Below are 258,863 nucleotides of genomic sequence, written 5' to 3'. Positions count from 1 at the left end.
GCTTTTTTTTGTTGGTTCCTCATGAGCTAATAGAAGGGCCCGTATATACGCTGTACCAGATATCTTTACTCTGAATAAACTGTCGCTTGTCATACAATCTACCACCTTGTCTGCATCGATCCTTGACCGGCTCACCCTTCATCATATCCCATTATTAACACGCCGAATACAACTGGTGCAGAGTTTGCGGTGAAATGCTTGCTCACGAGCACTTCCCAACGATGCAGGGTTAAAAATAAAAACATTTTTTTTAAAGTAATAACTCAAATAAAATAGGCTACACATGAATGGAGCTATATTCAGGGAGTACCAAATCACTGTGAGGGGTACGGGGTATTTGAGGTAGATATGTACACGAAGGCAGGGTAAAGGGACTATAGAAGGCATCAGGATTGATAATAATAATAAGAGTAAAATAAATTAACCGATTAGCAGCCGCAAATGTTGACTGTAAACGTGTGTTTGTGTTGTGTGGATATGCGTGTCTATCAAATCAAATGTATTCAAACTTTATCCATCACATAAACATATTTAGCAGACGTTATTGCAGGTGTAGCAAAATGCTTGTGAATGTGTGGGATTTTTGTGTGAGTTTCAGTGTAGTGTGTGAGTGAGTGTGTACAGTATATGGTGTGTCTATTCCAGTGAGTATGTGTAGGGTCAGTGCAAGATAGAGTCAGTACCGCTAGTTTGGGTACCATTAATTGACTATTTAGCAGTCTGGCTATTTAGCAGTCTTATGCCTTGGGGGTAGAAGCTGTTTCGGGCCCTGTTGGTCCGAGAGCTAACGCTCTGGACCGTTTGCCAGATGATACCAGGGTGAACAGGCTATAGCTTGGTTGCTGGAGTCTTTGGCCATTTTTCGGGCCTTCCTCTGACTCCGCCAGATAAAGAGGTCCTAGATGACATGGAGCATTTGCTATAGCAAGCGTTGATGCAGCCAGTCAAGATGCTCTTGTCTCGATGTTGCAGCTGTTCAACTTTTTGAGGATCTGAGGGCCAATGCCAAATCTTTTCAGCGCCCTGAGGGGGAAGAGGCGCTGCCGTGCCCTCTTCACGACTGTGTGGGTGTGTGTGGACCATGTTAAGTACTTAGTGATGTGGACGCCAAGGAACTTGAAGCTCTCGACCACTCCACAACAGCCCAGTCGATGTGGATGGGCATGTGCTCTCCCCTCTTTTTTCCTGTAGTCCACGATCAGCTGTTGATGGAGAGGTTGTGGTCCTGGCACCACACTGCTAAGTGTCAAACCTCCTCCCTGTAGGCCACATGTCAAAGTCATTCTACAGGGGCCAAGTATCTGCAGGTTTTCTCTCCTCCCTTGTACTTGTTTGATGAATTAAGGTCACTAGTTAGTAACTAACTCCCCTCACCTGGTTGTCTAGGTCTTTATTAAAAGGAAAAAGCAAAAACTCGCAAACACTAGGCCTTCCATGGAATGAGTTTGACACTGCTGCTGTAGGCTGACTCATCACCGTCTGCTATCTATATATGATGGTGTTTAAGAGATGCGATTCGCCACCTGGTCATCAGAAGGGGGAAAAGGAGAAGATTAATTGTGTGTCGTCTGCATAGCAATGATAGGAGAGACCATGTGAGGTTATGACAGAGCCAAGTGACTTGGTGTATAGCGAGAATAAGAGAGGGCCTAGAACAGAGCCCTGGGGGACACCAGTGGTGAGAGCGCGTGGTGAGGAGACAGATTCTCGCCACGCCACCTGGTAGGAGCGACCTGTCAGGTAGGACGCAATCCAAGCGTGGGCCGCGCCGGAGATGCCCAACTCGGAGAGGGTGGAGAGGAGGATCTGATGGTTCACAGTATCGAAGGCAGCTGATAGATCTAGAAGGATGAGAGCAGAGGAGAGAGAGTTAGCTTTAGCAGTGCGGAGTGCCTCCGTGATACAGAGGAGAGCAGTCTCAGTTGAATGACTAGTCTTGAAACCTGACTGATTTGGATCAAGAAGGTCATTCAGAGAGAGATAGCGGGAGAGCTGGCCAAGGACGGCACGTTCAAGAGTTTTGGAGAGAAAAGAAAGAAGGGATACTGGTCTGTAATTGTTGACATCGGAGGGATCGAGTGTAGGTTTTTTCAGAAGGGGTGCAACTCTCGCTCTCTTGAAGACGGAAGGGAAGTAGCCAGCGGTCAGGGATGAGTTGATGAGCGAGGTGAGGTAAGGGAGAAGGTCTCCGGAAATGGTCTGGAGAAGAGAGGAGGGGATAGGGTCAAGCGGGCAGGTTGTTGGGCGGCCGGCCGTCACAAGACGCGAGATTTCATCTGGAGAGAGAGGGGAGAAAGAGGTCAGAGCACAGGGTAGGGCAGTGTGAGCAGAACCAGCGGTGTCGTTTGACTTAGCAAACGAGGATCGGATGTCGTCGACCTTCTTTTCAAAATGGTTGACGAAGTCATCTGCAGAGAGGGAGGAGGGGGGGAGGGGGATTCAGGAGGGAGGAGAAGGTGGCAAAGAGCTTCCTAGGGTTAGAGGCAGATGCTTGGAATTTAGAGTGGTAGAAAGTGGCTTTAGCAGCAGAGACAGAGGAGGAAAATGTAGAGAGGAGGGAGTGAAAAGATGCCAGGTCCGAGTTTTCCTCCATTTCCGCTCGGCTGCCCGGAGCCCTGTTCTGTGAGCTCGCAATGAGTCATCGAGCCACGGAGCGGGAGGGGAGGACCGAGCCGGCCTGGAGGATAGGGGACATAGAGAGTCAAAGGATGCAGAGAGGGAGGAGAGGAGGGTTGAGGAGGCAGAATCAGGAGATAGGTTGGAGAAGGTTTGAGCAGAGGGAAGAGATGATAGGATGGAAGAGGAGAGAGTAGCGGGGGAGAGAGAGCGAAGGTTGGGACGGCACGATACCATCCGAGTAGGGGCAGTGTGGGAGGTGTTGGATGAGAGCGAGAGGGAAAAGGATACAAGGTAGTGGTCGGAGACTTGGAGGGGAGTTGCAATGAGGTTAGTGGAAGAACAGCATCTAGTAAAGATGAGGTCGAGCGTATTGCCTGCCTTGTGAGTAGGGGGAAGGTGAGAGGGTGAGGTCAAAAGAGGAGAGGAGTGGAAAGAAGGAGGCAGAGAGGAATGAGTCAAAGGTAGACGTGGGGAGGTTAAAGTCGCCCAGAACTGTGAGAGGTGAGCCGTCCTCAGGAAAGGAGCTTATCAAGGCATCAAGCTCATTGATGAACTCTCCGAGGGAACCTGGAGGGCGATAAATGATAAGGATGTTAAGCTTGAAAGGGCTGGTAACTGTGACAGCATGGAATTCAAAGGAGGCGATAGACAGATGGGTAAGGGGAGAAAGAGAGAATGACCACTTGGGAGAGATGAGGATCCCGGTGCCACCACCCCGCTGACCAGAAGCTCTCGGGGTGTGCGAGAACACGTGGGCGGACGAAGAGAGAGCAGTAGGAGTAGCAGTGTTGTCTGTGGTGATCCATGTTTCCGTCAGTGCCAAGAAGTCGAGGGACTGGAGGGAGGCATAGGCTGAGATGAACTCTGCCTTGTTGACCGCAGATCGGCAGTTCCAGAGGCTACCGGAGACCTGGAACTCCACGTGGGTCGTGCGCGCTGGGACCACCAGATTAGGGTGGCCGCGGCCACGCGGTGTGGAGTGTTTGTATGGTCTGTGCAGAGAGGAGAGAACAGAGATAGACAGACACATAGTTGACAGGCTACAGAAGAGGCTACGCTAATGCAAAGGAGATTGGAATGACAAGTGGACTACACGTCTCGAAAGTTCAGAAGGTTAAGCTTACGTAGCAAGAATCTTATTGACTAAAATGATTAAAATGATACAGTACTGCTGAAGTAGGCTAGCTGGCAGTGGGTGCGTTGTTGACACTACACTAATCAAGTCGTTCCGTTGAGTGTAATAGTTTCTGCAGTGCTGCTATTCGGGGGCTAGCTGGCTAGCTAGTAGTGTTGTTTACGTTACGTTGCGTTAAAAGAACGACAATAGCTGGCTAGCTAACCTAGAAAATCGCTCTAGACTACACAATTATCATTTATACAAAGACGGCTATGTAGCTAGCTATGTAGCTAGCTACGATCAAACAAATCAAACCGTTGTACTGTAATGAAATGAAATGAAAATGTGATACTACCTGTGAATGCGGCCGGGTTGTGAGTCTATTCGGGAGACGTTGGCTAGCTGTCGGCTAGCTGTTGGCTAGCTAGCAGAGTCTCCTACGTTAAGGACGACAAATAGCTGGCTAGCTAACCTCAGTAAATTAAGATAATCACTCTAAGACTACACACTCTAAACCCAAACTACACAATTATCTTGGATACGAAGACAGCAAAGACAGCTATGTAGCTAGCTAACACTACACTAATCAAGTCGTTCAGTTGAGTGTAATAGTTTCTCCAGTGCAGCTAATCAGTGGATGTTAGCTAGCTGGCTAGTGAAGACTACGTTAGGACGGCGAAATACGATAATTACGCAATTATCTTTGATACAAAGACGGCTATGTAGCTAGCTGAGAAGAAATTGCTAAGATTAAACAAATCAAACCGTTGTGCTATAATGAAATATAATGAAATGTAATGAAAAAGTTATACTACCTGCGGGAGCGAAATGCCGATGCGACCACTCGCTCCAACATTACTGTTCTGGTTAGTGATTACAGTCTTAATTCACTGTAGAGCCTCTAGCCCTGCTCAATATGCCTTAACCGACCATGTTGTTCCACCTCCTACATATGCGATGACATCACCTGGTTTAAACGTCTCTAGAGACTATACTGTATCTCTCTCATCATTACTCAATACCTAGGTTGACCTCCAATGTACTCGAATTCTACCATACCTTTGTCTGTACACCATGTCTTGAATCTATGCTATATTGCCCAGAAACCTGCTCCTTTTACTCTCTGTTCCGAACGTGCTAGACGGCCAGTTCGTATAGCATTTAGCCGTACCCTTATCCTACTTCTCCTCTGTTCCTCTGGTGATGTAGAGGTTAATCCAGGCCCTGCAGTGCCTAGCTCCACTCCCCAGGTGCTCTCATTTGTTGACTTCTGTAACCGTAAAAGCCTTGGTTTCATGCATGTTAACATTAGAAGCCTACTCCCTAAGTTTGTTTTACTCACTGTTTTAGCACACTCTGCCAACCCGGATGTCTTAGTCGTGTCTAAAAACCTTGAAATCTCCATCGCTAACTATAAAATTTTCCGCCAAGATAGAACTGCCAAAGGGGGAAGTGTTTCAATCTACTGCAAAGATAGCCTGCAGAGTTCTGTATTACTCTCCAAGTCTGTACCCAAACAATTCGAGCTTATACTTCTAAAAATGCACCTTTCCAGAAACAAGTCTCTCACTATTGCCGCTTGCTATAGACCTCCCTCTGCCCCCAGCTGTGCCCTCGATACCATATGTGAATTGATTGCCCCCCATCTATCTTCTGAGCTCGTGCTACTAGGTGACCTAAACTGGGACATGCTTAACACCCCGGCCATCCATCAATCCAAGCTTGATGCCCTCAATCTCACACAAATTATCAATGAACCTACCAGGTACAACTCCAAATCCGTAAACACAGGCACCCTCATAGATGTTACCCTAACTAACTCGCCCTCCAAATTACACCTCTCCTGTTTTCATTCAAGATCTCAGTGATCACTGCCTCATTGCCTGCATCCGTAATGGGTCTGCGACCAAACGACTACCCCTCATCACTGTCAATCGCTCCCTAAAACATTTCTGCGAGCAGGCCTTTCTATTTGACCTGGCCGGGGTATCCTGGAATGACATTGACCTCATCCATCAGTAGATGGATGATGCCTGGCTATTCTTTAAAAGTACCTTCCTCACCATCTTAAATAAGCATGCCCCATTCACCTAAAAAAAACTAGAAATAGATTTAGTCCTTGGTTCACTCCAGACCTGTCTGCCCTTGACCAGCACAAAAACATCCTGTGGCATTCTGCATTAGCATCGAATAGCCCAGATATGCAACTTTTCAGGGAAGTTAGGAACAAATATACACAGGCAGTTAGGAAAGCTAAGGCAAGCTTTTTCAAACAGAAATTTGCATCCTGTAGTACTAACTCAAAAATGTTCTGGGCCACGGTAAAGTCTATGGAGAATAAGAGCACCACCTCCCAGCTGCCCACTGCTCTGAGGCTAGGAAACAATAAGCATTTCTCTACGGCTGGCCATGCTTTCCACCTGGCTGCCCCTACCACGGTCAACTGCCCGGCACCCTCCACAGCAACCCGCCAAAGCCCCCACCATTTTTCCTTTATCCAAATCCAGATAGCTGATGTTCTGAAAGAGCTGCAAAATCTGGACCCTTACAAATCAGCCGCGCTAGACAATCTGGACCCTCTATTTCTAAAATTATCTGCCGAAATTGTTTCAACGCCTATTACTAGCCTGTTCAACCTCTCTTTCGTATCGTCTGAGATTCCCAAAGATTGGAAAGCTGCTGCGGTCATCCCCCTCTTCAAAGGGGGTGACACTCTAGACCTGAACTGCTACAGACCTATATCTATCCTACCCTGTCTTTCTAAGGTCTTCGAAAGCCAAGTTAACAAACATATTACCGACCATTTCGAATCACACCGTACCTTCTCCACTATGCAATCTGGTTTCAGGGCTGGTCATGGGTACACCTCAGCCAAGCTCAAGGTCCTTAACAACATCATAACCGCCATTGATAAAAGACATTACTGTGCAGCCGTATTCATCGACTTGGCCAAGGCTTTCCACTCTGTCAATCAACACATTCTTATTGGCATACTCGACAGCCTTGGTTTCTCATATGATTGCCTCGCAGGTTTACCAACTACTTCTCTGATAGAGTTCTGTGTGTCAAATCGGAGGGCCTGTTGTCCCGACCTCTGGCAGTCTTTATGGGGGTGCCACAGGGTTCAATCCTCGGGCCGACTCTCCTCTCTGTATACATCAATGATGTTGCTCTTGCTGCTGGTGATTCTCTGGTACACCTCTACACAGACGACACCATTCTGTATACTTCTCGCCCCTCTTGGACCCTGTGTTAGTTAACCTCCAGACGAGCTTCAATGCCACACAACTCTCCTTCCGTGGCCTCCAATTGCTCGTAAACGCAACTAAAACTAAATGCATGCTATTCAACCGATCACTGTCCGCACCTGCTCGCCCGTCCAGCATCACTACTTTGGACAGCTCTGACTTAGAAGACGTGGACAACTACAAATACCTAGGTGTCTGGTTAGACTGTAAACTTGCCTTCCAGAATCACATTCAATCCAAAATTAAATCTAGAATTGGCTTCCTATGTCGCAACAAAGCATCCTCCACTCATGCTGCCAAACATACCCTCGTAAAACTGACCATCCTACCGATCCTCGACTTCGGTGATGTTATCTATAAAATAGCCTCCAACACTCTACTCAACAAACTGGATGCAATCTATCACAGTGCCGTTTTGTCACCAAAGCCCCATACACTACCCACCATTGCGACCTGTACACTCTCGTTGATTGGCCCTCGCTTCATACTTGTCACCAAACCCACTGGCTACAGGTTATCTACAAGTCTCTGCTAGGTAAAGCCCCGCCTTATCTCAGGTCACTGGTCACCATAGAAGCACCCACTCGTAGCATGCGCTCCAGCAGGTATATCTCACTGTTCACCCCCAAAGCCAATTCCTCCTTTGGTCATCTTTCCTTCCAGTTCTCTGCTGCCAATGACTGGAATGAACTTCAAAAATCTCTGAAGCTGGAGACTCATATCTCCTTCACTAGCTTTAAGCACCAGCTGTCAGAGCAGCTCACAGATCACTGCACCTGTACATAGCCCATCTGTAAACAGTCCATCTATCTACCTACCTCATCCCCGTACAGTATTTATTTATTTATCTTGCTCCTTTGCACCCCAGTATCTCTACTTGCACATTCATCTTCTGCACATCTACCATTCCAGTGCTTAATTGCTATATTGTAATTACTTCGCCACCATGGCCTATTTATTGCCTTAACTCCCTTATCTGACCTCACTTGCACTCACTGTATATATACTTTTTGTTTTCTTTTGTTCTACTGTATTATTGACTATGTTTTGTTTATTCCATGTCTAACTCTGTGTTGTTGTATGTGTCAAATTACTATGCTTTATCTTGGCCATGTCACAGTTGCAAATGAGAACTTGTTCTCAACTAGCCTACCTGGTTAAATAAAGGTGAAATAAAAAATAAATAAAAAACAGAAGTGTAGGTTTTTTTACAGAGTAATGACTATGTATGAACACCAGAGGGCGAACTTAGCAAGCAAATATCTTGGATGATTATTCTTTAACTTAACTTTTTTTCCTCTTTCAATTTCCATTAATTATGGTTCGTAACAGTTTGAGATAACTTACACAGCAGGTTAGGATAATTAACGTAACAGGTTAGGAGACTGAGTTTAAGGTTAGGAAAAGGGTTAGGCTTGGCTAAACTGCTCTCATAACCTGCTACGAAAAGTTGTAGCTGTATGTTATGAGACAATAGATTTGAAGTGTTTTGCTGCTACTTTTAGTTAACAAACTGCCATATTTGAAACAGAAACACATTTCTTAGAAATTAAACTGAAGCATTGAACCCTAAAATCATTTAAAAAACAGCAAGGGCTAAGATGCTCATAATCAGAGGCCGGAAATCTGAGCCCGCCCCCCCCCCTCTCTCTCTCTCTCTCTCTCTCTCTCTCTCTCTCTCTCTCTCTCTCTCTCTCTCTCTCTCTCTCTGAAACACACACACCTGAGACTCGCTGGACAGCTGAGCCTATGGCAATGGGGGGTCTCTAGAGAGATTTTCCCACCAACCATCATAACCTGTTTAAGGGAGTGTGCAGTACTGTGAGTGGTACTTCATGTCTCTGTGTGTTTTGTGTGTGTGTGTGTTGGTGTGAGGAGGGATGAAGTGTTGTGATATTGCAATTTATGGTTAGACACTGATCAGCAACAGCAAAAGACAACTGACAATAGACTCTAAGCAAATGGAGACAAAGAAAAGGAAAGACGAGACAGAGAGAGAGCGAGAAAGAGAGAGAGAGAGAAAGAGATGCACACAGAGAGAGGATAACAGAGAAGAGAACAGATTGGCATAGTCCGAGACAGTAGACAGAAGACAGACAGACTGAGGAGGAGGGGATGTGCAGTGCTTGTAATTGATGTGCCCACCAGGAGCTAGCTGGCTGGCAGGGGGATGGGGGGAGGAAAGAGGGAGGGGAGAGATGGGCACCCGGTGCCAAGACAGCAGCGGGATAAAGGGAGGCCTGGGCCTTGGGGAGCGGGCCGCTGCACCACTCGGGCAGACTGGTCTGAAACCGTGCCATCAATCAGGGGGTAGTTCACCCTGCCATGCCAGCGGGGACCCCCTCTGAGCTGATGGGTAGAGGGGGTAAGCCTGGCACAGTTGGTAAGCCCTCCCTAAACCTCCTAGTCAATGTATCACTGCCACCGAGTAGCGTGGCAAGTGGGCATGCAGGCACAGAGTGGGTACAGTACGGCAGTCGGCGATCCACCGCCATTTTGAGACAATGTCCTGTTTGTTGTCGTCCTTGCCATTTGTTTTTGATACTGTAGAGGAGCAAAGACAAGAGGATAAAATTGAGACGTTTTATTGTTAGTACTCCAGCTGTAGAAATGCCCTTTTCACGGCTTTGCAGTAACATCAGCAATTTAAGAAATCTCCATTCTAACTTATTGTCTTTGTTTTGTGGTAGGCCTATCATTTTTCTAGCCCCAGGTATTTACAACGTGGTGTACTGTTCTCCGTTTTCTTTTATTTATTTTGTACATAATAGTATGTATTGCAATGTACTCATATATATACCTGTGTGAGCTGAGCAGCCGGTCAGCAATCTTTCAATGAGCCAAATTCAAACCTTTTTGCATACATTTCTGAAAATAAGAATATGAATCATCTGGATAAATAAAGGTCAAACAATGATTGATGGATAAATTAATTGTGAAAAGTGAAGATGTAGTGTTTTCTTTGGATGGTAAGGCACAGCACTCTCAATTGAGTAGTGGTTCCCAACTGGCGTGCCTTGAGGAACTCTCAGGTGTGCCTTGAAACTTTTCCTAATATATTTTTTTAACACTCACCTATGAACGTGATCTCTGTAATGCACCTGGAATTTTGACTTGAGAGCACAAGTGCTGGTCAGATATTACATTAAATGGCACACGGTTACAATTGTAGGCCTGTCGCTGTTTAATGTCCAGTGTGCTCAGGCTGTTACATTTGCATCATTTGAGGGGCGCGCAATCACGAGCAAAGTCATTTGTATAATTTCATTTCAGTCTGTGTAAACCATTAGCACAGGCAAGTCTTATTAGGCTTCGACCAGAGTCATTTAAATGGGATTGGTTTACCTTATACTGAACAAAAATATAAATGCAACATCTAAAGTGTTGGTCCCATGTTTCATTGGCTAAAATAAAGGATCCCAGAAATTTTCCATACGCACAAAGCTTATTTCTCTCAAATTTTGTGCTCAAAATTGGTTTGCATCCCTGCGAGTGAGCATTTGTCCTTTGCCAGGATATTCCATCCCCTTGACAGTTATGGCATACCAAGAAGCTGATTAAACAGCATGATCATTACACAGGTGCACATTGTGCTGGGGACAATAAAAGGCCACTGTAAAATATGCAGTTTTGTCACAGAACACAAGGCCACAGATGTCTCAAGTTTTGAAGGAGTGTGCAATTGGCATGCTGACATCAGGAATGTCCACCAGAGCTTTTGCCAGAGAATTGAATGTTCATTTCTCTACCATAAACCGTCTCCCATGTCGCTTTAGAGAATTTGGCAGTACGTCTAACTGGCCTAACAATCGCAGACCACGTGTAACCACTCCAGCCCAGGCCTCCATGTCCGGCTTTTTCACCTGAGGAATCGTCTGAGACCAGCCAATCGGACAGCTGATGAAACTGAGGAGTATTTCTGTATAAAATAAAGCCCCTTTGTGGGGGAAAACTAATTCTGATTTGCTGGGCCTGACTCGCCAGTGGGTGGGTCTGGCTTCCAAGTGGGTGGGCCTATGCCCTCCCAGGCTCACCCAAGGCTGCGCCCCTGACCAGCCATGTGAAGTCCATAGAATAGGACCTAATGAATTGATATAAATTCATTGATTTCCTTCAATTAACTGTATCTCAGTCAAATTGATGCATGTTGCATTTATATTTTGGATCTGGCTTAGCTATACCACAGCCTCTGTCATAAAAACAAACGGAGCATGGCTTTGTGTCTGTAGTTGTAACTTTACAATGCAGAAAACCACTCGTCTATAGCCCAAACTGTAAAAACAAAATACCTATTTTACTAGTTACATTTTCTTATTTCTGGTGCAGATTTGTGGGACGTTCTTCAAGGGGTAAACACAAATGAACCATCGTGAGTAGGGAACTATGAAAATATTTTAAATAAACCCAATTTAATCTATTAAAAAAAGTTTGTCACAGAAAATAGATGGTTTGTAGTATGGATCCGATTTCCCTATTAAATAAATTAATAGGGAAATCTTAGGTGTGCCGCTTCATTTTTATATCCCATGAAGGTGTGCCACGGTTGAACAAAATGTTGGGAACCACTGCAAAGAGGGCTAGTTGGACATTTTTCTGCTAGGTCGGCCTCTGTCTGTGTGAAAATATTTATAAAAATTTATCTGTTTTGTGTTTTTCAAAGAAAACAATTTATAAACTGAAAAAAAGTGGAAGTGGAAGCTAGTTATCCGATTCTTGCTAGTTTCAAGGATGGTGACACTCGAGCAGTGGTTCTCAACTGTTTTTTTCCTTCGGGACCCAAATTGAACCAGGTTGTCTCACTTCATATTTGCAACGCGAAAAACAAATCTGCAAAACTATTCTTAATCCTAAATTGATAGTAAATGTATCAATTATATGATAGGGGAACAGCATTCCCACCTATTTCATTGTAAATAATGACATTTTCCTATATTCTTGATGAAGAATGTGAATAAATTCACTGGCTTGAGACCACAAAATCAACCAAAATAGTGCTGCTAATAGCTCTATATTGAAAATACTGTGATTGAAGAAAAACATTTCAGAGATTATTTAAAAATTATTATAAAATGTAAGTTCATTATCACTTATACACACTTTCTATCTTTTTTGTTTTTTAGTCAGACACCCATGACCCACTCAACCTCGAGTGGCGCAGCGGTCTAAGGCACTGCATCTCAGTGCTAGAGGCATCACTACAGACCCTGGTTCGATTCCGGGGTGTTTCACAACCGGCAGTAATAGGGAGTCCCGTAGGGCGGCGCACAATTGGCCCAGTGTTGTTAGGGTTTGGCCGGGGTAGGTCGTCATTGTAAGTAAGAAATCGCTCTTAACTGACTTACCTAGTTAAATAAAGGTTCAATTTATGAAATAAAAACCTCCCGCTATCCTAGAGCACATTTTTATACCAGGGACTGGCAAGTTATTTTGGGGCGACCACTTACATTATAACTAGTCAAACTGACGTCCGTGTGCTGCCAACACTATAGCTTCCTCCACTGTACCTGTCCTCTTACTGGGCTCAAACTAGTGGTCCTCTGCCTGCAAACACAAGTGACCGTCGTCCTTGACAACGTACCGACCAGTTGAGCTGTGGAAAAGGATTCAATTTGATAGCTCCATTTCAAGCTAGCTGTGGAGTGAGTTTACAGCACTTTCTTATCTCTGTTACAACTTCACCGTAAAGCAGACTCAATTAGTGTCCGTTTGTGTCTCACGGACAGACACCAGTCCACGGACCATATGTTGAGAAACATTGCCCTAGAGTGTGATGTTAACCATTTCTAAATAAAATGTTATTTTTTGTTGGAAAAAGCAAGAGAGCGAATGCAAAATGCAATAAGAGAGAGAGACAGCGAGTGAACGAGAGAGAGGGGAACAGGGGAAAGTGTGAAATAAAGGGGGATGATAGATAGATGGAGAAAGAGCTACTGCTGTTTCTCCATTCATCTCTGGTTGATGTTGAGGTCTAACCACTGACAGCTCATCCATTAGCCATGGGTGGCACTGCACACTTGGAGCCAGACCAAAACCTCACATTCACCATTCACCCCTCCATCTTTCCTCTTCCCTCCTTTCCAGTTATTGCCACATCACCCGCTCTTTCTTAGCCTCCCTCTGTCTTTTTCTGTGTTGAAAAAATCTGTCGGTCCGGGTTGTTCAATGCGATCCCTCTATTAACATAGGATAAGATAGGACTTAGACACAGCAGTGTGTGTGTGTGTGTGTGTGTGTGTGTGTGTGTGTGTGTGTGTGTGTGTGTGTGTGTGTGTGTGTGTGTGTGTGTGTGTGTGTGTGTGTGTGTGTGTGTGTGTGTGTGTGTGTGTGTGTGTGTGTGTGTGTGTGTGTGTGTGTGTGTGTGTGTGCGTGCGTGCGTGTGTGTGTGCAGGTGCAGCCTGGTATCATAAATGAAGTCTCTCCATTTTGACAGTTAGCAATGTCACATTTGCATCAATAAGGAGACAAATACCTGATCAATTTCATCCCCCAAAGCATGAGTCACTGTAAGCGCTGTGTTCATAGACGGGCTGCGTCAAGCCACTTGATCGCGTTACAGCCCACTAAGGAAACAGCAAACTACAGCAATCTTTTGACCCACAGTCATGAAATTGAATGAACATCACGTTGGGAGAGGCGTGTTACGAAACTGACTAGCTAGCCCTACTGATTTAACCACACTCAGTTATGTACAGGGTACCAAGGCCTAGCTAAATGGTCTGTAACCTGATTTAGCCACACTCGGGTTATGTACAGGGTACCAAGGCCTAGCTAAATGGTCTGTAACCTGATTTAGCCACACCCAGTTATGTACAGGGTACCAAGGCCTAGCTAAATGGTCTGTAACCTGATTTAGCCACACTCGGTTATGTGCAGGGTACCAAGGCCTAGCTAAATGGTCTGTAACCTGATTTAGCCACACTCGGTTATGTGCAGGGTACCAAGGCCTAGCTAAATGGTCTGTAACCTGATTTAGCCACACTCAGTTATGTGCAGGGTACCAAGGCCTAGCTAAATGGTCTGTAACCTGATTTAGCCACACTCTGTTATGTGCAGGGTACCAAGGCCTAGCTAAATGGTCTGTAACCTGATTTAGCCACACTCGGTTATGTGCAGGGTACCAAGGCCTAGCTAAATGGTCTGTAACCTGATTTAGCCACACTCTGTTATGTGCAGGGTACCAAGGCCTAGCTAAATGGTCTGTAACCTGATTTAGCCACACTCGGTTATGTACAGGGTACCAAGGCCTAGCTAAATGGTCTGTAACCTGATTTAGCCACACTCTGTTATGTGCAGGGTACCAAGGCCTAGCTAAATGGTCTGTAACCTGATTTAGCCACACTCGGTTATGTACAGGGTACCAAGGCCTAGCTAAATGGTCTGTAACCTGATTTAGCCACACTCTGTTATGTGCAGGGTACCAAGGCCTAGCTAAATGGTCTGTAACCTGATTTAGCCACACTCTGTTATGTGCAGGGTACCAAGGCCTAGCTAAATGGTCTGTAACCTGATTTAGCCACACTCGGTTATGTACAGGGTACGAAGGCCTAGCTAAATGGTCTGTAACCTGATTTAGCCACACTCGGTTATGTACAGGGTACCAAGGCCTAGCTAAATGGTCTGTAACCTGATTTAGCCACACTCGGTTATGTGCAGGGTACCAAGGCCTAGCTAAACGGTCTGTAACCTGATTTCATGTGCGTGTTTACATGAGAAGTCAAATTGTGTGCGGACCGTATTCTGTGCATGTTTCCAGGAGACAGCAACCGTACCTAGGTCAACAGGCCAGCTGAGGCAGGACTCCTTATGGTCGGCCAGCCCAAGCGGATTATTATTTGTTTGGGTTTAGTGTAACGAACCCAAATACGTGTATATTATATTGAAAATGGGAATTACAAAAAGGCATGGCAAAACTAAAGAGGTTAACTAACACAAAACAAACACTGTCCGTGCGAGAGGCTCCTAGCCTCCTCTCCCTCACTGAATGTCGATCGTCCCGATTATCCTATCAAGGCACTGGCACAGCACCTGGACCCGGTGTCTGCTGCAGTCTGCGGGTGGGATGTGGTAGTGAAAGTGTGCTGTCCATCTATGTGCTAACACTAAACTAACCCCCCTACCATAACACCCCCCCCCACTATAAAAGAAAAGACAAAAACATCACATTGTCACCCACCAGCATCGATTTTCCTAAATGTTCAAAAATGATATAATTCTTTTCCCCTTTTCCATAAATCTTCCTTAGCTGAAGAGGCAAATATGTATACTATAAACACTATAGCTGTAGCTATGAGACTTGGCTACAGAAACCCTCAACTCTGAGATAAAACCGTTCTCAAAAACAAGAAGCCTGGCAAAAAAAAAAGTATCAATTTGAATGACCTGTAAAGTACATAATATGAGAGAGGGGGATCCTCAAATCGTCTTGTGGGGGGAAGAGGATGGCAGACAAAGAGGGAGAGAAATACAGAGGGGGTTGGGGGAATGAGAGGAAGAGAGGGTTGAAAGAGGGAGGACAGCAATGAGGGAGAAAGAAAGAAAGAAAGGGGATGACACAGGAGGGCGAGAGCGAAATAGAGAGTAAGGGATGATGATTGAGAGAAACGGATGTTGTTGACCGAACATAAAAGAGAGTAACGGAAACAGTGGGACACAGAGAGTGTCATTCCCTCATTAGAGAAAAGTGGGAGGGGGTGAGAGAGGATGAGTGAGTGAGGTGATGGTGTAGTGGTGAGAGTCAAGAGAGGTAGAGAGAGAATGAGAGAGAGTGAAACTCAGCAGCTGTCAACCTAATTCCTCTAACACAGTGCTTGTGCTCTGATTAAGAAAGCGATCTGGCCTTTAATTTCCTCCTGACACCGGCTAATGCTCTATATCTCAATCGCTGCGTCCCCGCATCCCTGATCGCCAACACTACTCTACGCCGCCAGACTGCACAGCTCCGATGGTCCCCACTTGCCCAGGTGCTAAGTCACTACCAATGACAACACTACCAGGTAGCAGCCTATACAATCCACAGCCAGAACTCCATGTGTGTGTGTGTGTGTGTGTGTGTGTGAGGATGTGTTTCTGTGTGAGATAGGATTTCTCATTTCTCAGCCCATGTGCGTGTCTGTGCGTGTGTGTTAGTGTTCAGGAGGGGAGTGTGAAGGAGAGGTGGCGTTGCTAGCAGAGCCAGTTTGCCAACAGAGTCCCCGGAGAGAGATGGAAGGATGGAGAGCAGAAGAGAGAAAGGAGAGAGAGAGAGAGAGAGAGAGAGAGAGAGAGAGAGAGAGAGAGAGAGAGAGAGAGAGAGAGAGAATAATGAAACGACTCCTACACCCTCACGTGATTACATGTTTTTCATCCGATACGCATATCCGGAACAGTGGAAGGGGTAGAGAAACATACAGAGAAAAGAGAGAAAAAATTAAATATGACATGCAGAGAGAGAGAGAGAGAGAGAGGGAGACAAAGTGGGTGTGCCAATGTGACAGAGACAAGACAGCGAGTGGGTGGGAGGTGTAGGAGGGGAAAGAAGGAAAGAGAGGAGAGAGAGAGAGACAGAAGCACTGAGGGAGAGAGAAGACGACAGCAGAGATGTCTCAGAAAGTCAATCTGTCGGGGGGGGGGCTCATGTGGACCGTCCCTCCTAATGTCACCCATCCGTCATTGCCGTCGCGCCTTATACCGGTCCGTGTCACACGGTGTCACGGGCATCACCCCCTCACCTTAGCGTCATTTTCCCGCTGCGTTCCTCTCACGTCTCCTCGTGTTTTGTTTTTGTTTGGGTTTTTTTTCTCTCCCTTGCATTTTCCTCTCTCCCCACTCTTTTTAACGGAGAGTTGTGTGAATGCCGTATGCAAATGAGATGGTTATTACCCCACTGCTCATCAAGCCGCGCGGAGGAGACATTAATAGGCTGATGAATATGCATGAGAATTTGTTAATTAACTTAATTATTCTGCTGAAAATGCATTCGTCTTCCAAGGACATCTTCCCCAGGATTCCAACCTGCTCCGCTCATTAGTCATGCGATATTTCATACGCAGGGAAAGAGGGATGGAAAGAGAGAGAAAGGGAGGCAGAGAGAGAGAGAGAGAGAGAGGAGAGAGAGAGAGAGAGAGAGAGAGAGAGAGAGAGAGAGAGAGAGAGAGAGAGAGAGAGAGAGAGAGAGAGAGAGAGAGAGATTTTTTGGTGGGGGGGTCTGGGAAAGGGGAGATTGGAAAAGTAGGGGATAGATAGTATGGTATATAGTAATACTAATCAACGGCAAAGTAACTTGATATTTACAATATCAACCAAGTAAAATATTCCCTAAAAATACAAAAAATACTCAAATACTAAACCTTCAAACATTCATTCAGTGAGCTCTTTTTGGTTATTGTCTCTAGTCTCTTGCTGGCTATATCCCCCTAATTGCTTATTAAAACCCTCTTAAATGAACTTTTTCTGCCAACTTTCCAACACATTAATTAATTGTTGTAGCCAATTAAGTGCTGTTGTGCAAATGAGCTTCATCACAAATGGTCCTGTAGGGTTGCCCCCTCTCTCTCTCTCTCTCTCTCTCTCTCTCTCTCTCTCTCTCTCTCTCTCTCTCTCTCTCTCTCTCTCTCTCTCTCTCTCTCTCTCTCTCTCTCTCTCGATCTCGTTCTGTCTCTCTTTCTCTGTCTCTCTTTCTCTGTCTCTCTTTCTCTCGCTAACCCCCCCCCCTCTTCCGACACAGCCAGCCAGTCTTCCCAGGAGCCTTTGCGCCCCGACAACGTGCTGGTTGCCACGGAAATCGAGGCTCCATCCCAATAGTCTTGCTTCGCTTCCTTTCCTCATTGCCTTCTGTCATGACCATCTGAACACAGCTGGATAGGCCGCACAGCACAAGGACGCAGCGAGATGAGTCCATCCACATGCTGTATGCATTGAGGATTAGTGCAGGAAAATAAATATGACCTTTCCAACCTTGTCAGACATCCACACGCGCACAAAGCGAGCTACAGTATGTACCCAGTGGTCTGGCCAAGCAATTGGTGCTTACTCTCATTGAAACATACGGGGAGATATTCCGATTATTTGGTCAGATGTCGAGCTTGCGCCCTGATTGGTTTTCACATTATTTCTGAATTTCAGTTCACCTTAATTGACTGATTTGAAGGCTACATTTGAGGCCCAACCCTCACACGTAACACATCCCTCACACTTACATTAGCTGTATTTCTCATGCATTTCTCCGGCACAATTCTGTGGGTCCTCCAAGGGGACAGGTTTAAAAACATTTAATTACCCTTTTGGCACGGCTTCACTTTTACCCCCAAGGTGTTGGGGGGGGGTGGTTTGAAAGACCGCACCCTTATTAGAGCAGAGCTTAGCAGATTAAACATTCATGAGACTGATCAACACCTAACACCACATGCATGTTCTACTCTGGGTTTGTAATACATTACATATGTGGGTTTTAAAAGACAATAGGATGGTGTGCAAAGTCAGAGGGGTAGACGGTCAAAATGCACGGTTTACATTTTGGCTGTAATGTACACAGTGTTGTCTGTTGTGCGTGTGCGTGTGCGTGTGTGTGTACTACATACATTGTGTATGAAGGCATACATGTTCTTGTATTAAGTCTTAGTTTTGTGTCATGCAGTGTTTGTGTGTGTGTGCACAACTTTGTGTATTATATTGTATGTGCATGTGTGTTCATGTAGACGTGTGTGTGTGTGTGTGTGTGTGTGTGTGTGTGTGTGTGTGTGTGTGTGTGTGTGTGTGTGTGTGTGTGTGTGTGTGTGTGTGTGTGTGTGTGTGTGTGTGTGTGTGTGTGTGTGTGTGTGTGCGTGTGTGCGTGCGTGCGTGCGTGCGTGCGTGCGTGCGTGTGTGTGTGCGTCTGTGTCTATGTGTGTATTTGGTCCTCTCTCTCCCTGCTCGTGTGTGCTGGCTGGCGGGAGTATTGAGGATGAAGTGATCCGCACTAAAGCCTCCTGTTTGGTGCCGCCCAGAGCCGGGGCTAGAGAGGTGGCTTATGGGTAGGATGCTGAGGAGTTTAGGGAGAGGAGGGGGTGCAGCAGATGGCACACCACGCTGCGAGGGCCATCGGCTGGCATCGAAGGGGGGTAGGGGGGCACACAGATAAATGGGGGGGGGTACTTTTCCCCATAGTGCCAGCAGGCATGAGAAGGGTGGGAGGGGGGTGAGAGGGTCGAAGCTTCATTGCCCCTATGCCCTGCCCTCCCCTCCATCCAAAAATTCAAGTCAAGAAGAGTGGTTGGGCCTTTGACGGTATCCGAACAAGTGGACAAGAGATGAAAACCATGACCCCTTAAACAACAATGCAAGAATTTTGACACTTTCTATGGGAAATGAACCACACTCAGCTTTTATTGAAATCACTCTCACCCCAGTAGTTATATTACATTAACAATTGCGATGTTGATGTCAGATTTCATTGGTAGGCTTATTCCTGTAGAAATGGCCACGCCTTCCATGCAAAAAGTATAATGCAGAGGTTTTCTTCCACTTGTTCAAGACCATTTTTAACACGGTAAAGATTTCAGGGCCAAAAAATGTAAAAAATTTGCCTTACATCCTCAAACCAACCCTCCTCACACACGCGGCCATCACTCAATGCACACACCAACAAACACACTCACTCACACACACACACACATAAACCAACCCCCAATGAAAGTGCTCGCCTGCAAACCCACCAGCATCCTCACTATACTATGGTGCCAGTGCCGAACAGATGTTGTGGAATTTAAGATGCACAAGTCCCCTCCCTCCTCCCCTCAGTCCCCCCTTCTACCTCTCCCCCCGAGCTGGCCCTGCACGGGTGTGCCATGTGGCACTCCATTCCCCCTGGCACTGCCGCTCCGACTGTGCCAACTCTGGCGCGTCTGCCAGCTGCCGAGTGGAAAGCCATACAGGAATCGGGAAAACTAGGAAAACCCAGACCTCTGTATTGTATAGTGTGCTGTAGGTCTACGTATTAATGTGTGTGTGTGTGTGTGTGTGTGTGTGTGTGTGTGTGTGTGTGTGTGTGTGTGTGTGTGTGTGTGTGTGTGTGTGTGTGTGTGTGTGTGTGTGTGTGTGTGTGTGTGTACAGTGTGTGTACAGTGTGTGTACAGTGTGTGTACAGTGTGTGTACTGTACATCACACTTTGGTTCCCTCTTTGAGGGGTACAGGGAATGCTGTCATACTGTGAAACTGCTGTTGAACAGTTAACAAAATAATTTGCATATTATATTGTCTGTATGAATGACACAAGGTTAGTATGACCTAGATGGTTTGTGTGTCATAAAATTACAATCTGGTGAAGTATTTGGTGGATGGTGGGGCTGTGGCTGTGTAGATTTGATTCCAACACTATGTATACTAAAATCATGTGTATGTGTGTGTGTGTGTGTGTGCGTGTGTGTGCGTGTGTGTGTGTGTGTGTCCGAACACATCTTTGCAAAGTGTGTGTGTGTGTGGGTGTATATTCGCAGTGCATGTCACACCGACCGTCTGTAGTGAGTTGCCAATGCACTTGGGAATGCTCATGGAATTCCTGTTACCATGGAGATGTCTGAGCACATTTGCAATGAAATACAAACTTAAGAGAGATTAATTCACAGGAATCTGGTGATTTATTCATTGTTGTGGATGTTGATTCACTCTCCCATTCACTGTGATGTGGGTTTGGAAATGCAATGATGTGCCTGATCAATTCTGACTGTTATGAGTTGTGATTTTTCATGTTTGTCCTTCCAATATTTTGGGGGGTGATCCTCCTTTAAATGAAAGTGATAGTTCACTCAAAAACAATATTTTATTACTTTGTTTATTAGTCCCCCCCCAAAAATGGTGATTGTCAGCAGTCAAGTTTTCAAGATAGAGCCCAGAGCAAAAACTGGGATGATGATGACATTTGCACCCAAATTTGTTTCAAGTAAAGTGATCCTTATAAGGGGCAATCTGCCTTTTGAACAATAACAAAGCGGACACCACACCACTGATTTGGTCTACAGCTGAGGGATGGGGGTGTAGAAATGTAACCACTGAAAGTCATGGGCAGAGCTATTGGATACAAGGACTGACCATCCATGATATCAAAAGTATAGTTTGAAACATGTTTTGAGGCTATACCGTGTTTGTTTACAATTACATTGTTTATAAACAGAGGGGTAAAACAGTTTATCATTTGAGTTCTGATGGGACAGATGAACTTAGCTCACCGACCCACTGAGCACACGTCTAGTTTTGATTTACATTTGGTTGAGTTGCCAACTAACGTGAGTTCAACGTGAAATCAACCAACCATTTCACAATGTCATTGGATTTAGGTTAAAAGCTGTGTGAAACTAAATTCCCGTTGATGCCTTTTTTAGGTTGAAATGACGTCGAAACGGCATTGATGCAACCAGCTTTCGCCTGGTGGAGAGTCATCTGTAAGTTATATTCTTCAAAAATCACATCACTAATTTGAAAGTTTAAAAAAAAAATTATCTAGCAACTGCATATTGCAGAAGTGCTGCAGTGTAACTAATATGACTAAAGTGTAACCCACAAGGTTCCATGATTGGAAGATTTTAGAAAATGCTTTCGAGTTAATTAATTAATAGCAATGACTGTATCATAGAGCAAGGCAGGAGGAGAAGCCCAGGGAGAGGGAATCATGGAACGAGAACAGGAATATTGGGACAGGGTCACAGAAACGTGGATTTCTGAGGGGCAATGGGGGCCGAAAAAGAGGCCGAGGAGGTTCGAAGAGAATGAGGAAAGCAGAGGTCGGTTTTGAATCGGGGGAAGATGGCGTTAAAAATGGAGATGGGATGTCGAAGAAGATTGGTGTTGAGTGCAAACGGAATGAGAAGACGGTGAATGAGGGCGAGTTAAATGAGGTGGACGGTGTGGTGAAGAGCTCGGAACCCGAGCTTGGCATCGTTGAACATGATAAAGACATCTCTACCCGACAACGTCGTGTTAAGATATAAAAGCTCTATTCCGTTAGAGCTTTTCTGTTGCTGACTTTAATGGTCATGTCGCAGAAGTGTGTAGCAGGGGTGGTCGGAAGTGTGCAGGAGGGCATGGGACAGAGGATTGTGTAGTTTCAGTGGATAAAGTTGTGTGTGTGTCCATGTTGCTGGGGATCGGAAGTGTCCGGTGCGAGAGAGGCAGGTTGAAGTGGCCAGACTCAGAGTAGTGCTGAAGGTTTCATCTATACAGAATATAGATGTTGTGGTGGCAGCTGTAAAGAAAAACTTGGGTATATCAGATTTGACTTCAGAAGAGTTACAGGGTGTCTTGAAGGATGGTGTCCCGTCCTCTCAGGCCGTTGCCATGGTGCAGGAGCAGATAGTGTCAAAGTAGTGGAATGGGGTAGTGGGTTTTTAATGAGTGTACGTGGCAGCTGCAGAGAACTACATGGGGGTATGAGATTTTACTACAGAAGAGTTATAAGATATTTTGAGATTTGTATTTCTGGGAAATAGTGGTATATACTGTAGGTATCACAAATATAATGTGATTGAACACACTACCTCACAGAAGGTGGCGACATGCACAAATAAAATGTGCTAATTCCATGATACCAAAGAAGAAGAAGGTTTCATGATTCCTTGAGTGTGTATAGGCTGTGGGCTATACACACTCACTTCCTGGTTTGAGTCACTTCCTGGTTTGAGTTGATATAGGATGTGGGTGTGTCAGGTAAGGGGGAGCCATTTTCGACTGCATGCGGTAGAGAGAATAATTGTGAGAAGAAAACAGTTATTAGTTTAAAGGTTAAAGGCCTAGTTTTCTAACGCCATACATGTGGGACTTTTCTAAAAGACTTATAAGAGTCTAGCTGACTTCTAAGGATTGAAGTTTGGAAGGCGATTTCTAAGACTAGCCCAGTGTCTCGATTGGATCTCCTTCTAGCAGTATAAAACTAGCCCACAGTGCAACTTATTTACCAACTTGTGTCTTTGCCTGTTTGGTGAAGCTTTTCCCACTTCAGAGGTTATATTCAGACAGCTCTGATAAAGAATGCGTTGTTTGCATCGCTGAGTGGCGCTTCCTTGTCTACGAGGCTGATTAGCTAGGACAAACAGGTGTGAAACACAGACAGGTGTGCGAACAAAGTGGGAACACAACATGGAATCCATGTTTGGTTTTGATTTGGAGGGAGGATAGTAGCAATTAACAATTTGATTGAATTATTTCTTGGGCACTGCTCAGTGATGTAAACATACATCTTCCTGATCTTTTACTTCCTTTTTAGACTGAGTACCTGCCCCACAAAATGTTACTGCAGAGGCCCCGTGTAGCCTACATGCTAGCGTGAATTTGTTTCCTTTATCTTCGCTCTTTGTCTGCATTACTTAGAAGAAGAGGAAATCAAATACAGAGGTTCAAATCTGGGCCGTAAATTAATTGGGGCACAATGTCGCAAAACGTTTAAAAAAATGTTGTGATAGGAAAGCGTAAATGAGTGTTTCTTATTGGACAAGTTCAGATAATGCCTCCTCAGTTTCGGCCCATTTTCTTCCGTTTCGTGTTGAGCACGACCCATGTTTCTCTCCTGATGTGAGACTTCTAGCTCGTTCCCGTCCTAATCTCTTTTAATCTGGGGGGCAATGGAGAAAGGCAACAGAGCCTGCTGTGTCAACACTCCATCTCGAGCATCTCAAGCCTCGCATCAGGACACACACGTTGATGTGTTTACTCCTCTTTATGCAGGCGAGAAAAACCGAGATGAGAGAGGGGAAGACCAGGAGGGAGAGAGACATGGGGTGGTGAGTAAAGACAGGCGGAGAGAGAATGGAAGGCAGGGACACACACATGGGTGTGTTTGCGCCTCTCGTGGTGTCACGAGAGAAATGAAGAGAGAGATGACAACAGGCAGGTAAGGGGAAAGATAGAGAAGGAGAGCACTGAAAGAGAGGTGAGGGTCCAAGAGAGATGGAGGGTGAGGGATAGGGAATGCACTGTATGCGCCAGTTTGACGTCCCAGGGCAAACCCGGGACGCGAACCCTTGCCAACAACGGCTCGGTACTGCAGGAACTAGCGTGCTAACTGTTACCCTACCGAAGACACACTGCAGGGAAGTGCTAGTGAAACTGCAGGTACAGCCAGGTGTTTAAGTCTAATTTACAGCTCATAGAAAATGAAGCATCCACCGGGGGCCATATGTGCTCAACACCCTGTGTGCACATTCAAAACGTAAAGCTATGCCAAATACACCGTGTGGACGTTCCCATTCTGCTCTTCTGTGGTCTTTTATTTGTTGTTTCCGCATTTAAAAAATCAATAAAAATAAAAATAATAATCTCAACTATGCCATTGTATGATGATAAAATAGACTAGCAGCCTTGCGATAGATTTACGTCCTCTCCAGGGGGTGGACATGTACATCAAGCTGCCTGCCTTGTGGGTCATTCTGGCTCGGGCCAAGGACTTGATAATGATAATAAAATGGCAATTTCAATTAATTAGACCTAATCCCTCTGTTGTTCTAGCCCAGAACTACTAGCACACCTGATTCAACCAATCAACATATCATTAAAGCAGTTTAGTAGTTGAATTGAGTGTGGTACTTCTGGGCTGGGGGGTACTTGAGGTGACTTTGTCACAGGAGTAAAAGTTCCCAATGCTAAAGTAAACAAAGCATTGGGGACATTCAGAATCAGAGGATAGTGGACAGCGTCAGTCTTCCTCTTTTTGCGTCCATTGTTTCCTTGTTTCATTCATTGAAGAAACAGGCCATTCCATTATACCCAGTGGTGATGCCAGTAGGCCAGTCTGGCGATCTGGTTGTTTGTCTGCCTGTTTCGGAAATAACCAGAGTGTGGTTGTAATGTACTAATGAACAGCTGCCACTGAATTTCAACACATACACACTTACTCTGCCCCAACCCTGTCACACACACACACACACACACACATGCACATGCATGCACACACATGCGCACCCACGAACACACATACACGCACGCACACATACACACATGTACACAAACGCACATTCATTCATTCCTGAGACTGTTTGGCTGAACCCTGACTTGGCAACCACCTGCTCTTACAGAGAACAAAAACAATGCATTAGATCCTTTTTTGACACATTCTATCTAACCCGTCTCATTTCACTTCAGCAATGTTCCTCTGATGTTGTCTCACAATGTTCCTCCTAGGAGCCACACGTTGCCAGGTTGGAATGTTTCCTGGCTGACATTCGGGAAGTCTTCTTAACAATTCAAACGAAGGATAATGCTCATCTGGACATACTACTCCGACAGTTCATCGTCGCAAATGTAAAATCTACTCTTAATTGCTTTGCCATTTGAATTAAAGTTTAAATCAACAAAAGAGTTCAAACGGCCTCAGTCGGAGGCGATGTTGTGATGTTTATTGATATACCTTGCATAATTACAGGCTGAAACCTTGGCATAGATAATACATGAAAACTCATGAACATAGATTTATAGTAGATTGAAAAAATAACAAATCAGAGGATGTAAGAATAGCGTTGAAACATATTATTCATGTCATAGGCTAATGTTCCAGTTAAGAGCCAGCGAGAGGGAAAGTGTGTGGGAGTGTGTGCGTGCATACGATGTGCATATCTGCATACGTGCACGTGTGAGCGAGGCCGACCGAGAAAGAAAGACAGAAAGAGAGAGAAAGAGACGGAAGAGACGGAAGAGGGGGAGAGTAAGAGAGGATAGGAGAGGGCAATGAGCTGGATGCGATGCCATCTGACAGGTCCAGCTGGGAGGCTGCCCGCCCCACAGCACCGCAAACTGGTCAATATGGGGGCCAATTACTGGCTGCCTGCGTGACCACCGTGGCATGGCTTCGTCAGAGCTGCCCACCCCTCTCCTCTTCCCCCCCCCCCCGAAAAATCACTCCCACCATCTGTGCAGACCAGCAACAACCTCTATTCTATACCCTCCCATGCACATAATACACTGTATACACACACTCCTGATGTATAAACACACACAAATATCGCAGGCACACGCAGCAACGTACCTGCGATATGGTCCACACGTGTCCACCTCATCAATGCGAAGACACTTGACAGAATGAACTTACATGGGTCTACGATTATCGACAGCTTAATCGGACTGAATTGGGAATCTGAGATATGCAGACTGAGGTGAAGTGGCACAATAATGTTGAAGCACACATGGTATGGGTATACTGTGGCATACAGGACCACACACATGAGAGAACTCCCCGCGTTGTCTCCTGTGAGCGTTTGAGCATTTGAGAGTCACACACCTCCATTGTGCACTGATGCAGTGGAATTCTGTTCCTCACTGGGCACTGGGCACTGGGCGTGGCGTACAGTCTGGCAGAGTGAGATGGCCGGGCAGGCGGATGGGCAGAGCTGAGGTGGCAGCCAGTACCCACTGCGGAGGAAACTGACCTCTGTGGGTGTAGTCAGTCTCAATGCAGTGCCCATGTCGTTTATATTGGTTTAATACTTCGTACTAACTTTATACAGTGTGTGTGTGTGTGTGTGTGTGTGTGTGTGTGTGTGTGTGTGTGTGTGTGTGTGTGTGTGTGTGTGTGTGTGTGTGTGTGTGTGTGTGTGTGTGTGTGTGTGTGTGTGTGTGTGTGTGTGTGTGTGTGTGTGTGTGTGTGTGTGTGTGTGTGTGTGTGTGTGTGTGTGTGTGTGTCAGTCTCACACAGGAGGGGCATATGGGCCGGGGTATCCACAGGAGGCATTGCTTGAGTGATGATGGTCTCATGACAAGATATTGTCACTCACCTTTTACTATTGAAATTGTGATTTCGACTACTTATCCCGTTTTAGAAACCAGAGGCATGTGCTGCATATGTAACCTAGCATATGCCTCTTCATTATGACGACTGCTCTTTTACATAGCAAGCTAAATGTGGGATAGATGTTTTGTGCTTCGAAGGTATTATGAAAATGATTAACCATAGTGATCATTTAGCGCCGAGATTATTTAATCCCAAAATAATTAAGACATTAATCCGACAAATGTTTAATCTGATAAATTGAAATAAAACTACACAGATGGGGAGTGTGCATTTTAAATCCAATTTGGAACGCAGTGTCCCAATCCTCACGTGGCGTAATTTCAGTGGATCACGGATAGAGTGACCGATTAGTGAAAATTGGCAGCAGTTGCAAAATAGTTAGTTAGGCCAGATTAAAACAGGTCTATTCGCTGAAATGAATACGTTTTGTTTCTGGATAATGACAATTTTAACGAAATGATACAAGCACACAGTTACTTATGCCTGTACATGTATAGGCATTTTCGTTTGGGTTATTTTGCTGTCATCTGGCTTCAGGTGTAAAACTAAAAACACGTTTATTTAGTATAAGGATTAGGCTACTAGAGATTTGTCATTCCATTAATCAATATTCTCTGGAACTAGAATAAAGTAAGCCCACTTAGTTACCTTATAGTCTGTCCACTCACATTTTCTTAGTTATCTCCTCTCAAAAGTGTATCGCACCCTGCTTATAACTATATATATATATTACTGGTTTGGTATTATATTTCATACCTTTAGTTATAAGCAGGATGCGATACACTTTTGCTTAAAGTAATTATAACATCTAATTTGGTGCCCACAAGGGCTGGTTAAAAACAAATGAATGGTTTTATAATGACCATATACGTTTTATTGGTAGGCCTAGATCTACACCAACATCAATATAGTTGATAATTAATAGCAAAGATAATAATCATATTACATATTGGATGTCAGCAATAATGTATTATTATTTTAATCATTATGAGTATCCTATTCGTATTTGATCTGTTTCTCTGCAAATCTTCCGGCTTCCTTGTTTATATCACTTTAACATTAATATCAGTTAATGTAGGTCTAATTTATGTATTTTAAAAAATTAACTTGATATTTTGGTTATGTTAACCTGTCATGAAGGCTATGCACAGCAAAATGGGGTTGGTTGTATTTTATCAGGCCCCATAGGCCTACTGAGAGAACCCCATATGGCTACGGAACACATCTCTTTCTCCCTTTCAGAAATTCCCAGACAACTATTCTGCTGTTTACAGTGAAAGGTGCAAGGACGTCATTTTTTTTAAAAAAAATATAATTAAAAATTAAAATTAAGGTCACTTTTGTTCGGGAACGCGCACATGAACCATTCTTAAAGCCTATAACGTTTGAGAATAATGAACAGATGCCGCTGAATTAGGAAAGAAATACTCGCCCCTCCCAGAAGTACCACTTTGGCCGGGCGCGCTGGCTGGCACGTGGCACAGCTGGCAGAGCGAGGGCGGGCTCCTCTTCCCGTGCTTAGCCTACTGGTGCTGAGACATTTAGCGTTTTGGCAGCGGTCGCCACCACCCAATGCCAACCACCCGCCCCCAAAACTGTATCCTACCATTACAGTTAAAGTGAAGGGATAGCACAAAAAGGGGTGCACGCCCCGCTCCTTCCTTATGTGTCCTATATGGCCCGACCTTCACCCTCGACCGTGGAATGAAACTTCACTTCACTGAATTCCAAATGACGAGACCGTTATAGAGTATTTGTTAGAAGCTAGCCCCAGGCATAGGCCTATAGGTTGCGGTGGCTATCGAAATGATAGTTGAGTTCAGCATTTAGCCCATAGGATAGGCCTCAAGTTTAGATTCAAATTGGTCGGGGCCTCTTTTCCCAGAGCCATATCATATCATTAAGATCGTTAGAACCGCCTTGTGGTGTATCATTAGTGGCCTGGCGGATCTGTTTCCCAGACCTTCCGTCATTAACGTTGCTCTTAAAAACCTTAGCACATCTACGAGTGATCCAGACCAGTCCTAGACCAGCCAAAGTGCATCGGTTTTTTTGTTGTTACCATTCTGCTTCGTTTTATTCAAAGAAGATCTCTGCTAAACATAGACGATATGTTTAGTCTGTTATTCATGTGACTGACCGCCGATAACTTCACAAGGAAGTTGACAACAAATAAAAAGTGGCCAGAGTGTTTGCCAATCTTACAAACAAGTGAAAGATACAACGAAGCTTCAAATGAAAACCGATATGACTGTTTTCAAAGAGAAATAGGCAACATGGGAATGTGTATTTCAATCATATTGTTCGATTTTGCCAGTAGGCTACTCTCTGTCATTTTTTAAATCAATATGATGTGTGACAATATCTGCGTAATAATATGACAAATATGTGATTTAGTGCCCTAATATTAGGTAAACATAATAAGACGCCTCAATATTTGCAGCCATAGGTGGTTATGTCTCTCTAGGAGCTGATCCGTCGTCAGTATCCTGGAATCAATAGTGTTCTGGTAAGATTTCCTTTTCTTTCGATCCTATCAGAATCGACACATGGTGTAAAGACGCACTTAAGAGAACGTTCTCTCTCTCTCTCTCTCTCTCTCTCTCTCTCTCTCTCTCTCTCTCTCTCTCTCTCTCTCTCTCTCTCTCTCTCTCTCTCTCTCTCTCGACGTGCTTGTTTGAGAAACACTTCGACGTTTAACACTTCGTAATTAACGAAGCAACTGGTACGATCATCATAATGCTCGCATCGCAACTGGGAAAGGAGGCCCAGGTCATTGGGCTGCAATATTGTTGTAATTCATCGCAGTTTGATATATTTTTTTCACTTCATACGACTGTAAGTTGGGGAATGTATAAAGATAACAACATACTTTAGATAGGCCTATTGAAATCACACCCTTTCATTCGCGACCTAATCAGCGTGCAACCTGTGGCCCGCCGCGCGCCCTTCTCATTGTTGAGGACGTTCAGTGAATTCTTCTCAATAGTAAAAGGTGAAAGGCACATCGACGACAAGTATGTCTGTAAATATGGTTATTCTATAAAGTCATTGTAAATGAATAGAATTAAATTACTATTCATATCTGTTGGTGGGAGTGCGATATTTTTGTTTGGTCCAGACACTTACATTTGAGGACCTGCCAATTTGTAGCATTGCAAGCTGTTTTCTCGAATGTGGTGGGCCTTTGCCTCGCCAAAGTGCCTTTGACCCCTCTGATGTTAAAACGCTAAAATATTAGGCACGAAAAAATATATGTTTTGTTTCAGGCAAATATAATTTTTCAGAGGTAGACCGAGGCGAGCTCTCACACATAGACTACAAAAGGCTATTGAACTTCTTATTTGATCGTTTTAATGCCTGAACAGGCCCACATTTGCCTGTTATTTCAGGCCATTATTTTAGCATGTATCACCTCTATTTATCTGCATATTCTGAGCAATCGGACTATTGTATTTGATATAAACAAATACAATAAAAACTTTAGGTGCTAGATTTTGAACAGAAAATAAGTTACAACGAAATATATCTGTGCAACACAGTCTATTAGGCTAATTATTCCCTTTTTGTTTAAGGGGCAGTCCTTGATGGGCCAGACCCCTCTTCGTGCTCCCCAGTGCCCGCTGCTTATCATACGGACGGACGGTGGAACATATGGGTCCCGGGGCAGCGGTCCAAAGTGACGGGTCCTTTCAGTAAGTCAGATAATATGAAATCCAACATGCTTATAAAGGACTAACCATCTACAAACACACATGGTTCTATGCTGTAAAATGGGAATATTGTAAGCAATATTATATCATTCGCATTGGCCACCACATTTCTAAAGAAAAATATAGCCTACATGTTGTCATAAATGTGTCTTGCATTTGTTATCTCGGCGAGAATGCTACGAAGCTGAGCATGGTGTTTAATTTTGTTCAAATAAAATTATTCGTTACAACTGGTGTTTAAATACATATAATCCATAAAATACAAGCATTTCGCGGCACCTGCTTTAACATCTACTGATCTGTGTACGCGACAAATAAACGTTGATTAGATTTGACTCATCTTATTTTCAAATATGCAAATAAACGTAGGTCTGCAATGAATTGCATATATTAAATTAACTGGGGAAATATGTTTTTTGAAATATATTAAACATGTGTTTTTAAAAGTTTTTTTTGTTATCCCTAAACCAAAAATAGTAGAGGAAAGGCGTAACATTTCTCCACATCTATATGCTGAGAGCAATTTGCGACATGTTTTTATGTCCCATAAAGAAAGGATAAACATGAAAAAGGCGAAGGGGGGCATTAGGCAGCTGACCAAGTATTGTAATGTGATAACGTTTAGAAATAAATATTGGGTTGAGTTTGTTTTGCAGTAGGTCTAATAGTGTAGCAATTTCTCGTCTCCAAGTATATATCATAGGCCTATCAGCCATTTTTCTTCCTCGACTCAATCAGTTTCCTATTTAATTTCCTCTCCTTAAATGATCCCAAAATGGTACTTGTTCTATTTGGTTCCCAACATAAATATGTGTTATATGATTAATAGGCTACTATCATTTATATCCCATGTCGTATCATTGTGTAGCCAGACCACATTGATTCTAAAATAATCATCATATTGGAACTCAAAGCCTAAATTAAGCATTAGTCAAATTTCCATCAGTCAACTTATAAGTCGCTCTGGATAAGAGCGTCTGCTAAATGACTTAAATGTAAATGTAATGTAAATGTATAAGTAACTTAGTATGGCTTCTCTAGTTTAGAGGGATAGCCATATACAATTTGGCGATTAACCGTATTTAGAATGCAGCGAGTGGCTCAAAATTGGTACCAAAATTAGGTCAAAGAAAATTGAAAGTTACACGGACAGTCTCCATAGCTATAGGTTCAGGCGTGAATCGGGATGTTTGTGAATGCTTATTTGCCTGAGAGCAATTTACTTGTAAGTGGTCAAATTAAAAGATTAAGCCACAGACAGTATACAAAAATGTGTCTAACTGAATAACGTTTACATGAAGGGTTGGTCGAATCTCTCGTTCATTAAACTTGAGGGGGAAAACACAGATGGAAAAAAAAAACTCGATGAAAACGAGGTTAGACTCTAGGCCTATACCTTAAACAGGGATTTCAAGTTTGGTCAGTTGAATGATACATTGTTATTCGTTTCAATAATGGATTTGGAAACGAATCTGCTGCAGAAAGTGGTTGTTGTCACTGAAATAATGTTTTGATTAACTCAGTTCTTATGAATTAGTCTACTCACGTGGAATACCCTGTGTACCCCAAATAATTTATTTGGGACGATACCATTATGGAGCCCTTGCCCTTCAGTTTACCCCACCCCGCAATGTATCAAGTCAGAAATAACTTCTTTGGTCAATCACCGCATGTCAGACAGTTATAAAATATCGTTTTATTTTTTTTTCATCATAGCATGTTTCGTTCATGTAGGCCTATACATCATTTGTTTTGATTGCACTCATATTCTGCATACAGGTCGACATTTGATTGGAGATATTGATTTCTGACACACCTTAAAATGTACATGATGATAGTTCAGGAATGACATCAATCAAAAACAGAGGACCAACATTGACAATATAGGGCTTTTTCTCTCAATTCCTGCCACCTCATCTCCCATCCTTTAAAAACCTCGTCCAGTGTCAAAATGGGTAGACTATTATACCAGTAGGATTGTCATTTGGGTATTTAGGGGTCCGCTAGGTTTGTTCGGGTTTTGGAGGATTCAGTTGTGAAAGAAGGCGTTCAGTTCCTCGTACACGGGCGCCCTGTCATGGTGTAAGTGAACGTCATGAAACGGCGGCGGCACGTTTTCAGAGTGCGCGGAACCACTGCGCGCTCCTGAGGGGCCGAACGCTAGGCCGTGGGCAGCAGGTGCCCGAGATGCAGACAGTCCAGAATAGTGCATAGCATAGTGATAGTTCCTGTCTGCATCCGGTGACACAGACTCCTGTTGCCTCACGGAAAAGTTGCCGTTGACGCACACAGGCGGACTGTGATGGCCCTCGTAGTCAGGGCTGTTGTACTCCGGGGAGACGGCCCCTGGGTAGACCGCGTCGCCATAGCCGTAGTTATGGGTCCTCATATGCCCACTGGAGCCGGGTTGGCACTGAGGGCTGGACAGACGGGGACACGGGTAGGAGTAAGGGTGCACGGAGAAAGAGGAGTTGGGGACATGGAACCGGGCCCCGTCAGGACACTGCTCTGTCAAGAAGTTCCGAGAGTTGAGCTGCAGACAACCAGCAACTAGATTCGTGGTGGGCTGGGATAGGCCCTTGCACAGTGTCTGCACGTAGGATACCACATCTGGCCTTTTACCATTGCGCAATATCTCTCCGAGCGCCCAAATGTAATTCTTAGCCAGTCTCAGCGTCTCTATCTTGGAGAGTTTTTGCGTTTTGGAATAACATGGGACTACTTTACGCAAATTGTCCAGTGCCGAGTTCAAATCGTGCATGCGCGTTCTCTCTCGTGCATTGGCTTTTTGACGCCGCACTTTGGAGCGCTCAATCCTTGCTGGCGTCATCTTGCGTTTCTTTGGGCCGCGCTTTTTGGGTTTGTCTCCCCCCTCGTTCTCATCCCCGCAGTCCTCATCGTCGACGTCATCGTCGTCGTCGTCGTCATCCCCAGCCATCTCGGACTGATCCCGACTGCTTCCCTCTCTGGCGTCGCCGTCATCCAAGTCGTCGTCTTCCAGGTGACCCAGGTCGTCCTCCTTGGTTTTGGAGTCCTCGCCCTCGCTGTCGTCCACCCAACCCGAGAGCTTCTGGACATCCGGCAGAACCTCGCTGAATAGCCTTGTCAACATGGTGGCACTGGAAAACATCGCAAGACAGATGAGAACTAAAGGCCTAGAGAAGCAGTTAAAGACAGTGCATAGGTGTATAGGCTATGTATTATCCGAATATAGATTTTTGTTTATACAAATGTTGATTTTGATTGACAGACGAGATGCAACAAAAAAAGTAAATGGATTGAATACAATACTGTGAGAGAATAAGGATTATAGGCATATAAGCTATAATAGTTGAATGCAAAGTTCTAAATTCCTTTAGACCTAAGTGTGCACTTGAGCCAACTTCTATAGGCCTGTAATATAATATGCCAATGTAATAATAAGAATACAATGTATTTGCATAAAAACAATACTTTTAGACATCTTGTTCATTCATAAGTGTAAAATTACTTTGATTACTCGTCAAAAATAACATATTATTAAATATTTCAATCTTAGTTGCCTAATTAATTTTGTTCGTCCTGTAGGCTAATTAAAGTTGTAGGCTAACAGCTGTAGCCTACATTCACACATTTGGGGGGTTTCTGTTGCTATAGAGGGGCGACAGACGCGACCCAACGAAAGCTCTTCCCCAATTCCCCGTGCACGTGCCTTGGCGTGCCCTCTCACAGCATGTTTCTGCGGTGCTGGTCCTATTATAAGGTCCCATGGGGCACATTGGGCGTCGGGTAGACCCATTCACCCCATTCCGCATCCCCCCACTATTTCTGGCCACATTCCAACACAGGCAGAATAAATTGTGGAATTTTCAAATATACTCATATATGAACGCTAATTTCTGATAATAGTCACGCTTTACTTAATTTTTATTTGCATTTAGTTAGAACCATTTCCACGCATATGTGACTATCAAGCAGATTCAATTTTCAAAAAGATTTGTGGAGGAGGGTATCAGGATTGGGAAAAATAGGATAAAATCAGCTGGGTAAAACTACGCTAAGAGTTAGTCCTAATTACAATGAACATGCTAATTATGTGTAAGAATACAGATTTTCTACTGATCGAAATAAATAGAAAATCACGATGCTCCTCAATGAATTGATAGACTGAAAAGTATTCTACTTCGAAACAAGAAGCTTCCATTTCAACTGATTGATTCTATTGGTCTTGGCACAACAGGCTCCAAGTCCACAATACATCATGCCAAATAAATTCATTAATCTATCAATCTATTTTAGATAAATCATTCAACCTTGATATTAGAAAATAGTTCTTAAATCACTTTTAGAGTTCCAAATATTGTGATCATGTTAAGAAAAACGTAATGCCTCTTGTAGATTAATGAGCCCAGCTGTGCATGTTTAGTGCGTGGATTTATTTTTCTAATCATATAAGTACAATGTAATTAACGCAAACCAATACCTGTCAATTAACCTACATGTAACTCTATAGAGAATCACTCCCATAGTGCTCTGCATGGACACACACACGCACGCACGCACGCACGCACGCACGCACGCACGCACGCACACACACACACACACACACACACACACACACACACACACACACACACACACACACACACACACACACACACACACACACACACACACACACACACACACACACACACACACCATGGTTTCCTTTTATTTCGATTTTAGGTTCTGTCCCGAAATGTCTCCATTTCAAACGGAGATAAGATTTGAGGGTCTTTAAAGTGTCCCAACCCCCTCTCAAAGCAAATGACACTGCTCCATCGATACGCCTGCGATATGTGTAGAATAATGCGTGTAGATCTTTAGGAGAATGTATGTCGAATTGATAGTTTATTAAATGCTTAGCTAGGTTATTAAATACAGTCTTCCGCGCTGTGGGATCAATCCCCTCCCGTGTTCGCATTAAATGATTGCTCCAATAAAGAGCTGGGAGCAGGATTAAATTGTATCTTTGATTAGATCTGCCACACTAGATAGGAGATAAAACAACGAGGAGAGCAGCCTTATATCGCTGAGCAATATAATTCGATTAATGCCCAAGATAATCAGTTGTTTCTCTAACGATAAATTATATGAAATAACAAATGTTCCATTCGACATTTGTGTAAATTCTCTCGTTGGTGTTAATTCCATAATTCGTTTCGGACCATCCCAAAATATGCAACCTACCGCCGTCTTGGAGCTCGGTGAGGGGCGAAAGCGCGTTTGTTTACACCATCTCCGGGTGGCCAGTCCAAGTCCACACCCCTCCTGCACGGACACTCCAATAGGTGCGGCTGTAGCCTAGCTTGATGCTTCTTCGCTGTGCTATCCCTACCCCAAACGCACAGAGACAGTAGTGTGGCATCCTCTACCAGGGCTGGGTGGGTTACATACCAGTTATGATGCCAGGCCATATGGCTGGCACGTCATTGGCAAGAGCCATCACATGAGCGCGGGTGATTGACATGCGCCCGCATTCACAGAGATTGCATTCCCGAGGGAAGAGGGATTCGCCATCTGTCACTGCGCTCGCGCTCACACAGCCAGAAAGAGAAGGAGAGGCAATGAAAATGGAAGGAGAAAGAGAGTAACAAAAACGGAGAGAGAGAAGGAAGGAAATGTTCTCGTTTGATGTCGTTTTGAAGACCGATTTCACTTATATCACAGCATAACAATGGACACCCATTTATGAATCTATTTAGGCCTAGCTATGCATTTAGGCTAAATAACAGGGATGTTATATATCACTGCTTCTTAAAGTCAGATAAAATATAGAATCAATGTGAATTGAACACCAAACCAAAGAGTAAACCATATTGACCACCAAGGTACAATTACTTAATTGAACTCAATTGAACCAAGATAATCAGGGCTGTGCTCTGAGAGAGCCCCCTAGCTTAGAGATACCCACACGCCTGGCAGGGCTAGTGGGCATGGATACTGATGGGTGGTGCCCAAGGTGACACGGACAGACTCACCAGAGTGCAGATGGAGGACAAGGTGGAATGAAAGAGGGGCAAAAAGAAGACTGAGCCAAGATAGAGCGAGAAGTCGACCATTCTGTCAGCGTTGTCACTCAATGACAGGGCACTTAGAGACTGATGTGTGGCTTTAATTTCTCATCGCCAATGCAGTTCATTTGAAGAATATATATTGAGAAAAGATTAAGATCTTCAATAGCCACGCATTCTTTGTGATCGTTCAAACTCTGAACCGGGCAGGGCATCCATCTTGAATTGGGGAGGGAGACATGCGGACCCAGGTGTCCAATATGTGGCAGCATGCATGGCGTAGTGAGTGAAAAAACAATGCAACAATAGCTCTATTCATTTCAATGTGATAATACTGTATATGCTGTGTTGTATTAGCCATGGCCTATATACTTTTCATGATAGCATGTCACAGAGCATAATACATAAGAAGCATCAATGCAGGACACTCAGGAAGTGCTACGCTAATGTTGACATGAAATATTTTCAAAGGAAATCATATGAATGCCAAAATGATCTGGTTTATAGCTATTGTCAAACATTTTCAGATACAGGCTTTGAGGACCACAGCACTGCTGGTTTTAAATCTTCCCCTCTATTGTGGGACTGATACAGGCCTGTATGGGAAACCAGGTGAGTGGACCCTGGACAATCAAAGACATTCGATCAATCAATTAACGACCAGACAATAAGGACATAGAGCAGTACTGCAGACCACAAGGCTGGGAGTTCCAGAGCAAAAAAGAAAAGAAAATGAGAAACCTGTCCACAGCAGTGTGTCTAGGTCCAGATGCTGGTTTTGGCAGGAATCACTAAGTATGGAAAACAAGTGACATGTTGTTAATCTATCTATACTCTTCAATGGGGAAAGAACCAAATAAAGCGAAATCAAGCTTGATCGTCTTTTATGACTAGTGAGCATTTCTTATGCTCCAGGACTCCCTGGGAAACAGTGGCAATTGTTACTGAGTGGACCATCCTGGCTAAATAACTCAAATCAAATGAAACGATGAATGCTTGTTTTAGGTACTTGGGGTAGGCCTATATCTGTCCTGGTAGAGATTCATGTCCTGCAGGAAATGACTCCGGCTCTTGATGACCATGGATGTCTAAGGGTCTACAATACTTGCGTTTTTATTGGGTTATCTCTTTGTAGGTCCTCCAGACCTGTCTGCCTGTAAGTTCCAAACACCTTCCTTTTTTGCTTTATTACATTACCATTACAACAGATGACGCTGAATATTGAAATACCTCATGAAGAATTTGTCACTATTCTGAACTAAGTTTAGTTATAGCCTATGTTTTGGGCAAGATGGGAGCAAAGTTAAATAGATGGCAAAGATGCTGGTATGACCAAGGTGCAATTCACCTCTAGGCAATTTCTGCTGGTTGTTATTGTGTGTGTGTGTGTGGGGGGGGGGGGGTGTCTGCCCAAAAGTGGATTACTCTGCGTCTGCCAGCTTTAGTATACTTTTTCTTAGAATAAAATAGAAAAGAATAGAATATATACTTCCTTGTCCATTTGAGAAACAGAAATGTGTCTTCTGCATAACCAAACCTCCTCAAATATTCACGCATGGGGTGGCACAGGGTCAGCTACAGAGCAGCACTCAAGGATGTAGAGCAGTTTCAGTGCTTAAGTGCCTTGCTCAAGTCCACCACGGCAGGAGATGGTACATGGTATCTGAGACCAGCAGCCCTCAGGTTCCCAGAGTTCAGCTTTTAAGCTCGGTCCTTTAATTTATAAAAATGTTTTATTTTACATTTATTTAACTAGGCAAGTCAGTAAGAACAAATTCTTATTTTCAATGACGGCCTAGGAACAGTGGGTTAGCTGCCTGTTCAGGGGCAGAACGACAGATTTGTACCTTCTCAGCTCGGGGGATTGAACATGCAACCTTCCGGTTACTAGTCCAACGGTTAACCTCTTGGCAGGTGGTTCTCAACCTTTTCTGTTCCGAGGCCCTCATAAAATGCTTTCAGAAAATCTGGGGAACCCCTACTTCAGAGATGACATTTTTATGTAAGAGTAAATTGTGATCGGTATTCGTTGTCAATCCTCAAAATATCAAAATGAACATTGCTTTTAATTTGGTTATACCTGTTAAACAATATAAATAAATATAATAATATAATAATATATGCCATTTAGCAGACGCTTTTATCCAAAGCAACTTACAGTCATGTGTGCATACATTCTACGTATGGGTGGTCCCGGGGATCGAACCCACTACCCTGGCGTTACAAGCGCCATGCTCTACCAACTGAGCTACAGAAGGACCACAGTAAACAGTAAACAGTAAACAGTACTCTCCTATCAAATGTGAGATATTTCAGGCTTACTTGCTGTTATTTTCTGCTTGTTAGTTTTCTACCTGGCTTTTCAGAGACCACCTGAAAGCTCCCTTAGGACTTCTTGTGATCCTAGGCCCCCTAGTTGAGAACCTATCCTGCAAACCCATTATCACCAACGCTAAAATAAGATACAGTTGATGTCGGAAGTTTACGTACACCCTAGCCAAATACATTTAAACTCCGTTTTTCACAATTCCTGACATTACATCCTAGTAAAAATTCCCTGTTTAAGATCAGTTACGACCACCACTTTATTTTAAGAATGTGAAATGTCAGAATAATAATAGAGAGAATGATTTATTTCAGATTTGATTTCTTTCATCACATTCCCAGTAGTTCAAGAAGTATACATACACTCAATTAGTATTTAGTAGCATTGCCTTTAAATGGTTTAACTTGGGTCAAATGTTTTGGGTAGCCTTCCACAAGCTTCCCACAATATGTTGGGTGAATTGTGGCCCATTCCTCCTGACAGAGCTGGTGTAACTGAGTCAGGTTTGTAGGCCTCCTTTCTTTCACACGCTTTTTCAGTTCTGCCCTCAAATTTTCTATAGGATGAGGTCGGGGCTTTGTGAAGGCCACTCTAATACCTTGACTTTGTTGCCCTTAAGCCATTTTCCACAACTTTGGAAGTATGCTTGGAGTCATTGTCCATTTTGTATGAACCATTTGCAACCAAGCTTTAACTGATGTCTTGAGATGTTGCTTCAAAATATCCACATAATTTTCCTACCTCATGATGCCATCTATTTTGTGAAGTGCACCAGTCCCTCCTGCAGCAAAGAACCACCAAAACAGGATGCTCCCATCCCTGTGTTTCACGGTTGGGATGGTGTTCTTCGGCTTGCAAGCCTCCCCCATTTTCCCTCCAAATGTAACAATGGTCATTATGGCCAAATAGTTATGTTTTTGTTTCATCAGACCAGAGGACATTTTCCAAAAAGTACAATCTTTGTCCCCATGTGCAGTTGCAAACCGTAGTCTGGCTTTTTTATGGCGGTTTTGGAGCAGTGGCTTCTTCTTTGCTGAGCGGCCTTTCAGGTTATGTCGATATAGGACTCGTTTTCTTGTGGATATAGATACTTTTGAACCTGTTTCCTCCAGCATCTTCACAAGGTCCTTTGCTGTTGTTCTGGGATTGATTTGCACTTTTCGCACCAAAGTGTGTTCATCTCTAGGAGACAGAACACGTCTTCTTCCTGAGTGGTATGACGGCTGCATGGTCCCATGGTGTTTATACTTGCGTACTATTGTTTGTACAGATGAACGTGGTACCTTCAGGCATTTGGAAATTGCTCCCGAAGATGAACCAGACTTGTGGATGTCTCCAATTTTTTTTCTGAGGTCTTGGCTGATTTCTTTTGATTTTTCCATGATGTTAAGCAGAGGCACTGAGTTTGAAGGTAGGCCTGGAAATACATCCACAGGTACACCTCCAATTGAAGCTTCTAAAGCCATGACATAATTTTCTGGAATTTTCAGAGCTGTTTAAAGGCACAGTCAACTTAGTGTATGCAAACTTCTGACCCACTGGAATTGTGATACAGTGAATTGTAAGTGAAATAATCTGTCTGTAAACAATTGTTGGAAAAATGACTTGTGTCATGCACAAAGTGGATGTCTTAAATGACTTGCCAAAACGATATATTGTTAACAAGAAATGTGTAGACTTTTAATGAATGCAATCTAAGTGTATGTACACTTCTGACTTCAACTGTATGTGGTGCTAATAGCCTATCACTCTAATAGCCTATGAATGCATTAAAGTGTAATATGCCAGTTGGTGTTCACTGAGTGAACACCAAACATTAAGAACACCTTCCTAATATTGAGTTGCAGAGCCCCTCCCCTTTAGCCCTCAAAACAGTCACAATTCGTCAGAGCATGGGGTCTACAAGGTGTCAAAACCGTTCCACAGGGATGCTGGCCCATGTTGACTCCAATGCTATCCCACAGTTATATAAAGTTGGCTGGATGTCCTTTGGGTGGTGGACCATTCTTGATACACACCTGGAAACTGTAGAGTGTGAAAAACCCAGCAGCGTTGCAGTTCTTGACACAAACCGGTGCGCCTGGCACCTACGACCATACCCCGTTCAAAGGCACTTAAATGTTTTGCCTTGCCCATTCACCCTCTGAATGGCACAGGTACACAATCCACGTCTCAATTGTCTCAAGGCTTAAAAATACTTATTTAACCTGTCTCCCCTTCATTTACACTGATTGAAGTGGATTTAACAAGTGACATCAATAAGGGATAATAGCTTTCACCCGGATTCACCAGTTCGTTCTATGTCGTGGAAAGAGCAGGTGTTCTTAATGTTTTGTACACTCAGTGTTTAAATCAGCACATTTGAGCACTGACTCTGTATATGATGCATGGGTGACATCTAGTGGTCGTATACAGGTACTTTAGTAGTATACCAACACACCCATCACTGCAAGGCCCTTTTTACATTGGCAACAAGACTGGTTGATACCACCACCACCAGGTTTGGGGTTAACTGAAATTGCAATTCCACATTTTTCTCATACAGAAGCATTGAGGATAATTGGAATTGGAATTTCGGTTTATTTCATGAATTGACTGAATTGAAATAAAATTGAACCCAACCATGACCATGACTAACAGCGGTTCAATTTTTCTGCATGGTGAATTGTATAGGCCTAAATGTTCATAAACACAAACCGAACACATGATTTTTAAACATTGTTCTCTCTCTCTCTCTCCTCTCTCTCTCTCTCTCTCTCTCTCTCTCTCTCTCTCTCTCTCTCTCTCTCTCTCTCTCTCTCTCTCTCTCTCTCTCTCTCTCTGCTCTCTCTCTCTCTCTCTCTCTCTCTCTCTCTCTCTCTCTCTCTCTCTCTCTCTCTCTCTCTCTCTCTCTCTCTCTCTCTCTCCCTCTCTCTTTCCCAACCCTTATCTTTCACCCCCTTTCCATCTCTCGCCATCTCTCCCTATCCCCCCCTTCTCTCTGTGGATTAATCCCATCAATTTGTGGCCTCTCTCCTCTCCTGTCCTCATTCAGCAGAGTCTGTGAATCTGTGAAGATCACCATGGTCGCATCCCAAATGGCACCCCATTCCCTATGTAGTGCACTGAATTTGACTTGAGCCCTATGGGACCTGGTCAGAAGTAGAACACTTCATGGGGAATAGGGTGCCATTTGGGACGCAACCTATTCATAATCACAGGACTGACAGAGGAGGAGGAGCAGTGGCAGCAGTGGGGTAATCTCTGTATTTGGCCATTAGTTTAGAGTGATGAGAGAGACCTGCTCATCGTGCCCCCACGTTAACCTCGGTGCCTGCTCTTATCAGCTTATGTCATATCCTGGGTGTGGGTTAAGGGAGGAGGGTGGGGGGAGGGGCTATTTGGAGGGAGGGGGGGAGGGGGTTGTGTGTGTGTGTGTGTGTGTGTGCATGCTTATTACATATTGTTTGGGTGTACACCCCCCCCCCCCCCTGGCCCTGGCATGTGTGTTGTGCCAATCTTAGTTATGCAAATGGAAAACCTCTACTCTTGAAAGGTAGAGGGCGCCATCTATATTACAGTAGCATAGCTTCACGATCCTCTCAAATCCTTCAGTTTTTCCCATGGCAGTCCGTTCGGTGCATCTCAATCCCATGGGAGTAGTTTGAATCCCGGGCCTGTGGGTTCGATCCCCGGGACCACCCATACGTAGAATGTATGCACACATGACTGTAAGTCGCTTTGGATAAAAGCGTCTGCTAAATGGCATATATTATTTATTATTATTATATTATAGTACTGTTAGGTGAACTGGCAACCAGAAGGCTGCTCCCAGCTACCATCACCTGCCGTTGGTAGAGATGCAGAAGATGGCTATGTCCCAAATGGAGCCCTATCCCCTACATAGTGCATTACTTTTGATCAGAGCCTATAGCGAATGAAGCCGAAAACTGCAGATAGAATAATACAGTATTGTGCATTCTTGGAGTCTCTGGTGCCCCAGTTAAGTCCAATGGCTGTGTTCACACCCTTTTTCCCAGGTGGAGCCTCCACCAGCAAAGAACTGTTCACATCTGCATCTTTACCCGTGTGATTTATCTGCATGTAGTGCAGGTCAAAACACTAGATTCTGCTTTAATTTGCATTAAATTACAAGTGTATTAACAATGTATCACTCCTCCCCCATATAATTACTATTTCTCTCTCACCCACTCACCCTCTCACTCTCCCCCTCATTTATTTTTTCACCTCTTTCCCTTTTTGCATCCATCCCTCCCTCTCTTCACCCCTCTCTTTCCTCCCTCCTTCCTGCTTCTCTCTTCTACTCTCAACCTCCCTCCCTCCATTTACCTCTCTGTCCCTCCCTCCCACTCCCTCCCTCACTCACTTTATGTGTAGCTAGTGCTGCTCGTCAGTAAGCAGCCCAGTGCCCTGCTGACCCCCTGCCCTGTCCAGCTCCGGCTGGCACTAGGCTCAGACAGACAGACACAGACAGACAGACAGACAAACAGACAGACAGACAGACAGACAGGGCGAGGCCACTCCAACTGCACACAGCTGTTTGTGTTTACATGTGAGCTGTGATTCCTCTCCTCCTCCTTCCGTTCTCCCTCTCACAACCTGCCCTCCAATCCTTTCGCCCTGTGTCCTATACATCCCTCCCTGTTTTCCCCATTCCCTCCCTCTCTCCTTTCCACCCCCGCCCTCTCTCCCTTCCTCCCTCCCTCCATCTCTCCCTCTGGGCACTAGGACTGGCCGCTGTAACACTAATACACAACACAGTGTGTACAGTAATAGTTGCCATGGCAATAGGTTTTTCCTTTGCAATTCCATGTTTTTTATTACTACGCTGTGTGTATAAGGGATTTTGTCCAAGCTTTTCTTGAAATGCAATGATGAAGGTTGAAAAAAGACAATGAAGATTTAAAACTGAATAAAATGATTGGTTTATGTATTGACTAGGGTTTGTTTGAGGTGCCCTGCTCACATTTTCATGATCACAACATGCATGCAATGTGAACATTTCAAACCTTTAGACTAAATCTAATTCCATCAATGTTGTATCAGCCAGTGGCAACATTCTGTTATTCTGTAGCATGTTGAACAGTATCAGGATTTTAACTTAGTCATTCAGTGACAGGCTCAATGTACGTTTAGTTTCCTGAAGAGTTTTTAAGTTGGACTTTTGATACATTACTGAGGTGGTGTTTTGACTTTAGTATTTCATTAACGGTCCTCATCAGATATGCCGTGTAAGCTTGTTTTTTCCCTACGTCACTACAGTACATGCATCTTTTCCAGCACACACACGCACACACACGCACACACGCACATACACGCAGAGCAACGCACATGCTCACACGCACACACACACACACAGACACAGACTGAATAGCAAGGGTCAAGGACACAAAACACTACAGCAGCACATGGCGAGATTATGTTTTATACTGAGCTCCAATCATCTTCAGTTCAACATCGCGCACTCACACACTCAATTCCCCCCCACCTCTCTCTCTCCAACCACTCACAGAGAGGCAGACCTAGTTGACAGCCTCAACACAGGCAGACAAATAGAGAGAGCGTGTGAGCACGAGTCAGGAAGGAGCGCGAAAGAAGGAGCACCAAAGACCACACGCCCAAATAAAAGAGAAAAACGGTTGCAGAGGAGAGAGGAGGGAAAATTCAAAGTCAAAGCCCAGTGCATGGTCAATGAGATCAATTTAACTTGCAGTCCTGCGTTTGTTTTCTCAAGGGATACCATCAGGCTTCAGTGAATTGCCAGTGGAGTGAACAAGCGAGCAGCCATCCAAGTTGTTCTACCTTTGCCATCTGTGGCTTGGCTCCTTGTCGAAACGGTCAGACTGTCAGAGCTGCAAAAGACCCGGTGCTGCCTGCAGAGATGGACGCAGATGCCAAGGACAAGGAGAGGAAAACCAAGATCCAGTTCTCAGTCCCGTCCGCTGTGCCCCTTCAGCTGGACCCGCGACAGGTGGAGATGGTGAGTGTGTGTGTGTGTGTGTGTGTGTGTGTGTGTGTGTGTGTGTGTGTGTGTGTGTGTGTGTGTGTGTGTGTGTGTGTGTGTGTGTGTGTGTGTGTGTGTGTGTGTGTGTGTGTGTGTGTGTGTGTGTGTGTGTGTGTGTGTGAGGGGAAAAAGTACCCAATTGTCATACTTAATTCAATTAAAGATACCGTAATAGAAGTAAAAGTGAAAGTCACCCAGTGAAATGCAACTTGAGGAAAAGTCTAAAAGTATTTGGTTTTTAACATAGCCTACTTGAGCATCAAAAGTAAATGTAATTACTCAGTTATACTTAAGTATCAGAAGTAAAAGAAATTTCACATTCCTTAGATTAAGCAAACCAGATGGTACAATTGTCATGTTTAAAAACAAAAAACGGATACCCAGGGGCACACTCCAACACTCAGCATAATTTAAAAATGAATCATTTGTGTTTAGAGTCCGTAAGATCAGAGGCGGTAGGAATAACAAGGGATGTCCTCTTGATAAGTGTGTGAATTGGACCATTTTCCTGTAACGAGTACTTTTGGATGTCTGTGAAAATGTATGCAGTAAAAAGTACATTATTTTCTTTAGGACTGTAGTGAAGTATAAGTAAACATTTTCTAAAATAAAAATAGTAAAGTTAAGATATAGTGCCTTGAGTAGGAATTCCTACTCCTTGACCCCTTGATTTTGTTGTGTTACAGCCTGAATTGAACATTTATTAAATATATTTTATTCTCACCCATCTACACACAATTCCCCATAATGGCAAAGTGAAAACATGTTTTAGAAATTTTGCAAATTTATTAAAAATGAAATAGAGGAATATGTAATTTATGTAAGTATTCACACAATACATGTTAGGATCTAAGCCACTCAGGAAGATTCAATGTCGTCTTTTTATGAAACTCCAGTGTATATCTGGCCTTGTGTTTAAGGTTATTGTCCTGCTGAAAGGTGAATTCATCTCCCAGTGTCTGGTGGAAAGCAGACTGAACCAGATTTTCCTCTAGGATTTTGCCTATGCTCAGCTCCATTCCGTTACTTTTTTTATTCTGAAAAAAATCAACAATTCTTCACGATTACAAGCATACTTATACCATGATGCAGCCAACACTATGCTTGAAAATATGGAGAGTGGTACTCAGTAATGTGTTGTATTGGATTTGCTCCAAACATAATACTTTGTATTCAGGACCAAAAGTGAATTGCTTTGCTACATTATGCGCGGTATTACTTAAGTGACTTGTTGCAAACAGGATGCATGTTTTGGAATATTTTTATTCTGTACAAGCTTCCTTCTTTTCACTGTCAATTAGGTTAGTATTGTGGAGTAACTGCAATATTGTTAATCGATCCTCAGTTTTCTGCTGTCGCAGCCATTAAACTCTGTAACTGTTTTTTAAAGTCACCATTGGCCTCATGGTTAAATCCCTGAGTGGTTTCCTTCCTCTCCGGCAACTGAGTTAGGAAGGACACCCATATATTTGTAGTGACTGGTTGTATTGAACAATATTAATTAATAGCTTCACCATGATTAAAAGTATATTCAAATGTTTGCAAATGTATTAAAACAATAAATAGCTTCTTTACATAAGTATTCAGACCCTTTGCTATGAGACTCAAAATTGAGCTCAGGTGCATCCTGTTTCCATTGATCATCCTTGAGATGTTTCTACAATTTGATTGGAGTCTAGCTGCGGGAAATTCAATGAATTGGACATTTGTATTTGTATTTATTACAGATGACAATTTACAATCCAGGGTTACTCCAAGCAGTTTAGTCACCTCAACGTGCTCACTTTCCACATGATTTATTACAAGATTTAGTTGAGGTTTAGGGTTTAGGGTTTAGTGAATGATTTGTCTTAAATACAATGCTATTAGTTGAAGAAATATTTAGGATTAACTTATTCCTTGTCACCCACTCTGAAACTATCTGCAGCTCTTTGTTAAGTGTTGCAGCTATTTCAGTCACTGTAGTAGCTGATGTGTATAGGGTTGAGTTATCCGCATACATAGACACACTGGCTTTAATCAAAACAAGTGGCATGTCATTAGTAAAGATTGAAAAAATCAAAGGGCCCTAGACAGCTGCCCTGGGGAATTCCTGATTCTACCTGGATTATGTTGGAGAGGCTTCCATTAAAGAACATCCTCTGTGTTCTGTTAGACAGGCAACTCTTTATCCACAATATAGCAGGGGGAGTAAAGCCATAACACATACATTTTGGAAAGGTACACACCTGTCTATATAAGGTCCCACAGTTGACAGTGCATGTCAGAGAAAAAACCAGGGCATTAGGTTTAAGGAATTGTCCGTAGAGCTCCGAGACAGGATTGTGTCGAGGCGCAGATCTGGGGAAGGGTACCAAAAAATGTCTGCAGTATTGAAGGTCCCCAAGAACACAGTGGCCTCCATCATACTTAAATGGGAGAAGTTTGGAACCACCAAGACTCTTCCTAGGGCTGTCCGCCTGGCCAAACTGAGCAATTGGAGGAGAAGGGCCTTGGTCAGGGAGGTTATCAAGAACCCGATGGTCACTCTGACAGAGCTCCAGCTTCTTCTGTGGAGATCCTTCCAGAAGGACAACCATCTCTGCAGCACTCCATCAATCAGGCCTTTATGGTAGAGTGGCCAGATGGAAGCCACTCCTCAGTAAAAGGCCGAAGACAGCCCATTTAGAGTTTGCCAAAAGGCACCTAAAGGACTCTCAGACCATGAAAAACAAGATACTCTGGTCTAATGAAACCAAGAGTGAACTCTTTGGCTTGAATGCCAATTATCACATCTGGAGGAAATCTGGCACCATCCCTACTGTGATCATGATGGTGGCAGCATCATGCTGTGGAGATTTTTGAGCGGCAGGGACTGGAAGTCTCGTCAGGATTGAAGGAAAGATGAACAGAGCAAAGTACAGAGAGATGCTTGATGAAAACCTGCTCCAGAGCGCTTGGGGAGAAGGTTCACCTTCCAACAGGACAAATCAAATCAAATTTATTTATATAGTCCTTCGTACATCAAATGATATCTCAAAGTGCTGTACAGAAACCCAGCCTAAAACCCCAAACAGCAAGCAATGCAGGTGTTGAAGCACGTTGGCAATGAAAAACTCCCTAGAAAGGCCAAAACCTAGGAAGAAACCTAGAGAGGAACCAGGCTATGAGGGGTGACCAGTCCTCTTCTGGCTGTGCCGGGTGGAGATGATAACAGAACATGGCCAAGATGTTCAAATGTTTATAAATGACCAGCATGGTCAAATAATAGGTCTGGGACAGGTAGCACGTCCGGTGAACAGGTCAGGATTCTATAGCCGCAGGCAGAACAGTTGAAACTGGAGCAGCAGCACGGCCAGGTGGACTGGGTACAGCAAGGAGTCATCATGCCAGGAAGTCCTGAGGCATGGTCCTAGGGCTCAGGTCCTCCAAGAGAGAGAAAGAAAGAGAGAAAGATAGAATTAGAGAGAGCATACATAAATTCACACAGGACACTGGATAAGACAGGAGAAGTACTCCAGATATAACAAACTGACCCTAGCCCCCCGACACATAAACTACTGCAACATAAATACTGGAAGCTGAGACAGGAAGGGTCAGGAGACACTATGGCCCCATCCGATGATACACCCGGACAGGGCCAAACAGGAAGGATATAACCCCACTCACTTTGCCAAAGCACAGCCCCCACACCACTAGAGAGATATCTTCAACCACCAACTTACCATCCTGAGACAAGGCCTAGTATAGCCCACAAAGATCTCCACCACGGCACAACCCAAGGGGGGGCGCCAACCCAGACAGGAAGATCACATCAGTGACTCAACCCACTCAAGTGACGCACCCCTCCTAGGGACGGCATGAAAGAGCACCAGTAAGCCAGTGACTCAGCCCCTGTAATAGGGTTAGAGGCAGAGAATCCCAGTGGAAAGAGGGGAACCGGCGGCGGTTCGTTGCTTCAGAGCCTTTCCGTTCACCTTCACACTCCTGGGCCAGACTACACTCAATCATATGACCCACTGAAGAGATGAGTCTTCAGGAAAGACTTAAAGGTTGAGACCGAGTTTGCGTCTCTCACAAAGGTATGCAGACCATTAAATAAAAATGGAGCTCTATAGGAGAAAGCCCTGCCTCCAGCTGTTTGCTTAGAAATTCTAGACAATTCTAGACAATTAGGAGGCCTGCGTCTTGTGACCGTAGCTTGTGTGTAGGTATGTACTGCAGGACCAAATCAGAGAGATAGGTAGGAGCAAGCCCATGTAATGCTTTGTAGGTTAGCAGTAAAACTTTGAAATCAGCCCTTGCCTTGACAGGAAGCCAGTGTAGGGAGGCTAGCACTGGAGTAATATGATAAAAAATGTTGGTTCTAGTCAGGATTCCAGCAGCCGTATTTAGCACTAACTGAAGTTTATTTAGTGCTTTATCCGGGTAGCCGGAAAGTAGAGCATTGCAGTAGTCTAACCTAGAAGTAACAAAAGCATGGATACATTTTTCTGCATCATTTTTGGACAGAAAGTTTCTGATTTTTGCAATGTTACGTAGATGGAAAAAGCTGTCCTTGAAACAGTCTTCATATGTTCGTCAAAAGTCAATTGTCAGATTCAACAGAAGATCTCTTTGTTTCTTGGGACCTAAAACAAGCATCTCTGTTTTGTCCGAGTTTAAAAGTAGAAAGTTTGCAGCCATCAACTTCATTATGTCTGAAACACATGCTTCTAGCGAGGGCAATTTTGGGGTTTCACCATGTTTCATTGAAATGTGTGTCATCCGCATAGCAGTGAAAGTTAACATTATGTTTTCGAATGACAACCCCAAGAGGATAAATATATAGTGAAAACAATAGTGGTCCTAAAACGGAACCTTGAGGAACACCGAAATTTACAGTTGATTTCTCAGAGGACAAGCCATTCACAGAGACAAACTGATATCTTTCCGACAGATAAGATCTAACCAGGCCAGAATTTGTCCGTGTAGACCAATTTGTGTTTCCAATCTCTCCAAAAGAATGTGGTGATCGATGGTATCAAAAGCAGCACTAAGGTCTAGGAGCACGAGGACAGATGCAGAGCCTCGGTCTGATGCCATTAAAAGGTCATTTACCACCTTCACAATTGCAGTCTCAGTGCTATGATGGGGTCTAAAACCAGACTGAAGCATTTCGTATACATTGTTTGTCTTCAGGAAGGCAGTGAGTTGCTGCGCAACAGCCTTTTCTAAAAATGTTGAGAGGAATGGAAGATTTCATATAGGCCGATAGTTTTTTATATTTTCTGGGTCAAGGTTTGGCTTTTTCAAGAGAGGCTTTATTACTGCCACTTTTAATGAGTTTGGTACACATCTAGTGGATAGAGAGCCGTTTATTATGTTCAACATAGGAGGGCCAAGCACAGGAAGCAGCTCTTTCAGTAGTTTAGTTGGAATAGGGTCCAGTATGCAGCTTGAAGGTTTAGAGACCATGATTATGCGGTGGCCCGTTCCTGTAGGTTCATGCTCTACAACATCCGCAGAGTACGACCCTGCCTCACACAGGAAGCGGCGCAGGTCCTAATCCAGGCACTTGTCATCTCCCGTCTGGATTACTGCAACTCGCTGTTGGCTGGGCTCCCTGCCTGTGCCATTAAACCCCTACAACTCATCCAGAACGCCGCAGCCCGTCTAGTGTTCAACCTTCCCAAGTTCTCTCACGTCACCCCGCTCCTCCGCTCTCTCCACTGGCTTCCAGTTGAAGCTCGCATCCGCTACAAGACCATGGTGCTTGCCTACGGAGCTGTGAGGGGAACGGCACCTCAGTACCTCCAGGCTCTGATCAGGCCCTACACCCAAATAAGGGCACTGCGTTCATCCACCTCTGGCCTGCTCGCCTCCCTACCACTGAGGAAGTACAGTTCCCGCTCAGCCCAGTCAAAACTGTTCGCTGCTCTGGCTCCCCAATGGTGGAACAAACTCCCTCACGACGCCAGGACAGCGGAGTCAATCACCACCTTCCGGAGACATCTGAAACCCCACCTCTTTAAGGAATACCTAGGATAGGATAAAGTAATCCTTCTCACCCCCCTTAAAATATTTAGATGCACTATTGTAAAGTGGCTGTTCCACTGGATGTCATAAGGTGAATGCACCAATTTGTAAGTCGCTCTGGATAAGAGCGTCTGCTAAATGACTTAAATGTAAATGTAATTATGGGACAACTCCCGTAGGCACACAGCCAAGACAATGCAGGAAGAGCCCAGACTTGAACCCGATCATACATCTCTGGAGAAACCTGAAGATATCTGTGCAGCAACGCTCCCCATCCAACCTAACAGAGCTTGAGAGGATCTGCAGAGAAGAATGGGAGAAACTCCTCAAATACAGGTGTGCCAAGTTTGTAGCGTCATACCCAAGAAGAGTTGAGGCTGTAATTGCTGCCAAAGGTGCTTCAACAACGTACCGAGTAAAAGGGTCTGAATACTTATGTAAATGTAATATTTCCATTTTTTATTTTGAATAAATGTGCAAAATTGTCTAAAAAACTGTTTTTTCTTTGCCATTATGTAGTATTGCATGTAGATTGATGCTGGGGGGAAAAAACGACAATTTAATCCATTTCAAAAGTAATCCATTTTAGAATAAGGCTGTAACTTAACAAAATGTGGGAAAAGTTAAGGGGTCTGAGTACTTTCCGAATGCACTGTATGTGTGGGGCATAGAGAGGAGGTAGTCAATCAAAAATCATGTTAAAAACTATTATTGCACGCAGAGTGAGTCCATGCAACTTATTATACAATCACATTTTTACTCCTGAACTTATTTCAGCTTGCCGTAACAATGGGTTGAATACTTATTGACTCAAGACATTTTTTATTCATGTGTAAACATTTAGAAAAACATAATTCCACTTTGACTAGATGGGGTATTGTGTGGAGGCCAGTAACCAAACATCTCAATTTAATACACTTTCTATTCAGGCTGTAACACAACAAAATGTGAAAAAAGTCAAGGGGTGTGAATAATTTCTGAAGGCACTGTACCCCCCAAAAACGACTTAATTAGTATTTAAAGTATTTTACTTCAGTACTTTACAATACTGTGTGTGTGTGCATGTGCAAACAAGTATGCACAAGTGTCTTTCACTAGAGTGGGATTTTACACTTTATGAAATGTGCTAGACTAGTGAGAGGGAGAGAGAGCTGTTCAAGTTAAAAAGAGTTAATCAAAGCAAGTCATATTTGTCTTAGTTTGTTTACCCACAACAGGGTACCTTACACCAAGAGCACAATACTCACTCAATGCCTTCCTCAATACACACATTTCACCACCCCTCTTCCCATGGTATCTGCAGTCTAGCTACTAGATACCCCATCATAATATCAGTGTGTTGACAGACAGTTATATAACTGAGCGAGCATGACTTTTTGTTTCCATTGTGTGCATATTTTTCAGCTGGGCAGAGGGGTACTGAGGTGCTGCTGCTACTTTAGCTGACAGCTGCAGGTTCAGTGCCCAGAAACTGACGAGGCAACTATGTCCCCGAAAAATGTTGAAGAGACAAAAGAGAAAGAGAGGGAGGGAGAGAAAGAGAAAGGGAAAAGGTCAAAGATGACACCATCGAAATGTAGGATAACTTGTGACGTTAGGAGTAAATGGTTGGAGAAGAGAGAGAGTTAAGAGAGCGTTCAGAATCCAGTTCTCACCATCAGCTAGGAGTATTACGGGAATAAATAAATCCTGTTCTACCTTTGACATACGGGAGTCAAGGGAGAAGACGTATTCCTCCAATCTTCTCCTCCTCTCCTTGGATGCCCTCTCGCTCTGAGCGAAGGGTCATCTTCGGAACAAATTTACACCCAGATGTTCAGTGAGAGATTTCCATTTGGTCTATGCTGTGTGGGGAATCCATTGGGTAGACATGCATGACTAACTAGGTATGATGTCAGGAACAGAAATTCCCCCTTCTCAAATGCTAAGCTAACACCCGGAACATAAAAATTTGTACACATCTGCTGTTTACGGTTCAGATTGCCCGAGGCTTTACAAAACAACTAGCTGCCTGTTGGCATCTCTGCCCCCCCCCCCCCCCATCAGAAATGCTTGAGAGCTGTTTATCTGGAGTCTAGCACATAGTTTGTTTTCGAGGCAATGTCCAGTGTGGAGAATAACAATTAGCATATGAATGGGGTGTTCTGTGTAACTCCGCAAAGGATGTCAAAAGGCAGTGGTCACCTCTTTTAGGATGAGGTACGATGGTTAAACCCTGATGTATAGTGGCACTGTAATGGACCATAACGTTTGGGAAGAGTCCCTTCATGAATTTCAATGGGAACACTCCAAACCACAGAACACCCATCTGAAAGCTACATGTATTAAATATGCACATGAGGAGCATCCAAGGCCTGTGTACAACTATACGAAAAAACACGGCCACACCTCATTAGCATAGAGATGTGGTCTGCTATTTTGGAGTGAGGTGAGGGAGAGAGGGGAAGGAGAGAGGGATTGAGGTAGACAGAGAAGCATGACCTTTATAGTGTGGCGGTGGGAAATTATAAAAGAGAGAAGAGAGGTTATTGGGGACTGACAAACAAATAAGGAGAAAACAAATGAGGAAAAGGACAGATTAAATCAAAAGTAGATTTGTTTTGAGTGTATGAAATTATGATAGAATAGTGAGGTCTGTGCCAGTCCTCTGAGCTAAAGCCTAGGCATCACCCTAGGGAGCTAATGCAAGTCTTCTGGTCTGCAGGCAAGGATATTCATCACTCAAGTGTGGATACAACGCAGTCTACAATTGACACAAAATAACATTTAAAAACACCTTGCAAATTTCTCATTCATGAATTGGATTGATATTAATCTTCTAGATTGACATGGAATTGACCCCGACCCTAAACTACAGACAATAGATTTAGCTTCAGACCTATAGATTTTTTATGTTGGGATTGTATGTACCGTATAAGGGGATTATGAGGGAAAAAGCCGCTGTCAAGGGTTATGTCATGCTCACGTTAGTATTATATGCGCTATACAATATATGGACCCTTAAATGAATGAAATGAACACACATATTTAACACGTGAAGGGGTCATCGTGTGGTCATTGAGACGATTACCACAGTCTGTTTGTCGATAAACATTCTGATTTTATGATCATTTAGTCATGCTGACTACAACAATTCCATTGTTGAGATACTCCATTAATTGCAGCCAGAGAATACCGAATTCATCCTCAATTTGCGCGACTCGCTCATTACACATTCAGATAGGCACTGTATGAACGACTGTCATTTGAATGTATGTGTTAAGATGCCATCCACAGTGTGTTCCTGAACAGATAAGAGCTCCTCTAGCGTAAACGCCACCCACATCGCACGCCTACAGTTCTGTGCGTGATTGGATTGGCAAGCACTTCTCTCTCTCACACAGGCCTCGCAAGCATACGATAGAAACACGGGGTAAAGGAAACAGACCGGTGTAATTATCATGTATACATTCAACATGTTGCTCGCCAACCTGTTGTTACTAGTGAACAAGTGGGTGGAGACATTATTGGGGCGGCAGGTAGCCTAGGGGTTAGAGCGTTGGGCCTGTAACCGAAAGGTTGCTGGATTGAATCCCAGAGCTGACAAGGTAAAAATATGTTATTCTGCCCCTGAACAAGGCAGTTAAACCACTGATCCCCGGTAGGCCGACATTGCAAATAAGTGTGTAGTGTATGAGAGAGTGTGCGGGTCCTTCTCAACACTGTGAGGGGCAGAAGTTATGATATAAATATATCTAAATGGAGTAAACATGTACACACAACAGTATACTGTGTTTCAACAAAAGCCACCCTGTTTAATTTGCTACTGCACACCTTCATGTTCTGACATCTATATTCACATCTTGATTGAATCAGTTCATCCGATGTGAGGTATGATAACTGTAAATGGCAGTCCAAAGAATTCCATTTTAGTACAGGGTTGAGTCTATACTTTACCCTTTTGGGAAAATGTCACCAGCAAAAGCGAAACAAATAGCATCTTGTCCTAATTAAATTATCTTTGGCATTTTAAGAAATGCCACCTATTGTACTACTTATGATCAAAGCCAGAAGATTACTTTGAAGTTCTATATTTCTGGAGTTCAATAGTATGATAAGTACAAGTTATTATAAGACTTTTATGCAAACAAATGAACGCCACAGCAACCCAAACAGATCCCAAAAGTCAGGGCACCGAGGAAAAAAGTGTTAATTTGCTTGCTATTTCCTCTTTTTTTTAACACATTATTTGTAGTTTTCTTAGTTATTTCCTGGCAGGTTGTCCATCCCCTTTTAATCCAAATCAATCCCCTGCCAGATATATTTTTGCAGTCTTGGCAACAACCATAGGAGTTAATTATAGAGCACAAACAGATCTGTCACCAGGCTACAGATGTTCACTGTTTGTTTTGGACTATGGACTCAGTCGGTGGTCTCCGACCTGGCATGACCTCTCATGACAATCTTGGTCGCTTGAATAAAAGTTTAATCTGTTCTTACATCTCTTATACACCGTCTCCGATCCTCTCCATCGTGACGCATGGGTTACCTAATCTGGCCCTCCAGATTCCATCTACCCAATCAATCATCCTCATGTAATGGCTCCCTGGCCACTCTGGCTGATTGGTGACTACAGCAAGCCACCGCCGCCTCAAGAAAAGGAGGGCTACACAACATCGATGTCGTACCCGTTTTTCATCACTTACACATGTATATTGTCCTCTGTATGATGTACAAGTAATCCATAAAAAATCTTTCAAAAAGGTTGTTAAAATGCAGGCCCGTGTTCATTGGGCACCAAACGAACCGTGTTCAAATGTGCTGAAACAGGGAGGGACTACCTTGGACTTTGTTCAACTAGAAACACTCATTTCCATTTTCTGTTGCAGAATGTTTGAAAAGGTTTTCCGTTGTGTGCCCTAATGAACACAACCCTTGTTTTATAGGGTAATTCTGTATATGGGTCATTAAGATCAATGATCAGAGGATGCATGTCTTGTCTCCATCACATTTTGGGGAGTGGCTCAGGCATATCCATAGACATACACTATATATACAAAAGTATGTGGACACACCTTCAAATTAGTAGATTTTGATATTTCATCCACACCTATTGCAGATAGGTGTATAAAATTGAGCACACAGCCATGCAATCTCCATAGACAAACACTGGCAATACATTGGCCTTACTGAAGAGCTCAGTGATATTCAGTGTGGCACTGTCATAGGATGCCACCTTCCCAACAATTAATTTTGTAAGCTTTCTGCCCTGCTTGAGCTGCCCTTCTCAACTGTAAGTGCTGTTATTGTGAAGTGGAAACATCTAGGATCATCAACGGCTAAGCTGCAAAGTGGTAGGCAACACAAGCTCACAGAATGTGACAGCGATTGCTGAAGCATGTAAAAATGGCCTATCCTTGGTTGCATCACTCACTACAGAGTTCCAAGCTGCCTCTCGAAGCAACGTCGACACAAGAACTGGTCATCGGGGACTTCATGAATGGGTTTTCATAGCCAACGTCGACACAAGAACTGGTCATCGGGGACTTCATGAATGGAACAACCACTTTACAATTGCATCTAAATATTTTAGCCGAGCAGATTCTTTATCCTATCCTAGGTACTTAAAAGGTGGGGCCTAAGATCACCATGAGCAATGCCAAGCATCTGCTGGAGTGATGCTGAGCGGGAACTGTACTTCCTCAGTGGTAGGGAGGCGAGCAGGCTCCATTGAACTCTGGAGCAATGGAAACATTTTCTGGAGTGATGAATCACACTTCACCGTCGGGCAGTACGACGGACCAATATGGGTTTGGTGGATGCCAGGAGAAGAATCTGCTCGAATGCATATTGCTAACTGTAAAGTTTGGTAGAGGATGAATAATGGTCTGGGCTGTTTTTCATGGTTCGGGCTAGGCCCCTTAGTTCATGTGAAGTGAAATCTTAACGCTACAGCATACAATGACCTTCTAGATGATTCCGTGCATTCAACTTTGTGGCAAAAGTTTGGGGAAGGCCCTTTCCTGTTTCAGCATGACAATACCCCCGTGCACAAAGCGAGGTCCATACAGAAATTATTTGCTGAGATCGGTGTGGAAGAACTTGACTGGCCTTCACAGAGCCCTGACCTCAACTCCATCAAACACCTTTGGGATGAATTGGAATGCCGACTGCGAGCCAGGCCTAATCACCCAACATTCATGCCCGACCTCACTAATGCTTTTATCGCTGAATGGAAGCAAGTCCCCGCAGCAATGTTCCAAGATCTAGTGGAAAGCCTTCCCAGAAGAGTGGAGGCTGTTATAGCAGCAAAGGGGGGACCAACTTCATATTAATGCCCATGATTTTGGAATGAGGTGTTTGACGTTTTGAGTTGGGGGGGGGGTCCCTTTATTATTAAGAATTGCATGCATCTATAATCGCATTTGTGAAGTGGCATACAGTTGAGCAGACACGTTTTTAGGATTTCCACACATGGGTATATTTGTTTAGCAGGGTCATGAGGGAAAATGGGCCTTTTATAAACAGATTTCATGCAATGCTACGTAATTTACATGATAGAAGACATTAGCAGAATATGTTTAATACCACACAAGTTGCAACTGCTATTCAGGTAGAAATATTATTTAAAGAAAAATATTTGGCCAAATTAAATTCCAACTATAATGTTGTGTTTGCTGCGACTTAATATCTTGCTTGTATTTTCCTTATCAACAATGGCTTGATACTTTTGATATTATCCTAATAAAGTTTTGAAACTTTTGTGAAGGCTTGGTGTGGTGTGGCTGTTAGCCTTTTATACTGCAGGCCTATGTTATGAAGGCAGTGCGCACCAGTGCTCCAGCTGACTCTTGCAGTTGAACTTGAGGTGAGGAAGAATGTTTTAGGCCTTCCGGAGTTACTCTTATAATCTAACATTATAATACTTATGTTTATTTAAAAAGACTCTTTTAGAACAATACACTGTTTTGCAATGAAGATCTACAGTAGCCTCCACAGTACTCTATAGGGTAGCACCATGGTGTAGCCAGAGGACAGCTAGTTTCTGTCCTCCTCTGGGTACTTTGACTTCAATACAAACCCAGGAGGCTCAAGGTTCTCACCCCCTTCCATAGACTTCCGGAGGACCACCTCCAACCTATCAGAGCTATTGCAGCATGAACTGACATGTGTTCCACCCAATCAATGGATCAGAAAATGAATCTAGCACTGAAGCATAAGCTACAGCTAGCGCTGCAGTGCATAAAATGTGGTAAGTAGTTGACTCAAAGAGAGAGAAAGACAATAGTTGAACAGTTTTGAACAAATTCATTTCTTCAAAAATGAAGGCGAAGAAAGAGAGAAAGCTATATTTTGTATTGTTTTCACTTCCACTTACTCAGCTAGCCAACGCAGATAGGCAATTTAGCCTACTCAAGCACACACGTTAAACAGAGAGGGATGCTGTGCTACCAAGCAGGCTATTGCTACCCAACACTGGAACTCCCAAGTCAAGGTGTGCTTTTGGTTTTATGAGATTATTGCCACCTGACCTGGGCCCGCCGATGTAACTGAAAAATTGATTGCTAACCGTACACTGTACTACATGACTGTAGCGGGTTTACTGACGCGTTAGTTCTAGTAGCTATGTTGACTTGATGTTAGCTAATATGGTGCCAATGATGATGGCTGTATGTAGACGTTAGCAGTTATAATATGAAGGTTTGGCTTGGAAAGCTTTTTTTGGTAGGTCACAGACAGCTGATGTGTTGTGCAATAAAGTCCACAAGCAAAGGGAAAAGGTGAGAGGAGGAATTATCCAACGGTCATAGGGATCGTGCTGTTTCTATGTGACTGCTATGAAAGTGAACTGTGTTGCCTGTGAGCAGAGGTGTACTCATTCCGCCGATTCTGTTGAAAAACATTTCTTAAACGGAAGCAAATGGAACGAAACGGGGATAAACATACCTAGATTTGTCCAATAGAAACTCTTGTTTGCAACTGTTGGACTAATGATTACACTCTAGAACAGCTAGATGTAGGTAAGATTGTGCAAGGTGGTATTGAATGTGTCAATGTCTGTCAGGTTGATCACTCAAATTTCTCTTGACCTGTGCACCTATGTGGTAAACTTTCATTCGAAGGCCAGGTTGTAGCAACCTCATGATGGGTGTAGGGAAGATTTGAGTATCATGTAGTAGCCTAAACTTATCAACGTTACATTGAGCTGGGAGAATGGAATATGAATGACCGCCATCCAATAATGCTGTAATAGAAATAAGGCAATAAAAATAAATTATCGTCCTCCCTCATCTTAAATGGCACCGACTGCCACTGCTGTATACCAGACTCAGTAGCCTATCTGATAGGAATAAAGAAATGCATGTTGGTGTAATTGCATGCCACCGACATATCTCTCTCTCTCTCTTTCTCTCTCACTCTCTCTGGGGTTAGGCCTAAGCTTCTTGTTGTGGCTCATTTGACCAATATCCCTCGTTTATTGATGGTGCTGGCTGCATGGGTGCTGCAAGGTGCTGGCCGCATGGCTGCCCCTATGGGTTACGCACCCAATACATATGGATGACTGGTGCATTTCTCAAATGTCTGATAAATGTCAATCTTCCCAGTCACTTGTCTGGTGCCAAATTTTCCTGACAGAAACACTCTTATATAGTATACACTGAGTATACAAGACATTAGGAACACCTGCTCTTTCCATGACATGGACTAGCCAGGTGAATCCAGGTGAAAGCTATGATCCGTTATTGACGTCACTTGTTAAATTCTCTTTAATCAGTGTAGATGAAGGGGAGGAGACCGGTTAAAGAAGGATTTCAAGCTTTGAGACAATTAAGACATGAATTGTGTATGTGTGCCATTCAGGATATGGTAGTAGGTGCCAGGCGCACTGGTTTGAATGTGTCAAGAACTGCAACGCTGCTGGGTTTTTCACACAGTTTCCTGTGTGCATCGACCATGGTCCACCACCCAAGGGACATCCAGCCAACTTTGTTATGCTGGTGAATGAGGACCCAAAAGCGATTTAACAGAAACAGAGTCTTTATTCCAATCTTAAACAAAAACGATAATCCTGGATATTATCTTAGGTAAATACAAAACAGGAAAACTGAAATCCTCTCGTCAGTAGAGAGGAACGACTGGAGACGCGACCACAGACTGCAGGTCGCTTCGGGAAGGCACAGGCCGTAGCTGACATAGACACCTGCTCACACGCAGCATCTGAAGAAGGCAAAAACACGACAGGGCGGAACAAGGACACAGAACAGCAAACATCAAACAAGGATCCGACAAGGACAGAAGCGGAAAACAGAGGGAGAAATAGGGACTCTAATCAGAGGGCAAAATAGGGGACAGGTGTGAAAGAGTAAATGAGGTAGTTAGGAGAATGAGGAACAGCTGGGAGCAGGAACGGAACGATAGAGAGAGAGAGCGAGAGAGGGAGAGAGGGAGGGGGAGAGAGAGGGATAGAAAGAGGGAAAGAACCTAATAAGACCAGCAGAGGGAAACGAATAGAAGGGAAGCACAGGGACAAGACATGATAATCAATGACAAAACATGACAGTACCCCCCCACTCACCGAGCGCCTGGAACCCAACTCCTCTCCTCAGGACCGTAACCCTCCCAATCCACTAAGTACTGGTGACCACGTTCCCGAGAACGCATGTCCATGATCTTCCGTACCTTGTAAATAGGTGCGCCCTCGACAAGGACGGGGGGGGAGGTAAGACGAACGGGGGCGCGAAGAAAAGGCTTGACACAGGAGACATGGAAGACAGGGTGGATGCGACGAAGATGTCGCGGAAGAAGCAGTCGCACAGCGACAGGATTGACGACCTGAGAGACACGGAACGGACCAATGAACCGCGGAGTCAACTTGCGAGAAGCTGTCGTAAGGGGAAGGTTACGAGTGGAAAGCCACACTCTCTGACCGCGACAATACCTAGGACTCTTAATCCTACGTTTATTGGCGGCTCTCACAGTCTGCGCCCTGTAACGGCAAAGTGCAGACCTGACCCTCCTCCAGGTGCGCTCACAACGTTGGACAAAAGCCTGAGCGGAGGGAACGCTGGACTCGGCGAGCTGGGACGAGAACAGAGGAGGCTGGTACCCAAGAATACTCTGAAACGGAGATAGCCCGGTAGCAGACGAAGGAAGCGAGTTGTGAGCGTATTCTGCCCAAGGGAGCTGTTCTGCCCAAGACGCAGGGTTTCGAAAAGAAAGGCTGCGTAATATGCGACCAATCGTCTGATTGGCCCTTTCTGCTTGACCGTTAGACTGGGGATGAAAACCGGAAGAGAGACTGACGGAAGCACCAATCAAACGACAGAACTCCCTCCAAAACTGTGACGTGAATTGCGGGCCTCTGTCTGAAACGGCGTCTAACGGGAGGCCATGAATTCTGAACACATTCTCAATGATGATTTGTGCCGTCTCCTTAGCGGAAGGAAGCTTAGCGAGGGGAATGAAATGTGCCGCCTTAGAGAACCTATCGACAACCGTAAGAATCACAGTCTTCCCCGCAGACGAAGGCAGACCGGTAATAAAGTCTAAGGCGATGTGAGACCATGGTCGAGAAGGAATGGGAAGCGGTCTGAGACGACCGGCAGGAGGAGAGTTACCTGACTTAGTCTGCGCGCAGTCCGAACAAGCAGCCACGAAACGGCGCGTGTCACGCTCCTGAGTAGGCCACCAAAACCGCTGGCGAATAGAAGCAAGCGTACCCCGAACGCCGGGGTGGCCAGCTAACTTGGCAGAGTGAGCCCACTGAAGAACAGCCAGACGAGTAGAGACAGGAACGAAAAGAAGGTTACTAGGACAAGCGCGCGGCGACGCAGTGTGAGTGAGTGCTTGCTTTACCTGTCTCTCAATTCCCCAGACAGTCAACCCGACAACACGCCCTTCAGGGAGAATCCCCTCGGGGTCGGTAGAAGCCACAGAAGAACTAAAGAGACGGGATAAGGCATCAGGCTTGGTGTTCTTATTTCCCGGGCGATAAGAAATCACGAACTCGAAACGAGCGAAAAACAACGCCCAACGAGCTTGACGTGCATTAAGTCGTTTGGCAGAACGGATGTACTCAAGGTTCTTATGGTCAGTCCAAACGACAAAAGGGACTGTCGCCCCCTCCAACCACTGTCGCCATTCGCCTAGGGCTAAGCGGATGGCGAGCAGTTGCGGTTACCCACATCATAGTTGCGTTCCGATGGCGACAGGCGATGAGAAAAATAAGCGCAAGGATGGACCTTATCGTCAGAATGGAAGCGCTGGGACAGAATGGCTCCCACGCCCACCTCTGAAGCGTCAACCTCGACAATGAATTGTTTAGTGACGTCAGGAGTAACAAGGATAGGAGCGGATGTAAAACGCTTCTTGAGGAGATCAAAAGCTCCCTGGGCGGAACCGGACCACTTAAAGCACGTCTTGACAGAAGTAAGAGCTGTGAGAGGGGCAGCCACTTGACCGAAATTACGAATGAAACGCCGATAGAAATTAGCGAAACCGAGAAAGCGCTGCAACTCGACACGTGACTTAGGAACGGGCCAATCGCTGACAGCCTGGACCTTAGCGGGATCCATCTGAATGCCTTCAGCGGAAATAACAGAACCGAGAAATGTGACAGAGGAGACATGAAAGGCGCACTTCTCAGCCTTCACGTAGAGACAATTCTCTAAAAGGCGCTGGAGTACACGTCGAACGTGCTGAACATGAATCTCGAGTGACGGTGAAAAAATCAGGATATCGTCAAGGTAAACGAAAACAAAGATGTTCAGCATGTCTCTCAGTACATCATTAACTAATGCCTGAAAGACAGCTGGAGCATTAGCGAGACCGAACGGCAGAACCCGGTATTCAAAATGCCCTAACGGAGTGTTAAATGCCATTTTCCACTCGTCCCCCTCTCTGATGCGCACGAGATGGTAAGCGTTACGAAGGTCCAACTTAGTAAAGAACCTGGCTCCCTGCAGAATCTCGAAGGCTGACGACATAAGGGGAAGCGGATAACGATTCTTAACCGTTATGTCATTCAGCCCTCGATAATCCACGCAGGGGCACAGAGTACCGTCCTTCTTCTTAACAAAAAAAAACCCCGCTCCGGCGGGAGAGGAAGAAGGCACCACGGTACCGGCGTCGAGAGAAACAGACAGATAATCCTCGAGAGCCTTACATTCGGGATCCGACAGAGAGTATAGTCTACCCCGAGGGGGAGTGGTCCCCGGAAGGAGATCAATACAACAATCATACGACCGGTGAGGAGGAAGGGAGTTGGCTCTGGACCGACTGAAGACCGTGCGCAGATCATGATATTCCTCCGGCACTCCTGTCAAATCACCAGGTTCCTCCTGAGAAGAGGGGACAGAAGAAACAGGAGGGATAGCAGACATTAAACACTTCACATGACAAGAAACGTTCCAGGATAGGATAGAATTACTAGACCAATTAATAGAAGGATTATGACATACTAGCCAGGGATGACCCAAAACAACAGGTGTAAAAGGTGAACGAAAAATCAAAAAGGAAATGGTCTCACTGTGGTTACCAGATACTGTGAGGGTTAAAGGTAGTGTCTCACATCTGATACTGGGGAGAAGACTACCATCTAAGGCGAACATGGGCGTGGGCTTCCCTAACTGTCTGAGAGGAATGTCATGTTTCCGAGCCCATGCTTCGTCCATAAAACAACCCTCAGCCCCAGAGTCTATCAAGGCACTGCAGGAATCAGCCGAACCGGTCCAGCATAGATGGACCGACAAGGTAGTACAGGATCTTGATGGAGAGACCTGAGTAGTAGCGCTCACCAGTAGCCCTCCGCTTACTGATGAGCTCTGGCTTTTACTGGACATGAAATGACAAAATGTCCAGCAGAACCGCAATAGAGGCAAAGGCGGTTGGTGATTCTCCGTTCCCTCTCCTTAGTCGAGATGCGAATACCTCCCAGCTGCATGGGCTCAGTCTCTGAGCCGGTGGGAGGAGATGGTTGGGATGCGGAGAGGGGGAACACCGTTAACACGAGCTCTCTTCCACGAGCTCGGTGGCGAAGATCTACCCGTCGTTCTATGCGGATGGCGAGTGCAATCAAAGAGTCCACGCTGGAAGGAACCTCCCGGGAGAGAATCTCATCTTTAACCTCAGCGTGGAGTCCCTCCAGAAAACGAGCGAGCAACGCCGGCTCGTTCCAGTCACTGGAGGCAGCAAGAGTGCGAAACTCTATAGAGTAATCCGTTATGGATCGATCACCTTGACATAGGGAAGCCAGGGCCCTGGAAGCCTCCTTCCCAAAAACTGAACGATCAAAAACCCATATCATCTCCTCTTTAAAGTTCTGATAATCGTTAGAACACTCAGCCCTTGCCTCCCAGATAGCTGTGCCCCACTCCCGAGCCCGACCAGTAAGGAGTGATATGACGTAAGCGATCCGAGCTCTCTCTCTTGAGTATGTGTTGGGCTGGAGAGAGAACACAATATCACACTGGGTGAGAAAGGAGCGGCACTCAGTGGGCTGCCCAGAATAACATGGGGGGTTATTAACCCTAGGTTCCGGAGACTCGGAAGACCAGGAAGTAGCTGGTGGCACGAGACGAAGACTCTGAAACTGTCCTGAGAGGTCGGAGACCTGAGCGGCCAGGGTCTCAACGGCATGACGAGCAGCAGACAATTCCTGCTCGTGTCTGCCGAGCATAGCTCCCTGGATCTCGACGGCAGTGTTGCGAGAATCCGTAGTCGCTGGGTCCATTCTTGGTCGGATCCTTCTGTTATGCTGGTGAATGAGGACCCAAAAGCGACTTAACAGAAACAGAGTCTTTATTCCAATCTTAAACAAAAACGATAATCCTTATCTTAGGTAAATACAAAACAGGAAAACTGAAATCCTCTCGTCAGTAGAGAGGAACGACTGGAGACGCGACCACAGACTGCAGGTCGCTTCGGGAAGGCACAGGCCGTAGCTGACATAGACACCTGCTCACACGCAGCATCTGAAGAAGGCAAAAACACGACAGGGCGGAACAAGGACACAGAACAGCAAACATCAAACAAGGATCCGACAAGGACAGAAGCGGAAAACAGAGGGAGAAATAGGGACTCTAATCAGAGGGCAAAATAGGGGACAGGTGTGAAAGAGTAAATGAGGTAGTTAGGAGAATGAGGAACAGCTGGGAGCAGGAACGGAACGATAGAGAGAGAGAGCGAGAGAGGGAGAGAGGGAGGGGGAGAGAGAGGGATAGAAAGAGGGAAAGAACCTAATAAGACCAGCAGAGGGAAACGAATAGAAGGGAAGCACAGGGACAAGACATGATAATCAATGACAAAACATGACAAACTTGACACAACCGTGGGAAGCATTGGAGTCAACATGCAGCGCCGCTGTGGAACACATTCGACACATTGTAGAGTCCACGCCCCGACAAATTGAGACTCTTCTGAAGGCAAAAGGGGGTGCAACTACATTTTCAGAACGTGTTCCTAATGTTTTGTACACACTCAGTGTATCGTATCGGCTACAGTTGGCTACAAAATAAACGTTCCAGGGACACTGACTCACTCAATGATGAAGATGAAGAATAGGCTTCCCACTGGTGATGGCTGATGCACTTGTGTCGATATCTGTAAATAAGCTCGCCAACTTACCCTGCTGGTTTTATTTATTTTATTTATTTCAACTTTTATTTAGTTGAGAACAAGTTCTCATTTGCAACTGCGCCCTGGCCAAGATAAAGCAAAGCAGTTCGACACATACAACACAGAGTTACACACGGAGTAAAGAAACATACGGTCAATAATACAGTAGAAAAGGTGCAGCGTGTGCAAATGAGGTAGGATTAGAGAGGTAAGGCAATAAATAGGCCGTGGTGGCGAAGTAATTACAATATAGCAATTAAACACTTGAATGGTAGAATTTGCAGAAGATGAAAGGTAAGTGGTAAGAATAAGAAGGGGGGTTAAAACAGCCAGAATCTCAATTGGTGGGAATGAAATGGACCAGGTTTCAGCCATCAGACACCGTGGTGTTCTAGTTGATGAAAAGTTCTCCTGGAAAGAACATATTCACTTTGTCTGCAGCAAAGTGAGGAAGTCCGTTGGTATCATCAGAAAGATTATTGCTTTGGTTCCTAACACTATACTACAGCCTAATTTAGCCATATCTAATTTACTGCAATACTGTCTGGGACAGTACACACAGTATTCTTCCTACCAACACAAATGACTCATCACACAGAATAAATGAGAGGTGGCTACACCTTCTCTAACTTCTTGGCTCCATCTTCCCCTCTGTTTAAGAAACTCAATATACTGTCTATCTACAACATTAATATACTCCAATTATGCACCTTTATCTACAAATATACATACAAAACCTCCCAGATAGCCCACCTAAACCCTTCAATGGATTCCTTCTGGTTAATTCTCAAATCCATGTATACAACAAAAGGCAAAATCAAATCAAATCAAATTGTATTTGTCACATGCTCCGAACACAACAGGGTTTCACCTTACAGTGAAATGTTTACTTATACAAGCCCTTAACCAGCAATGCAGTTTTAAGAAAAAGTGTTTAGGAAGTATTTCCTAATATAAACTGAAGTAAAAAATATTTATATAAAAAATAAAAAAGAATTAAGGAGCAACAATAGTAACAGTAGCGAGGCTATATACAGGGGGTACCGGTACAGAGACAATGAGCGGGGGCACCGGTTAATCGAGGTAATTGAGGTAATATGTACATTTAGGTTGAGGTAAAGTGAATATGCATGGAAAATAAACAGAGAGTAGCAGCAGCATGAAAATGGGGGGTGGGGTGGGGACAATGCAAATAGTCCAGGTAGCCATTTGATTAGCTGTTCAGGAGTCTTATGGATTGGGGCTAGAAGTTGTTAAGAAGCCTTTTGGACCTAGACTTGGCGCTTCAGTACCACTTGACGTGCAATAGCAAAGAGAACAGTCTATGACTAGGGTGGCTGGAGTCTTTGGCTATTTTTTGGGACTTCCTCTGACACCGCCTGGAATAGAGGTCCGGGATGGCAGGAATCTTGGCCCACTACGCACTATCATCTGTAGTGCCTTGCAGTCGGAGGCCGAGCAGTTGCAATACCAGGCTGTGATGCAACCAGTCAGGCAGGATGCTCTCGATGGTGCAGGTGTAGATGTTTTTGAGGATCTGAGGACCCATGCCAAATCTTTTCAGTCTCCTGAGGAGGAATAGGTGTTGTCATGCCCTCTTCATGACTGTCTTGGTGTGTTTGGACCATGATAGTTTGTTGGTGATGAGAATGGGGGTGTGCTCTGTCCTCCTTTTTCTGTAGTCCACAATAGTCTCCTCTATCTTGATCACATTGAGGGAGAGGTTGATATCCTGGCAACATACTGCCAGGTCTCTGACCTCCTCCCTGTCGGCCGTTTCATCGTTGTCGGTGATCAGGCTATGTTGTGTTGCCGGCAAACTTAACGATGGTGTTGGAGTATTTGGCCAAATTAAATTCCAACTATAATGTTGTGTTTGCTGCAACATAATATCCTGCTTGTATTTTCCTTTTCAACAATGGCTTGACACTTTTGATATTTACCTAATAAAGTTTGGAAACATTTGTGAATGCTTGGTGTGGTGTGGCTGATAGCCTTTTATACTGCAGGCCTATGTTATGAAGGCAGTGCGCACCAGTGCTCCAGCTGACTCTTGTAGTTGAACTTGAGGTGAGGAAGAATGTTTTAGGCCTACCGGAGTTACTCTTACAATCTAACATTATAATACTTATCTTTATTTTAAAAGATTCCAATATAACAATACACTGTTTTGCAATGAAGATCTACAGTAGCCTCAACAGTACTCTATAGGGTAGCACCATGGTGTAGCCAGAGGACAGCTCGTTTCTGTCCTCCTCTGGGTACTTTGACTTCAATACAAACCCAGGAGGCTCGAGGTTCTCACCCCCTTCCATAGACTTCCGGAGGACCACCTCCAACCTATCAGAGCTATTGCAGCATGAACTGACATGTGTTCTACCCAATCAATGGATCAGAAAATGAATCTAGCACTGAAGCATAAGCTACAGCTAGCGCTGCAGTGCATAAAATGTGGTAAGTAGTTGACTCAAAGAGAGAGAAAGACAATAGTTGAACAGTTTTGAACAAATTCATTTCTTCAAAAATGAAGGCGAAGAAAGAGAGAAAGCTATATTTTGTATTGTTTTCACTTTCACTTACTTAGCTAGCCAACGCAGATAGCCAATTTAGCTTACTCAAGCACACACCTTAAACAGAGAGGGATGCTGTGCTACCAAGCAGGCTATCGCTACCCAACACTGGAACTCCCAAGTCAAGGTGTGCTTTTGGTTTTATGAGATTATTGCCACCTGACCTGGGCCTGCCGATGTAACTGAAAAATTGCTTGCTAACCGTACACTGTACTACATGACTGTGGCGGGTTTACTGACGCGTTAGTTCTAGTAGCTATGTTGACTTGATGTTAGCTAATATGGTGCCAATGATGATGGCTGTATGTAGACGTTAGCAGTTATAATATGAAGGTTTGGCTTGGAAAGCTTTTTTTGGTAGGTCACAGACAGCTGATGTGTTGTGCAATAAAGTCCACAAGCAAAGGGAAAAGGTGAGAGGAGGAATTATCCAACGGTCATAGGGATCGTGCTGTTTCTATGTGACTGCTATGAAAGTGAACTGTGTTGCCTGTGAGCAGAGGTGTACTCATTCCGCCGATTCTGTTGAAAAACATTTCTTAAACGGAAGCAAATGGAACGAAACGGGGATAAACATACCTAGATTTGTCCAATAGAAACTCTTGTTTGCAACTGTTGGACTAATGATTACACTCTAGAACAGCTAGATGTAGGTAAGATTGTGCAAGGTGGTATTGAATGCGTCAATGTCTGTCAGGTTGATCACTCAAATTTCTCTTGACCTGTGCACCTATGTGGTAAACTTTCATTCGAAGGCCAGGTTGTAGCAACCTCATGATGGGTGTAGGGAAGATTTGAGTATCATGTAGTAGCCTAAACTTATCAACGTTACATTGAGCTGGGAGAATGGAATATGAATGACCGCCATCCAATAATGCTGTAATAGAAATAAGGCAATAAAAATAAATTATCGTCCTCCCTCATCTTAAATGGCACCGACTGCCACTGCTGTATAGCAGACTCAGTAGCCTATCTGATAGGAATAAAGAAATGCATGTTGGTGTAATTGCATGCCACCGACATATCTCTCTCTCTCTCTTTCTCTCTCACTCTCTCTGGGGTTAGGCCTAAGCTTCTTGTTGTGGCTCATTTGACCAATATCCCTCGTTTATTGATGGTGCTGGCTGCATGGGTGCTGCAAGGTGCTGGCCGCATGGCTGCCCCAATGGGTTACGCACCCAATACATATGGATGACTGGTGCATTTCTCAAATGTCCGATAAATGTCAATCTTCCCAGTCACTTGTCTGGTGCCAAATTTTCCTGACAGAAACCCTCTTATATAGTATACACTGAGTGTACAAGACATTAGGAACACCTGCTCTTTCCATGACATGGACTAGCCAGGTGAATCCAGGTGAAAGCTATGATCCGTTATTGATGTCACTTGTTAAATTCTCTTTAATCAGTGTAGATGAAGGGGAGGAGACAGGTTAAAGAAGGATTTTCAAGCTTTGAGACAATTAAGACATGAATTGTGTATGTGTGCCATTCAGGATATGGTAGTAGGTGCCAGGCGCACTGGTTTGAATGTGTCAAGAACTGCAACGCTGCTGGGTTTTTCACACAGTTTCCCGTGTGCATCGACCATGGTCCACCACCCAAGGGACATCCAGCCAACTTGACACAACCGTGGGAAGCATTGGAGTCAACATGCAGCGCCGCTGTGGAACACATTCGACACATTGTAGAGTCCACGCCCCGACAAATTGAGACTCTTCTGAAGGCAAAAGTGGGTGCAACTACATTTTCAGAACGTGTTCCTAATGTTTTGTACACACTCAGTGTATCGTATCGGCTACAGTTGGCTACAAAATAAACGTTCCAGGGACACTGACTCACTTAATGATGAAGATGAAGAATAGGCTTCCCACTGGTGATGGCTGATGCACTTGTGTCGATATCTGTAAATAAGCTCGCCAACTTACCCTGCTGGTTTTATTTATTTTATTTATTTAAACTTTTATTTAGTTGAGAACAAGTTCTCATTTGCAACTGCGCCCTGGCCAAGATAAAGCAAAGCAGTTCGACACATACAACACAGAGTTACACACGGAGTAAAGAAACATACGGTCAATAATACAGTAGAAAAGGTGCAGCGTGTGCAAATGAGGTAGGATTAGAGAGGTAAGGCAATAAATAGGCCGTGGTGACGAAGTAATTACAATATAGCAATTAAACACTTGAATGGTAGAATTTGCAGAAGATGAAAGGTAAGTGGTAAGAATAAGAAGGGGGGTTAAAACAGCCAGAATCTCAATTGGTGGGAATGAAATGGACCAGGTTTCATCCATCAGACACCGTGGTGTTCTAGTTGATGAAAAGTTCTCCTGGAAAGAACATATTCACTTTGTCTGCAGCAAAGTGATGAAGTCCGTTGGTATCATCAGAAAGATTATTGCTTTGGTTCCTAACACTATACTACAGCCTAATTTAGCCATATCTCATGTACTGCAATACTGTCTGGGACAGTACACACAGTATTCTTCCTACCAACACAAATGACTCATCACACAGAATAAATGAGAGGTGGCTACACCTTCTCTAACTTCTTGGCTCCATCTTCCCCTCTGTTTAAGAAACTCAATATACTGTCTATCTACAACATTAATATACTCCAATTATGCACCTTTATCTACAAATATACATACAAAACCTCCCAGATAGCCCACCTAAACCCTTCAATGGATTCCTCCTGGTTAATTCTCAAACCCATGCATACAACAAAAGGCAAAATCAAATCAAATTGTATTTGTCACATGCTCCGAACACAACAGGGTTTCACCTTACAGTGAAATGTTTACTTATACAAGCCCTTAACCAGCAATGCAGTTTTAAGAAAAAGTGTTTAGGAAGTATTTCCTAATATAAACTGAAGTAAAAAATATTTATATAAAAAATAAAAAATAATTAAGGAGCAACAATAGTAACAGTAGCGAGGCTATATACAGGGGGTACCGGTACAGAGACAATGTGCGGGGGCACCGGTTAATCGAGGTAATTGAGGTAATATGTACATTTAGGTCGAGGTAAAGTGAATATGCATGGACAATAAAGAGAGAGTAGCAGCAGCATGAAAATGGGGGGTGGGGTGGGGACAATGCAAATAGTCCAGGTAGCCATTTGATTAGCTGTTCAGGAGTCTTATGGATTGGGGCTAGAAGTTGTTAAGAAGCCTTTTGGACCTAGACTTGGCGCTTCAGTACCGCTTGACGTGCAATAGCAAAGAGAACAGTCTATGACTAGGGTGGCTGGAGTCTTTGGCTGTTTTTTGGGACTTCCTCTGACACGGCCTGGAATAGAGGTCCGGGATGGCAGGAATCTTGGCCCACTATGCACTATCATCTGTAGTGCCTTGCAGTCGGAGGCCGAGCAGTTGCAATACCAGGCTGTGATGCAACCAGTCAGGCAGGATGCTCTCGATGGTGCAGGTGTAGATGTTTTTGAGGATCTGAGGACCCATGCCAAATCTTTTCAGTCTCCTGAGGGGGAATAGGTGTTGTCATGCCCTCTTCATGACTGTCTTGGTGTGTTTGGACCATGATAGTTTGTTGGTGATGAGAATGGGGGTGTGCTCTGTCCTCCTTTTTCTGTGGTCCACAATAGTCTCCTCTATCTTGATCACATTGAGGGAGAGGTTGATATCCTGGCAACATACTGCCAGGTCTCTGACCTCCTCCCTGTCGGCCGTTTCATCGTTGTCGGTGATCAGGCTATGTTGTGTTGCCGGCAAACTTAACGATGGTGTTGGAGTATTTGGCCAAATTAAATTCCAACTATAATGTTGTGTTTGCTGCGACATAATATCCTGCTTGTATTTTCCTTTTCAACAATGGCTTGACACTTTTGATATTTACCTAATAAAGTTTGGAAACATTTGTGAAGGCTTGGTGTGGTGTGGCTGATAGCCTTTTATACTGCAGGCCTATGTTATGAAGGCAGTGTGCACCAGTGCTCCAGCTGACTCTTGCAGTTGAACTTGAGGTGAGGAAGAATGTTTTAGGCCTACCGGAGTTACTCTTATAATCTAACATTATAATACTTATCTTTATTTTAAAAGATTCCAATATAACAATACACTGTTTTGCAATGAAGATCTACAGTAGCCTCAACAGTACTCTATAGGGTAGCACCATGGTGTAGCCAGAGGACAGCTAGTTTCTGTCCTCCTCTGGGTACTTTGACTTCAATACAAACCCAGGAGGCTCGAGGTTCTCACCCCCTTCCATAGACTTCCGGAGGACCACCTCCAACCTATCAGAGCTATTGCAGCATGAACTGACATGTGTTCTACCCAATCAATGGATCAGAAAATGAATCTAGCACTGAAGCATAAGCTACAGCTAGCGCTGCAGTGCATAAAATGTGGTAAGTAGTTGACTCAAAGAGAGAGAAAGACAATAGTTGAACAGTTTTGAACAAATTCATTTCTTCAAAAATGAAGGCGAAGAAAGAGAAAGCTATATTTTGTATTGTTTTCACTTTCACTTACTTAGCTAGCCAACGCAGATAGCCAATTTAGCCTACTCAAGCACACACCTTAAACAGAGAGGGATGCTGTGCTACCAAGCAGGCTATCGCTACCCAACACTGGAACTCCCAAGTCAAGGTGTGCTTTTGGTTTTATGAGATTATTCAAATCAAATCAAATCAAATCAAATCAAATTTTATTTGTCACATACACATGGTTAGCAGATGTTAATGCGAGTGTAGCGAAATGCTTGTGCTTCTAGTTCCGACAATGCAGTGATAACCAACAAGTAATCTAACTAACAATTCCAAAACTACTGTCTTATACACAGTGTAAGGGGATAAGGAACATGTACATAAGGATATATGAATGAGTGATGGTACAGAGCAGCATACAGTAGATGGTATCGAGTACAGTATATACATATGAGATGAGTATGTAGACAAAGTAAACAAAGTGGCATAGTTAAAGTGGCTAGTGATACATGTGTTGCATAAGGATGCAGTCGATGTTGTAGAGTACAGTATATACATATGTATATGAGATGAATAATGTAGGGTAAGTAACATTATATAAGGTAGCATTGTTTAAAGTGGCTAGTGATATATTTACATCATTTCCCATCAATTCCCATTATTAAAATGGCTGGAGTTGGGTCAGTGTCAATGACAGTGTGTTGGCAGCAGCCACTCAATGTTAGTGGTGGCTGTTTAACAGTCTGATGGCCTTGAGATAGAAGCTGTTTTTCAGTCTCTCGGTCCCAGCTTTGATGCACCTGTACTGACCTCGCCTTCTGGATGATAGCGGGGTGAACAGGCAGTGGTTCGGGTGGTTGATGTCCTTGATGATCTTTATGGCCTTCCTGTAACAACGGGTGGTGTAGGTGTCCTGGAGGGCAGGTAGTTTGCCCCCGGTGATGCGTTGTGCAGTCCTCACTACCCTCTGGAGAGCCTTACGGTTGAGGGCGGAGCAGTTGCCGTACCAGGCGGTGATACAGCCCGCCAGGATGCTCTCGATTGTGCATCTGTAGAAGTTTGTGAGTGCTTTTGGTGACAAGCCGAATTTCTTCAGCCTCCTGAGGTTGAATAGGCGCTGCTGCGCCTTCTTCACGACGCTGTCAGTGTGAGTGGACCAATTCAGTTTGTCTGTGATGTGTATGCCGAGGAACTTAAAACTAGCTACCCTCTCCACTACTGTTCCATCGATGTGGATAGGGGGTGTTCCCTCTGCTGTTTCCTGAAGTCCACAATCATCTCCTTAGTTTTGTTGACGTTGAGTGTGAGGTTATTTTCCTGACACCACACTCCAAGGGCCCTCACCTCCTCCCTGTAGGCCGTCTCGTCGTTGTTGGTAATCAAGCCTACCACTGTTGTGTCGTCCGCAAACTTGATGATTGAGTTGGAGGCGTGCGTGGCCACGCAGTCGTGGGTGAACAGGGAGTACAGGAGAGGGCTCAGAACGCACCCTTGTGGGGCCCCCCGTGTTGAGGATCAGCGGGGAGGAGATGTTGTTGCCTACCCTCACCACCTGGGGGCGGCCCGTCAGGAAGTCCAGTACCCAGTTGCACAGGGCGGGGTCGAGACCCAGGGTCTCGAGCTTGATGACGAGCTTGGAGGGTACTATGGTGTTGAATGCCGAGCTGTAGTCGATGAACAGCATTCTCACATAGGTATTCCTCTTGTCCAGGTGGGTTAGGGCAGTGTGCAGTGTGGTTGAGATTGCATCGTCTGTGGACCTATTTGGGCAGTAAGCAAATTGGAGTGGGTCTAGGGTGTCAGGTAGGGTGGAGGTGATATGGTCCTTGACTAGTCTCTCAAAGCACTTCATGATGACGGAAGTGAGTGCTACGGGCGGTAGTCGTTTAGCTCAGTTACCTTAGCTTTCTTGGGAACAGGAACAATGGTGGCCCTCTTGAAGCATGTGGGAACAGCAGACTGGTATAGGGATTGATTGAATATGTCCGTAAACACACCGGCCAGCTGGTCTGCGCATGCTCGGAGGGCGCGGCTGGGGATGCCGTCTGGGCCTGCAGCCTTGCGAGGGTTAACACGTTTAAATGTCTTAATCACCTCGGCTGCAGTGAAGGAGAGACTGCATGTTTCCTTTGCAAGCCGTGTCAGTGGCACTGTATTGTCCTCAAAGCGGGCAAAAAAGTTATTTAGTCTGCCTGGGAGCAAGACATCCTGGTCCGTGACTGGGCTGGATTTCATCTTGTAGTCCGTGATTGACTGTAGACCCTGCCACATGCCTCTTGTGTCTGAGCCATTGAATTGAGATTCCACTTTGTCTCTGTACTGACGCTTAGCTTGTTTGATAGCCTTACGGAGGGAATAGCTGCACTGTTTGTATTCAGTCATGTTGCCAGACACCTTGCCCTGATTAAAAGCAGTGGTTCGCGCTTTCAGTTTCACGCGAATGCTGCCATCAATCCACGGTTTCTGGTTAGGGAATGTTTTTATCATTGCTATGGGAACGACATCTTCGACGCACGTTCTAATGAACTCGCACACCGAATCAGCGTATTCGTCAATATTCCCATCTGACGCAATACGAAACATGTCCCAGTCCACGTGATGGAAGCAGTCTTGGAGTGTAGAGTCAGCTTGGTCTGACCAGCGTTGGACAGACCTCAGCGTGGGAGCCTCTTGTTTTAATTTCTGTCTGTAGGCAGGGATCAGCAAAATGGAGTCGTGGTCAGCTTTTCCGAAAGGGGGGCGGGGCAGGGCCTTATATGCGTCGCGGAAGTTAGAGTAACAGTGATCCAAGGTTTTACCACCCCTGGTTGCGCAATCGATATGCTGATAAAATTTAGGGAGTCTTGTTTTCAGATTGGCTTTGTTAAAATCCCCAGCTACAATGAATGCAGCCTCCGGATAAATGTTTTCCAGTTTGCAAAGAGTTAAATAAAGTTCGTTCAGAGCCATCGATGTGTCTGCTTGGGGGGGGATATATACGGCTGTGATTATAATCGCCACCTGACCTAGGCCTGGGCCCGCCGATGTAACTGAAAAATTGCTTGCTAACCGTACACTGTACTACATGACTGTGGCGGGTTTACTAACGCGTTAGTTCTAGTAGCTATGTTGACTTGACGTTAGCTAATATGGTGCCAATGATGATGGCTGTATTTAGACGTTAGCAGTTATAATATGAAGGTTTGGCTTGGAAAGCTTTTTTTGGTAGGTCACAGACAGCTGATGTGTTGTGCAATAAAGTCCACAAGCAAAGGGAAAAGGTGAGAGGAGGAATTATCCAACGGTCATAGGGATCGTGCTGTTTCTATGTGACTGCTATGAAAGTGAACTGTGTTGCCTGTGAGGATAGGTGTACTTATTCCGCCGATTCTGTTGAAAAACATTTCTTAATTGGAAGCAAATGGAACGAAACGGGGATAAACATACCTAGATTTGTCCAATAGAAACTCTTGTTTGCAACTGTTGGACTAATGATTACACTCTAGATCAGCTAGATGCAGGTAAGATTTTGCAAGGTGGTATTGAATGCGTCAATGTCTGTCAGGTTGATCACTCAAATTTCTCTTGACCTGTGCACCTATGTGGTAAACTTTCATTCGAAGGCCAGGTTGTAGCAACCTCATGATGGGTGTAGGGAAGATTTGAGTATCATGTAGTAGCCTAAACTTATCAACGTTACATTGAGCTGGGAGAATGGAACATGAATGACCGCCATCCAATAATGCTGTAATAGAAATAAGGCAATAAAAATAAATTATCGTCCTCCCTCATCTTAAATGGCACCGACTGCCACTGCTGTATAGCAGACTCAGTAGCCTATCTGATAGGAATAAAGAAATGCATGTTGGTGTAATTGCATGCCACCGACATATCTCTCTCTCTCTCTTTCTCTCTCACTCTCTCTGGGGTTAGGCCTAAGCTTCTTCTTGTGGCTCATTTGGCCAATATCCCTCGTTTATTGATGATGCTGGCTGCATGGGTGCTGCATGGTGCTGGCTGCCCCAATGGGTTACGCACCCAATACATATGGATGACTGATGCATTTCTCAAATGTCCGATAAATGTCAATCTTCCCAGTCACTTGTCCGGTGCCAAATTTTCCTGACAGAAACCCTGTTATATAGTATACAAGACATTAGGAACACCTGCTCTTTCCATGATATGGACAAGCCAGGTGAAAGCTATGATCCGTTATTGATGTCACTTGTTAAATTCTCTTTAATCAGTGTAGATGAAGGGGAGGAGACAGGGTAAAGAAGGATTTTCAAGCCTTGAGACATTTTTGTTACCTTTATTTAACTAGGCGAGTCAGTTAAGAACAAATTCTTATTTTCAATGACGGCCTAGGAACAGTGGGTCAACTGCCTGCTCAGGGGTAGAATGGCAGATTTGTACCCTGTCAGCTCAGGGATATGAACTTGCAACCTTTCAGTTACTAGTCCAACGCTCTAACCACTAGGCTACCCTGCCACCCCAAGAATGAATTGTGTATGTGTGCCATTCAGAATATGGTAGTAGGTGCCAGGCACACTGGTTTGAATGTGTCAAGAACTGCAACGCTGCTGGGTTTTTCATGCTCAACAGTTTCCCGTGTGCATCGCCAATGTTCCACCACCCAAGGGACATCCAGCCAACTTGACACAACCGTGGGAAGCATTGGAGTCAACATGCTGCGCCGCTGTGGAACACTTTCGACACCTTGTTGAGTCCACGCCCCGACAAATTGAGGCTCTTCAGAAGGCAAAAGGGGGTGCAACTACATTTTCAGAACGTGTTCCTAATGTTTTGTACACACTCAGTGTATCGTATCGGCTACAGTTGGCTACAAAATAAACGTTCCAGGGACACTGACTCACTCAATGATGAAGATGAAGAATAGGCTTCCCACTGGTGATGGCTGATGCACTTGTGTCGATATCTGTAAATAAGCTCGCCAACTTACCCTGCTGGTTTTATTTATTTGATTTATTTAAACTTTTACTTAACCAGGTAGGCTAGTTGATAACAAGTTCTCATTTGCAACTGCGCCCTGGCCAAGATAACGCAAAGCAGTTTGACACATACAACAACACAGAGTTACACATGGAATAAAGAAACATACGGTCAATAATACAGTAGAAAAATCGATATACAGCGTGTGCAAATGAGGTAGGATAAGAGAGGTAAGGCCATAAATAGGTCGTGGTGGCGAAGTAATTACAATATAGCAATTAAACACTTGAATGGTAGAATTTGCAGAAGATGAAAGGTAAGTGGTAAGAATAAGAAGGGGGGTTAAAACAGCCAGAATCTCAATTGGTGGGAATGAAATGGACCAGGTTTCATCCATCAGACACCGTGGTGTTCTAGTTGATGAAAAGTTCTCCTGGAAAGAACATATTCACTTTGTCTGCAGCAAAGTGATGAAGTCCGTTGGTATCATCAGAAAGATTATTGCTTTGGTTCCTAACACTATACTACAGCCTAATTTAGCCATATCTCATTTACTGCAATACTGTCTGGGACAGTACACACAGTATTCTTCCTACCAACACAAATGACTCATCACACAGAATAAATGAGAGGTGGCTACACCTTCTCTAACTTCTTGGCTCCATCTTCCCCTCTGTTTAAGAAACTCAATATACTGTCTATCTACAACATTAATATATTCCAATTATGCACCTTTATCTACAAATATACATACAAAACCTCCCAGATAGCCCACCTAAACCCTTCAATGGATTCCTCCTGGTTAATTCTCAATCCATGCATACAACAAAAGGCAAAATCAAATCAAATCAAATTGTATTTGTCACATGCTCCGAACACAACAGGGTTTCACCTTACAGTGAAATGTTTACTTATACAAGCCCTTAACCAGCAATGCAGTTTTAAGAAAAAGTGTTTAGGAAGTATTTCCTAATATAAACTGAAGTAAAAAATATTTATATAAAAAAGAAAAAAGAATTAAGGAGCAGCAATAGTAACAGTAGCGAGGCTATATACAGGGGGTACCGGTACAGAGACAATGTGTGGGGGCACCGGTTAATCGAGGTAATTGAGGTAATATGTACATTTAGGTCGAGGTAAAGTGAATATGCATGGACAATAAAGAGAGAGTAGCAGCAGCATGAAAATGGGGGGTGGGGTGGGGACAATGCAAATAGTCCAGGTAGCCATTTGATTAGCTGTTCAGGAGTCTTATGGATTGGGGCTAGAAGTTTTTCAGAAGCCTTTTGGACCTAGACTTGGCGCTCCAGTACCGCTTGATGTGTGATAGCAGAGAGAACAGTCTATGACTAGGGTGGCTGGAGTCTTTGGCAATTTTTTGGGCCTTCCTCTGACACTGCTTGGTATAGTGGTCCTGGATGGCAGGAATCTTGGCCCACTACGCACTACCCTCTGTAGTGCCTTGCAGTCGGAGGCCAAGCAGTTGCAATACCAGGCTGTGATGGTACCAGTCAGGATGCTCTCGATGGTGCAGGTGTAGATGTTTTTGAGGATCTGAGGACCCATGCCAAATCTTTTCAGTCTCCTGAGGGGGAATAGGTGTTGTCATGCCCTCTTCATGACTGTCTTGGTGTGTTTGGACCATAATAGTTTGTTGGTGATGAGAATGGGGGTGTGCTCTGTCCTCCTTTTTCTGTAGTCCACAATCATCTCCTCTATCTTGATCACATTGAGGGAGAGGTTGTTATCCTGGCAACACACTGCCAGGTCTCTGACCTCCTCCCTGTAGGCTGTTTCATCGTTGTCGGTGATGAGGCTATGTTGTGTCGTTGGCAAACTTAACGATGGTGTTGGAGTCATGCCTGGCCATGCAGTGATGGGTGAACAGGGAGTACAGGAGGGGACTGAGCATGCACCCCTGAGGGGCCCCTATGTTGAGGATCAGCGTGACAGATGTGTTGTTATCTACCCTTACCACCTGGGGGCAGCCCGTCGTTGATCCAGTTGCACAGGGAAGTGTTTAGTCCCAGGGTTATTATGAGCTTTAAGGGCACTATGGTGTTGAACTTTGAGCTGTGGTCAATGAATAGCATTCTTACGTGGGTGTTCCTTTTGTCCAGGTGGGAAACGGCAGTGTGGAGTCATCTGTGGATCCGTTGAGGTGGTATGCAAATTGGAGTGGGTCTAGGGTTTCTGGGATGATGGTGTTGTGAGCCATGACCAGCCTTTCAAAGCACTTCAAGGCTACAGATGTGAGTGCTACGGGTCGGTAGTCATTTAGGCAGGTTACCTTAGTGTTATTGGGCACAGGGACTATGGTGGTCTGCTTGAAACATGTTGGTATTATAAGACTCGGTCAGGGATAGGTTGAAAATGTAATTGAAGACACTTGCCAGTTGGTTAGTGCATGCTCGGAGTACACGTCCTGGTAATCCGTCCGCCTAAAGGTCTTACTCACATCAGCTACGGAGAGCGTGATCACACAGTCACCCGGAACAGCTGATGCTCTCATGCATGCGTCAGTGTTGCTTGCCTCAAGGCGATCATAGAAGTAATTTAGCTCATCTGCTAGGCTTGTGTCACTGGATACTTCGATGCTTTGATTCACTTTGTAGTCCTTAATAGTTTGCAAGCCCTGCCACATCCGATGAGCGTCGGAGCCTGTGTAGTACGATTCAATCTTAGTCCTGTATTTACATATTGAAGCTTTGCCTGTTGGATGGTTCATCAGAGGGCATAGCAGGATTTCTAATAAGCGTCCGGGTTAGCGTCCCGCACCTTGAAAGCGGCAGCTCTAACCTTTTTGCTCAGTGCGGATGTTGCCTGTAATCCATGACTTCTGGTTGGGGTATGTACGTAAGGTCACTATGGAGACAATGTCATCGATACACTTATTCCAGTCTGTGCTAGTAAAACAGTCCTGTAGCTTAGCATCTGTGTCATCTGACCACTTCCTTATCTAGCAAGTCACTGGTACTTCCTGCTTTAGTTTTAGCTTGTAGGCAGGAATCAGGAGGATAGAGTTATGGTTAGATTTGCCAAATGGAGGGCGAGGGAGAGCTTTGTACTCTGTGTGTGGAATAAAAGTGGTTTAGAGTTTTTTCCCTCTGGTTACACATTTAACATGCAGATTTCAGTTTCCCTGCATTAAAGTCCCCGGCCAGTAGGAACGCCGCCTCCTATACAGCTCGTTGATTCCCGTCTTATTGCCAGAATCGGTTTGTGGTGGTAAATAGACAGCTACGAAAAATATAGATGAAAGCTCTCTTGGTAAATAGTGTGGTCTACAGCTTATCATGAGATACTCTACCTTAGGCGAGCAAAACCTAGAGACTTCCTTAGTATTAGATTTCGTGCACCAGCTGGTATTTACAAATAGACACAGACTGCCACTGCCACCTGGAGGCAGATGTTCTCTTGACAATGGACCGAAAACCCCGCCAGCTGTATATTATCCAAGTTGTTTAGCCATGACTCAGTGAATGAAACATAAGATATTACCATTTTTAATGATCCGTTGGTAGGATAGGCGTGAACGGAGCTCATCCATTGTGTTATCCAATGATTCCACGTTGGCTAATAGGACTGATGGTAGAGGGGGATTACTCACTCGCAGTCGGATCCTTACAAGGCACCCCAACCTACGCCCCCGATATCTCCGTCTCTTCTTCATGCGAATGATAGGGAAAAATCTTTGTCCACTACGAGGTAAGTAATCGTATCCTGAGATCCAGAAGCTCTTTTCGGTCCTAAGAGACGGTGGCAGAAACATGTCCAAAATAAGTTACAAATAACGCGAAAAAAATCAAGACACTGTGATAACCTTCACCCTCCCCATTGCCACATAGTCAATTCTCTTTCAGATATGAGGTTCCATACTCTGGAATTCCTATCTTCACATGGTCAAAACATCCAACTTCATACGTAGACTAGGGGTCATCCTGATAAACCAAACTACCCTGGAATCTCCAAGTCTCCACACACATAATCAAATGTGTTTTATTTTATGTATACTGAGTATGTGAGGTACATCTGTTTGAACACTTTAAAACTTTGTGTGGTTTTCATTTAATCCCTTTAGGGTTTCCAAATCACCTGCAATGTTTTAGCATTTAAAAAAACAATGTACTGTTTAGTATTTCATTTGTTTTCTTTTGGTGAGGAATAAATAAAATCTTACAAAAATACACTAAAATGGACATTTCTAGACATGAACAGTGGATAACCATTCTATCGTTATCTCTATTATAGTAGGCCAATGTTTGAATTGACACGTGGGTAGTGAATGTGTTCCCTTGGAAATGTTGCTGAATGCAAGTGTCACAAGGTGGATAAGGACAGGTTATAGGTTTGTGATTGAGCAGGCAGCGTGAAGCAGAGACAATACACAAAATACCATTTAACTTTTATTTTGGAAGGCATGGTTTACATCATAGCATCAGCGCATTTCGTTTCAGCCATTTCTCAATTCAGTTCCACAATTGTTACGCTTCATCCCCATATCAATTTCTTGTTTTTTTTACTCTTAAAACCATGCTACTTAAAATTACAGGACAAATATACAAACCAAACAAATGGGTACAGGAAGCAACTTAGTCCAGCAGGCAGTATCATTTACTTTTCTCAGAATGTATTCACTACAGCACGACTCCATTAACCATGTGCGCTCACCAAACATATCGGCTACATGCTCTCTCACACACACACACACACACACACACACACACACACACACACACACACACACACACACACACACACACACACACACACACACACACACACACACACACACACACACACACACACACACACACACACACACACACACACACACACACACAAGACACCACCATGCCACCTTACTGCATTCACTTCCTGTGGTTGGCCACCTGGAACACAAAAACAGGGGGTTTAAATATGCTAAAATAAAGTCACATGCTCTGTCAATTAACCAATAGGAATTGTATCGTCAATCCAATAACTGAATAACATCTGTATCATTTTAGTAACTTCAAAGTAACCCCAATTAGCTTCAATAAGCCCACTGCAGTATATTATATTACTACCACTTAGCACATATCGACGTAGCAATATTGGTGGAATTGGACATCATCTTGACAGTTGTCTTGCGTGGCCATCTGAAACCTGGGCTCTTGAGGCTACCATGACTGTAGACTGCAGACTAGTTGTGAGGAGAAGGAGGGGAGTTTAAATTGATGCCCTTCAGTTCTGGCCTCCTACCCATATAAAAATAATACTACAGTTTACCATAGATTACTATAGTACTTACCATAGAATGATATAGAATTCTGTTGTAAACTGTAGAATCTTATACCGATAGAACCCTCTATTGTGTAGTGCTTACTATAGACTTTTGAAGTATACTGTAGAATACCATACTACACACTGTACTATCCCTTGATCATTCTAACTTTAGAATTTTGTAGTATAATGTAAAATACTATTGTCACGTGTGCTCCCTCTCCGGCCTCTAGGTCACCAGGCTGCTGATCATTAAGCACACCTGTCACCATCGTCACGCGCACCTGCGCCTCATGACACTCACCTGGACTCCATCACCTCCTTGATTACCATTAGAATTATATTTGTCGCTTTGGATAAAAGCGTCTTGGTTCTTTCCTCTTATATTTGTCGTGTTACGTGTTATTGACTCTGTTTCATGTCAGTGCGTTGTTTGTGTTTCTTGTTTTTATGTACCATTTATTAAACACTCACTTCCTGAACTTGCTTCCCAACTCTCAGTGTACATCGATACAGAATAACACCTCACCTAAGGGAAGCATCAGGGAGTGTTTTTTTTGTGTTGGAAGGTATGTCTGGTCCAGGTGTCAGTACCAGAGCTACCAGGGAGGCCTCAGCCGGCATGTCGGGCTCTCACGCCCCAGGCCAGGTTCGTCGGGCTCTCACGCCCCAGGCCAGGTTCGTCGGGCTCTCACGCCCCAAGCCAGGTTCGTCGGACTCTCACGCCCCAGGGCAGGTTCGTCGAGCTCTCACGCCCCAGGCCAGGTTCGTCCGGCTCTCACGCCCCGGCCAGGTTCGTCCGGCTCTCACGCCCCGGCCAGGTTCGTGAGACACCTCTCACGCCCCGGCCAGGTTCGTGAGACGCCTCTCACGCCCCGGTCAAGTTTCTGAGTCTCGGTGGAAGCGACCGGTCCGCTCCTGGTCCCCGGGATCGTCCCTTTGGTCGGCGTCCTGCGGCTGGTGCCACACATCAGGGAGGGAGTACTGTCACGTGTGTTCCCTCTCTGGCCTCCAGGTCACCAGGCTGCTGATTATTGTGCACACCTGTCACACGCACCTGGACTCCATCACCTCCTTGATTATCTACCCTATATCTGTCACTCTTGGTTCTTTCCTCAGGTGTTATTGACTGTTTCATGCCAGTGCGTTGTTTGTGTTTCTCAGCGTACATCGTTACAACTATATTACACACTGTAATATCCCCCTCGATCATGTAGTGCTTACTATAGAATTTTGTAGTATACTGGAGAATTCTATACTACACTGTAATATCCTTAAATCATGTCGTGCTTGCTATAGAATTTTGTAGTATATTGGATACTTATACACTACACACTGTAATATCCCTTGATCATGTAGTGTTTACTTTAGAAAGTATACTGTGTAGAATACTATACTACACACTGTAATGCTTACTCTAGATTGTTTTTTGATCAATTGGACAGTCAATGCTGTTTTGATTGTAATGTACTGTCCTTGGGGAGCTCCTGCCAAGGATTTCCAGACGTTCCCCTTCAATTGTGAAGTGCTTACTATAGAATGTTAAAGTATACTCCACACTGTAGTATCCCTTGATTTATTTTATTTGACTATTTAAAAACACAGTACAACCACAAATGTGGATACAATGCATTTAGACATTTGTTGAGAATAATTGCCATTGTGGTCCTAGTTTAAACATGTTACACATTTACAGCTAACCCACATGAAGAAATACAAACGTATACTATGGTAAATGTAAATGTAAATGTAATGGTCAAAGTAAATGTATATACTACTAGTAATCATTGCAGTGTTTCTGCTGACTTTATTGTAGTGTTCACTGTAGTGTTTTTGCAGACGTGTTTAACATACTATATACTCATTCATTGTTTTTGTGGGCATGTCTAGTATACGGTAGTATTCATTGTTGTCACGCCCTGACCTTAGAGGGACGTTTTATTGCTCTATTTGGTTAGGTCAGGGTGTGATTTGGGTGGGCATTCTATGTTTTCTATTTCTTTGTTTTTGGACAAGTGTGGTTCCCAATCAGAGGCAGCTGTCTATCGTTGTCTCTGATTGGGAATCATACTTAGGCAGCCTTTTTCCCACCAAATGTTTTGGGTAATTATTTTCTGTGTGCGTTTGTATGCGCCACGGTCGGTTTCTGTTTACCTGTTCTTTTGTGAAGTTTTCACTTTATAAAAAAATATGGAATTACATGCACGCTGTGCCTTGGCTCATCTATGACAGGAAGTTTGAAGACAGTGAACATGACAATTGTACTATTTCTCCGGACATGACTGTAGTAAACTACGTTTTTTGTGGACATGACTAGTGTATTGATAAATAAATGACTTAAATGTAAATGTAAATGTATTGTAGTAACACCTGCTATATAGCTTTAACCATTTATATGCTTATTTAATTTGCATTTTGACATTGATTATTTCCATTAAATATATTCATTGCTGTTTTTGACTGTTATCTTCACCTTTCTGTGTCTCCTTTTAGATAAACCCTACTCCATACATAGCCAATCAAGTTTCAATTCAAGACAAGTTTCATGTCAACTGTCAATCATTCCCTGCTATGTATCATCTCCATTACCTGAATCTATAAAGACACCGCCTGCACTTTAACTGGATTCCAGTAGATGGGCATCACCACAACCTAAACCTCAATCAGTTACAATCTTGTAATTGAAAAATATTGTGTGACAGGCTAGGAAACAAACTTTTGGTCAGTGTTTCCCTGGGCACACTTATTAGGGGAGGACATGCAGGAAATGTAGTCCACAATCATCTCATTTGTCTTGATCACGCTGAGGGAGAGGATGTTATCCTGGCACCACATGGCCAGGTCTCTGACCTCCTCCCTATAGGCTGTCTTGTTGTTGTCGGTGATCAGGCCTACCACTGTTGTGTCATCGGCAAACTTAATGAGGGTGTTGGAGTCGTGCATAGCCGTGCAGTCATGAGTGAACAGGGAGTGCAGGAGGGGGCTGAGCACACACCCCTGAGGGGTCCCTGTGTTGAGGATCGGCGTGACGGATGTGTTGTTACCTACCCTTACCACCTGAGGGCAGCCCATCAGGAAGTCCAGGATCCAGTTGCAGAGGGAGGTGTTTAGTCCTAGGGTCCTTAGCTTATTTATGAGCTTTGAGGGAACTATGCTGTTGAACGCTGAGCTGTAGTCAATGAATAGCATTCTCACATATGTGTTCCTTTTGTCCAGGTGGGGAAGGGCAGTGTGGAGGGCAATAGAGATTGCATCATCTGAGATCTGTTGGGGCTGTATGCAAATTGGAGTGGGTCTAGGGTTTCTGGGATGATGGTGTTGATGTGAGCCGTGACCAGCCTTTCAAAGCACTTCATGGCTACAGACGTGAGTGCTATGGGTCTGTAGTCATTTAGGCAGGTTACCTTAGTGTGCCTAGCCACAGGGACTATGGTGGTCTGCTTGAAACATGTTGGTATTACAGACTCGGACAGGGAGAGGTTGAAAATGTAATTGAAGACACTTGCCAGTTGGTCAGCGCATGCTTGCAGTACACGTCCTGGTAATCCATTTGGCCCTGTGGCCTGTTTGAAGTTCTTACTCACATCAGCTGCGGAAAGCGTGATCACACCGTCTTCCAGAACAACTGATGCTCTCATGCATGTTTCAGTGTTATTTGCCTCGAAGAGAGCATAGAAAGAGTTTACCTCGTCTGGTAGGCTTGTGTCACTGGGCAGCTCTCGACTGTGCTTCCCTTTGTAGTGTGTAATGGTTTGCAAGCCCTGCCACATCCGACGAGCGTCAGAGCCAGTGTAGTACGATATACAGGGGGTACCGCCGGTACAGAGTCAATGTATGGGAGTACAGGTTAGTTGAGGTAATATGTACATGCATATGTACATGACTATGCATAGATAATAAACAGCGAGTTGCGGCAGTGTAAAAAAAGAAATGTGGTGGTTAACTGTTCTTTCTTTTCCACCATCGGAAGTACAATATTTGTCATAGCTTTTGGTCATCTTGTGAGCTTGGTCAGCTGAATTTCTGTGAAAGCACTTTCAGAAAGCTATCTAGTAGTAGTAGCTGATCTAAGAAGTAGTAGCTGATATAAGTAGTAGTAGCTGATCTAAGAAGTAATTTTGGTGTACGCTTGTTAATGTGTGTTATCTGTCAAACACACAAACCTAATCCTCTAAACTTTAATAAACTCTGCTTGTTCTTTATCTGCTTCTGTGTTGTTTCTATAATGACACAGGGCGAGACCCAGATGCAGGAGGCAGATGGTTTGAGATGGTTTGAGTCTCTGATATTTATTAAAATACAAGGGACAGGCAAAAGGCAGGTCGAGGACTGTCAAAAGTTCATTAACCAGATCGGGGACCGAAAGGTACAGGGCGGCAGGCAAGCTTGAGGTCAGGGCAGGTTGAATGGTCTGGCAGGCGGGCTCAGTGTCAGGGCAGGCAGAAAAGGTCGGAACCGTGAGGGCTAGAAAACAGAGACTTGGAAAAACGGGAGCACGGAAGAAACACGCTGGTAGGCTTGATGAGATAAGACAAGCTGGCAACAGACAAACAGAGAACACAGGTATAAATGCACTGGGGATAATGGGGAAGATGGACGACACCTGGAGGGGGGTGGAGACAAGCACAAAGACAGGTGAAACAGATCAGGGTATGACAGTTTCCCTTTAATGGGCCTAGAACCTGTGTAACGTTTAGATGTTAAAATTGTAATAAAAATAAAAATAAATTGCTAATGTGTTGTCTGGTCCGTTGCATTGCTCAGAACTGTTGACCCAACTCAATAGGCGGTCTATCATGAACGGTCTTCTATTCTGGTTGAGGTGTTCCCTCACTTAACAGTAGGCTTAGTCTGGTAGTTGTGCCATTTTAGCTAACCCTAGTGGGCAGGTGTTACTATAATATACTACTCATGTCCGCAAAAACACTTTAGTAAATACTGCAGTCATGTCTGCAAAAACACTCCAGTATTCTAGTCATGTCTGCGTAAATACTACAGTCATGTCTGCAAAAACACTCCAGTATTCTAGTCATGTCTGCGTAAATACTACAGTCATGTCTGCAAAAACACTCCAGTATTCTAGTCATGTCTGCGTAAATACTACAGTCATGTCTGCAAAAACACTCCAGTATTCTAGTCATGTCTGCGTAAATACTACAGTCATGTCTGCAAAAACACTCCAGTATTCTAGTCATAAATACTACAGTCATGTCTGCAAAAACACTCCAGTATTCTAGTCATGTCTGCGTAAATACTACAGTCATGTCTGCAAAAACACTCCAGTATTCTAGTCATGTCTGCGTAAATACTACAGTCATGTCTGCAAAAACACTCCAGTATTCTAGTCATGTCTGCGTAAATACTACAGTCATGTCTGCAAAAACACTCCAGTATTCTAGTCAGTAAATACTACAGTCATGTCTGCAAAAACACTCCAGTATTCTAGTCATGTCTGCGTAAATACTACAGTCATGTCTGCAAAAACACTCCAGTATTCTAGTCATGTCTGCGTAAATACTACAGTCATGTCTGCAAAAACACTCCAGTATTCTAGTCATAGTCATGTCTGCAAAAACATTACAGTAAATAATATAGTATACTACAGTCATGTCTGCAAAAACACTACAGTATTCTAGTCATGTCTGCGTAAATACTACAGTCATGTCTGCAAAAACATTACAGTAAATAATATAGTATACTACAGTCATGTCTGCAAAAACACTCCAGTATTCTAGTCATGTCTGCGTAAATACTACAGTCATGTCTGCAAAAACATTACAGTAAATAATATAGTATACTACAGTCATGTCTGCAAAAACACTACAGTAAAAACTACATTAATTTCTTCAAACACTACCATAAACTACAGTCATGTCTGCAAAAACACTACAGTAAATACTACAGTATACTAGTCATGTCCGCAAAAACACTATGGTAAATATAGTATACTACAGCCATGTCTGCAAAATCACTACAATGAATACTATAGTATATAAATGCAAGAACAAAAGAGTATTCAGACCATAGTATAAGTATTTTTTATGTGTACTCTCCTTCCTCCAACCAGCTCTTCCCCTGGGCCAGGTCAGGAGGAGAGTCAGTGGATACAGCATGTATGAGGGAGGGAGATGGAGCAGGCAAGTGAGACAGCAATGGATGTAGACTGGACTTGAAATGAGTGGATGAGAGTTGACTGACTATCTGTCTGCCTGTCTGACTAAAGAACAGGGGGAGAGGCTGTAAGATTGTCCAAGACTATTTGTGAAGAGAACTGGAAGTGCATCAGAGGAGGGAAGGAACAGCCAGGATTAGGCTGTGGTGGAAAAAGCACAAGATTACAGAGGCTGAGGATAAGGAAATAAAGCAAAATAGTGGAGGGAGCTGTAATCCGGCTATCTCGATCCCAGCAAGACTCATAAACCAGGACGTGCATTTTCAACATGATGTAATCCTCATTTTGGACAATCCCGGGCCCAAATTTCTGAATAGTGTTAAATCACGGGCAGGCATGCCTTGTCTCGTTCACTACTACAGAACTACAGTAGTTGGTCACTCAAATTTTCACTTGGACATGCATTGCCAATTAAATGAAAATTGGAATGAGGTGGAAGTTAGGATTCACCCATAAGCAGTTTGAGAGATTGAATCCAAACAAATGCTTTCACTTTTGTTCAGATTCGGAGGCGGAGACCAACACCCGCTACGCTATTCCGTTTGACAGACCAACCGTCTCCCGAGGAGGAAAACGACAATCACCAGGTAAAACAGCACCACCTTAAATGCCTGCAAGTACTATCACACCACTAAACCTACATGCAGTCCTTGAAGTACTAACCACAGCATTCAATTACATTATGTCAGCAGTGGTCCCCCAATTCTTGTCCTGGAGAGCAATGGGTTGTGCAGGATTTTTGATCAAGCCCAGCTCTATCGCACCTGTTAAAACTGGTACAGATGTAGGATCTTAATTTGCTACAACAGGAAAATAATCCTGAATCTAAAACAGGGGGGGGGGTTCTACTAAACTAACATATGGAATTGTTTTAAGATGCTTTAGCTATTTGATTATGAATTTTAGGACCCATTTAGCTCACGGAAACACTTTGAATAGCTGATTCACACATGGAATAACAGATACTGGAAAAATACATCAAAAGAAGTTATGTTTTAAAGTCTCTGTCCTATATCTGAGAGGTATAAGAAAGATTGGGAAGTATTTTTTGCTTTTTGACCCATATTTAAATAAAACATTTGGGCACTAAACTACTTCCATGTATACTTCCATAAATGTTTGACACTAGTACCGGGCTACCTTCAGACAAGCAAAATGGACACCATCGTGTTTGTGAGTCTTATCTTTCCATATTGGTCATATTAGTTTTGTAGGCCAAACCATTTGTTTTCGTGAGAATATTTCTCAAGGTCTGACAAACACCACTGTAGTTCGGCCATCTTCCACCGCATTGGCGGATGTGGTGGATTGAGGCGCAGCCCATGCAAAAAGACATCTGCATCTTAAAACGGATTTTGATGGGGATTGTTGTATTATGCTAATTCGATTTCTGTGAGCACGCACATCGACTCTATGGACATTTTTGTAGTGGTTGATACATTTATCGTATCAAAATCAAGTCTGAAATTTCAAAGTGGAAATTAAAAACGTCAGAAGCCTTTTTAAACTTCAAATACACTGCAACAGGGCGATCAAATGAAGATCCTACATCTGTACATGTCTTATCAAGACTGATTACTTGAATCAGGTGTTGGACTGTAACTAATGTCTGCACACTTTGTGGCTCTCAAGAACCAGGTGTGAAGACCCTTGCATGATGTGACAATCTGTTATGGTTGTCTCAGTTTTCATTTGAGAGCAAGGCACCGTTTTCTTAGGCCAATGTGTTGGATGTGCAGTGAGTTAGTCTGATGCAGCCTAAATGGCACCCTGATCCCTATATTGCACACTACTTTTGGCCAGTAGTGCCTTACATAAGGAATAGTGGTCCTTTGTAGATTTGACATTGTTTTTCTCTTTACCTGCATAGTGGGTCATTGGGGAAAATGGTGTCCTCACCAAGAACATCACTGCGCATGTGTACCAGCCTCCATCACTCAAAGGTAGGTTGACTATCCATCATCTTATTATGTAAACAGTGACCCATAAAGCATTTGGGAGAGTTGAGGAAACCACTTCCTGTCTGTAGCCATGTTTTCTGGCCTGGGATTAGTCTATATCTGTCTTGACTGAAAGGGTTTTAAGTGGAAATGGCTTAATCATGAGGTGTGTGTGTGTTGGGTTAGTTTGTGTGTGTGCGTGTGTGTAAGTGAACGTGTGTGTGGACGTGTGGGTGTTGTGAGATTAGGGGCAGAGACAGCTGTGAGTCTCCACTGCTCTGGATCATCCAGGATTATAGGATGGGGCACACAGCTGCAGTGCAGACAGGCAACATCGCACACACTCTCACATGACCCGTTCCTTATGATATAGTATATTTACTATTAGCAATACCTGAAGCCGTGCATTAAGTCTCGTGTCCTGATCTGTTTGTCCGTCCATTTCTTTCTGTGGCTGCATACTAAAGTACAATTTGGCATTTTTGGCATAGCTGATCTTAAAACTGTTTTGGTTCTAAAAACTATTACCCTCTTTTCTGTCTGTCTGTCTGTCTGTCTGTCTGTCTGTCTGTCTGTCTGTCTGTCTGTCTGTCTGTCTGTCTGTCTGTCTGTCTGTCTGTCTGTCTGTCTGTCTGTCTGTCTGTCTGTCTGTCTGTCTGCCTGCCTGCCTGCCTGCCTGCCTGCCTGCCTGCCTGCCTGCCTGTGTGGTTTCACAGCTGTACAGAGGATGGCTCAAGCCCGCATGAAGTCTCTGGGAACCTGTGGCCCTGAAGAGACAGATGACTTCTCTGGGGAGGAAAGCGTGGACTGTGAGGAGAGCCTGGATATATCCCCTGTCTCCACCACTGGTGAGAGAAGCACAACATGGGTGTTATGTCCCAAGTCCCATGCAGTGTAGCTCAGTTGGTAGAGCATGGCGGTTGTAACGCCAGGGTAGTGGGTTCGATCCCCGGGACCACCCATACGTAGAATGTATGCACACATGACTGTAAGTTGCTTTGGATAAAAGCGTCTGCTAAATGGCATATATTATATTAAATGGCAGTGTGCACTTGTGCACCCCTCCCCACACTCGCCAATTTCAAAGCATTGGATTGGTGTTTTATTTTTTTATTTCACCTTTATTTAGCCAGGTAGGCTAGTTGAGAACAAGTTCTCATTTGCAACTGCAACCTGGCCAAGATAAAGCATAGCAGTGTGAACAGACAACACAGAGTTACACATGGAATAAACAATTAACAAGTCAATAACACAGTAGGAAAAAAAAATAAAATAAAATAATATATATACATTGTGTGCAAAAGGCATGAAGAGGTAGGCGAATAATTACAATTTTGCAGATTAACTTCTTGCGTCGAGCCATCCCGGATCCGGGATCGTGAATACAGCCTCAAGCTCATTACCATAACGCAACGTTAACTATTCATGAAAATCGCAATTGAAATGAAATGAATCTATTTGCTCTCAAGCTTAGCCTTTTGTTAACAACACTGTCATCTCAGATTTTCAAAATATGCTTCTCAACCATAGCAAACTAGCATTTAGCGTTTAGCATTTAGCATTAGCATTTAGCATTTTGCGTTAGCATTAGCAGGCAACATTTCACAAAAACCAGCAAAAACATTCAATCAATCATTTACCTTTGAAGAACTTGGATATTTTCAATGAGGAGACTCTCAGTTAGATAGAAAATGTTCAGTTTTCCTGAAAGATTAGTTGTGCAGGAGAAATCGGTCCGTTTTCTGCATCATGTTTGGTTACCAAAAAAAAACGAAAATTAATTCATCAAAACGCCAAACTTTCTTCCACATTAACTCCATAATATCGTCTGAAACATGGTAAACGTTGTTTAGAATCAATCCTCAAGGTGTTTTTCACATATCTCTTCATGATATATCATTCCTGGAAGTCTCCTCTCTGTCTCAATCACATGGATGAATGCGAGCAGCTTGGAGATTACGCAAAAATTTCAACAAAGGACACTGGGCGGACCCCTGGTAAATGTAGTCTCTTATGGCCAATCTTCCAATGGAATGCCTACAAATACGTCACAATGCTGCAGACAACTTGGAGAAACGATAGAAAGGGCAGGCTAATTCGTGGCGCTTTCACAGCCATATAAGGAGACAGAGCCTCAAAAATCCTGCTCATTCGTTTGAGGTTGCATCTTGATTTCGCCTGTAAGATCAGTTCTGGGGCACCCACAGATAATATATTTGCAGTTTTGAAAACGTCAGAGTGTTTTCTTTCCAAAGCTGCCAATTATATGCATAGTCGAGCATCTTTTTGTGACAAAATATTGCGCTTAAAACGGGCACGTTTTTTATCCAATAATGAAATAGCGCCGCCCTAGCTTCAACTGGTTAACACTGGAGTGATAAATGATCAGATGGTCATGTACAGGTAGAGATATTGGTGTGCAAAAGAGCAGAAAAGTAAATAAATAAAAACAGTATGGGGATGAGGTAGGTAAAAATGGGGGGGCTATTTACCGATAGAGTATGTACAGCTGCAGCGATCGGTTAGCTGCTCAGATAGCAGATGTTTGAGGTTGGTGAGGGAGATAAAAGTCTCCAACTTCAGCGATTTTTGCAATTCGTTCCAGTCACAGGCAGCAGAGATAGAGGGAGTTTCCACAACTTCCACACCAGTGCTGTAACGGCGTTCGTCTGTTGAAAGAAGAGAATCGGACCGAAATGCAGCGTGTTGGTTACTCATGATTTTAATGAAAGAATCACGGTACATGAAATAACTGAAAGACGAAAACAACAAACGGAACGTGAAACTAATTACAGCCTATCTGGTGAATACTACACAAAGACAGGAACAATCACCCACGAAATACAAAGCGAAACTATGGCTCCCTAAATACGGTTCCCAATCAGAGACAACGAGAATCACCTGACTCTGATTGAGAATCGCCTCAGGCATCCAAGCCTATACAACACCCCTAATCAGCCGCGATCCCAAATAGTAACAAACCCCAATACGAAAACAACATATAAACCCATGTCACACCCTGGCCTACCCAAACATATAACAAAAACACAAAATACAATGACCAAGGCGTGACAGAACCCCCCCCTAAGGTGCGGACTCCCGGACGCACCTCAAAAGCATAGGGAGGGTCCGGGTGGGCGTCTGTCCATGGTGGCGGTTCCGGCTCGGGACGTGGACCCCACTCCATTAATGTTCTTGTTCCTCCCCTTCGCGTCCTGGGATAATCCACCCTCTCCACCGACCATGGCCTAATAGTCCTCACCCAGATCCCCACTGGACTGAGGGGCAGCTCGGGACAGAGGGGCAGCTCGGGACAGAGGGGCAGCTCGGGACAGAGGGGCAGCTTGGGACAGAAGCAGCCCGGGACTGAGGGGCATCCCGGGACTGAGGGGAAGCCCAGTACTGAGAGGAAGCCCAGTACTGAGAAGAAGCCTAGTACTGAGATGAAGCTCAGGCAGGTAGTAGGCTCCGGTAAATCCTGGCTGGCTGGCGGAACTGGAAGATTCTGGTTGACTGGCAAATCTGGAAGAGACTGGTTGTCTGGCAGATCTGGAAGAGACTGGTTGTCTGGCAGATCTGGAAGAGACTGGTTGTCTGGCAGATCTGGAAGAGACTGGTTGTCTGGCAGATCTGGAAGAGACTGGTTGTCTGGCAGAACTGGAAGAGACTGGTTGTCTTGCAGATCTGGAAGAGACTGGTTGTCTGGCAGATCTGAAAGAGACTGGTTGTCTGGCAGATCTGGAAGAGACTGGTTGTCTGGCAGATCTGGAAGAGACTGGTTGTCTGGCGGATCTAACATTTAACATTTAACATTTGGAAGCTCTTATCCAGACAAATTGTGCATTCACCTTATGACATCCAGTGGGACAGTCATAACAATAGTGCATCTAAAACTTAGGGGGGTGAGAGGGATTACTTATCCTATCCTAGGTATTCCTTAAACAGGTGGGGTTTCAGGTGTCTGGAAGGTGGTGATTGGCTGTCCTGGCGTCGTGAGGGAGTTTGTTCCACCATTGGGGGGCCAGGGCAGCGAACAGTTTTGACTGGGCTGAGCTGCTCTATGCAGACTGACAGCTCTGGCTGCTTCTTACAGACTGACAGCTCTGGCTGCTTCATGCAGACTGACAGCTCTGGCTGCTTCATGCAGACTGACAGCTCTGGCTGCTTCATGCAGACTGACAGCTCTGGCTGCTTCATGCAGACTGACAGCTCTGACTGCTCCATGCAGGCTGACAGCTCTGACTGCTCCATGCAGGCTGACAGCTCTGACTGCTCCATGCAGGCTGGCAGCACCTTGCAGACTAGCAGCTCCTTGCAGACTGGCAGCTCTAGCTGCTTCATGCAGACTGACAGCTCAGGCTGCTCCGAACAGGTAGGAGGCTCCGGCAGCGCTGTAGAGAAGGAAGGCTCTGATAGCGCTGAACAGACAGGAGACTCCGACAGCGCAGGAGAGGAGAAAAGCGCTGGCTGCGCTGAACAGGCGAGGCGCACTGAAGGCCTGGTGCGTGGTGCTGGAACTGGTGGTACTGGATCGAGGACACGCACAGGAAGCCTGGTGCAGGGAGCTGCTACCGGAGGACTGGTCTGTGGAGGTGGCTCTGGATAGACCGGACCGTGCAGGCGTACTGGAGCTCTTGAGCACCGAGCCTGCCCAAGCTTACCTGACTCTATGCCCACTCTAGCCCGGCCAATAGGAAGGGCTGGTATGTGCCGCACCGGGCTATGCTCCCGCACTGAAAACACAGTGCGCTCCATAGCATAACACGGTGCCTGCCCGGTCTCTCTAGCCCAACGGTGAGCACAGGGAGTTTGCACAGGTCTCCTACCTGGCATAACCATACTCCCTTCTAGCCCCCGACAACAATTTTTTTGGGCTGCTTTTCGGGCTTCCAACCGCGTCGCCGTGCTGCCTCCTCATACCAGCGCCTCTCCGCTTTTTATCCGCTTCTATTTCTTCCTTGGGACGGCGATATTCTCCAGGCTGAGCCCAGGGTCCTTTCCCATCTAATTCCTCCTCCCATGTCCAATTCTCCAAGTGGTGCAGCCTCTCCCACTGCAACTGCTCTTCACGATTAACAGGGAGAGTTGGCTCAGGTCTGAACCCTGACTCAGCCACTCTCTCTCTGCGCCGCCTTCTCTTTTTTATTGACTCCATTCGCCTATAGCCCTCTTCGCATTGCTGCAGCGAATCCCAGGCGGGCGCATGCACTCTCTCTGGGTCGGCCACCCACCTGTTGATTTCTTCCCACGTCGAATACTCCATGCCTCTACCGTCCATAACGTCCTCCTTTCGCTGCTGAAGCTGTCGCTGTCGCTGCCAGTTTACACACTGCTCGGTCCGTGAGTGGTGGGTGATTCTGTAACGCGTTCGTCTGTTGAAAGAAGAGAATCGGACCGAAATGCAGCGTGTTGGTTACTCATGACTTTAATGAAAGAATCACGGTACATTAAATAACTGAAAGACGAAAACAACAAACGGAACGTGAAACTAATTACAGCCTATCTGGTGAATACTACACAAAGACAGGAACAATCACCCACGAAATACAAAGCGAAACTATGGCTCCCTAAATACGGTTCCCAATCAGAGACAACGAGAATCACCTGACTCTGATTGAGAATCGCCTCAGGCAGCCAAGCCTATACAACACCCCTAATCAACCGCGATCCCAAATAATAACAAACCCCAATACGAAAACAACATATAAACCCATTTCACACCCTGGCCTACCCAAACATATAACAAAAACACAAAATACAATGACCAAGGCGTGACAAGTGCTTTATTTTTAAATGCAGCAAGTGAACAAGTGTACACTTAAGGCTGAAGGGTAGAGAATTGGAACGCAGAGGAGTATCAGCAGAAATACTCTATCGCTCACTTGCACGCGTGCACTCACACACAAATACATGCTCTAGCTCACACTCACTCACTCACTCACTCACTCACTCACTCACTCACTCACTCACTCACTCACTCACTCACTCACTCTCTCATTTACTCACTCTTGAAGGTGCAATCTGTTAGTTACTACAAAAACATTTGGCTAAGAAGCAAAACAAACAACATTTGACAGTACACCTTTAATCATAGCCTATTCCTCTTCCCAGGGTCAAGGGTCAGTTCAGAGGGAAGAATTGCCCACTTTCTTCACCTGAGAGTTCCACACGGAGAGGAGGAAGAGGAGCTGGATGATGAGGAGAAGAGGGGAAAAGGTGGACCAAGGAGGACAAAGAAGAAGGGAGAATAACAGAGCGCTGTGTGTTACAGAGAGGAGATTCAGATTCTGTGGCAAAAGATGATTGACGATCCAGAGTGATGTTTTCTAATGATTATATAAAGAGTGTGGAGAAAATATCTAAATACGTGTGTGTGCGTGCGTGTGTGCGTTTGTGCAGTTGTGTGTGTGCTTGCTTGCATTCGTGTGTGTGTGTGTGTGTGTCAGTGGAGGCTCCTCAGAGGAGGAAGGGGAGGACCATCCTCCTCAGTGAATTTCATAAAAATGTAAATTGTAAAACATTCAAAAAGTTAGTATTTTTAGATAAAACAATACTAAATACAATCACGTCACCGAACAATTTATTAAAACATACTATTTTGCCAAGAAGGTCTCCAGTAGCCTCAACAGCACTCTGTAGGGTAGCACAAATGGTGTAGCCAGAGGACAGCTAGATTCAGTCCTCCTCTAGGTACATTGACTTCAATACAAAACCCAGGAGGCATGAGGTTCAACCCACCCATAGACTTACACAGTAATTATGACAACTTCCGGAGGACATCCTCCAGCCTATCAGATTTCTTGCAGCATGAACTGACATGTTGTCCACCCAATAAAATATCAGATAATTAATCTAGTACTGAAATCATAAGCTACAGCTAGCTAGCACTGCAGTGTATACAATGTGGTGAGTAGTTGACTCAAAGAGAGAGAAAAGACAATAGTTGAACAGGTATGAAAAAATGTATTTCTTCCAAAATGAAGGAGAAGCAAAAGAGAAATAGAGAGAGATTTTGTCATTTTTTTTGTTCACTTTCAATTTCACTTAGTTAACAAATGCAGCTAGCTAATTTAGCCTACTGAAACACACTGTTCAAACAGAGGGATGCTATGTTAGCTAGCTGGCTATGACTATCCAATACAAGACTGGAACTCTTCCAAGTCAAGGTAAGCTTTTGGTATTACTAATTTATTGCCACCAGGGCCCTGTACACCAACGTTACTGTGTGATTGTAGCGGGTTTACTAATGGGTTGGTTCTATTAACTATGCTGACTATGACGCTACTTTAGCTAATATGGTGACAACGATGTAGGCTGTGTGTAGCGGTACAGCTTGGAAAGGTTTTTTACTGTTGTGCATTGAAGTCCATAGGCGAAGGGACAAGATTAGAGGAGGAGAGCACGGACTATAAGGTGGCTGCTATGAAAGTGAACTGTGTTTAAGCGTGTAATTTGTTCTGCCAATTCTGTTGAAATATGCTTATTAAACCGAAGCAAACAGAAAAAAACGGGATAGATAGAATTTGTCCATAGAAACTCTCGTTTGCAACTGTTGGACTAATGATTACACCCTATATCCGCTGGCATGCTGATATAGGTGATATTGTGCAAGGTGGTATTGATGTCACTGTCTGTTGCCTCAAATTTGTCTCTCAACCTGTGTGCAGCTACGTTATAAACATTCATTCATAGGCTAGATTGTAGCAACGTCATGATGGGTATAGGGAAAAGTATTCTAGTATCACGTAGTGGCCTAAACCTATCGCTGTTACATTGAACTAGGTGAACGGAATATGAACGAGAGTCATCCAATATGCTGTGATATAAATAAATCGTCCTCCCTCATCTTAAACGGTACTGACCGCCACTGGTGTGTGTGTGTATGTATGCCTATCTTTGTGTGTCTGTTTGTATGCATGTGAGAAAGAGAGAGAGACACAGTGAGAGAGAAATACAATGAGAGAGAGAAAAAGAGAGAGTTCTAAAGTGTTAAAACAAAATGGTAGTGTTCCAGACAGCACTTCCTTATGAATTCCAGATTGCAGACGTCACTGTCTGAAGAACAGTCTTCACTGTCTGAGGAACAGTCTTGGTGGCTGTGCAGCCACGGAAGACACGATGCTTATCATTGAGCACGTTCCAGATTGTAGTTTTTTTTGTAGGCGCGCTGTGCATCTCATGCTTAGGTCCATGCTTTTTGTTGTGGAAATGAAGGCACTGTGATTTGACCGGTATTCCCAGCATAATCCTCTAGTTGTTGCAGGTAGAAAATCCTAGGAAATGTTCTGTAATTGACACAAGCTGTCTCCAATCAATCAACCAATCAATGTCTGGTTGTGCATGTGTGTTTGGCAGGGGATGGCCTGAGCCAGGGGAGGCGTGGCTCTGCGAATCTCAATCACACAAAACCTATTATTTGTCAGTTAATACTATTTGTAGATCAGTAATTCTACACCTCACTCTGCTTATACTGATCCTCTCAAATGGACTCGGAAGTTGTAGCTAGAAATTGGTCAGGTAAGGGAAGTAGTCAATTTAACCAACCATGGAAGTATATTGGGGCCAATTTTAGGGGTGGCCCAGTCCCGGGACTCAAACCTGGATCCAGCAATTGTTAATAAGCCAACAATTTAACAGTTAAGGTGTTGGCTTGACAGTCGATGAACACAGGTTTGATTCCGGGGCAGGGTTACGCACAGAATTCACAATTAATTTCAATTTCCCAATTTACTCCACCAATAAGCACGGGATTGAGCTGCTTGCTATGGTACAGGTAAACTAGCTGTTTACATGTTTGATTGTTAAGTGCAGGCACGAGGAGTGACTGATATTTCATGGGTGGGGAGAGGGAGCGAGTGAAAAGGGTGGACAAGGGTGGACAGTGCTTGAAGCACTGAACATCATGACATGACGTGAAAAGGATTGTGTTTAGTCTATTACAGGCATCATCTCTTCACTGACTTACGAATTCTACACTAGACATTAGGAATATACTCTATTTGGAATAAAAAATAATAACCGGTTCCCAAGAGATGAAAGTATCGGTTCTGTTGCAGAACACTGGAGATCACTCTTGTTTGCTAAAGGTTAATCATTTGGCTGACAATTAAAGGTTTTTATTTACATTTACTAACACCAATGACACTTGGTATTTAGACACACCAAATGATCAATGAAATCCTCAAATGTATGACATACTAAAAGGGTGTGATTAACTAATAATTGTATTTAATATAGACCCCTCACCCAATAACAGTTTGCAACCAGAGGGAATGCTCAAGGTTCTTGTATATCTTTGTAATGAGTGATATTCAAGGCAGTAACACCAAATGAAATAAAACTTAGGGACACATATTATATTGGTTTTAATATCATTCTTATAAAAGTATTCTAATAGCATTCTTTGTTTTTATTGATCTATACAATATTTAAATAATTCTGTTTACTTTCTAGCATTTAAAATGATTGATAGATATCTCTAAATCCCCAAAACATGTCACTACTACTCTACTCATCGCTACTGGGACAAGCCAATTTGCTTGCCCTAATGACTTTAAACAATGCATACAGGGCATTCGGGAAAGCATTCAGACCCCTTGACTTTTTCCACATTTTGTTACATTACAGCCTTATTCTAAAATGGATTGAATCGTTTTTTACCCTCACCAATCTACACACAATACCCCATAGTGACAAAGCAAAAACTGTTTTATAGGAATTTTTGCAAATGTATTACAAATAAAAAACTGAAATATGACATTTACATAAGTATTCGAACCCTTTACTCAGTACTTTTTTGAAGCACCTTTGGCAGTGATAACAGCCTCGAGTCGGCTTGGGTACAAGCTTAGCACACCTGTATTTTTGGATTTTCTCCCATTATTCTATGCAGATCCTCTCAAGCTCTGTCAGGTTGGATGGGGAGCGTCACAGCACAGCTATTTTCAGGTCTCTCCAGAGATGAACTATAGGTTTCAAGTCCGGGCTCTGGCTGGGCCACTCAAGGACATTCAGAGACTTGTCCAGAAGCCACTCCTGCATTGTCTTGGCTGTGTGCTTAGGGTCGTTGTCCTGTTGGAAGGATAACCTTTGCCAAAGTCTGAGGTTCTGAGTACTCTGGAGCAGGTTTTCATCAAGGATCTCTCTCTGTACTTTGCTCCGTTTATCTTTCCCTCGATCCTGACTAGTCTCCCAGTCCCGGCCGGCTGAAAAACATCCCCACAGCATGATGCCATCACCATGCTTCATCATACGGATGGTGCAGGTTTCCTCCAGATATGACGCTTGGCATTTAGACCTAAGAGTTCAATCTTGTTTCATCAGAGCAGAGAATCTTGCTACTCATGGTCTGGGAGTCCTTTAGGTGCCTTTTGGCAACTCCAAGCGGGCTGTCATCGGCTTTTTTACTGAGGAGTGGCTTCCGTCTGGCCACTCTACCATAAAGGCCTGATTGGTGGAGTGCTGTAGAGATGGTTGTCCGTCTGGATGGTTCTCCCATCTCCACGGAGGAACTCTGGAGCTCTGTCAGAGTGACCACCGGGTTCTTGGTCACCTCCCTGACCAAGACCTTCCTCCCCTGATTACTCAGTTTGGCCGAGCGGCCAGCTCTAGGAAGGGCCTTGGTGGTTCCATTTAAGAATGATGGAGGCCAGCCTCCCGGGTGGTGCAGTGGTTAACGGCGCTGTACTGCAGCGCCAGCTGTGCCACCAGAGACCCTGGGTTCGCGCCCAGGCTCTGTTGTAACCGGCCATGACCAGGAGGTCCGTGGGGCAACGCACAATTGGCTTAGCATCAGTAGGGATATCCTTGTCTCATCAGGAAGCATCAGTGACTCCAGTGGTGGGCCGGGCGCAGTGCAAACTAACCAAGGTTGCCAGGTGCACTGTGTTTCCTCTGACACATTGGTGCGGCTGGCTTCCGGGTTGGATGCGCGCTGTGTTAAGAAGCAGTGTGGCTTTGTTGGGTTGTGTATTGGCGGATGCATGACTTTAAACCTTCGTCGACTTTAAACCGTACGGGATTGTAGTGATGAGACAACATAGTAGCTACTAAAAAAACAATTGGATACCATGAAATTGGGGGAAAAAAAGGCACACAAAAAATAATAATGATGGAGGCCAATGTGTTCTTAGTGACCTTATGGGACCTTATATTGACAAGTGTGTGCCTTTCCAAATCATGTCCAATCAATTGAATTTACCACAGGTGGACTCAATCAAGTTGTAGAAGCATCTCAATGATGATCAATGGAAACAGGGTGAGCTCAATTGAGCTCAATTTCGAGTCTCATAGCAGAGTCCAAATACTTATTTAAATAAGGTTTTTCTGTTTTTTATTATTATACATTTGCAAAAATTTCTAAAATCTGTTTTTCGCTGTGTCATTATGGGGTATTGTGTGTAGTTTGAAGAGGAAATGTTTTTATTTAATCCATTTTAGAATAAGGCTGTAATATAACACTGTGGAAAAAGTCAAGGGGTCTGAATACTTTCCGAATGCAGTATATGTTTATCATTGATAAACAGCTCGTGATAAACAAAAAAACATGTATGATGTGTAACTATTTGACATTTTTTAGGTATTTTTCATGGTTTCAGACGCGGGGGGACACGACGCAATTCAAGAAAGCCGCAATTCAAGAAAGACCCTTCTCCGGGCTTTGTGAGGTCTGATTTTCTGCACAGTGCAGATGCAATAAACATGGCCTAGATCGCGACCATTACAATGAGGGCTAGTTTCATCTGCTTTGATATGTAGAAGTTGCATTTATTTATTTTTTACTTTGTTGAAAGGGGTACTGAACTCACAGTGCATGCTCTGTGCACAGTTAGCATGTAGCCTAGCGTGTTGTGCATGGTACTGAAGAAAAGTGAAAGTCATGTTTTGTTTAACCATGTCTGCATATTTAAAGTATATGGATACTCCAATGTCTGTTAACAATACAATTTCTATGTTACTATAATGTGTGTGGGTGTGGGTGCTTTACATTCCCAGCACAGTCTGTATTATATTACTGTTGGCCACTAGATGTCAGTCTACGTTGGTAGCAGGACAAATAATTGACACTATACTCCCCCTCTTCTCAAGTCAGTGCATCTGATTTTCGGTGTAGGGTGAAGTTGCCCCTATGCACTGATCTTGGGTCAGTTTTGCATTTACTTCACTAATGGTTAAGGTTAGGATTAGTGAAGGGGAAGCTGATCCTAGATATGTACCTGGGGGAAACTTCAGCCTGGGACATTATTCTCTCTAATCAGGGACTGATTCAGACCTGGGACACAAGGGCTGCGTTCACACAGGCTGCACAATTCTGTCACGTTTTTTTCACAAATCTGCCTTTTGACCAATCAGATCGGCTCTGAAAAGGATCTGATATGATTTGTCAAAATACCAGTTAGTGGGGAAAAAATATAATAATTGGGCGGCCTGCCTCTCATACAGTATGACTACTAAAACCTTACCTTGAACTTGCACGTGTATAAAGCAGCCTATGTGATTGGAATCTGGCCAATCAGTGATATCAAAGGAATAATTCACCCAAATTACACATTTACAGATTTGTTTCCTTACCTATAGTCAGGGAGAGACTGCAATTGGTTTTGCAGAACAAGTAACTGCCAGCAACTGATAATATTTAGGAAAACTAATATTCAAAAACCACTAAGTCAATGTCTCACCAGTGAGCATGTGTTACGTTTCATACCCAAATCATCTTAAAGTAACTTCAAAGTCATTGAGCTGCACAATACATTTCGGGAATGAATTTGACGTCTGCTTTCAGGTCATTGAGTCTAATTAACGTCCATTATTTCTTTATCTGCCCTCTCTTTTTCATCTGTCCATTTCTGCTCTATTATCATTGTCTGCCTGTTTCTTATCTTCCTCCTTTCTCTACCTCCCTACCGCTCGCTGTCTATCTCTCCATCTCCCTCTGTCCTAAGGGGAACCCAACTCATACCCGGCTCTGTGTGTGTGTGTGCGTGTGCACAGAGCCTCCTCTTCCTATAGGCAGACTAAGCACTGTGTGTAGGGCCCCTAACCTAGACCATTTAAAAAAATATATATATATATATAGGATTTTTAAGCAATAAGGCCTGAGGAGGTGTGGTATATGGTTAATATAACATGGCTAAAGGCTGTTCTTATGAACAACGCAACCCGGAGTGCCTGGAAACAGCCCTTAGCTGTGGTATAGTGGCCATAAACCACAAACCCCCAAAGTGCCTTATTGCTTCATACACTGGTTACCAATGTAATTAGAGCAGTAAAAATACATGTTTTGTCATACCTGTGGTATACGGTCTGTTATAAACTGGGTGGTTGGTTGGCTGGTTGGCTGACAGCTGTGGTATATTAGACCGTATACCACAGGGCACTAATGCAGAGTTGTAATGTACTGTGGCTGGAGGGTATTTTGGAAGGATTTGGTCTCCCCCATTGTCATCTCGTGTGTGTGTGTGTGTGTGTGTGTGTGTGTGTGTGTGTGTGTGTGTGTGTGTGTGTGTGTGTGTGTGTGTGTGTGTGTGTGTGTGTGTGTGTGTGTGTGTGTGTGTGTGTGTGTGTGTGTGTGTGTGTGTGCGTGTGCGTATGACAGCGAGTTCTCTGTCTTTGCTGGTTTCCCCTTTCCCCGACATCTCTCTTATTATCTCTGGTTTGTGAGTTCCAACTTTTTAAATTGGTGTACAGTGTCACCAATCCCAGGGTGTGCATTGTGCCCCTCTAAAATAGCAGCAGAGGGGTATATAATCCTCTCAGTACTCATAGCTACACACACACACACACACACACACACACACACACACATTTCATTAGCTAGCACACACACACACACACATTTCTGCAGGTCCACCCAACTAACACATTTCTGGCTATGTTATTGGGGGGAAGGAAGTATTTGATAGAAGACAGTGTATCTTCTCTATTTTATTTTACTAAGCAAGTCAGTTAAGAACAAAACCTTATTTTCAGTGATGGCCTAGGAACAGTGGGTTAACTTCCTGTTCAGGGGCAGAAGTACAGATTTGTACCTTGTCAGCTCCGGGAATTGAACTTGCAACCTTCCGGTTATTAGTGTAAGACTCTAACCACTAGGCTACCCTGCCGCCCCTGTCAGTGAGGATGCAGAGCAAGGGTGGCTCTGGCAGTGAGGATGCAGAGCCAGTTCTATGCTGTATCAAAGCATTTAAGTGGTCAACAGAAATGTGCATTGCACCCCACAGTGTTATGACGTGTCATGTAATATTCTAAATTGTACATAACTTCCTTAATGTTGCTGGACCCCAGGAGGAGTAGCTGCTGCCTTGGGTGCAGCTAATGGGGATCCATAATAAATACAACATACAAATACTTTTTCACTATAGACCCAGATTTGTATTGTATCATATACCCCCCCCCCCCCGCAGACAAACAGTGAGCGAGATGGATCTCTCCATTCGCCATTCCCTCTCCAGACATTGGGAGGCCCGCAGACTGCTCCAGCACTGCCTCTCAGGCACCATGCAACAGGAGGCCATAATGCAACTCAGGCCCCCACAGATCTGCCTGAAGGGATCTACATTGTAGGATTATTTATTTATTTGCAAATTATGGTGGAAAATAAGTATTTGGTCACCTACAAACAAGCAAGAATTCTGGCTCTCACAGACCTGTAACTTCTTCTTTAAGAGGCTCCTCTGTCCTCCACTCGTTACCTGTATTATTGGCACCTGTTTGAACTTGTTATCAGTATAAAAGACACCTGTCCACAACCTCAAACAGTCACACTCCAAACTCCACTATGGCTAAGACCAAAGAGCTGTCAAAGGACACCAGAAACAAAATTGTAGACCTGCACCAGGCTGGGAAGGCTGAATCTGCAATAGGTAAGCAGCTTGGTTTGAAGAACCATCAGTAACACACTACGCCGCCAGGGACTCAAATCCTGCAGTGCCAGACGTGTCCCCCTGCTTAAGCCAGTACATGTCTAGGCCCATCTGAAGTTTGCTAGAGAGCATTTGGATGATCCAGAAGAAGATTGGGAGAATGTCATATGGTCAGATGAAACCAAAATATAACTTTTTGGTAAAAATTCAACTCGTCGTGTTTGGAGGACAAAGAATGCTGAGTTGCATCCAAAGAACACCATACCTACTGTGAAGCATGGCGGTGGAAATATCATGCTTTGGGGCTGTTTTTATGCAAAGGGACCAGGGCGACTGATCCGTGTAAAGGAAAGAATGAATGGGGCCATGTATCGTGAGATTTTGAGTGAAAACCTCCTTCCATCAGCAAGGGCATTGAAGATGAAACGTGGCTGGGTCTTTCAGCATGACAATGATCCCAAACACACCGCCCGGGCAATGAAGGAGTGGCTTCGTAAGAAGCATTGCAAGGTCCTGGAGTGGCCTAGCCAGTCTCCAGATCTCAACCCCATACAAAATCTTTGGAGGGAGTTGAAAGTCCGTGTTGCCCAGCAGCAGCCCCAAAACATCACTGCTCTAGAGGAGATCTGCATGGAGGAATGGGCCAAAATACCAGCAACAGTGTGTGAAAACCTTGTGAAGACTTACAGAAAACGTTTCACCTCTGTCATTGCCAACTAAGGGTATATAACAAAGTATTGAGATAAACTTTTGTTATTGACCAAATACTTATTTTCCACCATAATTTGCAAATAAATTCATTAAAAATCCTACATTGTGATTTTCTGGATTTTTTTTCTCATTTTGTCTGTCATAGTTAAAGTGTACCTATGATGAAAATTACAGGCCTCTCTCATCTTTTTTGAGTGGGAGAACTTGCACAATTGGTGTCTGTTACGTGACTAAATACTAAATACTTTTTTGCCCCACTGTATTTGACATTTTCTTGTGTTAGAAGGTACAGTATCATGTAAGTAGCAGAACGTATCATTACACTCAAAGTGGGTTGGTGATTAAATAAAGCCTATTGCGTGTTTATTGTATTTCCAGTCGCCATGAGCAAAGGCAATACACTACTAGCACAGCTGTCCCATGTTATGCAAGTGGAATGTTTTTGCAGATAGAGCTTTAGAGCCTTATCAGCTATGCTAAAAATGGCAGACATGCAGTTGTACTGTGCCAACCACTTAGTTCAAGGGTTTAAGCCGGCATCTGTTTTAAGAGTGTATATTGTTCTACTGTACGATTGGGTATCAGTTACTTGCAATACATTTCAATCAGCCTTTAATATAGTAAGGTTTAGCTTATTTTTATGATGTACAACATTGGCGGGTAAAAGCTGATTTGCAGTGTTATAGCCTTTTATTTTGTATTACTGTGATAACCTTTTGATAGCAACTTTCATCTGCCATCGTAAAACAAATAAACAAGCTAACGTTAAGCACTTTTCAAGAATGGTTTGCTGTAGGACTGTTTCCGGCAATGAAGCTTGTCTTCACTAGGAAAAGGTCTGATATTCTGCACGGTGCATGTAATAAACACAGCCTGGAACGTGACCACGACATTGAGGGCTAGTTTCGTCTGCTTTGATATGTGGAAGTACTATTTTTTTGTAACGTTGATGAAACAGTTAGCATGTAGCTTGTTGCGCATGGTACTAAAGAAAAGTACAAGTTCGTTTTTTGTTTAACCATGTGCATTGTCTGCATTTTTTAAAAGTATATGGATACTCCCATGTTTGTTAATAAAACAATTGCTATGATACTAATATGTGTGTGTGCGTGCGTGCGTGTGCATGCGTAACATTCACAGGACAAAATATGTGCGATATCACTGTTGGCCACTAGATGTCATTATAGGACAGTAGCAGGACAAATGACTGACACTGTACACCCTGCCCCCCCCCTCTTCTCAAGTCAGTGCAGCTGATTTTCGGTGTTGGGTGAAGTTGCCCCGAGACACTGATCTTGGGTTCATTCACCGCACTAAGGTTTAAGGTTAGGATAGGTGGAGGGGAAGCTGATCCTAGATCAGTACCTAGGGGAAATGTCACCACGGACCATTGTTCTCTCTAATCAGGGATTGATTCAGACTTCAGACACAAGGGCTGCGGTCCAAACACTTAAAAGACACCCTCGTCCACTTACCCTTGCCATATGCCCTTGGGGGAAATCCCTGTCGCCATCTTGGAGGGTGGTCTAAATGATTAGCCAAGCAAGGGAAGTTTGCAACGTAAGCCCCATATCCCTAATTTTTTGTCGGTTTTACGAGTGTACAATTATGTTCACTCCGGGGCCTGAAACTCTGCAGAGATAATCTTCAGAGATATAGCCAGTGGTGGAAAAATGACTTAATGTCGTACTTTAGTGAAAGTAAAGATACCTTAATAAAAAAGACTCAAGAAAAAATGGAAGTCACCAGGTAAAATACTACTTAAGTAAAAGTATTTGGTTTGAAATATTCTTAAGTATCAAAAGTAAATGTAATTGTTAAAATATACTTAAGAATCAAAAGTAAAAGTATAATTATAAATAATTTCACATTCCTTATATTAAGCAAACCAGACAGCACGATTTTCTTGTTTTTTTAAATTTACGGATAGCCAGGGGGACACTCCAACACTCCGACATAAACGTTTTGTTTGCGTCCGCCAGATCTGAGGCAGTAGGAATGAACAGGGACATTATTTTGTGCAAATATAAGTGTGCAAATTGGACCATTTTCCTGTCTTGCTAAGCATTCTAAATGTAACGAGTACTTTTGGGTGTCAGGGAAAATGTAAGGAGTAAAAAGTACATTGTTTTCTTTAGTAATGTAGTGAAGTAAAAGTAAAAGTTGTCCAAAATATAAATAGTAGAGTACAGATACCCCAACAAACTACTGAAGTTGTACTTTAAAGTATTTTTACTTAAGTACTTTACACCACTGGTTAGCATGGGTTACATTTCATACCCAAATCATCTCAAAGTAACTTCAAAGTCATTGAGCCGCACAAAATCCCTTTCAGAAATGAATTTGACGTCTGCTTTCAGGTCATTGAGTCTAATTAACGTCCATTACTTCTTTATCTGTCCTCTCTTTTTCATCTGTCCATTTCTGCTCTATTCTCATTGTTTGCTTGTTTCTTATCTTCCTCCTTTCTCTACCTCCCTACCGCTCGCTGTCTATCTCTCCATCTCCCTCTGTCCTAAGGGTAACCCAACTCGTGCCTGGCATTGTTAGTGTGTGTGTGTGTGTGTGTGTGTGTGTGTGTGTGTGTGTGTGTGTGTGTGTGTGTGTGTGTGTGTGTGTGTGTGTGTGTGTGTGTGTGTGTGTGTGTGTGTGTGTGTGTGTGTGTGTGTGTGTGTGTGTGTGTGTGTGTGCAGAGCCGCTGCTTCCCATATGCAGACCACACACTGTACATTGTGTAATTAACTGATGGTCCTTAACCTTCCCCATAGGGATATTGAATTCCTAACCAAATTGACCATGGGCATTACATTTGGGTTGCATTCAGCTGTGCTCCGAATTGACGATTACTTGGGTGCTGCCACTGCCAGCTGTGGGCATGTGAGAAGGATTGAAATAAACCCAAGCCAAGGAAAACTGTTACGGTGTCACGTCGTGACCTTAGATCCTTTTTTATGTCTCTATTTTAGTTTGGTCAGGGCGTGATTTGGGATGGGCATTCTATGTTTTGTTCTGTGTGTTATATTTCTATGTGTTTGGCCTGGTATGGTTCCCAATCAGAGGCAGCTGTCAATTGTTGTCTCTGATTGAGAACCATACTTAGGTAGCCTGTTTTCCCACTTTTGTTTGTGGGTGGTTATTTTCTATTAAGTGTGTGTTGCACCTGACGGAGCTGTTTCGGTTGTTCTCGTTTGTTACTTTGTATTTAGTGTTCAGTAAAGTTTATTAAAATGATTAACGTTTAACACGCTGCACCTTGGTCCTCATCTTCTTCTCCCGACAACAGCCGTTACTTACGGTGCCCTTCCTTACGTGACAGACTGACTTTATGACCAAAATAATACTATTTACATTTTGTAGTCCATTTTTGACATTAGAATAAATGTTTCTGACTCATATCGATGCGACATAGGTCATTTGTAAACAAGAAGTTGCTTTTTAGGGGCAGTCGCTCAACATGGTGTAAGTCTTGGCAAAATGTGTAGAATTGCAGGAAAATAATTTTAAAACTGCAAAAATATCTCTTCACCCCCATGACAAAATGGGTAGAATTGTAAAATGCTTGCTTTAAAACAAACGTTTTCTGTGCATCCATAGCTAAATGTGGGGAATTGCAGGAAATGAAGGGGGGCCACCAAAAGGTTTAGCCCCCCTTAGGTGGGGGGGCCCCCAACCAAATCTCACTTAGGGCCGGCCCTGAATTGGTGGCTGTGTAAACATGGATTCAAAAGCTAAATGTATAATACAGCTCTCATTAAAACCTTACCTCTCCCATTCAAATAGTATTGTGATCCTACACTATTCTAATATCATCTATCATGTTCCGAACTCCACCCGACATGCCCTGATTGGATGCTGGCTGTGGCACGTTTGGACGTGTTCATTGGGACACTCAGTGGTGTGTTTGATAGAAGCTTATCCCAGCACAGATTCTGGGTCAGACACTAAGGATGAGAGAGGTGTTAGAACTACTTTGCTGAGACTGGTTTAAAATAAATGACCAATTCAACTACCATTCTATAAACGGAATGCTGCGGGTGTCCTAGAATGGACACAGTACAGGAGCTAGATCAGGGATGGGCAGTTCTGAATGGGGTGGGGGCCATAAAAACTCATAAGGAGCCACTATGGTTTGTGGGTCTGCATCCACACCCACACATGCAGTCAGACCAGGCCCTTGCCTTTTGGGGGCCCTAAGCAAAATTTTGTTGGGGCCCACCCCACCTTGCGAGCCAAACATTTTAGCGGCTCTCCTCTTGAGAGCGAAGAGAAAAAAAGCAAGTTTGCTGCAATTCTACCAAATTTTCCATGGGGTGCAAAATATAACTAATTTCATGCAATTCTACTAATTTTGCCATCCCTGAGCTAAAGGAACTAACCCGGGTCATATTCATTAGTGCACAATGTAGCGAAACATAGAAGAAGAAAAAAATATATGCAAAATGAAAACAAGTGTTTCTTAAAGGGGCAATCTGCACTTGAAACAATAGCAAAGCGGGCACCCCACCACAGTTTTAGTGAAAGCCAAGGGATGGGGCTGGAGAAATGTAACCACTCTCAATTTCATTGACAGAGCTCTGGATGCAAGGACTGACCATCCATGATATCAACATTATAGTTTTAACCATGTTTTCAGGCTATACAGTGTTTGTTTACATTGTGAACTAACATTAGAGTAGATCAAGATTATATTTTGGGTTGTGATGGGACACGACAGTTGGTCAGGTAGTCCTTCCTTCTTTCAATATGTTTTCGTCCGTTTTGGTGCATAATGAATACAACCCTGGATCTCTTCTTTGATATATAAAACAGATTTTGGAGAAAGCCTGCATTTATGCCTAATGGCTCTCAATTGTTGTGTACTTTGGGCTGGATTCAATCGTCTATCGGTGTTTTCCACTGTTCAGGCGGTGAAAACCTTCATATCAAACAGAAGTAAGTAAATGTGCTTGTGTACATGTGCATAAGTGGATGTGTACTCCTTTCACTCTGCCCCTTGTCTACAGTATGTTTATGGCTAGTTTCATACCCGGATCTTTGTAAGCTTTATGTTTTGACAAGACACTCAATCTATACAAAAAAGAATGCACATGCATTGACCTCTCTATGATCTGACCTCATACCATTGGAGCCCAGAGTAAGCCCTTTAAATTGGATCTCTGTGGCATCTGACTGAGGGGATTTTCTGAGTAACAGGGGAAAATGTGGAGACAGTACCATCATCGACAGTGGTGTAAATTGAATAAGCTGTGCACATTTTTCCTGTCGTGCTTTGATGCGCTCGCACTGTTGTCTTTCATAGCGTTGCTAAATTCATGTCAATAGGCGTGCGTGCGTGCGTGCGTGTTTGTGTGTTTGGCGTGTGTGTGAGATAAGGAGATCTTAGACCGTCTCAGTGCCGATGAGATTGGAGAGGGAAGCAGGTGTTATTTATTGCTTTAAATGCATTTATTGCAAGTTTATTCAAATACTGTAACAGTAATTCATAAATTGCAACATTTACGAGCCTTTGAATTTTACTACCTAGCAACATACGTTTGTAATATGTCACATGCCTTCATATTAACGCTAAAGCTAACTCTCTCTCCTCTGCTCTCATCCTTCTAGACCTATCGGCTGCCTTCGATACTGTGAACCATCAGATCCTCCTCTCCACCCTCTCCGAGTTGGGCATCTCCGGCGCGGCCCACGCTTGGATTGCGTCCTACCTGACAGGTCACTCCTACCAGGTGGCGTGGCGAGAATCTGTCTCCTCACCACGCACTCTCACCACTGGTGTCCCCCAGGGCTCTGTTCTAGGCCCTCTCCTATTCTCACTATACACCAAGTCACTTGGCTCTGTCATAACCTCACATGGTCTCTCCTATCATTGCTATGCAGATGACACACAATTAATCTTCTCCTTTCCCCCTTCTGATGACCAGGTGGCGAATCGCATCTCTGCATGTCTGGCAGACATATCAGTGTGGATGACGGATCACCAGCTCAAGCTGAACTTCGGCAAGACGGAGCTGCTCTTCCTCCCGGGGAAGGACTGCCCGTTCCATGATCTCGCTATCACGGTTGACAACTCCATTGTGTCCTCCTCCCAGAGCGCTAGGAACCTTGGCGTGATCCTGGACAACACCCTGTCGTTCTCAACTAACATCAAGGCGGTGGCCCGTTCCTGTAGGTTCATGCTCTACAACATCCGCAGAGTACGACCCTGCCTCACACAGGAAGCGGTGCAGGTCCTAATCCAGGCACTTGTCATCTCCCGTCTGGATTACTGCAACTCGCTGTTGGCTGGGCTCCCTGCCTGTGCCATTAAACCCCTACAACTCATCCAGAACGCCGCAGCCCGTCTAGTGTTCAACCTTCCCAAGTTCTCTCACGTCACCCCGCTCCTCCGCTCTCTCCACTGGCTTCCAGTTGAAGCTCGCATCCGCTACAAGACCATGGTGCTTGCCTACGGAGCTGTGAGGGGAACGGCACCTCAGTACCTCCAGGCTCTGATCAGGCCCTACACCCAAATAAGGGCACTGCGTTCATCCACCTCTGGCCTGCTCGCCTCCCTACCACTGAGGAAGTACAGTTCCCGCTCAGCCCAGTCAAAACTGTTCGCTGCTCTGGCTCCCCAATGGTGGAACAAACTCCCTCACGACGCCAGGACAGCGGAGTCAATCACCACCTTCCGGAGACACCTGAAACCCCACCTCTTTAAGGAATACTTAGGATAGGATAAAGTAATCCTTCTCACCCCCCCCCTTAAAATATTTAGATGCACTATTGTAAAGTGGCTGTTCCACTAGATGTCATAAGGTGAATGCACCAATTTGTAAGTCGCTCTGGATAAGAGCGTCTGCTAAATGACTTAAATGTAAATGTAAATGTATATTAGCATTTTTCTTTAAGCTTTAGAATGGCAGTGTACAAGCGTTCCACATTTACTGGCGTCATACAACAGAAAACTTCAACTGGAACACTCTTAGTAACTAGCGCACAAAAAAACTCTTTGCAAAGTACGCCACCAAATTTGAATGAACCCCGACCACTACAAGTGAGTGGAACAGCATAAAACACTTTCCCCCATTGGGACGTTGCTATTCTACCCGCACACGCATGGTCCAATGAGGGCCCTATAACCGTTGAACCAGCATGGACGAGCCCGTGTTTGGCTTGGTGTGGACTAGCCTGTGATGAGCTAGCCCGTGTTGGGCTGGTGTGGGCTTGGTGTGGGCTAGCCTGTGATGAGCTAGCCCGTGTTGAGCTGGTGTGGGCTTGTTGTGGGCTAGCCTGTGATGAGCTAGCCCGTGTTGGGCTGGTGTGGGCTTGGTGTGGGCTTGGTGTGGGCCAGCCTGTGATGAGCTAGCCCATGTTGGGCTGGTGTGGGCTTGGTGTGGGCTAGCCTGTGATGAGCTAGCCCATTTTGGGCTGGTGTGGGCTTCCATGAGATCACAGTAATGATAGTTTTAACCATATTTTGAGGCTGTATATGTTATGTTTACAATCCTCTTTGTAAACAATGAATAAAACCGTATATTTTGGGTTATGATAAAGATAGACGGTTAAACTAAGCTCATGAGTTGAGTTACAGTATATCCTTCAAAATATCAATGGGCAAATATCAAGGATGATTGAACAGCTTCCCAAAACCCAGACCGTAGCTTTATTATGATGTAGTTATTGGATGGGACTGGGATTGTGTTACGAGGCTTTGGACCTTTAAAACCAATTATCTCAGAATCATCTTTTTGCAGAACCTTATCATCCCCTCTCTCATTAGACTGACCAAGCTCTACCGTGTGTAGAATAAAAGGAAGCCTTTACCGTAGCATTGCTATCACCAAATACCAAATACACCACATCATTTTATTGCCAAGGACACCGCCATATTTGACATAGATTACTTCAATGTAGATTTTTCACAATTGATATTTCAAAAACTTTTAACAAGATTAGCAGAATAATGTCAATGAACCTGCAATGGTAGATTGTAAAATAAATAATACTGCAGCAGAGTAAAAGAGGGGGGTGGGGGCAATGCAAACAGTCTGGGTAGCCATTTGATTAGCTGTTCAGGAGTCCTATGGCTTTGGGGTAAAAGCTGTTGAGAAGCCCTTTGGACCTAGACCTGGTGCTCAGGTATCGCTTGCGGATGCAGTAGCAGAGAGAACAGTCTATGACTAGGGTGGCTGGAGTCTTTGACAATTTTTAGGGCCTTCCTCTGACTCCGCTTGGTATAGAGGTCCTGGATGGCAGGAAGCTTGGCCCCAGTGATGTACTGGGCCATACGCACTACCCTTTGTTGTGCCTTGCGGTCGGAGGCCAAGCAGTTGCCATAACAGGCAGTGATGCAACCAATCACCTTTGGGGTAATTTTGCGCTAAGCACTTAATTGCTCCCAACATGTAATTACGCCCATAATGATTTGATAGAAAGGTGCATTGCTCTATTCGTTCCAAGACCAGATAGACAGATAATCTGCAGAGATATAACAAGTAGAAAAAGGTAGAAACAGGTAGAAAAATGACTCAATATCATACTTGAGTGAAAGTAAAGATACCTTAAAAGAAAATGACTCAAGTAAAAAGGAAAGTCACCCAGTAAAATACTACTCGAGTAAAAGTCAAATAGTATTTGGTTTTAAATATATTTAAGTATCAAAAGTAAACGGAATTGCTCAAATATACTAAAGTATCAAAAGTAAAAGTATAAATCATTTCAAATTCCTTATATAAGTAAACCAGACAGCACAATTTTCTTGTTATTTTTAGTTTACGGATAGCCAGCAGCACACTCCAACACTTAGACAATAATTTACCAACGAAGCATGTGTGTTGATTGAGTCCGCCAGATCAGAGGCAGTAGGAATGATCAGGGATGTTGTAACGGTTTTCTTCTGGTGAAAGAGAGGCGGACCAAAATGCAGCGTGGTTAGTTTTGTACATCTTTAATAAAGATGAAAATACAACAATCTACAAAACAAGAAACATGAAAAAAAGGAAACTCAACACAAAAGAGGAAACTCAACATGAAATCTTATTCATCCTGGCAGACTGGCGGCACTGGCGGCCCCCTGGCAGACTGGCGGCTCCTGGCAGACTGGCGGCACTGGCGGCCCCCTGGCAGACTGGCGGCACTGGCGGCCCCTGGCAGACTGGCGGCACTGGCGGCCCCTGGCAGACTGGCGGCACTGGCGGCTCCTTGCAGACGGACGGCACTGGCAGCGCTGGGCAGACGGGTGGCTCAGGCGGCGCTGGGCAGACGGGTGGCTCAGGCGGCGCTGATGGCGCTGGGCAGACTGGTAGCTCAGGCGGCGCTGGGCAGACGGGAAGCTCTGGCAGCGCTGGAGAGGAGGTAGGCTCTGGCAGCGCTGGACAGACGGACAGCTCAGATGGCGCTGGGCAGACGGACCGCTCAGGCGGCGCCTCTGGAATGAGGGGCTCTGGCGCCTCTGGACTGAGGGGCGGAAACTCCGGTAGCGCCGGACAGGCAGGAGCACCTGTGTTGATGGGACGGAGAGACAGCCTGGTGCGGGGTGCCGGCACTGGTGGTACCGGGCTGAGGACACGCACCTCAGGGCGAATGCCTTGCCTACTATTCCAAACTAACAGCCTTCTCTCTACTCTGTCCAATATATCCTCAACACTCTTAGACTCAGCTTCGCCGACAGCTCCAAATCCATCCATGGCTCCTTACAGTAAACAAGGGGAGTTGGCTCAGGTCTGACTCCTGACTCTGCCACACTCTCCCTGTGCCCCCACCAATAAATTTTTGGGGCTGCCTCTCAGGCTTCCAGCCGCTCTGCCATGCTAGCTCCTCATGCTGCTGCTTTTGCTGCTGTCGCTTCTCCTGCTGCTGCTGTTGCCTCTGTTTACCACACCGCTTGGTCCTTGGTTGGTGAGTGATTCTGTAACGGTTTTCTTCTGGTGAAAGAGAGGCGGACCAAAATGCAGCGTGGTTAGTTTTGTACATCTTTAATAAAGATGAAAATACAACAATCTACAAAACAAGAAATGTGAAAAAACCGAAACAGTCCTATCTGGTGCCACAAACACAAAGACAGGAACAATCACCCACAAAACCCAACACAAAACAGGCTACCTAAATATGGTTCCCAATCAGAGACAATGACTAACACCTGCCTCTGATTGGGAACCATATCAGGCCAAACATAAAAATAGACAAACCAGACACACAACATAGAATGCCCACCCAGCTCACGTAAAGTAAATTACAGATTTCCTCAAAAAGACAACTTAAGTTGCACTTTATAAAGTATTTTATTTAAATACTGTCCACCACTGGATATAGCTCCCCATGTACTCACCTAAGATTGTACTTTTTCTATAGCACATATCACATGACAGTGTACAAAACCAAAACTACATAATTTTTTTGTCATGTACAAATTTGCCAATGGTATACAAACTCTGCAAATGGTATAATTACTTGATAGAACTGCAATACAGAACTCAGATACACAGCAAATCTACAGTGCTGTGAAAAAGTATTTGCCCCTTTTTCAAATTTTCCCTGTTTTTGCAAATTTTTGATACTGAATATTGTCAGATCTTCAACCAAAACCTAATATTAAACAAAGGGAACATGAGAGATGCTTTGCTGACTCAGGATCTTGACGACTTGCCTTAGTAGGAATCATGAAGTCTGCTCTGTTTTAGAGAATTCTACAGGAGAATGTCAGGCCATACGTCTGTGAGCTGAAGCTGAAGCACAGCTGGGTCATGCAGCAAGACAATGATCCAAAACAAACAATCAAGTCTACATGAAAAAGGTTCAAAAGCGACAAATTTGAAGTTTTGGAATGGCCTTGTCAAAGTCCAGACCTCAATTTATTTTCATATATTTCTTTTTAACCTTTATTTAACTAGGCAAGTCCCAATTGAGATGTTATGGACAGACTTGAAACAAGCAGTTCATGATTGAAAACCCACACCTGTTGCTTATTAAAGCAGTTCTGCAATGCAAGAGTGGGCCAAAATTCCTCCACAGCGATGTGAGATTCATCAACGACTACAGGAAGCATTATACCAGCTACCCTGGTATATGCACACATAGTGCTGTGTTGGTTTTATTCTCCTATAATATCCTTAGATATTCTATATATGCGTATTTTTATGGGATTTAGGTTGCTATACCATTTGGTTCGAAGTGTTTTTTTGAGGATAGGTCCCGCCCTACCATTCCCATTGTATCACTAGCAGCGATGCTAATGCTGGCTGTGGGGTAAGTAAATAAAGAAAACAAAGACATATTTTTGGTCATTGTCTCTCAGGATCAACAGATTAGTTACTTTTTGTCAGTAAAATTATGTATATTTCAAAATTAGATGTACAGTGGGGCAAAAAAGTATTTAGTCAGCCACCAATTGTGCATGTTCTCCCACTCAAAAATATGAGAGAGGCCTGTAATTTTCATCATAGGTACACTTCAACTATGCCAGACAAAAAGATAAAAAAATCCAGACAATCACATTGTAGGATTTCTTATGAATTTATTTGCAAATTATGGTGGAAAATAAGTATTTGGTCAATAACAAAAGTTTATCTCAATACTTTGTAATATACCCTTTGTTGGCAATGACAGAGATCAAACATTTTCAAGGTTTTCACACACTGTTGCTGGTATTTTGGCCCATTCATTCATGCAGATCTCCTCTAGAGCAGTGATGTTTTGGGGCTGTTGCTGGGCAACACAGACTTTCAACTCCCTCCAAAGATGTTCTATGGGGTTGAGATCTGGAGACTGGCTAGGCCACTCCAAGACCTTGAAATGCTTCTTACGAAGCCACTCCTTCGTTGCCCGTGTGTTTGGGATCATTGTTATGCTGAAAGACCCAGCCACGTTTCATCTTCAATGCCCTTGCTGATGAAAGGAGGTTTTCACTCAAAATCTCACGATACATGGCCCCATTCATTCTTTCCTTTACACGGATCAGTCGTCCTGGTCCCTTTGCAGAAAAACAGCCCCAAAGCATGATATTTCCACCCCCATGCTTCACAGTAGGTATGGTGTTCTTTGGATGCAACTCAGCATTCTTTGTCCTCCAAACACGACGAGTTGAGTTTTTACCAAAAAGTTATATTTTGGTTTCATCTGACCATATGACATTCTCCCAATCTTCTTCTGGATCATCCAAATGCTCTCTAGCAAACTTCAGTTGGGCCTAGACATGTACTGGCTTAAGCAGAGGGACACGTCTGGCACTGCAGGATTTGAGTCCCTGGCGGCGTAGTGTGTTACTGATGGTAGGCTATGTTACTTTGGTCCCAGCTCTCTGCAGGTCATTCACTAGTTCCCCCCGTGTGGTTCTGTGATCATTTTGAACCCACGGGGTGAGATCTTGCGTGGAGCCCCAGATCGAGGGAGAATATCAGTGGTCTTGTATGTCTTCCATTTCCTAATAATTGCACCCACAGTTGATTTCTTCAAACCAAGCTGCTTACCTATTGCAGATTCAGTCTTCCCAGCCTGGTGCAGGTCTACAATTTTGTTTCTAGTGTCCTTTGACAGCTCTTTGGTCTTGGCCATAGTGGAGTTTGGAGTGTGACTGTTTGAGGTTGTGGACAGGTGTCTTTTATACTGATAACAAGCTCAAACATGTGCCATTAATACAGGTAACGAGTGGAGGACAGAGGAGCCTCTTAAAGAAGAAGTTACAGGTCTGTGAGAGCCAGAAATCTTGCTTGTTTGTAGGTGACCAAATACTTATTTTCCACCATAATTTGCAAATAAATTCATAAAAAATACCACCATGTGATTTTCTGGATAAAAAAAAAATTGTCGGTAATAGTTGATGAAAATTACAGGCCTCTCATCTTTTTAAGTGGGAGAACTTGCTAAATTGGTGGCTGACTAAATACTTTTTTGCCCCACTGTACCTCCCCTTTATATGGCAGTCGTTTTTAATACATCAAATCAAATCAAATTTATTTATATAGCCCTTCGTACATCAGCTGATATCTCAAAGTGCTGTACAGAAACCCAGCCTAAAACCCCAAACAGCAAACAATGCAGGTGTAAAAGCACGGTGGCTAGGAAAAACTCCCTAGAAAGGCCAAAACCTAGGAAGAAACCTAGAGAGGAACCGGGCTATGTGGGGTGGCCAGTCCTCTTCTGGCTGTGCCGGGTAGAGATTATAACAGAACATGACCAAGATGTTCAAATGTTCATAAATGACCAGCATGGTCAAAAAATAATAATAAGGCAGAACAGTTGAAACTGGAGCAGCAGCACAGTCAGGTGGACTGGGGACAGCAAGGAGCCATCATGTCAGGTAGTCCTGGGGCACGGTCCTAGGGCTCAGGTCCTCCGAGAGAGAGAAAGAAAGAGAGAATTAGAGAGAGCATATGTGGGGTGGCCAGTCCTCTTCTGGCTGTGCCAGGTGGAGATTATAACAGAACGTGGCCAAGATGTTCAAATGTTCATAAATGACCAGCATGGTTGAATAATAGTAAGGCAGAACAGTTGAAACTGGAGCAGGAGCATGGCCAGGTGGACTGGGGACAGCAAGGAGTCCTCATGTCAGGTAGTCCTGGGACATGGTCCTAGGGCCCAGGCCAGTTGAAACTGGAGCAGCAGTATGGCCAGGTGGACTGGGGACAGCAAAGAGTCATCATGTCAAGTAGTCCTGGGGCATGGTCCTAGGGCTCAGGTCCTCCGAGAGAGAGAAAGAAAGAGAGAAGGAGAGAATTAGAGAACGCACACTTAGATTCACACAGGACACCTGAATAGGACAGGAGAAGTACTCCAGATAAACAAACTGACCCTAGCCCCCCGACACATAAACTACTGCAGCATAAATACTGGAGGCTGAGACAGGAGGGGTCAGGAGACACTGTGGCCCCATCCGAGGACACCCCCGGACAGGGCCAAACAGGAAGGATATAACCCCACCCACTTTGCCAAAGCACAGCCCCCACACCACTAGAGGGAAATCTTCAACCACCAACTTACCATCCTGAGACAAGGCCGAGTATAGCCCACAAAGATCTCCGACACGGTACAACCCAAGGGGGGCCCAGACAGGCCGACCACAACAGTGAATCAACCCACCCAGGTGACGCACCCCCAGGGACGGCACGAGGGAGCCCCAGCAAGCCAGTGACTCAGCCCCCCGTAACAGGGTTAGAGGCAGAGAATCCCAGTGGAAAGAGGGGAACCGGCCAGGCAGAGACAGCAAGGGCGGTTCGTTGCTCCAGAGCCTTTCCATTCACCTTCCCACTCCTGGGCCAGACTACACTCAATCATATGACCCACTGAAGAGATGAGTCTTCAGTAAAGACTTAAAGGTTGAGACCGAGTTTGCGTCTCTGACATGGGTAGGCAGACCGTTCCATAAAAATGGAGCTCTATAGGAGAAAGCCCTGCCTCCAGCTGTTTGCTTAGAAATTCTAGGGACAATTAGGAGGCCTGCGTCTTGTGACCGTAGCGTACGTGTAGGTATGTACGGCAGGACCAAATCAGAGAGGTAGGTAGGAGCAAGCCCATGTAATGCTTTGTAGGTTAGCAGTAAAACCTTGAAATCAGCCCTTGCTTTGACAGGAAGCCAGTGTAGAGAGGCTAGCACTGGAGTAATATGATCAAATTTTTTGGTTCTAATCAGGATTCTAGCAGCCGTATTTAGCACTAACTGAAGTTTATTTAGTGCTTTATCCGGGTAGCCGGAAAATAGAGCATTGCAGTAGTCTAACCTAGAAGTGACAAAAGCATGGATTAATTCTTCTGCATCATTTTTGGACAGAAAGTTTCTGATTTTTGCAATGTTACGTAGATGGAAAAAAGCTGTCCTCGGAATGGTCTTGATATGTTCTTCAAAAGAGAGATCAGGGTCTAATACATAAATATGAAATATTGAAAATGTACTTCAAAATTCTCAAAACTAAGTGATACTACAACAAATTATGGTAAATCAGCTTTTTAGTACTAATGTGGACTGTACTTTGAAAAAAGCTGCACATTATCTAAGGGAAACATTTATAACTTTGTTTTATGGAATATGCAAATTAACTTTCATTTTGCTAAAATAACAGTCTTTTGGGGTATTTGTTTTTGTTTCAGATTACATTAATTACATGAATATTTATGTTTTGATAAGAATTAAGTTAATATTTTGCTATGATTGTTGCTTTTTCTATAGTTTCTTCTTGGTGTCAAAATGACCCCCGTTGGTAATCCATGTATGTAAAATATGTCGGTAGGATGAGGGTTAAATGGACACAACATTTCTCTAGACATTTTTCATTTGAGTTGTAGAAGTCTTAAGTGACATTTCTTACCTCATCCATACAACAATCCTTGCCTTCCACTTCAATATCTCTCCAAGCAGCCCAACTTTCCTCTCGGTCTCCCCCTGTACAGCAAAACAAAATGGCCATCTGACTGATAATTCACAGTGATTAAACCTCTATGTTTGTTTTTTGCCTGAGAGCTCTTTTTTACGATGGGGGAGATAAGGGAGTCTATAAGAGCAGGGATTGCTGGCCTTGAAGTGCTTGTGTGGGCAGCCATTAGTGGATTTCCTTGGGGAGAAAGCCCTCTGTATGATGGTATCAGTACCCCGTGCTAGGAGAAGTGGAATAGTGGATGGCCCAAAGGTATCAGGTGGTCACACCGTCCGAGAAAGAGGCAGAGGGGATTGCTATCTCGTCTGATAAGAAAGAAAGAGAGAGAGAGAGAGACTACCTCAAAGCATAGGAACACAGACAGACATAGACAAAGCACACGCACAGACTGACCATACACACACACAACACGACACACACAGGTATTAATACTGGGGGAGACAGAGACCGTTTTCCACCCACCTTCCCTGACCCACTGATAGAAAGGCAGAAAAGGGAGAACAGGAAAGGAGTGGCACGAGTGGGAAAGAGGGGTTCTGATAGAGAGAAAAAGGCATGGACAGGGAGGCAAAAAATGAAAAAGAAGAGAACGATAGGGAGAGAGAGAAGGGGGTGGCGGCGATGGTAGCTTGTTACCAAGGCTTTGATCCAGCAGCCTATCTACAGTATAACTACATGCCACCGCGGGCGGACTTTGACCGGCAAGACAGCATCGTACCCTGGAAACTAGGATGTCTGCACAGAGCTTTTAACGAGGGTGAGTGAGAGTGTGTGTGTCTAACGGGATCAGTGTGCTGATAACAGCTTTTTTATTTTAGTTTATTTCACCTTTATTTAACCAGGTGTCCAGGTTGAGAACAAGTTCTCATTTGCAAATGTGACCTGGCCAAGATAAAGCAAAGCAGTTCGACACATACAACAACACACAGAGTTACACACGGGATAAACAAACATGCGGTCAATAATACAGTAGAAAATTTTTATATACAGCGTGTGCAAATGAGGTAGGATCATGGAGGTAAGGCAATAAATAGGCCGTGGAGGCGAAGTAATTACAATCTAGCAATTAAACACTGGAATGGTAGATATGCAGAAGATGAACGTGCAAGTAGAGATACTGGGGTGCAAAAGAGCAAGATAAATAAATAAATACAGTATGGGGATGAGGTAGTTGGAGGGGCTATTTACAGATGGGCTATGTACAGGTGCAGTGATCTGTGAGCTGCTCTGACAGTTGGTGCTTAAAGCTAGTGAGAGAGATATGAGTCTCCAGCTTCAGTGATTTTTGCAGTTCTTTCCAGTCATTGGCAGCAGAGAACTGGAAGGAAAGGCGGCCAAAGTAAGAATTGGCTTTGGGGGTGACCAGTGAGATATACCTGCTGGAGCGCGTGCTACGGGTGGGTGCTGCTATGGTGACCAGTGAGCTGAGATAAGGCGGGGCTTTGCCTAGCAGAGATTTGTAGATGACCTGGAGCCAATGGGTAAGCTTAGCTTACTCTACTGTCTGACTGCCCCATACTGGGCTCGAATCAGTGATCCTCTTCTTCACAAACACACTTGACCGCCCTCCTTGTCAACGTTCCAAAGGCTTGAGCCACAGAAAAATAATCTCTCGATAGCTCGATCCGCAACATTTCAAGCTTGATGTGGTACGTTCTTAACTCCATTACACTCACCCCTTCTTAACTCGCCACACAGTGAGCTACTCCAGCCGTTGAGTTGAGCCCAACTGCCAAGCCATGCCACGGTACCACTGTCTGTACCAGGGGTCAGTCAGCATGTTGCTAACAGCTTCCTACATGTTCCAACTGCCCCATACTGGGCTCAAACCAGTGAGCCTCTGCTTCACAAACACACGTGACCGCTCTCCTTGACAACGTTGCAACGGTTTGAGCTGTCGGAAAAAATATCTAATTCGATAGCTCCTCGACATTTTAAGCTTATACGTGCTTGTTTGTGTCATTGTGTTTGTGGAAGAAAACTGTTTTATTCCATTTTTTGCCGATACAATTTGAGGTGTTAAACTCAACTCGTGTGTGTGTGTGTGTGTGTGTGTGTGTGTGTGTGTGTGTGTGTGTGTGTGTGTGTGTGTGTGTGTGTGTGTGTGTGTGTGTGTGTGTGTGTGTGTGTGTGTGTGTGTGTGTGTGTGTGCGTGTGCGCGTGTGCGTGTGCGTGTGCGTGTGCGTGTGCATCAGTCTGTCTGTCTATGAGCGACTGTATGAATAACATTTTTCAGGGTGGGTGTAATATTTGAAATATGTACAATATCTGTGTTTTTGTGTATGTACAGTAGATTTGTAAATGGGAAGGGTGAGTATGTTTAATGTTGTATCACTTCTCTCTCTACTCCTCTGTCTGTTGACTCCTTCGGTCATCTCCCTCTCTCTCCCATCATTACTTCCCTGTCCTCTCCCTCTCTCTCCCACCCTTACTCTCTCTATTTTCTCCCCTACTCTCCTCTCCCTCTCTCTCCCACCCTTCACTTCCCCGGCTTCTCTGTCAGGTGACGTGGGAGGTGACGTGTTGGTGGACGTGGGTTCAGGGCCCACTCTATACCAGGTGTTGAGCGGCTGTGAGGTGTTCGACACTGTGTTTCTCACAGACTTCCTGGAGGTGAACAGGCAGGAGCTGAGGCGTTGGCTGCAGGGTGAGGGCTACAGCAGCCTGGACTGGACCCCCTACCTGCAGCATGTCTGCAAGCTGGAGGGCCGACGGTGGGTGCTGATGTTAGTGTTAGACCAGGGTCGTACTCATTAGTGCGTACCGTCGCAAAACGTTTTGCAACGGAAAACAAAGGCAAGCGTTTCATATTGGACAAGTTAAACAGGTTGAACAGGTTGTCCCTTCCTGTTTCAGTCACTTTTCTTCCATTTGATGCCTAATGAATATGATTTGAGGAGTTAAACTCAACTCCTTGAGGGGCGCATCCACAGAGTCTGCTGCTTTTATCTCTTGCCTATAAACTCTCTAACAGATTTAGACCTGGGGAACCAGGTGCGGGGACTGACTTCCTAGCATATATTGATTAGTCAAGTAAGTGCTGGCTTTTGAGGACAGACATTAAATAATGTATGTTTACTGTTTTTAATTGTTTGTATTGTTTGTTGTTTTATTGTCCTGATCAGCCCTTCAGCGTGGACCGAGAAAGCCGCGCGCCTGCGTTCTGTTGTCTCCGACATTCTCCCCATCGACGTGCATCTCCCCCGCCCCCTGCACCCTGACTCCCAGCTCCCCACTGCCGGCGCCGACTGCCTGGTTTCCTGCTTCTGCCTGGAAAGCGTCAGTCCTGACCTGGCCTCCTTCACCCGGGCCCTGGGCCACATCAGGGGCCTTCTCCGGCCCGGGGGCCACCTGCTCCTCATCGGTGCCCTGGGTGAGAGCTACTACATGGGGGGGCCCGGTGTGCGCATCCCTGTGGTGCCCCTGGATGAGGCCCAGGTGTGTGCCAGCGTGAGGGCCAGTGGGTACACGTTGGTGAGGCTGGAGGTGTACACGCTGCCCCAGGGCATGATGGTGGGGGTGGACGACGTGACGGGTGTGTTCTTTGTGAAGGCCAGGAAGCCATAGAGGAGAAGGATGAGGAAAGGAGAGGAGGAAAGGAGAGGAGGAGGAAGGTGGGTGAAGGTGGGAGGGGAGGGAGAGTAGTGGAAGTAGGAGGAGGAGGAGGATGTGAGAGGTTGGAAGAGACTAGGATGAGTAGAAGTCTAAAAGAGACGAGGTCAGAAAGTAAACAATAGATGATGAGGAAGATACGGAGTTCAAAAGAGAGGAAGAGGTAGAGGATGTTGGAATACTGAGCAGGCAAACCGTATTTAAAAAGAGGAGGAGGAGAGAGGGGAAAGATTGGAACAATAATATGAGATTTAAAAACACATAAAGAAAATAGTATTTTTAATGCGAGAAGTGAAAGGGAGAAAGAGTAGGAGAGGAAGATTGCTAACAATTTCCACAATAGAAATCCAAATAACATTTATGGCCCTTCACTGACATTTGACTTAAAGAATAAAAGGTCGACTTCTGCCCCCTACTGTTGAAATGAACTCACTGACGCGTCATGATCTTAGTCTTGATCCCACTGGTTGCAGTTACATAGGCAGTCAAAGGCAATTACTTCATAGAGCCTGAATTGGACTAGCTTGGTGGAAGACCCAAGTATGTTTTCATACTTGAACTTCGACCCGAGAAGTCATGTAAATCTAACAGTGAAGTTATTTTCTATCAGGATTATGATTAGCGTTTTAGGGTTAATCAGCGATTGGCCATGTTGTTAGCTGTTAAAAAAAAGTGTTATTTTGTAACAGAAAGGACTAAAAGCGGCTTTTAGTCTCAATTGAGTTAGTTTTTTTTATTTTTTACATCAAAGTTCCATGCTCTCAAAACCATTAACCAATCCTTTTGTATGTTTAAAATATATTTTTATTGTTGTCTCTTATTGTGTTATGTGTTATTTTCCCTGGCTACTTTTGGCTTGTTGGTCAATGTTAACTTGGCTTGTGGCTTCACTGACTTTGCCTGAAGTGAAATAAAAACGTTGAACTGTTACCTGTTTCTGACTGTCCCATTTCATTCCAGTCTGTTCTCAACTACTACAAAGAACTTGTATATTCCACATAATTTATACTCCAGAGCAGTGGTTCCAAAACTATGGGTTCGGGCCACACGTGGGTAGCAACAGAGGTCCAGGTAGATACAGGGGATGAAATGTGTTGTGGGTTGTAACAAAAAATGTGCTCAAAACACTCAAATCTACATTCAGTTGGATGTTTTGAATAAGAGGGTTCATTATTTGTATGATTTCTTTTGGTCTTAGTTTGTGTTTTCACCGCTCAACCCTTTACGGTGGGTCACGACTACATAGAGACCTAAATTGGTTGGGTCACGAAGCAAAACAGTTTAGGAAACCCTGCACTAGAGAGCGCTATATGTTGGGTCATGGGTCACTGGTCACTGGTCACAAGTGACATGGAAGTGAAAATGCACAGGTATGGAGAGCATAAGTAATTAAAGGAATACTACACAATAACTTTGAATTTCCTTTACCTTCCGGGAACAACACTGACTGAAACATTTAGAAAGAGTGGTTGGGATTCCTTATTTTATTGGAGAACTACAGGTGTTTCTGTAGATTTGAAGAACTGCTGAATACTGTTGGCTGAGACGTTTCTGGATACAATACTGCCTCCTAGTAGTACTGCCTCTTATTGGAGCTGTCGCCGATTCCAAGGCAGAGGTCATCTTTTGAACAACAGGTGGTCTAGCGGTCGGTCTGACATTGGTCGATAGCAGTCACCGCTGATGCCCACAGCACATCTATGTCTGTTTTGGCGTGCTCTCGAATCCCAGCCCCACCGCTCATCCGCTCTGTCCAGCTCCTCCTGCCTGTCTGTCTGTCCAGTCTGTCTGCTCAATCAAAAAGAGTGGTAATTTCCAGACAGACCCAGGTCCCTTGGTGCATCACACCACGGATCGCTTCACGTAGCCAGTCAGTACAGTGCCATTGAGCCTGTGCTTGGTGGAGTCATAGACCCCCCGTCTAGAGCTCTTGGAGGAGAGCTTGGCACAGATCTCACTGTGTTTCTCCAGGCGACTAGGATCAAAGCACCGGCTGCAGTGCTCACACTGATTCAGCTTGGAGTGGGCTGCACTCATCCCAAGTCTAAGTTTTGTGTCCACCTGAATGAAGGAATTCATTTGTTTAATATGTGGCAAATTGAAAACAGGCTACATTGAGTTGCTTCAGCCATTGTGAATACAACATTAAAAAAATCTCAAGGACAAAAAACACAAAGTCAAAAGGCATTTCCGTTGTGGTACTCCTCGTTATCAGATGGACACATGATTGCACAGCTCATGCCAGATGGTGTATTGGGCACTCTAAAGGTACTATGCATACAATTAAATTGGAAACATACATACAATATACAGTATGTAATACAAATAAGCCTAAAACATGATCACAACACTGAACTAGTTCAGCAGTGCACTAATTTACCTCTCTGTCCTTCATTGTCTCATCCTCCTCTTTCACACTCTTCTCGATTTGGACCCTGTCCTTGCTCACCTTTCTCCTGGCTGCTGTCTGCTTCGGCTTACTTTTTTATGCTGCCCTCTTCCCCTCCATTTTCCATCACCTCTTTCTTCCTCTCTTCCTCCTCTTCGTTATCTCTTATCATCTCCCATAGGTCAGAATCCACCTTCATCAGGCAGTTCTCCTGGATGAACTTCTTCACCTTGACCTTGAACTGCTCCTTTGCTTTCCTCTCCTCCAAAGCCTGAGCATCCATGTTGGCCCCACCTTTGATCAGGTTTAATTCCTGGGTGACACAGATATTCCATCACCTGCTCAGCCTCCAAGTTGAAGACAACCCATACCATCTTACCAGGGCATGGCGATAGATCCTGTACAGTTAGGGTCTGATCTTGAACTGGACGTGTTTCTTCACAACCTGCCTTCTGAACTTTGAAGCAGGACGAGGGCTTACCTCTGGTCTCACAGTCCGTAATGACTCCTTCTTGGCATCATTGTTTGGCCAAGTGACTCTGACTCTAATGGAAGGCAGTGGCATCTTGTCGACCATATTGGCTCCATGGACTGCCTTCAATGGCTTGGTGCTATGGAGGTAGATGTCTTTCACCACGCAGGTTTGATCCCTCTTGGTCAGGATGGGTTGCAGTGGCTTCCGGATGGGAGGAACAGTAGCCTTCCCTGACTGCTGAGATGTTGGAGCTACATGCAGTCCTTGACTCTTCCCATTGCAGATGGACCTCTTCTTCTGCAGTACTGGGATTCTGGAGGGAGGATGGGGCCTATTTTCCTCAGTCTCAACCTTTTCCACAGGCTCCAAACTGGATGGGCCATATCATAAAGTAGCTTCATAATCAACACCTTATCATACTGACTCAATGTGACCATGTCAGCAGAACTAACTGATGACTGTGTTCACTATGGGATATTGTTCTGACTGTAAACTTTTTTAACTAGGTAGCGCTCTGTTATACTAGAATGATTTGTAGCAACACTGTCGGTAATAACTTCACAATATTAGTTGACTTGAGTAAACCAAAGAAAATTCACATTTTAGAGTCATGCAGTCAGTGACTCACACCATCTCCAACTTCAAAGCCAACCATTTAAAACCTAGCTAACTTAGTATCACGTTACTCTATATGTTTCATACATGTATTGTAATCGTATTTAAACAACTTTATTTAATATAACAAGACATAATAATAGCTATTATTTTATTATAGCTATGATATAGGCCTAATACAAATATTCAACATATTCAATACAAAAACTTTTTTTAAAGCTTAAACATGAAAACATAGTGTTCTAAAAACGTGCTTAAACAACTGTATATTGACTGATAGGCCTACATTCGGATTAATATTATTTTAGGATAAGAAAGGGGCATGAAACGCTTGTGATTTTTTGTTGCTCTAAAGACCCCCTTCCCCTTATAAACGCCACACCTCGTTGTAGGCTATGACTTTCCGGACAGAGGAAAACAGTGCTTTTGAGTTTACTCTATTTGGAGTTGTGTCAGATCGCAGACTGAGCGAAGGCGGAAGGGAGGGGGGGTATTTAAACTAGTCACAAAGAAATGTCTTGCCAAACGTCTGCGCCGTGCGTCCTGACAAAGTACCCACGCCAAGATGGGTAGGCCTACTCACATAACGCAAAGGATTCAACTTTGGATAGGTTATTTCGTTTTATTTGCAGTTACTGATGTTTTGGGTAAGTTTGAACTATATGATGTAAATGTGCTACTTCTAGCGGTGTGCGGTTGCTGCATCTTGAACATCGGTGAAATAATGAATCATTGTTGAGAGAGGGCGCAAAACACAGTTCAGACAGGGAAATAGACTACAGCTAGAAATACACGTTAGACACTGTAGTTTCTTTAATGGTCGCATGAAATGGTAATATCGCTACAAATAAGGACATTTAATAGATGCAGTATCATCAGTTTGGCTTTTATTATAGAAAATAATTGTAGTTTTTTTTAAACTAAATTAATCATAACTGGATAAATGATTAAAAAATGTTAACTCCAAACTCGTTTGGTTGTAACTTCTCTAAATCTGTCCACATCGCTCCCCGTGCTCTCCCCAGACTGTTTGAGACTGGCCTCCAGTTTCCATCTTTCCCCTTATGACTCCTTACCACCTGATGAGATGACAAAGGGGAATTATAGGCTTAGCATTCTGCTAGTAAGATGACCATGTTAATTGTGTGTGTGTGTGTGTGTGTGTGTGTGTGTGTGTGTGTGTGTGTGTGTGTGTGTGTGTGTGTGTGTGTGTGTGTGTGTGTGTGTGTGTGTGTGTGTGTGTGTGTGTGTGTGTGTGTGTGTGTGTGTGTGTGTGTGTGTGTGTGTGTGTGTGTGTGTGTGTGTGTGTGTGTGTGTGTGTGTGTGTGTGTGTGTGTGTGTGTGTGTGCGTGCGTGCGTGCGTGCGTGCGTGCGTGCGTGTGTGTGTGTGTGTGTGTGTGTACATGTGAGTGCGTGTGCAGGTGTGTCCCATTACTTGAGGTTCAATAAGAATGTCAAAAGTGATTTGTTTGATTGACAAGAATAATCACTATTTATTAAAAAGGTGACTAAAGTCACAAACACACATGTACACACCAAATTACTGTAGGCTATCTACACCCTTACAAAAAATGTCTTACAGGAATCGTGCATGAAGAATGCTACAGGATTCCTGCAGGATATTTGGGACCAGTTTCCTGTAGAAATCATGCAGGAAGTCCTTCAAGTAAATAATCCTGCAAGAATCCTGCAGATAGTCATTTTCCTGAAGGACAACCCGCAGGAATTGTCCTACAGCAAAATGGCCCCAAAATCCTTTTGATAACCTGTAGATAAGATTCCTGAAGGTAATTCTAAAATATTTTTAGGGCCATTTTCCTGTAGGACAGACAACCTGTGGGATCTCTTCCTCATCCTTTAAAAATAATGGACATAAAGCATAAGATATCTGATTGCATAGGAATTGTATTATTCAATGCAGCAACAGCGGGCGTGTTTGATTGTCCATTTCACCAGCACTGCATTAAACATGATTCCTAGGAGAAAGAAAATGAGATTCTGAATAAATATGGCAGAAGCATAGGTAGAAGAGTGAGAGTAATGGTGACATCACATGAACAGCTTATGTGTATTGGTGTAAAGGGAAACAAATGTCTGCAATGGTAAACTTGGTGATAGTTGGTTTTAATATGGCTGGTACACACAACATCTGTGAGTACTGCTATGCGTGTGTGTTAGGCTCCATTTGTAAGGGGGAAATGAGAGGCTGAAACTATGTGTGGTGGTACCTTTGCCTGCAGGACTGTCGGGTGCTGCTTTCTGTGGTAGTCAGTCTCACTTGTTTATAGGCTCTGTCTTAACTGGGGAGGGGAGGAGAGAGATGAGAGCGAGAGAGTTCCGAATATAACTGCAGAACTGTGTGTGTGTGTGTGTGTGTGTGTGTGTGTGTGTGTGTGTGTGTGTGTGTGTGTGTGTGTGTGTGTGTGTGTGTGTGTGTGTGTGTGTGTGTGTGTGTGTGTGTGTGTGTGTGTGTGTGTGTGTGTGTGTGTGTGTGTGTGTGTGTGTGTGTGTGTTACATGAAAAACAGCAACAAAAATAGTACAAATGATATACTGTAGTAGTAAAGGAAACCGTATCACCTTTAAATAGAAGACTACTGGACTAATGGAGCTGCAATTGAGACAAAGATTCAGAAACAGAAACATTATTTTATTATAGCTATTATAGCTAGGATATAGGCCTAATACAAATATTCAACATACTCAATACACAAACTATTTTAAAAGCTTAAACATGAAAACATAGTGTTCTAAAATGTGTTTAACAATATAGTATATTGACTGGTAGAACTACATTTGGATGAATATTATTTAAGGATAAAGAAAAGGGCATAAAATGCTTGTGCTTTTTTGTTGCTCTAAAGCCCTCATAAACGTCACACCTCGTTGTACAGTAGGCTATGACTTTCCGGACAGAGGAAAACAGAGTTTACTGTATTTGGAGTTGTGTCAGATCGCAGACTGAGTGAAGGCGGAAGGGAGGGGGGGTATTTAAACTAGTCACAAAGAAATGTCTTGCCAAACGTCTGCGCCGTGCGTCCTGACAAAGTACCCACGCCAAGATGGGTAGGCCTACTCACATAACGCAAAGGATTCAACTTTGGATAGGTTATTTAGTTTTATTTGCAGTTACTGATGTTTTGGGTAAGTTTGAACTATATTATGTAAATGTGCTACTTCGAGCGATGTGCGGTTGCTGCATCTTGAACATCGGTGAAATAATTCATCATTGTTGAGAGAGGGCGCAAAACGCAGTTCAGACAGGGAAATAGACTACAGCTAGAAATACACGTTAGACACTAGTTTCTTTAATGGTCGCATGAAAAGGTAATATCGCTACAAATAAGGACATTTAATACATGCAGTAATATCATTTTGGTTTTTATTATAGAAAATTATTATATTCTTAATTAAACTAAATTCAACACAACTGGATAAATGGATAAAAAAATGTTAACTCCAAACTCGTTTTGTTGTAATCTGTCAAAATCTGTCCACATCGCTCCCCGTGCTCTCCCCAGACTGTTTGAGACTGGCCTCTAGTTTCCATCTTTCCCCTTATGACTCCTTATCACCTGATGAGATGATAAAGGGGAATTATAGGCTTAGCATTCTGCTAGTAAGAGGACCATGTTAAAGTCATAAGTAGCTGTACCGTGTGTGTGTGTGTGTGTGTGTGTGTGTGTGTGTGTGTGTGTGTGTGTGTGTGTGTGTGTGTGTGTGTGTGTGTGTGTGTGTGTGTGTGTGTGTGTGTGTGTGTGTGTGTGTGTGTGTGTGTGTGTGTGTGTGTGTGTGTGTGTGTGTGTGTGTGTGTGTGTGTGTGTGTACATGCGAGACTGTGTGCAGGTGTGTCCCATTACTTGAGGTTCAATAAGCATGCCAAAGTTATTTGATTAATCGCAAAGAATAACCACTATTTATTAAAAAGGTCATACACACACCAAATTACTGTAGGTTATCTACACCCTAACAAAGAAGTCTTACAGGAATCCTGCAAGTAAAATCCTACAGGAGTCCTGCAGGATTCCTGTACGATTTTCGGGGCCAGTTTCCTGTAGGACAATTCCTGCATGAATGCTGCAGGATCCTGTAGGAATCATGCAGGTAGTCTTTCAAGAAAGCTTATCCTGAAGGACTACCAGAAGGAATTGTTCTAGAGCAAAATGGCCCCAAAATCCTTTTGATATCCTGTAGATATGATTCCTGAAGGTAATTCTAAAATATTTTCAGGCCATTTTCCTGTAGGACAACCTGTGGGATCTCTTCCTCATCCTTTAAAAATAATTGACATAAAGCATAAGATATCTGATTGCATAGGAATGATATTATTCAATGCAGCAACAGCGGGTGTGTTTGATTGTCCATTTCACCATCACTGCATAAAATATGAATAAATATGGTAAAAGCATAGGTAAAAGAATGAGTCAGTCATTGGCTTAATCAATAAGTGCATCGATGACGTCCCCCCCCCCACAGTGACCTGAAGCCATGAATTACAGGCAACATCCACGCTGAGCTTAAGGTTTGGGCTGTTGCTTTCAACGTGCGGGACTCAGGCAAAGCATCAATACAGGACTAAGATCGAATCGTACTACACAGGTTCTGATGCTCGCCGGATGTGGCAGGGCTTGCAAACCCTTACAGACTACAAAGGGAAGTACATCCAAGAGCTGCCCAGTGACAAAAGCCTATCAGACGAGCTAAACTACTTCTATGCTTGCTTCGAGGCAAATGACACTGAAACATGCATGAGAGTACCAGCTGTTCCGGAAGACTGTGTGATCACGCTCTCTGCAGCCGATGTGAGTAAGACCTTTAAACAGGTCAACATTCACAAGGCCGCAGGGACAGACGGATTACCAGGACGTGTACTGCAAGCATGCACTGACCAACTAGCAAGTGTCTTCACTGACATTTTCCACCTTTCCCTGTCCGAGTCTGTAATACCAACCTATTTTAAGCAGACCACCATAGTGACTGTGCCCAAGGACACTAAGGTAACCTGCCTAAATGACTACTGACCCGTAGCACTCACGTCTGTAGCCATGAAGTGCTTTGAAAGGCTGGTCATGGCTCACATCAACACCATTATCCCAGAAACCCTAGACCCACTCTAATTTGCATACCGCCCCAACAGATCCACACATGATCCACAGATGACTTAGTCTTGCAGGAATTGTCATGGTCCTGCAGGAATTTCAACATTTCTGTAGGACGTCATGCTCCTGCAGGAGTCCTGCAGGAGCATTGGAGATTTTGTCAATCCTACAGGATTCCTGCAGAACATCTTCACAAATGGTAGAATTCCTGCATGATTCCTGTAGGACTTTTTGTTCGTGTGCTCCCTTGCACATTTAAATATGTATGATTGCTATATGTATACTATGCATATGTGGGTGCACGTGTGCGCATGTGTGTCTACATGCTATGTTTACGTAGAGTTTGGTGAGTGACTCTACTGTCATTTCAGGTTCCAACATCTGTACATCCCGAGGGGCCAGCACATGTAAGCAGTGTCTGGCTGTACATCCTACCTGTGCGTGGTGTTCCCAAGAGGTGTGTCTAAATTCTCCCTGATATCTCCTTCAATTCTCCTTTCCTGAGGGATCACTGATCCGTGTAACAGAGGTGGTTTGCCTATGACCTAAATATGTGCGCTAGCTCCCCTGAGCTAATGCCTAGGCTTAGCTCAGAAGGCTAACACAGTCTTGTGGCACGCAGACGACTCCTGTTTGGACATGTTGTAATCAATCTGATGATTGACATCAAGGAAATTGGGCCACAGAATAGTGTTGTAATTGTAGTTAATGGCAATGGATGGGGACTGCACTTTGGCAATTCCCTGGCATGTGTTACTCCCTTCCTCCCCGAAATGTTTATTAATTTTCTCCACTGGAAGTCTATGGTAACTGCTAGCATGCTAGTTAGTTTTGACTCACAAAACTACCTCTAACTTCCTTCATACCAGATGCAGAAACATAAAACATGTATTCATGAGTTTCTGGCTCTGGGGAACTAGATAAATAACTTCATTGCCAAAATCCCGAAATATCCCTTTAAAACGAGAGTTCAGTTCATGTAAGATGGTTGACCTTAAAATGAGAAAAAGAAGTAAATGATTCACTAATCACATTAAATAAATAGTCATCTTCAGAAATGACTTTGTCAAAGCAACAAAATAAATAGGGCCTTACAAAGATGGTGAAATTTTGAGACACTTTGGGATTAAGTGGGTTAAAATCTTCCTAGAAGTGATACCTAGGGACATGTCAAAATGAAGAATTTTGGCACTTTAGCAAGCATTTATTCATATAAAAATATGATTTTTGGAATTCTCCAAATGGTCTATATTAAGTAGCAAGTCAATTACTATAACAGGCTTTTAAATATTGGTCCACAATTTCTAATCCAAATATTAAATTGGAACGACCCCTCTATGGCATGGGGCATGTCAGGATTTGCCCTTTCACCTCCATGGCCTGGCCAAAAACAAGATGGCCTACCCCAAACAACACATAGGCTGTGTTAGAACTGCTACTTCTAGCTTTTTTTTGAAGGGAATGGTAGAGATGATTAACACTTCCTGTTTCTCTCACTAACTTCCTGAATTGTTCCATCAGGACTTTGGGCAGGGTGTGGCAGGCTCGTCTCGTTGTGACCTGAAGCGTAACCTATTGGTGGCGGGCTGTGCTCCTCCGACCGCCCTTGAGTTCCCCACCAGCAAGCTGCAGGTGAAGGAGGACCGGCCCCTCAGCAACAAGGCAGCCGGAGACACGGCCGACGCCACGCAGATCCAACCTCAGAGACTCCACATCACCCTCAGACCAGGTGAGATTATTAGGCTGAGACCAGGTAAGATTATTAGACCAACACCAGGTGAGATTATTACACATAGATCAAAAGTGATTATGCCTATTACATTTAGGCCAAGTGGGATTAACACAATGAAACCAGTTGGGATTATTACACTGAGACCAGGTGATATTATTATACCCTCAGACCAGGTGAGATTATTACACGGACAACAAGTGAGATTATTACACTGGTGGGATTATTGCACTCAAAACAGGTGAGATTATTACACATTCAGACCAAGTGAGACTTCATGTCACCCTCAGACCAGGTGAGATTATTAGACTGATACCACATCACCCTCAGACCAGGTGATATTATTACATGAGACCTGATGAGGTTATTACATGCAGACAGCTCATCCCAAATTTCCACCTCTCCCCCTGTCAGATGACTCCAAGCGGTTCACAGTGAAGGTGCGCCAGGTGGAGGACTACCCGGTGGACCTGTATTACCTCATGGACCTGTCCTTCTCCATGAACGATGACCTGTTCCGCCTCCGCACCCTGGGGAAAGGCCTGGCCAAGGAAATGGGACGCACCACCAGCAACCTGCGCATGGGCTTCGGAGCCTTCGTGGACAAGCCACTGTCACCTTACATGTACATCTCCCCCAAGGAGGCCCTGCTCAACCCCTGTCACGGGTAAGCCAGGGTTAAACCAGGGATAAACCAGGGATAACTTTGTTTTAATTTTTGTTTATCCTTAATTTAAACAGGTTCATGACATTAAAATGGGGAATATACCTGTATATCCACATTGACACCAAATTTGCACCCTTCTCTCAATAAAACACCAAGAACTATCAGTCCTTGTATGACTTCCTCTTTAAACTTGAGAGTGGTCACGTTTCCCCAGCCCCGTCCTTCTTCTCACCAAACAGTGGCAAGGTCAGGCTCTTGAAATTGTAGGTTGTGCCTTTAAACTGTCATGTATACAAGCTAGCTGTTGGTGTTGAGTCATTCTGAGACTCTGTGGGTGATGATGCTTAGTCAGCGTGTAGGAGTCAGACACAAGTAATCCAGAGATCTCGACGGGGGTTTAAGGAGCGAATACAAGATTGGCCGTCTCCACCCTGGTTTAGCTGAACTTTTCACTGGTTTGAGGTTTTGCTCCCTCACACTCCTGATATCTTTTTCTCTCTCTCACACTCTCTCTCTCTCTCCCTCCCTCACGTCATCTCTCTCTCCCTCACTCACACACACACATCATCTCTCTCTCTCTCTCTCTCTCCCTCACTCATACAAGTCATCTCTCTCTCTCCCTCCCTCACTCACACACACCATCTCTCTCTCTCCCTCACTCACACACACCATCTCTCTCTCCCTCACTCACACACGTCATCTCTCTCTCTCTCTTTCTCTCTCACTCACACACATCATCTCTCTCTACTGGAAGAGTACTGTATACAGTGCATATGTACAGTGCTTTTTCTACATTTTGTAACGTTACAGCCTTATTCTAAAATGGATACAATATTTTTTTTCCGTCATTAATCTACACACAAAACCTCATAATGACAAAAGCAAGAACAGGTTTTTAGAATTTTTTGCAAATGTATTCAAAATAAAAAACACAAGACCCTTTGCTATGAGACTCGAAATTGAGCTCAGGTGCATCCTGTATCCAATGATCATCCTGGAGATGTTTCTACAACTTGATTGGAGTCCACCTGTGGTAAATTCAATTGATTGGACATGATAAGGTCCCACAGTTGACAGTGCGTGTCAGAGCAAAAACCAAGCCATGAGGTCGAAAGGATTGCCCGTAGAGCTCCGAGACAGGATTGTGTTGAGGCAGAGATCTGGGGAAGGATATCAAAACATTTCTGCACCATTGAAGGACAACGACTCTAAGCACACAGCCAAGACAATGCCGAAGTGGCTTCGGGACAAGTCTCTGAATGTCCTTGAGTGGCCCAGCCAGAGCACGGACCTGAACCCAATCGAACATCTCTGGAGAGACCTGAAAATAGCTGTGCAGCAACACTGCTCTTCCAAACTGACAGAGTTTGAGAGGATCTGCAGAGAAGAATTGGAGAAACTCCCCAAATACAGGTCTCCCATGCTTGTAGCACCATACCCAAGAAGACTCGAGGCACACTTACAAAGGTGCTTCAACAAAGTACTGAGTAAATGTTCTGAATACTTAAGGAAATGTGATATTTCAGTTTTGTATGTTTAATACATTTGCTAAAATGCCTAAAAACCTGTTTTTGCTTTGTCGATATGGACTATTGTGTGTTGGTTGGATGAGGGTAAAAAACTATTTAATCCATTTTAGAATAGGGCATAACAAAATGTGGAAAAAGTCAAGGGGTCTGAATACATTTCGAATGCACTGTAAATCAATGTATTTTTATTTACCTTTATTTAGACTGTAAATCAATGAGATAGAGGACGCCATTTTCTTATGAGCATGGCCTTATTTCTATTGTAGCATATTGGATGACTGTCATTCATATTCCATTCACATTGATAGGTTTATGATACTAAAATTTTCCCTATACCCATCATGAGGGCGTTACAATCTAGCATATCAATGAACGTTTACAACGTAGGTGCACAGGTCGTGAGAAATGTGAGTAATTAAGGTGACAGAGTGACACATTTAATACCGCCTTGCACACTCTTGCCTGCATCAACAGAATTGGCGGAATGAATACACCTCCGATCACACGGAAACACAGTTCACTTTCATAGCAGCCACATACTTACAGCATGAACATTTTGCTCGTTGTATAATTCCTTCTCGCATCTACACACTCTCCTCCTCTGCCCTTCTCCCTTTGCATGTGGACTTCAGTACACAACAAATCATCTGTCCGTGACCAGACTAAAAAAACATTTCAAGACAAACCATATCATAACTGCTAACTGTTTTTATTTATTTTTCTGCTCTTTTGCACACCAATATCTCTACCTGTACATGACCATCTGATCATTTATCACTCCAGTGTTAATCTGCAAAATTGTAATTATTCGCCTACCTCCTCATGCCTTTTGCACACATAGACTGCCCCTTTTTTCTACTGTGTTTTTGACTTGTTAATTGTTTACTCCATGTGTAACTCTGTGTTGTCTGTTCACACTGCTATGCTTTATCTTGGCCAGGTCGCAGTTGCAAATGAGAACTTGTTCTCAACTAGTCTACCTGGTTAAATAAAGGTGAAATAAAAATACATTGAAAAAAACTGCTACGCATAGCCTACATCGTTGTCACCCTATTAGATAATAACATCATAGTTAACATACAGTGGCTTGCGACAGTATTCACCCCCCTTGGCATTTTTCCTATTTTGTTGCCTTACAACCTGGAATTAAAATATTTTTTTGGGGGGGGTTTGTATAATTGAATTTACACAACATGCCTACCACTTTGAAGATGCAAAATATTTTTTATTGTGAAACAAACAAGAAATAAGACAAAACAAAACTTGAGCTTGCGTAACTATTCACCCCCCCCCCAAAGTCAATACTTTGTAGGGCCACCTTTTGTAGCAATTACAACTGCAAGTCTCTTGGGGTTTGTCTCTATAAGCTAGGCACATCTAGCCACTGGGATTTTTGCCCATTCTTCAAGGCAAAACTGCTCCAGCTCCTTCAAGTTGGATTGTTTCTGCTGGTGTACAGCAATCTTTAAGTCATACCACAGATTATCAATTGGATTGAGGTCTGGGCTTTGACTAGGTCATTCCAAGACATTTAAATGTTTCCCCTTAAACCACTTGAGTGTTGCTTTAGCAGTATGCTTACGGTCATTGTCCTGCTGGAAGATGAACATCTGTCCCAGTCTCAAATCTCTGGAAGACTGAAACAGGTTTCCCACAAGAATTTCCCTGTATTTAGCGCCATCCATCATTCCTTCAATTCTGACCAGTTTTCCAGTCCCTGCCAATGAAAACATCCCCACAGCATGATGCTACCACCAGCATGCTTCCCTGTGGGAATGGTGTTCTTGGGGTGATAAGAGGTGTTGGGTTTGTGCCAGACATAGCGTTCTCCTTGATGGCCAAAAAGCTCAATATTTGTCTCATCTGACCAGAGTACCTTCTTCCATATGTTTGGTGAGTCTCCCACATGCCTTATGGCGAACACCAAATGTGTTTGCTTATTTTTTTCTTTAAGCAATGTTTTTTTTTCTGGCCACTCTTCCGTAAAGCCCAGCTCTGTGGAGTGTACTGCTTAAAGTGGTCCTATGGACAGATTTTTTTTTTTTTTACTCCAATCTCCGCTGTGGAGCTCCTTCAGGGTTATCTTTGGTCTCTTTGTTGCCTCTCTGATTAATGCCCTCCTTGCCTGGTCCATGAGTTTTGGTGAACGGCCCTCTCTTGGCAGGTTTGTTGTGGTGCCATATTCTTTCAATTTTTAATAATGCTCTGTGGGATGTTCAAAGTTTGGGATATTTTTATAACCCAACCCTGATCTGTACTTCTCCACAACTTTGTTGATGACCTGTTTGGAGAGATCCTTGGACCTCATGGTGCCACTTGCTTGGTGGTACCCCTTTCTTAGTGGTGTTGCAGACTCTGGGGCCTTTCAGAACAGGTGTATATAAACTGAGATCATGTGACGCTTAGATGCACACAAGTGGACTTTATTTAACTAATTATGTGACTTCTGAAGGTAATTGGCTGCACCAGATCTTATTTAGGGGCTTCATAGCAAAGGGGGTGAATACATAAGCACGCACCACTTTCAAAAACATATTAGAACTCTTTGAAACAAGTTATTTTTTTCATATCACCAATTTGGACTATTTTGTGTATGTCCATTTTTTTTAAATCAGTTATTTTACCAGGTAAGTTGACTGAGAACACATTCTCATTTACAGCAACGACCTGGGGAATAGTTACAGGGGAGAGGAGGGGGATGAATGAGCCAATTGTAAACTGGGGATTATTCGGTGACTGTGATGGTTTGAGTGCCAGATTGGGAATTTGGCCAGGACACCATGGTTAACACCCCTACTCTTACGACAACTGCCATGGGATCTTTAATGACCTCAGAAAGTCAGGACACCTGTTTAATGTTGAAAGACGGCACCCTACACAGGGCAGTGTCCCCACTCACTATCCTGGGGAATTGGGATATTTTTTAGACCAGAGGAAAGAGTGCCTCCTACTGGCCCTCCAACACCACTTCCAGCAAAATTACATGAAATCGGAATTAAAAGGAATTAAAATTACAGGTTGTAATGCAACAAAATAGGAAAATACCTTGATTTGGAAGATTTCCAGTATTGAAAAGCCATAGCCAGCTAGCTAACATAGCATCCCTCTCTATTTGAGCCGGGTGTTTGAGTAGGCTTAACTAGCTAGCTGGATTCACTAGCTAAGTGAAAGTGATAAAAATACAACAAAATATAGCTAGCTCTCTCTCTATCTCTCTCTCTTGCTTCTCCTTCATTTTTAAAGAAATGTATTTGTTCAAAACTGTTTCAATATTGTCTTTCTCTTTGAGTTAACTACTCACCACATTTCCACAGCAGGGATAGTGTCACGTGTGCTTCCTCTCAGGCCTCTAAGTCATCAGGCTGCTAGTTATGGCGCACACCTGTCACCATCGCTATGTGCACCTCCGCTTCATTAGACTTACCTGGACTCCATCACTTCCCTGATTACCTTCCCTATACAGTTGATGTCAGAAGTTTACATACACCTTAGCCAAATACATTTAAACTCAGTTTTTCACAATTGCTGACATTTAATCAGAGTAAAGATTCCCTGTTTTAGTTCAGTTAGGGTCACAACTTTATTTTAAGAATGTAGAGAATGGTAGAGAGAATGATTTATTTCAGCTTGTATTTCTTTCATCACATTCCCAATGGGTCAGAAGTTTACATACACTCAATTAGTATTTGGTAGCATTGCCTTTAATTTGTTTAACTTGGGTCAAACATTTCGGGTAGCCTTCCACAAGCTTCCCACAATAAGTTGGGTGAATTTTGGCCCATTCCTCCTGACAGAGCTGTAGTAACTGAGTCAGGTTTGTAGGGCTCCTTGCTCGCACACATTTTTTTTCAGTTCTACCCTCAAATGTTCTATAGGGTTTTGTGATGGCCACTCCAATACCTTGACCTTGTCCTTAAGCCATTTTGCCACAACTTTGGAAATATGCTTGGGGTCATTGTCCATTTGGAAGACCCATTTGCGACCAAGCTGTAACAAGACTAATGTCTTGTCTTGAGATGTTGCTTAAATATGTCCACATCATTTTCTTTCCTCATGATGCCATCTATTTTGTGAAGTGCACCAGTCCTTTCTGCAGCAAAGCACCCCCACAATATGATGCTGCCACCCCATGCATCATGGTTGCGATGGTGTTCTTTGGCTTGCAAGCCTCCCCCTTTTTCCTCCAAACATAACGATGATCATTATGGCCAAACAGTTTTATTTTTGTTTCATCAGACCAGAGAACATTTCTCCAAAAAGTATGATATTTGTCCCCATGTGCAGTTGCAAACCATAGTCTGGCTTTTTTAATGTTGGTTTTGGAGCAGTGGCTTCTTCCTTGCTGAGCAGCCTTTCAGGTTATGTCGATATAGGACTCGTTTTACTGTGGATATAGATACTTTTGTAAATGTTTCCTCCAACATCTTCACCAGGTCCTTTACTGTTGTTCTGGGATTGATTTGATTTGGACTTTTCGCACCAATGTACATTAATCTCTAGGGGATAGAACACGTCTCCTTCCTGAGCGGTATGACGGCTGTGTGGTCCCATGGTGTTTATACTTGCGTACTATTGTTTGTACAGATGAACATGGTACCTTGAGGCATTTGGAAATTGCTCGTAAGGATGAACCAGACTTGTGGAGATCTACAATTTTTTCTGAGGTCTTTGCTGATTTCTTTTGATTTTCCCATGATGTCAAGCAAAGAGGCACTGAGTTTGAAGGTTGGCCTTGAAATACATACATAGGTACACCTCCAATTCACTCAAATGATGTCAGTTAGCCTATCAGAAGCTTCTAAAGCCATTACATAATTTTCTGGAATTTTCCAAGCTGTTTAAAGGCACAATCAACTTCTGACACACTGGAATTGTGATTATAGTGAATTATAAGTGAAATAATCTGTCTGTAAACAATTGTTGGAAAATGTACTTGTGTCATGCACAAAGTAGATGTCCTAACCGACTTGCCAAAATTAGAGTTTGTTAACAAGACATTTGTGGAATGGTTGAAAAACGAGTTTTAATCACTCCAACCTAAGTGTATGTAAACTTCAGACTTTAACTGTATATGTCACTCCCTTTGGTTCCTTCCCCAGGTGTTGTTGCCTCTCTCATCCTCACTCAATGCCTAGGTTTACCTCCACTGTACTCGCACCCTACCATGCCCTTGTCTGTGCATTATGCCCTGAATCTATCCTACCACGCCCAGAAGTCTGCTCCTTTTACTCTCTGTTCCGAACGCACTAGACGACCAGTTCTTATAGCATTTAGCCGTACTCTTATCCTACTCCTCTGTTCCTGTGGTGATGTTAAGCTCAACCCAGGCCCTGTGTGTCCCCAGGTGCTCTCATGTGTTAACTTCTGTAACCGGAAAAGCCTTGGGTTCATACATGTTAACATCAGAAGCCTCCTCCCTAAGTTTGCTTTATTCACTGCTTTAGCACACTCCGCCAACCCTGATGTCCTCGCTGTGTCTGAATCCTGGCTTAGGAAAGCCTCCAAATAATCCGAAATTTCCATTCCCAATTACAACATTTACCGACAAGATAGAACTTCTAAAGGGGGCAGAGTTGCAATCTGTCCTACTATCCAGGTCTATGCCCAAACAGTTCGAGCTACTACTTTTAAAAATCCATCTCTCCAGAAATAAGTCTCTCTCACTGTTTCCACATGTTATTGACCCCCTCAGCTCCCAGCTGTGCCCTGGACACCATATGTGAATTGATTGCCCCCCCCCCCTTCTACTGTCAGAGTTCGTACTGTTAGGTGACCTAAACTGGGATATGCTTAACACCCCGGCAGTCCTACAATCTAAGATAAATGCCCTCAATCTCACACAAATTATCAAGAAACCTACCAGGTACAACCTCAAATCCGTAAACATGGGCACCCTCATAGATATCATCCTGACCAACTTGCCCTCTAAATACACCTCTGCTGTTTTCATCCAGTATCTCAGCGATCACTGCCTCATTGCCTGCATCCGTTATGTGTCCGCGGTCAAACGACCACCCCTCATCACTGTCAAACTCTACCTAAACACTTCTGAGAGCAGGCCTTTCTAATCGACCTGGCCCGGGTATCCTGGAAGGATATTGACCTCATCCTGTCAGTAGAGGATGACTGGTTGTTCTTCAAAAGTGCCTTACGCACCATCTTAAATAAGCATACCCCTTTCAAAAAATGTAGAACTAAGGACCGATATAGCCCTAGGTATACTCCAAACTTGACTGCCCTTGACCAGCACAAAAACATCCTGTGGCGCACTGCACCGCACTGCACTGAGGCTAGGAAACACTGTCACCACCAATAAATCCACGACAATCGAGAATTTCAATAAGCATTTCTCCACGGCTGGTCATGCTTTCCACCTGGCTACCCCAACCCCGGGCAACAGCTCTGCACCCCCGGCAGCAACTGGCCCAAGCCCTCCCCCCCACTTCTCCTTCACCCAAATCCAGACAGTTGATGTCCTGAAAGAGCTGCAGAATCTAGATCCCTACAAATCAGCTGGGCAAGACAATCTGGACCCTCTATTCCTAAAATTATCCTCCGCCATTGTCGCAACCCCTATTACTAGTCTGTTCAACCTCTCTTTCGTATCGTCTGAGATTCCTAAAGATTGGAAAGTGGCCGCGGTCATTCCCCTCTTCAAAGGGGGAGACACTCTAGACCCAAACTGTTACAGACCTATATCCATCCTGCCCTGCCTTTCTAAAGTATTCAAAAGCCAAGTGAACAAACAGATCACCGGCCATCTCGAATTCCACCGTACCTTCTCCGCTATGCAATCCTGTTTCCGAGCTGCATCTCAGCCACGCTCAAGGTCCTAAACGATATCATAACGACCATCGATAAAAAACAGCACTGTGCAGCCATCTTCATCGACATGGCCAAGGCTTTCGAGTCTGTCAATCACCGTATTCTTATCGGCAGACTCGACAGCCTTGGTTTCTCTAATACCTGCCTTGCCTGGTTCACTAACTACTTCTCAGATAGAGTTTAGTGTGTCAAATTGGGGGGCCTGTTGTCTGGACCTCTGGCAGTCTCTATGGGGGTACCACAGGGTTAAATTCTCGGGCAGACTCTTTTCTCTGTATATATCAATGATGTCTCTCTTTGCTGCTGGTGATTCTTTGATCCACCTCTACGCAGACGACACCATTCTGTGTACATCTGGCCCTTCTTTGGACACAGTGTTAACAAACCTCCAAATGAGCTTCAATGCCATACAACACACCTTCCGTGGCCTCCAACTGCTCTTAATTGCCAGAAAAACTAAATGCATGCTCTTCAAATGATCACTGCCAGCACCCGCCTGCCTGCCTAGCATCACTATGCTGGACGGTTCTGACTTAGAATATGTGGACAACTACACATATCTAGGTGTATGGCTAGACTGCAAACTCTCCTTCCAGACTCACATTAAGAATCTCCAATCCAAAGTTAAATCGATAATCGGCTTCCTATTTTGCAACAAAGCCTCCTTGCCTCCTTCACCCATGCTGCCAAACATACCCTCATAAAACTGACTATCCTGCCAGTCCTTGACTTCAGCGATGTCATTTACAAAATAGCTTCCAACACTACTCAGCAAATTGGATGCAGCCTATCACAATGCCATCCGTTTTGTCACCAAAGCCCCATATACTACCCATCGTTGTGACCTGTATGCTCTCGTTGGCTGGTCCTCGCCACATATTAGTCGCCAAACCCATTGGCTCCAGGTCATCTATAAGTCTTTGCTAGGTAAAGCCCCGCCTTATCTCAGCTCACTGGTCACCATAGCAACACCCACCAGTAGCACACGCTCCAGCAGGTATATTTCACTGGTCATCCCCAAAGCCAACACTTCCTTTGGACGCATTTCCTTCCATTTCTCTGCTGCCAATGACTGGAACGAATTGCAAAAACTGAAGTTGGAGACTTATATCTCCCTCGCTAACTTCAAGCATTGGCTGTCAGAGCAGCTTACCGATCGCTGCAGCTGTACACAGCCCATCTGTAAAAGCCCATCCTACCACCTACCTACATCATCCCCATATTTGTTTTTGGTTTTCCTCTGCTCTTTTGCAAACCAGTATTTCTACTTACACATCCTCATCTGCACATCTATCACTCCAGTGTTAATTGCTAAATTGTAATTACTTTGCCACTATGACCTATTTATTGCCTTACCTCCTTATTTCATTTGCACACACTGTATACAGATTTTCTGTTGTGTCATTGACTGTATGTTTGTTTCTGTCGTACTGTTTTGCTTTATCTTGGCCAGGTCACAATTGTAAATGAGAACTTGTTCTCAACTGGCCCTACATGGTCAAATAAAGGTGAAATATATATTTTTTAATTAATTGTTTCTGTTCCTGTATCATGTCTGTGCATTGTTTGTCTTTCTTATTTTGTATTATGTTGTATTTATTTATTAAACACTCACTCCCTGAACTTGCTTCCAGACTCTCAGCGAACATCATTACAGAATAACGCCTCACCTAAGGGAAGCATCAGGGAGTTTTTTCGGTGGGAATGACGTCGGGTCTGGGAGCTGCTACAGGCTCTCGTGCCTCAGACAGATCGCCAGGCTCCCCTGCCTCCGCCGGTTCGTCAGACTCTCATGCCTCAGCCGGATCGCCAGACTCCCCTGCCTCAGCTGGCTCGTCGGGCTTCCATACCTTCACCGGATCGCCAGGCTCGTCTGCTTCCAGCCGGTTTGTCAGGTTCCCGCACTCCAGCCAGCGACAGGTTCCCGCGCATCAGCAAGGGTGACTGGTCTGCTCCAGATCTCCAGGATCGTCCATTTGGTTGCAGCTGGAGCCGAACGGGCCGGGGAGGGGGTTCCGTCACATATGCTCTCTCTCCGGCACTCTAGGTCGCCATGCTCCCGCGTCTCAGACGGACTGACAGGTTTCCCGCGCCTCAGAAGAGGTGACCGTTCTGCTCCTGATCCTGGGATCGTCATTTTGGTCGGCGTCCTGCGGCAGTGGCCGCACGTCGGTGAAGGGGTACTGTCACGTGTGCTCCCTCTCGGGCCTCTATATCACTAGGCTGCTTGTTATGGCGCTCACCTGTCACCATCATTATGCGCACCTGCACTTCATCAGACTCACCTGGACTCCCTCACATCCCTGATTACCTTCCCTATATATGTCACTCCCTTTGGTTCCTTCCCTGTGTCATGTCTGTGCGTTGTTCGTGTTTCTTATTTTGTATTATGTTGTGTTTATTTATTAAAACACTCACTCCCTAAACTTGCTTCCTACTCTCACTGCACATCGTTACAACTAGCTAGCTGTAGCTTATGCTCTCAGTACTAGATTAATTCTCTGATTCTTTGATTGGGTGGACAACATGTCAGTTCATGCTGCAAGAACTTTGATAGGTTGGAGGACGTCCTCCAGAAGTTGTCATAATTACTGTGTAAGTGTATGGAAGGGGGTGAGAACCATGAACCTCCTAGGTTTTGTACCCAGAGGAGGACTGAAGCTAGCTGTCCTCCGTCTACACCATGGTACTACCCTACAGAGTTCTGTTGAGGCTACTGTAGACCTTCATTGCAAAACAGTGTGTTTTACTCAATTATTTAGTGACATGAATATACTTAATATAGTTTTATCTAAAAAGGACAACTTTTTAATGTTTCACTATTATTTTTTAATGAATATCACTGAGGATGGTCGTCCCTTTCATCCTCTGAGGAGCCTCCACTGATGTAAATGTAAATCATTTTCCCCTCTTTGTATAACTAGAACAGTGGGGTGAATGGATGGATGGAGGGATTGATTCATTAATTGATTCACTGATGGATTATTTAATGAATTCATTGATTGGCAGGATCAACACCACCTGCCTGCCCCAGTTTGGCTACAAGCATGTGCTGTCTCTGACTGAGGAGGTGGGCCGCTTCACTGAGGAGGTGAAGAAACAAATTGTGTCCAGGAACAGAGATGCCCCCGAGGGAGGCTTCGACGCCATTATACAGGCTGCCGTGTGTAATGTGAGGCCAGTGTAACGTCACGCACACACACAGTGTCTTACTCTTTATCTTTCTACCATTTTTGTTCACTCACCCATCCTTTGTTGGTCAACCTCAGGAGAAGATCGGTTGGCGTCAGGGTGCCTCTCACCTCCTGATCTTCACCACCGATGCCAAGACCCACGTGGCGCTTGATGGGCGCCTGGCGGGTATCGTGCAGCCCAATGACGGGAAGTGCCACCTCAACTCAGAGAACATGTACAGCATGTCTACTATCATGGTCAGTCGGGTGGGCGGATCATGTGTCGTGTGTGTGTGTGTGTGTGTGTGTGTGTGTGTGTGTGTGTGTGTGTGTGTGTGTGTGTGTGTGTGTGTGTGTGTGTGTGTGTGTGTGTGTGTGTGTGTGTGTGTGTGTGTGTGTGTGTGTGTGTGTGTGTGTGTGTGTGTGTGTGTGTGTGTGTGTGTGTGTGTGAAACTCCTCACTCTGCTCTTCCTCTTCCAGGACTACCCGTCACTGGCTCTGATCACAGAGAAGATGTCAGAGAACAACATCAACCTCATCTTTGCCGTCACCAGTCCTGTGGTGCCCCTCTACCAGGTCAGTAACAATTAATTGAGCCATCCAACCAACCAATCAATCAGTGTCTTTGGAAAGTTTGCACAAATTTTCACGTTCACATGTTTTGACTTACAATGGAATTCAAATGTATTGAATGATTTCTTTGTTTGACAGAACTACAGTGAGCTAATTCCTGGGACCACTGTGGGCACCCTGTCCAATGACTCAGGCAATGTCATCCAGCTCATATTAAATGCCTATGCGGTGAGTGGACCTGCGTGTGTGTGTGTATGTGTCTATCTGTGTGTATGTCTTTGTGTCTGTGTGTGTGTCTGTGTGTGTGTCTGCGTGTGGGTAGGTGCTACCATGAGTCTGTGTGTCTTTATATCTATAGTGCCTTCAGAAAGTATTCACACCCCTTGACTTTTTCCACATTTTGTTGTGTTACAGCCTGAAATTCAATTTTTTTTCTACACACAATACCCCATAATGTGAAATGGAATTGTGTTTTTAGACATTTTTACAAATTAATAAAAAATGAAAAGCTGAAATGTCTGTCAATAAGGATTCAACTCCTTTGTTATGGCCAGCCTAAAGAAGTTCAGTAAACATGTGCTTAACGAGTCACATCATAACTTGCATGGACTCACTCTGTGCGCAATAATAGTGTTTAACATGATTTTGTAATACTACCTCATCTCTGTACCCCACACATACAATTATCTGTAAGGTCCCTCAGTCAAGCAGTGAATTTTAAACACAGATTCAATCACAAAGACCAGGGAGGTTTTCCAATGCCTCGCAAAGAAGGGCACCTATTGGTAGATGGTTAAAAAAAAGCAGGCATTAAATATCCCGGTAAGCATGGTGAAGTTATTAATTACACTTTGGATGGTGTATCAATACACCAAATCACAGATAGAGGCACCCTTCCTAACTCAGTTGCTGGAGATTAAGGAAACTGCTCAGGGATTTCGCCATGAGGCCAATGGTGACTTTAACACAGTTCTAGAGTTTAATGGCTGTGATAGGAGAACACTGAGAATGGATCAGTAACCTTGTAGTTAAAAATTCTAACCTAATTGACAGAGTGAAAAGAAGGAAGCCTGTACAGAAAACAAATATTCCAAAACATGCATCCTGTTTGCAGCAAGGCACTAAAGTAATACTGCAAAAAAACGTGGCAAAGCAATTCACTTTTTGTCCTGAATACAAAATGTTATGTTTTGGGGAAAATCTAATACAACACATTACTGAGTACCACTCTCCATATTTGCAAGCATAGTGTTGGCTGCATCATGCTATCAAATCAAAATCAAATAAAAAATTATTTATCACATGCGGTGAATACAACTGGTATAGACTTTACAGTGAAATGCTTGCTTACGAAACTTCCCCAATGATGCAGAGTTGAAAAAAATATATACAGCATTTTAAAATAGTAACCAACACAAGAGGAATAAAATAGAATACACAAGAATGGAGCTATATATAGTACCAGCTATATACCCGTACCAGATCAATGTACAGAGGTACTTGAGGTAGATATGTACATAAAGGCAGGGTAAAGTGGCTACGCATCCGGATAGATAATAGTAAAATAAAATAAAGAACAGAGTAGCAGCAGCAAATTGTGTGTGTGTGTGTGTGTGTGTGTGTGTGTGTGTGTGTGTGTGTGTGTGTGTGTGTGTGTGTGTGTGTGTGTGTGTGTGTGTGTGTGTGTGTGTGTGTGTGTGTGTGTGTGTGTGTGTGTGTGTGTGTGTGTGTGTGTGTGTGTGTAGTGTTTGAATGTGGGAGTGACAGTGTCGTGTGTGTGAGTGTCTATGTATATATGATATGTATATAATGCCTACTGAGTGTGTGTAGGGTCAGTGCAAGATAGTTTGGGTACCATTCATTGACTTGACTATTGAGCAGTCTGGCTATTTAACGGTCTTATGGCTTGGGGGTAGACGCTGTCTTGGAGCCTGTTGTACCGAGCACCGATGCTCCGGTACTGTTTACCGGACAGTAGCAGAGTGAACAGTTTATGGCTTGGGTGGCTTGAGTCTTTTGTCGGGCCTTCCTCTGACACCGCCTGATATAGAGGTCCTGGATGGAAGGTTTGGGAGTTCTGCGTCGCTGGTCAGCTCCTTGCTGGGTTTCCCTTCATATTCCGTTATCGTCTGCAAGCCCTGCCACATACAGTGAGCATCGTAGCCGGTGTAATAGGTTTCCACTGTCCTCCTATAGTGTCCTTTTGCATGTTTGATGTCTCGTCGGATTTCTTGTATGCGTCCATGTCAGTGTCCTGTTTAGTGTAAGTGGATAGCTCTAGCCAAAAATGGATGTTGCCTGTAGTCCATGGTTTTTGGTTGGAACACGTTCTTATAGTCACTGTGGGGATGACATTGTCTATGCAGTTATTGATGAAACTCGTGACTGTTGTGGTAAACTGCTCAATGTTATTTTTTTAATATGTTTTTTTTATTTAACCTTTATTTAACTAGGCAAGTCAGTTAAGAACAAATGATCAGATGAATCTTGTTTGAACTTTTGTTTGTAAACAGTATGCAGGAGAATGGAATCATGGTCAGATTTGCCGAAGGGAGGGCCTTGTACGCTTTTCTATGGGCGACCATAGTGACGCAAAACCCTAGTGACCCTAGTGACCCTAGTGGCGCAAGAGATGTGTTGGTATGCTTGTAATCGTTAAGGACTGGAGAGTTTTTCAGGAGAAAAATTTAATGGAAAGGAGCTAAGCAGAGGCAACATCCTAGAAGAAAACCTGGTTCAGTCTGCTTTCCATCAGACAATGGGAGATGAATTCACCTTTCAGCAGGACAATAACCTAAAACACAAGGTCAAATCTACACTGGAATCACTTTCCAAGAAGACAGTGAATGTTCCCGGCTGGCCACGTTACAGTGTTGACTTAAATCTGCTTGAAAATCTGTTTGTCTAGCAATGATCAACAACCAATTTGACAGAGCTTGAAGAATTTTGAAAAGAATAATGGGCAAATGTTGCACAATTCAGGTGTGGAAAACTCTTAGAGTTTTACCCAGAAAGACTCACAGCTGTAATAGCTGCAGAGGTGATTCTAACATGTATTGGCTCAGGGGGTTGAATTCTTATCCAATGAAGATTATTTAGTGTTTTATCTTTCATGTGTGTGTTTTATGGCTTGTTTCATCTGTGTGTAATTCTGTGGACAGAAAATCCGCTCAGTGATTGACATGGAGACACAGGGGGTTCCTGAGGAGCTGTCTCTCTCCTTCAACGCCACCTGTCTCAATGGAGAGGTCATCCCTGGCATAAAATCCTGCTCTGGACTCAAAATAGGAGACACGGTAAGAGGGCTTTTTCTCAGATCACTTCATCTTTCCTTATTTTTTCTACTTTTCCTGAGAGGTCATCCCTAGCCTATACGCTCCTGCTCTAGACTTCAAACAGGAGACACGGTAATCACTGGGGCCCTTACCAAATGATGTTTTTTTTTAAGCCATCCTCAATCCCCACTTTACTGATGACCTCATGTGGGAGAAATTTCTCTCTCTCTCTCTCTCTCTCTCTCTCTCTCTCTCTCTCTCTCTCTCTCTCTCTCTCTCTCTCTCTCTCTCTCTCTCTCTCTCTCTCTCTCTCTCTCTCTCTCTCTCTCTCTCTCTCTCTCTCTCTCTCTCTCTCTCTCTCTCTCTCTCTCTCTCTCTCTCTCTCTATCTCTCTCTCTCTCTCTCTCTCTCTCTCTCTTCTGCCCAGGGCTACCCTGTTTGAATACTTAAACAATGCACCTTTCCTTCCTCTTCCTTGAACTATTCACTGATCTAACCCAAATTGATAGTCTAGGAAGGGTTCCAGTAAAAAACTTTCACCTATCTAGTAATGTCAGATCAACGATTACTTCAAGGAAGGGTGTATTTTGTAAGTATTCAAATAGGGTCAAGGACCCCTATACTCTCTTGTATCACTCCGTCCTTCTTATTATTATTATTTCACTTTCTTGAGAGGTCATTTCGGATCTGCATGCACTCCTCCAGGGAGCTTGCTTCCTTCCCACTTCTATTCTCTCTACTTGTTTTATTTGTTTATTCCTATTATGAGGGAGGGGGTACTTTGCTCTCTTTCCCCTTTTCTTTTGATGGGTGTGTTACTAACTGGTGTGTCTGTGTGTGTCTGTGTGTGTGTGTCTGGGCCTGGCACCAGCCCGTTTCCTGTACACTTCCCCAGTGCTCTGATTCACTCGTGCCAGCCTCATGATCCATGTCCAACTGTCTAGCTTGGAACAGTCACACACGCACACTCGCATGTGGAGGGGTCAGTCATATGCACACAGAAAACATCTGAAAAGAGAAATGTGTGCGTACACACTGCTCATATACTCATAGACACCCTCAGTCCCACACCCAAGACCAGGGTTGGGGAGTAACAGATGACATGTAATCCGTAACATATAAGGGATTACAAAAAATCTGTAAACAGATTAGATACTTTTGAAAAACTAGATTACTTCGGGGATTACTTTTAAATTCAAGTTTAAGTTTGTTCCACCTCAGCGAGTCTGACCACAAGTCAGAGACCACTATAGTGACACACCAAATGGGTTTGATCGATCGCGGGAAAAGAGCAGGAATAGGCTTTTGTAGGCTACAGTCCAAGCTATGTCTTCCAATGGTGCGACTGCTGTCAGCATCCAAAGATTATCCAACTTGAATAAACGCTTGGAGGTAAGGATGACAGCAGTGGTGTCGTCTACGGAGATACAGATATCACTTATTATTGTTATCTACATTGCAAATTGATGTGAATCACACTGCTGCTCTCTCATTTAGCTATTTACCCCTTACGGATTGTGGTTGTTCTGGATGGCTGTTCACAAATCTAAATGTGTATTTGAAACCAATAGTGGTTGATTTCAAGAGGTTTAACCTGCCTATCAATCATTGTTTTTGAAACCAGTGGACAGCCAGTGAAAAATGAACTCTTGCAACAGATGCACAGTGTGGAACCCAGCCTATGGAATAAAATTGTGGCTTTTATTGCTTAATCTAAGTCATGCTGACAAACGGACACATGCTCAAACTCGCACACTTAAGGGGCAGTCTGTAGTTGCGTCATCCATTTTTGTACATACAGTGGAAGTCGTAAGTTTACATATACCTTAGCCAAATACATTTAAACTCCGTTTTTCACAATTACTGACATTTTATTTTTTATTTTTTATAAAGTAAACATTCCCCGTTTTAGGTCAGGTAGGATCACCACTTTATTTTAAGAAATGTCAGAATAATAGTGGAGAGAATTATTTATTTCAGCTTTTATTTCTTTCATCACATTCCCAGTGGGTCAGAAGTTTACATACACTCAATTAGTATTTGGTAGCATTGCCATTAAATTGTTTAACTTGGGTCAAATGTTTCGGGTAGCCTTCCACAAGCTTCCACAATAAGTTGGGTGAATTTTAGTTCATTCTTCCTGACATAGCTGGTGCAACTGAGTCAGGTTTGTAGGCCTCCTTGCTCGCACATGCTTTTTCTGCCCACTGTCACGCCTTGGTCATTGTATTTTGTGTTTTTGTTATATGTTTGGGTAGGCCAGGGTGTGACATGGGTTTATATGTTGTATTCGTATTGGGTTTGTATTATTTGCGATTGCGGCTGATTAGGGGTGCGTCTAGTTAGGCTTGGCTGCCTGAGGCGATTCTCAATCAGAGTCAGGTGCTTGTCGTTGTCTCTGATTGAGAACCGTATTTAGACAGCCTGACTTTCGCTTTGTATTTTGTGGGTGTTTGTACCTGTCTCTGTGTAGTAGTCACCAGATAGGCTGTAATTAGTTTCACGTTTCATTTGTTGTTTTTTTCAGTTATTTCATGCACCGTTTTCATTCATTAAAGTCATGAGTAACCTACACGCTGCATTTCGGTCTGACTCTCTTCTTACAACAGACGAACGTCGTTACACCCACAAATGTTCTATAGGATTGAGGTCAGGGTTTTGTGATGGCCACTCCAATACCTTGACTTTGTTGTCCTTAATCCATTTTGCCACAACTTTGGAAGTATGCTTGGGGTCATTGTCCATTTGGAAGACCCATTTGCGACCAAGCTTTAACTTCCTGACTGATGTCTTGAGACGTTGCTTCAATATATCAACATAATTTTCCTGCCTCATGAAGCCATCTATTTTGTGAAGTGCACCAGTCCCTCCTGCAGCAAAGCACCCCCACAACAGGATGCTGCCACCCCCGTGCTTCACGGTTGGGATGGTGTTCTTCAGCTTGCAAGCCTCCCCCTTTTTCCTCCAAACATAACGATGATCATTATGGCCAAACAGTTCTATTTTTGATTCATCAGACCAGAGGACATTTCTCCAAAAAGTATGATCTTTGTCCCCATGTGCAGGTGCACACCGTAGTCTGGATATTTTATGGCGGTTTTGGAACAGTGGCTTCTTCCTTGCTGAACGGCCTTTCAGGTTATGTCAATATAGGACTCGTTTAACTGTGGATATAGATACTTTTGTAAATGTTTCCTCCAACATCTTCACCAGGTCCTTTACTGTTGTTCTGGGATTGATTTGATTTAGACTTTTCGCACCAAAGTACGCTCATCTCTAGGAGACAGAACCCATCTCCTTCCTGAGCGGTATGGTGGCTGCGTGGTCCCATGGTGTTTATAATTGCGTACTATTTTTGTACAGATGAACGTGGTACCTTCAGGCATTTGGAAATTGCTCCCAAGGATAAACCAGACTTGTGGAGGTCTACAATGTTTTTTCTGCGGTCTTGGCTGATATCTTTTGATTTTCACATGATGTCAAGCAAAGAGGCACCGAGTTTGAAGGTAGGCCTTGACATACATCCACAGGTACACTTCCAAATGCTTCAAATGATGTCAATTAGCCTATCAGAAGCTTCTAAAGTCAAGACATAATTTTCTGGAATTTTCCAAGCTGTTTAAAGGCACGGTCAATGGAATCTTCTGACCCACTGGAATTGTGATACACTGAATTATAAGTGAAATAATCTGTCTGTAAACACTTGTTAGAAAAATTACTTGTGTCATGCACAAAGTAGATGTCCTAACCGACTTGCCAAAACTATAGTTTGTTTACAACACATTTGTGGAGTGGTTGAAAAACGAGTTTTAATGACTCCAATCCAAGTGTATGTAAACTTCTGAATTCAACTGTGTGTGTATGTATGTATGTATGTATGTATGTATGTATGTATGTATGTATGTATGTATGTATGTATGTATGTATGTATGTATGTATGTATGTATGTATGTATGTATGTATGTATGTATGTATGTATGTATGTATGTATGTATGTATGTATGTATGTATGTATGTATGTATGTATGTATGTATGTATGTATGTATGTATGTATGTATGTATGTATGTATGTATGTATGTATGTATGTATGTATGTATATATCCATTGATTCTTGAAGAATATAACTTAAAAATGCCTCATGATTTTAGTTGAACTGTCACACTCCATAAGAACCCAAAATTTAAGCTTGTTTTTCTCCAATGTTTGTAAACATTGTAAATGTAAACAAACTGTATAGCCCCATAACATGCATCCAGAGCCCTGTCTATTAATCTGAGAGTGGTTACATTTCTCCAGGCCAATCCCTCAGCATTTATCAAAACAGAGGCGGGGTGTCCTTTTGTTTCATCTGTGGATTTGCCCTTTCAACAGCTGCATATTATCAAGATATCAAAGTGTCACCAACAAAAAGGTAAACATGCTTATTGCAAATGTAGCATATGGCACTTTCAGTAGTGCTCAAAGCATGCCATTCCATGAGCACAGCATTTATTTTTCAACTCGAATCAATGAGCCCAATCTGTCCTCCATGACAACAAAATCATGAACAACAGAGTAGGGCTGAATAAAAAAATCCTTAGTTTTGGGGTTATGCTCAGGTTAAACAATTTGGCTAATCTATACTTCCATATTTCTAAATATAGCATCCATATATGGCCAGCTATGTAAACTTAAAAATTGATTTATCCTGCAATAGATGTGGTTCAATTGATAACATACATTTTTACTTCTTCTAATGCCTCTTAAGGGGAAAGTAATCTAAAAGTGACTGGGGCCTGGGGCCACAGTGTAATCAGATTACATTACTGCGTTTGGGTAATCCAAAAGTTATGTTACTGATTACAATTTTGGACAGGTAACTAGTAACTGTAACAGATTACATTTAACCTACCAAAACCCTGCCCAAGACACACACTTTACTGACCTACATCCCCCATCTCTAGAACCACATATTCACATTACACATTCCTCCTGTGTGCTACCCATCTACTCACTGCACTAACCTCTTCTACCTCCACACCTCCACCCTTCTACTCCTCCACCCAGGTCTCCTTCAGCGTGGAGGCGCGGGCGCGCGGCTGCCCCAAGGACAAGCGCAAGACGTTCGTCATCAAGCCTGTGGGCTTCAAGGACTCTCTGACCGTTACTGTCACCTTCGAGTGCGAGTGCAAGTGCCAGGCCCGCGCCGAGCCACTTAGCCCTGTCTGTAACAATGGCAACGGCACCTACGAGTGTGGCATCTGCCTGTGTCACCCGGGGCGACTGGGGCCGCGGTGCGAGTGTGCCGAGGGTGACTACAGCACCACGGAACAGGACCGGTGTAGTGTCCCCTCCACCGTGGGCATTGGGGGTGCAGGGGGTCCTGGGGCAGCGGTGTGCACTGGGAGGGGCGACTGTGTGTGCGGGCAATGCGTGTGCCACAGCAGCGACTTTGGCAAGGTGTGGGGCAAGTTGTGCGAGTGCGATGACTTCAACTGCCTGCGCTACAAGGGCGAGCTGTGCTCAGGTGAGAGGATAGGGAAGGAGGGAGGGGTTTCAAAGTGCTTAGTGCCTATAACTACAGCCCAGACTTGTTGCTGGTCTGGTCTGGCCACATGTTTACATTTCAGTTAGCTGGAAAAAAAATTCTGGCAAGTTCTATACATGTATAGGTTTTTCAGTGTTTGTGGCCTACAATCTTTCATCACAATCTGACCTTTAAAAATTACATTTAGACAACTTATGACACTTTTTATCCCAAGATTAACTTAGGCATCCTCAAAACAAATTCAGTTGTTTCTGTCAGAGTTTCTGGGGAAAAATCAGTGAGCTTTTTCCAGGCCAGTACTAGCCATCCTCAAACCTCATCTTACTGAAGACCTCATATGGGAGGAATTACCAACCATAACAGCCAGCCAGACTCTCTCTCACTCTCTCTCTGTCTGCCTCTGTTATGCCCAGGGCTAAGGGCTAGCTCCATTCACAACAAACATGTGGCTCTGTGCTGTGAGCTGCGGCTGTGTGGGCTAAGACATGCGTTTGACTGGTGTGTTTGTGTTTGAGCTGAGCTACTGAGGTAATGATAGAACATGTGCCTACCAAGCTCCGACTTTGCATTTGTCACGTAGAAAGAACAAGTAGTTAAAGGTTTATTGTTTGTGTGTACATAGTTAGTGTGGGTTGGGTTTTAGCTAATAAGGCTAATCAGGCGGTCTTACATGCTTATGTATACATTATAACTGCACCACAAGTTGAAGTAAGCTTTAAAAAATGTGTTCTTACAGTAAGTAGTTAGTGTGGTGTGAATTTGAGCTCAAGTTTGGGTGGTTCAGCGAAAGCAAATGTCTAGTGTATGACCATCCTTAGAGTTTAGCTCTAATGCTAGAGGTCATTCACTGTAAGCGATGCCAGAGTGGGTGCAACAAGGCTGCTGAACACAGGGAACACATGTAAAGCCTGCATTATCTGTGCCTCTGTCAAATAGTGGGTTAAGGCCTTCTGTAATGCTGAATTTTGGGTACTGTAAATCTACTCACTTAGTGCTCTGATAACGCTTAATTAAAAGCCTTGCATTCACTGAAATCCACTCACAAGCACTATGTCACTAGCTTGTATGCCATATTCCTGTATCCCCTCATAACCAACATCATCACTGCAAGACATGTACCCTGCCTGCTTCGTTGTACATTTGCCCTCTCCAATCCAATCCTCACAACCTTATTTGCTCTATTCCCCAAAGTGCAATGATGATTGAGGAAAATACCTCTCTGCTTTGTCATTGGCTGATGCTGTCATAGAGCTAAAAATAAACCTGGTCTGGTAAAAGGGGCCTGAGGTAACTAGCTGGAAATGCAGTTGATGTGTATGTGTGTGTGTGTGTGTGTTATGTATTGTTCAGGGTGGGAAACAATGCCCACATAACACAGTTTTAGAGAGAAGCAGTTAGAGAATGGCATAATGACAGGAGAGTGGTGGTTGGAAGGCTTGTGGCTTCCTTAATGTTTGTTTTTGACAAGTCATTTTGTTATCGAGGCGGTTCACTCACTTGCTCCCATTGTTTTCCTGTCCTATTGTTTATCTGGAGTCTGGTCTGTGGTGATAAACCAACAACAGCAGATGTATGTTCTGCACTGTAACTGTCTTACTGGCAAGGGGTCCAAAACAACACACACATATACATGCACGCGCACACACACACATGCACACACAGGCTAAAAAAGCACCCAGACACCGCTGACACCATATTTTATGTTCTAGAGAAACAACAATGGAATTAGTTCCACTTCCAGCGCTCCAACTATTACAGAAACAGGACTTGCTACTTCCCAGTATTTGGCTTAAAATTCCTGGAATTCCTCACCATTCCAATACCTGTTTTTTTTTCCAGACGGATTTAGGGTGGATTAGGAATTTTTGATAACACCCAAGTATGCCTTATAGGGTTCAATGCACTTCGTCCAAAATGGTACCCTATTCCCTATTGAGTGCACTACTTTTGACCAGTGCCCACTTTTGACCGGGACCCATAGGGCTCTGATGAAAAGTTGTGCACTATATAGGGAATAGGCTGCCGTTTGGAAAAAAAGACAATGTGTGTGGAATGTATGGCAAATCTCCTTATGTAACCAATGATTTATCAAATATGTTATCAATAGATTGGAAATGCAAATAGATTGTTGATGAAATGACTGTATTCAACATCTAATGTCACATTCACTGGGATTCATCAAAAAGTGCACCGAAATATTATGAACATCTGTAAATATATTATAGGAAGAACACATTGAGACTAGTCACCTGAACGACTACCCATGTTTTGACTTTCTCCGCCCCCTCTCAACGTTCCACCCTTCCTTCTCCCTCAACCCTACTCACCTTACTCCCCTCTCCTCGTCTCCCTCTCCTCTCTCACCTTCCTGTCTTTGCTATACCCTCTTCTTCTTCTCCTCTTCCCTCTTTTCTTCCCTCACCCCATCACCCATATTTCTGCATCCTCTCTCTCCTCCTCCCCTCTTCCTTACTTCCTTCCTTCCCTCTCGCTCTCTCCTCCCCCAGGCCACGGCACCTGTGACTGTGGGTTCTGCCAGTGTGACTCGGACTGGCAGGGGGAGAACTGTAACTGCTCCCGCCGTACTGACACCTGTATGTCCAGCCTTGGCCTGCTGTGTAGTGGCCGGGGCCAGTGTGTGTGCGGGGCCTGCGAGTGCACCCAGCCGGGGGCCTATGGGGCCACCTGCGACAAGTGCCCCACCTGCCCCGATGCCTGCACCATGAAGAAGTGAGTGTGGTATCCACACACACTCACAGACAGACAGACACACACACACACACTCTCACACAGAGAAAAGGTCTACAGTGTTGTACCTAAGAAGAAGTACTGTACAGTTCAACTCAGACTAGACTGACTCACAGACAGTTGAGTCATTGAATAATGTAATTACCTCATGTTGAGAAGAACGTGAGTAATAGATGCTGACGTGTGTGTGTGTGTGTGTGTGTGTGTGTGTGTGTGTGTGTGTGTGTGTGTGTGTGTGTGTGTGTGTGTGTGTGTGTGTGTGTGTGTGTGTGTGTGTGTGTGTGTGTGTGTGTGTGTGTGTGTGTGTGTGTGTGTGTGTGTGTGTGCGTGTGCGTGTGCGTGTGTGTGCGCGCCTGGACTGGTACAGAGAGTGTGTGGAATGTAAGCATTTCAAGCGAGGGAAGCTGTTTGATGACAACACCTGCACCCGCATCTGCAGAGACGAGATTCAGCTGGTGGACGACCTTGGTAAGACAAATCCATTTCAAAACCCATTTGATTTAAGTATCCCTTTTTACAGCTACATTCACAAAGTACTTTACAGTAACCCAACCTTGACCCCCAAAGCAAGCAGCAGCACAGTAGTAAGGCAAAACTCGCTAGAAGGAAGAAACCATGAGTGGAACCAGACTCGGAGGTGGGGCCCATCCTCCTCTGACTGTGCCAGGTCGAAGTTTGGAGTACAAATGACCGGCTAGTCCACACAGTTCACAGCATATGTGACCAACAAAGCCAAATGGTTGTCCATTTATGCAAATAAGACGCCAAATATTTGACTGAAAAACACGCTTCAAAACACCTCTGTTTAATATCCAACATGAATACCCAAATGAACATCATGACGCTGTCTTGAGATTGTCATTAGCATGACACTATTTACAGTCAAGATGGCTGACATTGTATCAAATGATAGGACTATTTTGTGTAAAGATAAGAGAAAGATGATTCCCTACTCCTTCTCTCTGCCTCCTAGAGTTCCATGATAAAAATGCTGTGAACTGCACCTATAAGGATGAGGATGACTGTGTGGAGCGCTTCCAGTATTATGAGGACGCCAGTGGCAAGTCCATCCTATTTGTGGTCAAAGAGCCCGGTAAGAATCATACAAACACACGCACACAAATGCACACACACCTTTTTGAGGACATCTTTTGTGTCCGCAAAATGCTAAATGGTATTTTCCAAAATGCTAAAATGCAGATTTTAGTTGAAGTGTGTTTGAACAAAAAAAAACTAATGGCTGTTGTTATTTTATTTACCAAATGTAAAAGTCACCACAAGACACTACAACCACAAAGCAACACATCCAGGCCCACTCTCTTTGGAGCCTCATGTTCAATCAGTGCTCCCTTTTGATCCCACCTACCCCCATCCATCGCCATCCATCCCCATCCATCCATCTGCTTGTTAAGCGGCCATGTTGAAAGAGTCGTCGGTTGCAAAAAGCTGTTAACAGCCAGCGCCCGCAGAGAAAGCCTGTCCCTGGCCCCGTTTTTAGTGGACCCACGTGTGGACCCTACCTTGTAAAAAGACGCTCGTAAACAAGCACCCGGCTCCCGAGGAACCCGCTGACGCTTCACAATCCTCTGGGGAGGAAGGAGGGATGAGGGAGAGAGAAGTGCGGGGGTAGTGGTGGGAGAGAGAGAGAGAGAGAGAGAGAGAGAGAGAGAGAGAGAGAGAGAGAGAGAGAGAGAGAGAGAGAGAGAGAGAGAGAGAGAGAGAGAGAGAGAGAGAGAGAGAGAGAGAGAGAGAGAGAGAGAGAGAGAGAGAGAGAGAGAAACTAAACAGAAACAGCCATGTTGAACCTGCCTCTAATAGTCAACAAAAGTATTTTGGATTGTATTAGGTTTAGTTGATGTGTAGGGCCTGCCAGAACTGGAATTCCTGAAGTCCAACTCACATAAGCAGAGGTAGAATAAACAAACCTTTGGTTAGCACAAAATTTACTATATCCTTCACTTTCTATGTGTACACTCAAAAAGGTGCTATCTAGAACCTAAAAGGGTTCTATAGCTGTCCCCATAGGAGAACCCTTTGAAGAACCCTTTTTGGTTACCGGTAGAACCCTTTTGGTTCCAGATAGAACCCTATTGGGTTCAATGTAGAACCCTTTCTCCAGAGGGTTCTACATGGAAGCCAAAAGAGTTCGACCTGTAACCATAAAGGGTTCTCCTATGGGGACAGCTGAAGAACCCTTTTGGAACCCTTTTTTTCCAAGATTGTATACTCATACGGTACATATTGCCATAAGCAAGGCGTGTTTACAATCTGAAACAACATCCCATACACAATCGGTACAGACTCATACGTTTCATCAACAGACACTAATGAAACCCGAGCCTGGTCGCAGATCTGCTTGTGCTGTGTAGCAACGCCTGTGCGCCTATGTCAATAGCGTAGGAGTTGGCCCAACAGCACAGACCAGGCTAAATAAAACCAACTTGTGGAATCAAAATGTTTTCTGATGAGGAGATGGGGATCATATCACCCATTCAAAGACACTTGAAATGCTAGAATGGGGTAAGACTTACTTCTTTAAGTCGTGACGCGGCACCATAAAAAAAGATAACTTTTAACCAGTGTAACTGTTGTCCAATATTTAAAATCATATCCTATAACCATATCCTAACAGTGTCCAGGCTCATCTTATTCAGCCGTGAAGAGGTAGAGCGACAGGAAATTGAGTTAGAGCGAGGGAGGTATAGAATGAGAAGAATGATGCATAAGAGGGGAGGGAAATCGGAAAGGTGGGAGAAAAGAAGTTGCTTTGATGTAGCTGTAAAAGTACACCCCTGCCTGCTTCCTCGAGAATGTTGCGCAACAAACGCACGCACGCACACACACACACACCCACAAACAAACGCACAGACACACACGGATGGACCCAAACGAGGGACCAGAATGAGGGAGAGTAGGTATAACTCATCTGGTATAGGTCATCCCTTCCTCATGTTCATCACTAGCCGTTTCCCTATGTAAGGGATAATCAAGGAGGGGCGTTCTATGGAATATAATGCACGACGTGGAAGGCGTGTTCCACGAGGCGCTAGCGTAGTGGCACTAACCTTCCACTGATATTTTCCAGAGAACGCATAGAGCCACGAGTTGATTATCCCCGGGTTTAATTTAACACATTTGCTGCTAGAAATGTGTTCAGTTGCCGGTAGAAATGTGTTCAACATCCACTGAAGTAGCTAACCTGCAAGTTTACTAGATCGCTACAATAGTTGCCTTGGTAACCAAACAAACAGACTTGCTAGTTTAGCTAACTAAACCATAAATCCTAGCTCAATCAAAGAACATGTAAGAATGAACTTCATAGCCATTGAATTAGACCCTGCATGATTTAAGTGATAATGCCTGAGAAGCTGGTGTTTGGAGGATATACAGTGCATTCAGAAAGTATTCAGACCCCTTGACTTTTTCCACATTTTGTTACGTTACAGCCTTATTCTAAAATTGATGAAATCATTTTTTTTCATCAATCTACACACAATACCGAATAATGAAAAAACAAAAACAGGTTTTTAGAAATGTTTGCACATTTCTTAAAAAAAAAAATGTTTTAATGGAAATATCACATTTACAGAAATATTTACTTTGTTGAAGAACCTTTAGCAGCAAATACATCCTCGGTCTTCTTGGGTATGATGCTATAAATTTGGCACACTTCTTTTGGGGGGGTTTCTCCCATTCAACTCTGCAGATCCTCTCAAGCTCTGTCAGGTTGAATGGCTAGCGTCACAGCTATTTTCAGGTCTCTCCAGAGATGTTCGATGATTGGGTTCAAGTCCGGGCTCTGGCTGGGCCACTCAAGGACATTCAGAGACTTGTCACGAAGACACTCCTGCGTTGTCTTAGCTGTGTGCTTAGGGTTGTTGTCCTGTTGTAAAATGAACCTTCACCCCAGTCTGAGGTCCTGAGTGCTCTGGAGCAGGTTTTCATCAAGGATCTTTCTGTACTTTGCTCCATTCATCTTTCCCCCGATCCTCACTAGTCTCCCAGTCCCTGCTGCTGAAAAACATCCCCAAGGTATGATGCTGGCACCACCATGCTTCACCATAGGGATGGTGGCATGATTCCTCCAGGCATGACGCTTGGAATTCAGGCCAAAGAGTTCAGTTTTCGTTTCATCAGACCAGAGAATCTTGTTTCTCATGGTCAGAGTCCTTTAGGTGCCTTTTGGCAAACTCTAAGCGGGCTGTCATGTGCCTTTTACTGAAGAATGGCTTCTCTACCATAACAGCCTGATTGGTGGAGTGCTGCAGAGATGGTTGTCCTTCTGGAAGGTTCTCCCATCTCCACAAAGGAACCCTGGAGCTCTGTCAGAGTGACCATCGGATTCTTGGTAACCTCCCTGACCAAGGCACTTCTCCCCCGATGGTTCAGTTTAGTCAGGTGGACAGCTCTAGGAATAGTCTTGGTGGTTCCAAACTTCTTCCATTTAAAAATGATGGAGGCCACTGTGTTCTTGGGGACCTTCAATGCTGCAGGAATGTTTTTGGTACCTTTCCCCATATCTGTGCCTCGACACAATCCTGTCTCAGAGTTCTACGGACAATTCCTTCGACCTCATGGCTTGCCTTTTGCTCTAGCGTGCACTGTCAACTGTTGGACCTTTATATGGACAGGTGTGTGCCTTTCCAAATCATATCCAATCAATTGAATTTACCACAGGTTGACTCCAATCAAGTTGTAGAAAGAGCTCAGGGATGATCTATGGAAACAGGTTGCACCTGAACTCAATGTCGAGTCTCATAGCAAAGTTTTTTATTTATAAAATTGCAAACATTTCTAAACCTGTTTTTGCTTTGTCATTATGGGGTATGTTTGAGTTGCGTAAATTAGAATCTGGAATCAGAATAAATATGACAATGAGTCACCGATTGTATACTATGTATTTTTTATTAACTAAGCAATAAATGTCAAATGCAACTTTCGTATATACAGGCTCACTGTAATACCACACAGGGCAGAATAGGGAACTGACAGGATGTACGTAAACAGTGTTCTTATACTGTGATAGACATAGTTCCAACCCACCTGTTGGCCTATCACAGTAGAGGCTGAGCGTGGTTTAGACTTGCTCAGCCTATCGCAGGTGCTCAGGCTGGTCCCCGCCTCTTGGCACTTCTTGGAGTCCTCCCTCCGTCGATGTATAGATTCTTACTGTTCTGGTATCGCAGCCTAGTTATAACAGTTGCTCAGTTCCTGCTATTGTGTTGTTCAGTATTTCTCCATCTCAGTTAGACCTCGTGATGACCACCCCTCCCTATACCTGATTAACCACAACTCTGTAAGATACAGCAAGTCACAACATGTGCTCAATATTGTTACATACAAACACAAGGACAAAGCATCTGCTGGGCTGTTATCTACAGTTTTGCAACATGCATGTCACACCATGTTACTCAGTTCTTGTCACACACACAAACAGGGAAGTAGATGTAGCAAGCAGTAATCTCATGATGATGCTCAAGTGCACAAAATGCAGATACTTCACACAGCCAACATCAGATCATATTTAATCATATGTATGATAATGGCTATAATGTAAAACACAGAATCCCACAGGTATTGTGTGTAGATTGATGAGGGAAAAAAAGATTGAATGAATATTAGAATAAGGCTGTAATGTAACAAAATGTGGAAAAAGGGAAAGGGTCTCAATACTTTCCGAATGCACTGTATTGGCAAGGGTGTTGCGGGAAACCGTGCCAATATATCCACCTAACACCGGCTTCGAGAGCATTATCACTTTTATACAACGAGTTACCAACGTATTCAAATTATGATTTACATAGTTTAATTCAAAACTTTCTTTTGATTCATTTATTCATACTATTTCATCCTTCCACAAGATATAGTCCCGACACAAACCTAGGGGTGCTACCCAAGTCTGCTGGTTGTTCTATTGATTCAGTTGCCAGAGACGCGTCCCAGTCGTTCATTCTTTTTGTTCTTTATCTATGGACCCGTCCCAGTCGTTCGTTCTAAATGTTCCATTGCCATACTGGCTGGCAACTATCTTATCTTTTGCATGTTAGCTAGCCAACTATGGCTAACTTACAGTCAAGTCAAACAGTGCAGCCAGAATAACAGTATCGCGTTTGCGTTTGCATTTGTTTAAGCTGTTTTCTAGTGACATTTATTTGGATACACCCATAACAATGAGCTAATGAGGATGTACTTGAGCTCAATTTCAAATCTCAAAGCAAAGGGTCTGAATACTTATGTAAATAAGGTATTTCTGTTTTTTTTTCCCTAAAAACCTGTTTTTCGCTTTGTCATTATGTGGTATTGTGTGTACATTGATGAGGGAAAAAAGTAATTTAATCGATTTTATAATAAGGCTGTTATGTAACAAAATGTGGAAAAAGTCAAGGGGTAGTCCGGGTAGCTATTTGATAGTCCGGGTAGCTATTTGATAGTCCGGGTAGCTATTTGGTTAACCATTTAACAAACTATTTAGCAGTTAGTTCAGTATCATAAACGAGTATTCAACAAAGCCATGGTATAAAATACCTTACAGTTCCTCTTGTTGTTCCTTATAATGCCTTAATAATGCCTTTATAATGTAAACATATTTAGACCAGACACTAACAGAATCATTATTACCAGCTCTCACACTCCAACAGAGTTCTTGGAGACATTTGGTATTGTTTTCAGCCTGATCTAAGAATAGCATCTCCTAACCAAATCCCAATCCTAACCATATGCGCAAAGCGTAAAACTTACTTGCAAACAGTGCTTAGGGACAATAGGCTTTGTGAAGGGCTCAAATGTTAAAAGCTTGTCTTTCTGTGCTTCTGGCAACTGATGTTTGATGTCTTGCCCTCATGTGTTGCTGTATTGTGTTATGTGGAAGTTTGCTGACGTTTTCTTATTGTAGACAGGGCTCTCTCACAAAGGAGATTCCTATCTCAATTCGATTTCACCTGAATAACGGATCAATAAAATAAACTTCCCTTGGTTGCCCCTCTTCCCCCAGACTGCCCTAAGGGTCCAGACATCCTGGTGGTGCTGCTGTCCGTAGCCGGGGCCATCTTGGTTCTGGGTCTGGCCGGCCTGCTCATCTGGAAGCTGCTGGTCACCATTCATGACCGCCGCGAGTTCGCCAAGTTTGAGGAGGAGCGTGCTCGCGCCAAGTGGGATACGGTAAGAGGCTGCATCACATCCGACCGTGAGTCCCATAGGGCGGCGCACAATTGGCCCTGCGTCGTCCGGGTTTGGCCGGGGTAGGCCGTCATTGTAAATAAGAATTTGTTCTTAACTGACTTGCTTAGTTAAGTAAAGGTTCAATTCAAAGAAAAAAGGAAAAGAGGGCACTGGTCACACACACATTTGTGCACACACACATTCTTGGCTTGCTAGGCTGAAACCAACCCGTAGTCCATGGGTGGCCAACAACGCCAGCCCTGGGGAGCTACAACCATTCAACTGGACACAATCTTCCATTTAGAACACAAGTAGATTCATCGGATGTGGGCTTCAATTAAATCAGCCAGCTTTCTATGCTTAATTTTGAATTTGAGGGTGTCACAGTGCAAGGCTATGAACTACCAGGTATACCATGGTGTCTACTGCTCTCCTACCATACAAAGCAATGTATTAAAGAAGGCAAAAAGATCATAAATATTTGTTCATTTGTGTTGTTGAAACATCTATTGTTCGGTTGGAAGCAGAGGTCGGGTCTCTCACTCTCTCTCTCCTCTCTCTCTCTCTCTCTCTCTCATTATGCTTTTTATGATTTTTTTTTCTGAATGTTCCTCCCTATACAGAAAAAAAGCAGCCTCCACTCCCCAGGGGTGGCTTGGTTGGCACTGAAATTAGCTAATGCTAATGAGCTTTTACAGGCAGTAGCAGGGGCTGCCTCACACACACACACACACTCTTCTCATCAGACATCCCGTCCTGAGCTCATCTGGAGTCCCTAATCCTGCGCGTGGGATGCCAGAACTCCCATCATCCTCCTTGCTTAAATGTGCTCAATTTGTTGTAACTCGAGTGCCGGGCGGCATGTGAGCCACAGGAGTGATAGGTGTACCATGTGTCTGAAGTAAGGCTACTCCTCATAACTCGTCATAGAGCTCCTGAATTGAGGCCCACGTTCAACTCACAACCCACATTCAGGTCAATTCAGGAATGGGTGGATCTTGAAATCTAATGCACGCTAATAAATTCCAGTTCATCAACTGAATTGACTTGAGCTGAATTGCAGTTGACCCCATAACATTCATTCTGAAACTCTCTGTTTTGAACTGTAGGTCCATAACCCCCTGTACAAAGGAGCCACCTCAACCTTCACAAACATCACATACAGAGGCAACAAGGAGTGATGGCAACCAGGATCACCGAAATGACTGCATCATTTGAAGCATCACTGAAATGACTGCATCATTTGAAGGATCATTACAATAACTGCATGTCACAAGACGAAGATGTAATATTTGTGTAGTGGTTTGTTGTACATATGTATTTAAACGATACCAAATGTGTTTTTCGGAGGCATTTCAACATTAACTACCAACAAGTTCATTCGAAATCCATAAATATAACTTAGGCTGTTCATTAATGAAAGTAGAGTCGGCTACATTGAGAGATAAATGTACAACAGTAGACGTGACTCGAGTTAGGCACATTACTTTCTTTAGTGACAGAGGAGAAGCGAAGGACAAATAGAAGAGGACGGCCACCCCTCAGAGTCTGGTTCCTCTCTTGGTTTCTTCCTAGGTTCCTGCCTTTCTAGGGAGTTTTTCCTAGCCACTGTGCTTCTACATCTGCGTTGCTTGCCGTTTGGGGATTTAGGCTGGGTTTCTGTACAGCACTTTGTGACATCAGCTGATGTAAAAAGGGCTTTATAAATACATTTGATTGATTGACTGATAATGATACTCATAGCATACGCATGACATCACTTACTCATCAGCGTGCTGTAATTTCCTGTTTGTAAGAGTCTGGCATGATAAGCACATTGTCCAAATAACATTTCTGAGACATGTGGTTTAGCGATCTGTCACTTTGCTAAAACAAAAAAATGCCTTTGGGTTCTCCCGCGTTCTCATTTCACAGATAAACAGTTTCCTTCAGCTGTTGGCATTGACTTGCAACATATCTCTCAGATATGCAAAACAATGATGCTTAAATGTTTTTACGCCAGCCGTGTTGTATATTATGATTCTATGTACCGCACATTGCCCCATATCCATAGCGTATTAGAGTAGGAGTGCTGCTCTAGGATCAGATCATAATGAATAAGATTACATGGATATAGGGGACCTGATCCTAGATCAGGACTCCAACTCTGAAATTACCTATTGGTAAAGAGGTGTGGAGTCTTTGTTTGTATGTGAAACCAGCACTCCCTTCTTACATTCCCAGTTATTGTCAATATAATGTTCAGGTATACCATTCTTCAGACACAACACCACAAATCATCTCTCAATCACGAATACATTCACTCCTTTAGTGGAAGCATCATAGTCGGTGTCTTGTATTCATAAATGTGACGTGTTATTAAGATATTTGATCACTGTATATATTGTTGCACTTGTTTCCTTTAATCAACTGCTCTTGTGGATTATGGGCCAGTTAAGCTGTCAATCATTTGTAAGACTCAACTTTAACTGGACCTCCAGCCAAGATGTCACTGATGACAGGTTTCACTGACTCCGGACACCATTTTTATTTGCTCAAAACAGCCCCATTACCAGAAAAGTTAGGAAGCTCTTACTCTTACAATGATGACATCATTCCATATCAAATTCACAGGTTCTGCATTGTAAAAAAAAAAGTTGAATTCTTTTACATTGTTTTTCATATCCACTTTTGCAAGGGACACATTTAAATAAATACATAAATAATGGGTTTCAATCGATACTGACTTTGTCTGATATGTATTTCTTATTATAACCTGGGCCGTTCGAGCCCTCGAATGCTGATTGGCTGAAAGCTGTGGTATATTAGACTGTATACCACGGGTGTGACATACCATTTATTTTTACTGTTCTAATTACATTTATAACTAGTTTATAATAGCAATAAGGCACCTCAGTGGTTTGTGGTATATGGCTAAGGGCTGTAGCCAGGCATTCTGCATTGCATCATGTGGTAGAACCGCCCTTAGCTGTAGTATATTGGCCATATACCACACCCCCTCGGTCATTATTGCTTAAGTAAGTAATTGTTGTAAAGTTAAATATAGCAGAACACTGCATGCAAAATGATTGGCTACTGGGTTTTAAAGTTAAAAACAACTTTCATATTGCGCTGTGAGAGTGCATGATTGGAATACTCAACAAAATAGTGTTTACAGGGTAAAACTAAATTAATATATTAGAAATATATTTGGTTGACTATGGTTTCTTGCAGTGTGTGAAGACTTGTCTAGTTTACCCCTGAAAGCGTGTTAGCAGTTTTGGTTAAATAAACCCCTCAATATTTTTTACTTGTGAGAGGGGCTTGTCAAAGAGCCTTTCCTCCTCTTTGGGCTTCTGTTTCAGGGGCCAAAGCGAGGAGGCCAAGGGCCAGTTTATTTAGCATATTATTCATATTGTGTAAAACAATGCTTCCCTCTTCTGGCCTGTATGCAAATTGCAGGCCTTTTGGTAGACATGTCATGCACAACAGATAATTGCAATGACTGGTGACCACCCCAAACCCTGGAATTAGTGACGTACTCAGTCCCAACCCCTGGAATCGATGTAATTAGTTAGTGACCACATTTACATACACGCCAATATCCCGTTATTACTCAGGGTAGGCCTACTCATGTATCCTGCTTTTTAGTTTACACATAAACATAATATCCCGTTTACAATAAAAGGCTTGTATCCCGGTTATCAGAAACCGGGATAAAATGCCTGAGATATGCAGATTTTTCTACGGGATACTGTGACATGTAAACATCTTATCCCGTTTCCTTTTGTTTTTCGCGGTCTGAGCAGAATCGGTTTCGCATATCGTGGGTGTTGTGTGGTGATATTTTCATCTGATTGTCAAAAGAATCACTTGAAAAACAAATGACCTACCAAATGTTTTTTTAACTAAAGTTAGATACATGGGGCTTCCCTTCTGTCATAACTTGTTGCCCCAGAAGACTAAATAAAGTAGTGCTCACCAGAATAATGTCTTACATTGATGTTCACCCGACCTAGAATACCTCACAATCAAATGCCGATCGTACTATTTCCCATTAGAATTCTCTTCGATTATTGTCACAGCCGCATATATTCCCCGCATATAGTGTTCAAATCACCAACGAACTATCATGGTCAAAACACACCAAGACAGCCATGAAGAGGGCACGACAAAAAAACTTTTCCCTCTCAGGAGACTGAAAAGATTTGGCATGGGTCCCCAGATCCTCAAAGTTCTGCAGCTGCACCATTGAGAGCATCCTGACCGGTTGCATCACCACCTGGTATGGCAACTGCTCGGCATGTGACCGTAAGGCGCTACAGGGTGTAGTGCGTACGGCCCAGTACATCACTGGGTCCAAGCTTCCTGCCATCCAGGACCTATATAATAGGCGTGTCAGAGGAAAGCCCATAAAATTGTCAGAGACTCCAGTCACCCAAGTCATAGCCTGTTTTCTCTGCTACCACATGGCCAGCGGTACCAGAGCGGCAAGTCTAGGACCAAAAGGCTCCTTAACAGCTTCTATCCCCAAGCCATAAGAATGCTGAACAATTAATCAAATTGCCACCAGACTATTACATTGACCCCCCTCCCATTTATTTTGTACACTGCTGCTACTTGCTGTTTATTATCTATGCATAGTCACTTCATCCCTACCTACATGTACAAAAGACCTCAACTAACCTGTACCACCACATACTGACTCGGTACCCCCTGTAAATAGCCTCGTTATTGTGTTACTTTTTAAACTTTTAACTATTGTTTATTTGGTAAATATTTTCTTAACCCTTCTTGAACTACACTGTTGGTTAAGGGCTTGTAAGTAAGCATTTCACGGTAAGGTCTACACTTATTGTATTCGGCGCATGAGAAAAATAAAGTTTGATTTGATTTGATTTAACCATGGCAAGGTGACTGGGAATATGGCAGAATACAAAACAGAGTAGTCATTCCCTCCGCAAGGCAATCAAACAGGCAAAACGTCAGTATAGAGACAAAGTTGAGTCGTAATTCAACGGCCCAGACACGGGATGTATGTGGCAGGGTCTACAGACAATCATGGACTACAAAAGGAAAACCAGCCACGTCGCGGACACCGACGTCTTGCTTCCGGACAAGCTAAACACGTTCTTTGCCCACTTTGAGAATAACACAGTGCCACTGATGCGGCCAGCTACCAAGGACTGTGGGCTCTCCTTCTCTGTGGCCGACGAAAGACATTTAAACGCTGGTGTGTTTACAGACCTCTTCAATCTCTCCCTTTCCCAGTCTGCTGTCCCCACATGCTTCAAGATGGCCACCATTGTTCCTGTTCCCAAGAATGCTAAGGTAACTGAACTAAATTACTTTCGCCCCGTAGCTCTCACTACTGTCATCATGAAGTGCTTTGAGAGGCCAGTCAAGGATCATATCAGCTCCACTTTACTTGTCACCCTATTCCCACTTCAATTTGCTTACCGCCCCAATAGGGCCACAGACGATGCAATCGCCATCACACTGCACACTGCCCTATCCCATCTGGACAAGAGGAATACCTATGTAAGAATGCTGTTCATTGACTATAGCTCAGCATTCAACACCATAGTACCCTTCAAAACTCATCATTAAGCTCAAGGCCCTGGATCTGAACCCGCCTTGTGCAATTGGGTCCTGGACTTCCTAACGGGCCACCCCCATGTGGTGAAGGTAGGAAGCAACATCTCCTATCTCCTGCTCAGCCCCCTCCTGTGCTCCCTGTTCACCAATTACTGTGTGGCCATGCACGCAACCAAATCAATCAAGTTTGCAGACAACACAACAGTAGTAGGCTTGATTACCAACAACGACAAGACAGCGTACAGGGAGGAGGTGAGGGCTCTGGGAGTGTGGTGTCAGGAAAGTCTCTCATTCAACGTCAACAAAACAAAGGAGATGATCATGGACTTCAGGAAACAGCAGAGAGAGCACCCCCCTATCCACATTGTAGTGGCGAAGGTGGAAAGTTAAGTTCCTTGGCGTACATATCACTGACAAACTGAAATGGTCCACCCACACAGACAGTGTGGGGAAGAAGGCTCAACAGCACCTCTTTAATCTCAGGAAGCTGAAGAAATTTGGCTTGTCACCTAAAACCCACAAACTTTTACAGATGCACAATTGAGAGCATCTTGTCGGGCTGTATCACTGCCTGGTATGGCAACTGCACCACCCACAACCGCAGGGTCCTCCAAGGGGTGGTGTGGTCTGCACAACGCATCACCGGGGGCAAACTACCTGCCCTCCAGGACACCTACAGCATCTGATGTCACAGGAAAGCCAAAAACATAATCAAGGACAACAACCACCCTCCGAGCCATTGCCTGTTCACCCCACTATCATCCAGAAGGTGAGGTCAGTACAGGTGCATCAAAGATGGGACCGAGAGACTGAAAAACAGCTTCTATCTTAAGGCCGTCAGACTGTTAAATAGCCATCACCAGCACAGAGAGGCTGCTGCCTACATACACAGACTTGAAACCACTGGCCACTTTAATAAATGGAACACTAGTCACTTTAATAATGTCACTTTAATAATGTCACTTTAATAATGTTTACATATCTTGCATTATTCATCTCATATGTATATACTGTTTTCTATACCATGTACTGTATCTTAGTTTATGCCGCTCTGACATTGCTCATCCATATATTTATATATTTTAAATTCCATTCCTTTACTTAGATTTGTGTGTATTAGGTATTTGTTGTGAAATTGTTAGATATTGCTGCACTGTCGGAACTAGAAGCACAAGCATTTCGCTACACCCACAATAATATCTGCTAAACACGTGTATGAGATCAATACAATTGTATTTTATTATGTTGTCTATGTGATATTTAAACAGCCTCAGACTCGACATCACCTGAATGAAATCAATCAAGCGCTTATTTTATGTGATGTTGTCACGCCTTGGTCATTGTATTTAGTGTTTTTGTTATATGTTTGGGTAGGCCAGGGTGTGACATGGGTTTATATGTTGTATTCGTATTGGGGTTTGTATTATTTGGGATTGCGCCTGATTAGGGGTGTGTCTAGTTAGGCTTGGCTGCCTGAGGCGATTCTCAATCAGAGTCAGGTGCTTGTCGTTGTCTCTGATTGAGAACCGTATTTAGACAGCCTGACTTTCGCTTTGTATTTTGTGGGTGTTTGTTCCTGTCTCTGTGTTGTAGTCACCAGATAGGCTGTAATTAGTTTCACGTTTCGTTTGTTGTTTTCTTATATCAGTTATTTCATGTACCGTTTTCATTCATTAAAGTCATGAGTAACCTACACGCTGCATTTCGGTCTGACTCTCTTCTTACAACAGATGAATGTCGTTACAGAAACACCCACCACTCACAGACCGAGCAGTGTGTAAACTTGCAGGATCTAAAGGAGGACGTTATGGACGGTAGAGGCATGGATTATACGAGTGGGAAGAAATCGACAGGTGGGCGGCCGACCCGGAGAGAGTGCAGGAGCCCTCCTGGGATTCGCTTCAGCAGTGCGAAGAGGGCTACAGGCTAATGGAGTCAAAAAGGAAAACACGGGGACGCAGAACGAAAACCGAAAGTAACGGGAAAGCGCAGAGAGAGAGTGGCTGAGTCAGGAGTCAGACCTGAGCCTACTCTCCCTGTTAATTGTGAGGAGCAGCAATATAAGGACTTCTTGTCTTGGGAGATTATATTAGACGGAAAAGGACCCTGGGCGCAGCCGGGAGAATATCGCCGTCCCAAGGAAGAAATAGACGCGGATAAAGCGGAGAGGCGCTGGTATGAGGAGGCAGCACGGCGACGCGGTTGGAAACCGGAAAAGCAGCCCCCCAAAAATTATTGGGGGGAGGCTAGAAAGGAGAATAGTTATGCCAGGTAGGAGACCTGCGCATACTCCCTGTGCTCACCGTTGGGCTAGAGAGACCGGGCAGGCACCGTGTTATGCTATGGAGCGCACAGTGTTTCCAGTGCGGGTGCAGAGCCAGGCGCGGCACATACCAGCTCTTCCTATTGGCCGGGCTAGAGTGGGCATCGAGCAGTGTAAGCTTGGGCAGGCTCGGTGCTCAAGAGCTCCAGTGCGCCTGCACGGTCCGGTCTATCCAGAGCCACCTCTACACACCAGTCCTCCGGTAGCAGTTCCCCGCACCAGGCTTCCTGTGCGTGTCCTCGAGCCAGTACCACCAGTTCCAGCACCACGCACCAGGCCTCCAGTTCGCCTCGCCTGTTCAGCGCAGCCAGCGCTTTTCTCCTCTCCTGCGCTGTTGGAGTCTCCCGCCTGTTTAGCACAGCCAGAGCCTTTCTCCTCTCCTGCGCTGCCGGAGTCCCCAGTCGGCCCAGCGTGGCCAGTGCTCCCAGTCGGCCCAGCGCGGCCAGTGCTCCCAGTCTGCCCAGCGCGGCCAGTGCTCCCAGTCTGCCCGGCGCCGCCAGCGCCGCCAGTCTGCCCAGCGCCGCTAGTGCTCCCAGTCTGCCCAGTGCTCCCAGTCTGCCCGGCGCGGCCAGTGCTCCCAGTCTGCCCGGCGCGGCCAGTGCTCCCAGTCTGCCCGGCGCGGCCAGTGCTCCCAGTCTGCCCGGCGCGGCCAGTGCTCCCAGTCTGCCCGGCGCGGCCAGTGCTCCCAGTCTGCCCGGCGCTGCCAGCGCCGCCAGTCTGCCCAGCGCCGCTAGTGCTCCCAGTCTGCCCAGTGCTCCAAGTCTGCCCAGCGCGGCCAGTGCTCCCAGTCTGCCCAGCGCGGCCAGTGCTCCCAGTCTGCCCAGCGCCGCCAGTGCTCCCAGTCTGCCCAGCGCGGCCAGTGCTCCCAGTCTGCCCAGCGCCGCCAGTGCTTCCAGTCTGCCAGGATCCGCCAGAAGTGCCAGTCTGCCAAGATCCGCCAGAAGTGCCAGTCAGCCATGATCTTCTAGATCGGCCAGACAACCTGAATCATCCAGTTCCACCAGCCAGCCAGGATTTACCGGAGCCTACTACCTGCCTGAGCTTCCTCTCAGTACTGGGCTTCCTCTCAGTACTGGGCTTCCTCTCAGTACTGGGCTTCCCCTCAGTGCCGGGCTTCCCCTCAGTACCGGGCTTCCCCTCAGTCCCGGGCTGCTTCAGTCCCGAGCTGCCCCTCTGTCCTGAGATGCCCCTCTGTCCCGAGCTGCCCCTCAGTTATTTGGGGATCTGGGTGAGGACTATTAGGCCATGGTCGGCGGAGAAGGTGGATGATCCCAGGACGCGAAGGGGAGGAACTAGGACATTAATGGAGTGGGGTCCACGTCCCGAGCCAGAACCGCCACCATGGACAGACGCCCAACCGGACCCTCCCTATGCTCTTGAGGTGCGTCCGGGAGTCCGCACCTTAGGGGGGGGGGGTTCTGTCACGCCTTGGTCATTGTATTTAGTGTTTTTGTTATATGTTTGGGTAGGCCAGGGTGTGACATGGGTTTATATGTTGTATTCGTATTGGGGTTTGTATTATTTGGGATTGCGGCTGATTAGGGGTGTGTCTAGTTAGGCTTGGCTGCCTGAAGCGATTCTCAATCAGAGTCAGGTGCTTGTCGTTGTCTCTGATTGAGAACCGTATTTAGACAGCCTGACTTTCGCTTTGTATTTTGTGGGTGTTTGTTCCTGTCTCTGTGTTGTAGTCACCAGATAGGCTGTAATTAGTTTCACTTTCGTTTGTTGTTTTCTTATATCAGTTATTTCATGTACCGTTTTCATTCATTAAAGTCATGAGTAACCTACACGCTGCATTTCGGTCTGACTCTCTTCTTACAACAGACGAACGTCGTTACAGATGTTACTGCAGGCCATAACTGGACGAGGACCAGTCAACCCAGACTGACCTGAAGGTGAACACTGAAGTTGCTACCTGACCTTGACCACAGCACAATGGCTGCCGAGGGTCTGACCACAGAGAGTCGTCAGGCGTTGACAATCATGGTCATTATAAACTTCTCTTGAACATGCACAGCCGTTATCTCTCACGGTGATCTCGGTCTGTTACTAGTCACTCACAAAGACAACCAAGACACCTAACAACCAGTGGTACAAAGTACTTAAGTAGAAAATAGGATAAGTAATCCTTCTCACCCCCCCCCCCTTTAAGATTTAGATGCACTATTGTAAAGTGACTGTTCCACTGGATGCCATAAGGTGAATGCACCAATTTGTAAGTCGCTCTGGATAAGAGCGTCTGCTAAATGACTTAAATGTTAAATGTTTAAATGTTAAAATACTTTAAAGTACTACTTAAGTAGTATTTTGGGGTATCTATACTTTACCATTTATATTTTTGACAATTATTTTTGAGAAAATAATGTACTTTTTACTCCATACATTTTACCTGACACCCAAAAGCACTCGTTACATTTTGAATGCTAACAGGACAGGAAAATGGTCCAATTCACGCACTTATCAAGACAACACATGGTTATCCCTTCTGCCTCTGATCTGGTGGACTCACTAAACACAAATGCATCTTTTGTAAATGAGTGTTGGAGTGTGCCCCTGGCTATCCATACATTTTTAAAACAAGAAAATGGTGCCGCCTACTTTGTTTATAGAAGGAATTTGAAATTATTTATACTTTTACTTTTGATACTTAAGTATACTTTAGCAATTACATTTACTTTTGATACTTAAGTATATTTAGAACCAAATACTTTTAGACTTTTACTCAAATGTATTTTACTGTATGACTTTTACTTCTACTTGAGTAACTTTCTATTAAGGTATCTATACTTATACTCAAGTATGAGCACATCAGCACATCATAACACCATGGAATGTCTAGGGGTGTTTTGATGTGCTAGCTGCCATTCAGATGTGAGGGGCTGAAGCTCATTGGCTAGAACACAAATTGCTAGGGGGCTGGCTGGCCTATGTAGGGAGAAATGTAGAGAAAATGGCACGGCACAGCTTCAAGAAACCATTCCACTGAATCTACTCCAGCCATTTCTACTAACCCGTCCTCCCCAATTAATGAGCCATGAACTTACTATGAAATTGACGGATTTTGATATTATGTTACTTAGATTGAGGCACCAGTGCGTAAATCAACTCTAGGGGTTAGCAGGATATGAGCTACTATCCGGAATTCCTTGTACATGTAGACATGGTCACTGTGAGGTGAAACGTTAACTTTGCACATAGTAATGTAACAAATAGAGCTGACACGATTCCCTATTCTGCAAGACAGACAAGCATATCTGCTCTATATAATAATATATTGTTAAGTTCCGTAACGTTGCATTGTCCTGAATGAGACCCTGCTCCAGTAGCCTACAGACCTGCACACCTGTATTTACATTATGCACTTAACTGTGAACAAAGGAAATCAAATCAAATTGCATTGGTCACATATATTTAGCAGATGTTATTGCAGTGTAGCGAAATGCTTGTGTTCCTAGCGCCAACAGTGCAGCAATTCACAACAATACATACAAATCAATGTCAGAGTGGCATTGACTAAAATACAGTATATACATATGAAATGGGTAAAGCAGTATGTAAACATTATTAAAGTGACCAGTGATTCCATGTCTGTGTACAGTTGAAGTCAGAAGCTTACATACTTACATACATACTTAGGTTGGAGTCATTAAAACTCATTTTACAACCACTCCACAAATTTCTTGTTAACAAACTACAGTTTTGGCAAGTCGGTTTGGACATCTACTTTGTGCATGACAAGTCATTTTTCCAACAATTGTTTACAAAAATATTATTTCACTTAGAATTCACTGTATCACAATTCCAGTGGGTCAGAAGTTTACATTCACTAAGTTGACTGTGCCTTTAAACAGCTTGGAAATTTCCAGAAAATTATGCCATGGCTTTAAATGCTTCTGATAGGCTAATTGACATCATTTGAGTCAATTGGAGGTGTACCTGTGGATGTATTTCAAGGCCAACCTTCAAACTCAGTACCTCTTTGCTTGACATCATGGGAAAATCCAAGACCTCATAAAAAAATGTAGACCTCCACAAGTCTGGTTCATCCTTACGAGCAATTTCCAAAAGCCTGAAGGTACCACGTTCATCTGTACAAACAATAGTACGCAAGTATAAACATCATACCGCGCAGGAAGGAGACGCGTTCTGTCTCCTAGAGATTAACATACTTTGGTGCTAAAAAGTGCAAATCAATCCCAGAACAACAGCAAAGGACCCTGTGAAGATGCTGGAGGAAACAGGTACAAAAGTATCTATATCCAAGGTAAAACGAGTCCTATATCAACATAACCTGAAAGGCCACTGCTCCAAAAACTTACATAAAAAAGCCAGACTACGGTTTGCAACTGCACATGGGGACAAAGATCGTACTTTTTGGAGAAATGTCCTCTTGTCTGATTAAACAAGAATAGAACTGTTTGGCCATAATGACCATTGTTATGTTTAGAGGAAAAAGGGGGCGGCTTGCAAGCCGAAGAACACAATCCCAACCGTGAAGCACGGGGGTGGCAGTATCATGTTGTGGGGGTGCTTTGCTGCAGGAGGGACTGGTGCACATCACAAAATAGATGGCATCATGAAGACGGAAAATTATGTGGATATATTGACGCAACATCTCAAGACATCAGTCAGGAAGTTAAAGCTTGGTTGCAAACGGGTCTTCCAAATGGACAATAACCCCAAGCATACTTCCAAAGTTGTGGCAAATGGCTTAAGGACAAAAAAGTCAAGGTATTGGAGTGGCCATCACAAAGCCCTGACCTCAATCCCATAGAAAATTTGTGGGCAGAACTGAAAAAGCAAGCAAGGGGGCATACAAACCTGACTCAGTTACACCAGCTCTGTCAGGAGGAATGGGCCAAAGTTCACCCAACTTATTGTGGGAAGCTTGTGGAAGACTACCCGCAACATTTGACCTCAGTTAAACAATTTAAAGGCAATGCTACCAAATACTATCTGTATGTAAACTTCTGACCCACTGGGAATGTGATGAAAGAAATAAAACTGAAATAAATAGGATTCGAATTCTTCACAATGTCTTCATAAAAGCACAGACCAATGAAGAGGATTTATTATATGGAGATAAGTGGGGGGCTCCTTCAAAAATGGGAGAGATCCTTCACAGGTGTAGCGACAGGAGGGGGTTCTAGGTGATAGTGAGTAGGTGGACCCAGGTGCTCCGCCATTTTCTGCCACTGCAATGAAAACAACAAAATGAACAAACCACATCAAGATAGGTCAAATGGAAGAATTCAATAAATGAACTTTGTTAGAATACATAACTTACGTACTCCTCTGTTTTGGAACACTTGTGCATTTGACAGAGGCGTGAGTGAATGCACAAATGGAGGGGTGAGGGAAGAGACATTTGATTTCAGTCATCCTTAATTTTATTCTTAAACCTGATAGAATGGTCATGTATTTTAGTAATTGCCTCAAACATAGCAATACATGCTGTTGAAAACTTAGTCAACTTTCATGGTCATTGCTGGTACGATAACAAACAACTAAGATAATGTTCTATACTATAGAGATGACAACCTACACTCGCATTGTGGACAGTGGAGACAAAGAAAATAGATAAGTTATGTACCTTTGCACTTCTTCAGTTCAGTCTTTTCTGGCACTCTGCAGTGCAGGTGTTCTCCACCATGGTCACAATGGACCCCTGCATCTTTTCCAATGTGAACGTCAACCTCAATGAACACACACAGACATGATTGGTATTGAAACTCTTAGGTGGCACATACACATCATTTGCTGGTCCAAATTCACTCCCTACCCCTCCTCCTTGGCCCTGACCTAACCTTTAGATTTTTCTGAAGGGTCTGGATAGGTATTTTTCTGAAGGGTCTGGATAGATATAATCAGGAACGTGGTGGAGCTGACACCATATTGCTTACACCTTACACATATACAAACATTGAAGTGTGAGGGCCAAGGGAAAGAGTTAGGGAGTGAACTGGGACTAGCTGATTCACTATGGGTAAAGCCCAAATCACACGGGAAGCCATTTTTATAGTGCGTGAATGAGCATGCTTACACTGGGAACAGAATACATGTGAGTAAATGAGAGAAAAACAGACAGGCTGTGAGCGTCAACGGCATCAGAAGTATACAGTGAATTCAGAAAGTATTCAGACCCTTTGACTTTTTCCACATTTTGTTACGTTACCGCCTTATTCTAAAAATGGATTAATACATTTCTTTACTCATCAATCTACGCACAATACCCCATAATGACAAAGCAGGTTTTTAGAATTTTTTGCAAATTTATAAAAAATGACAAAAACAGAAATACCTTATTTATTCACACCCTTTGCAATGAGACTCAAAATTGAGCTCAGGTGTATGCTGTTTTCATTGATCATCCTTAAGAAGTTTCTACAACTTGAACGGAGTAAACCTTAATTGGACATGATTTGGAAAGGCATACACCTGCCTATATAAAGGTCCCACAGTTGACAGTGCGTGACAGAGCAAAAACCAAGCCACGAAGTCGAAATAATTGTCTGTAGAGCCCCGGGACAGGATTGTGTAGAGGCACAGATCTGGGGAAGAGTACCAAATCATTTCCTGCAGCATTGAAGGTCCCCAAGAACACATTGGCCTCCTTCATTCTTAAATGGAAGAAGTTTAGAACCACCAAGACTCTTCCTAGAGCTGGCCCGGCCAAACTGAGCAATCAGAGGAGAAGGGCCTTGGTCAGGGAGGTGATCAATAACCCGATGGTCACTCTGACAGACCTCCAGAGTTCCTCTGTGGAGATGGGAGAACCTTCCAGAAAGACAACCATCTCTGCAGCCCTCCACCAATCAGGCCTTTATGGTAGTGGCCAAACAGAAGCCACTCCTCAGTAAAAGGCACATGACAGCCCGCTTGGTGTTCGCCAAAAGGCACCTAAAGGACTCAGACCATGATATACCAGATTCTCTGGTCTGATGAAACTAAGATTGAACTCTTTGGCCTGAATGCCAAGTATCACGTCTGAAGGAAACCTGGCACCATCCCTATGAAGCATGGTGGTGGCAGAGTCATGCTGTGGGAAAGTTTTTCAGCGGCTGGGACTGTGAGACTTGGCAGGATCGAGTTAAAGATGAACGGAGCAAAGTACAGAGAGATCCTTGATGAAAACCTGCTCCAGAGCACTCAGGACCTCAGACTGGGGCAAAGGTGCACCTTCCTAAGCACACAGCCAAGACAATGCAGGAGTGGCTTCAGGAAAAGTGTCTGAATGTCCTTGTGTGGCCCAGCCAGAGCCTGGACTTGAACCCAATCGAACATCTCTGGAGAGACCTGAAAATAGCTGTGTAGCGATGCTCCCCATCCAACCTGACAGAGATTGAAAGAATCTGCAGAAAAGAATGGGTTAAACTCCCCAAATACAGGTGTGCCAAGCTTGTAGCATCATACCAAAGAAGATTCGAGGCTGTAATCGCTGACAACGGTGCTTCAACAAAGTACTGATTAAAGGGTCTGAATACTTATGTAAATGTGATAGTTTTTTTATTTGTAATAACACTTGCAAAAATGTCTGAACACCTGTATGTGCTTTGTCATTATCGAGTAGTGTGTAGATGTGTGATGGGGAACAAAAACAATTTAATCAACTTTCGAGTACGGCTGTAACGTAAGAAAATGTGGAAAAAGTCAAGGGGTCTGAATACTTTCGAATGCACCATATATAGAACACCAAGTAGTATGATATTTTTCAAGACTAAAGACAAACAGTGGGGCAAAAAGGTATTTAGTCAGCCACCAATTGTGCAAGTTCTCCCACTTAAAAAGATGAGGCCTGTAATTCTCATCATAAGTACACTTCAACTATGACAGACAAAATGAGAAGAAAAATCCAGAAAATCTCATTGTAGGATTTTTAATAAATGTATTTGCAAATTCTGGTGAAAAATAAGTATTTGTTCACCTACAAACAAGCAAGGTTTCTGGCTCTCGAAGACCTGTATCTTATTCTTTAAGAGGCTCCTCTGTCCTCCACTCGTTACCTGTATTAATGGCACCGGTTTGAACTTGTTATCAGTATAAAAGACACCTGTCCACAACCTCAAACAGTCACACTCCAAACTCCACTATGGCCAAGACCAAAGAGCTGTCAAAGGACACCAGAAACAAAATTGTAGACCTGCACCAGGCTGGGAAGGCTGAATCTGCAATAGGTAAGCAGCTTGGTTTGAAGAAATCAACAGTGGGAGCAATTATTAGGAAATGGAAAACATACAAGACCACTGATAATCTCCCTCGATCTGGGGCTCCACGCAAGATCTCATCCTGTGGGGTCAAAATGATCACAAGAACGGTGAGCAAAAATCCCAGAACCACACGTGGGGACCTAGTGAATGACCTACAGAAAGCTGGGACCAAAGTAACAAAGCCTACCATCAGTAACACACTACGCTGCCAAACATGCTTTTTTCCAGAAAAACACTTCACTCATGCTCTGCTTATTCGGCTAGAGTAGAGTCATTGGTTACAAATGAAGTAAATAATATTTATGTTAATCTGCATCCATCCCTTATGGAAGTTTATTTGACTCCCTTATAGAGTCATATGATGTTGTTTGTAAAATGCTATGTTCTCATTCCAATATGACACTAAGTTGCATATAAAACATTGAGAACACCTTCCTAATATTGAGTTGCACTTGCACTAGCTCCCCACCCCTCCCTCCTTTGCCCTCAAAACAGCCTCAATTTGTCGGGACGTGGATTCTACAAGGTGTCGAAAGAGTTCCACTGGGATGCTGGTCCATGTTGTCACCAATGCTTCCCACAGTTGTGTCAAGTTGACTAGCTGTCGTTTAGGTGGTGGACCATTCTTGATACACACAGGAAACTGTTGAGTGTGAAAAACCCAGCAGCGTTGCAGTTCTTGACACACTCAAACCGGTGCTCCTGTCACCCACTACCATATCCCATTCAAAGGCACTTACATATTTTGTCTTGCCCATTCACCCTTAATGGCACACACTTATACACAATCCACGTCTCAATTGTCTCAAGGCTTAATAATCCTTCTTATTTAACAAGTGACATACAAACACACACGTACACCTTGATTCTGCTGTAGTAGAGTAGCGGCCGGAGGGCTGACAGTTAATGTATTGTGCAGTTTGTTGTAAAATTGATTTTAATGTTACAATTTCGAATGATATTGTTCATTACTACCTTAATGTTTTGGTGGACACCAGGAAGAGTAGCTGCTGCCTTGGAAGGAAATAATGGAGTTCCATAATAAATACAATTACATCAATAAGGGATCATAGCTTTCACTTGGTCAGTCTATGGCATGGAACGAGCAGGTGTTCATAATGTGTTGTACATTCAGAATACATCAATCAAGTATGAGTACAGTGGAGTAACAGTAGAATAACTTTTCGAACACAAATCTAAAGGCAGTGTGATCCACCATCTCCTCCTCTGACAGGTTCCTAGAGGGGGAGAGAACCTGGGCTTTAAACCCCCCCCCCCCCCCCCCATCTTCTTTTTCCCGAGAAGCAGGATGGGGACATACCCTGCTGCCTTTAGACTGACAAGCTGAAACCACAAAGTATGTAATGGTCATTACTTCTGTACAATTTCAAAGGAAAGTCACAAGTCTCCTTAATTACAGTCTGCCTCAACAAAGAAAATATCACCCGCTATGCTTGTGACGACAATATTTTCCCTCATATGGAGGTACGCATTATCCACAGTCTGACAAATTTAGTCAGTCCTGGGCACCTTGTTAGATTCCCCCCCCCCCCCCCCTATTTTTTCAAACCTCAAGCTGTGGGGCCCCACAGAACTTACTTTTTTTGCCCTCACCCCAAGGGTTTGGGCACAGTTTGGACATGTTTCTTTTTGTTGATCTCGCCATTTCGGAAATTGTAGATAATGTGCATCTTTATAATATGTCAATATGAACACAAAAGCCTAGGCTAATTGTTTAATATCATACTCATACCATCATGTTATATTATGTGAATCATAATTCCAGACTGAGGTAGTAAGGGTTATTTTGGATATTACATTTAGGCTGATTCAGTTATTAGAGTTAGTTATTGGCCTCACTCCAGATTCTCTGGAGGTCATGACTGAGTAGAGAACCAGACAGAAACTGGATATCTGCGTAGTACTTCCAATGACCCTATGTGTACTTGTAGCAACTGGCTTGTAATGCCAAAGTGCTCAACATAAATATTTAGGAGGTCCATTATACCGAAATGTTTTAAAAAAAACATTGTCCTATGACCGTACTTGAGGGGTAGCCTACTTAGACTGAGTTAGACAGTGAGCTGTGGGACAATGAATAATCTACACTCTCAAAAATAAAGAGTTTTATCTAATCTTAAATTATTATTATTTTTAAAGAGGGTTGCCTTACAGGTACAAGTGGTGTAGTGTGAATAACATCTCAATATAATTTTTTTCTCTCTGATCATTTTAATGGTTATGCAGACAAGACATACCAGTAATTTGTCTATTGAACACATACAGGCCAACCAAAAAAAATTAACTACACTATCACAGATCTAATTCAAATTAAAAATACAATTGTTCTTGGAGAAGCTCTAAAAAGCTTCCTCATGCTTTCACCCAGTCTTCCCCTTTAGGCCCCAGGTCTCGAGAGGTGTTCCCAAGTCATGTCATTTTCACTTTGTTCCCCATCTCCTCCATTTCAACTGATAAGCACATCACCGGATATGCAAGTACGTATCCCTAATCCACGTCCCATCCTCTTGAGGTAACTCAGCAATATACATGCTTTCGCATCAATGCCTTCAACATTCTGTTCACAGTACAATTACCCCTCTATCCTCCATCATATGATGCATTAACCAATAAAGCAGCTAAACCTCAAACCAACTATGATGTTTATAGTAGCTCCCAGACCCAACCCATCTGTATGTCTTACAGTGGACTCTAGTCTCTCTCTCGCTCCGCTTCCTCTGTCTTGGTGTCTTCACTCACCCATTTAGCAGTTGGACCTCACTTCACGTGAAAACTATGCACCCCCCCCAAGGATAGACATGACGATCTTTACCGCTGCAGGTACTGTACGGAGTAGTCTCTCTCAAACCAATGCTGTCCCAACACCCCCGCCTGGTGTCTCTTGATGTACACTCAATCTCCAGAATTCAACCCGTGCCCTTGGTTTATTCTCTGCTTCCACCTGAGGATATACACACTGCAACACATGGGTCATTTCCTGACAACATAATTTGTGATATTTGAATAACCACATCCTCTGTCCTCCCATTGGTCCCCTAGTTACCAGTAACCAATCTATGTGACATGAGTTTGTTATAAACTGCTATCCCAACAATGCTACTAAAGTAACCATTGCTACTTCCAACATAGCCCATGACTATAGTCTAACAATACCCCTCATTTGCGCAGTAGTCCAATTCCATGCTATCAATATAGCATCCTTCGCTACTAGTACTGCGCCTTCAGTTACTGTCCCTACAGCGCCTCTGCCATGAGAATACCTCCTGCATGTAATCTGTCAAATGTTCGCCGGCTGTTAGAAATTGGAGAAAAACCAAATGAGTTGGGAATAATATCCAACCTAACAAAACTGAGTCACAGGTGTCCTGAAAGTTTACCATAGTGTCTGAAATGCCACCACTATCTCTTCTACTCTCACCATGATCTAGGTATGTGTAATGTTCAATTAAATCCCCATATTGTGTACAGTTAGCTCATAGAAGAGGGAGAGCAGCCATCTCCTGCAACAATATACAGTCTCTGGGGAATGCTACTCCTCTATCATTACATCTAACCCATAACACACTATACTCCTAATGCATTTTCTACAGTTATAAACATACCAACACATTCTCAAATCAGTTAGTCAATATACATCATTCCCTCCTCTGGAACAATGAACACCCTCATGTTCCACCAAACCTAAAAACATATTGACTTGAATAGAAAAGAGAAACAAAGTACATGTTTAACTTAGCAACACTCATTGATGCGATGTAACATTAAAAAAACTGAATACAGGATAAAACAAAAACAACGTTCATGGTTGTCCCACGCTATCATCCAGTGATTCCCCCAAACAAACCACCTCCCCTCCAGATAACACTTAGAGATAAGAGTCTGGAGACGCTCTCGGCTACATAAATGTTAGCAGTGCCCCCACCCCTCATCGTGCTTTATCAATTCTCTCTCGCTGTATCCCAATCACAACTAAAACATTTGATAAATTATCCAACTCGAATTTAGAATGACTGACCTTAGTGCTTACTCTGAGACTAAGGCACAAATCCCAGTTGATCAATTTCGCACACTTCATCCCAACTTTTTATTGCCGGTCATTACTCTTCTCATTACAGCCTCCTTTTATCCGTTTCCCTGTCCTGAGTGGCCTGGTAAAGAAAGATCAGTATCTCAATGCATTCTTAGTTTAAATAGTTAGCAGGGCGCAACCTTTTCTTTATAACATCTCTAAGACAAATGTCAAAGAGCATAACAATGTTACCGCTAAGAAACATTTTCTGAATTAGTCTGTACTCCCTTATTCTACTGGCGACCTCTAGGAAGTTACCAAATCATGAAGATAACACCCGAACCCCTCACAGAATTCCCACACACACGATCCCAATCTGGTGAAATTTGTATCAAAACAAAAACACAACATGAAATCAGCCATACATATATCACAATCCATGAGAAGTAACTGTCATCCCTTATTAACATATTTTCCTTCCTATATGCAGCCTGAACACAGTACCACTGTACAAGTACCCCAAAGACCAGGATAACAAGGAACTGGTCATTTTCCCCTTTTTAACACGTGATTAAAACAAACAAACATGTTAAATCAAAAATAAACCAATTCGAATAACTAATCAACTTAGAATTACTACTCTTTATAACTCCATACGGAAATAATACTAATCTCCTAAAGTAATGGTACAATTTGGATAGAGAATGGTGTTTCTCAAGATTTGATACTGAAATCCCCCGTCTATTTAATTCATAATGAAGTTGCGTCTATTTAATTCATAATGAGCTTGATCATTCTTTAAGAATTTTTCATATTCAGGGCTTTCGATACCATTCAAATGTTTCTTCTCCCTTTCTTTCCATGTCCTTCAGAAACCATTTAAATACCTATTCAAAACATTTCATCTTCCTGCTGGTTCTCCATAACCATCATACCACATAAAAAACAAGTTAATTTTAGGTTTGGTAACCCCAATGCTAATTCCTCGTGAACCATCCACCCTTTCGTCCATTCTAGGATCCCATTCCAAAATAAGACGATATCAAACGTAAGTGCATTTAAAAATAAAACCACATAAATATCTAATAATTTAAACAAATCCCAAAGCCTTCTGCATTTGCAAGGAGTGTTTGGTCATATAATTTAAAATGTGTTACCTTTAGAATCCATTCCCCTGGCATTTCACCTAGAATCTTCAACCCAAAATACGTTTTTGTGTGGCACATTTAGCCAATTTCTCATCGTAAGGAATCCGCAATATATACATGCCGTTTTCTAACACTTTCTCTCCCCAAGGCAGCCGCCTTAGCCATTCAGTCTGCTAATCTAAACTTCACATTTCACCAATGCTAATTTACTGGGTAATTGACATGCTTCTAATAATACCTCTCTCTACCTCCAGACCATTTTTATTAGTGTTCCTGTCACTGTTAAAACATGCCCGGTGGTGACCACAATGTACCGAAATCATGAACTACTCCAAATGCATTTTCACGTTCTGACCTTAGTTCCTTTGTTATGTCTTTGTTTTAGTTGGGTCAGGGCGTGAATTGGGGTGGGTAGTCTGTGTTTATGTGTTTGGCCTGGTATGGTTCTCAATCAGAGGCAGGTGTCGTTCGTTGTCTCTGATTGAGAATCATACTTAGGTAGCCTTTTCCCACCTGTGTTTTGTGGGTGATTGTTTTCTGTTTGGGTTGTTTCCCTGACAGAACTGTGCGCTTTAGTTGAATGTTTCTTTTTATGAACAATTTCCACGCTGCGCTTTGGTCTCATTCCAACGACGATCGTTACATGCATACCACACACAGCGTACCCCTTTCACTCTATTCCCTTCTGTGTTCATGTAACTAGAGCCATCTGTATACAATCATTTTCCCAATTCCAATGCTGTCTCTTGCAAATCAGGCCTAGGTTTTAGAGTACTCTGATCTGGGTCACATCTATGCGATTCACCCTCCCCATGCAACGGCATTAACGACGCAGTATTCCAAGCACCAATCTTTTAAAAAATTTAGATTTTCCCCATTTAATGTTAACTTCCATTTTGTCCATCTTGCACTAGTAACACGTGCTTTCTTGCTGTTCACTATGGTTGCTACTGCGTGTGGAACATACACATCTACTTTTTACCCATCATGATGGAAGCCGTGTTATGAAACACCATTTCAGTCGCCTGTACCACTTTAAAGCATGGTGGCATTCCTTTTGCCACCGAGTCTAGCGATTTACTCCAGTACGTTACTTGTTTCTCTCCACCCTCATGATTTTGCGTAACCATCGTGCTACTATGTCCCTCTTGTTCATGAACAACATTTTTAAAATATCCTTTTAAATTTGCCAATCCAAATTCTGCCACTTGTCTATTCTCAGATGTTAGATAATCCGAGATGATCACGTCACATGTTACTTCAACTCACACTCTGCTGGAATCCCTGCATTCTCAGATTACCCTCTGTTATTAATCTCTATACTGTAATCAATAAAGTGTTTCAAAATGCTGTACTTGTATTAATAGCACAAACTCATGGCGCATCGAACTCCATCAATGCCACCCACACCCCTTCTGAATTCCTTAACTCGATGCTCTCGCAGTTTGTGCTATTAGTTCAAATAAACATAACTGCGAATTTGGACGTAGCTAGCTATTTTACAGTGAAAGCGGGGTAAATTATCGGATAAGACATTACCAATTATTTAGTATTTTCTGTCATTCTAGACTTGTATTGTAATCAGTTATGTTTATTGCATTGTCATCTTCTTCACTGGAAGTGATCTTCATTCACTCTGGAAAACGTTGTTGGCTCCTTGTTTTAGCTACAGTAACGGTTTAAACATATTTAATTTTACCAGGCAAGTCAGTTAAGAACAAATTCATATTTTCAATGACGGCCTGGGAACAGTGGGTTAACTGCCTGTTCCGGGGCAGAACGACAGATTTGTACCTTGTCAGCTCGGGGGTTTGAACTCGCAACCTTCCGGTTACTAGTCCAACGCTCTAACCACTAGGCTACGCTGCTCGCTGTTGATATAATATTAGGTAAAATGACAGTCAATAATATCGTGTAAGCACATGGAAATACTTGTTAGCGAAGTATTTATTTCAGACTCAATGACTGAATTGGCGGGTTGTGAGTGACGGACTGTGAAACTTATTTTTCCTTAATATTAATAACGGTGTTGTGCCTATAAACCCCCCTTCCCCCTTCTTGTGAACGCGCACGCACTCAATTCTTCATTGCTGCGGATTGTTTGCTCGTTAAGATTTCTGATCACGTTCCGCTGCGTTTCATTTTATTTGTGTCGGTTTGGTCGTTGGGGATGCACTAGTAATGTCTGCAGTTTCGGTCTGGCTATTGTTTCAAGTGTATAAATAAATCTCTTTGCCAAAATTCGTTGTGTCTTCCATGTCTTATTCGACTGGTAATTGTTCTGAAATGTTTATTGCTTGCCTACATTTGACTTCCTCCTCATGTTTAATATAACACACGTACATTAATTATTATATTCGGTTGCCTACCGTGAAGTTTTTTCTATAGAAAGTATTTGACTCGGATGTGTGCCGTAGAAAGTATTTGACTCTACCCTCAAAATGAAGGAAAATTAGAAGGGGGAAGGATTTCGGCAGGGCCATTTTCTTGCCTGCCGAATAGGGAAGAGGGAACAAGGGAATAGTATGTTTCTTGTAAAATAATTATTTAAATACATGTGTTTTAGTGGCCATCTAGTCAGAAGTTGGATCAAAGATAACCTTGAAAGATCCATATAAATGTTTTTTTATTTTTTTTTATCTACAATTATATTAAATTATAGATGTAACATACCAGTGTTTTGGAGGAGAGTGACTGCTACTACTACAATCGACTACTCCTTCAGAACACATTCAGCAAACTGGGGAAAACATTTGATGGGCATTTCAGTTTCCCCCAACAAAATGATGTAACACTTAAGATTCTAATTTGCAAGTATACAACGACACAGCTATAATATAATATAATGACAGTTCTGTTTTGCCTTTTAGTCAGTATACTTTCAGTAGGTTCATTGTACATTACTTATACTCTCTCTCATACTTACTTTCAAGGCAAAGACCCTACAAGAAGTAACATCTTGTTGGCATGTGTGAGGAAGGGTACCACACGCCCATCTGGAGATATTAAACCCCTTCTCTCTCAGGAATGAGCGGAGCATATGTTAATACTGGGTTGCCGCTCAGTAGTGGGAATAGTCCATTCTGTCTGGACAGGCGAGCATTGGGCAACATCATTATTGACATGGTTATGTAATCCAGGAACACTTTGACAGAGCTCATGCATATTAAATCAGCCTATAGCCCATGCACGGCCCACTACAACTTCATTTTTTGAATGCAAACTGCAACCACTCTACTATGGGTTTGGGTTGTGCGCTCTCTTGGGAAGCGTTTACACACGACAGACGAATTTAGATTCCCCCCCACTAATTTGTATTTTAAGCAATGACATTAGACATTATTAAATCGGATTTTTACCAGAGCTGATCTGATTGGTCAAAAGACCAATTAGTGAAAAAAAATATCAGAATTGGGCTGCCTGTGTAAACGCAGCCAGTGGTTCCCCCTCCCTGTTCGATTCAGACCGAACAAATTGCATCACACTTGTTCTTTACATTGCATAAACAGTCTCAGAATCTAATTGATCTGACTGAATTTGGTGGGAGTTAGGGGTCATGTCCGCAGCAGACTGTCGATGCGAGCTAGCTAGCACACCCTGTCTGTCGAGCACGCAGATGGATTTAGTCCACCCATCTCTGGTCTTTCATCGATGACTCGCGAATGCTAGCTAATTGTGTAGCTAATTCAATCTAATGTTAACCAATTTATCGCAAGAGAAACAAGTTAAAGTTTTCTTATTTCAGCGGCAGATTAAGGATTTCGACATTCAATCGCCAAAACAAATTTCATATTAATTCAACTTTTTTTAAAAAAATTTACAAAAGAAGAAAGGCCCTTTTCCAAAGAAACTACAACAACAACCCTCGAGCTGGGAGTTGTTTGTGCATGGGCTACAGCCTGCAAGGCGGGCTTGGAAACCCCGAGGATTCTCGGCCTCCTGGTGTTCCGAGGGAAAGAGAAGTCAACAGATGGACAATGCTGAAGTGGACGTTTTTTTGGGGTGTTTTAAGTGTAGGGTATTTTTGAGAGACAACGGGACATCAGCAGCTAGTTAACTTCGCTATCGCCTGAGCTCGAGGGACTGAAAGACCCCCCCCCCCCCACGGACCTTGCAAGCGACAGCGCTACAGGTAAACAAAGTTGTTTCGACTGACTACATACGTTAGCCAGCCTCCTCAATAACTAACTATAGTTAGCCTAGCTAGCTATTAAAGCAGTGCTTTAGACAGAGTAACGTAATTATAACTACTAGTAGCCAAATTTAAGTATTAATACTTTTTTCCATTCCTACAATCAATATGTGGCTGTATTAGCTGGTGTTAGCTAACGTTATGTATTATAGCTAACTAGAGTAGTTAGTTGGTTAGCCAATTTAACTAACTTACCCACAAGTTACGGACCTGGCTGAGGTTCGTTAAGTTAGCTGTGCATTGGAAACTTAAATCTCAGATCTAGTTAGTTAGCCTAACTAAGAACATGGCAAATGTTGTACACAGCAGACCACCACAGTGCCACACCATGCTGTCTGGACAGCATCCTCAGACAAAATGTAGTAGCGATAATGTCATACATTGCTTTGTCAATCTTATAATGATTAGTTTACCATAATCTCTCGTGGACAGCTGCATCTGACGCAATAACACGATATTTTAGTTCTGGGTTTGAGAGTACCATATAGATAACTATATAGTTATCAAACTAACTACATAACTTGTATGCTTGTTTGATGCGAAGAGAGGGTGAGTGGATGTTCTAGCTACATGCAGTACCAGTCAAAAGTTTGGACACCTACTCATTCGAGGGGTTTTCTTTATTTTTTAAAACTATTTTCTACATTGTAGAATAATAGTGAAGATATCATAACTATGAAATAAGAAAAACCCTTGAATGAGTGTGTCAACTTTTGACTGGTACTGTATGTTTTAGGATTATTTGTCTTGGATAAATTGAGCCAGGTGGATCATAACAGATTAGACCGTGTTTAGACAATAAAACATTAGTCATAAGACATTTGCCCTCTAAATTATCTTGGGCACAGGGCCACAAATGGTTTGTTGAAATCTCAATGGTAAACAGGGTTGCCAGTTGTAGCTAACAATTCTAATCCAATGACCATTCAAAACCTGCCCAAAGGGGCTGATAAGGAGCTAAATTGCCACATTTTATACAATAATTGTTTTCCCGTTACGTTATTGAGCCAGTTAAGGAATACCAACGTAACTTGTAACTTTTCTACATTGTAGACTATTTTTAGAAGCAAAATTAGGTTTTCATCAAAGTTATAATTCTTGTGAACTGACATGACATAATATACTAATTTGAGTATATCGCAAGAGAAAAGATCATTCACCCCATTTAAACTTACCAGGTCATTTTCCATCAATGGTTGTTGATTTAACTCGTTTCACTGCACTGCTATGATCACTGCTATAATTAAGCAATAAGGCATGAGGGCGTATGGTATGTGGCCAATATACGATGGATATGGGCTGTTCTTAAGAATGATGCAATGTGGTGTGCCTGGATACAGCCGTTAGCTGTGGTATATTGGCCATATGGTTAGAGCGTTGGGCCAGTAACCGAAAGGTTGCTGGATCGAATCCCCAAGTTGACAAGGTAGAAACCCACTGTTCCCCCGGTGCCAAAGACGTGGATGTCAATTATGGCAGTCCCCCACACCATTCTGAGAGGTTGGGTCAAATGCAGAAGACACATTTCAGTTTCAACTGACCCCTTTCCCTGTTTTAAACTGGTTACCAAAACACTTATTTTTACTGCTCTAATTACGTGGGTAACCAGTTGATAATAACAATAAGGCACCTCAGGGTTTTGTGATATATGGAAAATACACCACGGCTAAGGTCTGTATCCAGGCACTCCACGTTGTGTCGTGCATAAGAACAGCCCTTAGCCGTGGTATATTGGACATATACCACACCCCCCTAGGCCTTATTGCTTAAATAAGTCCCTTTTGTGCATGTGCATGACTAGATAAATCCGACAGGGGAGTTTGAGTGATGAAAGTTGTACAGAGGATCTTAATCTTCTTCGTGCAAAAAACACCCAGATGAACTTTAAAAAAATATATAATAATGTTAGGCTATTTTCTGGCAATTGTGACAGATGTTGAGACTACAAACAGTTATAAATGTCCTATTTTGCAAGATTGACTTGTCATTTCAATAGGCATAGGCTACAGGCAAAAATCTGGGTGTATGATTGTAATTCAACTTTGCCTTGGTTTGCTTAGATAGATGCAGGTAGCCTACAGCCCTTGATAGGCCTACATCAGTCTACAGTAACCCAGGCAAGATGTCAACTGAATGATATATCAGCCTGCTTAGTCCAAATTAAGACTCATTTATTCAACATTAATAGTTTGGCGATTTTGAGGTAAGAAATGCTTGTTTCCCAATAGCAGCCTGCTGGAATAGGCTGTGGATGGGGTTGTAATTTCAATCACTGAATTAAATATTAATGATATGTTTGATCTGAATATGCTTGTCAACAACAGCCAGTATTTAGATTTTATTTTTTACCTGTAGCCTATTTGGACTGTTAAGTCAATCTAATGCCTTCTAACAATTGCAGATTGGGCTTTGATAACTTCCAATTTAATTAACTAAACATGATTGTTAATAATTGTATAATAACACAAGGCTAATGTAATATTACTCTCAAGTTATAGGCTATTTATTCAATCAGTTTGATAGCTCCAGGTAGGCTACACAAGTGGCACAAATTGATTTGCTAGGACTCGTCATGTCAACATTTTTATTGTTTCAAATGGTAGCCCTGCTCGCCATTCACTCAGCAACAGCCTCACCGCCTGATAGTCAGCAGCAGCATGTCACAGTGATATATATATATATATATATATATATATATATATATATATAAAAATGTTCAATTATTGAGAAATGCCATGGTGGGTGCTGTGAAACTTATTAGTAGCCCAAAAACCCGTAACCCGCGACCAATACATTTTTCAAAGTAGCCCAATTTTGCAGGAAAACTCCTAACATAGCAACCCTGACGGTGGAGTTCATTTTACATAGCCTGGTGCCCCGGGAGGACCAATGGAATGTTCTAAAATGAACAAACTCCGCTACCTGGGGCATCAGGCCATGTCAAATGAGCGCAATTAAATTGATTGCCTGCACATGCGCAGTTCGGTGCGAGACGACCATTAGACCTGAAGACATGTTTCTGCGCATGAGCTTAGCAAGCCAACGTCTCTATGACATCACCTACAAGTGTGATCGGGGATTCATATTGGAGAAGCAGCTTCTGCCTATCTTCATACTGTACAGTCTTTTATATCAGTGTTTTCGTCATAATACCCATAAAACCTAGCGGTCAAATGCGGAAATGGGTACAATCGTTTTTTCAAAAAACATTTTTCCCATAGGGGAGTTTAGTGCTTACAACAAGGTCTTTTTCATGAACGCTTTCCCTTGCTTGATGTTTTGACAACCGTGTAGTTGCAAGACGGAAGCCACTCCTCAGTAAAAGCACATGACAGCCTGCTTAGAGTTTTCCAAGATTCTCTAGTCTGATGAAACCAAGATTGTACTCTTTAACTAACACATTCTCTCTCCTTTCCGTAGACATGATGGAAGAACTGCACAGCCTGGACCCTCGGCGGCAGGAGCTGCTTGAGGCTCGCTTCACAGGAGTCGGAGTGGCCAAGGTCTGTCTCTCCATTCAATTGTGTCTGCATCCATTCTGTGTGTGTGTGACAGTGCTGCCCTGGCATCCAGTTAGCATTTTATCAATCATCAGCAGCACTCTGTGGCAAGGCACTCTACCGGTCACACACCACACACATGCACACCCACCCACCAATGGAATAGTCAGCAAGACAAGGAGCCCACACTGCTTGGTGTTACCAAGGGCCAGTGTTGCTAATTAAAGTTCACTCCAACCCCAAATTAATAGGGGAGACAGACTTGTACCATATTAAGTCACACCTACTCATTGTGTTTTAATTTATTTTGTTTTATTTACTATTTTCTACATTGTAGAATAGTACTGAAGACATCCAAACTATGAAATAACACAAGGAATCATGTAGTAACCAATAAAGTGTTAAACAAATCCAAAATATATTTAAGATTCTTCAAATAGGGCTATCTTCTGTATACCACCCCTACCATGTCATAACACAACTGATTGGCTCAAACACATTAAGAAGTAAAGAAATCTCACAAATTAACAAGGCACATCTGTTAATTGAAATTAATTCCAGGTGACTACCTTATGAAGCTGCTTGAAAGAATGCCTAGAGTGGGAAACACTGTCAAGGCAAAGGGTGGCTACTTTGAAGAATCTCAAATATATTTTGAATTGTTCAACACTTTTTGGTTACTACATTAATCCATGTGTTATTTCATAGTTTTGATGTATTCACTATAATTCTACAGTGAAGAAAATAGTACAAAATTAAGAAAAATCCTTTATTGAGTAGGTGTCCAAACTTTTGGCTGTTATGTATGTATGTATGTACAGTTGAAATAGGAAGTTTACATACACTTTGGTAGGAGTCATTAAAACTCATTTTTCCACCACTCCACAAAATATCTTGTTCACAAACTATAGTTTTGATAAGTCTGTTTGGACAAGTAGTTTTTACAACAGTTGTTTACAGACAGATTATTTCACTTATAATTCACTGTATCACAATTCCAGTGGGTCAGAAGTTTACACTAAAGGTACTAAGTTGACTGTGCCTTTAAACAGCTTGGAAATTCCATAAAATTATGTAATGTCTTTAGAAGCTTCTGAAAGTCTAATTGACAACATTTGAGTGAATTGGAGGTGTACCTGTGGATGTATTTCAAGGCCAACCTTCGAACTCTGTGCCCCTTTGCTTGACATCATGGGAAAATCAAAAGAAATCAGCCAAGACCTTAGAAAAAATTGTAGTCCACAAGTCTGGTTCATCCTTACGAGCAATTTCCAAATGCCTGAAGGTACCACGTTCGTCTGTACAAACAATAGTACGCAAGTATAAACCACGCAGCCGTCACACCGCTCAGGAAGGAGATGTGTTCTGTCTCCTAGAGATGAACGTACTTTGGCACGAAAAGTGCAAATCAATCCAAGAACAACATCAAAGGATCTTGTGAAGATACTGGTGGAAACAGGTACAGAAGTATCTATATCCACAGTAAAACAAGTCCTATATCGGCATAACCTGAAAGGCCGCTCAGCAAGGAAGAAGCCACTGCTCCAAAGCCGCCATAAAAAAGCCAGACTACAGTTTGCAACTGCACATGGGGACAAAGATTGTACTTTTTGGAGAAATGTGCCCTGGTCTGATGAAACAAGAATTGGTTTGGCCATAATGACCATTATGTTTGGAAAAATGGGAAGGCTTGCAAGCTGAAAAACACCATCCCAACCGTGAAGCACAGGGGTGGCAGCATCATGTTGTGGGGGTGCTTTGCTGCAGGAGGGACTGGTGCACTTAACAAAATGGATGGCATCATGAGGGGAAATTATGTGGATATATTGAAGCAACTTCTCAAGACATCAGTCAGGAAGTTAAAGCTTGGTCGCAAATGGGTCTTCCAAATGGACAATAACCCCAAGCATCCTTCCAAAGTTGTGGCAAAATGGCTTAAGGACAACAATGTCAAGGTATTGGACTGGCCATCACAAAGCCCTGACCTCAGTCCCATAGAAAATGTGTGGGCAGAACTGAAAAACTGACTCGGTTACACCAGCTTTGTCAGGAAGAACGGGCCAAAAATCACCCAACTTATTTACATTTAAGTCATTTAGCAGACACTCTTATCCAGAGCGACTTACAAATTGGTGCATTCACCTTATGACATCCAGTGGAACAGTCACTTTACAATAGTGCATCTAAATCTTAAAGGGGGGGGGGGGTGAGAGGGATTACTTATTCTATCCTAGGTATTCCTTAAAGAGGTGGGGTTTCAGGTGTCTCCGGAAGGTGGTGATTGACTCCGCTGTCCTGGCGTCGTGAGGGAGTTTGTTCCACCATTGGGGGGGCCAGCGCAGCGAACAGTTTTGACTGGGCTGAGCGGGAGCTGTACTTCCTCAGTGGTAGGGAGGCGAGCAGGCCAGAGGTGGATAAACGCAGTGCCCTTGTTTGGGTGTAGGGCCTGATCAGAGCCTGGAGGTACTGAGGTGCCGTTCCCCTCACAGCTCCGTAGGCAAGCACCATGGTCTTGTAGCGGATGCGAGCTTCAACTGGAAGCCAGTGGAGAGAACGGAGGAGCGGGGTGACGTGAGAGAACTTGGGAAGGTTGAACACCAGACGGGCTGCGGCGTTCTGGATGAGTTGAAGGGGTTTAATGGCACAGGCAGGGAGCCCAGCCAACAGCGAGTTGCAGTAATCCAGACGGGAGATGACAAGTGCCTGGATTAGGACCTGCGCCGCTTCCTGTGTGAGGCAGGGTTGTACTCTGCGGATGTTGTAGAGCATGAACCTACAGGAACGGGCCACCGCCTTGATGTTGGTTGAGAACGACAGGGTGTTGTCCAGGATCACGCCAAGGTTCTTGGCGCTCTGGGAGGAGGACACAATGGAGTTGTCAACCGTGATGGCGAGATCATGGAACGGGCAGTCCTTCCCCGGGAGGAAGAGCAGCTCCGTCTTGCCGAGGTTCAGCTTGAGGTGGTGATCCGTCATCCACACTGATATGTCTGCCAGACATGCAGAGATGCGATTCGCCACCTGGTCGTCAGAAGGGGGAAAGGAGAAGATGAATTGTGTGTCGTCTGCATAGCAATGATAGGAGAGACCATGTGAGGTTATGACAGAGCCAAGTGACTTGGTGTATAGCGAGAATAGGAGAGGGCCAAGAACAGAGCCCTGGGGGACACCAGTTGTGAGAGCGCGTGGTGAGGAGACAGATTCTTGCCACGCCACCTGGTAGGAGCGGCCTGTCAGGTAGGACGCAATCCAAGTGTGGGCCGCGCCGGAGATGCCCAACTCGGAGAGGGTGGAGAGGAGGATCTGATGGTTCACAGTATCGAAGGCAGCCGATAGATCTAGAAGGATGAGAGCAGAGGAGAGAGAGTTAGCTTTAGCAGTGCGGAGCGCCTCCGTGATACAGAGGAGAGCAGTCTCAGTTGAATGACTAGTCTTGAAACCTGACTGATTTGGATCAAGAAGGTCATTCAGAGAGAGATAGCGGGAGAGCTGGCCAAGGACGGCACGTTCAAGAGTTTTGGAGAGAAAAGAAAGAAGGGACACTGGTCTGTAATTGTTGACATCGGAGGGATCGAGTGTAGGTTTTTTCAGAAGGGGTGCAACTCTCGCTCTCTTGAAGACGGAAGGGACTTAGCCAGCGGTCAGGGATGAGTTGATGAGCGAGGTGAGGTAAGAGAGAAGGTCTCCAGCAGAACCAGCGGTGTCGTTTGACTTAGCAAACGAGGATCGGATGTCGTCGACCTTCTTTTCAAAATGGTTGACGAAGTCATCTGCAGAGAGGGGGGAGGGGGAGGAGGATTCAGGAGGGAGGAGAAGGTGGCAAAGAGCTTCCTAGGGTTAGAGGCAGATGCTTGGAATTTAGCGTGGTAGAAAGTGGCTTTAGCAGCAGAGACAGAGGAGGAAAATGTAGAGGGGCGGGAGTGAAAGGATGCCAGGTCCGCAGGGAGGGGGGAAGCTTGTGGGAAGCTACCTGACACGTTTGACCCAAGTTAAACATTTACATTACATTTAAGTAATTTAGCAGACGCTCTTATCCAGAGCGACTTACACAATTTAAAGGCAATGCTACCAAATTCTAATTGAGTGTATGTAAACTTCTGATCCACTGGGAATGTGATGGGGGAAAAAAGAAAAATGCTGAAATAAATCATTCTCTACTATTATTCTGACATTTCACATTCTTAAAATAAAGTGGTGATCCTAACTGACATAAGACGGAATTTTTACTCTGATTAAATGTCAGGAATTGTGAGTTTAAATGTATTAGGCTAAGGTGTATGTAAAACTTCCGACTTCAACTGTATGTATTTGTGTTTGGTTTAAATACATTATTGTGTGATACTCATTTAGTTAACCTGTCTTACACACAGTGCCTTCAGAAAGAAAGTTAAAAAACATGTTTTTAGACATTTTAGTGAATGTATTGAAAGTGAAATGCATAAATATCTCAATTAGATAAGCATTCACACCCCTGAGTCAATACATTGTAGAAGCACCTGGCAACAATTACATCTGTCTTTAGGTTAATCTCTTAGAGCTGTGCTCATGTGGATTATACAATATTTGCCCATTATTCTCTTTAAAATTCTTCAAGTGCTGTCAAATTGGTTGTTGGTTTTTGCTAGAAGACCATTTTCAGGTCTTGTGATAGTTTTAAGTAGATTTGAGTCTAACCTGTAACTAGACTATTCAGGAACATTTACTTTTTTTTGTAAAGGTGAATTAATTTCCCAGTGTCTCGTGGAAAGCTGACTGAATCAGGTTTTCATGTAGGATTTTGCCTGTGCTTATAGCTATGTTCTGTTATTTACATCCTAAAAAACTCTATTCCTTGCCGATGACAAGCATACCCATAGCATTATTCAGCCAACACCATGCTTAAATATGACCAGTGGTACTCAATGAAGTGTTGTTTTGGATTCGCCCCAAACATAATGCTTTGTATTCAGGATGAAAAGGTTATAAAATAAATAAGAAATACATTTAAAACTTAAGTCTAACACAACAAGATGTGGCTAAAGAAGAGGGGTCGGAGTACTTTCTGAAGGTATTGCAGGACAGAAGGTATTGCAGGACAGAAGGGTTTAACATCCATTTTCTTGTTGACCAATGTATTGTTGTTTCCTCCAGGGTTCGGGAATAAATGAGTCGTCCAACCAGAGCCTGTGCAGCGTGGGCTCTCTGAGCGACAAGGAGCTGGAGGTCAGTATGACTACATGCGTGTGCCAGGGCCGCCTTATTTCTAGAACAGCAGATTGGCTGACTGTTGTTCATGTTCCATTCACCCAGCTCAATGTAACGTCGATAAGTTTAGGCTACTACATGATACTCAAATGTTCCCTATACCCATCATGAGGTCTCTACAACAGGTAGAGAGAAACATTTGAGTAATCCAGGCAGCGACACATTCAATACCACCTTGCACACTCTTCCCTGCATCTAGCTGGTCTAGGGTGTAATCATTAGTCCAACAGTTTGCAACGAAGTCAATGTACCCAGAGGGGGACGAAAACTATCTGTTCTCCAGCTACACCAAATAAAGTTATAACTTTAAAAAATATATATATATATATAAATTCACTGCGGATGGTCCTCCCCTTCCTCCTCTTAGGAGCTTCCACGTGTGTGTGTGCACACAGTCAGTCTTGCTTAACTAACCTTGTGGGGACACAATTCAGTCCCATTCAAAATACTATTTTCCCTAACCTTAACCCAAAAAACCTAAACCTAGCTCCTTAACCCTAAACCGCCTAGAAATAGCATATGACCTTGTGGGGACTAACAAAATGTCCCCAGTTGGTACATTTTTCTGTTTACTATTCTGGTGTCCCCACAAGTACAGTTACACACACACACACACGATCAATGGAAATGAGGTAACCCAGAAAAGATGGACACAAGTTATTCTGTAGTTGTCTTTCCTCCAGTGTGTACTGTGTGATTCCGTTGCTTAGACACCAGAGAAGAAGCCCAGTGACCAGAGAACCAGGAAGAGGAAAGGAGAGCAGTACGATAAGGGAGGCGCCAGAAGTCACAAAATTAGCGATTATTTTGAGGTGAGTGAGAAATTCATGATGTGCGTAGCTTTCTTTCTAACATATGGCTGTCTTGATATCTCATTACCTTCACGTGAAGCACTTTAACACACTTGATTTGAAATACACCGTTTCTTCAGGCTCTTTGTCTGTGCTTGTACTTTCATCCTTCAATGGCTCAATCATTTCTCTCTGTTTCTCTCATGCGCACATGCTTTGACTCAGTTTGCTGGTGGTAGTTGCCCTGCCACCAGTCTGGCGCGGGGCATCCCTCCCCTGGTGCGCTCCTCCTGTCAACACTCACACTCTAACCCCCCAGTGGCGGTGAGCACCAGCCCTCTTTATGCTCCCTCACTTAACGACTAACATGACTCTCAGTGTAGATCGATGGGAACAGTCTGAAATATTTCTCCCCCCCTTCTATCTCATTAGGTGCAGCAGGGCAGTCCGTCGTCCACAGGCTCAGCAGCTCCCGCCGAGCCCTTCTCCTCCTCCTCCAGCTCCCTGAAGCCTGTTCTGCTCCACTCCTCCTCATCCTGCCACAAATCTACTCAGGTAAACAACCCCGCCTGGCCTCTCACCTTACCTGGCATGGCTAGACAGTTGTCTCCCCTTGGCACAACTCACATCCACTTCTGCCATTTCAGAACGCACTGTTGTTGTGCCACTCCATACTAGGCAGTTGAAGTAATCCTATCCTAAACTTGGAAATAATTGGAAAGCTGGTTATTGACCACCAGCCGAACTACGCATTTGTTGATTAATCAACCCTATTGATGGATGGATTGTCCCTTCTGTCATTAGTGCCTTTTGTACTAATCTCTCTCCTCCCTCTCTTTTCCCATCTCTTTTTCTCTCTCCCTCTCTTTTTCTCTCTCCTCCCACTCACTCACTCTCTCACACACACCCCAGTCTGACTTGACGCTTGAGAAGCTGACAGCATTAGAGAACAACAAGAACTCTGACCTAGAGAAGAAGGAAGGACGGATAGACGACTTATTGAGGGTAAGATATTGTTTCACATCTTTATCTCTTTATACGGCATTGGAGTTACCCGTTAGAAGAAAAACTGTAGGAGAATCCAATATGTTTAATGTGACCAAAACGTTGCTTGTTTATTTGCACATCATCTGAGTTTACCTTTAAAAAAAAATATTATAATCTATATACATCTCAAAGTAATTGTCGAATGATGTTGGGTAGGTACTGTGACAGTAGCTGTAGGTGTCTGATAACTAGGGAGGCAAAATTACTACTGTATACAAACACCGGTGTCATTGGAATTTCATAATTCCTAAATGTGTACATGAATTAAATCACTCAGTTTATTTTATAAGAATTTGTAAGATTACTATTTGCATAAAATAGACAGAGACCAGTCTTACCAAAATTAGATAATAGTATTTATTCTCTGAGCTCTCTGCCATGGAACCAAAAACAACAGTTTATATACTAAATATGACGTCATAGGTTATAAAATGTTCTTCCTCCTATTGACCAGGACAAAACAGGTTCAAAAGTTGATTCCAACCCCCTCGCTCGCTCACTCCAGACACACACTTATCAAGATTCACTTCTGGAATCTTCACCTTCGTCCATCACTATTTAGAAGACAGTTCCAGATAATGGAAAACCCAGGAAAACACTCGCTGCCTTATCTAAACATCCCAAAGCTAAGTTGAGTCGGTTCAACCATAGGTTAACGATCCTTTCTGCTTACTTAAAACCCACAATCCATTTCCTCCCCAACCTAGCTGGAATGGTATTTATTATGTTTAATTACCCCCTGTTTCAATCTACACAATCCCTTCCTTATGAATTAATATTATTAATCAGATATAACAACAGAGTAGAGTTTATTTAGTTATAGTTCTATTTAAAATGTAGATATTGTTTAGTCATTATTCATAAAATTCCTAACAGGGTTCTTTTTTTTTTTAGGCTAACTGTGACCTGCGGCGCCAGATAGACGAGCAGCAGAGGGCGCTGGAGCGGTACAAGGAGCGCCTCAACAAGTGTGTGACCATGAGCAAAAAGCTGCTTATCGAGAAGGTGAGTGTCTGTATTTCCATGGACACCCTTGGTTCTAAATGTTCAAAACAACAAACTGATATGGTTAAACTTAAAAACGAGCAGTACTTAGTGCAAAATCGATACCGAGTGGCATAAGGGTCTGTTCACACCGCAGAAGAAGCACAACCTGGCTCAAGGTAAATTCTAACCCTTGGAGGTCCAGAGTACAAGCTACCTTGTAGTTAAATGGCAATTCCACCACATTACAATCTCATGTTCGTTATCTCCAGCACAATACCAGTGTCTACATATGTAAAAAGGTGCATTTCTATGTTTTGTAGGGAGTAAATATATAAAGTTAAGTTCTACCCGATGTCATCAAAAGTTAAAACAGTGATTTTCCAACATGAGTTTCACGGAGATGTGGAGAGAAAGAAAATATCCTCCTTCTGGCTAGAAACATATTGCAGGTTTTGAAAAACACTGTTTTTCTTACTTCACAGAACAATTTTTTTAGGAACTATTATTATTATTTGTTTTACCATAGATCATAGAAACACGCTGTTTTCACATTTTTAGACACTGATATGGTGCTGGAGATAATGATTGAGGTTGAAAAGTGGCGGAATTGCCAATTTAATTAATTGGCCGGAGATTCTACTCACCTGGTGTCATAGGTCAAAATCAGACCCTGATTAGAAGTAAATAATTGTAATCAGCGGTGTGTGTCTAGTCGAAGCAGGAGAAGAGGACGTGCCGGGACAAAAGCATGCAGGACCGCCTGCGACTGGGCCACTTCACCACCGTGAGACACGGAGCCTCCTTCACCGAGCAGTGGACCGACGGATATGCCTTCCAGAACCTCATCAAGTCAGTACACACACACACACAACCTCTTCAAGTGAACACACACAGCTTAGAGTCACACATACATACACTTTACTCCTAATGCATAGAAATAAATAGGATGATTTCAATGGCCCAGCACTGTGCCATCCTCATTGCCCTTCATTGTGTCTGCCTCTGTGTGTTCCCAGGCAGCAGGAGAGGATAAACTCTCAGAGGGAGGACATAGAGAGACAGAGGAAGCTGCTGGGTAAGAGGAAGCCTTCTACCACCACCATCACCACGGCCCAGAGCCTCACCCTACTCACCACCCCCAACACCATGGAGCCTCCAACCGCCCCCAACAGCTCCGGCACCAACAAACGCAAGAGCAAGACCAACGGACAAGACAACGAAGTGTAAGGATGAATTGTACCTCTGGCTTATCTTTGAGTGGGTCATGTTCATTAGGAACAAAATGGAATAAAACAAAGGAAAACGGGGAGGGACTACATGAACTTGTCCAATAAGAAAGGCTCCTTTTTCATTTTCTGTTGCAAAATGTTTACCCTTGAGTGTCCTTATGAGCACGACACAGATATAGGGAAAGGGTGTCCCAATGCACTTTTCGGAATTTTAGACGATTTGATTTATATAGGCAATATGGTGAAACTTCCACCTAGCTTATTAGAGGACAAGTTGAAGCTATTACGATATTGCTTACACCTGTTAAATCCTCTCAGATCTCCACAAGTGCAGAGGGTCTAGGGGTCGATTTGGTCAGTGTCATTGACTTATGCCAAGCCCCCACAGTAAGAGTTTGGAACGATAGTGGCACGATTCATGTGTCGCAGCTTTTTTAATGATCTTTAGGTCATTCGTGAAAAACGGGAGCTCTTGAGTCACAGTATGGCAGGGTCAACGACATCCAATTTATTGCACATACAAGCTCCGGACAAAACCAAATGTCTGAATTTTCTGTCACAGTTCTGCAGGAGTTGGCAAGGTAACTTTGTTCAACTCTGAGTACTTGGGATAACCGGTACCATGAAAAAGTCTCACCTTTTAGCCAGGTAAATGTCTATGACAAAGAAACCTTCAAAACTAACCTGCTCTGGGGCAGGCTAACTCCATTTATCCTGAAAGAAGTGTCTGAGCTGCGAGTTCAGGACCAATGAAATCAGATTTCCTACCTTTTGCAAAGATTGCGTCATTTGAGGAAGACGAGTAAGGCGAACAGAGTGAGATAACTAGGCCCAAAATATTCTCCAGAAGGTGGTGCATCTTATTTCATTTTTTCCCCACTAAACAAGCAAGACGTTTTTATATATGGAGGTCATTGAGAGCGTGTCAAATTTGGTCCCAGAAAATTGCAATGGCTTATTTGCTACGTGAGGCTTATTTGAATAAATATATGTTTAGATTGTTACTAGTGTATTGATATAAGTAAGACCCATGATATCCCTGCAACTTTGAGGGGAAAAAAACACTTTATATCAGAGTTGTCTATTCACATTCGTATCTGCCCTCTCGTTGGCTCGAATGGTCCAACTCCCACCTGATCTTTCCTCCTGACTGCCTTCTGTTTTTGAAGACATTTCATTTAATTGTTAGAGCGGCCGCTTGAGTATCTGGTCAACAGACTGGATGATCTGCGACAATATCCACCGTCGTAATACGGATGAATCCTGAGCTGGAATGTGACACTAACTGAAGCTGGCTAGCTTTTGAAAACCCTAAGTGGATTTAGCTTCTAATGTAGTATGCCACTCTGATTTTTTTGTCCAATTATTGGCAAAGCACTAATCTGATTTGGTCAAAATACTAGTTAGTGGCAAAAGATCAGAATTGGACTGCCCTTTATTAACATAGCCATTTTTGGCTGACTAGAACGTATACATTATGACAGATTTGAAAAATAAGCCATTCATTTTGTTTGAGTCTGCTATTTTGAATGATGAAATAAAATCTAACTTTATTCATAATAGTGGAAATGACACGGACAGAGTCGCAAAGTGTGAGCACTCTTCTGATAGCAAATCTTAAATGTACCAGCTGTTCTTTCTCTCTTACAGTGGAGGATATAGAAGACATTAGCCTTTACAAAAAATCACAGCGTGTGGGAGAGCCATTAATGAAGAGGGTGTTAGGTTCTTAACAGAGTTAAACTCAAATGGATGACTAGGAAAAGCTCAAATCAAGTTTATTCACCCACTGGGTCATATAGCTGTAAAGACCAAGACATTTTTACACAAGCACATATATTTTATACCCTCCTACTAGACAGAGTCAACTCCTTGCACATCTAGACAGCCAATACTTCTCAATTGCTAGTCAGGAACTTAATTGGTTCCTCTCACTGGTGTAATCATGGCCACGCCTCCCTGTTAGAACCTTGGTGGGCGTATATGTGTGTAACAGAACTGTTCCTTCTCACTTCATCTGTCCTGACCTCGGCCCAAATTCCTCACTCCTCCCTACTCCATGGCTGTCCTACCTTATCAGTAACTAAAACCAGACTGTTGCCCTTTGCCTTCCTCCATAGGATCCATGAGATTTAACAATAACATGTTTGACCGACTGTAAACGTCCTTCCTCCTCCCCATTTGTCTCACTCAGTAACTTTCCATACACCTAGTTCTTATCCACCCTCCACTGACACAAACCTATACATTCATTATACATGGAAAGTGATCAATATGTTCTAGAAAGGTAGCATGAATAAAGATATTTCAGGCTAGAATCCAACAAGCGTCAAATATGCACATCCAAGTTTTTCAGGTGCTGAACAGCAAGCTTCCACACAGGTGTAGCTGGTCCGTTGATTAAGCGCCTGAGGCAGTCTTCAATAGGGATGAAAACCGAAAGAAGATGACTTTGTTTTATAGTTGCCCCTTTTGTCTTTGAACCACATAGGTTGTCGCTTGCAGAATATCACGAGCAGGAGGAGATTTTCAAACTCCGGCTTGGGCATCTAAAGAAGGTACTATCCATCTCCGCTGAAAAGAAACAGGGGAAATGCAATACACAATAAATCCAAACAGTACTGTCATTAGACATGATTGTTATATGAAGAGTGTGTGATACTGAGTGACTAACAAGTGTGTGTGTGTGTGTGTGTGTCTCCTGTAGGAGGAGGCAGAGATCCAGGCAGAGCTGGAGAGGTTGGAGCGCGTCAGGAACCTCCACATCCGGGAGTTGAAGAGGATCCACAACGAGGACAACTCCACGTACGCTCCCCTTGGCCTTCCTCTCTTTTTCTGCATTCCATTCTAATTACCAAACTCGTTCTCACTACAAAGTAGATTTATCTTATCATTGTCCTGAAGATTGAAGGCAGGTTGATGTTTGTCATGAATCTTGCCCTGGAGGCAGAACTGAGAGATTTCCGCTAGCTGGGCCAGCTGTAAAGTCATAATTGGCTATATTGTAAAAATTAATGAAAACAAAAGTGTAACCATAATTTAAGGTTAGGGTTAAGCATCAGAATTGGCAGTGTGGTTGGGGTTAAAATTTGATTTGTTGACTTTGTGGCCACGCCAGGTAGTGACCACTGCAGAGCTGCCTCCAGGGCAAGATTCATGACAATAAATGCCAACCTGCAGATTGATGACCTTGATTATTTGAATCTAGTGGGTTAGTGGAGCAAAAGCCAGCACATCCTGTAGCTCTCCAGGACCAGCAAGAGTACAGAACATTTTGGAGTGGACTGTCCTGTTGTATGTTTATCCTCCTGGAATGTAGCATGTACCTGTTCCTTTGCTCAATCCTCATTCAGAAACTGACCAGTCTCCCCCTCTCATCAGATTTAAAGACCACCCCACGTTGAACGATCGATACCTGCTATTATATCTACTGGGACGAGGTGGCTTCAGTGAAGTTTACAAGGTGACCACTTTTTAGTCTTGGTGTCAGTAAACGTCAGCAAACAGCTTTGTCACTGAACCTATATAACATGAAAACAGTCTAACCAGCTCTGCTAGGATGAGTAAAATGGTCAGTGAGGTGTTCTCTGATTTTTGTTTCTGGAAGTAGCTAGCAAACTAGCCAATTTAAGCCAGTTAACTTGAGAACCCTCAGATTAACCCTACTCCTTGGTCAGAGCGTCCAGTGTGCCCTCTATGCGCTCCGAGTGAACGGACAATCTGACAACGCTCTGAATTTACGAACGACCCAGAGCGCACTCTGTAACACTGGAGGCAATTTACGAAAGGCATCCTAAGTCCATACATGTAATGAACTGAATATTGCTCTATAACATTGTTTTGGTCTGACTCTGTGTTCATCCCTAGGCCTTTGATCTAACAGAGCAAAGATACGTGGCGGTTAAGATCCACCAGCTCAACAAGAATTGGAGGGACGAGAAGAAGGAGAACTACCACAAGTAAGGAAACCTGCGGCTGGACTGACATTTTGTGTCCACCAAACAGCCGTCTTGGCACACAGAATAATAATTTGAAGTAGACTGGAAAGCACTTTATGGAAAACAAGTTTGATGTGCTGCTGTTGCCGGTTGTATCATATACAACACAGTTTCTCGCTTTTTACTTTTAGATTTGAGTAAATAATTTCTGCCTTCTCATAGATATCATCCAAGAAAAATTCAAAAATTCAATCAGTTGTTTTGCGTATAGAAAATGTTGCCTCCAACTCTGCTACCTCAGTCGTTGGCAGTGTTTTAAAATATTTTAATCAGCCCATAAAATAATAGTTTAACTTAAACTCCTTGGATGGTTGATGTAATACCCCCTTAATCTGTACATTTACATTTAAGTCATTTAGCAGACGCTCTTATCCAGAGCGACTTACGGTTGTAGGGATTTTCCAAGGTGTTCTCGGCTGTGTGTCTTCATGTGAATGCTTAGGTCCGACACTGTAGACATCTAGTGTGTGTGCGCTGTGTTGAGTCACTACAGTGTTTGACAGTAGTGCATCCATGTTTGTTTCAGGCATGCCTGCAGAGAGTACAGGATCCACAAGGAACTGGACCATCCCCGAATAGTCAAACTGTATGACTACTTCTCACTGGACACAGACTCGTAAGTCACTCCATCACTAACCCATGGATGGATAGGAACTTTCATCCATGCTTTTATTCATAGTCAATTTAGCTCTTAGTTCGGTGTCTGTATGGTGACTTCCATTATTCTAGTTTTCTTCTCCTAATTTTATACGGCTTCACTCGGTGTTCTCTTCCCCAGGTTCTGCACAGTGCTGGAGTTCTGCGAGGGCAACGACCTGGACTTCTACCTGAAGCAGCACAAGCTGATGTCTGAGAAGGAGGGCCGCTCCATCATCATGCAGATCGTTAACGCCCTCAAATACCTCAACGAGATCCGTCCGCCCATCATCCACTATGACCTCAAGCCAGGTCAGTCAGGCCACTGTCAGCTCCTGACAGCCCTTACTCTAACCTGCCCCCGATAACCCTAATCCTAACCTTTAATCGTTGCAGGAGTAGGCTTGAGCTGTACAGGAGTGACCGGGTCGTGTGTGTGTGTGAAACGCTTGACGGTATTTGAGGTGCGCTAGATTTAGCTTGGATTTTTCACCTTTGATACTATTCCATTAAACTAAATTGAATGCAGCTGATTTGTAAGTATTGATTGTTTGACCCTGCTGTGATGTCCAAGCATATCTGGGTTTAAGTTAAGGTCCACTATAGTCTTTAAAAAAAAAATGTATTTACCCCTTTTTCGTGGTATCCAATTGTTTTGTCTCATCGCTACAACTCCCGTACGGGCTCGGGAGAGACGAAGGTTGAAAGTCATGCGTCCTCCGATACACAACCCAACCAAGCCGCACTGCTTCTTAACACAGCGCGCATCCAACCCGGAAGCCAGCCACACCAATGTGTCGGAGGAAACACCGTGCACCTGGCAACCTTGGTTAGCACGCACTGCGCCCGGCCCGCCACAGGAGTCGGTGGTGCGCGATGAGACAAGGATATCCCTAGCGGCCTAACCCGGACGACGCTAGGCCAATTGTGCGTTGCCCCACGGACCTCCCGGTCGTGGCCGGTTACGACAGAGCCTGGGCGCGAACCCAGGGTCTCTGGTGGCACAGCTGGCGCTGCAGTACAGCGCCCTCAACCACTGCGCCACCCGGGAGGAAGTCTTCCCTTTTTTAATAGTATTTTGTAGCATACACACCAAATAAAGTTCAAGGTAAAATGTATTTATCATATGCAATATTCCCTCAAATTTATTTCAGCATTGAGCTATTTTCAAGTCCTCTGAGCGCAAACTTGAACGTTGTGAAAATTCTGTGCAACTTCCAGCGTGAGGTTACTGTGAACACTGAGGCTGTACCTGTTTTAAGTGGCCAAGTAGACTACTGTGGCTATTTGATCATAATGTAGGCCTACCAGAGTGGCCTAACATGAAAAACAATGGAGAAAAGGCATCCCATAACATTTTAATATGGAATTTAATATAGGGTTTCTATCATTCAGGCTACAGTAACAGACAATGTGTGGTGTTTGATGTAAGCCATGAGTCTTTTGAAAAAGACATGCTGGGCTTGACATTAACCTGTTTATCCACTTGTCCTTTCAGACAAGGAGTTGACTGAAAATGTTTTTTGATGCAAGAAACCACTTTACCAAATAAAATGAGTTATTCCTATACCATTATTACAGAGAATGAGACAAATTATGCTTCCCTCTGCCTATTGGCTGCTTAGCTTATTCAAGCCTGTCTCAAAATACAACACTGGCCATTTAACTTCTTCTGGGTAGGGGGCAGTATTCAAAAGTTTGGATGATTTGAGGTGCCCAAAGTAAACTGCCTGCTATACTCAGGCCTAGGATATGCATATAATTGGTAGTATTTGATAGAAAACACTCTGAAGTTTGAATGATGTCTGTTAGTATAACAACTTATTTGGCAGGCGAAACCCCGAGCACAATCCATCTAGGGATTTTTTTATTTTTTTATATTTTTAGTTCAATCTGTTTCCCATTAATTTTCTATGGCAAGCCCGATTTAATAGAAATATGCTTGCAGTTCCTATCGCATCCACTGGATGTCAACAGTCTTTAGAAATTGGTTGAGGTTTTTCCTTTGTGTAATGAAGAAGTAGCCCTGTTCAGAACGAGGGTAGTGTGAAGTGTACTGTTTTGATAGAGGGGCGTGACCTGAAAGCTCGCTACACTTTGTTTTCATCTGGTATTGAACACAATTTATCCAATCTTAAATTTGATTCATTATTTATGTTAAAAAAATAAAAAGATCTTCAAAGGTAAGGCATGAATTATATCGTTATTTCTGAGTTTTGTGTTGCGCCTGGTGGGATGAAATATGATTGTCTGTGTTTGCTTTTGCCGTAAAGCCTTTTCGAAATCTGACACCGTGGCTGGATTAACAAGAAGGCAAGCTTTAATTTGACATATTGCATGTGTATTTTCAAGAATGTTAAATATTTACAATTCTGTAGTTTGAATTCTCGCTCTGCAATTTCACTGGATGTTGGCCAGGTGGGACGCTAACGTCCCACCTACCCTAGAGAGGTCCATTTATGACAAAAGCTCTTTACCTGACTCGATTTGATGGCTAGAAATGATTGCTAGAAATGTACACTCCCTCCTTGCTGACTACAAATCATCTATAACTGGGCTAATAACACCCTATCAAAGAATATTAACAAAATGTGCACGTGGCTACATGCAGTTCCTGCTTTGATCTCAAAACAAGCGCATCTACTCACAACCTCTCATGGTGTAAACAGTCCAGTTCAAAGTAAGTGGCACAGATCCATACATGGCAATGGTTTATTTGCATGTAGGCCCACTGCAGCTCTGATTGCTTATGCCGCACTGGTCTGGTCTATGTAGAGTACGTGCTGAGTTGTGCAAGTCAATGCAATAGAATCTTATTCCAATGTGTTCTGCCTACAACAAAATCTCTTGCATAGTTAGTTAGTTTTGCATACTAATAAGTCTTGCATAGTTTTTTTTTTTTTTCGGTATGTTGTGTTGAAAGTGGCTATTGTTGATTTGATCACAACTGCCACAGTAAAGGGAAATGTTGATATTGTTAACTAACAGGGAAAACTCTGACCTTCAGAAAGTTCATCTCGTGCTTCTCTCCGTGGGCTAATACTGTATTTCGGGTTACTACGCGCTGAAATGCAATTAACTGCTTATCACAAATAACCTCAATCAAAAGATGCACCACAATGTGTGTTATGCGTTTCACTACATTTCCCATCTCTCTCTCTCTCCATAGGCAACATCCTCTTGGTGAACGGCACGGCGTGCGGCGAGATCAAGATCACCGACTTCGGCCTGTCCAAGATCATGGATGACGACAGCTACAATTCTGTGGACGGGATGGAGCTGACCTCCCAGGGAGCAGGGACTTACTGGTACGTACTTTACACACACTTGCAAGCGTGCACAAGCAAAAACACACATACAACAGCCAGCATTGGAAACATTCTAACATTCACACACTCAATCTACAATGGAGAAAAAAAGAGAAAAAAACGACATGCAACACTTTCAAAAGATTTTACTGAGTTACAGTTCATATTGGGAAATCAGTCAATTGAAGTTCATTAGGCTGTAATCTATGGATTTCACATGACCGGGAATACAGATATGCATCTGTAGATCAGACACTGTACCTTAAAAAAAAATGTAAGGTAGGTGCGTGGATCAGTAAACCAGTCAGTCAGTGTCTGTACAAAGTTGCTGGATATTGGCGGGAACTGGAACGCACTGGTGATCCAGAACATCCCAAATAAGCTCAATGGGGGAAAGAGCTGGGACATTTTCAGCTTCCAGGAATTGTGTACAGATCATTGCGACACAGGGCCGACATGGCGGTGGATGAATGACACGACAATGGGCCTCAGGATCTTATCGTGGTATCTCTGTCCATTCAAATTGCCCTCGATAAAATGCAATTGTGTTCGTTGTCCGTAGCTTATTCCTGCCCATAGCAAAACCCCACTGCCACCATTGGGCGCTCTGTTCACAGCGTTGATGTCAGCAAACCTCACCCACACGACGCTATACTGACATCTGTCTGGTACAGTTGAAACCTGGGATTCATCCTCTAAGTGCACACTTCTCCAGGGAGCCAGTAGCAATCGAAGGCGAGGATTTGCCCACTGAAGTCTGTTACGATGCCAAACTGCAATAAGGTCAAGACCCTGATGAGGATCAAGAGGAGCACACTGTCTTTCCCTGACATGGTTTCTAACAGTGTGCGCATGGAACATTTCTGGGTTCTTTTAAATCCGCCTGTGAAACACGAGACCCACACTTTATATGTTGCGTTTTAAATATTTGTTTAGTATATATTACTAATTTATAATGCCCCCTTTGCAGGTACCTGCCCCCAGAGTGTTTTGTGGTCGGCAAGGAACCCCCCAAGATATCCAACAAGGTGGATGTGTGGTCGGTGGGGGTCATCTTCTACCAGAGCCTCTACGGACGCAAGGTAAACACACCACGCTCAAGTAGAACGCTTGAATGGATTCCCCTTCGCAACGCTGTGCGTCCTTGCAATGTCTTGCTAACATCGTTCCTGACAAACGTCACCGTCTGAAACGTTACTCTAGAACCAGCTGTTCTAGCGAGGCTACTGAAACTTTACACTTTGAAGTATTTATTTGCTAGTCCCTTCGACCGTTCGTTCTCCTTCTCAAGCAACAATGATCTTGAAAGTCTTGGCGTTTGTAGTCTTTCAAAGATGTCCTGCCTCTTTTCCCCCCTCTATCGCTTTTGTCTCCCTCTGTAAATCTCTTTCATTTTATTCCTCTCTCCAGCCATTTGGACACAACCAGTCCCAGCAGGACATATTGCAGGAGAACACCATACTGAAAGCCAAGGAGGTGCAGTTTCCCCCCAAACCTGTGGTCACCACAGAAGCCAAGGTACGCAACACACATTTGTAAACACACACATACGTTTGCAACATTCTCTCTCCATGCACACACACTCATACTCAAAGTCAGCTAAACCATGGAATCAACCTCCCATCCCTTTACAATACAATCATTTACCCAGATTGAATCTTGAGTGAACCATCCACCATTCCTTTAACTTGTCACAAAGTATTCAAAAGGTTTGGTCTCACAGGGGGATTAGCGTGTGTGTGTTTCAGGGTAGGAGGGTGTATCTGATCTCCATCAGCTAGGACTTGACATTGGATAATCAAATCTCCCCATTATTTTAACCTTTTTTTATTTTATTTTTTTATACACTGCTCAAAAAAATAAAGGGAACACTTAAACAACATAATGTAACTCCCAAGTCAATCACACTTCTGTGAAATCAAACTGTCTACTTAGGAAGCAACACTGATTGACAATAAATGTCACATGCTGTTGTGCAAATGGAATAGACAACAGGTGGAAATTCTAGGCATTTAGCAAGACACCCCCAATAAAGGAGTGGTTCTGCAGGTGGTGACCAGGCCACTTCTCAGTTCCTATGCTTCCTGGCTGATGTTTTGGTCACTTTTGAATGCTGGCGGTGCTTTCACTCTAGTGGTAGCATGAGACTGAGTCTACAACCCACACAAGTGGCTCAGGTAGTGCAGCTCATCCAGGGTGGAACATCAATGCGAGCTGTGGCAAGAAGGCTTGCTGTGTCTGTCAGCGTAGTGTCCAGAGCATGGAGGCGCTACCAGGAGACAGGCCAGTACATCAGGAGACGTGGAGGAGGCCAAAAACCCAGCAGCAGGACCGCTACCTCTGCCTTTGTGCAAGGAGGAGCAGGAGGAGCACTGCCAGAGTCCTGCAAAATGACCTCCAGCAGGCCACAAATGCACATGTGTCGGTCAGAAACAGACTCCATGAGGGTGGTATGAGGGCCCGACGTCCACAGGTGGGGGTTGTGCTACCAGCCCAACACCGTGCAGGACGTTTGGCATTTTGCCAGAGAACACCAAGACTGGCAAATTCGCCACTGGCGCCCTGTGCTCTTCACAGATGAAAGCAGGTTCACATTGAGCACATGTGACAGACGTGACAGAGTCTGGAGATGCCGTGGAGAATGTTCTGCTGCCTACAACATCCTCCAGCATGACCGGTTTGGCGGTGGGTCAGTCATGGTGTGGGGTGGCATTTCTTTGGGGGGCCGCACAGCCCTCCATGTGCTCGCCAGAGGTAGCCTGACTGCCATTAGGTACCGAGATGAGATCTTCAGACTCCTTGTGAGACCATATGCTGGTGCGGTTGCCCTGGGTTCCTCCTAATGCAAGACAATGCTAGACCTCATGTGGCTGGAGTGTGTCAGCAGTTCCTGCAAGAGGAAGGCATTGATGTTATGGACTGGCCCGCCTGTTCCCCAGACCTGAAACCAATTGAGCACATCTGGGACATCATGTCTCGCTCCATCCACCAACGCCACGTTGCACCACAGACTGTCCAGGAGTTGGCGGATGCTTTAGTCCAGGTCTGGGAGGAGATCCCTCAGGAGACCATCCGCCACCTCATCAGGAGCATGCCCAGGCGTTGTAGGGAGGTCATACAGGCACGTGGAGGCCACACACACTACTGAGCCTCCTTTTGACTTGTTTTAAGGACATTACATCAATGTTGGATCAGCTTGTAGTGTGGTTTTCCACTTTAATTTTGAGTGACTCCAAATCCAGACCTCCATGGGTTGATAAATTTGATTTCCATTGATAATTTGTGTGATTTTGTTGTCAGCACATTCAACTATATATTGAATAACCCATTCATTCAGATCTAGGATGGGTTATTTTAGTGCTCCCTTTATTTTTTTGAGCAGTGTGTGTTTGTATATACATATATATATATATATCTCACACACACAGTACCAGTCAAAAGTTTGGACACACCTACTCATTTAAGGGTTTCTTTTATTTTTGTTTTCTACATTGTAGAATAATAGTGAAGACATCAAAACTATGAAATAACATATGGATTTATGTAGCAACCAAAAAAGTGTTAAACAAAGTAGCCACCTTGATGACGGCTTTGCACACTCTTGGCATTCTCTCAACCAGCTACACCTGGAATGCTTTTCCGACAGTCTTGAAGGAGTTCCCACATATGCTGAGCACTTGTTGGCTGCTTTTCCTTCACTTTGCGGTCCAACTCATCCCAAACCATCTGAATTGAGTTGAGGTTGGGTGATTGTGGAGACCAGGTCACCTGATGCAGCACCATCACTCTCCTTCTTGGTCAAATAGCCCTTACACAGCTTGGAGTTTTGTTTTTGGCCATTGTGCTGTTGAAAAACAATTGATAGTCCCACTAAGCACAAACCAGATGGGGATGGCGTATCGCTGTGGTAGCCATGCTGGTTAAGTGTGCCTTGAATTCACCAGCAAAGCACCCCCAAACCATCACACCTCCATGCCTCACGGAGTGAACCACACATGACCGCATCTCACAAAGACCAGTGGTTGGAACCAGAAATCTCAAATTTGGACTCGTCAGACCAAAGGACAGATTTCCACTGGTCTAATGTCCATTGCTTGTGTTTCTTGCCCAATCAAGTCTTCATATTGGTGTCCTTGTAGTAGTGCTTTCTTTGCAGCAATTCGACCATGAAGGCCCGATTCACACAGTTGATGTTAAGATGTGTCTGTTACTTGAACTCTGTGAAGCATTTATTTTGGCTGAGGTGCAGTTAACTCTAATGAACTCATCCTGTGCGGCAGAAGTAACTCTTCCTTTCCTGTGGCGGTCCTCATGAGAGCCAGTGTCGTCATAGCGTTTGGTTTTTGCGACTGCACTTGAAGAAATTGAAAAGGTTCTTGAAATGTTCCATATTGACTGACCTTCATGTCTTAAAGTAATGATGGATTGTCATTTCTCTTTGCTTATTTTTGCTGTTCTTACCATAATATGGACTTGGTCTTTTACCAAATAGGGCTATCTTCTGTATACCACCCCTACCTTCTCACAACACAACTGATTGGCTCAAACGTATGAAGAAGGAAAGAAATTTCACAAATGTAACTTAACAAGGCGCACCTGTTAATTGAAATGCATTCCAGGTGACTAACTCATGAAGCTGGTTGAGAGAATGCAATGCTGTCATCAAGGCAAAGTGTTACTACTTTGAAGAATCTTACAATATATTTTGATTTGTTTAACACCTTTTGGGTTACTACATGATTCCATATGTTATTTCATAGTTTATCTTCACTATTATTCTACAATGTAGAAAATAGTAAAAATAAAGAAACCCTGAATGAGTAGTGTGTACATTTGACTGTGTGTGTATTTGGAAATGGGGGATTTGGAAATGATCCAGATAATATAAAAATACAAATAAACGTCTCACTTCGGTGCCTTTTATTTCTCTCCATCAGGCCTTCATCCGCCGCTGCCTGGCCTACCGCAAGGAGGAGCGCATTGACGTGCTGCAGCTGGCCCAAGACCCCTTCCTCATGCCCCCCTTCCGCAAGGCCCTGGCCACTGCAGCCGGGCCGTTGGTGTCGGGCTCCACGCCCTCCACCTCCAGCGCCTACAACAGCAGTGCCTCGAACTGAGGCACCCAACGCCACCCCAGGAGACCCCTGTGGGGGCCACATTACTCAAACGCCCTCCCTTCTGGATAGTGGGATGGAGGATGGAGGGGGTAAAAACAGACTAAAAGACGGAGGAGTAATATCTGAAGTGCCCTCCCTATCCCCACCCCTCCTAAGACATGAAGGGGCAGTGCCAGTCTATGGCTTTTCTGTAGGACACAGTGGCTGTCCACGTACATGTACACACACACACCTGCCACAAATAAGAGAAAGACCTTGCTCTGACCAGTGGGCTGCTTCAGAGGGCTATAGGAAAATGGACTGAAGTTAGTGTGTGTGCATACATGTTTTCGGGAAAACCAAACAGCTCAAATCAATCTGTATTTGTCACATGTGTTTAGCAGATGTTATTGCGGGTGTAGCGAAATGCTTGTAAGCTAGAAGCATGGAAGCCCTATCTGTTGGCACCATTTTCCTACATATCCATTCCGTTTGTTTTGAGAGAGAAGCTTTTTACATTTTTTTTTGCTTGAGTTGTATCGAAAGTTGAACTCTATATTTCCCAATAATATAATCCATTACACCCCCCAATGGTGAGCCATTAACTTTTTTGAAGGGCTTAAATGATGTGGGAGTTTCTATTTCTGATTACCTAAATTGAAAGCATGCCTGGCTGATACATTACTGTTAGGTTTACACTGACAAGTTAAAGAAAGCGGTCATTTTCACTAGGATTGTCACTTTTGACTGATTTGAGCAGATTTAAATATATTCTTGGATATTGGATTGGGAATTTACTTGTCTATTTTTTCATGAGGCTTTCCCTCAAAATGGGGAGGGAGAGACTTAATAGAAATGCCTATAAACCATTACACCAACTTTTGGCATGACTTTGTGGTTTGTTAGCAAGGAGTTACGTCAGAGAATTCTCATTCATTGCAAATTGTGCAGTATAACAATCTAAATTCCAACATGACTTAAATAATAGCAAAGTTTATTTTAGTATATTGTGAAACATGATTTCAACTTGAGCATAGGTGTGTTGTTTACCAGAGGAAAGCAGAATAGCCTAACTGGTAATACTCAAATATACACAGCCATACAGAGCTAGCTATATGCTATGTACGAGGCTAGCAACCCAACGACTGCCTGAAGAGACAATCTCAAAGTGCCTTCAGAAAGTATTCACGCCACTTGACTTGTTCCACATTTTGTTGTATGGATTCAATTGAATGGCCTACACACAATCCCCCATAATGTGAAAGTGGAATTATGTTTCTAGAGATTTTTACAAATGAAGTTTTGCGTCTTTAAGTATTCAAGACCTTCTATGGCAAGCATGAAATTCAGGAGTGAACGTGCTTAAGTAACAAATTGCATGGACTCTGCAGTACGTGTTTAACCCTCCTGTTGTGTTCATTTCATGTTAATTCATTGTCTTCCCGGTCCAAAATGACCTCCCTATTATAGCTGATTATAAATACATATCACCTGTTAGATCTTATCAACTTAAGTTCTTGTGAATATTACAAGATTTGAACTTCTATTTGCTATTTATGGCCTGGAGGCCTCATTGACCTGAACTCATACAAATCATCTTTGAGTAAAAAAACAGCACAATATATGGATTCTTTTGACTAACAAATACTCAGATGAAACATATTGTGCTATTTATCAGACTACCTCACTGTCAGTTTCCTGGACTCTCTCCTCCCCATTGTCATGATCAAGAGCCTCACATACAGTACGTCATTGTGCTGCCACAGAATGAATTGTGAACAAGGCCTCAAAGCTTTATATACCAGAGCTGTGAGAAAAGTACTGTATATTATTGAAACAAGGTTGCAATTGTTTGTGAGAATGCCAACAGGTCTAGTTCCCCTGGGGGAAAGGTCCCTGTCGGGTTCCCATGGGAGCGAAGAAGGGGAGTGAGGCGTGTGTGTGTGTGTGTGTGTGTGTGTGTGCTCAAACACACATCCATGTGGAGGTCTGGGAGAGGGAGTGTGTCCATCTGATGAATTGGCATGTGCCTGAACTCAATTTTATACACTAATTGTAGTCTCACCCACACATTTCTAATGACTGGTCATTTTTGACCGGAACCACCACAGGTGTACAGAAGTTAGATTAAACACTCAAAATGTATAAAAAATCTCAATGTATTTTGTGTTTTCAGATGTACTGTGTGGACAAAGTCATGGAACCTTATGACAATCAGATTAAAATAACTACATTTTCAGAGAGAACCTGTAAATCGGTTCAACTCGACCGGGAACACAACAGGAGGGTTAACAGGATTTTTGAATTATTACCACATCCCTGTACCCCAAACATGCAGGTAATTGTAAGGTCCCTCAGTTGAGCAGTGAATTTCAAACAGATTCTACCACAAAGACCAGGGAGGGTTTCCAATGCCTTGCAAAGAAGGGCACCTATTGATAGATGGGTAAATAAAGACATTGAATACCATTTTAAGCATGGTGAAGTTGATAATTACACTTGGATGGTTGCTGCGCATGCCCGTGGAGTGAGAGAGGTATGTGACTAGGTGCGGGTAAGGATAACAGGCAGAATATATTACCGTTAACAGGGAATTTATTTAATCCTTCACAAGGTAATTTGGGGAAAAAGGGTCTGCATGGAACCAAAGTAAAAAGTTAGAGCCCCCTGTCCTACCTACCCACAACTTACCTAACTAGCACCAACTGGCGCACTAACCAAAATACGGGATGGTCTGCCCAGGTCTTACCTAGTGTGCATAGACATAGTACGGGTATATGTATGCCCGCAGGCCTCTTGCCTAAAACACTCCCAAGGTGCCTTCCCCCCTGGGAACAAATGAAACATAATTACAACCGTAAAGTGAACAATTTCACTTACCAAAACAACAGTCCTTTGGCATACACAAACATCAGCAGGACTGGCTACAAAATACTTTACAAATTATACAGACCAACAACGAAACACAGGACATACCAAGAAGCTCTCTCTAAACAACCACCAACACAGGACATACCGAGAAGCTCTCTGAACAACACAGGACATACCAAGAAGCTTTCTCTGAACAACCACCAACACAGGACATACCAAGAAGCTCTCTCTGAACAACACAGGACATACCAAGAAGCTCTCTCTGAACAACACAGGGCATACCAAGAAGCTCTCTGAACAACACAGGACATACCAAGAAGCTCTCTGAACAACCACCAACACAGGACATACCAAGAAGCTCTCTCTGAACAACACAGGACATACCAAGAAGCTCTCTCTGAACAACACAGGACATACCAAGAAGCTCTCTCTGAACAACACAGGACATACCAAGAAGCTCTCTCTGAACAACCACCAACACAGGACATACCAAGAAGCTCTCTCTGAACAACACAGGACATATCAAGAAGCTCTCTGAACAACCACCAACACAGGACCTACCAAGAAGCTCTCTCTGAACAACACAGGACATACCAAGAAGCTTTCTCTGAGCAACAATCAGCTCCAATCATCAATGGGGCCGACCAATCAGCTGCTTATGGGAATCCAGGAAGCCATTTGCTGAAATACACACATACAAACCCACAACACAGACACTGGGGAACGTAACAATGGTGTATCAATATACCCAGTCACTACAAAGATACAGGCGTCTTTCCTAACTCATTTGCTGGAGAGGAAGGAAACCGCTTAGGGATTTCAGAGGCCAATGGTGACTTTAAAACAGTTGAACGGCTGTGATAGAAAACTGAGGATGGATCAACTACACTAGTTACTCCACAAAACTAACCTAGATGACAGAGTGAAAAATATTACAAAACATGCATCCTGTTTGCAATTAGCACTAAAGTAATACTGCAAAAAAATGTGGCAAAGAAATATACTTTATGTCCTGAATACAAAAAGCATTATGTTTGGAGCAAATCCAACAAATAACTGTGTACCACTCCATATTTTCAAGCATGGTGGTGGCTGCATCATGTTATAGGTATGCCTGTCATCAGCAAGAATGTTTATGATGAATAGCTGATAAGGAAATGTGTTTCAATAAATGATTGTAACATTCTAGTCTTGAAACCATAGGTCTGATATCATGTGATTGTATGAACTTAATTTGAATCAATAGATTATTATAATACATGTGTGTAAGTCCACCATAATTTGCAAATAAATTCATAAAAAGTCCTAGATTTTGTTTTCTCATTTTGTCTATCATAGTTGAAGTGTACCTATGATGAAAATGACATTTAAGTGGGAGAACTTGCACAATTGGTGGCTGACTAAATACTTTTTTGCCCCACTGTATTAGAAGGTCCGTAAATGACGTGAGGTACTAGCGACACCAAGACTATCTGTGGACACTGCACTGCCTGTATAAACTAAAGAAGAGAGAAGAGAAACCTAATATAGCGGAGTGAGGTATTAACGTCAAAAGAACAAGCAACAACCGAAAAATTGGCGGCTGACTAGGGACTTACGACCCCTGGAAAATAGCTTATAGTTGTATACGGGTGAGGCCTAATGTCAGATCGACACGTCTATAGATAAAGTTTCAAAAAAGGAAAAAAAATACACACAAAAAAACACAGAGGTTAAGAGAGAGCAAGGTTAAGAGAGAGCAAGGTTAAGAGAGAGCAAGGTTAAGAGAGAGCAAGATTAAGAGAGAGCAAAATACACATTGAGTGGTGTGAGCACACACATAGGGAGTAGTGAAATAAGAGATCAGAGTTTTACACACACATAGAAGAAGAAGATAGATATATTTATCAGTCAAAAGTCATAAGGAGAACTTATAGTTGTATAAAGTGTATGACCTAAATAATGTATCAGGATACATACAGTTAATTATTGTAAATTTCTAGGAAAGATTAAAGGGGTATTTCTCAACATAGGTTCAGGAGAGCTCCTATAGTACTTGGAGAATGGTAAAAAGCACACACAGATCATAGAAATAGATACACATAGAGAATAAGCTTAGAAACCACAAGGTTCTACTAAACATGAGTAGTAAATCCTCAATGGAGGTTCCGGAATTTGAAGGGAGTTTGGACGTAGAAAAGTTGCGTAAGACATGTGGAGACAAGACAGATAAGCAACAGGCAGAGGGGCTAGACACAGCGAGGGTATGGTTAGCCGAAGCGAGGAAGAGAGCAGAAAGAGAAAAGAAAAGGAAGTTTAAAAAAATAGGGAAGATGTAAGTAGCCAGGAACTAGGAAGTAGGATGAACAGGCGACAGGATGCAGGGGAAAGAGGAACCATAACTCCCACGGCTCCTCTGGAGGTCTCTCATAAGCCTAAATTGTACCCAACCCTGATTGATCAGGCGTGGAGAGAGAATCCCGATGATGAAATCGTGGTGGTGAGACGACGGCAGCCAGGGCTTCCCGTCCCACCCCCACCACTCCCATATGGGGAACCTCCTGGAGCCGAGGGAGGGGTAGAGCAGGAGGAGAAAGGATAGGGATAGCTGTCCTAGGGAAAGTCAGAAAATATTTAACCGAACTAGGACAGGATTCAGCAAACTTATTGAGAAAGTCGAGAAAAGTGGATAGAGACAGTCAGAAGAAAGGGGGAGATAGATGACAATCGGGAGAGAAAGAGGCAGAGACAAGGAGAGTGAGAGTAGGGAGAATCCTCGCTGGGGAAACTCTTGGACATTTAAAGTAGGGCTATTTTTGTCTCATTCAGTTCCATAGCGTTGGTGGTTTGTTGGTAAAGTATTTGCCTATAGCGCGGGAGACTCGGATTTGTATCTCAGCCTTGGCACCGATAGACTAAAATTCATTATGATCATAATTCAACTATTTATAGGGTTTGCCAGGAAAGCTACGGTTATTAGTGCTTGTTTAAGATATAAACTGAACGTTTTAATAGTTTGTTTCGGTTGAATTGAGAGACTAATTCATTCTAAATAATAGCGAGGCAATTTCGATGTAATACGTTGTGTTTTCCAAATGATCGCCTGGAATGTATTGAGACTGGAGTCGTATTTATTATTTTTTTGTTTCATTGTTTAGGTAACACCAGTGAAATTAACAGAAAGTTAAGGTATACTAACATGCCAGTGGAGCTGGTTTTATTTTACAGGGACAGTGCACGTCTATCACAGTTGTGTGTCTAATGGCAGGGTTTTCCTATCAAGCATTTTGGTGAGACTGTTTGAAGAGAGACTGAATGGGTTTTAGATATAACCATTAAGGACATTTAAAACTAATGATTTGAGGGAGTACAATATAATTATTATAATTATTAGGTTTTGTTTGTAGTAAACGTTTGGGTGTGAGGGGATTGCATTAGTACAGCCCAGCGACAAGATATCTTAAAGGGATACACTCACATATAGAATATTAGAATTTTGTTTTCTGAGTTTTTCACTAAACACGTGACCTCTTTAGATAAAGGGTTCTTTAATTTGTCTAATATTGTATGGAACACGACTGTAAAAGGGTGGTATAACCTTTGATGAGAGCCTATCATGGCTCTCCCTTGTCTGACCAGCCTCACGGGGGGCCATTTGGATAATGAATTTGTGGTCATTTGTGATACTGATTTTAAGGTAAATTGAGTAACTGATAATTATTTACGAGTTTATAGTTCCTTGACATAGTTGTAATTTGAACCAATGAAAAGAAAGAAATGGCATAGCCTTGGACTAAGGGCAGACTTTCTTGAGTCTCTCCTCCGATGGACATAAGGGTACAATAAGTTCTCTTGGTGGAGGGTTCCAGAGTAGTAACTGTGATCTGGTCATGTTATTTGAAACTGTAGTTTTATCTTTTGACCAGTAGTAGTATGTTTTATATATATATATCGCTCCGGGAGAATATTGGGTTAGAAGAATCTCCGGCAGTGGAGGGACTCAAGGCCCCTCCACTGCCGGGGATAGTCAACAATTAAAAATGGCTTTCCTCAGTGGAATGCGTCCCGAGATAAGCCGTCCCATTAAACAGAACTTAGTAGGGTGGGGGCAAGCAGCCGAGCTAGAAGAGGTGGAGAGATAAGCAGTTCACTAGGGACAGCAATTATTTTAAGCAAACAGGGCAGGAAAATACATTGAGATAGAAAAATATTGATTTTATAAGCATTAAGATTATTTATGAAAATAAATAAGTTGCGGTTCTTAGGGATGGTAAATTGCTGTAGATAATGTATCCCACACTATGCAACATATATTAAATTATTGATGTGACTGATTTAGAGGTTAACCCATGTTATTGTTGGATAAAATACAATAGACTCCAGAAGGAGGGATTTCATTAGTACAGACAGCATGTGATATGGGTAGTGTTCGTTTTGGTTTAATTTTATCAGTAGATGATTTGTATTTAAATAGTATAAAGTGGACAGGGATATATGAGATCTGTGGTGATTCAGGATTATTGATAGGATCGAGATGACCTAATTAACCTATGTGAGGATTTAGAAATTGCCACCATGGGCATGTTTTTTAAAACAATCACAGTTGTGCTGCTGAGACCTTGAAGGTTTGAGAGCAGATAGGAGAAGGTTTAGAAGGGGAGTAGATAAGTTACTGTGGGGAGACAAAACAGGGAATGAAAGCTTAGCTGGTTTCTGGAAATAAGGTGTTATCTGCGGAAGCGTTGCCCGGAAAGTATTCGGCACAACAGGCCGAAATAGTTGCTTTGACGAGGGCATGTGAAATAAACAAGGAGAGAACGTTAACTTATTACATAGACAAGCCCATATACGCCCAGGCCCATAGAAAACAGCACAGGTCATTCTTATTAAAGTAGATATATATTGATACAGGGGCGAAGCCATGTATCAAAGCGAGGATGGGATGGGATTTTTGTATATAGTGTTCCCAACTTACTTGGCGGACATGATTAGATTAGAACAAATAGAAGACTGTTTGTTAACCAAACCTGTATGTCCAAGATTTTATGCTATACATGTGAATTACAGGACAAGGTGATTCACTCAATCCAGTCCCTGAGGAGAATAGACTGGAAGCAGCCACGGTGGGAGGGACTATACTAAGTACTCCTGGTGACAGCCTTGGCTGTGAGAATAGCTGAAATAACTACCTGGATTCATATCACACATTGCAAAATGGTAAGACACTCTGACACTCTCGAACAATCACAGTGTTAGAGAGGAGAACTGGAATCAATAGGATCAGGGGGTCAGGGGATCAGGGGGCCATCTCTCTGAAGAAGACTCCCTGACCCCGTCATTGACACGTCATTGACGTGATGTTGACATGTGGAGAGGACGATGTCTTTTACGAGAAAACCTAGTGGGAAGGCATTAGATATTTTGCAGAATTTGCCTCGTATTTCATTAGCAAACTTACGACCTGAACCGGGGACCAAGAAGGCTGAGAAGAAGCGAGGCAGAGGCCAACATGGAGGAAACAGAAGTGGCCGGGGTCACAAGGGGGAGAGGCAGCGAGGCAACCGACCTCGTCTGGGGTTCGAGGGGGGTCAGACTCCCTTCTATCTAGCCATCCCAAAATACGGCTACAATGAGTGACACAGTCGGCGGGCTCAGTACCAGCCCCTGACCCTGAACAGGCTGCAGTATCTGATTGACCTGGGTCGGGTTCACCCCACTCATCCCATTGACCTGACTCAGCTGGTTAATGGCAGGGGAGTGACCATCCAGCCACAGAAGAGGGACTATGGTGTTCAGCTTGTTGGCGAGGGTGCTGGTATCTTTGCGGCGAAAGTCAACATAGAAGTTCAGATGGCGTCTGAAGAGGCCATTGCTGCCATTGAGAGAACCGGAGGGATGGTCACTACAGGTTTCTATGACCCCAGAAGTCTTGCGGTCCTCTTTAAGCCTGTCCCATTCTTCATAAGTGGACAGCCCATTCCAAAGAGAATGTTGCCTGGGGAAGACATGGTTCCCTACTACACAGATGCTGCCAACCGGGGTTACCTGGCAGATCCAGAGAAGATTCAAAAAGCACGGATAGCCTTGGCCCAGAAGTATGGCTATATTTTACCGGACATTTCCAAAGACGAATTGTTCCACATGCTCTCTATGATAAAGGACCCCAGACAGATCTTCTTTGGCCTCTCGCCAGGCTGGGTCGTCAACATGGCCGAGAAGAAGATACTTAAACCGACTGATGATAAACTGCTCCAATATTACAGTTCATAAATGATTCAAATGTACATGCCCTGTTGATGTACATAAGTGTCATGATTTGGTCCTTCTGTAGCTCAGTTGGTAGAGCATGGCGCTTGTAATGCCAGGGTAGTGGGTTCGATCCCCGGGACCACCCATACATAGAATGTATGCACACATGACTGTAAGTCGCTTTGGATAAAAGCGTCTGCTAAATGGCATATATATATATATTCCATCCCTGTGCTTGTTCATAGAAGTGGAAGTATGTTCTGGCCTCTGGCTGATGATATGTTTTCCGGAAAAGGGTGGGGCTTCATCGGAATGCTGTTTGGTCTGAGCTGTCTTATCGTGGGAGCCATATTCCTGATACACCACGTCCCACCTGAGAATGCGGAGAGTGGTAATTTGACCCATGGTTTAGACGATGAGGATTTTGTTCCAAACAAGCATAAGAGAGCCCTAGATCTGGGTAGACAGGAAGTTAGAGTAGAGGTTGGGAAGGATGTCGCAATGGAGTTTTATGTAGGCCAAAGGGGGTCTCTAACTACATGGCAGTCTAGGACTCTGAGCCATTATGGTATATATCGGTGCAGGTCCCCATGTTGGTCGTGGACACAGGTCATAGCTCATACGGAGAGAGAGGGCTATATGAATCCACTCACCCAGTATGGAAGGAGGTGGAGTATAGTGAAGGTGCATAAAGATACGCCTTACCCATAAAAGTCTGATACTCTACCAACTGAGCTATCCGGGCTTTGTTTTTGCTTATTTTCATACACCTTACCTGCCGGGCAGTGGAACGTGCTGACGAGGGGGCATTGTCAGATGGTTCATTTCCCCAGGGAACCAGGCCTTACATTTACATTTACATTTAAGTCATTTAGCAGACGCTCTTATCCAGAGCGACTTACAAATTGGTGCATTCACCTTATGACATTGAGTGGAACAGTCACTTTACAATAGTGCATCTAGATCTTAAAGGGGGGGGTGAGAGGGATTACTTATCCTATCCTAGGTATTCCTTAAAGAGGTGGGGTTTCAGGTGTCTCCGGAAGGTGGTGATTGACTCCGCTGTCCTGGCGTCGTGAGGGAGTTTGTTCCACCATTGGGGAACAAATGATACAGTCAACGAAATCTGAACTAGGCATCCCCTCCAAGTATTTACTATTTAGTAAGTATTTAGTCAGCCACCAATTGTGCAAGTTCTCCCACTTAAAAAGATGAGAGAAGCCTGTAATTTTCATCATAGGTACACTTCAACTATGACAGACAAAATGAGGAAAAAAAATCCAGAAAATCACATTGTAGGATTTTTTATGAATTTATTTACAAATTATGGTGGAAAATAAGTATTTGATCAAGAACAAAAGTTTATCTCAATACTTTGTTATATACCCTTTGTTGGCAATGACAGAGGTCAAACGTTTTCTGTAAGTCTTCACAAGGTTTTCACACACTGTTGCTTGTATTTTGGCCCATTCCTCCATGCAGATCTCCTCTAGAGCAGTGATGTTTTTGGGCTGTTACTGGGCAACACGGACTTTCAACTCCATCCAAAGATTTTCCCACACTGTTAGTGAGCTAAGTTGTAGCATTAGCAATGTCTTTCAAAAGGAGACAACTCACAAATGTGGAAATTCTGGACATTTTTTTTTTAAATTCTGACAATGAGTCTGAGTATGAAAGTCAGGAATCAGATTCTGACAGTGACAGTGAGGAGTTGCCCCCCAACCTTGTAGCCATTGAGAACCCTGAATCCGAGGTTCCCTTGTCCACTGACGAAGTACCAGGTCCCTTTGACGATGCTGGTGCTGATGGAGGCAGACCGACAGTGGATGAAGTACAGGAGTTATGTGGTAGCTGGAAGGCCACCAGTCATTTCACCCCTCCTGGCCCTGCTGTTTGCTTTGACGAGTCCCAGTCTGGAGTGCAACGCCCCTTGCCATTTTCAACTGAGGCAGAGTGCTTCAAGTTGTTTCTGACAGAGGAGCTGGTGGGAAACATAGTAGAGGAGACCAATCACTATGCCTTAGAGCTACAGGAGAAGAGAGAGCCAGGAGTAATTATTACCTCAAAATGGGGGCCGTGGATAAGGCGGACATGATAAACAGCTTTGTGGAATGCACTCGGAAAACGACCAAGTGGGATAAGAAGATATCTTTCCATCTGATCGCCACTGCTGTCCTCAGCAGCAGCATAGTTCACCGCCAACTAACAGGTGAGATGATTACTGAACAAGGTTTTTTTGTAATTGGATGTACAGTTCACATACAAATCCATTATGCAATTATAGTGACAATATCTCACCCACCTACCCATTGCCTCATCATCCTCATCCTCCCCACTCCCTCATAGGTAAAGTAATTACCTACCAAAAATACAGAGAGAACCTCATGAGAGAGCTGCTGGAGGAGCACCACACCCCTCGGCGCCCATCCACTGGGGGTCGTCCTGCTGTAGACAATCCCCTACGCCTCACTGAACAGCATTTTCTGCAACAATAAGTGACTGACTGACCTAACAGGTGCAGATACTATGCCTTTAGTGGTGGGGGTGGAAATAGAGTTGTTGTTCAGTCACTGCATGGATATTAAATATGGGTTATGCATATTCAGTTTTTTGTCCTCTAGTAAAACAAGTTGTTGAACCAACTACCAATACTGCAATAAAATAGATGACTATTACATATTGGCCTGTGTGTTTTCTTGCTGTGTTTTCATCCAGTACAACTGTTAAGGAGTGTAGGTTAGCATACAAAAGCTGGCCTCATTCTTCAGCTCCAAAGATGTCCAATTCCAGTTATGATATTGGCAAATACTGTTTGTGGTTTCTGAAAGTACAGATTAAAGATGAATTATTCATTAGAATATAATATAAGGATATAGCAATAACAAATACTACAAAGAATTATTATATAATAAACACTGCTATAAAAAATAGTTTCTTGCATTGACAAAATCACAGATTTGAGTTATAACAGTAAGAAGCTAACTTTTGAGTTCCACAAGGGGGCAAGGCAGGGCAGAACAGAGCTATGCTGAATAGACCAAATACACAAATAATGGTCATATGTTTTATTTATTTAACTGGGCAAGTCATTTAAGAACAAATTATTATTTACAATGATGGCCTACACCGGCCAAACTCAGACAACGCTGGGGCAATTGTGAACTGCACTATGGGACTCCCAATCACAGCCAGTGAAGCCTCTAGCACTGAGATGCAGTGCCATAGACCATTGCGCAACTTGGGAGTCATAAGGCCAGGATAGCTTCAAAATAAAACACACGCTAATAGTTCTCTGATGCAACTAGCCTTGTTTTACAGAGCTAATACAATAATGTAGCTACGTCAGCACGATTGACTATAACACCATAAAGGTTATAAAATGTGTAACGTTACACGTTAGAATGTGTCACGTTATAAGGAATATATTATGATCCCATACATACAGTGAGCTACAGCAGAAACGGCATACGGAAACTATGATAACGTAATAAAGCACTTTGATAGAAACAAAGCCCTAATTTGAACAAGGGAGTCTGTAGTGAAGCCTCTAGCACTGAGATGGAGTTCCGTAGACCGCTGCACCACTTGGGAGTCTCACGGTTATGTAGCTTCAAAATACAACACAAGAAAATACTTCTCTGAAGAAGGTACTATGAGGATGTCTTCAGACGAAGCTGTTTTGGCTCTGGGAGTGTATTGTCCACAGGTCGAACATGTCATGGAAAAAGCAAGTTCAGAAAGGTGAAAGCATCGCCCGAACCCTTGAACCTCAGAATAAATGTCTGATGCTCTACCGACTAAGCTATCCGGGCTCTGCTTTTACTTATTTTCATACACCTAACCTGCCGGGCAGAGGCACGTGCTGACGAGGGAGCATTGTCAGAGAACCAGGCCTTCATTCCAAATGATACAGTCAACGAAATCTGAACTAGTCATCCCCTCCAAAAACACATTGTACAACACCTCTTGGTGCAAAGATAGTGCATCTGAATCCAGATCAGAAGGTTGTGTGTTCAAATCATGTTATGGTCAGAGTTTTTATGTGTGCAATCTCTGCCTTTTTTACACAGCGAAGTCAATGAATCAGCACAAGAACCAATTTGGCTTTACGGTACCAATCATGCACAAAAACCACCAAACCAATGCTGCTTAAGATGACAATTGTCTAGCACAGAAGCATGGCACACTGCAAATTCCTAAATCAGATGATACTGTGTGATTGACAGACTTAAATCAGTCTTAGAACAGGGAGTTGAACTTCTTTTGGCTTGGAGGCAGTATTTCGGCTTTTTTTGGATGAGAAGCGTGCCCTGTTACTCAGGCCCAGAAGCTCGGATAAGCATATAATTGGTAGATGTGGATATAAAACACTCTAAAGTTTCCAAAACTGTTAAAATCCTGTCTGCGAGTATAACAGAACTGATACAGCAGGCGAAAACCTGAGGAATATCAATCCAGGAAGTGTTTTTGTTGTTGTTGATGTGGGTAGTTTTCAATCGAATGCCTATTGAGTTTCTAATAGGTTCGGACCCAGATTGCAGTTCCTATGGCTTCCACTAGATGTCAACAGTCTTTAGACATTGTTTCAGGCTTCTTTTCTGAAAAATGAAGAAAACAAGACCTTTCTGTCAGTGCTTAGGAAGCATGCAGTGCTGGTTTGCGAGCGTGACCGAGTGCACACCCTTCTTTGTTATTCCTTTCTATTGAATACGCTATTGTCCGGTTGAAATATGATCAATTATTAAGAAAATTGACAACCTGAGCATTAATTATAAACATCATTTGACATGTTTCGACAAACTTCACCGGTACTATGAGGATGTCTTCAGACTAAGCTGTTTTGGCTCTGTGAGTGTTTTGTCCACAGGTCGAACATGTCATGGAAAATGCAAGTTCATAAAGACAGCGTAGGGAAGAAAGGTGAACACTGAAGCATCATCCAAACAGGGACTTGAACCCTGGACCCTCAGATGAAAAGTCCCATGCTCTACTGACTGAGCTATCCGGGCTCTGCACTTACTTATTTTCATACACCTAACCTGCCAGGTAGAGGCACGTGCTGAGGAGGGGGCATTGAGGGTGCAAACGTTCCAATGCATGGTGAAATTAAACCATCTTTACCTTGTCAGTACAGTAAGAGAAAAACTATTAAAACATAATAAATGTAAATTTTTCTGGGGCTAGTGGAGTTGAACCAGAAAGACACAAACTAGGGCTATGAAAGAAACCAGTGCAACATCTACAGCTGCTAACACCCACATTCTTATTTATTTATCTAAAGCCAGTATGCTAAGACAAAACAATCTGCAGATTTCTCATGCTAGTGACTAGTTGGAGGCAAATGATCATGCAGAGACAAAGGATTAAGCTGTCAAAAGCTGACCAACTCCAGTTATTTGTGTAGGTACAATAGAGTACCACAGTATGAGTCATAATACCCATAAAACATAGCGGTCAAACAAGGAAATGGTTCCAACCATATTTCCGCCATTCATTTTTCCCCATAGGAATTTTAGAAACACCTCAAATAAGGGATGTGTTTCATGTAGGCTTACCCTTGTGTGACTTTTCAATAACCGTGTAAATATCTGTAGGACAAGGTGACTTATCAATATATATGCCTGTATTTAGCCCCCCAAAATAAAATGCAAATAAGCTGTTAATGTGGCTATCGTAAAGAACTACAAACGCCATGATGATCTGGACGAGACTGCAGAGGCAAAGGTAAGAATCTCTGAATTAACTATGTTAGCTAAATTTAGTCATGAATTAATAGGCAAAATGCCTTTAAATTTACAATTCAGAGAGTTCAGTAATATGTTTCACCTCAAAGAAAAGTGGCATGGTTAAATATGAGATGAGGGCAAGCAGTTCAACACAGGTAGGTCACATTCACCATTTTGGATAAATTCCAAATGTTCTGTTTGAACAGTCTGGCGTCTGATTGCTGAAAATAGAACACTAGTTTCCAAGACAATCTAGCAAATTCCTCCTGAGATATAGTTAACAAAGTAGACCACTATAAAATACAGAAAGTGCAACTAGATGAACATTTATGGTGGTCTACTTTGTTAACTATATCTCAGGAGGAATTTGCTAGATTGTCTTGGAAACTAGTGTTCTATTTTCAGCAATCAGACGCCAGACTGTTCAAACAGAACATTTGGAATTTATTGATCAGTTGTGACATCATAATTGGTTCACAAATAATGAGACTTCTAGAATCTCACACACTTATGTGGATGTGATGTCATAATAGACCATAATATGCTGTCCAAAATGGTGAATGTGACCTACCTGTGTTGAACTGCTTGCCCTCATCTCATATTTAACCATGCCACTTTTCTTTGAGGTGAAACATATTACTGAACTCTCTGAATTGTAAATTTAAAGGCATTTTGCCTATTAATTCATGACTAAATTTAGCTAACATAGTTAATTCAGAGATTCTTACCTTTGCCTCGGCAGTCTCGTCCAGATCATCATGGCGTTTGCAGTTCTTTACGACAGCCACATTAACAGCTTATTTGCATTTTATTTTGGGGGGCTAAATACAGGCAAATATATAGTCACCTTGTCCTCCAGATATTTACACGGTTATTGAAAAGTCACACAATGAAACACATCCCATATTTTAGGTGTTTCTAAAATTCTCTATGGGGAAAAATGAATGGTGGAAAAACGGTTGGAACCATTTCCTTGTTTGACCACTATGTTTTATGGTTATTATGACTAATACTGTGGTACTCTATTGTACTTACACAAATAACTGGAGTTGGTCAGCTTTTGACAGCTTAATCCTTTGTCTCTGCATGATTATTTGCCTCCAACTAGTCACTAGCATGAGAAATCTGCAGATTGTTTTGTTTTAGCATACTGGCCTTAGATTAAAAATGTTTTTGTGGAGTTAGCAGCTGTAGATGTTGCACCAGTTTCTTTCATAGCCCTCAAGAAATAAACACTTGGGGTTTTGAGTTTTAACCTCTTAAGTCGACCCTCTACTTTTTCGAACATTCTGTTAAAAATCGCGCAACATTTCAGCGCCCTGCTTCTCATGCCAGGAATATAGTATATGCATATGATTAGTATGTGTGGATAGAAAACACTCAGACGTTTATAAAACTGGTTAAATCACGGCTGTGACTATAACAGAACGTGCGTTTCATCGAAAAGCGCAGGAAAATCTGATCACTGAAAATTGGAAAATATATCAATGCGCCACTTGCATGTATTGTCTATGGGAAAGCAAATTACCTGGAGCCGAGATTGCAATTCCTACAGCTTCCACACAATGTTAACAGTCTTGTCATTTGCCTAGGCTTTGTTTCTTGGTCAAACGAAGAAGAGACAGCCCATTTCTTCAGGTCTCCGACCGGATATTTTGGTTGTGATTTACCCGGACATTATTTCCAGACGTACAGCTATAGAATACACATCGCCTCGTGATCAATTTGATCGCTTATTAACGTTTACTAATACCTAAAGTTGCATTACAAAAGTATTTATAAGTGTTTTGTGAAAGTTTATCGTCTACTTTTTTAATTTTAAAAAATGACGTTACGTTATAAGAAGCAATTTTTTTTCGTTGATCACACAGTCTTCATAGATCGATATCTAGGCTATATATGGACCGATTGAATCGAAAAAAAAGACCCAATAGTGATTATGGGACATCTAGGAGTGCCAACAAAGAAGATGGTCAAAGGTAATGAATGTTTTATATTTTATTTGTGCGCTTTGTGTAGCGCCGACTATGCTAATTATTTTGTTTACGTCCCCTGCGGGTCTTTTGGGGTGTTACATGCTATCAGATAATAGCTTCTCATGCTTTCGCCAAAAAGCATTTTAAAAATCTGACTCGTTGCCTGGATTCACAACGAGTGTAGCTTTAATTCAATACCCTGCATGTGTATTTTAATGAACGTTTGAGTTTTAACGAGTGCTATTAGCATTTAGCGTAGCGCATTTGCATTTCCAGATGTCTAGATGGGACGCCTGCGTGTCAGGTAGGAGCAAGAGGCACCTTTTTCTGTTATGGGTCAGGATGGATGTCGAGAAGGGCAAGATTGAGGACACGTGAGGCAGCGGCGGCTCCTACTCCATCAAGACCCAGTTCAACTCAGAGGAACAGTGGACCAAGGCGCTCAAGTTCAGGTTGACCAACCTCAAGTGGGGTCTGGCGTGGGTGTCGTCTCAGTTTTACAACCGATAGAGGAGGAAGATGAGGACTCACCCTGGGTGTTCCCCTTGACCCTTCTAAAACCACCATTTCGTCACAATGTGTGACTCTCTAAAGTTCTTCTTCTACAATGCTCTCCTTGCTTCCCTATGATGTTTTGAGAGGGTGCGGAGAAGACTGGAGGAAGGACTTTTGAGATTCACCACTGGTGTGAGTGACAATCCAATAAGCCTTGTTTCCTTGTTTGATTTCCATATTGACCATTTGAAAGGACAAGATAAAAACTGTTAAATTGTACACATTCAAATCCATCTAGAGTCGTAGGTGTTATGAAGGGAGCTATCTGAGACTTTTGGAGCACATTCCAGGATGGAGTCCTAATAGTAGCTAAGTGGCTTCTGGTTGTGTCTTGTCCTTCATATGCACATATCTTATGACACTGGATAAGTGAAAGCCGTTGTTTCCAACTGACCTGTTCAATTCTTATAGATCAGTACACATGAAGGGAAGGAGAGAAGGACACATTATACTACTGAGATGCATCACTGTAATTGGTTCTTATGTATCACATGCTTCTTACTGTGCTCCAGAAGCAATACTGGAGAGTCACGTATCTGGTTTTGTGCCTATTTTTCTTCAATTGGTTTGTGTCTTTCTGGTTCAACTCCACTAGCCCCAGAAAAATGTACATTTATTATGTTTTAATAGTTTTTCTCTTACTGTACTGACAAGGTAAAGATGGTTTAATTTCACCATGCGTTGGAACAGCATTGGATCGTTTGCACCAAGTGTCTACCGAAAGCTTTGGCGTCGGGATTATGCTGGCTTTTGTTCATTGGGAAATTCAACAAGGCAATCCTTTTACTACAAGTGACTTCTTGGTGTAGATTTCAATGTAGACAAGGAGGCTTGTGGCAGTATTTAATGCCCATATCTGTTATGCAGGTGAATGAGGACCCAAAAGCGACTTAACGAAAACAGAGTCTTTATTCCAGTCTTAGACAAAAGCGATAATCCTGGATATTATCTAGGTGAAAGCAAAACACGAAAACTGAAATCCACTCGTCAGTAGAGAGGAATGACTGGAGACGCGACCACAGACTGCAGGTCGCTTCGGGAAGGCACCGGCCGTAGCTGACATTGACACCTGCTCACACGCAGCATCTGAAGAAGGCAAAAACTCGACGGAACAAGAACACAGCACAGCACACATCAAACAATGATCCGACAAGGACAGAAGCGGAAAACAGAGGGAGAAATAGGGACTCTAATCAGAGGGCAAAATAGGGGACAGGTGTGAAAGAGTAAATGAGGAACAGCTGGGAGCAGGAACGGAACGATAGAGAGAGAGAGAGAGAGAGAGAGGGAGAGAGGGAGGGGGAGAGAGAGGGAAAGAACCTAATAAGACCAGCAGGGGGAAACGAACAGAAGGGGAAGCACAAGGACAAGACATGACAATATATGACAAAACATGACAATATCACTATATGATTTGGTTTTTCAGGTTCATTACACAGATGAAAATGCCAATAATGGACCCACACAGAACGCCTTATGTAAAAGGATATTTCTAATTCTAACATTTGTATAAAAACAGGTAATCAAAATGTAGAGACAGATTGATTGATTGATTATGTAAGTAGTCAACCTCCTGAGTCAATACATGTTAAAATCACCCATGGCAGCGATGACAGCTGAGAGTCTTTCTGGGAAAGTCTCTAAATGCTTTGCACACCAGGATTGCATTATATTCTTCAAGCTCTGTCAAGTTGGTTGTTGATCATTGCTACACAGCCACTTATGTCTTGCCATAGAATTTAAATCCAATTTAACTTTTTGGGGATAAGGGGCAGCATTCGGAATTTTGTTAAAATAATATCTGTGAGCATTTCAGTACTGAAATGGCAGGCGAAAATCTGAGGAAAATCCATCCGGTAAGTGCTACGATTTTGAAATGGGTGTTTTTCCACTGAAAGCCTATCCACCATTTAAAGGGATATGACCCAGATTCCATTCCCTATGGCTTCCACGAGCTGAGAACAGTCTTTAGACATTGTTTCAGGCCTCTATTCTGAAAAATGAGGGAGCATGAGCAGTTTCAATGAGAGGCCAATGGAAAGTCCCCAACCTGTTTGGTGCGCATTCCCGAGAGCGTGCCTTAATGGTTTTTCTTTTATATTGACGACGCTATTGTCCGGTTTAAATATGATCGATTATTTATGTTAAAAACAACCTGAGGATTGATTATAAACATTGTTTGACATGTTTCTATGAACTTTACGGATACTATTTGGAATTTTCATCTGCCTCTTGTGACTGCATTTGAGCCATTGAATTACTGAACAAAACGCGCCCATACAATTGAGTTTTTTGGCTATAAAGAGGAACTTTATTGAACAAAAGAAACATTTATTGTGTAACTGGGAGTCTTGTGAGTGGAACCATATGAAGATCATCAAAGGTAAGTGATTCATTTTATTGCTATTTCAGACTTTTGTGACAAATCTACTTGGCTGCTAACTGTTTGCAATGTTTTGTGTGCTGAGCGCTGTCATCAGATAATCGCATGATTTGCTTTCGCCTTAAAGCCTTTTTTGAAATCTGACACGGTGGCTGGATAAACAACAAGTTAACCTCTTGAAACTAGGGGGCACTATTTTCATTTTTGGAAAATAACGTTCCCAAAGTAAACAGGCTATTTTTCAGGACCAGATAATTGACAGCTTAGAATAGAAAACACTCTAAAGTTTCCAAAACTGTAAAAATATTGTCTGTGAGTATAACAGAACTGATATTGCAGGCGAAAGCCTGAGACAAATCCCATCAGGAAGTGACTCTTATTTAGAAACCTCTGCGTTCCTATGCGTCCCTATTGAGCAGTGAAAGGGATATCAACCAGATTCCTTTTTCTATGGCTTCCCTAATGTGTCTAGTGTCACAAGACATAGTTTCAGGCTTTTATTTTGAAAAAGGAGCGTGAGCGCCAACATTGCGTTAGTGGTCAACTGGTGGCTCTCAGAGTGATTTGTGCGTAATAGACAAATGCGGCTATTGTTTCTCTCGCTCCTACTAAGAAGCCAACTGACCCGGTTGATATATTATCGAATAGATGATTGAAAAACGTTTACCATGTTTCTGTCGATATTATGGATCTAATTTGGAATATTTTTGCCGTTGTCGTGACCGCAATTTCCGGTCGATTTCTAAGCCAAACGTGAAGAACAAACTTCGGCTATAAAAATTTCGGCTATAAAAATAATCTTTATGGAACAAAAGGAACATTTGCTATCTAATTGGGAGTCTCGTGAGTACAAACATCCAAAGCTCATCAAAGGTAAACTATTTAATTTGATTGCTTTTCTGATTTTCGTGACCAAGCTTCCTGCTGCTAGCTGGACATAATGCTATGCTAGGCTATCGATAAACTTACAGTAAATGCTTGTCTTGCTTTGGCTGTAAATCTGAGATGACAGGGTGATTAACAAAAGGCTAAGATGTGTTTCACTATATTTCACATGTGATTTCATGACTATATTCTAGTAATATTTTTTGACCGTTGCGCTATACTAATTAGTGTCAGTTGATGACAATTCTCCAAGAGGGCAATTAAGCAGCATTGATTTGGTCATTTTTGTGCATGACTGGTACTGTGAAGCCACATTGGTTCTTGTGCTGAATCATTGAATTCGCTGTGTAAAGAAGGCAGATATTGCTCACATAAAAGTCCTGACCACGACATGATTTGAACACGGAACCTTCTGATCCGGAGTCAGACGCAATACTTTTGTGCCACAAGGTCTTGTACAATGTGTTTTTTGGAGGGGATGCCTAGTTCAGAATTTGTTGACTGTATCATTTGGAATGAAGACCTGGTTCTCTGGGGAACTGTACCATCTGACAATGCCCCCTCGTCAGCACGTGCCTCTACCCGGCATGTTAGGTGTATGAAAATAAGCAAAAGCAGAGCCCGGATAGCTCAGTCGGTAGAGCATCAGATTTTTAATCTGAGGGTCCCTGTTCAGGTGATGCTTTAATGTTCACATTTCTTCACTACACTGTCTTTCTGAACTTGCATTTTCTGTGACATGTTCGACCTGTGGACAAAACAATCCCAGAGCCAAAACAGCTTAGTCTGAAGACATCCTCATAGTACCGATAAAGTTTGTCAAAACATGTCAAACCATGTTAAAATTAATCCTCAGGTTGTCGATTGCCTTAATTAATCGATAATATTTCAACCGGACAGTATTCAATAGAAAGGAAAAACAACGAAGGGTGCGCACTCGGTCACGCTCGCAATCCAACACTGCATGCTTCCTAAGCATTGACAGAAAGGTCTCGTTCTTCTTAATTTTTCAGAAAAGAAGCCTGAAACAATGTCTAAAGACTGTTGACATCTAGTGGAAGCCATAGGAACTGCAATCTGGGTCCGAACCCATTAGAAACTCAATAGGCATTCAATTGAAAACTACCCACATCAAAAGAAATCCCACTTCCTGGCTTGATTTTCCTCAGGTTTTCGCCTGCCGTATCAGTTCTGTTATACTCACAGACAGGATTTTAACAGTTTTGGAAACTTTAGAGTGTTTTATATCCACATCTACCAATTATATGTATATTCGAGCTTCTGGGTCTGAGTAACAGGGTACGCTTCCCATCCATATGCTGAAATACTGCCGCCAAGCCAAAAGAAGTTAAACTCCTTGTTCGAAGACTGATTTAAGTCTGTCAATCACACAGCATCATCTGATTTGGGAATTTGCAGGGTGCCATCCTTCTGTGAGAGTTCAGATTTCATTGACTGTATCATTAGGAATGAAGACCTGGTTCTCTGGGGAACTGTACCATCTGACAATGCCCCCTCGTCAGCACGTGCCTCTACCCGGCAGGTTAGGTGTATGAAAATAAGTAAAACCAGAGCCCGGATAGCTCAGTCGGTAGAGCATCAGACTTTTAATCTGAGCGTCCATACCTTAAGGGAAGATTTCGGCAGTTGCTGTATGGTTAGTGATGCACACATGACTGTATGCACACATGACTGTAAGTCGCTTTGCATAAAAGCGTCTGCTAAATGGCATATATTATATTATTATAAAGTCCATATTGCAAATGTACGGTCCCTTACTAGACGTCTGAAATAGTTTGTAAAATTTGCGGACGGCGTTGGGCCGAGCGGCAGGGCCGGACCTACCAGGAAGTCATCAAATGAACTTTGTCGGACATTCTGTTTCCGTTTGACAAAAATAATAAGATTTTGGTCATTTTTCCGCTGTCCCGGAATATCCCACAAGAGGGCATAAGCAATCATATTACTATTGGACAAAACATCACGATTCACGACGGGGCCTTATCTCGAAAACGGAAAATATTTCGAAGCCGAAACTCGGTGAGCATAGGTTTGGCATAATGGGCAGTTGGCCCCGAACAAGATGGTGTCTAGGCCTCAACTGTTTTTGAGTTATGGCCATTTATCTGGGATTAAAGGTACAAAATGAAAATAGAGAAATTATTTTTCCACTTCACGTCAAAGTCAAGGAGCCTCCGGTGTCAATAAAAAAAGAACCAGCCATTTATCTATCGTCATTTAAGAGAAATCGTACAATGACAGATTGGTGATGTTCACGGATAGGTGTTTTTTATTTTTTCAATGGTTACAGATCCAGTTGCAGGGTGTTCTTACGAATCTTTTTAAAGTGTGCTGCGGAGCTCTGCGAGATTTCTGTGATTTTCTATGATTTTCTGAAATAACACACACTCACTAAACCCTCCGTAAATAACTCAGTTCTTAACGTAAAGACTTAAAACTCAGGATTCTGTAAAGGCATACCCCAAACAGGATATGAGTTTATTTATAGCTTCCTGTGCCAACCGGAAGTGCCTTAAATGGTGTCACTGTGGCAGTTTCCAAGGGTTAAAAAGGTCAGATCTTTTCAAAACTTCATATGTGTGATTAGACAACCCCCATAAACTGTAAGTCAGTCATTTTTCCCAACAGATGTCAAAGAAAAGCTCTCTCTCACACACACACACAGAAACACAAACACAGCAAGGATGGAGTGACAAAGTGCTGTGATTAAAGACACACAAAGCCTACAATGGCATTTCCGTATTCTCTAGGCCGTGCCGAGTTCAACAAGATGCCCCACTTGACCGTAGCTCGCTCGGTCTAAGCACAGCGACCATTAGAAAAGTAGGCCCAAAATGAAGTCTGGCCTTCAATGTCATTTGCTTTTGGGTGACAGTGAGAGAACCGTTAAGGTGTGAAGCACAATTCGACCTCAGGAACGTACCTGAGGTCCTCCCGATCCGTACAAGCCTAACCTTGACCGTGTGGCATTAACCCTTACCAGTTAAAAGAACGTGTTTACATCAAACCGTTTGCATTGACTTCTCTCCCCATAGGAATACATTGCATGCACCTCTAAATTCAACCTGATGCCTATGTGGGTTATGAATGCCTTATGAACCTGTCTTCTATGACAGTCCATCAGACCACTATTAGGTCTACCTGTGCCAATTCTAAGCTTCCTGAAGCAACCGGAAGTGGTTGAAATCACCTTATCAGTGTTGATCCATACACTGCCTGCAGTTTGATAGACATAGTGCATTCAACCCTGTGTAGATCAGTCAATTCTTAACTTAAAGACTTAAAACTCAGGATTCTGTAAGTGGCTATATCAATCAAGACATGTGTTTACTTATAGCTTCCTGTGCCAACAGGAAGTGCCTTTAATTGGGTCACACTGTCTGTTTTGAAGGGTTAAAAAAGTCACATATTTTTTAAACTTCATATGTGTGACTAGATAACCCTCTTGAACTGTAAATAAGTCATTCCTCCCAACAGATGTCAAAGAAAAGCTCTCTCACACACACACAGCAAGGATGGAGTGAAAAGGTGCGGTTCTCAAAGACACAGAGAGCAGGCAATGGCATAAACATAATCTCTAGGCCGTGCCGAGTTCAACGAGATATCCCGCTTGACCGTAGCTCGCTCGGTCTAAGCGCAGCAACCATTAGAAAAGTAGGCCCAAAATGAAGCCTGCCCCACAAACGTCATTAGCTTTTGGGTGACAGTGAGAGAACCGTTAGGGTGAGAAGCACAATTCGACCTCAGGTACGTTCCTAAGGTCCTCCCGATCCGTGCAAGCCTAACGTTGACCGTGTGGCATTAACCCTTAATAGTTAAAAGAAGGTGTTTACTTCAAAGAGTTTGCATTGACTTCTCTCCCCATAGGTATACATTGCCTGCACCCCTAAATTCAACCTGAAGCCTATGTGGGTTATGAATTTCGTATGAACCTGTCTTCGATGACAGTCCATCAGGCCACTACGAGGTCTACCTGTGTTGATTCTAAGCTTCCTGGACCAACCGGAAGTGGTTAAAATCACCCTAAAAGTGTTTATCGATACCCTGCCTGCAGTTTGATAGACATAGTGCATTCAACCCTGTGTAAATCAGTCAATTCTTAACGTAAGGACTTAAAACTCAGGATTCTGTAAAAGCATACCCCAGTGAGGATATGTGTTGACTTATAGCTTCCTGTGCCAACCGGAAGTGCCAAAATTGGTGTCTCTTGGGCTGTTTCGAGGGGTTAAAAAAGTCAGATCTTTCCAAAACTTCATATATGTGATTAGGCAACCCCCATGAACTGTAAATCAGTCATTCTTCCCATAAAATTTCAAAGGAAAACTAAATCACACACACACACAGTTTGGAAGTAGGGACCCATTGGGGTGCTTAGAGACATACACTGCCTGTATTAGTTAACCTTGTTGGAACTTTTAAATAACCGTCAGACCTAGAGTTCCGAAACTTTAGAATCCTGTTCTAGACCTCAGGTCGATAGTGCGTGGTGAGTTACGTGGCTCTAGAAGGTTCTCGGACCGAGAAACAGCCTCGTACATTTGCAATGACTTCAATTCATTTTTGCATCACGAAAATGCAGACATTTAGAAATGTCCCAGAGTCGCAAAACTAGGTGCATTGCGACCGTCTCAGTCCATATAGACAGACCCCAACGTTTCTGTCCGATAGCTCATTCAAGGACCCCGTAGCAAGTCATGGATAAAGTGGATTTTCAGCACCAATTAGGGTTTTGCTCGGACACCAAATGACCGATCGAGCCGAAACTTGGGATTTGGGGTCACCTCAGCTAGTCCTACACTTACCATATGAAATGGACCCGCAGCTAGAACGTAACTACGTGTTTTATGTTTTTTTATGGTTTGAACCGAAGGCGTTGTGAATTTTGGGCCAGCTCTGAAGTTTGTGATGGTTACTAAACGAGTTGGAAAAAGTGGGTTTAGTGTCAGTTTGTATCAGTTTGGTGTCAGAATGATATCTAATTGACTGATGGACGGTGACTTGCTGGTGACTCTTGTCCATTTGCAATATGTTTAAACAGTGAGGTACCATCACCAAAAGTGACATTCTGAAATCAACCCTAATGAGCCATTGAGATGAACCAGAATCACTGCCCAGCCATCCCGAGTTCATCGGGCCAGTCAATTTCACATTCCTGCAGGATTTTTATAGCATGACAAATGCGTGATGGTACCTGCCCATTGAACAATATTGCAAATGCACAGTGACTTTGCAAAAGTAAGAAAACATAAACAAATGGACATAATGAAATCTCCATATTTTTATTTTTGGGTTACCAGTTGCACAACAAGGCACGTGCATTTGCAATATGATTCTATAGTGAAAAAAACATCACCTAATGGACATTCTGAAATCAACCCTAACGAGCGATTGAGATGAACCAGAATCACTGCCCAGCCATCCCGAGTTCATCGGGCCAGTCGATTTCACATTCCTGCAGGATTTTTATAGCATGACAAATTCGTGATGGTACCTGCCCATTGAATCATATTGCAAATGCACAGTGACTTTGCAAAAGTAAGAAAACATAAACAAATGGACATAATGAAATCTCCATATTTTTATTTTTGGGTTACCAGTTGCACAACAAGGCACGTGCATTTGCAATATGATTCTATAGTCAAAAAAACATCACCTAATGGACATTCTGAAATCAACCCTAACGAGTGATTGAGATGAACCAGAATCACTGCCCAGCCATCCCGAGTTCATCGGGCCAGTCGATTTCACATTCCTGCAGGATTTTTATAGCATGACAAATTTGTGATGGTACCTGCCCATTGAATCATATTGCAAATGCACAGTGACTTTGCAAAAGTGAGAAAACATAAACAAATGGACTTGATGAAATCAACACAACGAGCGATGGAAAGGAGCAACTATCACTGCCAGGCAATCCCGAGTTCATCTGGCCAGTCAATTTTGCATTTCTGCAGGATTTTTGAGCATGTCCAATTTCATATGGTAAATGCCCATTGAACCATATTGCAAATGCACGTGCACTTGCAATATGATTCTATAGTGAAAAAACATCACCAAATGGACATGATGAAATCAATACAACGAGTGATGGAAAGGTACAACTATCACTGCTCGGCCATCCTGTGTTCATCAGACCAGTCAATTTAGCATTTTTGAGCATGTCAAATTTCATATGGTAAATGCCCATTGAAACATATTGCAAATGCACGTGCACTTGCAATATGATTCTATAGTGAAAAAACATCACCAAATGGACATGATGAAATCAACACAACGAGTGATGGAAAGGAACAACTATCTCTGCCCGGCCATCCTGTGTTCCCATAGCGGGCATTAATATCAGAATGACTGGTAAATGCATTCACAGCCATATTTTTATTTTTGGGTTACCAGGTGCCTATTTTCAATCACCAGTTGCACAACAATGCGTATCCATCAGAATATTTTAAACAGTCCATAAAGCACTCAGGACTGCCCCCATAGATAGAGGGCCATAGTAGGGTACTCCCATAGCGGGCATGGACAATAGGAGTCCCGGAAAATGCATTTACAACCATATTTTTATTTTTGGGTTACCAGTTGCACAACAATGCACGTGCATTTGCAATATGATTCTATAGTGAAAAAACATCACCAAATGGACATGATGAAATCAACACGAGTGATGGAAAGGACCAACTATCACTGCCAGGCCATCCTGTGTTCATCAGGCCAGTCAATTTTGCATTCCTGCATGATTTTTATAGCATGACAAAATCGTGATGGTACATGCCCATTGAACCATATTGCAAATGCACAGTGACTTTGCAAAAGTGAGAAAACATAAACAAATGGACATGATGAAATCAACACAACGAGTGATGGAAAGGTACAACTATCACTGCTCGGCCATCCTGTGTTCATCAGGCCAGTCAATTTTGCATTTCTGCAGGATTTTTGAGCATGTCAAATTTCTTATGGAATTTAGCCCCAAAAACTGACTTTTGACTTGGACTTTTGACTTCCTATGAAATCATATTGTAAATGGACAAATCATATTCCTTATGCACAAGTAAAACATTTTTTTTGAAAATTATGATAATAAAATACAACTAAAGTCTGTTGATACAGTTCTTATACGTGTGTAATTGACACAAAATTCAAAAGAATTTCAAAAAACGGTCCAGAAAGCGCTTTTGTAAGGGTGTGTGAAGTTTTGTACAAAATTTTGACATTTTTGACTTTTGACTTTTGACTTCCTATGAAATCATATTGAAAATGGACAAAACATATTCCTTATGCGTATGTAAAAAAAAATTATGATAATAAAATTGGACAAAAGTATATTCATACAGTTCTTACACATGTGTAATTGACAAAATAATCTAAAGAATTTCGAAAAACGGTCCAGAAAGCACTTTTTTCAGGGGTGATAAGTTTTTGACAAAAAAAATCATTTTTTCAAAATTTTGCTTTTGGACGTTGACTTGGGTTACATTTCCAATATGAAAAACCAAGGTGGAGCGGATTCGCCACCTGTTGGATTTTTAAAGTGTTACAACTGGCAATTGCCATATGGCATTTGCAATACACTTTGCATGAATCAACGCCGAATTGGGTGGTATTGGCCAATGTGTATATGGTTTGTCCGATGCCAATGACTTCCCATTCATTTTTGTCCAATAAAGGGGGGTATTCCCTTACAGGGTTCAAGTCCCTGTTAAGGCACTACTTTAATGTTCACAATTCTATCCTACGCTGTCTTTCTGAACTTGTATTTTCCTTGACTTTCCATGACATGTTCGACCTGTGGACAAAACACTCCCAGAGCCAAAACAGCTTAGTCTGAAGACATCCTCATAGTACAGATAAAGTTTGTCAAAACATGTCAAACCATGTTAAAATGAATGCTCAGGTTGTCGATTGTCTTAATTAATCGATAATATTTCAACCGGACAGTATTCAATAGAAAGGAAAAACAACGAAGGGTGCGCACTCGGCCACGCTCGCAAGCCAGCACTGCATGCTTCCTAAGCACTGACAGAAAGGTCTCGTTCTTCTTAATTTTTCAGAAAAGAAGCCTGAAACAATGTCTAAAGACTGTTGACATCTAGTGGAAGCCATAGGAACTGCAATCTGGGTCCGAACCCATTAGAGACTCAATAGGCATTCAATTGAAAACTACCCACATCAAAAGAAATCCCACTTCCTGGATTGATTTTTCTCAGGTTTTCGCCTGCCGTATCAGTTCTGTTATACTCACAGACAGGATTTTAACAGTTTTGGAAAACTTTAGAGTGTTTTATATCCACATCTACCAATTATATGCATATCCGAGCTTCTAGGCCTGAGTAACAGGGCACGCTTCCCATCCATATGCCGAAATACTGCCTCCAAGCCAAAAGAACTTCAACTCCTTGTTCGAAGACTGATTTAAGTCTGTCAATCACACAGCATCATCTGATTTAGGAATTTGCAGTGTGCCAGGCTTCTGTGAGAGACAATTTTCATCTTAAGCAGCATTGGTTTGGTGGTTTATGTAAAGCCACATTGGTTCTTGTGCTGATTCATTGACTTCTCTGTGTAAAGAAGTCAGATATTGCACACATAAAATCCCTGACCACAACGTGATTTGAACACACAACCTTCTGATCTGGAGTCAGACGCGCTACTTTTGCGCCAAGAGGTCTTGTACAATGTGTTTTTTGGAGGGGATGCCTAGTTCAGATTTTGTTGACTGTATCATTTGGAATGAAGACCTGGTTCTCTGGGGAACTGTACCATCTGACAATACCCCCTCGTCAGCACGTGCCTCTGCCCGGCAGGTTAGGTGTATGAAAATAAGCAAAACCAGAGCCCGGATAGCTCAGTCGGTAGAGCATCAGACTTTTAATCTGAGGGTCCAGGGTTCAAGTCCCTGTTCGGGCGATGCTTTAATGTTCACAATTCTATCCTACGCTGTCTTTCTGAACTTGCATTTTCCTTGACTTTCCATGACATGTTCGACCTGTGGACAAAACACTCCCAGAGCCAAAACAGCTTAGTCTGAAGACATCCTCATAGTACCGATAAAGTTTGTCAAAACATGTCAAACCATGTTAAAATGAATCCTCAGGTTGTCGATTGTCTTAATTAATCGATAATATTTCAACCGGACAGTATTCAATAGAAAGGAAAAACAACGAAGGGTGCGCACACGGTCACGCTCGCAAGCCAGCACTGCATGCTTCCTAAGCACTGACAGAAAGGTCTCGTTCTTCTTAATTTTTCAGAAAAGAAGCCTGAAACAATGTCTAAAGACTGTTGACATCTAGTGGAAGCCATAGGAACTGCAATCTGGGTCCGAACCCATTAGAGACTCAATAGGCATTCAATTGAAAACTACCCACATCAAAAGAAATCCCACTTCCTGGATTGATTTTTCTCAGGTTTTCGCCTGCCGTATCAGTTCTGTTATACTCACAGACAGGATTTTAACAGTTTTGGAAAGTTTAGAGTGTTTTATATCCACATCTACCAATTATATGCATATCCGAGCTTCTAGGGCTGAGTAACAGGGCACGCTTCCCATCCATATGCCGAAATACTGCCTCCAAGCCAAAAGAAGTTCAACTCCTTGTTCGAAGACTGATTTAAGTCTGTCAATCACACAGCATCATCTGATTTAGGAATTTGCAGTGTGCCAGGCTTCTGTGAGAGACAATTTTCATCTTAAGCAGCATTGGTTTGGTGGTTTATGTAAAGCCACATTGGTTCTTGTGCTGATTCATTGACTTCGCTGTGTAAAGAAGGCAGATATTGCACACATAAATCCCTGACCACAACGTGATTTGAACACTCAACCTTCTGATCTGGAGTCAGACGAGCTACCTTTGCGCCAAGAGGTCTTGTACAATGTGTTTTTTGGAGGGGATGCCTAGTTCAGATTTCGTTGACTGTATCATTTGGAATGAAGACCTGGTTCTCTGGGGAACTGTACCATCTGACAATGCCCCCTTGTCAGCACGTGCCTCTGCCCGGCAGGTTAGGTGTATGAAAATAAGCAAAACCAGAGCCCGGATAGCTCAGTCGGTAGAGCATCAGACTTTTAATCTGAGGGTCCAGGGTTCAAGTCCCTGTTCGGGCGATGCTTTAATGTTCACAATTCTATCCTACGCTGTCTTTCTGAACTTGCATTTTCCTTGACTTTCCATGACATGTTCGACCTGTGGACAAAACACTCCCAGAGCCAAAACAGCTTAGTCTGAAGACATCCTCATAGTACCGATAAAGTTTGTCAAAACATGTCAAACCATGTTAAAATGAATCCTCAGGTTGTCGATTGTCTTAATTAATCGATAATATTTCAACCGGACAGTATTCAATAGAAAGGAAAAACAACGAAGGGTGCGCACTCGGTCACGCTCGCAAGCCAGCACTGCATGCTTCCTAAGCACTGACAGAAAGGTCTCGTTCTTCTTAATTTTTCAGAAAAGAAGCCTGAAACAATGTCTAAAGACTGTTGACATCTAGTGGAAGCCATAGGAACTGCAATCTGGGTCCGAACCCATTAGAGACTCAATAGGCATTCAATTGAAAACTACCCACATCAAAAGAAATCCCACTTCCTGGATTGATTTTTCTCAGGTTTTCGCCTGCCGTATCAGTTCTGTTATACTCACAGACAGGATTTTAACAGTTTTGGAAAGTTTAGAGTGTTTTATATCCACATCTACCAATTATATGCATATCCGAGCTTCTAGGGCTGAGTAACAGGGCACGCTTCCCATCCATATGCCGAAATACTGCCTCCAAGCCAAAAGAAGTTCAACTCCTTGTTCGAAGACTGATTTAAGTCTGTCAATCACACAGCATCATCTGATTTAGGAATTTGCAGTGTGCCAGGCTTCTGTGAGAGACAATTGTCATCTTAAGCAGCATTGGTTTGGTGGTTTATGTAAAGCCACATTGGTTCTTGTGCTGATTCATTGACTTCGCTGTGTAAAGAAGTCAGATATTGCACACATAAATTCCTGACCACAACGTGATTTGTACACTCAACCTTCTGATCTGGAGTCAGACGAGCTACCTTTGCGCCAAGAGGTCTTGTACAATGTGTTTTTTGGAGGGGATGCCTAGTTCAGATTTTGTTGACTGTATCATTTGGAATGAAGACCTGGTTCTCTGGGGAACTGTACCATCTGACAATGCCCCCTTGTCAGCACGTGCCTCTGCCCGGCAGGTTAGGTGTATGAAAATAAGCAAAACCAGAGCCCGGATAGCTCAGTCGGTAGAGCATCAGACTTTTAATCTGAGGGTCCAGGGTTCAAGTCCCTGTTCGGGCGATGCTTTAATGTTCACAATTCTATCCTACGCTGTCTTTCTGAACTTGCATTTTCCTTGACTTTCCATGACATGTTCGACCTGTGGACAAAACACTCCCAGAGCCAAAACAGCTTAGTCTGAAGACATCCTCATAGTACCGATAAAGTTTGTCAAAACATGTCAAACCATGTTAAAATGAATCCTCAGGTTGTCGATTGTCTTAATTAATCGATAATATTTCAACCGGACAGTATTCAATAGAAAGGAAAAACAACGAAGGGTGCGCACTCGGTCACGCTCGCAAGCCAGCACTGCATGCTTCCTAAGCACTGACAGAAAGGTCTCGTTCTTCTTAATTTTTCAGAAAAGAAGCCTGAAACAATGTCTAAAGACTGTTGACATCTAGTGGAAGCCATAGGAACTGCAATCTGGGTCCGAACCCATTAGAGACTCAATAGGCATTCAATTGAAAACTACCCACATCAAAAGAAATCCCACTTCCTGGATTGATTTTTCTCAGGTTTTCGCCTGCCGTATCAGTTCTGTTATACTCACAGACAGGATTTTAACAGTTTTGGAAAGTTTAGAGTGTTTTATATCCACATCTACCAATTATATGCATATCCGAGCTTCTAGGCCTGAGTAACAGGGGACGCTTCCCATCCATATGCCGAAATACTGCCTCCAAGCCAAAAGAAGTTCAACTCCTTGTTCGAAGACTGATTTAAGTCTGTCAATCACACAGCATCATCTGATTTAGGAATTTGCAGTGTGCCAGGCTTCTGTGAGAGACAATTGTCATCTTAAGCAGCATTGGTTTGGTGGTTTATGTAAAGCCACATTGGTTCTTGTGCTGATTCATTGACTTCGCTGTGTAAAGAAGGCAGATATTGCACACATAAATCCCTGACCACGACGTGATTTGAACACTCAACCTTCTGATCTGGAGTCAGACGAGCTACCTTTGCACCAAGAGGTCTTGTACAATGTGTTTTTGGAGGGGATGCCTAGTTCAGATTTCGTTGACTGTATCATTTGGAATGAAGACCTGGTTCTCTGGGGAACTGTACCATCTGACAATGCCCCCTTGTCAGCACGTGCCTCTGCCCGGCAGGTTAGGTGTATGAAAATAAGCAAAACCAGAGCCCGGATAGCTCAGTCGGTAGAGCATCAGACTTTTAATCTGAGGGTCCAGGGTTCAAGTCCCTGTTCAGGCGATGCTTTAATGTTCACAATTCTATCTTACGCTGTCTTTCTGAACTTGCATTTTCCTTGACTTTCCATGACATGTTCGACCTGTGGACAAAACACTCCCAGAGCCAAAACAGCTTAGTCTGAAGACATCCTCATAGTACCGATAAAGTTTGTCAAAACATGTCAAACCATGTTAAAATGAATCCTCAGGTTGTCGATTGTCTTAATTAATCGATAATATTTCAACCGGACAGTATTCAATAGAAAGGAAAAACAACGAAGGGTGCGCGGTCACGTCACGCTCAAGCAAGCCAGCACTGCATGCTTCCTAAGCACTGACAGAAAGGTCTCGTTCTTCTTAATTTTTCAGAAAAGAAGCCTGAAACAATGTCTAAAGACTGTTGACATCTAGTGGAAGCCATAGGAACTGCAATCTGGGTCCGAACCCATTAGAGACTCAATAGGCATTCAATTGAAAACTACCCACATCAAAAGAAATCCCACTTCCTGGATTGATTTTTCTCAGGTTTTCGCCTGCCGTATCAGTTCTGTTATACTCACAGACAGGATTGAAACAGTTTTGGAAAGTTTAGAGTGTTTTATATCCACATCTACCAATTATATGCATATCCGAGCTTCTAGGGCTGAGTAACAGGGCACGCTTCCCATCCATATGCCGAAATACTGCCTCCAAGCCAAAAGAAGTTCAACTCCTTGTTCGAAGACTGATTTAAGTCTGTCAATCACACAGCATCATCTGATTTAGGAATTTGCAGTGTGCCAGGCTTCTGTGAGAGACAATTGTCATCTTAAGCAGTATTGGTTTGGTGGTTTATGTAAGGGAATACCCCCCTGTATTGGACAAAAATGAACGCCAAGTCATTGGCATCGGACAAACCATATACACATTGGCCAATACCACCCAATTCGGCGTTGATTCATGCAAAGTGTATTGCAAATGCCATATGGCAATTGCCAGTTGTAACACTTTAAAAATTCAACAGGGGGCGAATCCGCTCCACCGGGGTTTTTCATATTGGAAAAGTCAACGTCCAAAAGCAAAATTTTGAAAAAATGAATTTTTTGTCAAAAACTTATCACCCCTAAAAAAGTGTGCTTTCTTTTGGACCATGTGTAAGAACTTTTAAACTTTTGTCCAAATTCATTATTTATTTATTTTTTTGATAAGGAATTTTTTGTCAATTATGACATGTGTAAGAACTGTATGTAAAAAATATAAAAACTTTTGTCCAATTTTTTTTTATTATCATTATTTTATTTATTTTTTTACATGCGCATAAGGAATATGTTTTGTCCAATTTCAATATGATTTCATAGGTAGTCAAAAGTCAAAAGTCAAAATGTCAACATTTTGTAAAAAACTTCACACACCCTTAAAAAGTGCTTTCTGGACCGTTTTTTGAAATTCTTTCGATTTTTTTGTCAATTACACATGTGTAAGAACTGTATGAATATACTTTTGTCCAATTTTATTATCATTTTTTGACATGCATAAGGAATATGGTTTGTCCAATATGATTTATTCAGAAATCAAATTTTGCTTAAAAAAACCGTTTTTTGAAATATTTTTTTTTGTCAATTACAATATGAATATACTTTTGTCCAATTTTATTATGCATAAGGAATGGGCCAAATGCCATAAGAAATTTGACATGCCTAACGGAGAAATCCTGCAGAAATGCAAAATTGACTGGCCTGATGAACTCGGGATGGCCGGGCAGTGATAGTTGTTCCTTTCCATCACTCGTTGTGTTAATTTCATCATGTCCATTAGGTGATGTTTTTTCACTATAGAATCATATTGTAAGTGCACGTGCATTTGCAATATGTTTCAATGTGCATTTACCATATGAAATTTGACATGCTCAAAAATGCAAAATTGACTGGTCTGATGAACACAGGATGGCCGAGCAGTGATAGTTGTACATTTCCATCACTCGTTGTGTTGATTTCATCATCTCCGTTAGGTGAAGTTTTTTCACTATAGAATCATATTGTAAGTGCACGTGCATTTGCAATATGTTTCAATGTGCATTTACCATATGAAATTTGACATGCTCAAAAATGCAAAATTGACTGGTCTGATGAACACGGGATGGCCGAGCAGTGAGAGTTGTACCTTTCCATCACTCGTTGTGTTGGTTTCATCATGTCCATTTGTTTATGTTTTCTCACTTTTGCAAAGTCACTGTGCATTTGCAATATGGTTCAATGGGCAGGTACCATCACGAATTTGTCATGCTATAAAAATCCTGCAGGAATGTGAAATTGACTGGCCTGATGAACACAGGATGGCCTGGCAATGATAGTTGTTCCTTTCCATCACTCGTTGTGTTGATTTCATCATGTCCATTTGGTGATGTTTTTTCACTATAGAATCATATTGCAAATGCACGTGCATTGTTGTGCAACTGGTAACCCAAAAATAAAAATATGGTTGTAAATGCATTTACCGGGACTCCTATTGTCCATGCCCGCTATGGGAGTACCCTACTACGGCCCTCTATCTATGGGGTCCGTCCTGAGTGCTTTATGGACTGTTTAAAATATTCTGATGGATACGCATGTTGTGCAACTGGTGATTGAAAATAGGCACCTGGTAACCCCCCAAAAAATATGCTTGTAAATGCATTTACGGTCATTCTGATATTAATGCTCGCTATGGGAACACAGGATGGCCGGGCAGTGATAGTTGCAGTGATAGTTGTTATTTCCTTTCCATCACTGATGTTGAATCATGTTGATTTCATCATGTCCATTTGTTTATGCAAAATTTTCTCACTGACAGTTTGCTCCTTTCCAAAGTGACTTCATGTCCATTTTGCAATATGGTTCAATGGTGCAGCATTTGCAATATGTACCATCATTTACCAATGAATTTTGACATGCTCAAAAATCATGCTGATGAAAAATCCAGTGTTGTACCTTTCCATCACTCGTTGTGTTGATTTCATCATGTCCATTTGTTTATGTTTTCTCACTTTTGCAAAGTCACTGTGCATTTGCAATATGGTTCAATGGGCAGGTACCATGAATTTGTCATGCTATAAAAATCCTGCAGGAATGTGAAATTGACTGGCCAGATGATTCGGGATGGCTGTTCATGATTCTGGTTCATCTCAATGGCTCGTTAGGGTTGATTTCAGAATGTCACTTTTGGTGATGGTACCTCACTGTTTAAACATATTGCAAATGGACAAGAGTCACCAGCAAGTCACCGTCCATCAGTCAATTAGATATCATTCTGACACCAAACTGATACAAACTGACACTAAACCCACTTTTTCCAACCTGTTTAGTAGCCAACTATCACATACTTCAGAGCTGGCCCAGAATTCACAACGCCTTTGGTTCAAACCATAAAAAAAACATAAAACACGTAGTTACGTTCTAGCTGCGGGTCCATTTCTTATGTTACGTGTAGGCCTAGCTGAGGCGACCCCGAATCCCAAGTTTCGGCTCGATAGGTCCTTCCGTGCCCGAGTAAAACCCTAATTGGTGCTGAAAATCCAATTTTTTCAATGCCTTGCTATGGGGTCCTTGAATGAGCTATCGGACCGAAACGTTGGGGTCCGTCTCTATGGGCCGAGCCGGTTTCAATGCACCTAGTCTTGTGTCTCTGAGACTTTTCTAAATGTCGCCATTTTCGTAATGGTCAAAATGAATTGAAGTCATTGCAAATGTACGAGGCTATTTCTCGGTCCGAGAACCTTCTAGAGCCACCTAACTCACCACGCACTATCGACCCGAGGTCTAGAACGGGTTTCTAAAGTTTCGGAACTCTAGGTCTGACGGTTCTTTTTTAGCTCGAACAAAGCTAACTATTGGAGGCACTGTCTGTCTCTACAAACCCCAATACGTCCCTCCTTCCAAGTTGTGTGTCTGTGTGATTTAGTTTTCCTTTGAAATTTTATGGGAAAAATGACTGATTTACAGTTCATGGGGGTTGCCTAATCACACATATGAAGTTTTGGACAGATCTGACTTTTTTAACCCCTCGAAACAGCCCCTGAGACACCAATTAAGGCACTTCCGGTTGGCACAGGAAGCTATAAGTCAACACATATCCTCACTGGGCTATGTTTTTACAGAATCCTGAGTTTTAAGTCCTTACGTTAAGAATTGACTGATTTACACAGGGTTGAATGCACTGTCTATCAAACTGCAGGCAGGTAATGGAAAAACACTTTTAGGGTGATTTTAACCACTTCCGGTTGGTCCAGGAAGCTTAGAATCAACACAGGTAGACCTCATACTGGCCTGATGGACTGTTACCAAAGACAGGTTCATACGGCATTCATAACCCATATAGACTTCAGGTTGAATTTAGGGGTAAAGGCAATGTATTCCTATGGGGAGAGAAGTCAATGCAAACTCTTTGAAGTAAACACCTTCTTTTAACTATTAAGGGTTAATGCCACACGGTCAACGTTAGGCTTGCACGGATCGGAAGGACCTTAGGAACATACCTGAGGTCGAATTGTGCTTCTCACCCTAACGGTTCTCTCACTGTCACCCAAAAGCAAATGATGTTGTGGGGCAGGCTTCATTTTGGGCCTACTTTTCTAATGGTCGCTGCGCTCAGACCGAGCGAGCTACGGTCAAGCGGGATATCTCGTTGAACTCGGCACGGCCTAGACATTATGTTTATGCCATTGCCTGCTTTCTGTGTCTTTGAGAACCGCACTTTTTCACTCCATCCTTGCTGTGTGTGCGTGTGAGAGCTTTTCTTTGACATCTGCTGGGAGAAATGACTGATTTACAGTTTAGGAGGGTTACCTGGTCACACATATGAAGTTTTGGAGAGATGTGACTTTTCTAACCCTTCAAAACAGACAGTGTTACCCAATTAAAGGCACTTCCGGTTGGCACAGGAAGCTATAAGTAAACACATGTCTTGATTGACATAAACACTTACAGAATCCTGAGTTTTAAGTCTTTAAGTTAAGAATTGACTGATCTATGATCTACACAGTGTTGAATGCAGTCATTTTCACCTTTGAAGGTTATGTACATCAAAACTCCTTTTGGGTCAATCTAACCACTTCCGGTTGCTCCAGGAAGCTTAGAATCGACACAGGTAGACCTCATAGTGGTCTGATGGACTGTCATAGAAGACAGGTTCATAAGGCATTCATAACCCACATAGGCTTCAGGTTGAATTTAGAGGTGCAGGCAATGTATTCCTATGGGGAGAGAAGTCAATGCAAACTCTTTGATGTAAACACCTTCTTTTAACTGTTAAGGGTTAATGCCACAGGGTCAAGGTTAGGCTTGCACAGATTGGGAGGACCTTAGGAACGTACCTGAGGTCGAATTGTGCTTCTCACCCTAACGGTTCTCTCACTGTCACCCAAAAGCAAATGACATTGAGGGCCAGGCTTCATTTTGGTTCTGCTTTTTTTCAAGGTCACTGCACTCAGAGCGAGCTACGGTCAAGCGGGGCGTCTCGTTGAACTCGGCACAGTCTGGAGACTATGGTGATGCCATTTTTTGTGTTGATTTCAGAATGCCATTTTGGTGATGGTCCCTCTCCGTTTAAACATATTGCAAATGTACAAAAGTCAACTAGCAAGTCAGTGTCCATCAGTCAATTAGATGTCATTTTGACACCAAACTGATACCAATTGACACCAAACCCACTTTTTCCAACTCATTTAGAAGCCAACTATCATATATGTCAGAGCAGGCCCATAATTCACAGCGCCTTTAGTTTAAAACATAATAAAAACGTAAAACACATAGTTACGTTCTAGCTGCGGGTCCAGGTCGGACATTATGTGAAGGCCTATGTGAGGCGACCCCGAATCCCGAGTTTCGGCTCGATAGGTCCTTCGGTGCCCGAGTAAAACCCTAATTGGTGCTGAAAATCCACTTTTTTCCATGCCTTGCTATGGGGTCCTTGAATGAGCTATCGGACCGAAACGTTGGGGTCCGTCTCTATGGGCCGAGCCGGTTTCAATGCACCTAGTCTTGTGTCTCTGAGACTTTTCTAAATGTCGCCATTTTCGTAATGGTCAAAATGAATTGAAGTCATTGCAAATGTACGAGGCTATTTCTCGGTCCGAGAACCTTCTAGAGCCACCTAACTCACCACGCACTATCGACCCGAGGTCTCGAACAGGTTTCTAAAGTTTCGGAACTCTAGGTCTGACGGTTCTTTTTTAGCTCGAACAAAGCTAACTATTGGAGGCACTGTCTGTCTCTACAAACCCCAATACGTCCCTCCTTCCAAGTTGTGTGTCTGTGTGATTTAGTTTTCCTTTGAAATTTTATGGGAAAAATGACTGATTTACAGTTCATGGGGGTTGCCTAATCACACATATGAAGTTTTGGACAGATCTGACTTTTTTAACACCTCGAAACAGCCCCTGAGACACCAATTAAGGCACTTCCGGTTGTCACAGGAAGCTATAAGTCAACACATATCCTCACTGGGCTATGCATTTACAGAATCCTGAGTTTTAAGTCCTTACGTTAAGAATTGACTGATTTACACAGGGTTGAATGCACTGTCTATCAAACTGCAGGCAGGTAATGCAAAAACACTTTTAGGGTGATTTTAACCACTTCCGGTTGGTCCAGGAAGCTTAGAATCAACACAGGTAGACCTCATACTGGCCTGATGGACTGTTACCAAAGACAGGTTCATACGGCATTCATAACCCATATAGACTTCAGGTTGAATTTAGGGGTAAAGGCAATGTATTCCTATGGGGAGAGAAGTCAATGCAAACTCTTTGAAGTAAACACCTTCTTTTAACTATTAAGGGTTAAGGCCACACGGTCAACGTTAGGCTTGCACGGATCGGAAGGACCTTAGGAACATACCTGAGGTCGAATTGTGCTTCTCACCCTAACGGTTCTCTCACTGTCACCCAAAAGCAAATGACGTTGTGGGGCAGGCTTCATTTTGGGCCTAATCTTCTAATGGTCGCTGCGCTTAGACCGAGCGAGCTACGGTCAAGCGGGATATCTCGTTGAACTCGGCACGGCCTAGAGATTATGTTTATGCCATTGCCTGCTCTCTGTGTCTTTGAGAACCGCACTTTTCACTCCATCCTTGCTGTGTGTGCGTGTGAGAGATTTTCTTTGACATCTGTTGGGAGAAATGACTGATTTACAGTTCATGAGGGTTACCTAGTCACACATATGAAGTTTTGAAAAGATCTGACCTTTTTAACCCATGGAAACTGCCACTGTGACACCATTAAAGGCACTTCCGGTTGGCACAGGAAGCTATAAATAAACTCATATCATGATTGGGGTATGCCTTTACAGAATCCTGAGTTTTAAGTCTTTACGTGAAGAACTGAGTTATTTACGGAGGGTTTAGTGAGTGTGTGTTATTTCAGAAAATCATAGAAAATCACAGAAATCTCGCAGAGCTCCGCAGC

The 258,863-nt window shown here is 43.4% G+C and overlaps 7 protein-coding genes and 4 non-coding genes across 13 annotated transcripts; 10 read left to right on the top strand and 1 right to left on the bottom strand.

Annotated features, from left to right (window-relative positions):
• Positions 1-32,086: 32,086 nt before the first annotated feature.
• neurod2 (neuronal differentiation 2) lies at positions 32,087-35,871 on the bottom strand. The gene is made up of 2 exons (XM_046368050.1): positions 35,630-35,871; positions 32,087-33,537 (listed from the first exon to the last, which is right to left on the bottom strand). Exons 1-2 carry the CDS (start codon positions 35,854-35,856, stop codon positions 32,448-32,450), a joined length of 1,317 nt encoding a protein of 438 aa, XP_046224006.1. The 5' UTR covers positions 35,857-35,871; the 3' UTR covers positions 32,087-32,447.
• An 8,447-nt stretch (positions 35,872-44,318) lies between these two features.
• LOC124047744 (protein phosphatase 1 regulatory subunit 1B-like) lies at positions 44,319-97,538 on the top strand. Its single transcript, XM_046368048.1, has 5 exons — positions 44,319-44,759; positions 89,263-89,346; positions 90,630-90,702; positions 91,416-91,547; positions 96,811-97,538. Exons 1-5 carry the CDS (start codon positions 44,661-44,663, stop codon positions 96,948-96,950), a joined length of 528 nt encoding a protein of 175 aa, XP_046224004.1. The 5' UTR covers positions 44,319-44,660; the 3' UTR covers positions 96,951-97,538.
• A 24,386-nt stretch (positions 97,539-121,924) lies between these two features.
• On the top strand, positions 121,925-126,157 carry LOC124047743 (phenylethanolamine N-methyltransferase). The gene is made up of 3 exons (XM_046368047.1): positions 121,925-122,372; positions 124,119-124,329; positions 124,741-126,157. The coding sequence occupies exons 1-3, from the start codon at positions 122,171-122,173 to the stop codon at positions 125,180-125,182; spliced, it is 855 nt and encodes a 284-aa protein (XP_046224003.1). The 5' UTR covers positions 121,925-122,170; the 3' UTR covers positions 125,183-126,157.
• A 3,039-nt stretch (positions 126,158-129,196) lies between these two features.
• On the top strand, positions 129,197-169,726 carry LOC124048420 (integrin beta-3-like). 2 transcript variants are annotated; one of them, XM_046369197.1, is made up of 15 exons: positions 129,197-129,353; positions 134,176-134,261; positions 135,326-135,533; positions 135,948-136,200; positions 147,564-147,726; positions 147,824-147,985; positions 148,208-148,303; positions 148,439-148,528; positions 151,462-151,596; positions 156,624-157,083; positions 159,612-159,834; positions 160,220-160,320; positions 160,826-160,945; positions 166,844-167,010; positions 168,120-169,726. In XM_046369197.1, the coding sequence occupies exons 1-15, from the start codon at positions 129,272-129,274 to the stop codon at positions 168,189-168,191; spliced, it is 2,418 nt and encodes an 805-aa protein (XP_046225153.1). In that variant the 5' UTR covers positions 129,197-129,271; the 3' UTR covers positions 168,192-169,726. The 2 variants fall into 2 exon arrangements, with proteins under 2 accessions (XP_046225153.1, XP_046225154.1); XM_046369198.1 differs by lacking the exon at positions 129,197-129,353 and adding an exon at positions 131,695-131,849.
• Positions 169,727-191,729: 22,003 nt separating this feature from the next.
• Positions 191,730-219,202, top strand: LOC124048419 (serine/threonine-protein kinase tousled-like 2). 2 transcript variants are annotated; one of them, XM_046369195.1, is made up of 20 exons: positions 191,730-192,427; positions 195,908-195,990; positions 201,118-201,189; positions 201,942-202,043; positions 202,248-202,346; positions 202,455-202,577; positions 202,935-203,027; positions 203,964-204,074; positions 204,769-204,905; positions 205,073-205,279; positions 207,777-207,843; positions 207,993-208,090; positions 208,667-208,748; positions 209,153-209,244; positions 209,810-209,899; positions 210,062-210,231; positions 213,089-213,227; positions 214,198-214,309; positions 214,638-214,745; positions 218,165-219,202. In XM_046369195.1, exons 2-20 carry the CDS (start codon positions 195,910-195,912, stop codon positions 218,342-218,344), a joined length of 2,163 nt encoding a protein of 720 aa, XP_046225151.1. In that variant the 5' UTR covers positions 191,730-192,427; positions 195,908-195,909; the 3' UTR covers positions 218,345-219,202. The 2 variants fall into 2 exon arrangements, with proteins under 2 accessions (XP_046225151.1, XP_046225152.1); XM_046369196.1 differs by lacking the exon at positions 202,248-202,346 and having other exon boundaries at positions 191,731-192,427.
• Positions 219,203-226,509: 7,307 nt separating this feature from the next.
• LOC124047668 (39S ribosomal protein L15, mitochondrial-like) lies at positions 226,510-227,486 on the top strand. The gene has a single exon (XM_046367979.1). The coding sequence runs from the start codon at positions 227,024-227,026 to the stop codon at positions 227,441-227,443; it is 420 nt and encodes a 139-aa protein (XP_046223935.1). The 5' UTR covers positions 226,510-227,023; the 3' UTR covers positions 227,444-227,486.
• Positions 227,487-228,911: 1,425 nt separating this feature from the next.
• On the top strand, positions 228,912-230,042 carry LOC124048002 (piggyBac transposable element-derived protein 4-like). The gene is made up of 2 exons (XM_046368362.1): positions 228,912-229,631; positions 229,769-230,042. The coding sequence occupies exons 1-2, from the start codon at positions 229,490-229,492 to the stop codon at positions 229,915-229,917; spliced, it is 291 nt and encodes a 96-aa protein (XP_046224318.1). The 5' UTR covers positions 228,912-229,489; the 3' UTR covers positions 229,918-230,042.
• A 17,760-nt stretch (positions 230,043-247,802) lies between these two features.
• trnak-uuu lies at positions 247,803-247,875 on the top strand. Its single transcript has one exon. It is a non-coding gene; the product is annotated as a tRNA-Lys (tRNA).
• Positions 247,876-249,000: 1,125 nt separating this feature from the next.
• Positions 249,001-249,073, top strand: trnak-uuu. Its single transcript has one exon. It is a non-coding gene; the product is annotated as a tRNA-Lys (tRNA).
• A 1,125-nt stretch (positions 249,074-250,198) lies between these two features.
• On the top strand, positions 250,199-250,271 carry trnak-uuu. The gene has a single exon. It is a non-coding gene; the product is annotated as a tRNA-Lys (tRNA).
• Positions 250,272-251,395: 1,124 nt separating this feature from the next.
• trnak-uuu lies at positions 251,396-251,468 on the top strand. Its single transcript has one exon. It is a non-coding gene; the product is annotated as a tRNA-Lys (tRNA).
• Positions 251,469-258,863: the final 7,395 nt, after the last annotated feature.

The sequence above is a fragment of the Oncorhynchus gorbuscha genome, linkage group LG11 (assembly GCF_021184085.1).
Source record: "Oncorhynchus gorbuscha isolate QuinsamMale2020 ecotype Even-year linkage group LG11, OgorEven_v1.0, whole genome shotgun sequence".
Lineage (NCBI taxonomy): Eukaryota > Metazoa > Chordata > Actinopteri > Salmoniformes > Salmonidae > Oncorhynchus > Oncorhynchus gorbuscha.
This window is presented reverse-complemented; position numbering and strand designations above follow the sequence as displayed.

Excerpts from the sequence above, each read along its gene's own strand:
- neurod2 (XM_046368050.1), bottom strand. The coding sequence starts at position 35,856 with ATGGCCTGGCATCATAACTGGTATGTAACCCACCCAGCCCTGGTAGAG. Across the intron at positions 33,538-35,629 it reads CACCGAGCTCCAAGACGGCG|TGCCACCATGTTGACAAGGC; the intron begins GTAGGTTGCATA and ends GATGTTTTCCAG.
- LOC124047744 (XM_046368048.1), top strand. The coding sequence starts at position 44,661 with ATGGACGCAGATGCCAAGGACAAGGAGAGGAAAACCAAGATCCAGTTC. Across the intron at positions 44,760-89,262 it reads ACCCGCGACAGGTGGAGATG|ATTCGGAGGCGGAGACCAAC; the intron begins GTGAGTGTGTGT and ends ACTTTTGTTCAG. Across the intron at positions 91,548-96,810 it reads ATCCCCTGTCTCCACCACTG|GGTCAAGGGTCAGTTCAGAG; the intron begins GTGAGAGAAGCA and ends TCCTCTTCCCAG.
- LOC124047743 (XM_046368047.1), top strand. The coding sequence starts at position 122,171 with ATGGACAGGGAGGCAAAAAATGAAAAAGAAGAGAACGATAGGGAGAGA. Across the intron at positions 122,373-124,118 it reads GCACAGAGCTTTTAACGAGG|GTGACGTGGGAGGTGACGTG; the intron begins GTGAGTGAGAGT and ends CTTCTCTGTCAG. Across the intron at positions 124,330-124,740 it reads TGCAAGCTGGAGGGCCGACG|CCCTTCAGCGTGGACCGAGA; the intron begins GTGGGTGCTGAT and ends TGTCCTGATCAG.
- LOC124048420 (XM_046369197.1), top strand. The coding sequence starts at position 129,272 with ATGGGTAGGCCTACTCACATAACGCAAAGGATTCAACTTTGGATAGGT. Across the intron at positions 134,262-135,325 it reads GTGCGTGGTGTTCCCAAGAG|GACTTTGGGCAGGGTGTGGC; the intron begins GTGTGTCTAAAT and ends TTGTTCCATCAG. Across the intron at positions 148,529-151,461 it reads TCATATTAAATGCCTATGCG|AAAATCCGCTCAGTGATTGA; the intron begins GTGAGTGGACCT and ends TTCTGTGGACAG.
- LOC124048419 (XM_046369195.1), top strand. The coding sequence starts at position 195,910 with ATGATGGAAGAACTGCACAGCCTGGACCCTCGGCGGCAGGAGCTGCTT. Across the intron at positions 214,310-214,637 it reads AGAGCCTCTACGGACGCAAG|CCATTTGGACACAACCAGTC; the intron begins GTAAACACACCA and ends TCCTCTCTCCAG. Across the intron at positions 214,746-218,164 it reads TGGTCACCACAGAAGCCAAG|GCCTTCATCCGCCGCTGCCT; the intron begins GTACGCAACACA and ends TCTCTCCATCAG.
- LOC124047668 (XM_046367979.1), top strand. The coding sequence starts at position 227,024 with ATGGCGTCTGAAGAGGCCATTGCTGCCATTGAGAGAACCGGAGGGATG.
- LOC124048002 (XM_046368362.1), top strand. The coding sequence starts at position 229,490 with ATGGGGGCCGTGGATAAGGCGGACATGATAAACAGCTTTGTGGAATGC. Across the intron at positions 229,632-229,768 it reads AGTTCACCGCCAACTAACAG|GTAAAGTAATTACCTACCAA; the intron begins GTGAGATGATTA and ends ACTCCCTCATAG.